This window comes from Oreochromis aureus, linkage group 18, assembly GCF_013358895.1.
Source record: "Oreochromis aureus strain Israel breed Guangdong linkage group 18, ZZ_aureus, whole genome shotgun sequence".
Taxonomy (NCBI): domain Eukaryota; kingdom Metazoa; phylum Chordata; class Actinopteri; order Cichliformes; family Cichlidae; genus Oreochromis; species Oreochromis aureus.
In genome coordinates, this window is record NC_052959.1 from 28247998 (window position 1) to 28503547 (window position 255550).

Consider the following 255550-nt stretch of genomic DNA (forward strand, 5'->3'; position numbering starts at 1 on the left):
CAGTAATGTTGTGGTCTGGACTCTGGGGGGTCTGTGTGTTTGGGATCATTGTTATGTTGAAAAATGAAGCGAATCATCCCCCACAGTCTGTTACAGATGGCTGACCTCCTCCATACATATTGACAATTATTCGAAACAACATATTCAAATTTGGTTTTGAAAGACCTGTTGCCACTGATTTTCAGTCCAGTTCTTGTATAATCTGGCATACTTCAGCCTTTTCTGCCTGTTCCCTTCCTTAGGATTGGCTTCTTGACAGCCACCTTTCCACTGAGACTGATTCTGACGTTTCAGCAAACAGTAGAATACACTGAAGGGCTAAATGCATCTCTCAGCTCACGTGTCAGTTCTTTAATGGTTTTTGTTCTCTTTCTTAAGGACATGATTTTTAGACACTGTACTGTGCCACTTCTACTTTTGTCCTCCACTTGTCCATTTTCCTCCTTTTTTAAGGACACACTGCCAGGTTTTCAGCTACTAGCTCTTTGCTAATCACCATTGTTGTTGGAGCAAAAATGCTGTTTTATACCAGTCACACTGTTTTGTAGATTTAGCTTAGGAAAGCTGCTGGTAACAAAGTGCTTAAAGATACCATTTAAAATTGGTTGTTTGCTAAGTTAAGTCTTTTATGTGCTTTGAGTATGGAGCTTTTTCATGGTCGAACAATTCATAGATCAGTCCTTAGTGTCTTTACAAAGAAACAAACAAAAAACATTCATCTAAAAATGGTACAAGGACTGGAGTGAAAATGAATGAAAAACTTTGAAAGATCTCCAGAAAGCCTGGAAAGCAACTCCTCAAGACCACTTGCAAAAAATCTTGTTAAAAAAATTACAAGTGTGGTTCCGTGGAAGCAAAATATAAAGAAATAAAATGGGTGATTCAAGACTTCTGCACAGTACTATATATATAGTGGTACAGTGGTGGATACTGATATTAAAAATTAGGAAACCTTTTATTTTATTTAGTTTTTATTCTTAAATAAAATTTCAAAAAAAGTTACAATAAAATAATAATAGTAATTAACACAACTGATCCCTGTGAGACAAAAATGGGCTTCAAACTTGTTTTAGATATTTTTTCTACTCTTGGCTCTGTATGATGTCACAGAGGCACATCCCTAATAAATGTGACTTATTCAAAACTACTGTAATACAGTCCAAGAAGAATAAAAGTTGGAAGCTGTAAATGATGAGAATAGCTGACAGGAAAAGGTCCTCAGTTAAGGCTGAGCTGTTTTATTAGACAGAAAGGTTTCCACTCATCCATCTGCCATTATTTTTTCAATACAAAGGTTATTATCATATAAATAAAGTAACGCGGCATTTTACATTTTTAACAAAAAGGAACAAATTTAGAGTTAATCGGTAAAGGTTAATTAATAGACTAAAGAGATGCCTAACACACTATTTAAACTGTTTTTACAAATAAATACACGGATGCTGATTTTGCTCAAGAAATCAAAATACAAAGTGAGTCAAAATCAGAATTTAAAATCCATGTGACTATTAGCTTTTCAGTCAGCTGAATCAAAACTACAGTATGTTTTTACAGTCTGGAAGTGGAATTTCATTAATAATCCTGACCCAACACATATATTTCTTCATCAATAAATGGACTGCTTAGACCAGGGCTGTGAAACATAATGCCTGGGGACCATGAACTGGCCAGGGGAAGAGTCCAATCTGGCCCACTGTACATGAACTTTGAATTTTTAAGTGTTTTAAAGCTTTTCCTACTGATAATGACCTCCCCCATGGCCATACATACTACACCAAAGTAATTAAGTAATTAATTTTATTATTTTACACAATTACTTCTTATATGCGGACAGATTTCTTTAATTTACTACAGCAGCATTTCTTTATCAAGTAGAAAACATGAGATGCACAGTTGTAATTGTGCTTCTTTTTCTTATATTAGGAAATCTTATTGATTAAATGTAAGTTTCTTTAAAGAAACAGAAAGAGGAGTTTCACTGTGCTGACCCACTTAAGATCAGCGTGGGCTGTGGACATCGCCGGCTTAGTCAGAGAAAGTCTCAATGTTTGACTATTTGTTTACTATGATACAGCTTCTACTTTTAAAAATCAAAGTCAAAACAGACATAATGACAATAATAAAAATGATGACAATTTCTATGATTATTCATTTACCTTCTCTCATTTTTTTATATCAGAAATGGACTTCAATAGCTGCAATGGATAAATTCCATTATAGGCACATTATAATCTCCATGAATTCCCAGATTGGGTGTTGATATTGTTTTATTAGAGAAATTAGGAACAGAAATTCTGTGGCTTACTGGGTGAGCAACTGAGGGAGCAGTAACAATGTCTGGCAGTATTCCTGCATGTACTGCTCACTGCCAGTGAATCAGGCCTTAATAAATCACGCACAGCCTCTTTCAACGCTTTGTTTGTTGGAAACTTGGCACAGGACGCAGCACACGCAGAGGGTCCCACTGTAGTTGGGACTATTTGGATAGAGACAAAATAGTATCATTTAAAGAGGGATTTCAGAAGAGCTCCTTCCACCAAGATAAGAGTCTCACTAGATTTTGCTAAGATATTCTGAATAACCACCGTCAGTCATCCATCCATCCATCCATGGACAAAAGTGGCACAGCTTGGAAAAACATGATTTCTCTTTTAACTTTCAAAATAAATTAAGGGGCCAAATGAAACAGCTCCAGCATGTCTTGAGTAACACAGCCTCTGTGGCGCCCTTGTTTTGTGCTTATTGTCTCTGTGGATGAGTGTAAAATCTAATATCTAAAGACATCGTAGCAAAACATCTGAACAACCTTCTCTACAAAACTTTGCCAGGTTTGAATTTAAATCAAACAAACGTCTCAATTATATAATAAAGTAACTGAGCGTTTTAAATGAAAACTGTTTCCAAATGTAACAATCCAAAGCTGGAAACAAAGATAAAAACGAGCAACTCAGCACTATGAAGCCCTCATACTGGTGACGTGTTCTTGTTTTGTAAGACCCACTGTCTACAATGTAGGTACATTTAGAAATAACAGACTCCATCTAGCACATAGACTTCTAAATGCCACCTTTCTCATATTTGTCTGCACATGTGGTCTTTAGATTTTTGGTATTATCCATTTTTTTCTGATTTTTAATAAGAGTTGAATGGAGCTTCTTTTTTTTCTTTTTTTTTGATTAATGTAACATATTTTCCTGCCTCATCCTGAATATTTTGGGATCACTTGATCCTTATTTTGCATTTTTACAGCATGTTGCCCTAAAAGAAATTCCAGGCTTCCTGCGAGTGCCAGCGGACTCCTTTTGCCTGTTTAACAGTCCAGCCTGCAGGCAGGCTGCTCGGCTGAAGTCCTGCCCTTATTCCCGGAGACACGAACAAGGTGACGGTGTCAGTATTCACACTACAAAAAACACATTAAAGCGACTTAAAGCCGTTGAAAGAAACGGCATTTATTGCGGCTTTATTACCGGTTTCCATAAGCGTTAAGCTACAGAAATAAAGTCAAGAGGAGCGGATGTTAAGCAGGGAAATTTCCAAATTAATACAGAACTTAACGAGAGCTCTTACCTAAGAGTGGTTTTGTTTGTTTGTTTGTTTGTTTTTAACAAACATTTAATCTGGAGCAGTCCTTGAAGTCTTGTTATTCTGCAGCTGCACAGCCTTTAGGCAGTTTTTTATAAAATTATTATCTAAATAAAATGAAATTCAGTTCGTCACTGGGACATAAACATGCCATAGATCAACAAACAACTCCGATAAAACTCCTTTATAACGTCTACCGACTAAATAAGATTTTTTTAAGATTTGAATTCAGGATCTGAAGCATTTAGCTAAATTTAGGTCAAAAATACACCTCGCCATATTACTTAATTATTATTTACTGCCTACTAGAGGTAAAAGAGTCCCCAACCTATCCCCAAAAAATAAATTTATAAAAGAAAATGCTGATTGCAGGACAGGAAGTTAATTCACTGTTTATCAGGAATATTTGTTTAAGTGATATAAGAGTTGTATGTCATTAATAATGCTTTATTGTGACAGTTTACACGTGAAATACTCCTGTTGTTCAGCCTGTTGACGTCATCACAGTTCATTTACGGCCCTGCAGTGGTCACTATGGTAACTGGAGGAAGTTTCTTTTCATTCACAGCAGCAGTATTCATACAACACAGTTATAGTGTGTTAGCCTCAGTAAATAATGCTATAATGATTGTTGATGCCTTTAAAATGACTTCACGGACACGAACGGTGGTTCGAGCGTATTTTATTTTGGCGGGTCAGGCCGGAGGTGGGAGCGCGTTTCTGTGCGGCTGTCCTTCGCTCGTATTTCATCTGCGGGGAGAGAAGGCACTCTTCAGACTGGAGGAAGGAGGCTCTGGTGGAAACTCAAAGGACATGCGGCGTCTTTTGCAAACTTTTCTGCAAACCAGGCTTTCTCCGAGCTGAAGAAGAAGAAGCCGAAGGGTGAGGAATGAACTGAAGAGGAAGAAGAAGGAGAGAGAAGAGGAGGGGGGAGAAGAGCCGTTCACTCCCATTGATCCTTTTATCGAGGTATTGATTCAGGCCTGGCTTTGAAATAACACAGCAGAGGTGAGGAGAAGATGAACGATGCTGACTTGAGTTATCTCGACCTGGATGTAGTCTGATACCAGACTTAATATAGTATTATTACAGTTTTATTATTATTATTTCTGATAAATACTGCATTTAAATATATACTAACTCCATCAAAGCAAAACTAGGCTATATAAGGTTAGTCAGAGCTTCTGAACTAAGACACTCAAGGCAGGAAAGGAGTCACTCAGACTACTCTGCTTCTTTTCCCATGAGTACCTGTATCTCAGCAGTAGTTGGAAACCAGTACTCTACAATCAAGCTGAGACAGCTGCTTTTCGTCAGCTTACATATAAAATCAACATTACATGGTCTTCTTGGCTTTCAAGTTAATAAACATGTCGTAGATGATACAGATAAAACAGTCTGAGGTTACCCTTCCTCTTAAAGAGCGCTCGGTTACAGTTTGCTTTGAGAAAAAAAGATTAGAGAGTTTAAAAAGATCCTTTTTGAACCTTGTTACTATTTAATGTCAAGGATAATTTAATATTGTTTAAACACTGGCAATTTGAGCAAGTATCAAAGAGCATTCACGGCTTGTAAAGGTTATTTTACTCATCTATTAACAAGTGACTCACTCATCAGATCAGTCAAGACTGACAGCAGCCCTCAGTGTGAGCCAGGAGAGAGACACACTCACCAAGATAAAGTTAACAATGGGCTACACATCGAACAGTTGAAGAGAAACATGGCACACATAGTTCTAAAATATGTTAGAAACTCCATGAATGTGGTCAAGTATTTCACAATAAGCCATTTTCCAGCCAAGAAGGCGGACTTGTTTAAAAAAAAAGGAATTATTGTTAAAAGATGTTGTTCACAGTCTTTTTACAGCTTTATCAGCTCTGATGTTCCCTGAGTTTAAAATTAAATTCTCACCAGTTTCCAAAAATAACATTTTACCTACTGGTTCCCCCGTCCGCAGCTCAGACCTTTACTGACCCGTGTAAACAAGCTAGTTTTCATGTCTATATCATGTTTTTTCTGGCTCTGGTGGGAAGTTGAGGGTGCAAATATGCACGCAAACACGATTGGTCTGCATTTATTTAACAAAGTGAGTCTATTTTACCTTACTTAAAACAGGTATGTGCATTTTCTTGCTTTGTTTCAGCATTCGGTGAGCAAAAATGTATATGTTTATTAGCGGAAGGCCAAAATGTTGTTTAGGTGAGCACCAAAAAGTTTTATATGCAGGGAAATCCTGTGTACTTTATATACCTCTGGGTAGTATAATCCATAGTAGCATCACATAAGTTATTACTCAGTTTAGATTTAGATTTAAATCTAAAAATTCAACTTTATTTATACAGCACCAAATCATAACAACAGTCACCTCAAAGCGCTTTATATTGTAAGGTAGACCCTACAATAATACATACAGAGAAAAAAACAACAATCATATGACCCCCTATGAGCAAGCACTTTGGCAACAGTGGGAAGGAAAAACTCCCTTTTAACAGGAAGAAAACTCCAGCAGAACCAGGCTCAGGGAGGGGCGGGGCCATCTGTTACGACCGGTTTGAGAGAAATGACAAGCAAGTGAGGTTTTTGAATAAATGTAGTGGAGTACTGTCTGCAGTTATTCATGCTGAGAAAGCAGGACGACTGCTGTCAGCCTGCAGCAACATTTGCATGAAATCTGTTGCAAATGAAACGAGCATCAGCTTTTCTGTCACAATGTAAAAGGTGGAAAGATGGCTCGTCTTAGTGGTGGGATAAAACTAATGAAGGTTTAGATTGTGATTAAAGTACAGAGAGACTCACTCATTTGCATCCCTTTTTGGCCATAAATCTGACTCCTGATGCACATGCTGTGTTTCCCACACTACAGAGAAATGTGTCTTTCTTTCACTAACATCACACGATTTAAAGTGAAAATACTGACAGCAAGAAAAGTTTGAAGTCAGTGAGGGTTAACTTCATTGTTTTACAGGTGAAGGCGTGGGTGTGGTTTTGGAAACACCGTCAGCTGCTGACCAATCAACTTGCATTACATACTCTCTGTTGTCTCTGGACCATCGGGGCGTCAGTTAGGTTTTATCCTGATTAATTCCTGAAAAAGTGGTTTAAACTGAAAGAGGGGTGTAGAAGTTTACATGAACATGAACATGAGGCTGCACTGAGGAAATACAGCAGTGCAAACACAGCCATACATTTCAAGTATTAGAATTCATTCAGGCAGTTTTTCTTTGGGAACATCTGAGAAACACTAACCGGAGTTTGCCAGAAAGGTCTGATATGTGACATTAGAAAGCGCGTAACGTGCTCCAAGCATCGATGCATTCCTAAGCGCGACCGTTATCATCCAGCTGTTATAACACCATATCCCCAGTGACAGAGGAGTTTATCCCCGTTTGACACTCCTAGGGTGTAAAATGTGAAGTGAATCAGCAAATGATCAAAGAAAAGTAAGTAAAGCTCTCTTCCAACACTTCCAAACGCCCTGTTTCTGCTCTCTCTCGGTTCCACGTAATATTTTCATCGTTTTTCTTTATTTTTTCTATTAATGCTACTCAGTTCCAGAGATTGTAAATAGCTGAAAGCCCTCCTCAGAGTTTCAGCTCTCTGTCCACCAGATGGAAGTGTTTCAGATCACAGTTGCAGCCAAGTTGGCAAGACTGTCTCAAATGTGGTTTCGTGATCTACAGTCAGTCACCCCACTGATGGCAGGCTTGTGTGAATTTGTGCTGAGTCTAACATTTTTGAGCTCCTCTTCCCTGGTGTTTTGTTCGTAGAAGTTGTCGCCGTATTGTTATAATCTTGTTGTCATTCTTTCCCGCAGAGCTCCTGCTGTAAGGATGCAGGCTGCCCCTGCTGCTGCAGCTGCGGCTCTGACTGTGCTGAGTGTTTTGCTCACCCTCGACTGCCTGTCGGCTCATCGGCCCCCGAACAACCAGATACAGCAGCAGACTGACGAGACGGCGCAGAAGAAGAAGAACCAGCCGCACATCGTATTCATCCTCACCGATGATCAGGTGTGTGTGACAGAGTCGTGGTAGTTCGTTTTCTTGAATCAAAATGCTTGGACGGTGCCACTGAAACGAGGAAACACATCATAGTATTTGCATAAATATATATTATTGGGTATAGTAATCAAATCATTCCCAAAACATTTACAACCATATGTGTGAAAGTAGCTGAAAAATCTGGTTTAAAAGCAGTGAAATGAATTAAACAGCATGCATGAGAGCAGCACAGGAGGACTTAACGCCTCTCTGAGTATAACCTCTCTGATTTAAATCTGAATTTCAATTTGGCAAGTCCGTCTCAAATGTGGTTTCACGTATCCACCGCATGAAAACAGATGTTACAGACAAGATATTCACAACTTTGGAATCAGAACCAGAACCCTGGATTTCAGGTTAGTCGGTCATAAGTTGTTGTTTTAAACTGGGGATTATTTTTAGCCGTGGATGCCGATAGCTGCAGGTACCACAGATCCACGCTCCTGTTGTGCTTTTTTAAACTCAGTATGTTGCACCGCAGTGTCATTGAGGACTGTGTGTGGCTAGGTGCTCGCGTGCAGTCCTCCCAAAAAACCAACAAACAGTGAGGACACTATGTGTAAGTCAGATTGGTTGAAAGTTTATTAAAGCACACATTAGAAGCACAGTGGTCAGTTTTTATTGTTTCTAAGTACTTGGTATGGTTCGACTTCTTCGTTTTCGCCACGCAGCAGCTCAGCTTAAGGATCAAGACTATCACACGCAGAAGAAAGAGTAACCCACAGACCCGGTGACAGCTGCAGCGTTTTGGCAGTGACATACACATGAATCCACAGGTCCCGTCACGCTTACTTAAAACCAAGCAGATCCTCTCATGCAAACTGTAAGACATACACGGGTCCAGTCTAAAAGTTACACAGCTTAACCTTCTACTTCCCACATAAAATACTACTCTTGACGAGCAGCTGATTTTGAGATGTCTCTGTCTTTCCACTGTTTTTTATTAGTTTGTTTTGTTTTCAGTTTTTGTTTTCTGATTGAAGGAACTCCATATTAGAGTAACTGTTCGTTCACTTCCTGTGAACCTCCTTTCTTGTTCAGATCACATTTATACTGCGTAGCAACCAAATGTTTTGCCGCTGTCTGTACACCTCTGTTAATTTTCTTATTTCACTGTTGTTGAAATGGACTTTTTGTTAGCTTAGCTTTGATTTTGTATAATTGCTGCAAATCAGAAATGCTACATTGCCAAGACAGCGCAGGCTGCTAGGAAGCAACCATCATCACATCAGTGAGGCCAGGTGAAGTTAAGACTACGCTTTTGCAGACCGGTCCTTACAAAAACCAACTTAACAGTTAGACCAGTTTGTACAGAGCATTTTATGTGCAGAGCTGTGCATTAGTCTTGAGCCACACAAAATTTCTTTAAATGTTGGTATGAAAATGGAAAATAAATGCAGCAATATATTGAAAGGTGCAAACATACATGGAAATGCAGCCTCAAATAGTCTGCAAGGCAAAAACAGAGTTTCTACAAATCTGATGAGCTTGAAGTCAATATTTGACATCACCATCTTCATTCTTCAACACAGCCTTAGCTCTCTTAGGTAAGTAGTCTTCAGGAAAAGTTCTTCAACCTCCTTCTTCTTTGGTTGTTGGCTGCCTTTGGCTCTCCAATCTATCAAGATTATCCCACACTGCTGCATTAAAGTTGAGGTCTGGGCTCTGGGGAGGCCAATCTATGACTGATAGTGTTGTATTGTGTATTGTGTAGACTATGCTGTTCACTGCTGTTACATCTCTCCTGACCTACTTCATTCATACTGATGACAATTTGAAACTAAATTTTTAAATTCTGAATTCACTTCACTTCTTATTTTGTTCTCCACTTCTCCTGTTACCTCGTGTTTTTTTTAAGGACACGTTGCACACCATGGCGCGATGTGCCAAGTTTTTGGCTAATGGCGCTGTGAGAATGTCCTTGCTGGTCCAAAAATGTTTTTCAAAGATTCGGCTAACAAAATGGGAACAAATGTGTTTTGGGACAGGCTATTAGAAAGAAAGTGCCTAAAGTGAGGATTTAAAATGTTGTTTTCTAAAGTGGTCTGTTATGTGCAGACACAACACTGGTTCATCCCTTGAGTTATGTGCTGTTTTTGATGGTTAAATGATTCATAGGTCAGTATTAAGTGTCTCAGGAAGCAAAAAGTATTGTTTCCTACTAGTATTGTAACAGGACCCAGCATCTTAAAATGACTCACAAGCCTTAAAAACCACTGTGGGGCTGAGTAATGAAGCATGCTTCTGATAGAGCTTCTCTGGAATTGTTGCAACACTGTTTCCAGCTCACAAACAAAACTGTACCATAAAAAATACAGACAAAAGAAACACAAGGAAAGGTAGGCTGCACACACCTGGACCCATTACTTCCTTACAGGATACTATAGGAATCACTGAGTATATATTTGGCAAATTAAAGTGACATTCTAAAACACAAAGTCTTTGATGCAATCATGAATCTGTTGCAGGGTTTCAATGATATCGGTTACCACAACCCGACCATCAAGACTCCCACTCTGGACAAACTGGCAGCAGAAGGCGTAAAATTGGAAAACTACTACGTTCAGCCGATCTGCACGCCGTCACGCAGCCAGCTCATTACTGGCAGGTACAAACACACCTTTACTGACCTCCTACAGTAAATATCAGAAGTCTTTACATTATTTTGCCAACATTTAGCCCAGTCTCTTAATAAACTGCCTCTTGTACACCAATAAATATTGTTTTCTCATGTCAGTATAAAAAAACACTTAAAAAGATCTTAAATCATTATCTTATTATCAAAACCGTTTGAATATTGACTCATTAATTAATTTATAGCGTGTAACTGCTATAATCCATATCCTCTGGTCTTATTTGTCTGGATGTACTGTCAGATTGTTCCATTTTAATGGTAAGAAATTTACAACATTAAGCTATTACCACATTAAAAAGCGTTTGAAGTGTATCCACATTCTTTCCAGAACTTAAACTACCCTGTTGATGGGTTCATTCGAAGCTTTGCGTCAGCGCTTTGAGTCTTGGCATTTTTTCCATTTTTCTTCCAGCTGTGCTTGTTGTGTCGGGTTTTCCTTTAGGATTGGTGCTCGGCAGTTATTAGCCAGCAGTTTTTATTTGTTGTGGGCAATAACTCCCCCTTTACACATTGTACTAATTGCATTTTCACCACATCTGAAGCATTTGACATTTCATTTCAAGTATATCACAGCTCACAGGGGGCATTATAGATTGAATGCTTTTTGATTGCACAATTAAATGAAATGTTCTTTGTACAGCACCAAATTACAACAAGAGTTGCCCATATGTCTAAAATTAAATGCAGAGATACTAAAATACGAACAATAAATATGACCCGTTTGAATTACAAAACAAGATTACATTTCAGTTAAAAGATCCTTATTTATGCTCTAAAATGTAAAATCTCTAAAATTTTAGACTAAAACAGTGGGAATACAGTGGGAAGGGAAAAACTCCCTTTTAACAGGAAGAAACATCTAGTAGAACCAGGCTCAGGAGGAGCCGCCATCAGTCGCGACGAGTTGGGCTGCTTTGAATTGTTTTCTGTATTAATCTCTTTCTTGAAGGCATCTGTTTTCTGTTGGATTTTGAAACTCCAACAAGCGGTTTTTCATTCACTGCCAACTGTCTTAATCCACACTCATATTAAGCCAGTTTTAAATCAGCACATTAAATTGTGGGTCATTTATTTACAAGAATGTCTTTTTTTTAGGATATTATTCACTCTAAGCAGTTAAATTCACATGTTAGAGAAGCACAAGAATCACGTTAAAGAATTAGAGAGGGCTTTAAATGTGTGAAATGAGGAGGAAATGACTGCATGTGAAGCTCCTGTTTCAAATGAGGTAGCTGCTCTGAATAATGCGTTTATTGATTAGGCCCTGAACTGCAGCCAGGATTAATAATGAGCTTCCCGCGTCTTCTCTGAGGCCAAACGGAAGCTCCTGCCTGAGCGGCTCGCCTGTTACACACCCACTAACAGCTCCTTTTTTCTTTCTTCCAGATATCAGATCCACACGGGATTACAGCACTCCATTATCAGACCCAGACAGCCCAGCTGTCTGCCCTCGCACATGGACACTCTGCCTGAGAGGCTTCGCGAGGCCGGCTACGCCACACATATGGTTGGCAAGTGGCACCTGGGTTTCTACAGGTGAGAGGGAGCCTTCAGTATAACTTGGAGAAACATTGTTTGGTGAAAAGGCTGCTGACACAAAGATGGTGGAGAAACAGTGATGCAGTCATGATTCAGTAGCTGGACTACTTAACTTGAAGTAATCTTTTTCCATATGACTTTATCAGTTTCTGATATCATCGTGAAGGAATTTTGGCCCACTCTTCTTTACAGGAGTGCTTCAGTCCGTTGGGGCTTGCTGGCATTTGTTTATGTACAGTTGCCATGACAATGCCTTGGCATTTCTATTGGATTGGGGTCTGGACTTTGACTGAGCCATGGCAACATCTTTTTTAGCTGTTCTGTTGTAGACTTGCTGTCGTGCTTTTGATCGCTGTCCTTTTGCGTGACACAATTTGGGCCAAGCTTTAGCAGTCGAAGAAATGGCCTCACATCTGACTCCACAATACTCTGGTATACAGAGGGGTTCGTGGTCAACTCAGTGACTGCAAGCTGCTTAGGTCCTCTGAGCAACCCAAATCATCACCCCTCCACCACTATGGCTGACAGCTGATATGAGATATTTGTGCTGATGTGCTGTGTTTGGTTTTACCAAATGTGATGCTCTGCAAAATGACCAGACATCTACACTTTGGTCTCGTCTGTCTAAACAACATTGTTCCAGAAGTCTTGTGGTTTGTTCAGATGCAACTTTGCAAACCTAAGCAGTGCTGCCATGTTCCTTTTAGAGAGAATAGACCTTGTCCTTGCACCCCTTCCAAACAAGCCATACTTTTTCAGTCTTTTTCTAATTGTAATCTCATTAACTTTGACATTTAACATGCTAACTGAGGCCTGTAGAGTCTGAGATGTAACTGTTGGGGTTTCTGCACCTTAAAGCGAATTTGCTGGGACTTATGGACCTATGGATTATTATGGAAGCAGTAAGGGTGCACTTAGTTGTTCACACACTACTTCTGCAATTTGACTTTGTTTCTTGTAAATAAATAATAACATGGTGTAATATGTTATTTGGTGTTGTTCAGCTGACTTTGAATTTACCGGATTTTAAAAAGTGCTAAGGACAAGATGATTTTTTTATTATGTCCACATTCTTAAAAACGTAGAACTAAAAGATACTCTGCTTTTTTTTTTCATGACTAGTTAAAATATGAGATGACCCAGGACGGTCTTTCTGTTTATCTCAGCTGTGACACACTGTGTTATTAAAAAAGAGACCAGTCCCTGCCTACCTTTCTGTCTCCACACACGCTTTGGTATTATGCATGCTGGCTCACAATTATGGTTTCCTTGGACTCATCATAATAGAGTCGTTTTTGTAACTGTTGACTGCACCTGTGCTTTTCCTGCTATGACAAGCAGAAGTATGTAGCATTATAAGTTATGGAAATTTACAGGAGTTGTTGGACCAAATTTGGTGTTTAAATCAAAGGTTTCACAGCTGGACCCCACAGTGGTCATAAGCAGAGGGGGCTTATTTTTATTAGTCAGAAACTAAAATGGTTTAGTTAGCCAATATATATTAATAGCTAACTATTGCTGTTAGCCATTTTACATGTATAAAGACCGCTCAGTAAAACCAATAATTTTTTTTAAATTAAAAGTGTGTACAGTGACGCATTTTTTGAGTGACGCATTTTAAGATATGATCAGTGTAGTGTGGAAACAAATCAATCAATCATATACGTCTACATATAACGCAGTGAGGCGCCTACAAGAAATGACCTGAGACCTGAAACGATCTGAGGGCGTGTCCAATAGAAATGTTCTACTGTTTAAAATGTTATCTGTAATATGTTTTTTAGAATCAGCCGGAAGAAGGCCACAGGCTGAAACTTGCCAGACAACACAATCGGTCTTTATTCTACAGTTCGCTGGAGCTTTAAACTCTCCTACGGTTGAACTGAGTTGGCATAGTGCTGTCCACTCCCTACTGTGCTTATTCTGTACAACAGACAGTATGAAGAGAAAGAAAAATGGGTATTCAAGCAAGAGAGCACTGAATGAGCTCACTTACTGGAGTTAGTGGACAGATATGAAGTAAAAGGGAACAGCAATTATCAGGTTCTTGACATTTGTTTTGCTGTTGTCACATCATTTGTGATCATTTCTTCTATAAAATGGTCTACATTGCTCAGCTGGTTGTTGGGGTGTCAGGCCTGTATTACAAACCCTCCAAACTTCTGTAATCAGTAATCATTTTTTCCTTTAGGAAAGCATGTCTGCCCACCAGAAAAGGTTTTGACACTTTCTTTGGTTCGTTAACTGGAAGTGTGGACTACTACAGGTAAATCACAACTATTATTATTACCCGTTTTCATGATTGCTCTCTGTCTTTTACTGTGTTTACTCCATAACTCACATTTCTCCATCTGCGTCTAGTTATGAATCGTGTGACGGCAAGGACTTGTGTGGCTACGATCTCCATGACGATGAGGGCGTAGCGTGGGGCCAGGAGGGGAAATACTCGACCACGCTCTTCACACAGAGAGCTCGCAAGATCCTGGAGAGTCATGACCCTGCAGAGAGGCCGCTCTTCCTGCTGCTGTCCTTCCAGGTACGGCGCTGAGGTCATCACATTAAACATCTTTAGAAGATGGGTTACATTAAAGCCAATCAAAAATTTTAAAAAAGGGGTGGAGGGGGGTTCAGAGGGGCCAGTGTTTACAACAGGATGTGCTTGCGTGTCATGTTTGTTTATGTCTGAATGTGAGCGCTCAGAGAACACACAGTCCACATTGAAGTGTTTGTTTGTTTGGCTTTTTTGAGACAGTTTGTTCAAACAGACTCAAAGATTTTAATTTAAAACACGCCGCCCAGACGTTTGTTGTTTACAGTTGATTTTGGATGGTTGGTTGATAGAATTTAAAAACATGTAATAATATCCTGTAATGTTTCCCGTCAGGCAGTCCACACTCCTCTAAATCCTCCAGAGTCCTACATCTACCCCTTCCGGGACATGGTCAACGTCGCCAGGAGAAACTTTGCCGGCATGGTTTCCACGGTGGACGAAGCGGTCCGAAACGTGACCTACGCCCTCAGAAAGTACGGATACTACCGAAACAGCGTCATCATCTACTCCACCGACAACGGTGCTCAGCCTTTCACGGGCGGGAACAACTGGCCGCTGCGGGGTCGTAAGGTAAAATAACTGCACGGCATCTAAGCATCTAAGTCCACATAGTCATAATAACGTCTCTCCCTGCTTTGTGAACTGCTGCTCTGAATGTGAGAGTGACAGAAAATAAGGCACAGTCAGTAATGCCTTTTTTAGCTAGAGAAGACACCCCCTGGTGGCCATTAAAAATAGTGCAAAATAGTACAATCAGGATCTTACAGTCATCTTTTATATACAGTCTGTGACCAATTAGGAAATTGCCCTTATAAGATTTTTATTTCGAGATGAGCCTGACAAGCTTAATATGGGATGTAATGAAAGAGCTACAGTCCAGAAGATTGGTTTTAAATGAGGAAACACAATAAATGGCCTTTTATCAGCTTTGTGATAATATTATTATGGCTGTAGTCTGGTTATATCATTTAATTTAATACCTACATAATAAATGTAGCAACATTTATCCACAACTGTAAAACCACTGGTAGGTGACGTGAACAACATCGATCTCTTCTATGCGGTGTCCTGCAGGGACACACTGGCTTATGCCATTTGTGTGGATTGACATGCAGCAGCGTCCTAAGCAGACTAGGGTTGGATGATCTCCTCCAATTGTCCACTTGTCCCCCTGTGTGGGCGCCAGTAACAAATGCCATCACTGCTGTTGCAAAGCTTTACATGCGCCTATTAATGTCCCACAATTCACCCTCCGTAATGCATACCATGTGGCTGCACATGACTGTCTATAATTTATCTACAGTAGGCACAGTTGACAAATCCTGGTTGGAAAATCACCAGGACTGATTTTTATAAGTGGGATTTATTTCACTCAACCTTAAAATAAATATTTTGTTTAATAAATGGGTAAAAATATCAATAAAATACACAAACTTCTTTTAAATCAGGTAGCAGACTCCTTCTCTTAACTGTATGATTATCAGCCGTGACCTATTTTGAGCCAGCTCAAACCCAGAAAACACGTGCCCTGCTCTACTTTGACATTTCTTTAGTCCTGTTGTTCTGCTAACCCATTCAGTCTTTTTTATATATGTAAAAATGGTGCTAAAGAAAGCTGCACAGGGGTGGGTTGAGAAACACAACAAAGAGCTGAACTCTTTACTAGGCCCTTAAAATTCTGCAGATGCCAAATGTGAACTGTAGGATGTGCAGGAACAAGACCGATGTGCAGACGACTCACAACCAAAGTACCCAGAGGCCTTTCACACATCCGCAGTAGTTTTACAGATAACATATAAAAAATCTCAGCTAACCAAAATGGAAGAGAGCAGAATGTAATTAAATGTGCTGGCTGTGTTTCAGGGTACATATTGGGAGGGTGGAGTCCGCGGCGTGGGGTTCGTACACAGCCCTCTGCTCAGGCGCAGGAGGCGAGTCTCTAAAGCTCTCATGCACATCACCGACTGGTTCCCTACACTGGTGGGCCTGGCCGGAGGAAACATCAGCCAGGTCAGTGGGCCTGTGTCAGAACAATAACCTGTGGGAGCGTTTTGTTCTTCTTGTGCCGTTTGCTTGCACTTTCTCGCACTTGTCACCGATGTTTCTTCTTAGACAGTAAGTACGGGAGGATAAAAGTTAAGCAGCATGGAAAAACGACTCTCTCCGAGTGTGTTACTGACCATTTTATTGTGCTATAAAACAGAGAGAGATACCGATACGAGCTCTTCTGTTACTGTAAACTCACCCCGTTCAGGATCTGTATGTTTTTCCAGTCGTCTTGCCAAAGAACTCAATCTCTGGTAACTCAGCTTGCTTACTGCCTCCCCCTAATTTCAGGTTAAGTTTATTTGTGTCATTGTTAGAGATGAATGTAGAGCTCTGCCTTTATTCATCTCTGTGTTGGCCTCAGACTGAACAGTGCTACTGTAAAGCCGTCCTTACTTTTACTGTCATCTGGATAAATCAGCCGGACCTATTATGATAAGTGCAGCATTTCCAAACACTGGCCTCAAACATGCTTTGTGTTTTTGTTCGGATATAAATTACTTTCATTTCTAAGTCCGTGCAGTCTGTGTATAGTGTCCAAAAAGCTTTGTTGGCTTGATCTGTGGATAGATTTGCATTGCTGCCAGCAGATACACAATGCTTTCTTGGCTACAGGAAACATAGTAATTCAAAAAGTCAGTGGCGTCTTTTACAAGGAAATTACTTGTTCTTTATTTGTGTTCAGTAAATGTATGAGTCTTGCTTCTGGTATTTTTCACAGCATACCCGTCATTACCCTGCTTTGTAATCTCTTACTGTAAATGAAGTGTTTGCCTTCCGTTCAGAGCCAGGGACTGGACGGTTTTGATGTTTGGCCCGCCATCAGTGAAGGGAGGGAGTCGCCCCGTAAGGAGATCCTTCACAACATCGACCCTCTGCACAAATCTCCAGTTGAAAAGAAGAACCAGGACGGGGAAAACTCGGGTAACTACAGGGGCAAAAAAAGGACTTTTTTTTTAATGAGGTGTGAACAAAAAGGTCCAGGAATGGGCACGTAGGAATCACAAGTCTTCCTCATATAAATTTGGCCGGTTTCCAGTTCGAGGTCCTCTTCTCAGGAATTTCCTGACAGCTTTTTTCACGACTGCTATTTTTAGATCGCTCCCTGAAAGTCTGACTACTTTAAATGGGATTTTACCTCAGACCTCAAACTCAACTCAAAAAAATTTCTGTTTCAAACTCATCAAGATTGATGAGATCTGGATCTACAGCTACAGCTGAGCAGTTTTCAGCTGAAACCTCTAAAGTTTCCAAGCCGGAAACATCCCAAAGTAATGTCAGGTGAAGAGTAAGGCCAGGATCAGGCTCTTCTTTTTTCATGAATCCATTTCCCAGTGTGGACTTCTGCTGTAACGCCCTGATTCATCTGAGGGAAAACATTTAAGGGAAACTGCCTGAACTGTGGCCATCACGTATCGTCGCAAAGCGTGCTGAAAACGCATTAGTGTTTTTAGCCACGTCAACACAGTCCTGGTTCACCAGCTGGACTTACGCCCTTGCCAGATTGGCAATCCCACAGATTTATTCCACCTCCCGTAACAATGAAAATAAAGTTGAAGAATTGCTGTTTTGACACACTGGAGAAAATCCAGCACATCGCGCAAGTGCAAGGAAACATAACAGGACTTCTGCGGAGTGATCCAAAATTAGCAGCCATGCTGACAAATCAATTAAATACAGTTTGTTTATATAGCACCAAGTGACGACAAAGGTCGCCTCAAGGTGGGGTTTTTTTAGGTTTTGTATATTTTGAGGTAAAGACCCTAAAGAAAGGAAAAACTCCCTTTTAACAGGAAGAAACATCCGTCAGAATCAGGCTCAAGGAGGGGCGGCCGTCTCCCTCGACTCAGCCCCCAGCAGTCTATGTCTATTGCAGCCTAATTAAGGGAGGATTCAGGGTCACCTGATCCAACCCTAACTATATCACAAAGGAAAGTTTTAAGCCTAATCTTAAAAGTAGAGTTGACTCCAAGCTGGAAGCTGGTTCCACAGAAGAGGGGCCTGAACGCTGAAGGGTGGGCCTCTCATTCTACTTTTAAATAAATATGTAAAATAGTCTTTAAGTCTATATAATAAGCTGGGACTTGATTACTCAAGACCTGGATTCAATTCTGGACGCAGACCTGCTCGCTTTTAGTCCCCAAAACCAGCAGCAGCTCAAATGTGCTGATGCTCTGCAAGGTAAAATACTGATGGGTTGAAAAGTTTTGCTTGAACAACTGAATAAGGGATTGAAGAGCTTGCTGCGAAGACAAAGAAGGACAAAAACAATAAAATATTAAGAAAAAACAGCCTGCGAAGGCTTCATTATGGCACTTCACTAAAATAACAACAACACAAACAAAGAGTTAAGCACAAACCAGTCGTTCCACATATTCTGCCCCCTAGTGGAAGAGCTACAAAACAACAGTTTGCAGAGCTCGACGTAGCCTCTGAGTCAGACCAACGCACCACCGCGCCTGTTCCTTATCTCATGCCCTGCCCACTTTGCACGTCTCTTCACCAAGCCGCTGCTTTTAATTGACATTTACTGGTTTCAACTTGCTGCTAGTGTGGACGCCTCTTCAGTCTACATTAATGTAAAAACACTTTGAGGATAATAGTTGTTATTGGTGTTTAAAGCTGGTGTTGAAAATGCTGAAAAAACAAATATTCCATTTTCTTTAATTTTTGTTCTGTTCTTAAATATTTTGAACTGATGCTCTTGAGTTCATACGTGCAAGGAATATATTTTTACTTTATTAAAAAAGGCTTAAAATGAACAGCATCAGTGTCACTTATAATGATTTGGGACACTTAGCTTTATAAGTTACACTGATGCTGTTGCGCAAAATCTAAAATTTCTTAACAGTGCTACGCCCATTTTAATAAAAGTGCTTCTAGGAAGTACTCTCAACTGAATGTTCTGCACTCAGTGACCTTTTCAAACTGGTAGGAGATTATCTTTTAATAAATGATAAGTCTCATGTCACTAAATTTACCACCGGGGTGGAAAATGTTTGTTTACTGTAGGAAATACAGAGAGAAGAGAAAGAGAAAAATATGAGCACAAACCACTATTACGGGGTAAAAAGAGGTAATTTATCTTTAATATATCCTGATCAGTTTTTGTTTTCTTTGATTTGGCAGTGAAAACTTCAAAAACCAAAGTTTTAAAGAAGGTGAAGAAAAAGAAGAAGGTTCTGAAGAAGCCACCAAAACAAAAGTTAGCCTTCAAAACAAAGACCACCAAGAAACCTCAAACATTTTCCCATCATGCCTCTAAGCCTAAATCTAAGCCCCTCTTCAAAAGGAAGCTCAAGCCTCGTCTAAAATCAAAGCCCCCACCTAAAGCTAAGAAGACCAAAGCCCACACTTGGGACCGGCCTCTGCCCAATCACAGACCGCATCCAAAGATCGGTGGCACTTCGTCAGGGTCTGGAACATCCCGTCCTAAATCTCAGCCTCCAATCCAAACCCGTTTGAAAACAAAATTCAGGAGGACCACGTCCCAGAACCAGAACCAGAACTTGCCACAGTCAAGCCGGCCAAAATCCAAGATGCTCAAACTACATTCAAAGTCAAAGTCCAAGCGGACATTATTCCCATACCAGAACAAATCCCAACCTGGAATACCACTGACCAAATCCCATCCAACCCTCCAGTTCGGGCTGGAGTCACTACAGCCGGTGTGGGACACTTCAGTCCAGGCGGCCATCAGAGTTGGAGATTGGAAGCTGCTGACAGGTGATCCAGGCCACGGAGATTGGGTCCCCCCACAGGTACTGATGCATGCTTCAGAGAGCTTCATTCTACTTTTCTATTTCACATTGATTGTTATAACAAATATTTGAAACATTGATCCCCAGATGCTTCCCACCTCTCTACCCGGTCGCTGGTGGAACCTTGAACGCTCGATACTTTACCAGAAATCCTCCGTCCACAAAAACATCTGGCTGTTCAACATCACTGGCGACCCGTACGAGCGGCACGACCTGGCAGACCAGAGGCCAGATGTAGTCCAGCAGCTGCTGGCCCGGCTCGCCTACTACAACCAAACAGCCGTACCGGTTTACTTTCCACCCGACGACCCCCGAGCCAACCCGAGCCAGCACAGGGGAGCGTGGGTACCATGGGTGGAGGAGGAGGAGGACGAAGAGGCAAAATATCAGGGGGTTTACAAAAAAAGTAACAACAAGATGAAGAAGAAGAAGAAGAAGAAGTGCATGCTGTGCAATCTGCAGTCGTTCTTTTTGAAGATGAGCGAGGGGACCGTGTCCAGTCGCATCTGAGGTGTCAGCTGAAATTAGCATCAAAGACTTTCAAATTTATAAATCTTGTTTTTTATTTTCATGTTTTCACTTTAAAATATTCAAGTTCTGTTATTGTGAATAACTTCTCTTTCAGAGATATGTGACCTTTATTTGTTCGTACATGCAGCTTATTCAGCGTCAAACATGTGATCTGATGTTTCCAGCTGGACCGTCCAGAAACATAAGGCTCTTTCCACCGAGATTTAAAGGGTTAGTCCACTCAAATCACAAAAACACATTACTTATGTTGCCTGCAGACATCTGAAATCATACCACTAGGATCATGAAAGGAAATCTTTGTCGTGATTTGAGTGAACTGGCCATTCATCATTAGCATGCTACCTAAAGGTGGTTCTAACCCCTGATCTCTGAGTCGGTGAACGCTGGTTTGTTGTCTGTTTGTTGTTTTACAGATTTGTCAACTGAAATCTGACAGAGGTCCTCATACGAGGCCCGACACCGAGTGGCAATGAGATGTGTTTTGACACTGTAATGTAGTAGATCAATTACATCAAGAGACTTAGAGTAAATATATAGATTTACAGGTTTCAGTGTACGTTTACACCCTTCATTCACTCCACTCAGCCAAATCAGGGTTTTAAAGGGACACTTCACCCAAAAGTCAAATTCATACATTCAGTGAGTAAAACTTTGCATAACTTGCCTGTCTGGGCGTTTGCCAAGGCTTAGAGTTGGCGTGGCTGTTTTGACTGACAGACGTGCCAACATGTGCTGCTGTCTGCGAGGCTAATTAGAGTCGCTGAACTGGACCTCGAGACTATATTTGTGCTTTTAGAGCGTTTTTAAAGCAATTATCTGATAATAATCTACTGAGTGGTCTCGGCTGTCCAACAAAAGTTTGTGCTTCAGTTTCTGTTTGTAAAACTTGCATTTTATTTGCCTTTTACTCATATGTGCATCGTTGAGTTGGAGCCACACTGTTTATGGATGCAGCGTCTCTTCTTCACACTACGCAGAGCAGAAGAGGAGGGGCAGGATGTTAGATAGAAGAACGGCACAGAGAATCTCGTTAATTTCCCCACCCAAAAAAATCCCGTACAGACTAGACGCTGCCTCTGAAAAGCTCCTGTATTCAAACCCGTACAAAGAGTAACACATGAAACTCACCCGGTGTTTGCCTGGGGTAATGATACTGTAGCTAGCTGCATGCTTGCTTTGCTTGGTACACTAAGTTCATTTGGGGTGAATTGTTCCTTTAAACAAATGTTTACATATTACAGTGGAAGTGTGTAATCATGACACAATGTCAGAAAGTTTTATTGTGTAATTTTAATATACTTTCACATTTTTTGTGACACATCCTCGTGACTTTGATGGTTTTGTCTCACTTGGGCTTTGTCTGTATTGCTGTGGCTGAAACCGGCCTCTGCCTACTGTGGTCAGTTTCAGTGTACTGCCACTGGCAAGCTTTTCACTATGATTTTAAAGCATTTCACAGCACCTTTAAGTTACTACTGTGAATATCAGAAACCTCTTACTTCACAGGATTACACAGGACCAACGCATGTCACTGACAATATCAGTAAACCAAACTGTCTGATTTTAATTTTCTTTAAGGAACAATTGGTACCAGAAAAAAATGAATTTAATTTAATTCTAAAACATCTGCTCTGCTCCCCCTGACACCAATCTAATGATCTTTCCAGTGCAGTGAAAGCTTGCACTGTTTGAGCTTACACCAGCTCCCACCTGATTATGGTTTCTTCCACTAATGTGAAACTTCAGATTTTTATTCATCTTTTTTGGAAACGCAGCAGAGGAAGTAAAACGTGTTACAGCGGCCTGTTTTGAAGTCGGATGCTGGTTACTTGAGAGAGAGAGAGACACCTAACCTCGAAATATTTCTGTGTATTTGCTCAAAAACGAACAAACCACGACTGCGGCTGATCTGCAACAGTGTGCATCAGTGTGAGCGAGGGGCAGAGCGTTCCCGAGAAACATTTTAAATGCACGTTGGATTTCTCCACCCTGGGTAAATAAAGGTGAAGTCAAATGAACCTTTGTCCTTCTATGTTTACTGGAAACAACGGTGAGGGTATGTATGTTCTCATAAAATTTTTTTGTTGTTGTTGTTGTTGTTGTTGTTACAGAGGGGGTTTTTTTTGTTGTTCTTTAGGGCAAGTAAGCCACCCGTGTTCATCAGGAAAACTCTTCATTTGAAATGCAGGCTATTAAAATGATTCAAATTTGATACACTATTCACTTAAAGTGTTTATATTTTAAGTAATTAAATAAATTTAAAATGCTTTTGTTGCATAAGATGAAAAGACGTGTACATGCATACATATTTTTCAATATTTATCTGGTATGTTATCTACTCTGCACTTCTTCGCCCTTCAAATCAAGTCAAACCCAAATGATTTTGAGACTCGAGCCTTCTGTTCTTGTGCAAATGCTGATTGTTTAAATTAGTAAACATATTCAAATCTTCAAGAAGCAGAAATATGCCTTGCATTTGGTCATTCACGAGAAAGTCGTTGCGCAAAATCTGCACAACCGCTAGGTGGCGCCAAACATTAATAATCCTGCAGATGCAGCACAGACCCCGTCTCTCGCTCTCTCTCCACACGCACACACACACTTGGGGTAAAACAGGATTTTCCACGCTCGCCATTGCCTTCCTACTTCACACTGTTTCCGCTGAGAAATAATTTAATTTGGGGCTCCTTTGATCCCTGAACACAGCTGGATTGATGTAATCCTCTGGGATTAAATCTGACTCTAAATCATGACGCAGTTTAAACTGCGATGCTGCTGAAAAGGTTGACGTCCACAGTCACTTTTAGTACTTTAAGCACTCAAAACACAGAAATTGCTCCAGTTCATTTACAGATTTGTGATTTATGATTCATTCAGTGAGGAAAACCTCACCCCCATACAAAAAATCATAAATACTTCAACCATAGCTTCAGTCCAGACCTTTGTGTTGACTTTACTAAACATAAATTGGCCTGCATCTGAATTTCTGTGTATATGAAACAAGCTTACAAGTCTGTAACAGAAATATGGGTCTCAAAATTATCAACCACTTATGGCTGCAAATATGTGAATTTGTTAAAAGTTTTTTTGTTAAAGTTTGTTCCGTTTTCAAGAGTTTTCTCCATCAGTATAAACTCATAAAATATTTAAATAAAAATCTAAAGCCCTTGTTTTTCCGTTATAGGTCTCTCACTGTAGCTGGTGGTAGTGAAATTAAGGAATACGAGGGGAAAATGTATTAAAATTCGAGTGTCTGCCCAAAAAATATTCCAGTTCTGTTTGGTCCAAAGATCTGAACCTTTTTCAGTTTGGGCCTGAATGGATGTTTATAACAGGGATGGAGTTACGAGAGCGTCTTCTGCTGCTACATCACTATCTGGTATTGGAACTGCACCTTTGCTGAAAAGAAGTCTCTGCAGCGGATAGTGGGGACAGCACAGAGGATCATTGGAGGCCCTCTCCCACCCATCTTCCAACTCTACGACAAACACACCATCCGACATGCAAACAGCGTAGTGAGGGACACTTTCCACCCCTCACATGCACTGTTCTCCCTCCTTCCATCTGGCAGACGGTTTCGCAGCATCAAAACCACAACAACCAGACACTGCAAGAGCTTCTTCCCCCAAGCAGTCAGAGCCCTCAACTCACTACCACCAAAGGACTGATACACACATACACCTTTACAAACACCTTAAAATACTCACCAAAAGACTCAAAAACAACAAAAACTTCCATCTTCCATCTTGCACATGTCTTCGTCCTGTCTCGTCTACAATATCCTGGTAATAACTTGAACCTGGTATTCAGTACCTACTGGACAATCCACTTTGTATAGTCTCTGTCCTGTCTTTGTTTATTGTACAGTTAGTGTTGTATAGTTGTCATTATAGTATTGTATAGTTAGTAATTAGTACCTCTTTATCCCTTAATTTTACAGAAATTTAGCATGTTAATTATTTGTAATTCCTAGTTTTATGTCTCTTGGAGATATATCTTTTGTATACTTATAAATATAAACAGCATTTTAGTACGCTGTATACTGTGTATACTGCTGTATTGACAATAAAGCTCTTGAATCTTGAATCTTAACTACTGCTGCTTTTGATAGTTGCCACCAGAAACACTTGTCAGTTAAATGACTGCTCTTATTTTATAAAGGTCTAGAAACCAGTTGGCAAGCAGCTGGCAAACACTGGTCACTAAAAAGTGTATTCCCTGAGGCTTGCAAGTAGATGCTGGCAGCTGCTGTGAAACTGGTTGAGGGGTTTTGTGATCCAGTGATAACTAGTCCTGACACAAGCCAGTCAGAAGAAGAGAGTTGGCATAAAGGGAGCAAAGCAGCTTGTTTCACACAGACGTCAAACTGAAAGACTGCAGCAAGGCTCAGAGTAAACTGTGAATCATACAAAGCTACTGTAGTCCAACAACAGAAATAAAGAGCTGGAAATGAGTAGGCTAAGTCACGTATATTATGTTTACCAGCACTAACAGACGCTTCTCCCTCAGCTTGAATAAGCGCACTCATACATAAATAATGCACTCGCTCCTCTCGCGCCGCCTCTGTTTCTCTCACCTCTCACACCTTGACTTAACAAGTTTACATTAAAAATATCTCCTCCTTCTCGCCCTGCCTGTCACGCTCTCGCCGACATCCTGCATCATCGTGAACGTAATAATCCGGTATTCATCCCGCGCCCCCCCGCTGGGAGCCAGAGGAGTGTGAGCTCCACAGAACTGGAGCATGTGGGCGGCTGTGAAATCAGGATTCCCTCAGCACGGAGCAGCTTTTTAGACACTTTCTGCTGACACAATGAAAAACTCATAATTGAGTTCTGTTCTGTGGTCGCACTGACATAAGCCTTGCTTTCTACTTCTTTACAAGATTAAAAAAGGAGAAAAAACAGAAAAAGGGAAAGACGGCGCACAATCGAGATGATTTCAAATGGTACAAAGTGGCATTTCAGCGCATTCATGAGTCAGATTTGTGACTTTTTCAATATGACATGTATTGCAGGATCAGTCTGACATTAACATTAATACTGATGCCACACCACCTCCTCCCCCATCTCTTTGCAAAGCTCCCGTTTCATCTTTTCCTGCTTTACTCTCAGTGTCAACCCCCTTTTTGCCCCGCTGTGGCAATACTTGCATCACCCACTTATAAGAACTGAAAAGCATCTTGAGTCTTTAAAAGGAGCTGCTCGTTATAAATCCCTTGTATTCTTACCTCAACTTATGAAATTATTATAATACAAATGGTGCAGCGTTTAAACCCATTATCATTTAAATTACATTTCCTTTTTTGTGGTTTGTTTAATTTGCTGCTGAATGGGCTCAGTTTGCCCACGAGGATGGTTTAAGTTTTCTCTTATTATTTGAAGATTTCATTGTCTTTGCTCAGACACAGAACACCGTGTACTCTTTCTAACAGCCGGCATGGTTTTTCAGACTGAATCTGGCCTTGAAAGGCCTCGGTGCACTCCCAGAGAAGAAGACCGTCCGCTAAACCTGTGCTGCTGCATTTCACACTTCCTGAAAATAAAAGTCACAGAGTCACATTGTGATTGGTCTCATTAAAAGTAAGCCAGGTTTCGCCTTCACCTGTGGGAGGATGAACGCCTGAAAGCCACATCTAATGATTGGTCCCGAGTGAAGGTTGCAAGATTCAGTTGCCTAGGAAACCCCATAATGTATTTATCGCCCCCTCATATGTCAGTCGGTGGCAGTCACTTCAGTCACCTATCTCAAAGGTCAGAAAGGTTTAACTTGGGATCGCTGACATTCATGATTGCTGGTCATTACATTACTGATAATCTCGTGGAGAAAACTGGACTTAGCTCCACAGTTCAGCCGAGCTGCCAATTTTTCCATGACTCCATACAAAAGATAGCCACCGTACCATCACTCATTGGTTAGAGAAGTCTAGTTTTGAACTGACTTTACCATTTTTGCTGTCACCATCTTGCTTTTTTGAAACCAAACATCAGGAGCACGCGACTGTGAAACTAAGTGGGCAGTGATGGTCATGTGTGAGCCTGACTTAATGCATCCATTTGATCCTTTTTGACTGATAGTTGTTATAATCAGGAGGTTATGTTGTACTGAACACAGCCTGAAACTGGCAGCCGAGACCATAAACTTATCAGGTTTAGTGATGTCACAGAAAGCAGCAGGAAAGGGTTGTTTTGTGAGATCCAAGCACCTTGGGACAACAGTGTTTGTGATTTGGTGCAATTTAAATAAAATGTAACTGAGTTGAATTGAAGAGATCCAGCTACATATATATTTTCTTATACTGCACGTGTCTCCCAGAGAACTTTTGGGGGAGGTTTTCTAATTTAATAAAGGTTGAAAAGTCACAGAAAGACGTGTAGCAGACTGAAAAACATGAAGCTACATGACTTTGGCTGCTTTTCATCAAATCTAGTTACTTTTGACTCAACAAGACGTCGTAAAATGTGACTTGAATTTAGCTTTAAACGAGAGGTTTTTGTTCATTTGAAATAGCGGTTCATATTTATAAGACTAAAGCAGCGTTTTCTTTTAGAGAAATGATCCCTGTGTTAAGGGTTCATTAATTACCTTTCAGCTAGGTCCCTGATAAAGATGATGTGCAGGTTTTGATTCTTAGCCCACTAAAATGATGAAATTTAAACATTTACTTATTATTCCATGAATTTCAAAAAGAAAAACTGCTGAAGATTTTATCTGACTTGTTTCACTTGTCACAGCAGCGTGCACCACTGTAAGTGTCTCTTATCAAGGATGAATGAACATGTTTGGCCTTCTAAACAGTTATAATGCAAAAAGACAAACATTTACCACATGATCACTGCTAAACACAAAGGAAGGACTGCAGCGGGACTAAAATATCTGCAGGGTTTTTTAGCACTGCTGCTGACATTTTCAGCTGCTCCCTCATTTCCCAACAAGTCGCCACAGCGGATTTGCATGTTTGACTTGGCACAGGTTTGACCCTGGATGCCTTTCCTAAAGGAATACTATCTTGTGACCCCCCTGAGGCTGGATTTGTGCCTCCTCCCAGTCTTAAAATGTGGATCTTTTGCATGTAAGGCAAATGTGTTAACACCTGCACCATAAAGCCACAAAAGAGCTCACATTATGTTAGATTTCTTCTAGCTGTATCCAAACATTTCTGCTGGGTTACAACACTTCACAAAAATGCTCCTTAGATCTACTAATTAAATTATAAAAGTCACGAGAACCTGTAAGAAAGGAGGGCGATAAAAACCAGCTTAGTTTATAAATTCACAGACCAAAACATGCGAGCTGCAATGCGGCATTATTGGAGGTACCGATGGATACTCCACGGTCAAATCAAAGAACAAAGACTGAGGCAGTCCCACACTTTGAAGTCAGACTCGAACGAGGTGATCCGACTCTGCAGACAACCTTGATCATCATTATTTGCCCTCTGACTCATCAGCCTTAATGAGCTGGCCTGTCCACAATGTCTCCACTGAGGGTGTCTGTTGTTCATTAGGGCTCCCCGGTAATTGAAAGGCACGACTCTAAATGAAGATATGATGGAAGCTGTGAAAGATAAAGACAGAATACGTGCAAGCCAAGAGCAGCGATAATGAGGCCGGGGTGTGAAAGCGTCTTTGTGCTCGGCTCTCCTTGGCTTTGATTGGGAGCCACAGAAAATAACCTTGATGATGAACGACACAAAGCAATGCCATCATACTCTTGTTTACTAGAGCAACATTTACATCGAGAGACAAAAGTGCTGTCGATGAAATCTGACAAGTTTTTCATTGTATCAAAACAGCCAATCATGACCTTCATTAGCAGAGCATCTTTTCAACTGGTTTACCATGAAAATGCTTTGGTTAGAGACCAAGTGTGTTTTTATGGTGATATTTTAATTGTCGGTCTTGTGAAAAGGTCAAATACACCTGAAGGATAAAAGTTCAAAAAGCTCAAAAAGACAAGATTTTTAAATGAGGCTGTGGATTTCCTAAAATAGTCGGTCTTAGCACATACTGTATATGTCTGGGTCTATTTCCAGCAGTGGATTCACACACATTCGGTGCTCTAATGAGTGGAAGACTGTCACTGCAAACATGTGCCTCACTGCTATGTTAGAGGATATCACCTCTATGAATCCGAATATATTCATATACCAACCTTATTTAAGTAACAAGAGGCAAATACATCTTTTCACAGTTTTGTTCCAAGATTCTGTCTTGAAGCTCTTCAAGTTCAATTCAGCAACTCTGTGTAATTAATAGACTGTATTTAAAAAATGGATGTGGCCACTGCAACATTACATACTAGTTTTAGATTCGGCGGTTTTAAGAGTCAGCGTTTTCCGAGCCACCACGTCGCTGTTTCGGAGCCACAGGTGACCATATTTGATCGATCAGGCGCCAACTTATCAGCATAAGCCAGCAGGCTTGGTTAGCCAGCTGCATCCACATCTGGTGTTGGTGCTAAGTAACAGTGTGAGCCACAACTTCTTGGATGGGGTGTACCACTCACCAGGCTCTATCAATTGTTCCTTTATGCCAATAAAGTTGCTCTAAATAGCATCGAACAAGGTCAGGATGCAAATAATCCACAGTAAGAGTTCACTCAAAACCCCTCTTTGTACCAGGCTAAGCAGGCTTTCTATTGCTCTAAATTTTAACATTGGAGTCAATGTGGACTAACTAACTTCCTGAGCCAGCCTAAAGTGACAACTACAGGGAAACTGCATTTTTTAGTAATTCCATGTTAGCTAAATGTTTCATTTTCTTGGTTTAATATTATAGATTTAATCACAGAATGTGGCAACAGGGGCTCAATGAGCCAAAACTGAACACCGTTTCCGTTTGTTTTCTTTCAGCTTTAATTTTATTTTTTGCTCCGATGCCAAACCTTTTGAAGTAAACCTCATTCGAAGCATTCAGAGTCGGTGTTCACCGTCCATCTGTGTTACGCTGCTACTGTCTAATAAGTGACCATTTGTATGAGATTTATGAGGGGAAATTCGTGGCTTTATTAAGAGTTAGCAAATCATTGACTGAATGACTTATACTGGCGTGTCCACATGATTACACAGCAGAGCTTTGCTCACACTGTATAACAAACACTGAGCTATAATTTGTCTTTAGAAGCATGAAGGCGCCGGCCACTGACAAAAGTTCTGTGAACCCCTCTGTGGGAGAATTACTGCAGTTTGTAAAGTTAAACAGTTTCATGAGGATTCATCTGATAGTTGCTGAGTGTCTTTATGTGTCCCAATATTTGCTGTGATGCAGAGAGTTTACTGCTAGTTTAGACTTTCACTGACTAAACAAAAGTCAAACACTGACTCGGATGTGTAACTGAAACGTGACTTACACGAAGGTGACAAAACTACTGAGCTGTAACAGAAGTCTGCACAGCTCCCACAGTGGTGCTGCCATAGTAACAGAAATCCAGAGCTGGTGAGCTGCTTTGTGTTTGCTGTTTCACACCCAGTGAGACTTCACAGGGTCATGTGGGAATTTTCGTTGAAAAACTTAAGAAATTTGAGCTGTGAGTTACTCCCACTGTGATCTCAGGTCAGAGGATTTGATGACAAACACACTGATGTGGTTGTTTACCTCTAAATCAGGCACAACTGTGGGTTTGGATGAATTTTTGTTTTTTCAAGGTGTGTTAAAATTGACCTACCATACTTTTTCTTATTTCATATATACACACTTCTACCTACATCAGTATATGTGTGAGTACTCAAACTTCAAACTGCTCTAAAAGCTCTGATGCAGTTTTTTTCTACTCATGGCTCTGTATGATGTCACTGAGGGACTAAAATGCCTAATATGGCCGTCTCATGTATACAACTGCTTCTTAAAGGGAGGGTGAAGGAGCTTAAAACAGCTTCTTACAGACAGAGGTGCTGCACTGAGGCCCAGTATGAGATAAATCAGGACTATTTCGAACTGCGACTCATGCAAAGCTCCTCTAACCAGGCTCACCGATAATAAAAATAGCTGGAAATTAGTCCCTTTAGTGTTTTATTTCAGACAAAGTGGCTATTAACACTGCAATTAAAAACATTACATGCATGGAGATGAAATATATTTAATTGCCTAAAAGTTTCTCGGTGCAGAATTCAATCTTTTGTTTATCAAGCTACTATTTCATGCAGGGAGCTGTTTTCTGGGAGTTCTGATAAAACCGCTCACCTGCACAACACCAAACAGGAGACAGAGATAATTAGAGAGTAGCTCATAATGCAGAGGAGAAATTAGCAATTAGCTATAGGATGCATTTCCCTCAACAGTCAACTGAGGTAAAAAAACAAAGAAAAGCGAATGAGGATGGCTTTAATAATCCCAGCAGGGGAAATGATTATTAGTTCTGAGGCTACGTGATGGAAGCAGGACACCAAATCAATTAAAAAGACACAAAGGATATATAAATTAGCAACTTAATGTAATGTGAAGAATATGTTGATCAAATATTTACTGTGTTCAGATCACAAACTCAGTTTAATTCCAGTCTTATTAAATTGAATCTTTAAAAACTTGAGATTTGCCGTGAAGTTTGGGTATTTTTTTTTGTATGTTTTTTTCCTCAAATTGAAATCACGGCTGAGTCTTTCAGCAGAAAAAAATCAACATTTTACTGAAAAACATTCTGGGCAGACCTGTAGCAAAACTGAATTTCTTTCAATAACGTGGCAGGAATCAGCACTTCTTCAGTAAAGCTCTTTGAAGTGATGAAAATTGCTCAAATTTCCAACAGGTTGCTGTGGTGTCTAAAAACTATTCTGTCCTTTTTATCACAGCTACTCAACATTGTTAGAAAATCACAAATTACAAGCCGTGCTTTGTGCTTTTTCTTTGACAGACTTTCGTCACCAGTATTTGATGACTGGAACTGGAAACAAAACAAAAACAACAGAAACATCCTCAGAGTGACGCTGAAAAAAGTAATCAATGGATTTGTTTCTTGTAAATTAGCTTTAAAAGCTCATTAAAAAACGTTGAGTTGATCCAAAACACCACAGCGAGAGTACTAATAGAGACTCGGAAGGAGGACTGTCTTCTTTTCCTTCTCCTTCTCTTCATTTTGGACCCTTCAAATCTTGAAGCACTTCACTGTCAAACTACAGCCTCACATGTGATTCCTTGAGTTTCTTAATGGGAGGCAGACCCTTGGATTCAGGAGACAGACGCTGTCTCTAGTTTTAAGATTAGGCTTAAAACTTTCCTGTTTATAAAGCTTATATTTAGAGCTGGATACTGTATGAAACAACAAGTTTGTTATAAGTCACAGAAAATATCCTTTTGCTTTTATTGTTGTAAAAAGATACATGTCTATAGCTGATAGTGAAAAAACAGGAAACTTTATGTTATTTAATTGCTTGTCTATTACTTAATTACTTTGGTGTAGTAAGAATGGGCTGTGGGAGACGTCTCTATCAGCAGGAAGAATTTATTTCCTCCTTCACTTCTTCCAAAGCCTTCCGGGTCCAGTTCTGGCCCCTTGGCCTTATGTTTGACACCCCTGCAGTAGACTATTCTAAGAATAAAATTAGGACTGGATTCACACAATGGACCAATCTGAGTACGTCCACTGCCTTAATCTTCAAGCTGAAATAAATCGTTTAGTGCAAACTTGCACTAACCACTTCTCACAGATAAAGCCAGCCTCCCACTAACATCCCAACCCTTTGCCTTTCCATTCTTTCACTTTTATTTCTTTGCATTTTGCTGAACCTCCGCATTGAAACTTTGACTTCAGCCACATTAACCACTTTCGGCGCATTTACTTTGATTTCACTACTAAAAGTGAAATCGCGCAGCACTTTACTGCCTCGGTACGCACACTTTTCCGAGACCCGGTATCAGGTCACATCCTGAAAACTGTCTTGCATTTACGCTTCATCACTTTCTATCTTTTTGAAACAAGCAATTACAGGAGAAAGATCTAAATATGATCAAGTCAGTCGCACAGCAAAGGCAATCTCTCTCTGGGAGTTAGACTCCGCTGTGCTCGTTTACTTTGCAGCTCTTATCGACTTTGCTTTTCCCTCTCTAAGAAGTAGAATTTACATTTAAATGTCATCGCTTATCCTGCCCAAATTACTGCAGTGAATAGAAGCCACGAGTAAACAGCAACACTATGTCTGGATGGCCTTTTTTTCTTGCAGGGGGAAATAAATGTATGTTTGCCCAAACTTTGATTTAATAACTGTGTGTACTGCATTACTTTTCCTTGCGTTTTAGTTGTGAGCCACCTTGATGTGGAAAAAAACCCGGTGAAAAACACTTCATGGCCTACGCTCACTACGCCCACACGATCTGCTTTATTTTCAGCTTTAAACACCAAAACACGGCTCAGCCACCTCTGCCTGTTATTCAGTCAATGAATAAAAGGGACACACGTGGGCACGAGGCACAAAGAGGAGAACTAAACCGGTTCATCAGGGTACAGTCACCTAACAGTAAATGCAGCGGTTTGGGGAGGGTGGATACCTGTAAAGCTGGCTGTTATTTTTAGAGGAACTGAAGACTTGAACTACAGTTTGCGTGATTTGAAGAAAAGTGCAGTGGAATTAAAAGCTGTTATAATTATAGCGTCAGGGCTCTGCTGCACAGGTAGGGTGGGGTTTTAGGTGATTATGAGGGGGCTCAGAGGAAAGCTCTACACAGACACAAGTCAGCTGATACGGTTTAGATATCTGAGCAGGATTCATGCTGGACGGCTCTAAGGTGAGGTGTTTTGGGTTAGAGTCCCAGCAGCAGTTATTCCTCTCAGCTGGGTCTGTATTTCACTAGAAGAAGAGGCTGAACGGAGGGCAATCTGGGCATCTCTGCTCGGATAATTTTGCTTGGGTTTATGTCAGCTGAAGCCAGTTCTCTAAGACAGGCCTCACAGACCCTGGTGGTGTGTCAAATCATAAACCCTAAACCAGATGGAAGAGAGGGTTAGGGTCAGTCACTACTGGGTGCTGTGGTGTGGTCTTGAAATCTGAGGAAATCTCCACCATCTGTGAACCTCTCTGTGACTCACAGACGCCATGTTTGGAATCAAAACGGCCCCCATTTTGTTGGTAATATTTGCCCTGAGGGACGATGTTATGGCATCATTGACAGAGATCTGGGTGTTTGTTAAAAAGCAGGATTACTCTAATGAGGGGGCATGTTTTTACCCAAACCTAATCAGGTCACCTTTAGTGGCTAAACCTAACCAGTGAGTAAAAGTGAAAGAGAAAATAATTCAGCAAGAGAAAAAAAAAGCCAAACAAACTGTAAAACGGTCTCACAGGGGCAGGAATCAGCGTCTCCTGGCTGACGAACCTGCGCTGCCACGCTTCCAGGCTCCTGCTGCAAGCTTTGCAGGTCTTGGATAGAGGACCATTTTCTCACCACAGCTGACACTGCAGCGGCTGCTGCGTCAGAGCATCAGTGCCAAAGGACGACACAGGAGACGGTAAACTGAACAGCAACATATAATGTCCCAGGATGATAACATGGCGCAGCTTCAGCTTTAAAACAAAAAAAAAAAAAAGGGAAAGATGGCTTCACATTCTGCAGTCACAACATTAAATTGGCCAACTATGGATTATAAGGGAACAAAATGAGACTCCTCTTATTCTGCTACACAATAGATAGTGAAAATATATATGTATACATTTTACAGGGTTGGATTTTTTTTTTTGAGTATTTTTACTCTGTAGTATCTAAACCTAGAGTTCATTTTTTCTCCTTGTACAAACCAAAATGAATAAATGTCACCAGTGACTTCTTAGAGGAAGAGGAATTGATCTTTTTTTTTTAAATTTAATATTAATTTTTGAGTGAATCTTTTGGAAAAGTGTTTAATGAAACATACATCATAAGGCTCCTGCCACTGTGCAAGCATTTTGAAAACTAGCTTTATGCGTTTTAAAGTTTTATCACTTAAACGCTTTACTGGAAGTGCCGAGTCGGCAGTTTCATAAACAACTGGCTATAAAATGTGTGGAAGGAGCAGCTGCCAGCCTTCTTCCAGCTGCAGCAGGGGTGTCAAACATAAGGCCTGCGGGCCAGAATCGGCCTGGCCAAAACTCCAATCCAGCCCACTGGACAGCTTTAGAAAATGTGAAGGCAGGCATTTGAACCTGTAACTATATTTTCATACGTTTTACAGGTTTTCCTATTGATAAACACCAAAGTAGTTAACTAATACATAATACACACAACTCTGAAATTGCTTTTTTTGCAAAGCGAGTTCACAGTGCAAAAAACCTTGTTTCCGTTAATTCACACATTTGATAATTACAGGAAAGTCTGAACTACTTGAATCTTGTGCAGTTTTAAACATTTACTCTGTGGTTTCACTGATCCGGCCCACTTTAGATCAAAGTTGGCCATTTGTGGCCAACAATGTAAAATGAGTTTGACATCCTGGATCGAAGGTAAATATAGCAGGACACTATTAATCGTTCTCATGAAACTGGATCAAGTAGCTGAAGCGGGAGTATTCAATGTTTCCATTTTTATATCATAATTTCATAACAATATATAATAATGGTCATTTAAACCCAATTCTGCAGAACTCATTGGTTAAAGCAAGTTAACCACCTCATTATGTAGCTGAATGAAACCATTAATGGAAAAAAGAAAAACAAGAATATCACCTCTAAGCACTCATTTTTAGTCAAAATTCCTTTTAAAAACAATAAGTTTTTTGGTGTCAAAGTAATAAAAGCATAAAGTTAAAAGATTATATCCTTATGACAGGATATGATCGAGGACCGTCTCAAATTCCAGTTTTACTGCATTGTCATTTCCCAACTCTTTCCAGTCCTTCGATAGCTCCAACACCACCGTGCTGGTGCTACTTAACAATCATCCCACATTTCACCAGTTTAAAAACGTACGTAGTGTTTGCAGCAACACAAAAATGAGTGGGAAGAAATTCACGGTAGACTGAATCTGTGGGCTGCCAGTAACAAGTCCCTCAGAGATGCTTTTTTTAAGGCCAAACGAGAAGTTTGCATCGCCCTGGATCACTAAAAACATCAGCAGAATTCATCCCCAGTCTTTGATTATCACATAAAATTAGCTGTTGGTTAGGATTTGTTTACTGCCAGCAGTAAAACACTAAACCACAGCAGTAGAAAGACTACAAAGTGGTCATAACTTTAACTTCACCACTACCACGCGGTGCGTTTAGGGATGATGAATGCCCCCAGCAACTTCTGCAGTCTGTTGGCAAACATACGAATTTAAGTAAAACATCTAGCAGTTATAAAAAGTTGTTTCAAAGTAAATAATACAAATCAGTTCTTGCGGCCCACCTGCAACAGTTTCACAGCCCACACTTTTAAAATCACTGAATCTACAGTAGTTTAAGTCGTGTCGAAAAAGTCACGTTGCTCTTTAGTTCCTTCTCTCAGGGTGTTCATCTAGCTTGCATGAGGAATTTGGACGGTTCATTAAATGTTCACACGTAGGAGGATTACAGAGTTTGTCTTGTTCGGCCCACCTGAGATCAAATTTGGCTCCTAAACTGAAGCCTCTTCACACAAAGACGCACCGAAACCAGAAAAGTAACAAAAACAAAGGAGACATGTTGGTCGAAACACATAATGCCCTGGATTTTTATTTCATTTTGTGACAATTCAAGAGGATTCTTAAGTCTTTCCCGTGTGTGAGTGTGTGTGGTGGAAGGGTTTACAAAAACAAAAGGGAAACAAAAAGTCATGAATCAACTGGGCCATTGGAATGGGCATTGGGATTGTGGTACAGACAAAGAAAAACTACAAGTAGCCTTGTTCAGTACCAAACTCTTCACAGAAGAGAGTGATATTTTTTTTTTATTGATTTTTTTAAAAGTTTTTTTTCTTTTTTTCCCAAATGAAGGCACCCGATAACTTGTGGTTCATGGCCTTTCAGCCTTCTGGAGTTTTTAAAAGTAGAGAAAACTGTTTTTCTTTTTTTTTCCTCTCAATTGATACAGGTTCCTTATTATACAGAAGCTGGAATGATAATAATGTCAGTTACTGCATTTTTTTTTTTTTTTTTTAATTACTCCCTTATAGTTTCTTTTTTTGTCAGAACAAGTAACAAAAGAATGAAGTCTTTCATGGGAAAATAAAGAAGGGAGATACAAAAATATTTGTTTTAAAAAAAATGATAAAGGGAGGGAGGGGGGATTATCCTTTAGAGAAAACTAAAAGTAAATAAGGCCATCTGGTAGAAACCAGAGGCCAAAAATCATACAAAAGCAGCATCAATTTTAAAAAAAAATAATTATAATATATAGTGCTTAGATAAGTCAGAAGCAGCAAAGTCTTCTGGGAAAGTCTTCATCCCCATTGTTTTGTTACTTGTCTCAGGAATAATATATGTATGGAAGAGCTTTGTGGAGACTGATTTACCCACTGACAAACTGATGCCTACAAACAAACAAAAGCCCCTTTCAGACATTTCAATTAATCTGACGGCATCTGAACGTGTTGGCTTGGCGTCTCAGTGACGCACACGGGCCACTTTAGATCGTCTGATTGCGTGAAGTCACGTCACTCGCACTAGATCGCATCTGTGCGTGATTCCCCTGCGTCTCTGTGAGCTGCGTTAAACACCAATAACATTTCATCTTTATTTTTAGATTTGTAATGAGATTAAAACATTTATCTATGACGTATTTTGGCCGCTCCCGATTCAGAAAAGCCCTCGGCTTGTGTGCAAGGGGCAGGTGGGTACAGCACAGTCAGCAGGACCCACAGACTCAGATGTTGGTCAAATAAACATTCAGAAGTGTGGGCTGCACCTCACACAATACTAATGACCACAAATGTAATAAGTCCACGTGGCAACCACAGCAGCTCCCCCCCATCACCGCCCGGATATGTGTGAGTGAATTCTGAACAACAGTGCCGTCAATTTAAGAGACTGATTGAGCCGAATGCGTCACATCACGTCTGAAAAGGGCTAAATACACATCTTCTACTGCCCTGCACCTTAATCTTTAACGAACGCACGTCTGCGTGGATTTTAACAGACACATGGGAACATCCAACAAAAACAGGTGAGCCCCCGGCCATGTTCACAACATCCAAAAAGAAAAAGAAAAAAAAAAAAAAAATAGTGGGGACTTCTTTTTTGTATAAATCTACCTAGACACTTACTACAGCACAGGGAACTGATGAAGGATACAGTGTATTTAAAAAAAAAAAAAAAAAAAAAAAAAAAAAAAATTGAATGTGGGGGGAAAAAAAAAAAAAAAAAAACCTCTGTAAACACGGCACAATAAATAGATCAAACAGCAGGTTCCGCACCATGCATGTGATGACATACATTTTTCTGTGGTATAACTTTCACACCCCATACTCGCACCAGTTGCAGTTTGTCGTTTTCTCTTTTTAATTTTGATTTTTTTTTTAATATCGAGTGCAAAACATCACAAATGAACAATTCTGTATTCAAGTAATGTTATATACAAGAACAGGGGTGGGGAGAGGGGTATTACAAATATGCAGTACTGTACATATAATTGCCATATTAAGAATTTACAGAGATCTCCTATTAACAGTAACAAATGGGGGGGGGGAAATGGGAGGGGAGGGGAAAAAAAATTGTACGAGACGAGCATTGCAATTAAGTCCCAAACTGTTGCTATGGAAACCCAGCCTTGCCGTGCTCAGTCCGCCACCACTTGCATTCATGACTAACGAATGATGCATAGCACCTTAAAAAAAACAAAACAAAAACAAAACACAATGGAGTCACGTTTCCTCAGAGCGGTGTATGAGAGGCTACGTAACCTCCATGGCCACTGTGTTCTCCGTTAGACTGTTCAGTGCTGGCTTGTCTTGTTCATGATTCTCCCTGAGGGTAAAAGGAGAAAGGCACACTGTTAGCACAGACGGGCTAGCATAAACCTGTTACTTCAGTTGTCTTAAAATTAAGCACAACAGGCCTGCTTTAAGGCCAAACAATGTTTTTACTCATGCTTCTACAAACTACAAAGCAACAAATGAAATCTAAATGACAATGTGCTACCTTTCAAAATACAAGCACAGAAGTGTTTGATAGTGATTAGACGTGTTATTTTTGAGTAAGATGTAGGTGAAAGGTGTCGCAAAAGACGTTTTCAGGTTGGCTCTATAAGGTAAACATTGACAGGGAAGTAATGTCCTGAGCTCAGTCATAAACATCTCAGTACACATCCAATCTATGTTTTTTATCTTAACTACGCACACCCAAAAATTCTGTGACATCATCTTGCACAGCTGCTCTCACACTGATGAAAACCTGTCCCAAACCAGACACATGAAAAGATGGCACAGGTGGCAAACCTTTTACCAAGCAGTCCTATGCTTCACATACAAAAGTATAGTCTCTTTTTTGGTCCATGTCTGAAAATAAGTCTAACATGTCATCCCTGGAATATATCTGAAGCAGACAAACAGTTTGTCACACAGCAGAATGACTAAAAATGTGGAAGCTGGACAGCTAAACTACAAACTGAGCTCACAAGAACATGTAAACTTTGAGAGCTGCCAACTCTGCTGGTAACTCAGTAGGTTCATGCTGGACTCCTAAAAAGGAGTAATGTTGACGTTTTCCTGTGTGCTATTCAGCTAGGTACGGCCTTAGAAAATCATTTCACCCCTAGAGTATTTTCAGTTTTCCTCACCTGGGCACTATGTCCAGCGGCGAGGCCGAGGCTGTAGTGACCTTGGGTTTCTGACAGTTGGCGGCTGCTGCGTGGGCGAGCTTTAAGGCGGATGTAGACATGGTGGTGCTCAGCGTCCGGGGTGTGGGGATGCGCTTGGTGGCGGGAACACTCAGCCGTAGGCTGTTGTTGTTATTTCCCAGCAGGACCTGAGTGGTGGCGTTAGTGGTAGTTGTGGTGGCAGGGTGTGTGGTGCCATTGTTGTTACTGGTAGCAGACGTGGAGCTGGTGGTACAGGGGTGGAGCGAGGCAGGTGTCGTGGTAGCAGTGGGAGGAGCCGGCGTGGCAGGGGACGGGGACGCTGTGCTCAAGAGGTGCAAGCCCTTGTAGACACCTGAAGTGGGTGGGGTGGGGGGTGGTGTTGGAATAAACAGGATTTGGAGAAGAAGTTTTAATTATCACCTGATTTTTTGGTTGTTTGATTTGTTTTAAAACCCTGCACCTCTTATGAATTTGAAGCACTGAATATGCACAGCAATTTGAAGTTGAGTACACAAAGTTCCAAAGCAGCTTTTTTTCCCTCCCTTCAAAGTGTGAATGATAATCCTTAAAAATGAGATACTGTAGATATGCACACAGGTTTCAAAGCCCCTCATTCACTTAACTTAACAGAAACTTTCATTTAAAAAACTTTGACAACGAAAATTTTTAAATCCACTGCGTGGTGGAAGGTCATGTACAAGCAGGAGTTTTTTTCCTTTTCACCAAATCAGTATTCAAAGAAAAAGTCCCTGATTATCAGAGTTTGATCTGTGAAGGACACCTCCTTGGTGATCCGCTTCCATCTCCAGATTAATGAAAATTCCCTTTTGTCACTTTTCTCAGTTATGTAGCAAACACTCCTCCGTGAAGCGGCATCAGTCGTTGGGGTGTTGCAGGTTTTGTTGACCTTTCATTGTGCTGCCATCTGCTCTTTTGTGCTGATGAGTATTGAGGGCGTTAGTACTATGATTACTTTTGTCCCTTTGTTTGCTTTGTATTTTCACTGTCACTGTACTTTAACATACAAATAACTAGAATTAGAAGCAATAAAAACAATACTGGGATCATCAACATCATTATACCTTTGTTAAATTCAACAATAGTGATTATAACATGAGCCATCGAAGCTAAGAGGCTATTGGGCAAACCAGTGGTTGTGTGGGAAGCTGTTATACCTGAGGGGGAGAGGACGCCATTGACTCCTGGTCCTAGCTCCTCCTTGGTTTTCAGAGCCAGCAGTTGGTCAGCGGTCACAAGGGCCGAGGCGGCAAACTGAGCACTGGCCTGGTCCAATGTATTTGCCAGGGTCTGCCAGGAGACCAAGAGTAACAGGTTTACAAGATTCTAAGATTACGGGGGGATCAATCAAAAAAAAAAAAAATATATATATATAAAAAATTGACATGACTGTCTGCTGCTGGACAGCTGATATGCACACTGACCTGTGTGCTGTTGGCAGTGGTGGCGCTGTTGGCTTGCTGTTGCTGGACCTGCTCCAGCTGCTGTTTGTGCATCAGGGACAGCTGCTCCTGATGCTGCTGGTACTGTTCAACTGTAAAAGCTGAGAGAAACAAAAACAGTGTTACAAACTCACAATCATAAAACAAATAGATCTTCTGGCACACAGAATATTTGAACCAAGTGGTGGCAGGTTGGCATTAAACCTTAAACCCAGGTCAAGACAAGTACCACATGATGCATACAGAGCCTTTCAGATACACCGTCTATGACACATTGTGCCTAATGTATTGCTTTTTGGGAAGTTTCCAAAAAGATATAAACTTGGTCAAATATTTGTTTTCAACTGCTTTTTGATCAATAAAAAACATATTTGGGAAAGAAAAGTACGCAGCTCCAACAGTCTGAGTCAAACAGCAACACACAGACAACTCACACCCACTCAATATGCCTCGTTTGATAAGCCAGCAGGGAAGCAAACAACAGTGAGTACAACAAAGGCCTAAGACTTCAGTCATGAAGGAGGATCTTCAGTCTCGGATTTTACTGTTATGCTGCAGACCTTACTGCAAACTGTGCTCATGAATAACTGAATGACCGAACCAGAAACCAATTCACTATGAACAAAGCAAAACCACTACATGGTTTCCTGAATTATTTTTACCACCTTATGGGCACAAGTGAGTTTTTAGTGATGCAATGCATTCTAATGAAAAGTCAGACCAATGTTTGGTAATGAGTACATCCATTTACTATTCAGGTTATTTCTGGTGGCTTTTGTACTACAATAAAACATTCCAGCTTTGGTTCACAAAGTATGTGTGGTAGGAAAAGAAATAGTTTTGGTCATATTCAGGTAAACACAGGGTACTCCAGAAAATATATTCTCAGATTTCCTGCCTGACAACTGAGGTTTACTACAAGGCAAGGTTATACAGTTAGCAAGCTAAAAGACACAGTTTTTAATGTCACAGGCAGCTCTCTCAACCAGGCTAAAAGTATGACTGCATTTCAATACAGATCGTCTTTTGTAGGAATCCATTTTATATATGCAATCAGTTGAGCCATATGTCATGAACGTCAGCAAATATCGCCCTGCCAAGGCACAACAGCATAAAATGTGCACCCAATAAATGCATCAATATGTTTTCATACTTGGTCCTAATTAGCTGCCAAGTCCATTTGCATTGGAGCAAATTAGTCTATTTATAGGATGTTATTAGTGGCAAAACTCAAGTCAGTATTTAATCTGAAGTGATATCCACATCTACGGCTACAGGACACTTGATTAATAGATTTAAACTGATTAAGTTAGATATTAATGGCATCATTGAGATTGGCATTGCAAATTAAATAAAACGGAACAATTTCCACCGAGTGTAAGTTGAATATGACTCAAAGCAAACATGCTTTTTCTGAAGTAGAAAGTCTGAGTCAAACTCCTTTATGAAACTAGTCATCTCTGACTGGGTTTTTAGGTGTCGTAGAGCCAAAGAAAACCTGAACATGTTTTGGTGGATATTTCATGCACCTAGTATTTGAATCACAGTTGTTTACCTGTAGATAACATGGCCTTAAGTTTTTCTTCATTAGTTTTTGTATTGACAAGTCCTCATCTCATGTCTTACAGGCATTATGTGCATCAGTGCATTATTGATGCATCTATTCCCTGTGTGCTTTTCACTTCTCAGTTTCATAAGATCCACAATCTGCGTACATCTCCAAGTCACAGCTCGTCCTGTGACATTACCTCCATCTGGAGTGCATGTCATGTTTATTTCTTGAAATCTAACACCATCTAATTTAATCAAAAATCAACTACTTAAACACCAAGTGCAGCTGTTACATTTGCTCATACACAATACATATTAGTAGAGTTTCTTGAAAGATCTGTGTTAATTATATCCATCTTTCAGGTTCTCATTGAACCCTTTTCTGGAAAAATCAATAAGCAGCTTGTTTTTTCATGCACATCAAAACAACTTGTAGTGATATTAAGACACCTGCCGCCTGACTGCCCTCACAGTAAAACCACCAGGGACCTGTGGCATTTCGTCTCTTCGTCAAATCCATGCATGTCATGAATTCATTTAACAAATCCAGCTTTAACTGACACCTTAAGGAATGAAAGGTAGATTGTATTCATACAGTGTTACCCCCAAAGCAACAGCTGTGCTAGATAAACAAAAAAATAAATAAAATATATAGAAATTATTAACAGAACTAGCATTGGTCTTGCTATTGAAGCACAGCCACAAAACAAAGGAATCCTGATGAAAATCTATGAAATAAAAAGGTGCAAACATTCAGGTAGGTATTCAGGTCACACTTGGACATGTGTCCTCAACAAGCCACTCATTTCCAGCTGGCGACTCACCTATCACCGTTACTTTTTCGAACTCTCTAAGCGAACGGCATCCATGACTGACATACTACTGAAAATTCTCTTACTTTAAATGTTTACCCATTAGCAACGAGAACCTTCCTGCTGGCCTACTCCCAACTCCATTGCTTTGGATTGCAAATTGGAGGACAGTCTTTGTTCTGCTCTCAACTTGAGGACCAGGCTATCCAGAACATGCAATAGGATGAGAGCTAGTTCAAGTGCTGACATGCCAAAACTACCATTTAGTTTGTGCAGACCTCATGAAATAAGTCTGCATTTGCTTCCTGTTCGCCCTGACATATACCTAGCCCAGCCCTGACCGCAAAACCCGCCACAATAAATAAAAATATGGGAGAAAAACTGCATCCTGACCTCAAGCAGCTGAGGGCGGTTTTCCAACAGAGTTTTATACAAGTGGAATTCTTTGAAACCACAGAGGAATTAAAAGGACATTTTCCTTCACTTTTCAGACTGAGAGCTCTCTTTTATACTGCCTGATGAAAAACTGCCAATTACAAACAAACCACTATATAGCTAACAATATCTAGCACTAACTAGCTGGTATCTCACCGTCTCCATGGGTATAAAGTTATGAAACCAACACAGCCCAAAGAGAACACATCAACAGTGTCTGTCTACAGTCAGATAAGCCACCTACCAGCAACGGGTGTGGGTGCAGGGACAACCCTCCCTGGACGTTGGGAGCCAAAGGGTTGCCCCCCGGCGGTGGAGGCCGAGAGTGGGCGCTTCAGGCTTCGGCTCAGCCTCCTGAATAGAGGGTGGGCATTGTCCAGCTCATGTAGTGGTAGTGTCCGTGGTCTAAAGTGCCTCCATCGGCACGACTTTATATTCAACAGTATCTGACTGAGGTCCGTGGAAGTGGGGGAGGATGGGGAAAGAGAGGAACTGAAGGAGGAACTTCTTTCCGAGGTATTTGTTTCTGAGGTACTGGCAAACTTGTCGGTGGCCGGTGCGCGTGAAGTAGTTGTAGGAGGAGGAGGAGGAGGAGATTGAGGAAGAGGCAGGTCAAGGATGTTTGGATCCAATCCATGGAAAATGTTGTCAAAGTCTGTGTATGCTCTGTCCAGCAACACCCTGAGAGAAGAAGAGAGGGAGAAAAGGGTTTAACAACTAAAAGTGATAAATTTAGCTATTTTGCTCTGTTGTCATGAGATATCTACACAGATGAGACAGATGAGCATAGAATGTAAAGCTGGATTCAAATGCCAGTACTCTGCATTAAGTGAACTCACCTGCCGCCTCGTCCCACGCGCCGTCGAGCCATGCCCAGGCATCGTCTTGGCATGGTGAGTGTGGTGAGACTGTAGCGAAAGCGAGCTTCTGCCAAACCACCCTCCCATTGTCCACACCACGGCCAGCTACCCACCCGATCTTGACGAGCCTACGAAGACAGACAGGACACTTAAGTTCACCTTTTCCACTCGTTCTTGCAGTTCTCTGGGTTCAATACAGCTGACCTGTGCAGTTTAGAATCAAGCTGCAATATTATCAGTGAACTACATGTCCCAATATATTGACTTTAATACTGGATAGCACTGTTCAAGTTATGTTCACAACATAGTAAGGGTTTCTTTAAACACATGACATTAATTTTCATTATTCATTACAGAAACTAAGGTATTCTAAAGAACAAAAGGTTATGTTCCTTACAGCATAGTACTGGCAGCCTGCCTTCCTGCGAAAGGCATAGGCACCATCTGGGTCGTTTTCCTCCTCTGCTTCCGATGAGCCTGAGTGCAGCTGTGGATAAGAGACGTCAGAGGTCAGTGTAAGGTCAGCTGAAGAGAAGTTATAGTACTGAAGCCAGATGCCTTTGTTAATTTTTTTATTTAAAAGTAATTAAATAAAACATGGTTTGGCAATTTTGAGAAGATTCTTGAAGACAAAGGGCAGAGTTTAGCAGCGGTAGCACTCCTCATCTCCACAAGTGGAGACAAGAGTCTGTAGTGCCCAGCCAAGTGGCTGCAGAGACAAGAGGGAACAGAGTTTCCAGTATGTGTTGTACTTCATAATTAAGCAACAGAAGACAGATTTTGTCCTTTTGTCACTATTCAAAAAAACCAAACAAAAACAAAGCACAAAACAACAATACGTTGTTTTTGTTTTTAAAAACAGTCATTTTCAGAGAGTGGAGGATTATTTCTGTCTCACAGCCAAGGCTGCTGGATTACAGTTGTTTTGGGCAAAATTTAACATCTTTTCACTGACTACTTCCTCAAACTTTAAAATGAAAAACAAATGGAAAAAATAAAGTGAAGGCGGAGGAGAACAAGGTCATCTAGTACAAAGCAAGGCTCCGACTTGGAGGAGTTTGACTTTCTCTGTCACAGCATGTCTGCGAGTGGAGACGTGTATGAAGAGCGTCCAGGCGGCAGCACACCTCCACTCCTCAGGAGGCCTACACAGTAGCCAAAGGGCAAGCAAAAAGACAAAACTGGCTGCCAACTGTCACACACTACCCAAAATGGACCAGGTGAGAGACACTGATCTGGAAAGAGAGCGAACTGCAGGCAGCCAATGAGAATCCTTTTGAAAACCTTTCAAGTTTTATTCCCTAAGGACTTTTGTTTGTTAAATTAAAGCCCAGATTCACTCAAGCTGAACCGAGTACTGAAACAGCTTTTATGCAGTTTTACCGTGATATTTTTTCCTCCCCTTTCAATGATTATAAAATGAGCCTTGCTGTGCCTATGACAGCAGCAATAGGCTCCAGCCCCCGGTGACCCTGCAGGTTCTACAGTGAAGCAATTGCCTGGCAGTGATTCAAATCTTTCAGTTTGAGTTAGCATCCTTTGGGTTCTGCACCTACACAACTCCCCATCAATGTTTTCTGTTAAGCACCAAACAATATGCAGCCAGAAAAACATATTTTCTGTTATCTGATCAGTTTTCATGTAGAGGAAGAAAAAGAAAAAGCCTAATACAGACAGGTGGCCTTCCCTCCCCCCATTCTTCCTGCTGTGTAAAGACCTTACCTGTTCAGCAAGTTCTTTTGGCTTTGTAGCTAATGAACTTTATCGCAGCATACCAGCTGCTGCCATTTTGTTTAAAAAAAACAAAAACAAACAAACAAAAAAAACCCATACCATTTCAAAACCACATAAACTGGAAATAACCCAATAGCAACATGCAAAAAGTCAAACTACAGGAAAAAAAGATGTTGTGCAATGAATTCCTCTGAAAGCATACAACAAAGGAGGAGAAAGATCTGGAGCTTGATCTGCATAACATGCTTGGCTTTACATGAATGAGCGCATTTGCTTAAGCATGCAGGTACCTGGGAAAAGGGCTCATCATCCGAGCTGGGGAAGTCGTACTGGTTTAGGTCCTTGGCGTTGAAGACAACCGGACCTGTATGGTGGGGTGTGCCTGATGATGGTGGCAGCACCTTCGGCTTCTTCTCATACTTCCTCTTCTGCCGGGGAACTTCTGTCTTCTCAGGCTACAAGAGGGAGAGGGGCCAAACTTAATGACACTGCACAGGAGCTTTAAAGTACACCTTTAGGGACCGCAGCCCAAGGGCAACCTTTTATCTTGTGCAGTATTCATCTTAAAATATTTATTATATTAACTTTTCATACCACCATTTTCACTTTTCTTTCTTGGTTGCACTTTAAGCAGGCCAGTGGTTTAAAAACACGACCTGCAACAATGCCACTGACCCTGATATAAGCCACTTTAACTAATTCATCAGATGTTTTTTTTCCCTTTTTTTGTAAGACTAATTTTTCCTACGGGCTCACCTTAGACTTGTAGTCCTTGAGGTCCATATGGTCCTGATGTCGGTACTGGTTGGTGAGTGGGACCAGGGGGATGATTTGTGGCCTCACCAGTGCCCTTTCAGCCAGAACTTCCGCCATAACCTCACCACCAAAGTCTGACATGACATTTCTGCATGAAAACGAGAGGATAACTTCATAAATCTAAAGCTGAGGCATTTCAAAGTCATTTAATTTGGCACAAGTCCACATTTTAACCCCAAAGTACACCAATGGATGGGGGGGGTAAATAAATAAAAATGTAGTAACAAGTGAATAAGAACCTGCTATGAAGAGGCTTTAACTTATGTAGCAACATCCTGTGGGTGCAACGTGGAGGCTGGCTTACCTCTTCTCAAAAATCTCCAGTGTGAGGTGCAGCAGCTCTCGCTTGCTCTTCTCCCTCCTCTTGATCATTTCCAGGATTGTGACAGCTCGGCTGAGATCTCTGCGAAGCTTCAACATCTTCTCGTACGAGGCCTCATCGTTTTTACGGTTCTATGATGTAAAGCGAAATTTACAAAAAAGGGAAAAGAAATACAAACAATCCCCAAAAGCAACACTGATTGTATAAGACTGCAGAAATGCAGAACTAAAAATTAGCAATAGTAATTAGGAGCACCGACCTTCCTAGTTTGCATCTTCTCAGTGCGTCGTCGGAAGGCCACGTAAGGGTCACTGGTGCTTGAGCCGTCCCGTTTCTCCTGCTTGACGGTGGGGATGAGAGAGTTGGCTTTGCTGTTTTTCCTCTTGCGGCTCCAGTAGTCAAAGACCTCTTTGATGAGCTCATCATCCTCTTTCAGCAGCAGTTTGGCCTCAGGAAGACTCACAGCCTGCGAGGGCAACAAAGGAGATAAATACAATCACGTTAGAGGGCAGTGAGGGTGACAAATCTGACACTGCCTACCATCAGTGGTTTCAAGTCAGTGTTACCAACTAATGCAGTCTTAAAAAGTTCTTTAACCGGTGAATCTCACTTTGAAACAAACCTGATATGAATTTGTCTGCAAAACATTTTTTACAGTTCTAACCTGCTGTCCACTGCCTTTCTCCAGCCGGTCAATCATTTCCTCAAACTGCAGGTAGCTGATCTCCATCTTCTTTTTCAGCTTGTTGACAAAGGCCTCATCATCTGAGTCCAGGTCGTAATCCGGCTGCTCTGTGTCCAAGCTGAAAGCTGCATGAGGGAGGCAACAAATAAATAAATAAGTTTGTTTTTATTTAACTACAAGGAACGAAACAAAGCATTTAGATTGTTTCTGGACAAGTTCACACAGCTTGCTTTGGTCTCACTAAAACATACAGACAAGATGCAGGTAACACGGACTCATTCGACTCATTTGGTCCAGCATCTGTTTGGATTCCAAACAGTTCTTACAGTTTATTCTAATGCTAAAAAAAGAGAATCAATTTGATAAAACGACATTGGAGAGTTTTGTACATGGGAATATAACCAATTATTATTATGGACCAAGCAGCAACAAAACACCTGCTGCATAAAATATATAATCCAAAATTAAAGCGTTAACTAGAATAAATGAGTGTTCAGCAGCTGTTGGACATGAAGGCTGGGGATGCACTGGATGATTATCAGGCTTAATTACACCAGATTTGCCATTTCAGACAACTGGAAGGAAGGGCTGTCTGGAGACCGAGTGGAACCAATGAACAGTAAAGATTATCTGGGTTTTTGTTGTAGAGTGTGGACACAGTGTGTTACGCCTACTGCTCCCTTTTCCCACCTCAAATTTTAGGCCAATCTGTTATATACCATTTAAACATCAGTACCACCGAAGCAGTTTCCATTCAGAAAGCACTACCAAGATGCAACCCTAAAGCGATGTGGCATCTGAACCGCCCTGATGCACAGGAGGCAGGCATCAACCAATGACCATAAACATTGCTTTGGGTCCAAAATGTGCGTTTATGACTGTAAACTATCTTAAATCTGAGGCGGCCATAAAACTGCTTTGAAAACCTGCATCGAAGCAACGCCCTGACCAATTGAGAGTCAAAGCAGATAGATGCCCGTGTACCACTTAAAGTGGACATGAAACACTGCATGTATAAAGTCTAAGTTACACCATGGATCCCTGCTCCTAAAAACAGACACGGATTTAACATCGCCTGTAAAGCTTTTAAGAAATACTTAAAGTTAAATGTTTTTAAACATGTTAAGCACCATCTTGTGCCATTACAGAACAGCAGTAAGTGGTTCTTCCTTGTTTGGCTAGCTGCATTGAAACATGGAAGTCTGTTTATTGTTAGCCTGTTTTGAGTCACCAGACTGACAAAAAACAACAACACCACCACCACCAACAAAAAACTTCCCAGGTAAGTATGTAGCAATTCAAACATCACCTTACCAGGGATGTTACTGGAAAAAAGATTATTGATGTTACTGGTAAGCCTTGAAGTGGTCTGGACTGAATCCTTTAGCAGGCTAATGGTTGATACCCTAGCTTGATCTTACTGATCTAATTCTGGGCTTCTCAGGAGGGCCATAAATGCACCACAGCTTCACAAAGAAAACAAATACCAAAAAAAAAAAAAAAAAAAAAAAAAAAAAAAGGGAGTCATTTTGAGTTCATTAACAACAGAATCTGAAACAAATTTGCATTCTTGTAGTTTGTCTAAAGCCAAGGAGTCTCATCTCAGACATTCAAATAACCACATTTATTTTGCCTGAAACCTCACAGCCAGCTGCATTTATGCAGGCGCATCTGACAAAATCAAATTAAAACATCTATGCTAACTGAACTTATACCTGCAGAACAAAATGTGCAGATCAAAGTATTCGCAGTTTCAGCTTTAAAATGAAACCCTCACTTCAGATTTAATTACACCAATTCACTTTCATCTTGAGATGCCAATTAAAACAATAGATGGGCTAGATGGTTATTGAAGAGTAAAAAGACAAGTTCACTTTCAGCCAGGGCCATTAATTTGAAAATTTTAACATTCAGCATCTTTGCACACAACTGACTTAAATATATAAAAGGTTTTTATATGCATGGAAAATGGCAGGCGTGGTTTTGTAGGATTTTAAATACTTTTGTATAAACACTAAACTTTCGAGACTAAGACAAACTGGGTTTTCTACTTTTCTACAACCCATCCAAGCCTCAGACTAATTTCAAGGTTTTCTCTAACTAGACAAAACATGTCATTTGATAACACTGTATGTTTCAGGTACAGCAAATTGCTTTTCTTTTGAGAAATAATCACAGCAAACCACTTGTGACGCAGCCATGGTTACTAAACGAAGCCATGTAGCAAAATAATTTCCTCCAATTTCACTACTGGAACAGGCAATCTCGAGTTATATAGAAAAACATGACAACTTCAAGCAAACAAAGCGTAATGCCAATAAGAATGATAAAAGATCTCAATCACCTAAACTGGCTGGGATCATTTTACACTCTAAGTAGCAGCCAACTTTCTACTTTATTAAGTGGCTTGCTTTCAATATCGGATATATTTAAATGTCAGTTCAGGTCACCTTTCCCCCCTTGCGTCTTGGAAAAACTCTACGGCTACAGAGCTGAGGGGAAAGTAAATCTAATAACATGAGTGACAATTTTCAAATTAGAAAAGCAAGTAACACTGATGTGAAATGTTCAACTCATTGCGGCGTATAATTTTTGCTCGGCAAGCCCCCACGTGTCATTTAACACATTTGAAATAAATGAAGGGAACGCCATTATAGGCTAATGAAAACAACTGGGGCCCCTAATCTGCTACATCACACTCATTTTCTCTGCTTTCTGCATCACAAACTTTCCATTAGAGAAGCCCACTTACGCTGTATGTGAATTAGCTGCTTTGGCATCTTGAAGTCTCCAGGGTAGAGGGAGTCGTAATAGGTGATGTTGCTCTCCGCCTCCGGTACTGGGATGACCATGTTGTCCCGCTTCTCGCCATAGACCTGCTGTGCCGAGATGGCCCGCTGGAGATGGTGTTCCTAAAAGAAACAAGGAGACGAGGTGAGGATGATGTCCTCTTCAAAACAAAACTTGGCAAAGTACTTTTCTTGAAATCAGCAGGCTGATATGAAGGCAAGAGACAGAATATCAATGCTGATGCTTTGTAAACATTGTTAAAAGCAACTATCAACCGATATGATCACCAAGCTGGAGGACAGACATGTCGAGTTAGGTTTAAGGCCATTTTAAAGGTTTGTTTTTTGTTTTAACTGTAAAATGTCATCCTTAGAATGCTTTGACAATGATAAAATAAAATATTAGGTTAATTTAAAAAAATAAAACAAACAAAACTCATGACATCAGCGGAAAGAATGCTTTGTGAAAGATTTGGCAACGGGTTAATTTGCTTGTACCTTGCTAGGCAAACACACAGTATTAAATTAACTATGGAATAGAAATCCATACTCAGTGGATTGCATCTAATCAGGCTTCAGCTTCTGGGATACTTAACCTAACTTTAAAACTTCTGATATAGCCAGCAGATATTCAGGCATGAATTTCTGCTTCTGTTTGCAAACTCCTAATGTGATTGGCCGACTCAAATGGAAAGAACTAAACATCTCATCTAATGCCTACAGAATTTACATGCAGAAGTTGTTCATAGAAATTAGACTATTTACATTTTAAAAATATCAACATTTGTATGGGTCAAGCGATAGTATGGTCACGTAATACTCTCATATGCATAATTATAACCTGACCTTGCTTGTCCAGAATTGTCAAATACAAGGGAAACAGCTTCAGTCGATCATCTCATTCAAGCATATTTTAACCAACAGATCCCTCCATAGATACTTTTAAATACTTATTTGTATACCTCATTCAAAGCTAAGCACGAAAGGGCTACAACAAAACAAAATACTGAACAACAAACTTGCGACCAGTGCGTCTATTACTTACAAAAGAAAATGGGCTAAAATGAAATGTGATATCCTTTACACACAGAGCTGTGCAATCAAATTTTAATTGAAATTACATTGTCTTCATGGGAATAGTAAAAACAAGATAATCAAAACTATCACTGTGCCATATCACTTGCAATAATTGTCTTGTTTTCCCTTTAAACACGTCCTTTTACTTTTGCCTCAAGTCCAAAACAAACTTCATTTTAATTCACCCTTATGATTCAAATGGAGGGGAAAAGTAAGGCCAAGGAAATCTGCTTAAATAAAAGTATCCAGACCAAAATAATTGCATTTTTCTGTAATCAAGATACCCCAGGACCACATTAAAAATACACATCAATTTGGACAACTGCAGTAATATTCTCTTGCATGCAGGCATTACTGGAAATTCTCAGTGTGGTATGGTTTTGGCTAGCAGGTTATGTACTAGAGTAAGCCAACCCCAGCTACTGGCACACAGTCTTTGTACTTGGGAACTGACAGGTTAAAATTCAACCAACATCCAAATGAACTGGTTTAATTCTAAAACGCACTTCTATCAGGCGATATCTAGTAAAGCTGAAAGCTGGGGTGACTGTAAAGAACTTGTAACCCTGCAAACTGAGTTCCAGGAGGAAACCAATGACATGCACAAGCTCCAAAAATGACAAAACAAACACACTCCTTGAACACAGCTAACTGTTAGTCTTCTACACAGCTCAGTATCAACATAAGCATCAGTGCCTGCTCACGCTGACTGTGTTGGAAAAGTTGATCAAAGACTAAAGACATTTCCTGTTTATTTTTTGTTTGATGTCAGCGCCACTGAATGAGTACATTTTATTCAGTGATGAATATATGTTTTACATACAGTCAAAAGAGATGCAAGCCAGTTTAAAAAAAAAAAAACATTGACAACAGTTAGTAGTGAAGTGAAACGCATCAGGAAAAAACAGGTCACCAAATAAGTTTAAATTATTATTATTACCTGTGTGTCTTTAAATCACTAGCCAAACATTATGTGAAAACAAAGGATTTGTTTTGGTGCTTTTGTTTCTCAAACTTGACTGCAACTCAACTACCTTTAACAAGCCTTTATTGTAATATGGACTTAGAGAAATTTGCTCTGCACAGATTAAAATGAAAATCAACACTGAAACTCACACTGGAAACTAATTCAAACTAAATTTAACCGAAAACAAAAATTCAAACATACAAAACACATATGTAGTTTGGATCCTAATAAAAACAAGAAATGACCATTTGGCTCTAGAAGTACAAGTTTTAGCTAAATGAGCCAATCATTATCTTGAGAGCAGAAATGGAGGCTAACATTTTTTGCCTCATGACAGGTAAATAAGAGATGGAAGCCTACTGCTGCCAAGATTGCAAGCTTGCTGAGGGAATAAGCAGGAAAGCAGGAAGGCAGGCAGACAGGCTGCAGGGCTGACTAACTGGTTTGCTGGCGGGCTGTTTGTCTGAAGAGTCAGAGCTGCAGAGCCTTTGGCCCAGAGCCGGGCACCAAGCCACTGGCAGGCATTTCGTCAACAAGGCAGCGTGCTGCTGGCCTCGTACAACAGCTCTCCGGAGAGAGGGTGTTTATCGTTTTCCCCGCGGCTGTCAGACACACAAGAGTCGTTTGGGGGGGGAGGGGGAGTATTAATGCCCAGAGAAGGTTGATAAAGTGAATGAGTCAGTAACTGGTCCGTTATTCAAAGCAACTGAACTTTGTCTATTGCCAAAACAATCCCTAATAAGTCAGTTACCGTTGTGTAATCACATTTTTCCTAGCTTAGATGGGCTTTGGGAGGGTGACCACAGTTTGTCAGGAATAAATGCACCAAATCTGTGATAACATGCTAACACAAGTGCATTTGTTTTTAACAAGACTGCACAAAAAATGTTCACAACTGGGCTATGAAGACAATGAAGGGCTGGGCTACTTTAAACGAGCTTTTGGTATTTGCTTGTGATTCGGGTCATTTACATACAAGTCAATTTATTTATTTGAGTAATTTGAGTAAATGAGCCCGGCTTAAAAAGGTTATTTAATTAATATTAATTTTATCTGTTTTTATGCATTTTAAAACCTTGTTTTTGGTTCTGATCATTTGAGAAGAAAAACGCTCATGCTTGACTAACTGAAACTCCAACGCTGACAACTGTCCTTCAGCTCTGGTTCAAGCCTCTTGGGAGGTAAAAGCCAAAACTTCCTCTCTGCATGAAAAACCCTGATAATCCATAAACAAATTCTGAGGAGGAAGTACTGAACGGCCACATTCAGACTCAGCCAATTGGACACCGAGCCCCCAAGACATCAGCTGTGCAGATAATGCTGGAGCCACTGCTGCTTCTTTAGTCACCGGATGTGTTTGCATTTTACATGCTTCCATCTGCCCAACATGTACCCTTGGGTCTCTCGAAGACTCCACTAGAGTAGCTCTGCTTGAGTCCGAGTTCAAAATAATCCTCATTTATTGTATACTTGACCTCAGTGCAGCATGCTTATCCTTATCAGAATCATGTCATATTAGTGCCTGCCTCACAACTTGTCTGATAGGCTGAAGCAGATGAGAGTAGAAAACACTGCACATACGCTAACTGCATTACTTCAAAGATTAGCTTAATATATATACTAATATAATATTTAATATGAGCATCCACCATTCAAAAGCATAACAAATCCCATTTATCCAGCTTAGCTGACATATAACACATTTCCCAGTGTTAAAAAGCATCAGTGTAATGCACCACCAAGCTTGACACACAGAAGTAGAGACCCTGCAACATGTGCACTAGTTAAGTGATCGAAACATTAACATGAGAAATGTAACTTCTTAACTTGGTATTCTGAAAGAGGCAAAACAAGCAAAAAAAAAGATCAATTTTCTCTTTACAACACCAAGCTTTGCCATTTCAATGCACCAGAGTTTTTAGTGTTATTCAGACTCTTACAGAGACCTTGAAACATTACTGCTCTACCACATTGAGGGCAATCTATACAATCTCATATGGTCTGCAGTCATTTATTATTTAAAAAAAAAAAATGCAGCAATCAGATGAGAATCATCTACAAGACAAGACTGCAAAATGTGGACTAACCATCATAACAAAACTAATTATTTTAGAGATGCTTTTCAGAACTATCCAGTCAAAACTACCAGTGGAAATAAACAGAGATTAAGGTGATTTTTATTCCATGAAAAACATAATTTTGGTGAATTTTCAAGTGAGTGTCCACACTGGCTGCTTTTTCACAGGTTTTAATCAACATGTTTTTACCAATTAAAGAAACAAATTTGTATTCTAAATAAATATAATTATAATGAATGATTACTCATACCTGTAAACAGCAAGTCACAACAAACAAGATAAAAAATGTTAGGAAAGCAAATTTGACAAAGTCTGACCTTCAATTTATAGGTTTGTGCTGTCATATGCAAAACTTTCAGTCTACAGTCCTAAATCTACTTTACGGCGTCCCAGAGCAGTGTTCATCACCACCATTTGCACTTTTTGGGCCCGACAATATCCTGCACAGTCTGTTTAGTACACCCGAGGCGAGCGGTTGTCTTTTCCATTTATCGTTGCCATGTGGTGCTGCGATCTGTTCTGAGGATGCAGATTCAGCCAGAGACTCCCCCTCCCCCCCTTTCCTAATAGCCTGCAAACACAACCCAACCTGACTGGAGTATACTTGAAAGACATTACTTATTTACTTTGTGCATTTCAATATAAAGTTTCATTCCATTTTAGTTTTTAAAAATGATCAAAACTGTAACATTTCTATTAAATAACCTCTAATGTACTCATAAACAGTGTGTAATATCGTCTGCTAGCAAACTTGTTCTGTCTAATCTTGTTATGCATTTGACTGGAGAGCCACCACAAACATAGTTTGCCTTATAAGTCATCTTTAATTTGAAGATCACAAAGAGCTCTTTCAAACTATATATGCCCAAATAACATTTTCATCATGTCTTTGTTACATCTTTCTTCTACTTTATTTCCACCTTTTCCTTCTCACCTCAAGTGACATCTCCTGAACCGGTTCTAATAAAAAAACAAAAAAACAAAATAAAGAAGTCCAGAACTTGATGTTTATTCCTCATATTGTTGCAAGCTGGTTATAAGCTAACATCACACCAGCTAGTATTAGCCTTGCGTATCCTAAAAATCACACTTTCCCTCTGAGAAACACTTTAATTAACATTCTCAAATCATTTAAGAGTTAAGTGCTCCATGTCCAACAGTGTTAGATACACTTCAAAGTTTCACTAACAGCAGCACTCGCAGACAGAAAAGACCAGGATATCCTCATCTCACCCCAGTATTGTTGTTCATTGGCTCTTTAACTCATAACTCCTTTCACAAAGTTTTACAGCCTCCTCAAGAGTAAATAGATGTGAAACAAAGAATACTGATAGCTGAGGTAAACCCACTGCAGATGAACAGCAGCCAGAGTTTATCCTAGAGCAGCCACTGTAGCTAAAACTGGGCAGGATAAGAAAATAGAATTTAGGGTACTGTAATCTACCAAAATCTAGTGGTCAGGTTTTACACACTGTACCTTTAGGTTTTTCAATTTTATTATCTAGCATTGCATTATTCTAATTATACTGACCAATTAGAGCTCAACTGCTGGACTTATTCTATTTTGTGACATACCTGCCTTACTTTACTTTCCATGTTCTAATGGTTCTAGGTTTATTTTAATGTTTCCTTATTTCTTTGTTCCACCTTTTTAAGTTTAGTTTAATCGCTAATTAATTTGTGCATTTCCTTTGTATCAGTCTTACAGGCCAGTCATTCATCTGATCTGCACCAACCTGCATGAATGAAACCATACAAATACCTTTTAAACACGCACCATATGCCACCCCACCCCTCTGCACTTCTATACGTCCATGTTCCCATCTTATTCCAACTCTGCTTCCGGGTCCTTCCGTTATGAGGGAAAACTTTATCGACTAAACAGCCTTGAGCAAAAACACATCGCCTGCCAAATCTAATCAAGCAACGTGGTTGTTTACTTTCACGGCTGTGGTCATTTGCCTGACAATAAATAAACTCAGATTGAGATGAACAGTCAGAATACAGAGCATTAACCGATGCCCTCGTACACACACACACACTTGCACTCATTTCCTCATATACACAGAGGAGTCCAGAAATAGTCCACTAAAATGACCACATCGATCACTGTCAAGTCTGCTGAGCCAGCCGCGGCCTCCTCCACCTTCTCCAGTCTCGCCTCTGACAGCTACTGTCCCCGACACTGTAAATGCCACTTAACATGATGGACAGCCGCAAGGGACAGTCTGGTAAGAGGCTGTTGAGGGATGCTTAGCCACAGTACAAAAGCAGTTTTATGCAGCGTGTGTGGGAGAGAACGATATTCAACACCAAGAGTAAAAGAGGTGGGAAAGTAATGGCAGCTACGAGCCTGGGTTTTTCTCCACAGTTGGTCAATTCAAACTCTGTTGGGCAGTTTGTAAAGTAACAAGCAATTAACTGAGCAACTTTCCATCCCGCTTCACACATTAAAAGAAATGGGGAGTGAATTTGCCTCGGTCCAGACCTTTGAATCACTCCAATTCAGCCTGCTCTATAAGACGATCCAAGTCTTTGCAACTTGAATGCAGCCTCATAAGTTAATAATGCTGTGATAATTTACCAACCCCCAACCCAGTATAAAATGTGCATAGTCACCTTCCGGGGATTACTATGCACATGAGCCAGATCAGCCTGCATATAATTAAGGCAAAGTACTTTTTACTTTGCTTGACAGAGATTGATCCATCTTGTGAGTATTTTTGGCCCTTTGATAAACAACTCACTTGTTCACGCTAACGTCATTAGCCATTCCCAGATCCAAATGCTCTACAATGAGTCCCCACCAAAAGTAACAGATCATCCAACAATCCTTTCTACTCAAATAAAATGATCAGTGTGGCTGTGCCCAGATGTTATTATGAAGTTTGATTTTCAGGAATCCATTAAGAGAGGGGTTACAAGGTTTAGTTAGAAGAGAATTAGCTAGTTAGTTGACATCTAATGATGACAGACCATTTTCTAACAGTGTTAGACTTAGTAGTAAACATATAGCTCTGCTTTGGAAGTACATTAATAAAGAAAACTAGTGATGTGAGGAGGGTTTGTGAATGTGGGTAGTTGATGTAAATGACTGGTACCTCCTGGCTCGTGTTACCCGAGGTACAGAGCTCGGGTTAGGTTGACAAACAGTTTAAAAACAAAAAACAAAAACAAAAAACACAGGGAAGATGCAGACTGAAGACGTTGACTGTCCCCAACGGACAAGAAAGCTTGTAGGAGCTGACAAACAAGTTATGTGCAGTGTTAAAATAAAGCCGCTAGCTAGTGTTAGCCATGCTCTGAAAATTGTCACACCAATGTTATGCTACATATTTTAGCAGCATCTAAACCATGTTTTGGTTCATTCACAATGTGATTAGTGTTAAAATCCCTTAAATTCAGCTGGAGAGGGAGGAAAACCAAACAGAAAAAGGCAGAACTAACAGGAAACTGCAAAGATTTCTGTCAACCAGACTCATTGCCACTGTATGTGGACTGATCATGCTTACATCCCTTGAATGACAATTTTAAGCCAGGACTGTAAATGCACACAGCAACTGTACATTCGCTGTTTGACTGTTTTCTTGAACTGTTGAACTGAGCAGACCTGCTTTACATGTATAGTTTACACACTCATTCTTTAATTAATGGGTCACAGAGTGAACAATTCCGCAGGAGTTGTTACCCATCTGGCAAACGTGCCAACTCACTGGCCTGAAAACCCTGCCTGGAACCTGGAGCACAAACACGTCCAGAACCAATCTGTCAAACGGAAAGTGAAACAGCTGACGCAGGAAGCTATCGAGTGGACATCCTTTAGCCAGTAGAGACTTTGGACAGGTGACATGCCCCACTTTCCCACCCAACAAGGTCACAAGCAACAAAAAAAAAAAAAAAAAACCTGGTGTCCTGCCAGAGCGTGTGGCTGTGTGTATGTACAAGAAGCGTGTCTGGAAAAGAGGCAAAAACAGATGCCTGTGGGTTCCCAGCAGGGCTGCAGACACTGACCTCACTTTCACCCAAACGTAAACACGAGACAAAGTGTCTGGCTCCAAAACAAACACGCTACACGTGCTGAGGGAATTTCAGCAATGACAGCTCTTTGGTGGATCTACGCTATCAGAAATACACAAACACGCAGAGACCGGCCTGTTGGACAGAGATACGACGTTTGAAAGCGTTGACTATTTGTGTGCCAAGCAGGGTTACAAGCATTACGAGGTGCCCTGTTGCCCAAGCTGAGCAGAAAGATGGATATGGAAGCGCAAAGTTGTGAGTTCTCAATGTCATGAGTTCAGCTCTCAACTTTTGCTGAAGTTACGAGCTGGTGCAAAGCAAGTAGAGTTGATAATTCAGTTTAAAACCTTCCTGATGTGCCAGATTTTCTAATTCATTTTCAGTATACTCTTAGGGAGGTATAGTCTCTGCTCAGAATTGTATACATTTAAGCTGTTGAGCCATACATTGAACACCATCACCGAAGGAAGCGGCGCAGGAAAAATGTTTTTAATGCTTGATCCTACCTGCTACCTGGTATGTTTTCCGCCTGGAAATGCAGCTAATAAAAAACAAAGACGAATGCTTCGTCTATTTCAAGGTCATTTATCACCAAGAATATTGAATCTGTGGAAATAATTTCACTGGCTACAACCTAGAGTGATTTCCACATTACTTTCATTGAGCTATGGGGCCGAGTCAATCCCGATGCACTCATGTTTAAATGTACAAAGTCTCAAAGCTCTAATGTACAAGGAGGAGGAGGGGAAGTGCAATAAATGGGAAGCTATTGCTTGATAAATTTACAATATCAATCATTTTCTGCAACACTGCTTTAATGTTATTTTTCTTATAGACTGATCTTTATAACCTCCACAACCTGTTCACTTGACAGTGCCCGACTGTGCAGAAGAAGCAAATGATGCATCAACCACTCGCTTTTATGAGTGTGTGCACAGAGCCTGGAGCAGAAAGCCTGGGTTAACAGAGAACGTTGATATCAGTTACTGCTGTGATGCCCGTCACCTCTGATTGGGCTTTTAGGCTTTGTTGAGTCAGGATAATTAACAGGGTTGGTTTTTTCACCCTCACAGCTGAATAATTTTGGTGCTGTCCAGAGGAAAAATAACCAGGACTGAACTTTTAAACAACTTGTTTGTAATGAGCATTGAATTTACTCAAGCTTAAAATTAAGTTTTGTGCATCCAACGGTGATTTCAGGTAACAAATTGTCCTAACTACATGTGGACCAATCACACTTGTGTGCATAGCTACCCTCCAAGAGGCCCACGTGGAGCCAGAGAAAATCTGGCTATGCTGAACATACTATGCAGCGTCTCCCTGCTCGTTTAGCAGAGCATCAGACTATCAGCACTGCATAGTCTGGCTTAAACGATCCGAAGTGAAACATGCAAAGCTGATGCTTTCTCTGAACACTTTCAGACTGCAGAAAATAAATCCAGTTTTTGCCTTCACTGGGTCAAGCACATGGCTAAGGGAGAAAAAAGAAAAAGGGACCACGTATCCCTGTGCAGATTAATGAGCGTGGAGGCAAAACAAATAATATGTGCTCCTACAAAAGCTAAAAATTATACACCAGCAGCAGCAACTACAACAACAACTCAAAATACATTTCCATCTAAAGTCTGACGCAGAATTCATAACAGACAGCTCCAAACACGGAGCGGCTGGCACGCAGCAGGCCTTGGCCTACCTCTTATGATAATATGACTGTTACATAACCAAGCACTCCAGCTGAGCAGAGCACAGACTTTGAAGTGACAGCAACCCCCACCTCCTCTCCTCCTTCCTGCCGCCCTGATCTCCTCTGGAGCGCCACGTGCCGCTGGTCTGCCAGCCCGCTGTGCCATCTGACACACTGAACCCCTGACACCGAGCCTCCACAACACTGGCTGCAACACACTTTGCTTGAATAATTTAGGGAAAAAAGTATCCAACACAGATCCCTGTAGAGATATCCCCCTCGTGTACTCAACCTTATATTTAAACATCAGAAAGACTGCTGGGTAAGCTGTACAGCAGACTCCTCAGAGAAGCAGATATATTGTTTAATACTCCCAGGATGAGGGCACTGCTGTGTCAGACTGCTGTATAGTAAATTACATAAAAAGCGAAGAACAGGAAAAAGAAATCCCACAGGGTGCATGTGCTTTACAAACACCCCCACCCTATTTTTGAAATAATCACAACAGCCCTGTGGGATGCAGCAGGAAGCAGAATTTGTCAAGTTACTTGCAGGGACATCAAACTAGAAAGATAAGTTTCTCTAACAATTATCTGCAAGCTTTCATGAGTTTTGAAAAGTAATAATGTTCTTATATGGATAGTCAACTATCAATGTACGTTAACCAGAGAGATGCTCATCCCACAGTGGCTTTCCTGTGGAGTAACAGGAAACACAAAAAATTTTAATTAAACATATAAACCCAAGCACTTTTAGGCAATTTAAACGATCTTTTCTGGTTTATTTTGATGTTTAAATATTCCTTCTATGCACAACTGAATATCACCACATTGCAATGAGAGATGCCGGTGACAGCGCCTCTGGAAAATTGACAGCATTAACATATTACAGAGAAGCATCTTCTTGGTTAGAGTGACAATAAGTTATTTACCTGTGTGACTGCTGCACATGCAATAACTTAATTGCAACAACATATAATAACAAACCCACAGCTTCCATACTAATAAACGAGCCGGGCTCGCCGTATGGAGAAATCATCATAAAAATGTGGCACCAGCAGCTGCATTCATGACACATAAGGCTCTGTGCAGGAAAACAGCAAGCAAACATTTACATCAAGTAAATGCAAGACGAACACCGCCGTGTTTTCTCCAATGCATGGCCGCCTTGTTGACATTTCTGACTGCTGGTAGCAAAGATGCCACATAATCTGAAATCACTAGCTCCCCCTTGCCCTGGTCCGCTGCAATTACGCCAACACAAGGCCCCGTCCTGACAGACGAGACAAAATGTCGGAATCGCTCAGGTCACATGACTCCTTTGTACTCAGAAAATCACCTCACGCACAAATACGCCGGTCAAACCGGACAATTTTTTCCAATAACGACACAAAGCATCCCCGCTTTGCCCAAAAATCCGTCTTAGCCCCGTATATGAGCCGTTTGCGGCACAAAACCGTCGTGTTTCTCCTGAGAAAACTGGCGGCCATTTTGTGAAAGCTTGCGCAGAAAAAAAGAGGGACGCCTGTGATCACGTAAAAATGAAACAAAACGTATAAATTCATATTTTCAAACGGTTAAAGCATACCGATTCCTCTTCTTTCTCCATCCCCGTCGGCATCTGCGGCACTGCCCGGTTAATTGATGCATATTCGTGTAGGTCGGGTAAATCCTCACAACGGAAGACGGGTAGTGGCTTGGAAGCGTCCAGCGCCCGTGCCCGAAACGACAATTTACTCATTTTTCACAATTCGAGGTGCAATATAAATCTATCCGATCTCCTAATATTCACAACGGTACCGAGTGGAGCTTTCATGGATGTTTCTGTGCGGTTAGTCTCTATTCTAACGTTCGAATGGTTGTAGCTTGTATTTAGGGCGTCGCCAACGGAGCCGGGGGAAGGCCCGGATCTTGGTCGCTCTCTCTCGGACTGTTTTTTTCCGACGCTCCGCTCCCTACCGTTGGTTCAGTGCGCCATGGACAACATGGCGGACATTTAAAACTCGTTTGCTCTGTTTCGCTCGGAGCGGTCCAACCCCCAGTTCGTGGACCGACCATTCCCACACGGTCCCGAGCGCTTGCGCGTTGCGGGGGTAGGGGGAAGGGGGCATTTCTTGCAAACTAACTCCTTTTCCACACATACACATAAATTATTGAAATAAGGACCGGGAATGGCCGAAATGTATATCGTAAACTAAAACGAAATAAAATTTCAAATAAATAAATTAAATGACAAAAGTAAAGGTGTTCTATACTCCCTTTAAAAATAGTAATTGAAAGAAAATAAAAATGCGATTTTAAAAACTTAAATAAAAAGTGGGACTACTGGAATAACAGGACTACGGTAAAAAAAAATAAAAAAAACAAAACAACAACAACAACAACAAAAAACACTGTCAACTGTATTTTGCACAACAAATAAAAAAAGACACCCCTATTTAAAAATGTATATAATATATAAACTATGGAACACAAAATTTCGATGAATAATTTCTACTTTTGAAAAAAAAAACACTTAAAAAACTTTTTAAACAAATTGTAAACAAAGTTTTTAAATAAAATTAATTTGAAAAAGGTATTTAAATTAATATTGCATGGTGTAGATTTTCTCTATTGTGCAGTATTATTGTCATGGGTTATTTTATTGCTGCTTCTATATTTTCTTCCTTTTAATTTTGCTGTTGTAATAAAGTGAATTTCCCAACTGTGGGACATACAAGCTGTCTTACTGCAGTGTATTTTATGCTTTGGTTAACAAAATTAAAGACAGACTAACTGCAGGCCAATGCAGCTAACAGATAACTGTTAACAGAGCTGAAACAACTACAGTGATTCACTACAGCTTATCAATCTGATCTGATCAACAGCCCTGCATTTATTGGCAAGGACTGACAGTGTAATTTAATTGTATTTTTTCCACTCAAACCTTTGTCATATATGAAAATAAATAAAAATACTACTAATTACTACTATACATTGGAAGTCTTACACTATAGTGTATTTAATGCTTTGATAAACAATACAGGAGGCACAAAAATCTTAAAAATAACTACAGTCAACGCCTTAAATACCACAGGGTAGAGACAGCCGTCCCTTTGAACAACACAGAAAGAACAACCCTGATCCACTGAAACTTATCACTCTGATCTGACCACAGCCCATCATTAAAAAAAAAAAAAAGAAAAGAAAGAAATGTTTATTCCAGGTGATAGGCCTCACCATGTGAACACAACGCTGCCCTCTTCTGGTCTGACAGGCAAAGGTTCAAATCACCAGCATGCATGTTGGCACTCACTGCCTGCCATTTCTCTGGGAGTGCATCACAAACTGTGTGCAGGGCTTTGAGTGCATATATTTTTATATGTATAGGTTAAAAGCTTAAAAGTGACAATGCTTATCCCAGCAGGCTGAAGTTATGATGCTTTCAGGGTACGACTAGCACAAAGGTATGGCTTGAGTATGCTACCCAAGTGAACCCCCCCCCCCACCAAAAATAGAAACAAATAAACAAATTTAAAAAAAAAAAAAAAAAAAAAAAAAAACTCACACCAAAGCCAAACACCTACAACATTCATTTAACATTGTTACCTGTTGATGGTGGTTACATGTTGCTTAGCCAGGGTCCACCCAGGGGAACTGAGGTTTTCTTTTCATCATCAAATCCTTAGATGGTGCCATGAGGACCTGCAAGCAAATTGACAACAACAGCAGGGACATTTAGTCAAAAACCTCAGGCTTGATGAGTTTTTCACATGTAGTTTAAAAGGAGGTTTAGATCCTGGTGGTCTGGGTGGAGCAAAAACAAAATCCACCACCTGTTTGTAATTGTCAGAAGGGCCTCCTGGTCTGGCCATTCAACAACTACACTTGGCTGTGTTCATGGGTAACACACAAAGGCACTCAAATGTACCAAAAGGAGTTTATTTGTGCACAACAAGGGTTTTTAAACTGAAATGGCACTTTTATTGAACATTTTCCAACAGGAAGATCTGCTTCATATTTGTTGATTACTCGCACATTCTTGCCCAACAGCACACAAAATGCAGCATCTGCAGCTCCATATTCATCATCCTTTGTCTGATATATCTACTATCCCTTCTCTGTACACGTCTAAACCACCTCAGACTTGCCTCTCTAAGGCTACATTCACACTGCAGGTGAAAGCGCATCAAATCTGACTTTTTTGACCCTATGCGACCCATATCCGATCATGGTATGACAGTTTGAACAGCACAAATCCGATATTTTCAAATCCGACCCGGGTCACTTTCGTATGTGGTACTGAATCCGATACATATCTGATGTTTTAGAAAGCGACTGCTGTTTGAACGGTCATGTCGCATTAAATCCGTCTTTTATGTCACTGACACAAGACAGACGCCAATTATTAGCGCCGGAGAAGACAAACGAGAAAGCACGGCGGCCATTGTTAAAGCACGGGCTCTCTTTTTTTCTCAGTGTCCTTCTTTCTCCAATTAATTTGTCAAAATTCTGTCGGTTACGACTGTGCAGAAATTGATAGACTGCTGCAACAACACCTACTAGCTCTGTGGCCGCCATTTTTACTTCCGTAAACAGAGCGCGTTGTGTGTGACGTCTTCTTTTGCGCATGCGGGCCGATTTGAGGGCCGTGAACATTTTATTTGTAGTGTGAACAACCAGACAAAATTTGATCAAAAAAATCGGAATTGAGCATTAAGACCTGCAGTGTGAACGTAGCCAAAGTCTGGTCACTCTAAACAAGAACTTTAGCAACTTCAACTCTGCAATTTCCAGCTCGGCTTCCTCTCTTTTTGTCAGTGCCACCGTCTCCAAACCATAGATCACAGTAGGTCTTGCTACCATCTTGTAAACCTTCCCTTTCACTCTTACTGTCACGCTTCTTCCAAATCCACTACATTGTGCCTGCACTCTCTTCTTCACCTCTCTTGTGCACTGTCTCTTGCTTTGGATGGTCAATCCCAAGTATTTCAATTCATCTACCTTCAAGTACCTCTGCTAGTTGCATCGTCACTGTTACACCCATCTCCCTCTCATTCACACATCTATTCTGTCATGTTCCAACTAGGGCTGCCACGATTAGTCGCCTAGTCATGATTATGTCGACTATCAAAATCATCGGCGACTAATTTAATAGTCGATGCGTCTTTTAAAGCTTCGTAAGATCATGAAAGATGCAGGAATAAGTAGTAGGATTTAAGAGAGTAATAACGGACTGAAACAGAAGATGGCAGCAATGCATGTACAAGGATGCCAGCTGCTGTTGAACACCAAAGAAGAAGAAGAAGAAGCAGCAGCAGTCTCCGGTATCGTAGCTGTGTCCAAATTCTGGGGCCGCATCCTTCGGAGGCCGCGTTTCTAGGCCGATTACGTGACAGCGACGCGACAAAGGCTGTCCAAATTCGAAGACTCCTCCAAATGCGGCCGACAAATGCGTCCTCCTTTTCCACAGATTTGAAGGATGGGTTGGGTGTATCCTTCGTGGCCCAACCTATCCCAGAATTCATGGCCCAGCCAATTCCAGTTTCCAACAATGGCTGGAGCTACTTGGTTTTAATATTACTCTTTCTGGGTCAAAAAATAAACTTTTAAGATATTTTCAGGTGAGAATGTAGCAGAGGAAACTTCAAATAGCTGCTCAATTTATCAAGACGTAACATATTTGCAAAAGTGCTCCAACCTTTTCGGAGATGAGCTGACCGGGAGGTCAAAGCTCACTAGATCTGGCGAGAACAGCAAACTCCTGGCACATCGTTTTCAGACCCCCGCGGTCTTTCACTACTCAGGTTAAACATGATTTATAAGTCACTTAGATAACTTAAAAATGTTATTGTTTGGCTTTTTTCAGTGTTTTATTTGTTCCTGAGTAAATCGGTTTGGCTGAGATTAAAGTTATAGTTTTCACACAGCTGAATAAACATCAAACAGAAAACTGATTAAACAGAAGTGTGAGATGGTCCAGAATTAACTCGAGTGTCCTGTTATATTTTAGATAGCAAGGAGCAGATGGCTGAGTCTATTTAACTCCACCGAGACAATCTGCAAATTTCAATAAAAGTTTAATAAACTACCATCTTGTCTTTAATTTTAGTTAGCACATACCTTAAACAAGCTGTAAGCTAATGATAGTGGAAGCTAGCTGAAGATAGTAGAAGCTGTATGTTTTACTTACAATGGATGCATGATCTGATTAGTCGACTAATAGCAAAAATAATCAGTGACTAGTCAACTATCAAAATAATCGTTTGTGGCAGCCCTTGTTCCAACCGACTTTCATTCCTCTTCTCTCCAGAGCATACCTCCACCTCTTACAGGCACCTATTCTCACCACAGATCACAATACTGTCTGTGAGACTCCTGACTGACCTCATCTGTCCATCACCAGTTCAAGACAGAAGAGGTTCAGAGGCAATCCCTGAACCCATCCATCACTCCTACTGCACACATTCCCACCTCTCTTCAACCACTCCTTTCCATACCTTCATGGCATGGCTCATCAACTTTATCCCTGTGTAGCTACTGCAGTTCTGCATTTCACCTTTGTTCTCAAAAGTTGGCATTCTCACATTCTCCAAGATTGTTTAACACAATCTGATTTAAAAGTCCACTTGGAGTCCCACAAAGGGGGTTATCGTCTCGATAAGTTAAACCAGGGTTTCACAACATAGCTGTGAGCGTGTTCATGTGAAAGAGTCAGTGTTGGGAGTATTTGATTTATTAAACATGGACGGGTTTGCTGGCAGCAGTGTGCCTGATTTTATAAAGTTAGATAACACTACGATATTAGAATAAATATAGAGAGGTTGAAACACAAAATACAGGCTGAAAGTAACACAGCTGAAGGCGAGTCCACTACATGTTTGGGTACGTGTGTGAGGAAAAGCATGAATGTCAAAGTACTTTAACCACTTTGGCCAGTTAGACTGGGAAAAAAAACAAAAAAACAAAAAACAAAACTGAAATTGTTATAAAAGGGTTTTTAGCCAAAAGGAAAAACCAGGAAATAAGTTTCTTTAAGAATGCTCATCAGGAAAAGAAAAAACCTTCAGACACCTTAGAACCTCTTATTATCCACACACACATGTCCAAGGGATTTCCAGGAATAATAATTCTGTTTTCTGGAGAACTGACTGATCAGTAGCTGGTGAATTCAAATCTGTTAATCTCTAATCTCAAATTTAGCCTGCTTCGGAGCTGGTTAAGTCTGCAGTATATGTTACCATGGTGATCTACACTGTTAAGCAATGAATCACCTTTGTAACTCTTAAAACATCATTAACCCTAAAGCTTGCTTTGTAAACAAAAGGCCTCAGGAGTGTCACGGCATCCTCCACCTTTGAATCTAAGCACTTCTGTTTATCCAGTGAAACATTTCAACGTCTACTACATGTGGCATCATCCAGTGTTAGCAGCAGGCTGACATTTTATGAAGGTAAGTAGGTAAGGTACTTACCTTTAATGCGCAGTAAAGTGTCAGCAGACAGACAATAAGTGTTTTAATATAAGTGTTTGTTTAGATTAAGAGGATCCCTAACCAGTGATGAATCTACATGTTGGACTTGCATGTCTCTCCATCTCGCCTAAGAGGAGGAAATCTTTCTGCAAACAGTTGCAGTCTGACTTGGACTGACTGCAACCACTCTCTAAAACATTGTCAAAGGTTTGCAAATAATTGCTATGCAATCTATAAATGTAGACAAATTGACAGCATGTTGTCATCGGTCTGAGTCACAATTCGAGGGAACTTGACTCTTATAGAAGAGGAAGGCTGCTTAGCACAAAGTTAATAGTTAAATGTGATTTTTTGTCTAGATGGACAGCAAAACTATGCGGTTTTCAATGATTTATACCTGGAAATTGCTGTATTATCAGAAACCGATTGCCCTGACCCCATTCCATCATATGGTAACATTTATGGTAGGTTTTGGTTACAGTGTTGGTATGGTTGACAATTTCATTTGGAGCAAAAAAAAAAAAAAAAAATACATAAATTATTGAAGTGAGATAACCTTATCTTTGGATAGAACATTAACTTTGAGGACATAGTTTGCACTTGGGAAAAAAAGGTGATAAATCATAATATATGTTAGTGCAATACTCTGCACATCATAGAATATTCATGTTATATTAATTAACAAAGTATTGTGATAATATGATATTGTGGGATGTCTGGTGAATCCCATCTTTACTAGCGAAGGCTAAAAAGCAACTTTAGAGAGAACAACTCTGACATTTATGTCTAAAACAAGAGTCATGGGAAATAGATCAGATTTACAAAGCATATTTTGGTGCCTACCTAAAAGGAAATTCAGTTTTATTTATCAAATGGTAACTATCTGGGATTCACAGTAAAGCCTTGTACCGTGATGAAGTGTGTTTTTTACTGTTTTGACTGTAACCGATCTCCCTGCTGTACGCAAACATACACACACAGGAGCCCAATTCATTTATATTAAGAGGCACAGCATTACTGTAGTCATTGACTCCTGCTGTGACACATGAAACCACCTTCTACAAGATTTTACTTGGAAAAAAAAAATGGCAGGCTACATTTAAGATAAAAAACTGTAAAAGTTACTAGCATTTGTCAGTACTTTTATACCTTATTTAATGATTTCTTAAAGTTTCTTATAAGCAGTTTATTTGGTATAAATTGTAAATGCAGTGTCAGTAATATTACAACGCTCGATAGTTTCCTTCTCTTAGATATTTCACCTTTTATGCTGCCTGCCAGTGTCATGAGGTTATGACTAAAATATGGCTAGTGGGACATGTGCATGTTTTTAGGTTTTGAAATGAATAAAGTCTGTGTAATGCAGTTATTATAACAGCTGCTGGATGTTTTCCAAATCAGCCAAGCCCATATTAAGCTGTATTGGAGAATAATGCCTTGAAATCTTCTTTAATTTCCAGAAACCTTGAGCAAAGGCATTCTGAGGACAAGGCCGCAAGTGCCCTGTGGTTATGCAAAAATGACAAGAGCTTGAATGACATATTTTAGTAAGTTACGCTTGTGACCTTGAGATTTATACTTCTAAAACATCTAAAAAAATACAAAAGAGACGACCTCAAACTAAATACATTACTTTCATACCTCACATACTTTGGGTCAGCACACAACACAGAAGTGCCATGTGGGTGGGGTTTGTCCCACAAAAAGTTCACATAATCACAGGAAAACATGAGAAGTATTGTCCTCGTCTGATTTACATCCCGTCTAATGCAAAAGATGAAGCAACCCCAATACAGTTTTTATCCCAAGCAGGCCTTTATTACTAATTATTAACTAATAATGACAGCACAACTAGTCACCATGAGGCAGTTCCCATTTAAGCTTCATCCGGCCAAGCAGGCCTGGACGGTCAGAGGTCTTCCTCTGGCTGGATGTTTTATGAAAGGAGCTACTGTAGGTTAGATAATACAGTGGAGTGGGGCATAAGGCTATGATCCAGACCCATGCAGGCCAGGGCCAAGCAGTTCCCTAGCAGACCACAGGAGCTGCCTGGCACTGTTCAGCCACACACCCTAAAGCCTATGATCCCCCAGTGCTACATTTCCAACGATGATGATGGAAATTCCAGAGAAGAAATCATATTAAAAAAAATTACCTGCAGCCTCTCAATGAGGAAGCCACCTTTTGCTCGTGTTCTCTTACCCCCCTCAAATAACCCAGATCAGATTTCCGACATCTTATTTTTCCACCTAACTGTAACAACTAGAGTATTAGATTTTTTTTTGTTTTATAAAAACAATAAACGTTTCATCCGAACATATCGATCCATATCACGGTCTCCTAGCTTCGGGAGGTGGCAAAGTGATTAGAAACTTGTGGTTTTAGTGTTGAATCGCATCCAGCTGACCAGCCAGGAATTTGATTGCGTGTATGAAATCATCTGATGCCAGAAAACACTAATCACGATGGGCCTTTTTTTCCAGGCGACCATCGATTCAAGTTAAAAACATTGCAGAAAAATACTCACCAAGTCGACCATCGGTCACACGTCAGGGATTTATAAATAGATGGGCAATATTTCTGCAAGTCAGAAGTTTAAAAAAAAAACGACAGGCAACACGACGCAGCTAGCCACAGAGGAACCCAACTACCACTGACGTTAGCCACAGCTACTTCTTCTAGTTGGCTTCATAATAAAAGCCGGTCGGTCCTCCGGTGTCCGGGCAGGCAGAGCCACTGTCCGGTGTATATCCACCAAAAAACGGCTTATTTTGGCTGCTGAAAACTCCATGTCGATGTAAAGCTGGCTGAAACTAGAGAGGTGGAAACCAAAGTGCTACTGTTGGGGGTTAACAACTTTGCTGTAAACGACGCGATCTGATTGGCCCGCCGAGGCCACCAATCACCTGTGGAGAGCCCTCGACTGAAGGCGTCACGCTCCACGGGGCTGGAGTGCAACGTGATTGGCTGGCGACGTCACGACGAGCGTTAGCTTGTAGCTGATTTACATGCTAAAATAAATAAATAAATGTATAAAATGAAAGTAAATAAAAGCTATATACAAAAAAATGAAAAATATGCTAAACTTAGAATAGTAAAAAATATTTATATTCTGTATGACTGAGGTTTTTAGATTATTACATTTTAAATTGATTTTATCAGTCTTATTTATTTAGTTTTACTCACTGAACTCCTTTTATTCGAATCCATATTTTTCCTACTTTTTTTTAAATTATTGAACTATTTTGCTAATGCATTCATGTATTTTATTGAGCTATGCTATTCTTACTATTTTCTTTTGAATTTTTTGTAAAGGAAAACAATGATTTCAACAGGTCTCTTGAGTTTCTTTTTAGAGTTGTTTTCATACATTCTGAATATCTTTGAATACAGAGAACATAAAACAAAAAAAAAAAACATGGGATTTTTCTCCCTTTTTTTCTTTGATACCAGACACCTTTTCAGAGACAGATATGGTATTCAAAAAAAAATCATGAAATGAAACAATAGCAACCCTCATGCAGCAGGAAAAAAAATGGCCAAACATGTTTATCTCTCTTATATTCTGTCCCCCCCCATTTTTCTCTTACATTACTGTAAAAGCAGGGCTGTTTAATCACGCATACTGTATGCATTAATTGTATTACTTTAACTTATATTACAATATAGTACTTCAATTATTTTTTGTATTAAGCGAGATAAAACATTTAAATGCTTGATAATTTCATAATGTAAACAAATAAAATAAGAACACTACCCGCTACTATACCTACAGTCTTGTTGTTATGCCTGTAAACAAAACCATCCACACTCCTCATTGGAGCGTCATCTTGTCATTTTTAACGTCATGATGTAAGTTTCCACTGCATCAAATCTTCAGCAAATACACAATGACACTTAACAACGTGGGTAAATTTTTTTAGGGGTTTATTCAATAAATAATTCCAGAAAGCAGAATCGCAATTGTGAATGTGATGGAGAAATCAAAAAAGGCACTTAAACATCGATGACAGGCGTAGCCTTTCAAAAGTTCTCTTGTTAATCCTCTTTTTTCCATCATCCCCATTTCTTTTTAATTAAGCACGTTTGATCGAGGCACCTCTGAAAGAGTTAGGTGTAGTAACTCAGATGTAAAACAGGACACTTGTCCACCATTCACATTGTACAAATAAAAACAATATAAGCAAATTTAGTCAGCAAATAAGGCAGAATTGTGTGTATTTGGCATTGCTGAGAAGAACAAAAGGACCTGAGTTGGCTTTAAATTAAGCAAGTAAAACCTGGAGCTGAACAGTAAGACTACTGTACACCGCTGCCCTTCATCAGGCAAGGCAACCCAAGAAAAACTTTTCTCCACAAAGACACATTTAATAAAAATGATTGTTCAGATGGATTAGGTCACTTTGAAAACAAACATACCATCATCTCCAGCTCTGTTCTGTGAATACATGTATGGCTTTACACAGAACACAAAAAGAAAAGAAAAAGAAAAAAAAACCTAAACAAAAAAAACACTTCCTGTACACACCCCGCTGCTGCCAAACCCGGCACTACATCTGAAGGGCTCGATCCAAAGAGACGCCCACTCATTGAAAATGATTAAAGACACAGTAAAACTTTTGTATGCCTGTTTCTGAAACACTGATTGCCTCCTACTCTGCACTGTATGCATGCACGATAATTTGGAAAGAAACCCTTCCTTTTACTGTCCATTATCAACATTCATTTCAAACCCTCATTGAAACACTGATGGCTTCTATTTAAAAAAAAAAAAAAAAAAAATTCTCTCAACAAAACCAAAACGTAAAAACCACATGTTTATACATACTGTACAAATTACAGATGATGCATAGAAGATCAAAAGTTAATAGAACAGAAACACAAAATGCAATGCTATTATTTGGTGGCTACAACAACAAACAAACAGACAAACAAAAACAGTGAACATTATAAAACCCGCCCCTCCCATTTTCTTTTCCATACAGTGTTGTCACGAGGTAGGCAAAGCTCCATCATTTGCCCTCGTACTTTGGATTGATGACAGTTGTTACGGCACTTTTGTAGATCGGATTCTCACCCTGAGAAATGCAAAGAAAAGAGAAAGGCAAGTGAGTAAACCGTTGCAAACACAGTAAATGCAATAATGAGACACAGCACTCAACAGAACAGGGGAAACATGCGTAGAACCTTTTTGTGTTTGTGTGCCAGCTGCTTACAAATTGATATTTGAACCTCTTTCTTTTCCCTAGCAAGCAGGTCCACACACTCAAAATAATGACAGTATCTTTTTTTTCTTTTTTTAACTTTTTAGTAGGTTTAATTTAATTGAAGAAAATGTCCTGCTTTTTTAATTAAACTGTGCTTTCCCTCTTGTCTGAACTCTGAGCTAGTTCCTGACAGCTTTATTTTTATTTTTTCATCTGTCCTAAAAGCAGCTGACAATGCAAACTCCATTTTCCCTGGATTTTTTTTTTGGGGGGGGGGGGCAGCATGATGGGCGGTGGTTAGTACCGTCACATCACAGCAAGAAGATCTTGGGTTCAAATCTGCTCAGGGGTTCTCCATGTGTCCATGTGGGGTACTCCAGCTTCATCCCACAACACAAAGGCATGCATGTGGTTAGGTCAATTGATGGTATATGTAAAAAGTGAGCTGTCATGTTAGCTCTGCAACAAAGTGGCGATCTGTCCAGGGTGTTGTAGCAGGGGAGAGGTTCCGGTTTTTGTTTTCACATGTGAAAACGTGCTGTGCTGTTATAAGCTTTGCATGTTTGTAGATGATGCAGCTGCTTTTTTATATGTTTGTAGGAGAATGTTTTAACACAGAGATACACCTTAATAAAGTTATCACCAAATGTGAAAATAAACCTGCTTTTCAATGTGTCCAGGATATAAATTTATGGTTAGACATGCATATAAATTCACAACATGCGGTCACCAAACCTTTTTTCATTGCTGCACTCATGCAAGAAGGGGCAATACAAACTTTGACCTAAAGGGCAGCGGCTTTATTCCCATAGCTGGGATTGTGGAACTGGTTAATAGGACTCTTGTATATGGGGTTCCCTTGCTAACAAGAAGAAAAAGAAGGGAAGATGAATGGAAAAAAAACTGAAGAAAAAAATGGAGAGAATCAGGAAAAGCACTGGAAAGGATAGAAAACAGTCTAAGAAGGCAATACATTGTAATAACTAATTATCGTTATTATAACTATTACTATCAGTCATTAGTGCTGCTCAATAGTTTATGTTTCCTACTTTCTTTAAAACTGTTTTTATATTTATTCTTCTTCCTTATAGGTTCCATTTGTGTTGCCAAAACATTTGATAATAAAATAAAATATTAAAACCCATTTTCTTTAAAAAGGTTTGTTGAAACTATGAAGAACAGACTTGAATACCATTAAAAAAAAAAAACACACACACACACACACACACACACACACACACACACACACACACACACACACACACACACACACACACACACACACACAAAAAAACTACTGACTGTAACACAGTCCACTTCATGACATGTTTATCAGAAGAAATTCAAAGCCATCTACTGTGTGTCTGTAATATGGTAAATAATAGTATTTAGAGTCATCTTCCACCAACGCTGACTGTGATTTGTGTTCTGCTTTTTCCCTTCAAATTGTAAACACTGCTGCTGTAACTGCCTCACACCGAGCAGCAGCTGCTGCTGAGCTTTCCATCAGTGGTCATTCTGCAGGCTTCCTCGCTCTGCTCCGTTGCCTTTTATGGTCATGCAGTTGTAGCATGTGGACGGCGAGTGGCAGCACCAGCAGCAGAGAAAAGGCCACTCCCTGCCCTCAGTGAATAGAGACCAAACACAACTGCATAGAGCTGGGGTTCATTGAGGACTGAGTACAGGCCACACAGCAAGAGGCATATCCTCATGATTACTTCACATATTTGCCTAGAGAGCTTTGTCACATGCACAATTCTGGAGGAAGTTCCACTCATCTTTTTGTTTAACACTTACAGTTTAAAGTGGACTCATTTTGCTCATTTCAAGCTCTGCTAGCTCTACTGGAGTAGTTTTGCATAAGTCCCAGTCTAAAATGATCTGCATCTTATAACACTCACCATCTAAAACAAGCAGCCTCCTTCTATACCAAATTTAACCCGCGGACTGTGACACAATGGCTTAAATAACTCTAGCTCTTTCAGCACGGTAAATGTTTTTAAAGCCTAAACCCGAGTGAACGGCTCTGTGATTTAGTGCTGTGGATGATCCGGTTCTACTAACTCACCGTGTCCCATTTGGCGTTCATCTTTTCCTTCTCAAACTTGGCGAACTCTCGGCGGTCGTGGATGATCATGAGCAGTTTCCAGATGAGCAGTAGTGCGAGGCCGATGAGCACAATGCCCGCTACCACACCTGCCACGATGGGGATGATGTCAGGTCCTGACGGGCAGTCTAACGGAAATGGAAAGCAAAGAGACCCAATGAAAACTGTTACTCATATAAAGAACAAAAACGTAATTATCATAAATAGAAAATAAGTAATCAGTGAAATTAATGGCTATTTTCTTGTTTTCTTAAAAGTAGGGAAGATTTGTCATCTCATTTTCTTTCCCTTGGGTATGATATATTTGGATATTGCTGGAGATTATATTCCAAGTCTAAAAGCAAGCTTCTGTGCTTACATATAGCACAGAAGCGATAACCTATATAAGCATATTATGAATAATCCAGTCTCAATGACATGAAAGAGACCCAAGAGTAGAAATATTAAACTGTCTAAGCATCTGCTTTTGTAACAATAAACAGGAAGCAAATAAAAGGATAATCTGACAAAATCAGCTCAGGGTCGACCGTACCCAGTTTCTCTACCACAAAGACTTCCTTGGTGGAATTCTTGGTGATGGCGTAGGTGTAGTAGAACCAGCAGTCGTTGGCATCCTTCTCTTTGCAGTGGGTCAGGGGGAAGCTCTGGTCTGTGGGCTGAGGTAGATCTTTACGCTCCTTCACCTTTATTAGGTTGAAGTAGCTGCACTCCTTTTGGCACATCTCCTTCTTCTCGCCATCCCCAAATGCTCTGCACTGCACACAATCTCTGTGGAAGCACAGCGTGGTTTATTCACCACAGTGTTTATATTCAAGACGCCAGACATTATAACCGCCATGCTGGAAAACAGTGACCTAGTCTGAACTGCCACACTTGAAAAAAAGAGTGAAAATCTAACTGTTTAGATAAAGGATGATGTGATCATTTTAATACAGTGACAACTCTTAATTTTAACTCTTAGTTTTACATTTTGTTTGATTTAATGTACTTTGGGTTAATTTCCACAGTGAGTTTGTTAATTTTTTTTTTTAAACTGCTGAAAATGTTTAGTGTCAGTTCAGAACAGGAATTAAAAGGCATTTATTTTGTGAGAGTCTCAGTCATACAGACATGCCCGGCTTAAACATAAAGGCCTCTCTATTGACAAAGTCTAAAACTACAGACATGAACTAAAACTAACAGCATTTCTTCCACAGAGTTTATTTTGTCATAGGCTTATCCTACGCACTGCGAGCACATCATCTAATTTAGAATCACAAGCATGTCTCTGGGAGGAAACGCAGGTACCTGAAAGATTTCACGAAATTACAGGGAAAACATGAAACTCCACACCCAAAGGCTCCCAGTGACAAGGACCCAGGCAGAATCTTGTTGGCGTCCTGTAAACTGCCTGATGTGTTTTTTTTTTAAGTGTTCCTTGAATTGTTTTGTAATGTGTATCAAATAAGTTTTATAATAATTCATAGTCATTAGTCTCTGAGATGATTTGTTATGAAATTCTAGTTAAAAGCCAAGGATTAATCTTTTGGCTTTTAACTAGAATTTAATCACAAATCACATGACTCAGTTTGGCATACAACTTCTAAGCTTACATGTTAAAACAGACTTTACATTTTGAGATTTCTAAATGTTGTTTCTCCAACCACAGATGAAAGCTTCACACTCACTTGTGCTCAGTGCAGACACCGGGGCAGGTCGGACAGACCTCACATGTCGGACCCTGGAATTTGGGGTCTTCGCATCTGCAGATTCCACACTCACATTTACCGCGGCCATTACAGAGCTGCCCGTTCTTGGCAAGGCAGGTGGATTCATCCAGGGAACATTCACAGGCATTGCCTGTGTAGTTAGCGTCACAGATGCACTTCCTGCATTCACAGCGTCCATGTCCTAATGGAGCACAGGCATCAAACGCATTCAGTGCGGAGTTAAATCAATCATATTTTCGAATGAGTTTACTTCTGTAACACTTACCTCCACAGAGCAAGTTGCCAGATCGGTCGCAGTTGAAGTTGTCACACTCACAGTACTTGCCACTGTAGACTTCTGCGGGATTCTCCCGCTTCTTGCATTCGCAGGTGCCACAGAGGCACTCGCCATTGTTGCTACAGATATCTGTACTGTTGGGTTTTCTGCAGTTGGCATCCAGGTCGTCTGACCGGACTTCGTCTTTGCTGCACTCACATTCACGCCCAATACGTCCTTCGTTACATCTGCCACAGAACAACAAAAGTTTAATTATTCAAGTTTTAGTGTCACATTACAAGCAACAATAAGTCTACTGAATATTTAGAGAGAACACAAAGAACACGGCTCGTGTAGGTGGAAGATCAAAGTATGCCACTGAGATCCTAAATCCAGCTTCTAAATCAAATAACTTAAATACGTTGAGGAATATTTTAAACAATGTCTTTTTATTAAGAGGTTTTCCTTTATACACAAACATCAACATATATATTATACATATAAACAGAAAAGAAAAAGAAGGGTTACAGATGATCTGTACATTAGGGTTAAGAAGTACATTTAGGCTTTAAAATGAATTCAGAAATGTATCTTCAGCTGTGAAATAAAAGGAAAGGAAAAAAAAAGGGAAAGAAAGAGAAAAAAAGAAAAATATAAACATATGTATCCCAAAGTAACATAATCCCTGCAAAATAATCCCATTCATTCCCACCCAGGTCACTGCCCTAGACCTGCACACTGTATTTCCACACCTGACTTAAGAGAATTTGCTGAAAAATTCTTATAGGTTTTGAAAATCATCAAGGAAGGGTCCCCACATGTTTTGAAATTTCCCAGTGGAGTTCTGAAGTGAGTGTCTTATCTTTTCCAGTTTTAGACAGGCCATGAGGTCATATAACCACTGTTTGTGAGTGGGAGGGCAGCGTCCCGCCACCTCAGTAGGATTGCCCTCCTGGCCAACAGGGAACAGAATGATAGTGCCTGTTTTTAGAGGCCGGTAGAAGCACCTCATTCTCACTGATGCCAAACAGAGCGAGAAGGGGCCAGGGGCCAGCGTCACACTGAAAATCCTGGACAGGGTATGAAAACGTCCGACCAGAACTGAATGAGATTGGGACAAGACCAGTACATGTGGACCAGTGAGGCTTCAGCAGTTTTGCATCTGTCACAATATGGAGTGATTTCAGGATAGATACGGGATAATCTGGATTTTGAGAAATGGGCTCTATGCACCACTTTAAACTGGATTAAACAGTGGCGGGCACATAATGATGTTGTGTTGACATGTCTAAGTATAGAAGCCCATGTTTCGTCAGAGATTGACATGTTTAGGTCTCCTTCCCACAGTGTCTTGAGCTTGGATGAAGAGGTATGTGCCAAATTTAACATTTTATTGTAAAGCAAGGAAATCATCCTCTATTGGTTGGATTGAGTTGTAGGATAGTTTCTAATAGTGTAGGCTCTGGTGGAGGGCTTGAGCTTGAAGTCTGGGAACAAATAAAGTGCCTGACTTGCAAGTATCTAAAAAAGTGTGATGGTGGAAGACTATATTTATTAGCAAGTTGTTCAAATGATGCTAGTTTGTTGGCTATGAATAGGTCCTTAAAGCAAGTTATTCCACTCCTGTGCCACCATAAACCCACCATCCTGGACAGAAGGTTTAAAGAGATGGTTAGATGCAATGGGGCTGAGAAGGAGAAGTCACAAAGTTTAAAGTATTTCCTAAACTGGCCCCATATTTTTAATGAGTGCACCACTACAGGGTTGGGAATGGAGTTGAATGACGAGGATGAGAGTGGAGAACAAAGTGCAGCTGGTAAGAATATACTGTTGTCACTATGCAATTCCATAGTCACCCAGTCAGGACAACCACTCCGATTGTGGTAAAATACCAAAACACCAAACATCGTATGTTAGCAGCCCAATAATAAAAACGAAAGTTGGGAAGTGCAAACCCACCCTCAATTTTAGATTTTGGAGATGCATCTTATTAAGCCTTGGGCGTTTACTCCTGCCATAGATAAGATGAGATGACAGAGTCCAGCTCATTGAAAAAAGTATTGGGAATGAAAATGGGTAGGGCCTGAAAAGGTATAAAATTTGGGTAAAATGGTCATTTTAATTGAATTGATACGTCCTACCAGAGACATAGAGAGTGGCGTCCAGAGGGTGAGGGACCGCTTCACTTGGTTCAGCAATGCACTGACATTTTCTGTGAAAAGGTTTTATATTTTTTTGTCACTGTGATTCCCAAATATGTAAATCTTTTCCTTTCAACTCTGAAGGGCAAGCAGGTGAAGTCTGACATACTTGCTTTGCTACTTAGCGGAAGAGCTCACTTTTATTAAGGTTCAGTTTATACCCTGAGATCTGACCAAACTGACTGAGCAGATTCAATGCAGATGGCAGTGAGGCTAAGGGCTTAGAAATAAAAAGCAGGAGATCATCTGCATAGAGCGAGACCTTGTGTTCTGTATTGTTTCTCCAAATGCCGTGTACCCCTTCGCAACTGCGGAACGCAATGGCAAGGGGTTCTATGGCCAGATCAAACAGCAGGGGCTGAGAGGACATCCCTGGCGTGTGCCTCTGTGGAGTTTGAAAGGTTTTGACAATTGAAGGTTAGTTCTTATTGTAGCAGATGGTTGAGAATAGAGTAATTTAATCCACAGTAAATTTCGCTCCAAAGCCAAATCTATCAAGGACTGCAAAGAGATAATCGAACTCAACTCGATCAAAGGCCTTTTCAGCGTCAAGCGAGACTACACATTCATCAGAGTCTGTAGAGCTGGAGTAAACTATGTTAAATAGCCTCCTTATGTTAAAATATGAATGACGACCTTTAATGAAGCCTGTCTGGTCTTTTGAAATAATTTTTGGAAGAACCATTTCTAGTCTACGGGCAAGTATCTTGGCTAATATTTTAGCATCTGTGTTCAATAGAGAAATGGGTCTATAGGAGGCACATTCCAACGGATCTTTTCCTTTCTTTGCAATAAGTGTAATACAGGCTTCATAGAATGATTGAGGAAGAGATCCTTGTTTGATAGAGTCCGTAAGGGTTGCACTAAGCTGCGTGGACAGTAATGAAGAGAAGTGTTTGAAAATTCTGACGGAAAGCCATCCGGACCTGGACACTTGCCAGATTGCATTGAAGCTATAGCCAAGGAAACTTCTAGCTGAGAGATGGGTTCGTCCAGTCTTGTTTTAAGTTCTGGTGGAATTTCAGGAATGTCAAGTTTAGCTAAGAACTCATTAATTGCATTGGAATCAGTTTGGGACTCTGAGGTGTAAAGTTGTGAGTAAAATCCCTGAACACTTCATTGATTTTTTTCGTGATCTGTGACAATGTTGCCATCTTGTTGTCGAATTTTAAGAATACTTTGCCTTGCCCTAGAACCTTTTAGAAGGCTCGCCAGTAATTTATCAGGTTTGTCACCATGCATATAAAATTTGGATTTGTCATGTAAGAGTAAACGTTCAGTCGAGTACGTTGTGAGTAGGTCAAGTCTTGTTTTAAGTTCTACACACTTTTAAATATTTCATGACTCTGTTTAAGAGCATACTGTTCATCGGTCTCCTTAATTTGTTGCATTAACTTATTTCTTTCATGGGTGGACTGTTTTTAATTCTTGCTGAATAAGCAATAATCTGACCTCTGATATACGCCTTAAAGGCATCCCATACTACAAGGCTGGAAGTCTCTGGGGAAGAGTTGGTGGCAAAGTAAAAGCGTATCTCATCCTGGATAAACTTTACAAAATTTTCATCTGACAGAAGGGTCGAATTGAAACGCCATTGTGCAGCTTTAACAGGAGGGTGTGGAAGAGACAAAGACAGAGTGAGAGGGCGTGATCTGAAATAACTATGCTATGGTAGGCACAGGAGTGGACCTGCTGCAGACAATTAGTGTCAATGATAAAGTAATCAATTCTTGAATATGTATGGTGCACATGTGAAAAATAGGAGTAATCTCTTTTATGAGGATTTAGGTACGCCAAACATCACACATTCCATAATCTGATAGAAAGGCATGAATGACAGATGCAGATTTGCTTAGAACAGTGCTCTTAGTGGATGAGCGATCCAGGGCTGGGTCTAACCAGCAGTTAAAATCACCCCAGAAAAGAGAGTAGATATTTAAGTCGGGTAGAGAGGAGAATAGTTGTTTAAAGAAATTCTCGTCATCTGTATTAGGGGCATAGATATTTACTAGGGCAACAAGACTGTTATACAGTTTCCCACTGACTATGACATATCTGCCATATTTGTCTGCTACGACATTGTGGGCCTCAAAAGGAATGTTCTGCCTGACCAATATAGAGACCCCACGTGCCCTAGCTTGGAAAAGTGAGTGAAAACACTGGCCCCTCCAACGTGAGAAGAGACGGACATTATCAGAGGCCCTGACGTGGGTCTCCTGCAGGAAAGCCACATCAGTGTTATGGTGTTTAACATGTGAGAAAACCTTCCTTCTCTTGACTGGATGATTTAGACCTTTAACATTCCAGCTTAGAAAGTTTAATTGCAGGCTCATCTGATTTATAGAGCAAAGACAATATTCACACTGGCCTTAGATGATAAGAACAGAATAACTTTACAGTGGGTGGAAATTAGTTCAGAACAGGTTAAAAAAAAGAACAGTGTATGAGGTTCATAGCAGTGACCCTTACCCTCCCCAAACCCTCCCCACAACAGAAAATGGCTGCCAAAAAAAAGAACAAGAACAAGCAGCGAGCTCTTCAAACTTAACATATTTAAAGTGTTACTCCTCCTGTCTATGATAGCAGTCTAGGTGTTGAAGCAATCGAACCACTGCTCCGGTGGCCATAGCATAGTAAGCTGAAACCCCTTATCTTACTGTTAAGTTATGAAACTGTGTATCAGCCACCAAATCCAAATGTAATTGCTGGGATGTTTCAAAGCAGAGTCCAAGTACGTAAACAAACAAACAACCAAACACACAAAAAAAAAAGATGTAGTTCAATAAGTACTACTGGTATAACTGAATTATTGAATGAGAACAGACAAAAGGCTACGAATAGATAACAAAACTCCCCGTCTCCGTGCAACAAGTATTACGTCATTAGCCAACGGGTAGAGGTCAATGAGGTTGCCTCCTTATTTATCAAAGAAAGAAAAATAATCAAATTATGGAGTTAAATGAAAGTAATAATCAGCATTTCAGTACTATAACATTCAGACTATATCGCTACACTCGGAGGGGAAAAGCAACGTCTCACGTGGATCCCGACTGTGCCTCTATACATGTATGGAATGTTTGGTACCTGCATTTGGTGTCACTGTTTTATTAGTGATAATTCTTCATGGGGCTTCCGGAGCCTTTGGGAGCCTCTCAATGTACTGTTGAGCCTCGTCCACGGAGCTGAAAACTTTCTGGCGCCGCTGGCCTGCGTTATCTGCGGCCGTGCTGGGAAGAGGAGTGCGGCCTCAGGCCTCGCCCGTGAGAGCTCCGGACATGATGTCCTTGTACTGCGCCCGCTGATTGAGGACCTCGGGACTGTAGTCCTCCACAATTCGGATAGGCACGCCTCGGTAGTCGAATTTCCCTCTCCTCCTAGCTTCTCGGATGATGAGGTCCTTGATCTGGTATCGGTGCAGGCGGATGATCACCGGGCGAGGTGGGCGCCCCGCGGGCGGCTTCGCTGCGAGGGAGCGGTGCGCTCTATCGAGCTCCGTGGAGACTGAAGTATTTCTTTGCCCAATAACTCACAGAGAAGGTTGGAAAAGAAGTGAGTGGGGCGCCCACTTTCAGTGTCTTCAGGCAGTCCAAGGACGCGGATGTTCTGACGCCTGCTACGGCTCTCCAGGTCAGTGACTTTGTTCTTTAGCTGGTTGTTGTCACAAGAGCGGCACACGTGCTTTCAAGGTCAGCGACTCGTTGGCTCAGGTCTTCAGTTGCAAGCTCCAGGACGAAACTCTCTCAGCCTGTTCCTCTTGGGCTTGTCGTACCTGGTCCAGTTTTGAATCGAGGGCGTTAAATGAGGTCTTAAATTCAGACGCCAACTCATCTCGGTGCTGCTGGAGCAGTGTGGTGATAGCTTCCAGTGTTAAGCTAGCGTCCTCCTTTTTGTTCGCTTTTGCACTCTTAGAAGCCATTGAAAGCGTCAAAAGTGTTCAAAACACTAGAAAAGTAGTTACGAGTGTAAGCGACTTAAAAGTGGCAATTGGAGGGGTGAAACTGGTCGAAGCGGAGTTAAGTTCACCGGAGCAGTTCGTTCCTGCGTCTACTCGGGTCGCATGCTGACCGGAAGTCCCGTTGAGGAATATTTTGAAATTACAGACCCACACATCCTTATGCCCCATCATACATGGCTCAGCAGCTCTACATCTCTCTGCATCGATACTTACTTGCAGGCCCCACATTCAAAAATCCCGTTTCCCCCGTGGCACTTCGGACTGTTGGGCTCTCCCTTTTTGGCACATTCACAGTCACAGATGAAATTGAGTTCTATCGACACCTCCTCATTGAAGCCCAGCGGTTTCACTGTAATGACCTCAGGCTTGCCACCTGAAGGACACTTCTGAGATTCAATAGAAATCTTAAAAGACACCTGGAAACCAGAGAGAATCACACCGTATGAGGAGGATGCAATTAAGGTAACTGTTTTTTTTGTATGATTGTCACATTTAAATGTTTCAGATCATCAAATAAATGCATTTTATTCAACACATTCTTCCCAGAGTACCTAAACTCTTTCTTTCTCCTAGATATAATTTTTGTTTTGCTTGTTTTACACTTAACACATGGAGACCAAGCCTGGCTCCTATTACCTCGTCGCCAATGGAGATATTAGTGCACTTCCTGCCGTTGTCCTCTGTTCCTTGCACACCGTTTTTACAGAAGGCTTTGTACGAGATAGAAACGCCCTCGGGCAGCTTGCTGTTCTCCAGAATCACCTCAGATGACAAAGACTGCAAAAAAGAAAAACATAAGAATCAAACATTTATTAAACTTTGTCTCTCAACAGATGAGTAGCAGCTTATAACCAACGTAAGTAATAATTAATTCCTCATAATTAATGTGTATTTTTGGGAGTGGCAAACTAAGGCATATCTGTCACTTGGGTTTGTTTATGATGGAAGAGGGAAAGTATTCATACACACAGGTGAAGAGGAAAGCACCGGTCATCAGTTTCTCAAATTTGGCGGATTATTTGCGTTGAATTTCTCTGTATGTGACCTCTTATGTTTATGTTACATTTCCCTGTAATCTTTACGTGCTCAGAGATGAAGATGACATATACCTGGCTATGTATACATGAGAAATAACTCAATGCTAAATCAATCCCCGATCATCAGGGAGAGTCGAAGATCATGTGATGATGCGGCAGTTCAACTTACATTGTAGGCATCAATGATGAGTTTGATGACATTACTGGAGTTGGAGGAAAGCGTGCCGACAGCTGATTTGGGGATAAGATTTTTCAACTCCTGTAAGAGAAACGAGAGTCAAAAGAAAGAATTAATTTTACATGAATCATATCCTGATGATTACATTAAAAAAATTAGAGCTGATCTATAGCTAGATGATATCCCTAACCAAATTGTGAAATACAGTGCTGGAAAGTTAATACATTTTGCACATCATTTTCCTGCATTGAGAAATTCCTTGAAAGCAGAAAGCTAAAGCAACAGCGTTGCGATTCCTTTTTTGACCTTGTTTTGTTAACTGAGGTATCATTTTCTGAAATATAATGGACATTTTTAAAAAATAAGATAATAGATTTCATGTCTGAAAACAACATTATATAATAAAAAAAATAAATATTGATAGACATATATACATAACAATATAGCAGTGTGGGTTCTGCTTGTATAAAAAAAGTCTCTCCTTCAAACACAATGCGCAAAGGTTACCTGGTAAACAGGCTGAAACTCCTCAGTTACAGCAAAGATGGTCTGAATGTTGTGATCGCTCAACTTCTGGACCAGGTGAGCAATAGAGGGATAGTCCTGTTAAACATACAAAAACTATTAACTAAGAATCATGTGAAGATACGATTAATGATCAGACGATAAAACTGAGACCATTATTAAAAAAGGTGAACATATAACAGCTCTCATTCTCAGTCAGCTTTCCCTGGATTTACTGTTAGTGTTAAAGATATGATGGTACATACGTAGTAGTGGCTCATACTGTACACGTCGTTTTCCAGGTGACACTTCCCATCGTTGGGGAGGACGATGCCGCCCAGCTTGCCGTCCCCAGCGAAGTGGAAACCAGCATCAGTGGAAAACACCAGCAGACGAGTCACGTTCCTCCAGCCAATTTGCTCCTGGGATCAAAACAAGAAGATATCCTTATTTATCTTAATTATTCTTATTTATATTCTATGCATTTTGAAGGCACAGAAGAATGGAGAAAAAAAACAAAAAAAACAAGCTTAAATAATAAAACGCTCACCTCACAGACTGCCACCTGCATGATGGCATCAAACCCCCCTTCTGGAGAGTCCAGGTTTCCTGAGATCTGCTGTTTACTGACCAGCTCGTTAAACTTCTCTCCGTTGCTGGTGAGCTTCAGGACGTTCTTGTAGCTGAAGGGGCTCGTACAGTTCTCGTTGTTGGAACAGGGGTTGATTAGCCTGGCGGGTGTGGTGCTGATGTAAGGCATGACCGTTTTCTCCACAAAGGAGCCAAAACCTTAAGGCGAAACAAAAAAGGAGAGCATTTCTTAACTTGGGATTATAAACTCATTTGGAAGGCTGAGGGTTTTCTGCTGTTTTGAAGGACATTTATTGGGTTTCATGTTTTTAACCGTACCTATCCTGAAGTCTGATGTGATCTCCTGCATTTCCCTCCTGAGGTCAGTGCCAAGGTTCTTCAGATTTTCCAAATCATCTTTCATGGAGAACGAGAGGTCCATAAGGTAATATAAGTCGATGGGGTAATCCTCAGCACGCTTGAATTTCAGGTCAAAAGTCTGTGGCTCACCTTAAAGGCAAAAACAGAGCATTGTTAGTTATTAGACTAACGACAAGGTTCCTGTTTTTATTGGAAAACCAGAGTTACACTTAAATACAAAAGGGTTGGAAACTGAAGATCATTTAAGGGGAGTGGTCGCAAATTCTTTTTACCATCTGTAGTTTGCATCATGCCAGCTTCTTCAAACTGATAAAATTATTAAAATAATTCTTGTAAATTCTGATCTTTTCCAGTCCACCAGCTTTAAAGTGGCTAAAGGTGAGACTGACACAAATATAATGGCTTCTAAATTTAAACTGCTTTGACCACATTATACCAACTATGAACCATCAATATATTTACTCCAAATAAAAATTTCCTTTTGTTTTGACCTGACAAGAGTTTCAGCAAACTGCCAAAGCATCAAAAGTTCAGGCTATATTGAAAGCCTTTTTAACATAACACAACCTGTTAATCTCTAATTACGTTACGGTATTTACACAGCTGTGACGTGTAAAAGAAATTAAACCAGGATATCAGAATCAAAATACTCTATTGATCCCTAGGGGAAATTATGTATATTTACATCTATATTCCTCTGGTTGAAAAAGTCTTCAAGGTGACTTCTAGCTCTGTGACCTCACCAAACTTTGGGCTCAGTTGCTAGTTTCTAGACCTGAGCCTTCATAGTACAGCGGTTTATGCATTTGCCTAAGAAGCAAAAGATTTAAAGTTTGATCCCAGAAGCAGACACAAGAGGATGCATTAGGAAGGGCATCTGGCTTTAAATTTTGCCACATTAATCATGCGGTAGCTTATGGTCACCACTATTATCCAGGGAATGTTCACTGGCTATTGATTTGCTAATCACAAATGTTAGCCCATGAGTTTGCTGTGTCCTTGGTTTCACAGTCAGACCCGCCATCACTCATCACATCTGGTTTGAAAATACCAAGATGTCATCAGTGAAAACACTGAAGTCGATGCTCCGTAACAGCTAGCTAATAAATGTAAAAATGGTCAGGAAAATAGCATCAGCATACGCCTACTTACCAGATCTGAGCGTCACTTTGAGTTTCTGAGGCTGTATCTGTGTGATCTCCTCAGGCTTGAGTTTTATGTTCCCATCCTTGTTGCGAATGGTGACACTTTTGTTCTGGACGACATCAGTTCTGCCGCGGGGGTTCTCAATATTGTTGCAGTTTTTCTTCTTCAGGTAGTTCACATCATCACAGCGGGCTGATTTGGACTCACCCTCTGAGAGGAACGTCTGCAAAAAGAAGAAAAGACCATTAGAGAATTACTCCAAATGCTTTTCCCACAACAGACCGGGATAATTTTCTTCAAATTCTTCTGGACTGCGTTTTCTTTTTGGGTTCTATTGTGAAAGGAAAACCACGCTGCTGCAATAACCTAATCAGTGAAAGAATGAATAATAATACATCCTTGTATGTGGCAGAAGACCAGGATTCAGAATTCAAAAATCCTGGTCCTCACAAAGAAGGTCTTGAATAGTCAGGCCCCATCTTATCTTAATGACCTTATAGTACCATATCACCCCATTAGAGCACTTCGCTCTCAGACTGCAGGCTTACTTGTTGTTCCTAGAGTATTTAAAAGAAGAACGAGAGCCTTCAGTTTTCAGGCCTTTCTTCCGTGGAACCAGCTTCCAGTTTGGATTCGGGAAACAGACACTATCTCAACTTTTAAGATTAGGCTTAAAACTTTTCTTTTTGCCAAAGCATATAGTTAGGGCTGGATCAGGTGAATCTGAATCCTCCCTTAGTTATGCTGCAATAGGTGTAGGCTGCTGGGGGATTCCTATGGCTACGTCTACACTGATCCGGGTAAATTTGAAAACTGTTTTCGTCTAAAAATGCTACATGTCCACACTAGCATTTTCAATCGTTTCCGAACAGTTGTTCATCCACACTGAAACGACTGAAACGCTTACGTTCCTGTATTGCGCATGCGTGAAATGTAAGACAATTCAACCTGCGTCATTTCTGTCTGCCGTTTATTTACTTTCCGGCTCTTTGAAACGTTGCGACAAAATGTTGAGGAAAAGCACCAATATTTTTTTAAATGGACTAACAATGAGGTGGAGTTGTTGCTGCGATTAACACAAAAGTACAAAGTTGCAAAAGCGAGTGAGAATTAAAGAATTTGAATAAAAGCTATCTGGAGCATGTACAAACTGATATTAATCTTCAATAGGGCTGTCAAAACTGAGAGCAAACAAAACAACAGCTGTATAATGCCCTCCGCCATCTTAGTTTAATTGGTCCCATCACTACATCATATGACTAAAATGCATCATCGTTTCCGAAAGCCTGCAGTTAAGCTGTCCACACTGTGATGCGAAAACTGCGTTTTCAAATGTATCCACTTTGGAGAGCTTTTCAAAATGTTCCGTTTTCCTTGACCAAAAACGCCGTCTCAGGGTGGACAGAAGGCCAAACTGGGGAGAAAAATAAGCGTTTTCAAATGAAAATGTATTAGTGTGGACATGGCCTATGATGCACTGAGTATTTCTTCATTAGTCCCCTTTCTCACTCACTATGTGTTAATAGACCTCTCTGCATTGAATCATCCTTGTTATTAATCTCTGGCTCTCTTCCACAGCGTGTCTATTATCCCGTCTTCCTTCTCTCACCCCAACCGGGTGAGGCAGATGGCCCCGCCCCTCACTGAGTCTGGTTCTGCCGGAGGTTTCTTCCTGTTAAAAGGGAGTTTTTCCTTCCCACTGTGGCCAAAGTGCATTCTCATAGGGGGTCATATGATTGTTGGGGTTTTTCTCTTAAATGTATTGTTGTAGGGTCTACCTTACAATATGAAGCGCCTTGGAGCTAAGGGAAACTAAACTGAACTGAGTTTCACAGTTATATATTATCTTGGTGTGAATAAACATGCCACATAGCAGGGCTGTGCAGTATCATGTCGTTTGTATAGTAGTAATACTATCATGACATAAAATATATCGCTATAGCAATGTCACACATTCATGTTCCCTACAGTTTGCAACATGGTGGAGAAGTTGGGCTTGAAGAAGCTGGTTCAAAAGTTCGACCCAAGGTAGAAAATATCGGTCTGTTTTTATTCAACATGTGTGAAGGGAGGACTTTTAGTAACACGAAGGTAAGCCTGTCTAATGCTATGGGTAGTAGTGAATGTTAAAAATTAGAAAATTACCACAAAGAAAATGAAGTGATAATATATACATGAGAATTTTCCCCCCGATTATATAATTTTGAGGCTACATGTCACACTCTTGCTCACAGCTTTTACCATTTCAGACCCTTCAAATTAAGGATTTTTTTCCCCTTTTTTTCTTTCACTGAATTTGTTTAATTTCTTTACCTTTTTTTTTTTCGACAAAGCTACTTCCTTAATTCATGCATCTTATCAGCCTAACAAAATTAAGTAATTTGATCTTTGAAGACGAACAGTGTATTTTTAAGTTTAAAATCTAATTTTCCAAAATTAGGCTTAGTGTCTTTCATTTCTCTACCAGGCTTCAATCCACCATCGAGCAACTTATATTCTGGAGCCTCAATGTCAGTGTTTTTAATGACACTGATTTAAATGCGTCACTTTACAAGTAAAAAAGGTTATAGACTCATTCAGTCATTTTAGCTAATAAACATACTAATGTTTGGAGCATGAGTGCCGAGACAATGAACCCAGTCAAAACGAAAATAGCGCTTTGACTCAGTTATTTCCAAAACCTCATGACATGGAGAACACCTCTTTTTCTTCTTGCCTGCATCTAGCTGCACATAATCTGATGAGATGCATTATAGAGATACACCAAGAGGGCAGGGTGAACACAGACAATATACAGAAGAGCAGGCAACATGCAGGGACAATTCAGTCACATGGAAATTAATGTATAATGTTCTAAAGCAGAGTTACTTTGCGGGAGAGCGTTTCTTCTAAAGAGAGATCTCTTTAGGTGCTCCAAACGACTTCACTAAACTACAAACTGAAGTCGAGTCCTGATTTCATAATCTCAGGGGTGGATATCAGCAGGCTGATAGAGAGCAGCAGACATGATTTAACAGGAATGCAGTTGTCTTGGCACATGACAAGAACACAAGCATTTAACCCTGAGATGGTTTCAACAGTTCACTAAAAGGCTCACCTTAACTATAACACGGTTTTCCTTAAGTTGGCCCACCACCATCCTCTCCAATAAAACTCAGCATTTCCATCTAATCAATTTAATTTTTTCCCTGTTTCAGTGTTTTTATTCTGTGCAGAACAAAAGTGGACAGTTTAAGGGTTGTTCTTCTTCCGTGTTTGAAATGTGGTGCAGGTTAAAGCCTGTTTGTGTTACCTGGGCGGTTAAGCTGCATTACAGCTTAATCTTGCTCTTTTTGTCTTTAGTTTCTCTCTTTTTGCAATGAACATGTACAGAAATGTAAAATGTGCCATATACATGTGTATACATCTAAGGCTAACCAGGTGTAGGAATTTATTGATCTGTGTTCCCACAACCTTGTTTAAAGTGAACACGAGACCTTAAACAGGTATCAGTCAGTGTTTCCCCCCGTTTCATTTCAGATAAATTCACTTATTTTAAGAGTCTCTCACCTAAACATGGTTATAACCGTACACTGAAGTCCGGTGACAGTAGAAGTGGAATTTACAGGCATGTTCATACATAAATGCTATTTGGTTTTAAGAGAATCAGGTCAGTATGTTTTCCACGGTTATCCGTTCTCACAAGTAGCGCAAAGCAGGAAATAGTCTGCTTCAGAGGTATTTGGAATAATGGAAATGCTCTGTATCCTCTGATAAGGCGAGGGAGCTGCTTGGACAGAGCATGCAGAAGGCAGGAAATGCCCACCCACTCTAATACCACTGAGACTTTATACTAGGGAACTAGCAGGTTAAAGATTGGCCCATGTCAAATGGGACCTCTGTGCCACTGAGGGGCAGAAAGTACAGCTCCTGATGCCCCACTCTCTGTCTAGTGTACCAACTTAAATATATGCTGGATTATAAATCCATTTTTTGTTGCAATCGAAGTAACTGTAATCAAAACTTCTACTTGCTCATGTTAACTTCACTGACACAGCATAAAAAGAACTTCGTTTGTTACTGTGCATAAATGTTTAATTCCAACTGAGTGTTTTTGGTCTTTTCCTCATGCTTGCTCAGTGCATTTCAACCACAGCAAGAAAATCCGCCTTAGGTACACTAAACATCTAATTAAGCAGCTTCATCCTGACCAAGTTTCCAGTGAAGAAGCAGCAGCAGGAGCAGCACTGCTGTTTACAATTAATGGACCAACTGTGGTTTACTTGCCATTGGGTGAAAAACAAAATAGGACAAGTCTCTAATCTCTTAACTCCTGAGTACTTATACTGCTTACAGGATGAGAACAGATTATATGCACACATTCATATAAACAACAAAGGTGAAAGTTAATTTAATTAAATGGATTTTATGGCATTTTGTCACTTAAACCATTTTGTTTGTTTTGAATTGAAGAATGACTCTAGTGTTGTACTCCTATTTAATAATGGTGACAATGACAGATATTACAGTTTTCATCACTGTGCGCAGCTCAAGGAAACTGAAACTTTCCTCACTGATAAAGAGCTCTCTGATAGTTTTCACTCATGTGATAAAATAGCTTTGACACAGCTTTGCTGATCCAACTCACTTCATCTGTGCACCATCCACAGATCTCGGAGACCTGGATGCATTCCCCACACGACTGCGCGTTTGCCTTGATGCATATGCTTCCATCTGAAAGAGACGACACAAGCTCCTTTTAGCCAAGATGATACAGTCTTTTCCATTAGCTCACTAACTCAAAGCAGCTTTTGGCTGGAAAGCACCCCCCCCAATCCCTCCTCCTCCCTTCCTCCCTCCCCAGAAAACTGAGTCATGCTGGGAAACGCTCCAGACAACTCACCAAGTAATGACCTAACCCCATAAAACAAAAAACTCCAACTGTTGGCCAAAAGGACTAACAGTCATAAAACTATGAATGAAGATTTGAAAGGGAAAAAGGATGAGAACAAGCCAGTGTGAAAACTTTTCTATCACTATCATTCATAATGTGTGTCAAGAGCAAAAGAAAAGAAAGAAAAACAAAGTGTAACAATAAATCATTTCTACTTCTGGAACTATTTGGTGGTTCTTGGGTGGTCTGTGTACTTTACTGACCTCTGTAAGACTTCTTACAGGGCAGTTTTCATGGAAAAAAGAAGTACATACTCATAGGCTAGTACTTCTGGGCTTGATGCTAATTGTTTAAGAAAAGACGATTATTTTTTAAAACCCAGTCAGATGTCAGATCAAGAATAGCAGAAACAAAGTAAAAGAGTCAAAAATAAAAATCAGATATAGATTGATAAGGCAGTGATAAAGTGGAAAGAGATTCTGTGCCAGTGGGAGTGGTCAAGTGAGCTAGAAGTTCTGGGTTTTGCAGTAGTTAAACTCTACAAACCTAATACAGAGATGCTCCATGAGGAGGAGAGGAAGCCAGTCATAATACAGAAGATTTTTATGACAAAAGACCACATGCACACTTAACACCTTCCTTATGTGCAAACCACCAAGCCAGGAAATTCTGCCTTCTACCAAATATGTATATTTTGAGACTTGGTTACTTAACTAAGCAACTGGAATAAATTATCAACAGCACACCAAGAGAAAGGCTAAACCATTGCATACGTCCCAGCAGGGGTGACTTTTGTGGCTTCCAAAAAATACCTTATCCTACGGAAATCTATTAAGTCAAAAACATTAAATCCATTTTGCGTATTTTATGTCATTCTAAATGTCAGAAACAAAGACTATTCAGGGTCTTGGCTAAGTGGTGTGCACGCCAGGTCAGATTCGCCTCCTACTCGTCACCTTTAGTTTCAAATCACCAAAACACAATGGGACATCAGAAACTGGTGGATGACATCTCTGTGGCTAGGCCCATGTTTTATATTGTCAATGCATGTGACGATAACACCTCTGAAGATGAGTCTGCAAACAGTGCCTCATGTTCACACTTTGTAATTATGAAATTTATGTCACGCAGGCCTAAAGAAACCCTCACATACTCGTGGAACAGGCTTCACTCTGCTTGTTATATTGTGTGAGTGCTTGTGTTTTTTAAAAGATTGCAAAAGCCTACATGTGGCCTTGTATCTCGGTTTTGCTGCATGTAACAGCTGTTGCTACATCAGCGGACTTTGACCTGTTTAGTTCCCTGAAACAGGTTCCAGAGAGAAACAGTTCAACATTCTTAGGATGAAAAAAAATATTAGTAAATTAGTGCTCTCATGGCTGTACTGCAGAGGGATGAAAATACCTTGTGCAGTAGGTTAGATTATAATTAATAGTTAAGATAAGAAAAGGAGCAAAACGGGAACTTTAACTTCCTACCTTGCTGTGCCCAGCTGCCACTGAGGGCTGCTGATAATGCTGCTATTAAAAGTAACCTCAGGTCCATCTGTAAAATAAACAGAAAACAAAACAGGTCACTGATAGATGACATTAAAACATCTACATTGAACACATTTTTTTCAAAAACAGTGCACAACAGCTGCACATGCTGAAACGGCTTTACAATCATACTGAATTCTAAGAGAGCAAAGAGAAAGAGGAAGGTGCTGGCATATATGCTGTTGTGGTTGTGGAGGTTGAATGTGGCACGAAAAAAAAACCTTTTAAAGACATTCAAACACACTGAGATCTGAAACTTGTGCGGCCTCCAATACAGGAAGATGGCTTTCTTTTAAAAACATACCAGGTTTCAGTTTTTAATTTCATTACAGCTGCACATCATACACATAAATTATCTAATTTAGGTTTAACTAAGTTGACACTTTATTGTTTAATAAAATGTAATTTTTAGTTCAGCTTTATTAGTTTGAAAAACTTGGAGTAAATATTACAACACAAACTTGGACTCACGGGGGTCAAATGTCTAAAAACACAGAATTAACAGGCTTTAAGTCTTGATCATGACAGTCTTTTAATGTCTATCTCATCATATGTTGTTGAGCTTCTGTCTTCACCATGAGATGAAAGCAGCAGCAGGGAGGAGCCATTCCCATTTTGAAAATCCTAAATAAGGAGAGCTGATTCACCCACACTCAGCTGGCCTCAGCTGCCAGCTCATCATCACTTCCATGGATCAACATACGTGCTTCCTGACTGTATCAGGCAGACTGTGTTTGGATGCTTTTAGGCCAACTCAGGGACACTAATGAAATTCGACAAAAGTAGGAAGATAGAACAAGACTGAAGTGTTCTCTTAGGCTTTACTGTCTAAGTATCTCATAATGACTTAAACAGAAAACATGTAATGACTCTAGCAGGCATGACGAAATTTCAAGCTACCCATACCAGAGAATGTAAACTAGGAAGGAATAACTTGTGGTTGACAGATGCCTTTCTACCACATTGTGTACTAACCACACAGCAAAAGCGGTGGGAAAAAGAAAAAAAAAGCAGAACTGAGATGATCAAGATTTTCTTTAAGTTTAGTACCTCATACTCATACTGTGAACCCAGGCATCAGATTAGCAAACTATAATTAGCTAGTGTGAAATACGTAACTCCTCCCAATTTAAATTAGACAACTGTATATACAAGATATAGAAACTATAAGACACTAAATAAACATTAGTATTCATTTAGAAGTATTTAAAAAGCTTGTAGTTAACATCATGAAATCAAGAAAAGGTGTGAATGTGCATTTATAAAGAAAAGAGAAACATGACGTGCAGAGAATCCTACTGCACTCTAATTAGTCTCCTTAACAATTTAGTGACAGATTTTAAGAATGTAACCACTAAAAACTGACCATCTGATTACACCGCTGGAGTAAAAGCATGCCTGCAAGAAAAGCTTTGAATCACACAATGTGACATGCAAGAAGATAAAAGAGCCTCTAACTGTTGCGTGCAACTTAGTTTTATTTCTTCTTGTCTGTTTATTAGTTTTGTCATTTTTGTTTAAAATAAATAAATAATATGTATATCAGAAAACCCCACCCATACCAGAAAACAAAGAGTTAAGGGTGTCCACATGGATGTCCGTTCCCATATTTGGTGAGGCTGTTTCATACCGCCTCCTGAATCTGTGCCGTTATCAAATCTCCAGTGACACACTTCTTGACTGTCTGCCCAATCCTCAAACTCACAAACCAATTTTCAGTGTTTTACTCACAGTAAGATAACAGTAAGGAAATAGTCTCTGTTTAAAGGAAATCCAATCATTGTGACTCAAAATAGTCTGGTCATTAGTTTGTTTGGATAGTGTTAGGATAATAGGCAAGGGACAAAAGTCCATTCATATGACCCAAGAAATAGAAAGGTCACTTAACACTTATGTAAGACAAGTTTTGATATGAAAGATGCATGTATGTATGTTTGCTGTTGTGCAGTGGGTCAGAGAGCACAGGAAACCACAAAATAACCACTTCCTATTATATCAGAAATACTGACTGACTTAAAGCAAGTTTCTCATTTAAAAATAAGAACATGTATTTCCTTCGGGATTAATAAAGTATTTCTGATTCTGATTTCTGTAAAAAAACAAACAAACAATGCACTGCAGTGTGACTTTTTTTATTTTAAAAAATCTTTGCAGTCACAAACAACAGATTATAGCTCACTCTTTCAGTTGATCAGTAAACAATCTCTCTTCAGAGTTACAACCAACTAAAACTCGGACACAAACAAGACTGTGTGGCAAGACGGACAAAATGTTTCAACATGAAACACATCCAGCAGGATGTGAAGACTCTGGGCTCCACCCCGACATTTCTGAAGGCCAACTCTGTCGACTACAAATTACAGAGAGATGACAGATTTGAAGGCACTCAATGCCTCCTTTTGTCAAAGGCATTGGTATTTGTGGTGCTAATCTTTGGGCATGACATGGCTTACACATCTCTCCTGAAGGAAATATTATTCTGAACTCTCGACTCATTTGGTCTTTCCTTAATTATACATTTATGTCTTAGTTATCTACATTAAATTTAAGAGCAAGAGCAAGCAGCAGAGAGCTACAGCCTGCTAAGCGACAGGTTCACCTACAAAAAGGAACAAAAGTTTCCTTCCACCTAGATCACTAGGAGACTTAAAGACCCTTTGAGCTAATGACAACAGTGTAGGATACATTAACTTAATTTAACATAGCCTTTGCATTTATTAACAAGCTAGCGGGCTTTAAATATCCAGACAGACAACTTACTGCTTAGTTTGAATTATTTAGAAACAGCTGTTACTTAACAATTTTATTTGAACCAGTGTCTGACTGTTGGATGGGAAAGGCTCTTACTTGTTCAATAGTATTGATAGAACATTAACATGTGCAGCTCCCACCCTGTAAAGTTGCAGCTGATAAGAACTGATAGCTTCGAGCTAAACAGTGTGAAGGCTTAATTTTGTAACAGACTGTGGACTAAGCAGCTTCTCACAACTGTGAAACATGACAGAAGGCCAACTGGCATAGGAGCATATCCTAAATACAAGTTTGAACACTGATCACTATGACAATATTTGGCATTTCAAAGGATTTGTGTTAGTGGTAACCTCAAAAAAACAGGTCAGAAAAGTCTCATCTGCTACAGAAGATCCAGTTAAGGGGTAACATGCTTTAAATTACATGATGATTATGAAAAAAAAAAAAGCTGCAGATGAGTCTATCAAAAGATAAATGAGGGACCTTTCATATGCTATAACTTCTTTTGATCAGCCACTCATCGCACATGGTTATATGGTCCTTCAAGTTTACCCAAAATGCACTTTTTGAAGTTTTCGCTGGTAATTTAACCCAAAACAACTTAAACCTTGAGGGTTCCAATGCTGGCTTCTGCTACTCTACATTACTGACATTAAACTGGTAAAGTTTTACTACTGAAACTAAAATATATTCTAAGATAGTGATCCTCGGTGATTGTTTATAGAAAAACAAAAGATGACTTGGCTTTAGACTGTGACATTTGGAGTGGGTATACAGCTGATTTGGTTGCTGGTTTCAACTTTACTGAATTTAACAATGTTCATTTTGTAAATTATGGTCCACATTAGTAGATAGTCGAGTTTTTAAAAATAGATATATTTTCATGAGATATAAGATGTGACAATATGGATCGATATAATCGTTATAACTATACTTGTGGAGCCGTAAGTTTGCCTCTTATCCATTTTTGGAAAGTGAACAATTCTCCTTACCCCATAGCTTGACAAGATGGATCTCCGTGTTACGCGGATTGCCCCATTTGAGCGAGTGGGTAACGAGCTATATAACGCCATGCACGGCCTGAAATCCTTTCATTCTCTCAAAAGTTGACCGCGCGCGCATTATGTATGAATTCTGGTTGTGCTTGATGACCGCGAACAGTTTTTCATGTGCTAGAGCGGCTCAGCAATCTGTCAAAAATGTTTCAGTACGACTTTGGTGAGCTACGGAGCTGCACCGCTTGATGGATTGTCGGAGCATTACGGCTACCGTAGTGCTGCCTCGCGGAGTGATACGTACTGTGCTTCAACGTAATATTACCGAATTGTGTGTGTATAAGGACCATAAATGGCACCTGTTAAGAGACATGGTTAAGAGGATTTCAAACTGCAGGCTGTCAGTCATGCAGTAGAACTTGGGAGCAGCTGTGAAATCTGTCTCTTTGTTATTATGCTTAGCATCTTTTAGTTTACATTTGAACAATTGTGAGCTTTTTGTTATGCACAAAAACAACATTGTGTTCTTTTATTTATGGATCATTATTATTTAATGAACGCTGATAATTTATTAGAGTAAATTTTTCATGTGCATCTACGCTGTATGTTAATAAAAGTGCCTGTTTGACATCTGGGACACAGCTTTGACTAAACTCTCTTTTTGTTCTTACCTTATGGCACAAAAGAAAATAAATATCGAGATATATATAAGTATATCGCCATCCAGCTAAAAATATCATCGCCCAGCTCTAGTCCACATTAGAGTCAGAAATGAGGATGAAGCTGGATCAAAATCAACCAATTTCTTTATGTAGGAAAAACATTCAGTGAAAGGATATGTTTTGAGGTGGGTCTATATTGTGATTAGGAAGTTGCTCTCTCTTTGTTTCCCATTTATATCTATCCCATGGATCAGATTTGAAAGGAAAGTGGTAAACAACCCCAACCCCTTAGGGACCTCATTTAACCAATGGAAAGCACAGTGTAGCAACTGTAATTGTGTCAAATTACAGTGGCTACACCCATATTATATATATACAATCCAAAGTTGCAATTACACTCATCATCAGGGAATCTGCAGCATATTTCCCCCATTTACTTATCAGATTATCTGCATGATCTTTGAAAAAGTGGTAAACATTTGATTTATTCTTCTATTTAAATTCCCTAAATACTCACAACACTGTAATATATAACAAAGAAATGTATTTATTAATTTAATCCTTAATCCAGCTCTGCCTGATTATTTATTTAGTAATCATATGACTGTTGTACAATAACGTGCCGTGTATTAGCAGCAAGTTCTGATTTAATTCATATTGTGATGCACACAGATTAGTCTGTACCATATGTGAGTTAAAGGAGTTGGTCTTCTACACGCCATGCTGCTTCCTTGCCTCACACTGTTGGCAAGTACTGATTAAAAATATCATAATTAATGAAAAATTAATAAATCTGTCACAAATACAAGTGATAACACAACTGTGACAGTTAACTTCCCATTTAAAACCTGCTCTGAATCACCACACTGGAACACGGGACAGACCTGCGAGCCTAATGTTTACAAGAACATGAATAAACTGTGGCTAATCATGACTTTGTATGGTCACGCTGATGGAGACAGCACAAGTTCTGCATTGGTGCTGCATTGTAGTGTCACACTTTTTCATAACAATTCAGCTCCTGCTGATAATAACCAGCACAGCTCTTACCAGTACAACTGCAGTAACTGGGATGTTATATGGTCAGGCATTTCTTAAATAAGTGCTCACATCCAAATGCTACCTTTCAATATCAATAGCCTTACGCTGAATTTCAACAGGCACTGTAGTACTTTTACTAGGAAATGTCGCCATGAATCAATATCAAGAGACTTAGATTTGGCAGCCATTCCTCTGAAACACAGAGGCTATTATTTATTTATTGACAGGAAATTAACAGGGAACCATTGTGCAAACACAGTTTTCTTAAGATAAGTGGGTTACAGGAGAACCCACATGAACTACTGAGATGAAAAATCACCTAGACCCCTAACCTCTGCATCACTATCTACAACTGATCGTAAGAAGTTGATTGTGTTCCTCTGGGTGTAGCATTTTCAGGAGAAAGGTTTCGTCACTCTTCTTCTGATCACCTGGATGAGTCACTTTGACTGAAAACGCTACGGCCGGATGAACAGACTCAACTTTTTCAGATTTCCTCACCTGAATGACTGAGCATGCATCAAGATACCAACAACTTCCATAACTGTCTCAGATTTTACAATGCCACGAGGCCCAATAGTCAGCACCGTCCGTCTTCCTCTGACAGGAAGCTTTAAACAAACAGACAACAACCAGCACAGGCCTACAGTCTGATGAAGAAACTGGAGTGTCATATGTAGCACCTGAACTATGCAATGTGTAACCACATTCAAAAATATCTCATGTTGTTGGCAACATGAGCCACACTTGCTAAACCAATCCGACACTGTCTGTGCAAAGTTAAGTATAATGCAAAGTGCAAATCCTTTCAGCAATATTTATAAAGCAATTTGATTAATGAAAAATCAGAGTCCATCCTAGGTCGTCTTAGCACATTTGGGCCACATCTAAATAAGGAAAAAGACTGTGTTATGTGACTTGACAGAAGTTTGTTCATTTTCTCTTATTTTTAGGTACTTTATAAACAAAACTACTTTAAGGTACTGTAAATACACCCCACTCATAACAACCTGTTCAAAAATCACAGTGATTTTCTGATTTTTTATTTGTATTTATTTATTTATTTATTTTCTGTCTTGATTAAACAACCAGTAAATCATTCATCAGGACCAATCCCAGTTATGGCCCAAAAGGAACTACTCTGGTCCCAGAACCTGGAAATAAATATAGATTTTTTGAACTTGAGGTATTTTGTATAATTACCAGCAAGTAGCTTTGTGCAACATGTTAAATTTTCTAACCATTAGTTCAACAACTGGCAGAAGCAAATATAATCATTCAACCCTACCAGCAAAACATAGCACGCTAACAGAAGTTGTGTCATTTTCCATGGATTAGTTGGATAGCCATAAAAAAAAGTTTTTTCCAACAACTGCTGAGAAAAGTCGACTGAAACTCAATCCTCCACAGCACCTTTTACTACGATCTGCTGCCTGACATCAGCCCCGAGGCGTTTTGATTCAATTTGCAATCAGACGCCTTAGGGACCAGACCCCACTCTCTGTGATAAAAATTCACTGTGAATTTTTTTTTGTCCTGCAGAAAATCGACTCCTCTCTTATTTTCGCTTACATTACACACTATCATTCCAGTAACTGCATTTCAGAAAGGAAAACAGAACATCATATATTAATTGATAATTTAAGATTCGCAGGGAGAACAGGACTGTAGCGGTTAGCAAGACAAACAAGGGTTCGATTCCTGTCTCCATAGTCTCGCTTTCACTCAAAGTAGAAAGATGTGTTAGGTTAACTGGTGATTCCACATTTGCTTTAGGTTTAAATGTGAATGTCACTAATTGCCCATCTCTCTGCATTAGTGTGGAATAACCTACCTGCCCAGAATGTACCCTACCTCTCACTCTCTGATAGCTAGGACAGGCTCAAGGCTCCCTCCAAGCAAAATGGTTCAAATCTAAGACAGCAAGCTGTTAGTTAAGCATTTTATTCCCCCCTATGTAAACTGAAAGCAAACAAACCCCAAGTTTGGGGCAACACAATTACATCTGATATCTCTGACTTAAAACAATGCTGGGATTTTCTCAGGCAGGGTAAGCATGAGAAACACAAGAAGTAAACAAGGAAGTTTTGACTCAGACTCTGCAGATGTGTGTCATCAAGTGTTACACAAAGTCTGAGGAGAGAGACCTCCCCTTTTAAAATGGAATTTAAAGTTGATGCCTGACAACTCCTCTAGGAAAAAACGTCCCATAAATTGTTAGGCTGATATGTGGAAATGAAAGAGTTGCTCTGATTCAAAGTAAAACACGTCGACAAGTGGAGCCTAAAAACCTGCTGTCCTGACTCCTCTGTGACTTGCCTGTCAATACAAATATGAACAGTTAAGCCCCGGTGTGGTGAAAAGGTAAAGGAAGCACATCTGTTAGTATTTAGTATTCCATAATAAGGTCTATGTTTAGATTGTGGATGACCACAGTCCAAAACAATAATGACTGGCTGTGTTTATGGTATTTTAAAGCTAAATCGTGTTTCTTTTAAAAAAGTGTTATGTGATAAACAAGAAAAATAGAAGCATGACATGATCTAAAAGCCTACGTCTACTTTGCACCTCCCCCCATGTCAATCTCAAATGTATTCAGAACACCTGCAAAAAGTTTCCTGCCAAATAGGTTCTGCTGACGTGCAGCTTCCTCGACTTCCTCAGGCTGAAAATAAAATAAATAAAAAGAACGAAACAAATGGTTGTCTAGACAACACTCTACCCACACGGGCTGAATAATCTTCGCAGTTCTTTAGCCCATGATTTAAACAACACAAAGTCATACATATAAATGGAAATTATCTAAAAGAATAAGCACCAATTCTGAATAAAAACATATCACTTTATGCCAACAATTTGCCTTTGTGCATGCCAATATTTAACGTGGAAAATGTTTCGTGACTCTTGCTGGTTTCTCATTGGTTTCTGGTTTCATGTGAACTGAGGTTAGCCACTTGGTTTCTTGTTGGCTTACTTCATTTTAAATGTGCATCACAGTACTAGACACTGAATATTGTGAACTTTTTGCTGTGACAATTTCCAAAACTAATCTACTATATTAAATTTATTTTTGCTCTTCACCTTTGTCCCTTTTACTGTTATTCTTTCTGAAGTCTGATCTCATGCAGTGTAGATACCTGTGGTCAGATGCACAGTAAGACCTTGAACACTTTCATTTTTCCCCATCATTATTAGACAATATTATAACCATTTCTTTTCCAATACACAAACAATCCCCAATATCATATGTTACATTTAATAAATGGGCTCCTACCTGAAACCAGGGCTTTTAATAATGATTATTTAATTAATCTTTCAGTTATTTTCTCTATTAAATGTTATCAAACATCTAAATTTTCACAAGAAGTTTCTAAATCCAAACATCTATAAATTGCTTCTTTTGTACAATCACCAGTAAAAAAGATTGAGTTTCTATACTTTAAGCAGAAAATCATCACCAAGGCTTTTTGGGATAGAGGTGGTGTTTATGTATGCAGTTATCTATGTGCACCTGAAAGGAGATGCAATTGTGTGTTCTTAAATTAAATGTGGACAAACTTCAGCAGCACCATATTTGACTGCAACTGTGACCTCAGCATGGCAGCACCAACTTTCAAAAATCTAACCTAGTTTGATTTCTCTAGCGCAAGCTGTTGCTTTAAACACCATCTTTAAAAGTTCCACATTTGCCCTAAACATTGTTGACATTTTTTCGTGCCTTGTTTTAATGTACGTTTATTCATTATGTAACGGATATCATGTAATCCCAGAATATGGGCCTTAAAAACCTGACAGCTACTGTAGCAAGCACACTGGTGAAAGTGTGACTCTTCCAAATCTTTTCTGAGAAATATGCAAAGGGAAAGATGGTTTACAACACAAGTCCCCATTGTTCTTACAGAGTGGGTCATCTGGGAGTTCAGAGAGCGAGCCGAGCACCCCTCCCCCACAACCAAGCTCTGTTTGCCACCCGGTCCACATCTGCTGCTGAAAGTCACAGTCTACTCTTGGTTCATTAGGTCCCCAAACAACTCAGCGTGACTTTTCATCCTTGATCAAACCACACCCAGCCGCCGGTATTCTCATCCAACAGGCTGTTGAAGGATCAGGATGGGCACGTCCATTGTCAGAGCACAGTTGAAGGAAATGTGCCACTTGCAATTTCAGTGATTTCCTTGTAGGCACTTCCAAAAACATGTTCTACTTTCTAGTTGTTTTTTCTTTCATTGCTTATGCATAATTTCTGTACCTTTTTTTTCTGTTACAGAATCAGAAACCATCATCTGGCAACCAGCTGACTAGAAAAAAACAGTTGAAGGGAAGTTACTCTTTCCACCAACAACTGTTTAGCTGATGTCGAAATTGTCAAGAATGCAGATTGTAATCTTATACTGACCCCTTTATCAACAAAGTCAAAGTATCCGTTTTACCTAAACTATCTGTTGCAAAAAAAGAAGAAAAAAAGTTTAAGGTGAGGTTTGATTATTCTGACAAGCTTAAGCCTGTGAGATCTTGCTTTTAAAATCTAAAAAAAAAAAATGTGTGTAAATCCAACATATCCAGTGTCTGTTAGATATCCAGCCGTCATGAAATCTTACTCTGACAAAGATAAATCTATTGTTTTAGCTGAAAAATGTTTGTTTGGAGTTTTTTCAGGTATGAAAAAGATCCCCATCTCAGCCTTCCTCAGAGGGATGAGATAATGCATTCCATTTTAACAAACTCCAAATTTATGTCGTGGGAAACTATGTAAATTTCTCTTTCCCTTTACAGAGTTCACTCAGTCTGATCCCAAGTGACTTTGAGGACATTTTAACTGCTCAGTTGTCTTTTACATGCCAAAGCCAGAAAGGTTTTCCTTAAATAAAAACTGCATTAAGAATTTACTAATGCTGGATTTCATTAAACACTGTATAAATAAGTTAGCTGACTTATTTGCAAAGGCTTTGAAATTTTAAACTGCTCATGCTAAATGTTTGGTAAAGTAATTTTATCATTGTTTCCATCAATTACAGCAAGCCAGCGGTCTTTACATTTTTGGGGGAGGGGGGCTTTTCACCAAAAGAGAGGTTATTCTGGGAGATTTCTTTTACTCTGACTTATAACAGATTTTAATAAAGCCTGTTGTAACCAAAGAAAACCCTGATGATTCGCAGGGTTGTGTCTTCACATGTCTTGTTTTTCCCAGCCCAAAATTAATGAGGCAAACATTTTCACTTTAAAGTGAGAAACCAAGCAGCAAGTCCTTGTAGTTTAAGAGGCTGCAAATGGATTCATTTTGACCATAAAAGGATTACCCACCTGGTGATGTGCAATTACATTTCTATGGAGCTACAAGTCAAGTTACAGCATATGGTTACAGAAGGGTCTGTGGTAACACTATACCTGTGAGCATTGAGTTAATGCATGGGTACAAATCTACTGTAAAAATGGCCTCAGGTCCATCTACCATTTTCTTTCTGCACATCTGAAGTGTTATGAAACTTTTCTCCTCTTAGATGTGAGAACTGCCACATTTTACCACTGACTCAAGCCTCATAATATCTATGAAAGGATCATGATTATATCTCGTCAAACAAACACTCCCAGTTGCTTCGTCTTGCCGTCACTGGAGGTCCTGTAATCTGTGACTCACTTCTGACCAGTCAGAAGCAGGCTAAGGCACTGAGTAAGGTTAAATGACCCTCCAAAACTCCCCCGGATACTTGCAGGGCCTTGCCTAAATAGCACAACAATGTAACTAAGGAAGTGACTCACTGGTGCACATTTGGCTACAGTCTGCAGGCATGTCTGCAATTAACATGCCTGGTGAACATTATCTGTGCTCTACTGCTGTACAAGATCAAATACATATGTGTTTGTCACACCTCCATATGACACCGTAACCATGTCATTATAATGCTGTCTACAAGCCAAGACTGGTCAGTAATTAACACGAGTCACTTTATTCCCATGTCACTAAATTAGGCCTTAAAGCAACAACTAGGTGGCCACCGACTACTACTTCAACCAACTCAGCTTGTTCAGGGAAGACAAAACAGAGCACGAGGCTGCTATTCCTTTACAGGAAGATGCAAGCAAGACCAATCTTGTCCAACTGGAGTGCTGGCGTCAACATATCTGAATCACAGCTGTGGCCAAGGCTGAACAAGAGGTTCTTAAGAATCTGGTTAACCGAGCTGACCTAGATTTAAGACGTCCTGGTTCTTACTATATCCTCAACCACAGTTTACAGTCCATAATGCAGTCTAACCAAACCATAGTCCAGCTGTGGTCTCTTCAAGATATTCTTTACAAGTCTCCCAGGGTGGTGTGGGTCTACAAAAGGGAAGGTCTATTCTCAGGACATCAGACTAAACTAGAGGCTGTTTAGGACACAGTGGGGGTGGCTTTAAACTTTGAGCCAAATGACCACATTGTTTAGACAAACCAGGCAGTTTCTGATTGATAACTTGGGAATTAAAAGCAATTATTTTACAAATCTGATAACTTCACAACAGCACAATAACTACTACAAATTTGTATAACAAGAAGCCAAGTAAAAAACTGGAAAACAATTTAAGCCTCTGCTAAATATCTGATTTGATTCAACAGGATTACGCTTTGTTAGCAGCTCCCTTTTGAGGGACAAATCCCACTGTCCTCTCACAGTTTAGCCTCCCACACTGCCCTCTTTAGTAGTACAAAGCGGCTACTTTTTGGCCTACTTTCAGCACAAAGCTGAATTTGATATTAATCTTGAGATTTAGCTTTAAACAAGCCAACATTTCACATGCTACAGAGCTGAAAAAACAAAGAAACCAACACTGAACTGAAAACTAAACCGCTAGCTAGAGTTGCCGTTAATCCACACCCAAACTTTTTTTTAGCCTCTAGACACACATTCTTTGCTTCTCCCCCATCGTCATTGTGATTTCAGCCATGGCAGGCCGGTTAATGTGACAAATGTCGGTTGAAATAAAACCACTCACCTCAAGCTGATACCTTTGTGATGTCTGTGTAGATTTACAGTAACATTTGCTTCCAAAAAGTGTCCTCGTCAAACGGAATATAACCGGTAACTGAAGCGAAGACTAGCTACAACTGTTCCGAGGGTCCGCTTTGTTTTAGCTAATAAGCCGCACCGCTCGGACGTAACGTTAGCGATTAAAAACGGGCGGAGTTAACGTTTATTCATGTGAGCCTTCTCAGTAATAGATAAGGACCTTTGGGACACCCGCTCAACCAACACGTTACCGACGTGAATTTGGTGCCGCTGGGTTTTTTTCTGTGCCCCTACTTCATAAACCTCTTCTTATCTAGCTCCGCCTACACAGGAACAACTGCGGCACGCAGAGGCCAAACGAACAACCACACAGGAGAGAGCAGTGAACCCTTTTTCACCCTCGATGCGGTGAAAAGTCACTCGCACAATCTCGCAGGCTGTAGCCTTTGAAGTAAACAGTCATACACACACATATACACACCGTTCATACACTGTACAAGTAATTTACACTCAATGAATTATATTCAAAAGCAAATATCGTTCTTAAATTCCACATAAGAGACATGTTTTAGATTTTTGTTTGCTTGTTTTTCGCTTTTCATATGCCGAGCATTAAATATTTTCATGCTAATACCAGGGGCGTTTCGATGAATTTTTCAATGGGGTGGCACTGGGTGGACTAAGAACAAAACAGAAGAGCCCCACAGGAAATCTGAATATTTGAAAAAGAAATGAATACAGTGTAAACATTTTCTGTATAGAACATTGTGTGCAATATTTAGGCATGAAACACAATGAAAAGTGACACAATGCAATAGTTTAAACAATGTTTTGTAATTATAGTGTATTCATTCAACAGAATTATATACACAGTAAATTGCTTTATAACTTCTATTTCAGGCTACTTTGTTCTAGTTTTAGTACACCCTGGTTCTGATAGTGTATTCATTCAACAGAATTATATACACAGTAAGGTAAGTATTTCAGTTAGTAGTTCTGCACTATACTGTAAAGGTAAGTACTCAGTTATGGCGTTATTTTACAAAAAAGATTTAAAGAGCAAACACAGAATTTTATAGGCTCATGCAATATTTTTATTTGAAATGTAATCTAAACAAATCACAAGTGCTTGTATTAAGATACCTTCCACCAAACTATGTCAGTGGAACAACTAGGAAGTTCATCTGCTGAGGGTTTTTGTTTGTTTGTTTTTAGCTCTGCTGCACTTGGTTTCCCACATTCTTCACTTCCTCTGTGAACAGTTTAATGATTAAGTCATCTGTCACCTAGACCTATTTCCTGTAAAGAAAGAAAGAAAGAAAGAAAGAAAGAAAAAAAATGCCACCAGCTACTGTGCTTTAGTAGTCGTAGCAGTCTTATATTGGCTGACAATGGTGAGTATGTAACAGCTGATGCTGCCAGCTAGAAAATTGACTCATGAAGTCACCAGCTTTATTGCTGAGCTAGAAAATTGACTCATGAAAAGTCACCCAATCACCAGTAGTTTTTATTAAACATCTTGTCACCACTGTAAAAACACTCATCTTGCCATCAAATTAATAAGCCTTTGACAATCCATTCAGGAAGAGTTCACTTGATGCTCTATTTCAGTCTCTGATTCATATGTGGGGGGGAAAAAATCCAACATGACCACAGTCTTCTGTGATCTGTTTTTCTTGGCTTAATGGGGCACCACAGAGAAATGCAAAGAAAATTGACGATGTTTGCATTTGCTGAACCAGTCTGGAGGATTCATAGTAGCAGCATGAACACACTTACTTCATCCTTATATATATATGAGCAATGAAAACCAGAAGAAAACTACATCTAGAATCGTTCATTATTTGCATTGTACTAACTCTCATTTTAAAATGTCCTTATGATGCTTGCTACAGTGTAGCGGGTTGGTTTGCATGATAAGATGATAAGGATAATCAATTCTAACTCTTCTTACCCTTCCTCTTCTCCTCGCCCCTCTCTCTTTCCTCTGTCTCCCTACTTCCTTCCTCTCCCCTCGGCCTCCTCTTCTCCTCTTCCTCCTCTAAGCCTCCTGTATTGCTTAAAAAAGCTCTCAGTACCATCAACATTAGATGTCTAGCATAGATTTAAAATGCACTTGCACAAATAGAGTTGAAGTATTACTGGCCAGTTAAAGCCCTTAAGACCAAAAGACACATTTTAACCATATGGCATAACCATGTTCTATAATTTAGGCACTTTATTTGCATCACATCCATAGCCACTCTAGAATTATCCATTAAACTAACATAGATGTCATGTAGAATAACCAAGAGAAACCACACAGGCATGCAGGCTATACGGGTAAAGGCCACAGCAGGGGTTCAAACTCAGAACCTGCTTGCTGTGAGGCAAGTGCAAACCACAGAACAGTGTTACTCCAGAAAATGAAACTGCGGATACAAAAAACAGAGGGGTATGAGAAAGTGGTGAAGTGGGTCCGACTTGGGCAGGAAACCTAAGTTGAAACAAAGCCACAAACTCAAATTCACATGAAATCAGACTTAGCTGAGAAAGATGTGGTCATTTATGCAGGTCAGAAAACAAAAAACAGATAGAAAAAGTAATTTATTTTCAACATAAAAATATCAAACATGAATGGATCAGTTGTATGAGAACAGCAATGCATTTAGTTTTTGCATCTGGCATATGATCGTGTCACATATAGTATTAATAGAGGTCAATACTGCCTCTCTGTGGGCAAAACACAACATAGCAAAAGGATGCTTGAAATTACTGGGAAAAAACCAACATCCATCCATGAAATTGTTGTCTTTCTATAAACCAGTTCAGGATTTTGGCTGGAGTAGACCAGAGGCTCTTGAATACTGGTACCTAAATCATTCTGAAAACAGATTAGTTGCACAACATCATATGAATGTCATTATTTTATTTATAAGCCGAGGTTGAAAAAAAAGCAAAGTACAAATATTTAGCTAAAATTCAAAAAGAGAAGCAGCACAGTTCAGCTGGTCACAACTTGTAAACACTTGACAGTATTGTGACTTATTTCTATATATAAATGATTATAAGTTATTATTTTTCCCACACTGCACCACTACAACCAATCTAACGGTTCACCCACCTGCTGAATCTCAATTTACTGATTTTTCTGTTTAGGTGTGAAGGCAATGTCATTCGTCTGCAATGAAGGCAACAATAAATATTTAATTTTTTAGAATTCACATTGTTTTCCCTTCTTTTTTTCCACAAAAGTGGACGTCCAAGCTGAGTACATGAATTGGAATTCAAATTTAAGTTAAAACAAAGTTTCTATTTTCTTGTGTTAATATTGAATTATTACATTGAGATTCAGTCTACTTTGCACCAAAGTTGTTGGTAGAAATGTCCTCCAAAGAGCTTTTCAGTTTTATACTTTGAGTACATTTCACCGTCTTACTTTTTCCACTTTCACTTGAGTAAAGAAGCGTGGCACTTCAACTTCTACTAGAGTATTTTTTGTAACACGAGTATTTGTACTTCTACTTGTGACAAATTTGTGTACTTTTGCCAAAAGATAGTGATACATTGCTTTTTTTTTATTGTTCATAGAAAATACAATATGGCTAGATGTTTCTAAAATGAGATATCATTAAAGTCCCAGTTTGGAAAATACACACCAACTTTTTTCACTGTTTTATATTCTGCTATACTGCGTTCAAAAGGAACAACCTTTAGTTTGAAGGTGAACTTTCTTTGTTTCTAGTTTGCTCTGTGCTTTTTAAGATTTTCATTTTTGTACAAGCCGGATAATTGACAATCTTGAGCTTCAGTGTGCCAAACTGCATTACATGTCTTGAGCAATAATAAGACAGGCAAAGCAAAACTTACACATCATTTAGAGAGCGGTCTCACAGACCAACTTCAACAGCCTCAAATAAATTGTATCTTATACACAGACTGCTTTCAATTACTCTTACGGTTTTTGTCAGTTTATTTTATTTAAGATATTTTTTGTTGTTTTTAGTTAGTTTTTTGTTAAATAAACATTTTCATATTTTTGAGAGTTATGACAGTTTAATATTTGGTGAACACCAGTTTTGTGGTAATATAAAGTCAAATATAAAGCAAAGACTGCATATAAGACACAAACTTAGCCACTGGGTTGTCATTTGGACTATCAGCATCAGCATATCCTGATTTTCTCAAGCTGGACCGGACTAAAACCAGACTGTGCACTCATACAGTAGTAACTGGCCAATCATAAAGCATACCCCATTTTCTTTATCTTGATACTAGAGCATAAATTAAGAAGTTAGCATCATATTGTATTAAACAAGACATTCTACCAGCAACTGAGAGCAAAAACTCATCAAGAAAAGGTTTACAGAGCTATAAATTAGATGAGCACAAGGGTCCTTTTTTAATGATAGACTTCTTCTATTACAGCCTTATTACAGCAATCATCTCATGCTAGCTGTTAAAAAGATACAAGTTTGAGACACATTGGGCTTTTATTATTTGGATCTGGAAACTACCTCCATCTGTTATATACAATTTATTGTATATTCTTTATAAGTACTGATAGGTACATTTAAAGTAAACACACTTGGGCCTTTTTACTGGGTGGGGCAAAAAATAAATAAGTAGTTGAGTACATAACCATGAATAAAACCAGAACTTGTAGCTTATATGCTTTTCATAAATGCAAGGGGGGTGCTTGTAGGCAGAATTTGTGGTTACTTTTCTACAATGCCAGGATTAGTGTCCAGTATTTTTGATAAACTGACCTTCACCCAGCTGTAGCTTTAGCTTAATCACAATTTGTCCAGAAAAAAGAATAAAAGGCAGCAACATGCCAAACCCTCATGGTAACCCCGAAAGTGTCCCGTAGGTAGTCAAAAGCCTCCCAAACAAAGTTAAAAAGTAAGGAGGAACACTGTGTTAGCCGAGGATTTTCCATCTTCTGAGGTTGTCACATAGTGATGCCAAAATATTTTAAAGTAACATCTGCATATGACCAAATTGCTGCAGTGAAAACCCTTTTAAATTGAAATAAAGCTTTATAAGTAATTAATAGAAAAACATATATAGAAAAAAATATATTTGATGTTAGAAAGAAAAAGCAACTCAGCTTTTAATTAAAACATTTATTTGATCCAATTCTTTGGAATGTAATAGTCAATGATGAGCGTCTGAGACAACAGAGACAGATGAATCTGAGTGTTGACCAGAAAGTCAAAGTACAAACAATACTATTAGTCACGTAAGGCCTCACTGCTTTCCAATGTTTTTTTTAACTTCCTCATTTCCGTTCTTTTTCTAGATTTGAGACAGCAAAATTACAGAAAACGGTACTGAAAATAAAACATTTTTCTTGTCATACAAAGAAAAAAAATAAAACATTGGCACGTACATCAGTGACAGTACAAAAACACAAGGTGATATTATACCAAGTAAATAAAATTGTTACTTTTCAAAGAGACGCATATAAGCTTTTTCGAGAATGAAAAACATCTCTGTAAATTGTACATTTCAGAATTATAACGTAGTCTTCTGAAACCGTGTTAAAAAGAAGCAACAATAATATTGTCCTCTCTTCCCTCCTTCCTCTCTTTTTGCAAATCAACATCATAAACACGTAGATTTTTTTTTTAAATATATCAGTGCAACATTTGTTTTCACGTTGAGTGCGGCAGCATCCTTTTAAGTTTAAAGGGGGAGGATATCTTGTCTGGTTATTTCTCCTGTTATGAATGTACAGGTAAAACTTTAGCAAGAGGATGAAGAGTAACATGTAATAATAAAGCATGAATGCCTCAACAGTCAGCACACTTTATTTGATTGTGGATGCTTACTGAATGGCTACAGAGAAAAGACAGTTAAAGATGGAGAACTGATACTTAGGTGAGCACTTCTCAGTTTGAGCTGGGTGATGTCTCATAATGCTACATTAAAAATAGGTAGAGTTACCACTCATGGTGCAGTAAAAACAGGAAATAAACAAGGCAAAATTTCAGTCAACCACACTACTGGGTTTCAGTAAGTTTTATACATGTATATTTTGCCCCAACTTAAGGAGCATTAAGTCAGAATGTTTGCACATTAAATGCAAATTAAAGACCAAGTACAAACCATATGAAATAGAAATACAAAACCAAATCTAAAGAAACCCCTCATTTTAAGTTTTTCTTTTTAAGTGAAAACAATTTTAAATTTCCAGCTGTTAATTCTTCAGTCCTATCTGAAAATGAACCCTGTCTGCTCAATAATAGATGCTGTTAGACCCTAAAGAAATGCTTGTCCATCACAAGGCTCCCAGACCACTGGGCACACTTCTGCTTAAAGATCTAGCAGTCTCATTGTGTGCCAGTGGCATTCAAAAATAATCTTAACAATCCATCCTCAATTTGTTGTCAGCATCTTTATGGTACTGAGGTTACCCTGTACAAAAAACCCCGTCATCTCTTCTTTCAAGGCATATCTGATGCTTTTCTCCTTAATCTCATTTCCATGTCTGTAAAAACAGAAGTGAAAACCAGGGAACAATTAAATTCAAAAACCACACAAACAACAGGTCTGTATCTCTTTGTTTTTCTATACATTATCAAAATCCAAATGATAAACAGTGACATTTCTTTCAGCATAGAAAGGATGCTGCAGCACTCGTGTCTTTCTCTATAAAGAGGGCGCTCAAATATATTAAAACCTATGTACAATATGTTGGATGTGTCATGAAAATGAGGCATTCGGGGCTCCTACACATTTTCCATCTGGAAAATTCCATAGATTTCACAAGCTTTTCTAAATGTCGCCTAGATTTTAAAAGTGTGTCAGTGTCATTGAGGCATGAGGATCTACAGAGCTACACCAAGACGTGTGATATTTGACAACACACTACAACATTAAAAAGTTTGTAGGTTTATTATCACAATGTGGAAAAGTTATTTTTTCCATTTTTTTTCACATCCGTGTAGGAACCCCAGATGGAACATTGGCTGATGGGAAAACAACCAGCAGAAAAAAAGGCAACAGAAAAACTGGAGGAAAAAAAAAAAGGCACTGTCGGAACTAGACGCAGGTCAACAGGCAGGGACGGGTCCCCGCTTTGCACACATACACACACACACACACACACACACACACACAGATGCATGCTGATCATGTACACAAACATGACTGTAATGATACACACCTCTACAGTCAGACTACTACCCATACACACCGTATATACAGATGTGTATGAATGTGACACACACACACACACACACACACACACACACACACACACACTTTCATGCACACATGGGGACGGGGACATATGGCCAACAAGAGCCAGATATCACAATAGCATATTTCAAATAGTCTGCCTGTTCTGTGTAACAATGACATCTGAAACAACAAAAGAGGAAAAAACAAAACAAAAAACCAAGCAAACAAACAAACAAAAACAAAAAAACAGATCTTATCTTTCAATAAAGTACACAAATAATACTTTCATCTGAATTGGTCTCAACACCAGCATGTGATTACATGAAATCAACAAAGCACGCCGAAAAACAAATAGAATCCTTAGTTCTTCTTTTTTTTCTCTTTTTTTTGCTGTACAGATTCTTTATACACAGTGCCCCCTATAGGTGAGTCCCTTCCACTGCTGCTCCTGAGAAATAAAATTACATCGGCTCACTTTTCAGCCCACCCTGCCGTCCCATTGGTGGCTTCAGCCCTGTGTTCCACTTTCTTGATTGGCTGCATCGAACGTGTCCATGCGGAGCAACTGCAGCTCCGTCCCCGTTTCAAACTCACGCCTCTGAGTAGTTAGTCTGTCCATTTATCTTGTCCTTCTTTAGTTTCACACCATCTACCAGCTCAAAGTTATAGTTTTCAAGGGCAGATAAGTTCCTGTCTGTCATGCTGCCCTGTGAGCAGGCACAGTACAGGACAACACCGCAGATGGCGCCCAGGAAGACACCCAGAGCTGACATGGCAATGATGGTGATGAGGATCGGGTCCAGGGTCTTCAGCATGTTTCCTGGGCTGCCGAGTGGACTGTTTTCTTGTGAGTAGGTGTCCATGGCTGCAAAAGATTTTAAAAAATATATTCCGTTTAAAATATTCACAGTAGAAACAGATGTATTCTGACCCTGATGCCAGTGTCAAATGTAACATAGAAAAAGTCGCTTCAGTGGATGGAAGGAAATTTTAAAATTTGTCTTTCAAATTATCCTAAATCTATTCCCTGAACTCTGAATTCCTAATTTTTAATGAAAGACATTTTTTTATTTAATTGTTTTGTTGGAAAGCTCTAAAAGAGGCTGACTCTTGTTTACTAGGTAGCTGCATCATTGTCTTTGGATCTCCTTTCTTACATTTCTGTAGGGTATGCTGACATAACTTCTATGGCTACTAAACTTATAGTATTCTTACCATGTTATAACCAGGGAGGAAGCTGCAAATATATATTCATGTGTATGTCTTGTTCTTTGGTAAAGTGTATCTTGATCATACGCTACATCTGAAAAAGAATCAATGCCTGTGCGGGTCCTCTACTAGAGGCTTAAGGAGCTTATAGTATTTTTGATGTTTCTAGGACTGCACTCTTTTGGACAGAGATCTCGGAGGTCTTTCCTGGAATGTGTTGAATCTGCTGGACCCATTCACCCAATTCGAGTGGTCTCTGACCCGAGTGTTCCGATTACCATGGGGACAATATGTATATTTGTTAGGAGGGATGGTGAAAATTCCCTCCTGTGGCCTATATGTCCCTGCCTTGCTAATTATTTCTTTATTCCTGGTCAACATAAAAATAAAATCTTAGCACTGCATTTTGAAACAATTTTAGCTGTGCACTAAGGTTGCTGTCTGTTGCATCCTGCTGTTATTAACAATATCTCTGAAGAAATTATATACACAATGTCTTGGGTTGATAGAGTCGAGCAGCCACACTCCCAATTAGAAACACTAGCTCCTGATCTGACTAAATGTAACAGAGTTGCCTTCTTCTCCATATGGAGATTTGCAGATGTTGGCGAAAGAGCAGAAGCAGAAATCATCAAAGCATGCTGTTTTCTAAGTCTGATATGTCAGAATCTACTGTAGGGGAATGTTTAGAAGTTATTTTGCAAATTGACAGCATTTTGTGTAATTGAAATTTTAGATGATAATAGTGATAAGTGGAAAGGCTATGATTGGGCCACCTATATCTGAAAAGGAAAATGTGAGATTGAGAATTGAGAATTAATTTCGTTAGAATTATGTTACAATATTCTTGTAAAATCTGGGACTGTGTTTAGTTTCTGAGGGTGCTTACTTGAAGACCATAATTATTATATAAATCTCACATTTACAGCAGTACAGTAATGAATAAGCTTGTTCATATGGTATACGGGAGCATTCCAGTTAATGAATAATTTTAATCAGGAAAATAAGTAAAACCAAACAAAATAACATGCTAACACAAGTCTGATTCTTATTTTGCCATTGATTGAATGTTTTTCTTTACCAGTTCTACTTTGCAGAGACAGAGACAATGATGTAAAGTGGAGAAATGTCCAATAAAAACTGCATGCACTTATTTACTGGGCACCAATATATTATGTTCAATACTTACGCAGAATGAAGATCTCTGTTGGTGGAGATGTAGCAGGTTTTGGATCTGGAGTTTAAAAAAAAAAACTCTCTGTTTGCATACAATGCAGAAGCAGGCCTAGTATTAATATTAGAGATGGACCGATCCGATATTACCACACGGTATCAGTCCGATATTGACCTAAATTACTGGATCGGATATCTGCCAGAAATAAAAAATGTAATCGATCCATTAAATATCAAAAAGCACCTCACAAAACTTGCGACATGCAGATGTTGGCTCATAACCGAGCAGAAGCAGAAATCATCAAAGCATGTGTGTGTTTAGCCTCTCTCAAACCAGCATTTCATCTGAAGTTATCCCAGAGAGAAGTAAAGCAAGCTGTAAGTTCATCTCTGAATGTTTGTAAAGCGAAGTTAAGCTTAATTTTGCGATATATTGACTGCCTCTGCCCTCTTTCTCTCTCCCTCTCCTGCCGCTACTTAATTGAAACTGCTTAATGATCAGCTGATGATAAGTGGAGTCCGTCTCTCTTGTTTGTTTTGGGCCACTTTATAGAAAGAGAAAAGCGGCTGAACAACAGCAGATTGAGAATGATAAGCTGTTGTTAGAATTTATTTAATATTTACAGGATTTTCTTGCTGACGGCTGATAACTGTGCAGGGGATCTAGCAAAGTTTAGGGGGCCGATTTCATTAACAGGGAAAAGGGGCACAAAGACATACTTTTCTTTCTTATTCTCATTTAAAATATCTAGCTTTTAATAAATAATTATCTGAATCTTACACCCAAAGTTTTAATCTGATGTAAAATGTATAGAAGTCCATTACTGTATATAGTAACTGTTAAGTCTATATACCCTAGTAAGCTATAGTACTTTTTTAATGGGAATACCATCTGTGCAGTCTGCAATTCTGTTGAAGAAAGATGTTGAATCTATTTAATTATTCCAAAAATAATTGATTTCTGTGCATGCCACACTGCATCAAATTAAAGTTGATTCGTCGATTAAGCATTGTGGGTGGAGGGTGGGGTGATTGAATTTTTTTTTTTTGCAACCCTATTAGTTAGGTTGTTAATACTTTGCAGAGACTCTTTAAAATACCAGAATGATGGATGGAAGGTTTAAGTTTATTAGATTGAATGTGCTGAATATGAAAATTTTGGGTGCAGTTATTTTTTTACATACAGGTATAACAGAATAGCTTTAGTGTTGTTGTTTATTTAAACTTCAATGAACTTATACAAAATGCAGCAAGATATTAAAAAAACTTTATTGGTGGACACTATATCAGGTTTTGGATCTGGCCGTATTAAAAAAATTTATCTCTGTTTGCATACAAAAAAGAAGTAGTGCCATCTCTAATTAATATTATTATTATATCTACATTGCCAGATGCTGGCATTTCATATCTTTCTCTCTACACATTTTGGATGATGTCCCAGACAAAAATAAGTATATTAGACAAAAACTAACCAAAGTTGAGCTAATATTTAAAGTGCTGATTTGTTCCATTTCTTGCATTTATTGGAACAAGATATGTGTTAGGGTGGGTTATTTTTCCCACCAACAGCAGTTCTTTTTTCACTGTAGTTGTTGAAAAAGGACAAAAGGACTTTTCCTGCTAAATAAAGAGCAAAGTTTTTTTCATCTTGGTGCTTTTAAACAGGCCATGAGGGATGGATCTGACTAAAAAAACCAAGGGATACTGCAGATTCACACAGTAGTGACTTTCCACTTTTTTGGCTTAACTAAAATATTTACTCTTAAATTCTGATCACATATTTAACTGGGCCGATCCCACACCTCAACCATAGCTACACTGGCCTCGCACAGAAAAAGCAAAAAGCAAAGCACGAAACAGCAATGATGACGATGTTAAGTAACATTGAAATACACACCTTTGCAGTCCTCAGCTCTGACTCCATCCATGATCTGGATGTTGTCCACAGCTATGTAGCCTAAGCTGCGTCGGTCTGCGATGCCTTCCACCACCACCTGCAAAAAAACAACACAAAGTCTTTCACATGCATGTTCTCATACACAGCAACAAAAAAAGAAGGTTAATCATCCAGAAACTTTGCTTTATATAAGTAGAATTTTTGATTTTTGCTGGCTAAATTGTTAAGATGCAAACTGTAATCCCAACATCCAGAGTTTATTTTTTTTGTTCCAAATCATATCTTTCTTTCTCTGCCCTTAACATACTTTCTGTTTGCACATAATGAAGGCAAAAATAACCCCGAAAATCCATCCTAATGGTGAGCTCAAAAGGAAAGAATGTTCTGACTCAAGACTGACTTGTCTTATAATTATCAGAAGTAGTGAATTCCCAAACAAATTCCAATCTCTCCCTGCTGTCATTTTAAGAGTCATTACATCCAGATTTATATTACCTGATAGGGGACGCTTGAGTGTGGCAGTATAACTCGTCCCTCCCTCCACCGGCTGCCCTGATGGCCACTGAGCGTCCACAGGATCTCCCCCTCCTCTGTCTCCTTCCTGTGTTTGATGTGAAGCGCTCCTGTGTGTTCACCAACCGTGTGATACCAGAACGACATGCACAGGTCAGAGTCTGGAGAGGTGATGGGCAGGCTGGCCAACCTCGCCACCTTCTCTTCTTTGTCCTCATCTTCACCAGTTTTACTCGGTGTGTCCGAGTCAGTCAGCTGCATGTAAATGAAGTTCCCAGGTTGGCCTGCAGGGGGCAGCAGAAGACAAGGTAAGAGGTGATTGTGACATTAGAGGACTCCTGAAAGCTTTTCCAATGCATTACTGCTGACATTATTCTTTTAAATACATCCCTGAATGTAAATATGCTGATATCTATACATATTTAATGAATACTTGCCTTAATATGACTGAGTGCAAACACCAGTGTGACAATAAAGGACTTCTAAATCTCCCAAGCCTTCATTACAGTACATTCATTTTACTGCATTCAGCTGATTACCTTCCTTGTGGTTTCTCTAAACATTTAACTGTCTTTTCATAAAGCGAGTACTTGATAATGTCTGTGTTACTGCTTAGCATCAAGCTTTTGAAACCCCCAAAGACATCAGATTCAAGGACCTCACAAGGTTTTCTCGTGAAAACAAAGGGCTCTCGCTTCAGGAGAAAAATCTGACTTGACATCACAAAATACTCATTTTTTATTAGTGATCTGGTTAAGTCAAGAAATCAAGGTGAAATCATTCATTTTAGAGCTGCTGCTACTGCTGCTCCCATCTCCACAGAAACATCCATCACATCCATCAAGCTTGAATGGAGAGAAGGACAGAGAGCCGAGGCATGTTGATGAATTTCACTGCTATATGTCTTTTAAAAGTCAAGGATTTCAAGGCTGTTCGTTCCTTCTTCAAATTGTATTACAGCACATAACATTCACGAGACCCATTCTGTGCTCTGCAGTGCACAACATCTTCATGTTATTATGATGAACAGTCGTTTCTTTGCAAAGCTGCTGTTGTTAGTGCATAGTGTTTTGATGATTTTGTAATTTTATATCTGTCTAATCCTATGTATAAAATATGCCCATACAAACATATGTTTTGTTAGAAAAAGACACAAGATGCAATTGCAAAGATCTTTTGCCCGTAAAAAACAAAGCAAAACAAAAATAAGTTGATTTAAATTCATGCCATCTCTTCTTATCTTTTTCAAACATGGCTACTATTTATGGATTTCTTCCTCTGTCTCATAACAGCAACCTTTCAACTTGAAGATAATTTTTTTTGAAGAGGAAGAAGCTGCAGGCAAACATGGTGAGTAGGGCCGGTAGTAAGCAACGATTTTGTTGGTGCAGCCAGAATACTCTCACTGTGTGAATACACACGATGACACGCACAACAATTTGGACTATTCTCCATCAAACCCATCAGGAAGCTATAGCAGAACCCTGAGATGTCCCTTTGACCCTGAGGGATGAATTCACAGTTCAAAACCCAAAATAACCCCAGCTGTGCTCCATGATGGCAGCTGGGTATGGGGTAGTGGTCAAAGATGACAACTCTAAACTAAGTATGCTTTTGATATTTAAGGATGAGTTACTGCCTCAAGTGGAGAAGTTCAAGCATCTCGGGGTTTTGGAGGCGGGAGACTAACAGGCTCAGAGGTTGAGTTATATTCCCACCCTCACCTGGGGCCAGAAGGTGCTGGTAGTGACCACAAGAATAAGCTCTTGGATGCAAGCAGTGGAAATGAGATTCCTTCAGAGGGTGTGTGGTCACAACTTTGGGATAACGGTCATTTGGTGGGGCTAAGGGTCTGATTGCTTGAGTTGAGGTTGTTTGGGCTTCCCAAGGTGACCAAAAGGAAGAAGTTTGGGCATTTCTGCTTAGACTTCTGTCAGATACACTTTACAGGATGGACAGATGGACCTCTTACAGTAATTATTACCCAAATATGTCCTTTCGGACCTCACAGGGACCAAACATTGTGGCATGAATGAGTGGCTCGAGGCTTTTCACGTGCATAACAGCACATAGAGCATCAGGCCTACTTAGCTTTGTGATATATTTCCATGTTCACAAAGTCTTTGTCCTTCAGAGCAAGAACAAGGTTAGGTGTCCAACGGGAATTTCTTTTTACATCATAGGCATGTTTTTCCTCATTTCTTTAAACAGAACAAAGGCAGAGTTGTGAATTTACAGCAGCACAGGGACTGTATAGTGTTATTTAAAGCTTTGTTGAAAATATTCCCATTTCTAGCACAAGAGGTTTCAACAGACTTTTCAGCAGATGCATAGTAACATCGAGAGCTACAGAGCACTCTCCCAAAGCATCTGTCGAGTGCCACTAGTTCAAAGAAAGAGAATAAAAAACTTGAACACAAAAGTCAGCACTCATCACCTACCCATGTGGTCAAGGGGTGGTCCTCTGTGGACAGCAGGAGCCCCGTTGGCCTGGATGATCCACTCAGCTCCTGTACCGGTCTCTCTGGTCCAGCCGCAGAACGACGAGAAGTCAAAGTTACAGGCGAACCACAAGTAAGCTGCAGCAAAGAGACACAAAAACACTCCTAAGAATCTCGTACCTACAAAATATAACTGAGGATTTTCCCTGTAATCAATAATCAGCTATTACTAAGCATTGTTTTTCTGAGTTCAGTCCTAGTCTGGGAAGGTCCTCTATTCAATTCAATTCAATTTTATTTATATAATGCCAAATCACAACAACAGGGGCCTCAAGTTGCTTTATATTGTAAGGTAGACCCTACAATCATACATACAGAGAAAAAACCCAACAATCATATGACTCCCTATGAGCAAGCACTTTGGCGACAGTGGGAAGGAAAAGCTCCCTTTTAACAGGAAGAAACCTCCAGCAGAACCAGGCTCAGGGAGGGGAGCCTCTAAGACGTTTGTCTTAACTAAAGCAAATACCTAGGACAACTACCACCTAGGACAACTTCATGGACATAATCATAGTTGAATAAGGATGTCTTTATACCACATATTCATATTTGATACATTACATGACATTGTAGTGGTTAACACATACACTTAAAAAGTCCCCAGTTTTAAGGTTTCATCAGTGTGATACAAATCAATCAATGAGTCAATCAATATGTTGAGAACAGATTTGTTGCTACTTAAAATGCTGGACGCACTGATACTTTACATGTAAACGCATACATCAAAGCCACCAGGCGGACCAGTAGTACTTTTCCAGCTAAAACATTTCCAGGAAACAGAGAATGAACTTGAACACACCCAGGGATCTTTTGGCGATACTATTCTTCTTTGCAACCAACTGGCATCCAGAAAAAAGGGTATTAACCAGTTCGCTTGCTTGACGTATATGCCTCTATTATGCATAAGCAGACATTTATTTCTATCTTTGCTGGTACGTCATCACTTTAATGACAGCCTTAAGGAAACAGTAGTCCCTCATTTGAATCCCAAGCAAACTCCTGAAGTAAACAGCTTCTATCTGCTCCTGTAAACCCTTCCTGAGAACTGAATCAAGTCCCTGAAAAGCTGCTATGCTATGTGACAAACTGCTTAGGTTTTTAAGTGAAGAGGCGCACAGCTACGATCTGGTGCTGTGTTCACTGACCAATCAGTGTCATTCAGGAGGAGGTAAGGGGAGATGGCCTGAAAAAAAAGGACAGCGAGTCTCGTAGCATTCCTATCAGGAAGCTGTTCCTGCTGTCGTGTGCTCTCCGAGTATAAATTGTGCAGCCTGTGGAAAGCATATCACACCAAACAAAAAGCTTGTGCAGATGGAATGGGGTGAGACAAACAGAGAGACCGTTGTGACTGTATGTACATTGTGCAGCACTGGAGGGCATTTTCCTCCACATCCTCAGCAAGACGTCAGCTCTGATAGAAAACAGCACCAAGCACGTACATATGTTTGGGATCAGCACTTTAGGAGAGAGAAACCAAAGAGTGGAGGGACCACGGAGCAGGGCGGGGTGGCACCAACATCAACGGATGTGGCCCCCTTAAAAACCCAAAACAGAAAAAAACCCTCCCTTTTTCCTCTGCCTCTGCCAGCAGTTGACGGGCGGTAGAGGTTCACCGCAGCATCCAAATAAATGCAGAAATCTCTCAACAGTGGACACGTTTCTGAGAGGCTAATAGGATACAGAGATGACCATGGAGCTACACAGTAATACCCACCTTACCCACCCACCCACCATCCAGCAACCCCAAGCTGTCTTCACGCGATGCTTCGGCTCAGCTAATTGAGACCCAAGAGGCCTTTATTCTTCCTCTGCTGCTCTCACTTCACCTCCCTCTGTTCCTCTCTTTTACCTGCACTCTCCCTTTCTCTTTTTGCCTCTTTATCCTCCTCACCCAGCCTCCTTCCCCTCACTATCCCCCCCTGCTTTATTTCTTTTTCCCCCTGTCAGAGCTGCCATTTTTTAACCTTTCTGCCTATTCATTCCTCTTCTTCTCAGCCTGGCTGTTTGCTCCAAATGAGTTGAATTCGGTGTACTCACAAGGGAGGGTGAACTGTGATGTGGTGCTAAAACGTTCCCCCAGCAAAGAAAGCCATAAATGACCAAAACAGAGCGCTGCAGTTGGCTTTAAATGCATGTGCGGAATCACAACATCAATGTTTCTCGTTCCATTAACACCTGCAGTTTTTTCACACTATCTCATGAGTCTAATGCCACTCTCTTTTCTGCTGTTGTTTCCACATCTGTAAAGTGCAGTTTTATAGATAAATGATCATGAGTTTCAATCTCAGACGCCCTTAGAAAGTTTTAAGTTGTTTCTTGATAACAAAACACTATTTAAACATTTCTGGTGGGGTTTAAGATAAATCTGCAGGGAAAGGAACATGAAAAAAACATTTCTACACAAATTTCTTGACTTTTTTTGTCTAATTTTCTTTCCTTCTTTCCCTTCCTTTATCCTTCCCCTTGCTGCTGAAACCTTTAGAAACCTTTTCATCGATGTAAGAAGGTTTAACGCAGAGAAATATACAGCGATGGCACCTCAAGAATCAGACTATAGAAATCTACTAGCGAATCCAGTACCAGTAAAAGTAGTGGATGTCCCACCCATATGTCCAGCACAGCTTACATGGTTCTATTCATGAGTTTGAACTATTTCTTTTATGATTTTCCAATGTATTTATTCATTTTTTGTGTACAGCACTTTATGAAAACTTTGATTAAACAGATTTTTTGTGTTACATTTAAAAATGAGCATAGAGGCAAGCTACAAATACAAGCTCAGCTGGCACCCTTCAGATCAGCTGATAGCCTTCTAGTTGCATCTAGCTGGCAGATGTGGCGCAGCATTTAAGCTTGCCTACAGGTGTTGTGCATCTTCAAGCCTCCACGATCTGTGCTGTGCAAATTACTACACAAGGAAATAATCGTCTTTTGACTACAGCTGGTCTGGCATCAAAGATGAAAAACACTGATGGAAAAAAAGTCTTTGCTCTCTCTTTCACTCTCTTCCTCTCTCTCTCTCTGTAAATTTATAACCTAATAGCACGTGTGTCTGTTCTGTCTCTCTCTGTAGTCCGCTAGTATCAGGGTTCAGCAGTGTCAGGTTCATTTGTGAAGCGGGACCATGAAAAAGCTATTAACTCTAATGGAGGTCAGCTTCATTGTTCTTTGTGACCGTGGTCAGTACCGTTGGTGACACTGAATAATGGGTCCATTGGCTGAATTAATGCACCGATCTGGCAAACCCCGAGCAGCGCTTTCATATCTACAGCTGCCTGTAAAATGGTTCAGCTTTGCTTTAAATGAAACACATTGTACTGGGAAACGTGGGAGCAGATTGGGGCGGAAATGCTCACCTGGCATGAACTCCATAATGGGGTTGGTGGACGTGGTGCCTCCTGCGAAAGACAGATGGGGCAGTCAGTTTGGGGTCAAAGGTCAGAGAGGGATTTCTCACCCACACAGATGCCAGCACAAACACAACATACCTGCTTTCATGAAAAACTAGTACCAGGCATTCAAGCCAAACAGTTTAACTTTAAGGTTTTAGATTTTTTCTTTAGCTTTTTAAATCCTAGAAAAGAGGCCTAATGCTTAATGTGGCTGACAATAAAAGAGAGGATAAAGGAGAATCGGAAACAAGGATAGTCAGACAGTGTTAAAGAAAAGCTAATAAATAAATAAAGCTGAACAGAAAAAGACCATTTCAGTCAAAACTATAGCAGCTAGTGGGAGGATAAAGGAGAATTTCTCATGATCCAATTCCAACTGGGCTTCATTAAAGCAGAAATTAAATCAATAACATTTAAAGGAAGAAAGAAGAAAGGCTTTTATTCCCGCGTTCAATCCTTTTACCTTTTATTGCTTTGCATTTTAATTTGGCGAGCGGTACACACACCGAGACGGAGAGCGAACTAAAAGGAACCGAGTTTCCGTGGTTTACCTTCGTCGTATTCGGGGGTCTCGGTTTCAGTGATGCAGTCCAGCTGTCCATCTTCACACTCTATAATTGCTGTCGTGCCGGGGTTGGTGATCGGTGCTGTGGTGGTCGCACCAAATGTGGTCATGGGAGGCGTAGATGCGAGTGGGGTGGTGGGAAGTGCTGTAGTTGTTATTTCTGTGGATGAAGATGAAGAGCCAGGAAGTGTGAGTGACTAGAATGGATTAAAAAAGAATGTAAAGAACTGACCCCACCTCTCGCCCTATCAAAGCTGGAACAATTCCACCCTTCATGCACATTTAAATGGAGTTTGATACAAAGTCTGATGATCTTACACTAAAAATTATATTAAAATACAGCACATACTGAGTTTTGCAGTGTGAGTATCAAAGGGATATAGCCTGTTTGGCTCAGTAATCGCTAAGGTGATCTCATATGGGGCCCTGTGGCAGATATTCTGATCACAACTGTACTAGTTTCATTTTTTTTAAGTATCCAGACACCTCCAAAGTTGTGTTGTCACAGGCGACTGAGGCCCAGGAGGTGGGGGGCTCATCTACCAATCAGAAGGGCTACATGTGTGGACACTGAAGAAGCCCTTGGGCATCCAATAAATGTGAGGATGCTAGTTATTAAAAAGCACAAAAAAAAAGAAGAACAGTATGACTGTGTGTGTGAATGAGTGAATGTAGCTTAAGTAGAAACGTGCTACATAAGCACCAATCCAAAGCTGAAACCAAAGCCAAAATAATTCACTGATTTCTCAAAGCTAATTAAAAGCTAGCAATTTTTCTTTGACAGCGAACTCATCATCTACTGGGCAGAGAAAAAAAGTCTTAAAATATTCAGTGAATAATGATTGGCCTTTAGTGATTCGTTAACTGCTAAAGACATACTGAGACCAAAAATATTTTGCCGCTGTCTTACAGTTCTTTCCTCGGGTTTCTGCTTGATAATTACACAACACGCTGATAGAAAGAAGCAAAACTGAAACAGTTTGGTTCCAGTCTGAGTCCCTCTCATTTACTGGAGCCAAACTCGAAGGATGCAGGACCGATCGTCGGTGACAGACTTATGAGTCCTCCTGGAGTTGTGGGTTCCTGAGCATTTGCTTAGTTTGCTCTGTTTGTAATCCTGCCTTAGATGCAGTTTACAATTCACATATATTCTAGTGTACACATCACAGAGAGTTATAGTCTGAAAATCTAACTTAATAGCTCTAATATAAAAGCTGCTTGAACTTTTTCATTTGTTTTAAAATGGAGGAAAACTACCGGGGCTGAATTAGTAATGTCTGAGAAACACTGCTGACAAAGATGCCAAAGAAAAACAAAACTTAACTTTTATTTGGTAACTAACAAGAAAGAGGACCCAATCACCTCCTACTGTGGAGACAGGCGTTCTCAGTGGGATGCCACTGTGTCTCGGTCTTGTCAGATACCCACTGGGGGAAAACTGTTGAAAACCTGTTGCTTTTTCATCTGCTATCAGTCTAATTAAGTTGATTTTCACAGTTTTGCGATCGTGGTGGAAACGCAAACAGGAATGAGCACAAAGGACTTTTTGATTTTCTGATTTATTTCACGGTGCTTCTTAAAAAAATGAAGATTAAAAATAACATGGAGCTGGGCAGATCGTGTCTACTCTGCAGACAGATTTACAAAGAAGAAAAGTAGCTACATGCATTAAAAGCTTTTGACAATATAGTCAGTCTAATTAACTTTAATGTCATTTTTTGCAGTGAGCTCGAAAAAGAAAATGACTGAAAAGAAAGTTTGAGAGGATTTTTGGTCTAGAAAGGAGAATACTTAGGAGAAAAGTCAGATCATTTATATTTTGACAGAGAAAACAGACGTCTCTCTGTTAAGAGTTATCTATGAACCCAAACAACATTAAGTTTAATAACACATTTTGTCTCTTTTATATGAGAACTGAGAGTCATTATAGCGGACCTATTACGCTTTTCCATATATACTCTGTTACAAATGATGATGCTCCTATCGAACATGACCAAACATTTATTGTATATAAAAGTAATCCCTGTGGGTCTAATGCTCAGGCCTCAGACTGCTTTCAATGCCGAGTTGCAGACGAGGTTTTTTTTTTCAAATGTTTGCTCTGTCTGTTGCCAAAACAGAGGATTTATCATGAGAAGCGGGGCGTGTGGCAGGCAGGGAGTGGACCCAGAATGCAGGACTCAGCATATAGATGTAAAACTCCAAATCACAAGATTATTGCTGGTAAACAGGAAACAAAAACCAAAAGTGTGGCCTGAAAGAAAAAGGCTCCACAGACCAGGAGAGAGGACACAAAGAACCAAGAAAGATGCAGACAGTATATACACAGGAGGGAACTGGGCAGAGTGAACACACCTGGGAACACAGCTGAATGGAATCCCCCTGACCAGGGGACTTTCAAAATAAAACAGGAAGTAACACACACACTGAGAGTCTGACTAAGACATGTGGACAAAAGATGAAGGAACTTGAGAACAGAGGAGACAGGACTGGGGAGACCGAAGGCAAACAAACACATAGACACTGAAGACCGACTGGACTCGAAAAAGGGAACAAACATAAACAAGAAACAAGAACTATTAATATAAATAGCAAAACTACAAGGCTCTAGGAAATACCCAAATCCAAAAGAATGAATCATAAGTCCAAAATGCAGGGGCAAAGACCTAATAACATAACAGGATACTCTTAATATGGTCATTGACATGTTCTTTAGTTTACCACAGGCCAGTCAGAAGAAAGTTATCTTAAAGGGAGGGGGAAGAAAGCTAACACGGAGTATGAACTGAAGGGCTGCACCAACACCCAGCATAAGTTTAAATAAAGATGATTTTGACTTGTGAATCGTGCAGAGCTACTCTAGTAGACACTCCAGGTGAAAATATGGAGTTAGAAATGAGCATAATAGGTTCCCCTTTAATGAAAAGTGATATAAGGTTGGGTACAGCGCTCTCATTAACTGCAAAACTCAAGTGTATTGATTTCTCGGAAGGTTGAGAGCTGGCACTTTTTCCCCCCATCAAGTACCAGAGTAATAATGACAGAAACTCTTGTATCTTGTTAAATTCTACTCTGCAGTCAATGTGTGGTGATGTGTTTTTATGTAAATTAAACAAATTGAACTTGCATTAAGCGTATGCAGACTATGTGAAAACCACAGATGGTCTGCATATAATTAAACTTTGTAAGGAAACGTGTCTGCGACATTTCGAGTGGGATGGAGGTTTGCTCTTACAGCAGCGTGGATGTAAGCGTCGAGCTGATTTAACTCGGAGCTCGAGGCAAAACATCTGATTAAGCTGCTGAAAGTGATCCGCAGGAATATCGTTGAGCTTGTTAGTTTCTCTTCGCTTGTGTTTGTCTGGGCTCGAGTTGGCATCTTGATGTTCTCGTGAAAAGAGAAGGAGGCTCATTAATGAAGCGCGGCTCTCGGTCTAATTAACAAAAAACCTGTTTTCAGTTATAAATGAACTGCTGGTTGATGCTTGGTATATCCGACACCTTACATTTCTAAAGCTTTCGACAATAGCTTTAGCACATTTTATTTATTTAATAGCACAAATTTTGCTTGTTTAGCCCTTTAAGGACCACTTGAGGTCATTATGCACATTTATGAAGCACCAAACTGCCTCAGCGAGCATCTCTGTTCCTACAAGAAAGCTGTGATTTGGATAATTGGATATGATTGTGAATGTCTATGTACCACGTTTTTATATGTATCCACATGGTTTGCATGAATTTTAATATGTATGTGTGCACGTGCTGCAAGCAGTGGGATTAAAGTGTCTGTGTCATGTCTCCTGCTGCAGTGTGTATCTCTATTCTTTATTCTTGAAGTGATGACTCTCCTTTAACTTTGCGAAAATACACTAAAGTATCAGGTTAACTTAATAATGCCACACCATCATCCGCCACATACTGTACACAGTGTTGTTTAAAAACACATTTAAAAGTGTGATTTTTTGTGTGCGATTATCTCCCAACCAAGTCTACATAAGTGGAGGAGTGACAAATTAAAGGAAAAAGTGGAAATCAATTTTCTGGAACTCTAACTTTGGGAGGACATCAGACAGTTTCATGATAATAACTCCAAAACTGCAGTCTATGTTTGTTTCCCTGCTACGCTCTCGTTGTTGCAGTCATGACAACAGCTGGAGGAAACATCTCAGAAACAAGACAAATTCTGTTTTGCATCTACTCTGTTCAAGTTTGTTTGGCTTATTTTTCCTACAAGTACATCAAGTTCATCCGCATCATTTCATGCTGTATTCCGATTGGTTGGTTCGTAAATGTGAGCTTCAGCAGCAGTTATTCTGGCAGATGAGTATCCTAATTTTATTTACTTTGGCTGCAAAACTGTCGCCTTTCTCTCTGCTTTTAAGGAATGACCAAAGACTGTGTCTTTCATCGATAAAAGAAATCCGTCCATCCATCCATCCTACCTCTCCAACCTGATAATCGACATGTTTGTGTGACTTGCCACACAGACTTTATTTTTCAGTCAATATGAACCCAAAATGAGTAACTAAGCCTAAAAACTCATCAGGAACATGTTTACAGAGGTGCAGACAGAAAGCTGTTTTCTCATACTCCTCTATAGGACTGGAAGTCTTTTTCCAACCACAGGTATTGCCCTCTGGTGGCCATCAGACAAAATGCAGGTTTGAGGCACTTTCACACTGGCTTAATTTTTCCAACTCCCACAGGTGTTCAGACTAGTTAAGATCTGGTGACTCCAAAGATTGAAGATGATTTACATCACTGCTGCACTCCCAAAACTGCTCAGTGATGGTTTATTTCTTATTAAGGTAGGGACTGCCATCTTCCACTCCCACTCAGAACAACTTAAAAAAGAAACCCAAACCGATTTGCTGTGATTTTTCCTGCCAAAAAAACAAGTGCACCCCAACAATGCCAGTAAAATGCCCCCAGAGTGTAACAGAAGGAACTCAGCCCCTTGCTTTACTGGTCAAGGATTCATGCTTTTCCTTTAATATGACCCACATATGCCCACATGCAAACAGACCTACATGGTAGATCATTTGTCAAAAACAATGAGTCACAGTCCATCTGTAACATGAGTCACAAACTGTTGCATTCACAAGCATATCACTAGAGTATGTGTCAGCTGCGGATATTACTGTAGGTTGGACTCTGCACAAGAAAGTGTGTTTACTGTTTTCATCTGGGGAAGAGTAGGATGTTTGTTTTGCATATGAGCTGCTTACTTTTACTGGATTTTAGGTGAGGAGCAGTATTAAAGTCTATGTTAATGGTTCGCACAATTAGCTGCGCAGGTACCGTCGCTGTCTCTGAGCTGCTTCCCTGTCAACTGGGAAACATTTTTCTTTGAAGTGAACGTGAATACAAAGAAAAAACAATTAGCTGTTGAGAGATTTTAATGTTTTCAAAAATTCAGTTTAACATGGTTGATTTAATTGAGTTGACAGATCCAAGACGCCCCGCGTGCTTCTCTCATCTCTTTGTCTTCTCCATCCTTTAATCAGTCTTCTCTTCTCTCGGGCTCTCACACACAGTCCTGCATGGTTTTGCTGATTCTTATCATTCTCCCTACAGTGCAACCAGATACTCCATCAGAGAGCCTGCTTCCTCCCTTCATCTGTTCCTTCCTCACCTACTGTGAGAGGTCAAACCCTTCCTCCCTCTCTTCCTCTCCCTTTTTCTCCCACACACCCGTCAAGCTCTGACCACTGCAACAGCAGAGATAGTACCCTGCCATGGCATGCATCAGCCTTTTCATGTGCTCACACTCTCTTTCTGCCTCTCATTACACCAACCAGCGTGAAGTGTAAGCAGTTTACTGTTTAACGGCTGACTGGTTGGCTGACTGAGGCCAAATACTGTTTGCATGTCGAACATTTTCAAAGATTTCATTAGCGTTTGCCTGAGCCTCTGTTATAAATTAACCTTATTTATCTTATCCTGGGCTTTTGTGCATGCCTTCAGCCTGAAACAAGCTGCTTTAGCTCCCTTTCCCTCTTTTTGAGGAAGCTTTCTTCTTTCTGCCCCTCACAAACAAAAAGATTTGACTAGCAGTTTGGGTGAGGTATCTGTCGCTACAACTTTACATTGTTACCATCTAGGCGGGAAAAAACCCCAGCTGTGCCAAGGAAGGGTGGCATTTTGTTAGCCAATGAGCATGCGGTTTCATACCACAGATAATCCTCAATTTTGAAACACAGTACGGCCAAAATTTTCCACACAGACTTTATTTTTAGCCAATATGACCCCAAATGGGTAAATAAGCCCAAAAACTCATCAGGAAGGTGTTTACAGAGGTGCAGACAGAAAGCTGTTTTCCCATACACCTCTATAGGACTGGAAGTCTTTTTCCAACCACAGGTATCGCCCTCTAGTGGCCGTCAGGCAAAATGCAGGTTTGAGGCACTTTCACACTGGCTTAATTTTTCCAAGCTTTTCAGTCTATGGTGACAAAATCATGCTTGAAATCAAGCGTTTAAAGCTTTTGACACACATGGATTACTGTAATGTAATCTAAGGCAAATGGTTTTCAAGAGTCATGTGCGATTTAAAAGAAGCAAAAACTGCAGATCAATAGATTTAGAACTGCCGCAGCATGTCACCTGCTCTCTCTCTTATAGAGGCTTAAGAAAAAAAAAGGATTCAAGTGACGTGTTTAACGGTGAACTTCATTTGAGAAAAAAACCAAGCAAACTTTAAATATACCTGCTGTTTTTATGTTTGCCTGCTTTATTTCATTTAACACCTTAAAGTAAACAGAATAACAGAAAATGTGAGAGAACGATGCGCAACAACAGAGGCGTAAAGTTCGAGCTTTCTTGTTAGTACAATGTTTTAAACATGAGATAAAACATGCGGCCTAGAGATGTAGTCTGAATGTCTGTGAGTGTGATGACTGAGATCTAAGACTCAGCCCAGATACAAAACATTTACTGTGCCTGTGTCCCATTGTGCCTCACTGTGGGTTTTTTGTTTCCGTCTGTCAACAACCCTAACGGTAAATTCTGTCTTCCTGCAACGAGTTTCCTTGCAGTTTCTGGAATTCACCTTCTTTTTTTCTGCATGCTATTTGCTATGGTTTATGAAAGCTCAGTGCCATTTTCAAGCAAGACCAAGCCTGCCAAAGGCACAAACCACAGGAGTGTGTAATATCAGGATATTAAACTGCAACATGCTGTTAAGTTTTCCAGTGTAATCTGATCCAGTTCAAACTTGCTCCATATCACAGGCTTAATGTCATTCTTTATATCTTTGTGGCATAATGCAGAGCGACAGATTGATAGATCTGTTTGTGGTAAAAGCGACTCACCCTCCAGTTCGCAGCCCAGTAGCTCTAAACGGAGGCCCACGCCCTCGATGGTGGCTCTCTCCGGATAGATCCTGATCAAGCGGGTAATAAGTGGACCCATGGATCTCAGCTCAGGGGTGTCATGGTTCTGATTCCCCAAAAATACCTGAAGAAGAAATAAAGGTATTGCACAGATTTAGGCCTTTACATACAAACAAGGGATGTGATTATGAAATGAATGCGACACAGCTGATAAATATCGACCACTGACAGCAGTAAACATCATCTGATCTGCAGCCTACATAAGCTGATATAGATTTTTGGTAGATATATGTTTGCATCCCTAAATCAAATGACCATAAAGTTGGAAAGCATGCTTTCTGACCTAACTTGTGCAGCTTTATAGTTAAGTCATTCATAATTTTACCTGTAATTATCACCTGTGTATAGAGTCTAAGGATCCTTCTCATATGAGATGCATGAAATTGCATCAAAGAAGTAAATCTATGGTATGAAAGCTCTGTCATTTATAGAAGAAGGTACCAGTATATCACTAATACAGTAATAAACCAAGCTATTCTGAACACTCTGCAGCACTCACTGCTGTAAAACCCCATCCTCAGGGCTTTGATAAGAATAACAGAAAAAAACAGCGTGTACTGTTTCTGATCAGGCATTACTCTGTTTGACAAGGAGCTGAAACAAAATGAAAGGAGGAAACAAAGGCAAAAGCCAGGAAATCAGATCCAGAGGCCATCCTTTCATATTTTCAGCATGGAAGCAGCACAGATGAAAATGGTTACAGTCACACCGGGAACCAAGTGGCGGGACACCAAACACCAAACGCACGCCTGCATGTCTGAAGCGCTGCGGTTTCCTCGTGCCTGATTTATTAAAGGGTGCAGAGTGGCAGTATAGCTGGAATTATAATATGAAAAGTTTGTGTGTGGACATAACTGTTACACTAAAGCAGTTCCATCGTTGCTAACACCTTAGCATGTTCTAGTATGTGTTGACTAAAAGTGGCCTTTCATAAGAAACAAAAGGCAACACTGTAGCAGCTCTTAATGTCTACATGTGCAAATGCACAAATGTTATGTTTGTCTGCAGGGATGCATAAAATCCAACATATCTGATGAGTATAAGAACCTGCTAGTTTTTTAAAAATTTCCTGTCAGAGAGGGTATCCTTATATGGTCATGTCAGGCACAGAAGCCCCGCCCACATGCTGTTCAAACTTGGGGCAGTCAATCAGCAGAAGAAGAAAAAAGAAGGAGGAGTTTAAAAAAGGAGAAAGTAAGGGGATGCACGCAGGGGAAATTCAAGAAGAATAAGGATTATTTTAAATTGAGAATCATGGAAAGATTTTCTGGTAAAGAATAAAAAAAATGGATCTGGAAATTAGCTTTACTGGTTATCTTTAAAGAATAGTGCCACATTTTTTTCAGCCTGTCCTCCAGTATTAGGGAAAATCTTAGGAAATCACAGTAGCCTTTTAGTTTCTTTAGACAACACTGTGGCACTTTTACACTCATAAAATGAGTGATTTGAATTTGCATGCTGAAAGGTTACATTGTTACCACTGTAATTGTAATCTTAAAAACCATTACAAATGTGGTTCCTGAAAGCTAATCATCTCTTACTTGTGTGCATCTTCCAGGACTTCTGTTTGTGATTAGACAGAATAACCCACATGCGAGTCGCCACATATATACAACTCTATATACGCTCATCTTTATGCACGAACATGCACTGTACGTACAGAGTACGTGCTTGTGCCCAGGTACCTTTAAACACACGTACCACTGAGCCTTCCTGCCTCGTCTTTTGAAGGGTTTTTTATAAAAAGCTACAGGAAACAGAGCGGAGAGGCTGACGGGAGCATCTAGATCTCCGTCTGCAGTAAATCAGCAGGAGTCTGATGGCCAGCTTCGCCCTCCGCCCTGCCATCTGGAAAACATAGAGGAGGATGTCGCACCAGCAGGGCCAGCCGAAGAGGGGAAGAAGGGTCTCGAGAGCAACGACATGCATCCTTTTTGCAGATTGGAATTACAGTTATGTTTACAGAGACAGAAAGCTGGTTTCTAACACTTTTAGAGAAAAACTTCACCAGTGTTTGATTTTATTTAGGTTTTTTGGAGGATTTTGCAAATATAAGTACAGAAAAATAGCTGGAGGTAATGGTCAAAGGCGGATTCTTAACTCCTCAACGCACACCAAACTGTCCTCTTTTGCTGTATTATGAATGGAGTTCTCCTATTCTGAAACAAAGATATAACAGATACAAACCTCATGATTGAAATTCTGTAAACCATATTAAGATAAAAATACTGCTGGAACAATAGTTCCTTACATCAAAATCGTGACTTGTTATGTTTTCTGTCACCTAAAGGACAAAAAGAAAAAAGCCCAGCAACGTGAAATATACGTAACAACTTAAAGTTACTTGTATTTTTATGTTTTTATCTGCTTCAGTTCAGGACTACACCCTGCTCTCTGTTCTAGAGCAATAAAACTTCATTTAGTTGCAGCAGTTTTGTGGTGTCATTAAGCCAAGAAAGTGCTAGAAAGCCGATCGATGAGAGAATCAGTAAGGTATGACCACTAATATTTTTGTAACACAGACGTATCGACACGTTTGATCAATACGCGTCTTAGAGGCTCTGGTGCAGAGAGAAGCGAGGGACCTCAGCACAAAGCTTGGGCGAATGTGAAAAATAAATAAATGTGTGGGTGGTCGAGCAGCAACTCCCGCCGCACTTTTTTGTGTCACCGAATCCTGCTGTGATGATTTCACACCCCCCAGTTTTTTACCCACAGTTCTTCTTTCTTCTTCTAGCCTGCGTTTATTTAAAGTACACTAAAATGATTCGCTTCCATAAAAAAACAGATTTCCTCGTGGAAGTTTTGTGGCGCTCTTCAGACAAAAGCATCCAACAAACACGGACCACCAAACAGAGCTCACATGAATAGTCGTCTATAATTTAGGTGATTAACATTTCATTCCAGGAGCGGCGCTGTGTCGTGTAGAGCGTCTGTCTCACGGCTTTCAGGAATTAAAGAGGTCTGTAAGAAGATGTTTATTTCATGTCAACAACTTTTTTATCTGCTTTCCTTTTAATTCATCGCCTGCTTCACAATGCTGCTGAATGAGACACGGGGAGGAATAAAGAAAGAAGAGGAAAAAAAGAAAAGTAAAACCACTTTCATCTGATGCGCACACGTGGCCCTTTCAGATAGCCTCGAGCACCACCTTCAGATGTGCTCATTTGAAGTCATATTAAGCACATTTAGTCACAGTCTTATGGTTCTGTGTTGTTTTTGAGTTTTGGATTCTCGTTTAATCGGATCGCTGTTTGATTGAATTATTCTAGTCATGCTGAGTCTCAGTTCTTTTGATATTTTTGAATTTGTGTTCATGTTTGGATTTCATTGTTGTTTTGGTGATGTGCAGTTTTAACTTTTAGCCTCTCGGGCAATTTCCTGACTGTGTTTCCTCATTTCTATGTTGGCCGTCATGTCTTTGGTCATTTTCTGTTTTACTCTGAAGCTCAGTTTTCAGTCTCATTCTAGGTTAACTTTGTGCCTTTTCACTCAGAACTGCAAATGTCATTTTCTCCTTTAATTTCTTCAGTTTTCTTTTTCGACTTTGTATGTTGGAGAAAATAAAGGCTTGTTTTCTGCTTTATTCTCAGCTTGTTTACATATTTCTGCAGCACCGCCACATGACGGCTGCTATCTTTGCGTGCTAACTAATTAATCTGCATCTCAAACAGATAAATAGATGTTTTTTCAGCACTCATGTTACACAACCTGACCTTCTGGCTGCCAAGCACCACAAACACAGGCTAATAAAAAGTGACATTTTGCTGTTATATGTATAAGTGAGCCAACCTTGACCCTGGTGGTGTTCTCCTCCTTCACCATGGTCCACTCCTCTCCGTCCAGGCTGTGGCCCACCTTAAACTTCTTCATGAAGACGTTCCTGTCACGGTGTTTCCCTCCTTGGATCACCACACCGGTCACTATCTTGTCCTGGCCCAGATCCACCTGTGAAAGAGCAAAATACTGTCTACACCTATGATCTGAATCAAAAATAAACCTTGTCGCGCTGTGATAGATTATAAAACTGACAAAGACAAACTGTGGTTTCATTTAAAAAGAACTGGCTTGGATTGGTGCGGGCGAGTGGTTTCCACTCTGGGGACTGAGGTCCCTGCAGGCGGGAATCAGGATAATTTGAGAAATCTTAAGACTATTTAGATATTTGCTAGTCAAAATGTAGATATTTTTCTTGCCAGATGCTTCCCATCTGAGTGGGGAACAGGAAAAATAAACTGTATACTCTATTTTAAACTGTTTATAAAAGCACTCATGGCCATATGAGTGAGCAGACACTGTTTTCATGTCAAGAGATCACCAGCCAGAAACTTTGGGAAGCACTGTTTCAGTTTATGAGATATTATACTACTGTAGTTAAGGATCTGCTTGTGGCTGCTGGATGCATAATTGAACTTTCTAATACTGTAAACAAATAAAACACACATGAGGTCATGATCTGCCTGTTTCATCTCTAAACTCAGCTGTGTTTGTGAACCCACCTGCAGCCACTCATTCTTGAAAGGCTGCTTTGTCGACTGTCCGGTCCAGCCCGACCTTCCCGTCAACAAACGCGCGTTCTCGGCCACCCAGCCCCGGTCAGCGTAGGACGAGGCACTGATCTGAGCATCTGAGATCTGGCCAGACACCATCCCCAACATCCCTGAACACGGGTAGTCTGTACAACGGGAGAACGATGAGCAGACAGTGAACAGTGGGTAGGAAACTTTTGAAAGGCATAAAGTATGATAAGAAATGCCACGGCCATCATTATCTTGTCACTGCTTAAGTCAGCGGTTTTAGTCGAGGCCCTCTGGGTGCTGGAGCAGTGTTTATACGCTTTGGTAAAAATACCAAAGAGTCGTCTTTAATCTCTAGGATGGGTTTGTTTGAATAAACGAGGAATTACTAAACTTTTAGTGTGTGTACGCTGCTGCTCTGTAGACGAAGCAAGGATTCAGGCTTATTTGCATAGCACCAAATCACAACGACAGTCGCCACAAGGGACTGCAAGGTAAAAGTATTTGTGAGAAAACCTGTCAGCAAGGACTTTGTGATGGTGGGAAGGAACAACTCCCTTTTAACAGGAAGAAACCTCCAGCAGAGATGATGGAGAAACAACACAAAATAGAGGCGGATGGAGAGAGAAGACAAAATGCTGCAGTGGTATATAAACAGGTGGAGCGAAAAGACGTGAGTGGAAAATAAGTGCTCAGTGCATCACTTGAAAGTCCTCCAGGAGCCTGAGCCTTTAGCAGCATAACAAAGGAATATTCAGGGTCACCTGATACAGCTCGAACTAAAAACTTTATCAAAAAGGAAAGCTGTGAGTCGAATCTTAAAGAGGGTGTCTGTCTCCCGAGTCGAGCCTCTCTGATTCTGAGGGGCTTGACTATCAGCAACTATTCTCCTTCTTGTATGCAAGCACAGATTTGACTTCACGGGTATGTTTTTCCGAGTGTCTTCTGTGGATTGAGGCACCAGCGGGATTTCAGTCTCATGCTGACTCCATGATATCGAGATCAGGGCAATGTGAGCTGCCACAACATCTTTTTCAGGACTCCTTGTTCTTGTCGCTAATTCTTTTTGACTGCGACTGTAAGTTTATGGTCACTGACATGAAACAGAATGAAAACGGGCAGATCAGAAAGTTCCGTGATAGCAACATGATTATGATGGATAAGAAGCCAAACATCCAAAGTCTGTGTCTCAGCTGTGTTTTGAACTAAAATAAGTGCTTCTTTTTATATTTCTCCTGCCATTACTGCTGTTACCATCATGGCTGGATATACTCCAACACCTATAACAGCAGCCCCCAACCTTTTTTGTGGTTTATGTCCGACAATATTTTCACAGACCAGCCTTTAAGGTGGACCGGTACCGGTCTGTGGCCTGGCGGTTGGGGACCACTGCTCTATAAGACAAAGGTTGTTAGGTATGAACATGTCTGTGCCCTCTATGTTTAGGCCAACATTAAAGGGGAAAAAAAAGGAATATGCCTTCTGCTTTGTGACTGTCAGATCCAAAGCATTCATCGTGTTGCTGCATAGTCTCAAGTACCGGCGAGATGATGAAAAATGATTCGGGATTTAACAGATCCTCAAGTATGAAGAGTTACCAGACACCAAAGCACTGCAAAGTTAATACATTAGGACAAGGAGGGGGAAGTTGTCACAGTGGAAATGATTCTATTTTCTCTTGATGAGCATGAGAGGGGATAGGAGAAATTCTGCATTCAGGGTAAAAGGTAATTTAGTTGCATTATACACTTGACAGCACCTTGCCAGATGATACCGAGCCTCCACTGAGTACTCCACCGAAATAAATGAACAGGCTGCATTATTCATGCAGAGCTAAAGTTGGTCTAAACAAAGCTTTCTTCCAGCACATAGAAGGCTCGGAAAGTTTCACTCCGATTGCAGTGAAGTCAAGTTGAGGTTTTTTTTTAATTTATATAAAACAAAATGACAAATTTGCCTCATTAAGCAAAACCGGACGGATCTCTGATTCAAATGAAGAAGGAAAGAAAAGTTTACTACTACAAATCTGCTTCACGTCATCAGAGGTCGAGAGGCGGATTGCAGCCGAATCTTGGCAACATGTTGGAGGTTTAAAGTCTCGCCTCACGGGCATCATGACACTGACAGACTCATCGACGTGTGTGAAAAACCTGCGACCTTGAGGTTACAGTACAATCTGTTCAACAACCGGGTCAGGCTGCTTTTTCGAACGCTTCTATTTTCATTACAGTGTTTAAGTATTGGAAAATATTCTGGGATAATGACTAGATAAGCTTGCCTGGAATGTGAACTCTTAATAATACTTGCACAGCATGGTCTAGTCATTGCAAGGCTAAGTTAAATCCATTATCCACAACAAGCTAGAGCTAATATCCGGGCCCGAACAGTCATGATATTTGCATTTGACAAATGCTCCCACAGTTGTATCTGGCGTTTAACAACAACAACAGCTCTTGGGGATGTAAATTCTTGCACAGTGTGAAAATATAAAGCTATTTAGACTCCTTTATGGAAACCTCCTACAGGGCTGCCAGTGTGCGTTTTGATGTTGCTGAGCTTATAAGAGCCAAATGTCCTCCCAGGGACAGCAAACGATAACGTGCATTCGTGTTTTTATCACTTCTTTAAATTGCGAAAATGTAGATAAAAACTTTTGTGCTCTGGAGTAAATGATGGCTCTGCTTCAAGTGCATTACCTGCAGACAGCACACATATACACTCTACAAACTGCGTCACTATATCTCCCGAATCACCTGTCCGGCACTCTAGATCCAGTTCTCCAATGAGTAAGAGCCTGATATCCAATTCATGAGGCCCTCCTACTGAGAGTTGTTTGTAGCACATCAAGGACTGAGGTTTATGTAATGTTAGGGGATGAGTAATGAGGCACCATGATTTTCCTCTGCTCCACTGTAATGAATAACGGCATCCTTCTGTGGGAGTTTGCGCTCGCTTTGGAAGCAGTGATTATTTTAAATCAACAGAGAGCGGCGGGGGTTTCTCATCCACAAAGCGAGAAGATGTTAGTTTGATTCATGATGAACAAAAGTGAGGAAAAAGTAAAAGGAAGAAAAAAGAACTGTGGCAGAGAAGGACGAGCTGGTGAAATGTTAGTCATTTCTTTAAGAGATCAGTGGCTTTTTGTTTTTGGCAATTAATGCAGTTCCTCTAACGGTCACTTGAGTAAAACTCCCATCATAAAACGCTAACTTTACAGCAGAAAACAGTCATGATTACAGCCTGTAATCACCCCCTTCATCACAACTTTACCCTGGTGGATTTTCAAAAGCTTAAAAGTTACGCATTTTCTAGCACGTTCTAGCTCTGAAACAAGGCTGCGGGGCTCTATCCATCTTTTAAAGAGAGGCTATGTTAAAAATTTCAGCTCAGGTTTGGAGAAGAGCATGAATGGTCTATAAAAACTGAAAAAACTGAACATTTTTCTTAATTAAAACTTCATAAAATATTTAATAAATGATAAATCTTTCTTTTGTGTTTGGGGAAAAATGCAGAATATTTGCAAGAGATTGCCGAGCATGGAGAAAAATTATGCAGATGGTAAAGTGAGCTGGAAATTTCTGTATATACAGTGTGTTTGGCTTACTATATTAGAAAATAGGGAAAAAAGCAATCCAGTGAGTATTAGCAGATGCATACGCTGCATATGTATATGTTAGATAAGGGGGAAAAAATGATTACATTAAACTTCATTAATCCCCGAGGGGACAGGGAAAGTTAATTAAGAAGAAAATGTATGAATGGAATACGTAAAAACACGGACTTCAGCACTAACAGTAGCTGTGGAACATAAATCTATACATCAGGAGTTTAAGCTGGGAGTGAGGTCCCACATCAGTATGTATGAGATTGTGTACCTGATGTTCTGCAGCCGTAGATCTCGAAGCGCATACAGATGCCTTGCTCCCAGGACGTAGGGCGGATACGAATGTAGCGAGCCAGAGTGGGTTTGGGAAGATGGCTGCGAACTTCATCTGTGGGGTTGTAGTTCCCCAGAAAGCTCTAAAAATACAGGCACAGAAGAGCTTCTGTTACTTTACTCATATTTACCCACTTCAACCGGGCCGCTGCAGTGACTGATGGATTTAAAACTGTGTGGACTGTTTCCAGACTGGCTTCCACACATGACTTTGGAACTCAGGTAACATTAAAGAAATGCACAAACGTTATGTATGCATGCATCACAGTTACTCCTAAATTAGGTGATTTTGCTGGGAGAAAGATTAAAGCGTGAGGGCGCAGGGCGATGGTCTTTAAATAGAAGGAGAAAACCTGGGCAAAACAGCAGCGCTGGCAGGAATGTTTACTGCTATTCATCACAGTCACTGCTAATCAGTACAGCTATGTACTGTAACACTGTAAGTGTTTGCTGCTCCCACCAAAAGTGCAAATAAAGCTTCTGTTTTGGCTGCTAGCGTCTCCACGATCGACAATAGAAATGACTGTTCTTCCCAATTATACAGGTGCTAGTACAGTAACACCGCAGCTCCCTTATTGAAAATTATTTACCTGTTGCACATGACTACAGCAAACTGTATTGATACTACTGGTACAACTGCCTGAGCTGCAGACATGTGGTTATGCAAACCTTTAAGAACTGAGCTTTCAGTGTGTTTTTGCATGACTTTAGATGATACTGTATTATCAGAGTAATTAGAATTTGGAAAACAACAAATAACACATGAAACAATAAAACACGAACGTTCAGCGTGATGCAGATTTAGCGTCGAGTAGACGAGACTTTTATTTGAAGCTTCGTGTTACACAGTGTCAGTATGTTGCTTAAATTCAGTCCCTAGAAGTTTATTTCTGCACCAACAACTTCCAGTGCCAGAATAAATGAATTCTGATCGCGTTAAGAGAAGTGGGATGCAAAGCAGACCTTCAGTGCACACTTTAGTTTAGGCATGCAGCCAGCTGCTGTAGCCTTGGAAAACATTGATTCAGCCATTTACCTCATTGATTAGAATGCAGGGTCCTTCATTACTTGTCAGCATTAGGTAGATGATCATTGTAAGAGAATAAGTGACTCATCATTACCTTCTGCTTTGAGCCGTCCTTCACGGTGACCCAGTCCTCTCCGTTGGAGCTCAGGTCCACTTTGTATGTGTGAACGTAGTAGTGCTTCTTGGTTTCTTTAGAGATGGCACCCTGCGTCCCGATGGCTTTGACAAATCGTAGGAACCCCAAGTCCACCTGTAGAGACAACAAAGTCCAACGACGGGAAATGATTCAATTCTACAACTGCAACCAAGTGGAAATTACAACATTACAACATGCCGAAACCCCAGACTGTCTTTATGTATAATCTGTGGCTGATAACAAGAAATACGAGACCATCAAGAGTTGGGTTTGAAGAAGATTTGCCTAAAAATTCCAAATAGTTACTTATGTGATGGATAAACAGTAATAAAAGCAATCAGTAAAGGTGAATAAACATGTGAATACAGTACATAAAGAGTGGAAATGTAAGGATAAAATGTTGAACTGGGTAAAATAGTTAGATAATAGTAAATTAGCATTTGAAAATATAGTAAGTAACTAAGAGGAATGTATTGATTGCTAAAAGAATGAAGTGAAATCGAAAATTAGCTAAAAATGAAACAGTTTTAGAAGTATTGCACAAACTGTTAGAAGAGTAAAAGTAAAAAGTGTGTGGGTGAAAGCCGTGGGGGACATCAGAGACAAAAATATTTTAGGAGCGGCGATTAAAGGAGTGGATTTGTGACAGAAAATCCAACAGCAGATGCTTTTCCACTGAACAACAATTACTGTCAAAGAGCACTTAAGCAAGGAAATGAAAGCCTGTAGATTCAAAAGTTCTGAGTTTTGAGGCCCGATTTAACCCCAGTGCACTCAAGCATAAGATTGTGTTTCTTTGGGAACATCTTAAAGTGTCAAAATGTGCCTGTACTGAAATAAAGCAACTTGTTTTTGCAGAATTGAAGCATTTTCTGCAGGTTAGTTCTTGTATCTTGTAGAAAATATACAATAAGAACATAATATGAAAGCAGCACTGACTGGATAGGCTACAATGTCTTCCTCTGTTTTACTTGAGGCATATGGGAAACAAGGACTCAGACCTCGTTAATTACACCGTGATTCATCATTAAGTAGACAGTGAAAAATCAGAGGAGGATGCTGGAGAGATATGCCGCCCCATTTGTAAACTCAGACACATAACCTAATGAGAAAGAGTTTACAGAAACATTATGCTGCCAGTTGTTTCTATGAGTAAAATGCTGGCAAGTGTTATAAGTAATGAATACTCACTTTCTACAAATATGCACTTAAAGCCAGTGAGAGGAGGCATCGATGGCTGAAATCATCTCTCTTGTTTTAGCTATTAATCCCAGAAGTGACTTCAGATTTGGACTGTTTCATTCATTTATTGTTTGATTGATTTTGTCTGTTAGACGCAACATGTCAGAGCTTTCTCATTAACAACAATGTAAAATTTCCCCACGAAGAAATGCAGCACGACACACGATTTACGTCTAAAACTGTCCACACGCCTGACAGTGTGTGTTTGCAAGAGGTCATGACTACTTTTATGGCCGTCAGTCTGCATTACTACTAACTAGTGCGTGACTTGTGGGGTTGGTTTTAAGAGATTGTGTTAAACCAACAACTCAAAGCAAAGAATAAATATGTAACTCGACCACGGGCGGGATGAGGGGCATGCCAGCTCGAAGGGAATCCCTGCGGACGCTATCCAGGGCTAAACCGCCGTATTAAGCTGGGCATACACTGTGCGATTTTTTCAGTCGCGTTATTCAGCTTCAGTTCAAACTGCACGATTGACTCGCAGGGGTTAGAAGTTCGTCGGTCACGATGCAGGGTCTCACACTATACGGCCGATGCTCTGATGCGACCTGAGTGCTCACACTGTGCGTCCATAAAATGAAGGTTATAACGGAAAATCTGTCGCTCGCTCTCCCTCTCCATCTTTCACTCACACAGACTCACACCACCACCACCATCAACTTTGCCAAATTGCTAATGAAAAACACTGATGGGCAGCTGTGATTGAGCAGCAAAGGAAATCCAACTATTTTCACGGTTGTTGTGGTCGTGATAATTTTGTGATGCCACATCGAAAAGACTCAGATTTGCTTTCCAAAGTTCTACAAGTGCCTCCATGCTTGTGTCCAGATCACACGCTGCACTGCTGTGCTACTCCGTCTTTTTCACCGACATTTATGTGTTTGCGCGTGCGCAGTGTGAGCGGCTGCGGTGACACTCGGGAGCTGGTCGTGAGGTGTTAATCGCTTCTGGTTACCCCACGTATACTACACTGAACGACGCACGATGAAGGCCAAACTCGGGCCGATCAACAAAACGGTCGCACGACTGAAAAATCGGCTCAAAATGGGCCAAAAATCGCACAGTGTGAGCCCAGCATTACTCAAACCTACGACAATAGGTGCTGAAGATGTTTTTTGGACTAAATAGCAAAATAAAGACCAGTCAGGAAATGTAAGGAGTTAGCTAAAACGCTTTCTTTTTGTCTTGTTGTTAACAGTAAAGTTCTTGATCCTCCTTGATCTCAATTCCCCTTTTCTGACACTTCAATTCTTAAAAACTCAGACCTTGGCCGACAACAAGGCGATTCGCAGTGACAGTTTTAAAAAAGCATCATGTGTCTGGGACTTTCTCAGTTCGACTCTGAGGCTAGACTGACTAAGCTTACTGTCATGTGTCTGTCTGAGTTAAATTATCCAGTATAGCAAACAAAGTCTCAAGACAAACCCAGAAATCCTAAATACAGAAAAGAATGTGAAATGAAAATGATTCAATTATGCTTAAAAGTCCCCCAAATGGAAACGTAATATTGTGTAACTCAATTTTTTCTTTTAACTAGTACAGTCTGTTCTGAGAGATTGTAACTATGATGTACAGATGTCCTTAACGTGCACGCAGTCATTAAGTTTATAGTTTTGACAAGAGGACTCATGAAGAAACGCTCATTGAATGCATGCGTGTGATTGGTCTGTTCAAATGTGGCTGCACAGAGTGTGCAGACTTGGAGTTGTAGCTTTCTCAGGAAATAGCTAGACTGAGAGATAAAGTGCTTGGCGATAAATGTAGGGTATGACGTAGATTTAAATTAAATGTGGTTTAAAGGTTACACATTTTTTTGCAGCTGGAGAATAGAAAGAATCACTTAAAGCTTTGACATATAAAAAATAAAAGTGGCTACGTCAGATTCAAGACACCTGCTGTAGGGGCAACACTGGCCACACAGAACAACTTAAAACATAAAAACAGCTCATCCAGACGACTTCAGATTCAGCACCGTGCTCGCTACGATGCAGAGCAACACGTCCAACGAGTTCGAAGAGGATCAGATAAGCATTTGTCGAGCTAAACAGACAGTAGGACAGCTATATGCAGATTTCTCAAATTATTAGCAAAAATCTCCGAAGCGATCATTTTTTTTCAACCACACATTTTACTCGATCAAAATGGATCTCCTGGCAATACATTTCCCCCCAGTTTTTTTCACGAAATTGTGATCTAAGGGCTAAAAAAACAGATAAAAATAATTTTTCAGATGGCGGAAGGTTTTTTTTTTTTATCTCAATGCAGCACAGCAGTGTCCAGAAACACGGCTGTTCAAAGTGCTGCAAAAGGAAACGATAAAAAAGGAGATTAAGAAGTGATAGTTATCATCAAAGAGAGCAGCAGTGATAACAGAAAGCCTCACAGTGGTCTATAAATGTCCACATTCACTAACGCTTATCTTAAATTAAGATGTCTTATTTCACCAACACGCAGCTTCGGGTTCGTCACATCGACTTTCTCCAAAGTTTGGAAACGATAGAAAGAAGACTTTCTATGGGGCTTCCATTTAATTCCTCTTAAACTCAGTCACTTGTTTGTTGAGTTTCTAAATTATCAGTTGCATACCAAAATACACTCAGCTATATGTGGGATGCCTATAATATATGGTGTGTAATTATATTACCATAGAGACACTGCAGCTGTGATATTGTACATGGGAAGACCCCAGAAGCCAGGATTCGACTTCTCCCACTGTTTCCTTTTAAGGAGCAGAGCAGAGAATAGCTTCCTGCAGGTCTTTGTGGGATCTGTAACTGACAGGGAGACCCCTGGGAAACGATACTTTGTGGGATTACTTGACGGCGCTCCCAGCTCTGTTCTCATCTAAATTCCCACGAGACGTCTCACCCACATACACTATGCATACTGTATGTGACCGAGAAGCTTCACACAGCAGGTTTTTGTTGTGAAATCACAAACAAGCTACCAGATCTGCTCTGCTGCTCATCACGGTATTAAGAGCTGACTTAGGAAGTGAAGCGAGTCAGGGAAAGTTAAGTCAGAGGGCACCCTAAACTGGAAAAACTGGTACCAATTTAAAATTATTAGGAAATGCATAATCCCAAAAGAAGGTTTGTTTTAACAAAGCTCATTTTAGCTAGATGTTTAAAAATTTGCTAGTGCTAAAAGGAGTTTAAAAATATTACTTTGTGCTAAACCATCAATAGTAGGTGTCACAGTCATTTCTGTGTTTCTGGAGCTGTGATTTTGTACTTAATGGACACTCGTAGACGGAGAAATTTATCTGAGATTTTGCCACAGCAGCCTGCGGTTAATGGTGTGCTTTCTTGGCCAGGCGTCCCTTAGAAAGGAGATTTCAATCACAAGAAACTTTCTGATTAAATAAAGGCTTAAATTAAGAAAAGCTGGTCTTGTAATAAAAACAGAAGGTAAGTCAGTACACTGGGAGGCGAAGAGGTAAGTCGTGAATACTGCGTGTAGGATAAAGAGCTGATTCAGAAATGGAAACAAAAAGATTAATTTTAGAGTAATTTTAATGTTAATTTTAGTGTAACATAGTAGATATCTATAAGTTTTTATAAAAACCTGACTTGAGAAATCGACAGATTCTCATTCCCAATTAATCGTATTATGGAAACGTTGCCATTTTTCGTCATAGTTTTACACAAAAAGTGCCCCCTTAGTGTCAGTTTCCACTGTGAGGGAGGAAGTACCAGAACCTACAGTAGTTTGCAGTAGTTGGTTTTTGGAGTGGTGGACGGGGCAATCCCACAGCCTCCAACCAGAAGACAAAAGTCCGAATCCTGTCTGGGATGTTTTTTTCTACCCCAACACCTTTATTTTACGTTTGTTTTGACTTTCGTAAGCCCATGAAAGTACATGGTTTGAATTAAAGTACACCCTTTCACAACTTTAATCACATGTTAAAAGGTAAACTTCTATCTACACTACAAGTGACTTCATGTCCTGCAGTGAAAACCCTGCCAGACCACTTTTGGCTGCGGTCTCATGGCGTCTGTATCTCTGAGGGACTCGTAATGAACTCCATCTGGTGACCATGCATGTTCAAAAATGATGCTACAGCATGTTAAAATATGATGTCTGTGGGTCCTGACCAAACATCTTGGGTATAACAACGGGTTGGAGGGACTGCTATTTCCCTGTACTGCTAAAGTTTTTTCAGTGGCGAAAACAATATTTGACACAAGAGCTTTTAAAGAAAAGGGAGACTGTTTACTTAAGATTAAACAAAGTGTTTCAGGAAAACCATTTACAGCCATCCTTTGGCCAGCCATTGCTGTCATTACATGTTTTCTGCAGCGGCCGGCCATAACTCCATTCTCCAGACTTCCTCCATCAAGCGACCGAGAGTAATTGCTCTTCCATCTTCTAATTATTCAACACTTGGCAGTGCCTACCATTTATGCCACAGAAAATGGTCACACTTAGAGCTTTTTAATGAAGGGAACAAAATGCAGGAAGGGGACATAACTCGAGCTGAAGTATGGCTAAATGAGATTGAACAGAAACTCTGTTACTTCCTGCCAAAACAGGATACTGCTTTTAGAGTGATAGAGAAAGAATGAGCCTCAATTACTCCATTCTCATCTGAAGTTTTTAGTTTTTACTTAGGAAAGTGGAGGCCTGTGGTGATGCAGCTGATTGCAGTTTGTTTTTATGGATAAAAAAGATAATTAGATGGTAGGAACGTGTGGAAAACTACAAAACTACCTAAATACTAATTTTAATTACATGTATTTAGCATAAGGTTTTGTCCATACAGCTGATATTTTATTAGGCTGATTATTTGTCAAATCAAACAACAATGAGTAACACGTTCATCCTTTACAGCGCATATGGAAGCTGTGATAAAGGTTACATAGCCCAACAACTGTTACCTAGCTAGCAAAAGAATCTCCCACTTCTAGAAAGTTATTTGATTTTAAAAAGCCTAATTTTCATTTTAGACAGCCTTCTACAACGAAACCAATACAGTCATAAAACCATGACTTTAAACTTTGTAATAATATGGCCATCTGATAAAGATCATTTCAATGCACATAACAAGCACAACTAAGAAGAATGGGGGATTGGGCTAGGTTATTAGTTTTTATGTAGTATTTCACTTATTTGGTGAAAAGATCTGTCAGACCAAAATGCATGTATTAAAGTTTATCCAATAGATACACCATACACCATGTAGCTTGTTTAGCGACATGCTAGCTTGTTTGGCATGTAGCACATCCTGACCTGCTGTGAGCTTAATGCTACCTGGATAATACTGGAAATCAAGGGCTACCTGGAACAGTCAGAGAAGACAGTCCAATATATGAATACAGAATCATTTAAAAAGCGGTTGCAAAACTGCTGCTATGTTTACCGTGAAGAGTTCACATTATATTCAAATGTTGAAATAAAGCTGCATCTGTTGACGTCTAATTCCACTTCTTGAGTTATTTTTTTTAGTTTGTAATTTTAAATATATTTTTGGAACTACAGGGTTTCCTTCTAAAATAATAAAATAACAGAGAATTCTCATTAACTGCTCATTGATTTTCATGCTGCAAGGAAGTGAATTTGAAGTGATGTCCAACAGCTAAAATTCTACTATTAAATTATACTAATGCTGCAAATAATGCTTTGCAAAGCTGTGGCATGTGGCTTGCTTTTACAGTGTTAAAATCATTAAATGGCAAAATCATTAATGGCCCTAATTGTTGCTGGAGGGGGAAAAAAAGTCACTTTTAAATGTTTTTTGTTTGAATGCAATTATGCATCTGCTGAGTGCCATTTAGAACCACGGGATCCTTAAAATCTTATTACAGCATGACTACTTGGCATTGCTTAAAAAGAAATATATTTTGTTCTCACTGTCCAACTACGTCTTTTTTCTATTTTTTTTTTTTTTAGCAGCCTTGGGTTTCCAGTTAAAATGAGCTAATGAATGCACTAATTAGATCTACATGGTTTGGGGGCATTATTTTCTTTGGTGAATGATTGACATAACTGATGAGAACATCACCTTTTTTCGACCTTTCCTCTCTCACTAATTGAGAAATTATATTTATAATCAGTGCGAAGGCTCTTCAGTTCGTTCATCACAACTGTTGGACACTTTTCTGTGTTAACAAGTCTGACGTGCACTGATTATTTGTCTTGGTTAATGATATTTCCCAGGTTTGGAAGTTCACTGTGGCATTCCTCCAGAGGTCTGCTCTGGATAGGCCGACCCGTTAACATTCTGTGGATGATCTTTTGTCTTTCCGCTTCCCTAATGCCCCGGCTTCAGTAACACACCTCACTTGCGAGTTGTCTAAATGAGTTCTCCAGATGCTCTTCCTGGTGGCGTCAAAGAGATCCTGAAGACAAATGGCAGGGGTTCTATAAATACCTGAAGCCAGGAGGGGAAGGAAACCTTTCCTGGGTTTACATCACTGCCCTCAATAACAGGTCAATTGTAAAGATGCACCTACTAACCATGTTTCCCATATGGCAAGAAAGTTCAACACGGCTCAAGAATTTTCCGATTACCATTAATAACTTTTTGTTTCATTTATGAATTATTCTTATTTCGGACTTCAATATAACTGCCTTGGAATTTTTCTATTAATAATAGAGTAAGTAGTAATTACAAGAATTAGAAATGTATTGAATACATGTTCGAGTACATGTTCTAAATATGCTCAACATATTGTTTGTAGCTTTTAATCATTTAACGCTCCGCACATATATAGTGCCTTTTAATCTTAAGTATCCAACAAATTACTTTGGCGCTGTTGTGCTGTGGCTCTGCTCTACCAGTGGAGCCCAATTTAAACATGTGTAAACAATAAAATATTTATAACAACCATAATAAATTGTAAATTTAGAGCTAATTAAACTTACCCAAGTAGTGATTTTTTGTTAAAATCTTCTAGAAATTAAGATAAATACAGTCAGTTATTAAAATGTTTGCTATTTCAAACTATTTTAATTTTAACCACAAGTAGTTAAACCACAACTATCTATAATAGATATCTATCTGCATTTTCCTCAATTAAAATTTTAATTCAAAAACATGTGAATGAGATTATAATGTCCCCATATGCACCAGTGCAGAGTGTTATCAGCCCATTAAATGGCAGTTATCAAATGTTATCACTCTCATAGATCTTGCCAGTAGATGGGCTCCTCCACCTGGTGCTATCACTTCATTTGTTGATGGTTGGAGACATATTGGTATGCTTCCACTTTGAAAGAGTGCCAAAGGCCTGCATGATGAGATTGGAGGGCTTGCACTTTAACCCGCTACACTTGAGTTGTGAGTGCAGACTCATAGTTTATAATTTTTTTTATTAAAAGTTGTTTTTAAAGCTCATTTGACTGCAAAGTTCCTGCTTGGTTAATTTTACTGCAGCACAAGTAAAACTTCAGTATTTCTTCTTGAGCAAATGTGTTTGTAGGAGTTGGGTCTCATTTAATTGCAAATATCCAGCATGTTGATGAAATGGGTCACTACGCAGCACTGCAAAATATGATTACATATTTATCATACAGCTAGATAATGAGCTCATGGTGTGTCGCCATCCACACTGCCACCGGGTAACATCACCCCGATCACATTATGAATAGGAACCTGAAAATAGTATCAATAAAATATAAATGCCTTTAAATGAATAATAGAGGTGTTTGCAGTGGTGGAGGCAGGCATGCAAGAATTAACTAAGTCATAATTCCTTTTTTTCAAATAAGATGAATTGAAAGCCGTAAGGCAAACCATGCTGTGCAGACTTGGCCACGCACCACACTTAATCAAATAAAATGGGAAAATTCTCCTCACAAAAACCACCAGTCATAACTCAAATACCTCACAGAGTCAGAGGGGCGAGCAACAGCATTGGTTTGGAGGCTATAAATCACCGTGGCAGGGGGATGGTCTGCCGTTTCTTCATGTTTCTTTATGCGAGCAACGGATGAACACACATGCAGAAAGCTGCTTTCACACACCAAACTGGACCTGGTAGCATTTAGTGCTTTCTGATACAAGCAGTGTCGTCACCTCCTGCAGTATCTACAATCAGTCTGCTCTGAGATGGAAACACCGGAGAAGCAATGTTGCTGAAAAGGCACATTCAAGCCAGGTGTTTTACCGCTGCATTTTTTGTTATCAAGAAAAAACCCAGCAGATTTTATAGATTAATTGATGGAAATAAGAAAAATGCCAGTGTCTCTGCACTGCAGCTGCACAGATGGGTGTTTGTGTCAATAACAGTGAACTGGAACAAGTGAGCGACATGAATTTTTCTAGGCCCAGATTGTCAGCAGTACCTCCTGGAGCCACCATGCTGCCTAAAAAGCCCTACATTACTAAGAAAGCTAGGCGCCATTCTCAGTGTGTCAGCTGATAATTATTTGATTAATTGCACTCGTGTATAACATCACCTGAACTGACGCTTCAGGCTTGTTCTGCATTAATTGTGCAAACTTCCCGAAGAGGTGTCAAAACAAATTTGTTATATCAGCTAATTTTATGTTTTAACCTTTAATGAGATTAGAACAAATAAATTATAACCAGAGTCCATGCAGTATTTTTGATCACTTGTTTAAATACAGTGTCACATGTGCTCAAAGCGACCTTTATGCATTTTCATTCTTAGTCCATGCGGAAATAGCTTTGCATGAGTCACAGTTTTGTATAATCCTTGGTAAACATTTGGTTTGAACATCTGGTGGGAGGGACGTCTGTACTCTCTGTGAGCTGTGTAATTACCATATTAGGGAAATCAACTCTCTGTGACATTTTTCTCAATAACATTTTTAAGTTATTTAAGTGACTTATATATCATGTTTAACCTGAGTAGTGAAAGACCGCGGGGGGCGGGGGGTTGAAAGCGATGTGCCGGGAGTTCGCTGTTCTCGTCAGCTCTAGTGAGCCTTGAACCCCCGGCTAGCTATCGAGCTGGTGGGTAACAGACGTCTCCGAAAACGTCAGAGCACTTTTGCAAATATTTGATGTCTTGATAAATCTAGCAGATATTTGAAGTTTACACAGCTACATTCTCGCCTGAAAACATCTTAAAAGTTTATTTTGTGACCCAGAAAGAGTAATAAGAGTAATATTAAAACTAAATAGCTGCTGCCATTGTTGCAAACTGGAATTGGCGGCATTTGTCGGCCGCATTTGTTGGAGTCTTCGAATTTGGACAGCCTTCGTTGCGTTGCTGTCACGTAATCAGCCTACAAATGCTGGACACAGCTACGACACCCGAGACTGCTTCTTCTTCTTCTTTGGTGTTTAACGGCAGCTGGCATCCTTGTACATGCATTGCTGCCATCTTCTGCTTCAGTCCTTTATTACACTCTTAAATCCTACTACTTATTCCTCCGTCTTTCAGGATCTTACAAAGCTTCAAATGACGCGTCGACTATTAAATTAGTCGTTGACGATTTTGATAGTTGACGTAATCGTGACTAGTCGACTAATCGTGGCAGCCCTAGACATCATACGGAGCCAAGAGTTGAATAAATTGTCTAAAACAGAGTTTTTAAACCTTAATACAAAGACTTCACCAATGTTGCAGCATAAATGTGACAGAAGCATAGCGTGTTCTCTGTAAAGAGAAATGATTCATTAAACAACTCCCAATTTCTTCTCTGAGATATTAAAATTAGCATCTAACTGCACAGAGGAGTGTGCAATAAAACAAAGCAAATAAATTAAGCAATACACCACACATACATATTACTTATAAACACATTGCTGTCCCATTGTCTGTCCACTGTGTGTATAATTAGTAATCTGCACCGTGCAGATGGCAGCCTTGTAATACTTTGCCCAGAAGCTCAGAAACAAACCAGTTCTCCTCTGCAGGAATATTATCCTCCATCTATAATGTTAGTAGATCTGCCACAGTGCATATGTGGTTAAAGTGACAGCTGTTGCCAGCCTAGTCGTCTTTGCTGATTTAAAACTTTTGTGAAGGGAGCTCATTATATTTATTTAAGAGTCAATGGAAAAAAAGAGATAATTTCTTAGTAAATCTTCTAGGTTTCTATGTTCATTTTCAAGTAACACATTATAAAAGAGATTTTCCAGCAAGACTGAGCAACAAGATGATGCCAAGTGTCCATTTTAATGATAATAAACCTTAAAGATCAGCTAACAATGGAGCGTTTCCGAGTCGAGTGTGAAGCGGCACGAATGAGAATCAGCACCTCCAAGTCTGAGACCATGATCCTCAGCCAGGAAAGGGTGGAGTGCCCACTCTGGGTCAGGGATGAGTTACGCCACCAAGTGGAGGTGTTTAAGTATATGGGTCTTGTTCACGACTGAAGGGAGCGGGAGATTGACAGACAGACTGGTGCTGCAGCTGCAGTGATGCGGACACTGTACTGGTCCTTCGTGGTGTAAAAAGTGATCCAATACCGGTCGATCTTCATCCCTACCCTCACCTATAGTCACGAGCTTTGGGTAGTGACTGAAAAAATGAGATCACGGATACAAGCAGCGGAAATGAGCATCGAAAGGAGCCAGCTGAGGTGGTTCGGGCATCTGACAAGGATGCCTCCTGGGTGAGGGTGGAAGCCCTGGGGCAGACCCAGGACACGCTGGAGAAATTATATCTCACGGCTGGCCTGGGAAAGCCAATGCATTTATAGTTGCTCCTGCAACCCGGCCCCAGATTAGCAGAAGAAAATGGATGGATGGATGGAAACCTTAAAGAATCTAAGAAACATATAAAAGGGGTTTTAACTCATTAACAATGCATTTCCAAGCATCTTTCTACTTTGTCACTAAATGAAACATCCTTCAAAGTAATTGGTACCATCAGTAAAAATAAATATTTAACATCTCTTAAGGCAAACCTTTAAATACTACATATTTTATGTAGTATTTAAAGTGACGCTCAATTAAATTCAGCCTCTTCTTAATTTACCCATTGACCTCTATTAAAACACTGTCCTTCATATCCTAATATCCCAGAGGGCTCAGCAATGAGCCACTACCTAAAACAAGTCCCAAGACAGACAATAGAGGGCCACTAATACTAATCCACCGCTGAGGCCGTCTTCCTGTCTGCTTCCTGTTGTAACCCTCACAGGAGGGAAGTGAGGGTCTGCTCTTATTGCGAGGGGCATTGTGAGACTTCCTCTATAAGTTCCTGTCCCGGACAATGGGACAGTGCTGGACTGTGGCCGCACCTCAGCACTGGGACTGTTTATGTGAAGGAGCCATCTCCTGTAGATTTTGTTTTTATTGGTTCAACCCATATTAGGAAATTCACAGGCTGGTTTTGTTTTGCAATTGCTAATTATAAAAAGGTCCCTTGAGTTTTACTAATTTGAGCGTCTGTTGGGTATGATACTTTAATGGGTTCTAATATGAATGTAAATAAATCAGATTTTAGTTCCTGTAATCACAGTTAAAAACCTAAATTTGATTGACCACATTTTTCTTCAGAAAATAAGGGAAAAGCAGCTTTTGTCCTGAGGACTCATACGTTTGTGGCTCATCTAGGGTCTCATTTTGTTTTTAGAATAAAGTCTACTTTTTTTTAACATATCAATAAAAAGTTTTCTGCCATACAAAAATAGTACCTACATTTTTATTGATATGTTACAAAAAGTAGGCTTTGGCTTGGCTGTCTCTTAGTTTAGGCAACACAAAAGAACTAATGCTAGCTACAAGTAAAGTCATAAGCTAGCTCCAGCTATTTTTAACCCTTAACACTGTCTCTCTGAAGAAATATCAGGTGGTGAATAAAAATTTTAATTTTATATGCAGAACAAAAGAAGTAAGAAATAATAATATATATTTTGTCATGATATGGGGAAAAAACAACTAAAAGGCTTAGTATAGAAGCTACAAGGCAGCTGCTAGCTTAATTTTCACAACAAGTTAGCATAGTTTTGTGGTATTTTCAGAAAATAACTCACTATACTGTGGTAAATAACTGCCATTAACCATACTACAGCATTAGTTGTATGTAAATCTTTAATCTAGGGTGGCTGTGGCTCAGGAGGTAAAGCAGGAAGCTTGGTGGTTTGATCCCCGTCTGCTGCAGTCTGCATGCTAAATATCCTTGGGCAAGATGCTAACCCCAAGTTGCTGAATTTTAGTTAGAAAGCACTCAGATAGGAAAAGCATAGAAAAGTGTTTCTTTGAATGGGTGATTGAGGCGAGTTGTTTAAAAGCATTTTAAGCTCTCAGAGTAGACAAGCTCTATATAAGAACCAGTCCATTTACCAATCTACATATCATCTATAAGAATACAACCACAAACTAAGCATTAATAGTTTCTCCTCACCAGTTTATATTAATTTTATGTCAAATGTTCCACAAGCATGACCAAATTGATCAACTATTGAACCAAACAAATTTACCGAACAGTTCTATCTTCTTTAAAGGGTCAAAAAACCAACTTTCAACACAAGTATGTTTTGCTCCTTCATTCAGGGATTGCTGGATGCTAGTGTGTCAGATTTCACTATGAATAAGAGATGTCATCTGTGCTGGAGAGGCACGCTCCAATGAATAATGCAGACTGGTTTATTTTTTCACTGTCGAGTGTCCCCATAAAATGCACAGAAGTGGTACATATGAGTGAACAATATTCAGACCAGATGTGAGCATGGTCTCAGTGGTACAGTGAAGTTCAAACTGAGGAACACTGTCTTTCCACAGAGATGCAAGGATGCTTTCAGTCTGAGATCAGACTCTAAAAATGAAAGCCAATGTGACATAATTTCAATCCCTCTAACCTATTCTGAGCCTTCAAATTTGGCATTATACGAGTAATTATCGCTACATTACCTAAACGTATAAACATGAGTAACTCTAACCCGTAATGATAATGAATGATGAATGACAGTTAAAAATAAGTACAAATTTACTCACCTGTATCCACTCCCGCGTGTTGTCATCTGAGGGTGTCCAGCCATTTTCCTGGTAGTTGAGGCGGGAACGTTCAGGGGACCAGTTGGAGTTATACTGGGAGGAAGCGGTGATCTGGTCAGAGGAAATTTCCCCAGACTCCATGCCCAGTGGCTCCATACAAGCAAAATCTGACGAGACGAAAAAGACAGAAAGCCTTCAGATAAATAGCTCCACAGCACAGGTATACATCAAAGCACCCCCAATGAGAAAATAATCATCAAGTTACTGTTGTGAATCAAGAGACGCATTAATTCTTTTGCCTATAAATTATCATCAGGTTAGATGGGAAAATGTTTGTTTGTCAAAATCATACCAACGGCTTCTATAATATGAGTTTAAAAAGTCTATTACACACATCATTAGCTGGATGAACTGAATTTTTGGTATTTTGCTCTTGCATGCAGTCATTACTAATGGATGAATTTATCATTAAACTCCAGAACCGGGCTCTGAAAGTTGGAGTCATAAATCTGAGTTGGAAAAAAAACAACTACTCAAGTTTGAGTTTGTGTCAGGCAGGAAAACAAGTGAGCCTGAGTGTGATTAGAGTGTCGCCCAGACAATGTGAAGTAGTCTGTCCCAGCTTCCTGCTGCATGCAGAGAAGTCAGTAAGAGGTCATTACAAAGAGCTGCTGCACTGGTTTGATATGTCTATGCAGCATCTACACATTCAGAGGCTATACTCCATGTGCAGACTTATGGAGCCAGCAAAATATATAAAAATCTATCTGACTGAACAATCTATGTGTTTTTGCTTTAGTCAGGGCCACGGAGGGTTACTGTAAAGCTGTGGAAGCTTCAGCATGTCAAAAAAAAGCTATAAAATGTAAGAAAATAATGGAAAATGGAACAGAAGCAGATGATATGGCTAACTGGGTCCAAAGTAACTCAAAATCTAACTATAAATCAATTTACAGATTAAATAAATCCTTGCATTTTAAAAGCTGGATTCAGGTGGCGTTACTATTTTGGATAAACACATTTTAATCACATCTGCAACTAAATTTTGATTTTCTGCTGTGTACTTTACCATCGCTGTGAATCAAATTTTTCCATGGGCCCTGTATAGCAATGGTCATTAAAAGTTCTTATTGTAAACTAATGTGTTTGTAGTAGTGCTGTCAGCGTTAATCTTGTTAAAATGACATTAACACCATAACCGCTTTAACGCAGCAAATCTCCGTTAGCGAGTTGGCGCGTATCGCCCCATGCGTGTGGCTGCACGGCGTCAATGTGTTAGCACAGTTAGCTCATTAATGCGTTAGCGCCTTCCAGCCCCATGCTCGGGGCGATCCGCCCCCACTCGCTAACGGAGATTTGTGCCGTTAATGCAGTTATGGCGTTAACGTCATTTTAACTAGATTAACTCTGACAGCACTAGTTTGTAGTTTAGTTTACAGTACCACAAGATGGTGCAGTGAGTCAAAGTGACCTTTATTTAGATGGCAACAAAAATAAATTAAAAAAACAGAAAAAATTGAGGCAGGGCAAAAATAAAAATATTAACGTTAAACAAAGTGGATAACGCCACTTCTGTTTCTACTGTGTGTCTGTTGCTGCCCCTAGTGGTGAAAGTTTTTGTTGCAATTTGCAGAGATTTTTACAAAATGCATCTTTAACAATGAAAACAAAAACCCTTTATAACCATATAGTGAGGTCGTTGGGAAGATTTGGGCGTTTTCCAATGAATAAATTCGTACTTACTAACACAAAATTTAAATTCACCTCATACCAACAGATTTTTTGTTAATTAATAAATGCTGTAGTTTTGTTGTGAGTCTCTGCTTTCCCTGCTATTTGTGCACGATGATATATGACGCTTGACTAGGAACCATTTTTTTGTACTCTGCCTTTAGAGAAGTATTGTGGGATGCTTATAGTCAAGTGTAGCATACTCATTATACATTCAGAAGCACTCAAAGGAAACTAAATAGTCCATTATAGTGAGCAGTGAGTGATTGCAGACATGGGCAATGTTCTCTTCAAGTATATTCGCTATTCTCGGCTTCTAAAATAATTTGCTGCTTTTCTTTGTGACCTATGATTGTTAAAGTAAAATAAAACTGGCTTTCAGATGTTTGTTAGAGAAAATATTATACATGTTTTGTTAAGTAAATTGACAATAATCACAATAATAAAATGTTTGTTTAGCTGCTATTATGCATACAAATGGATATAAATGCATAAAAACCCAAGCAGGCAGATATTGGAGCTATTGTTGTGTTTGGATTCAGCTTTAACACTCTGTGACTTTCAGTTTTAATCTTTATCAGAAGGATGATCCACTCCTCGGTGGGTTTAGAGAGCTCTGCAATCCGCTGCTCTTACGAAATGGACCAAAAACAGCAGCTTGGACAAAGTCAAGCTGCACATCTGTATCTGTTAGGCATGAGTGTCCACTCTGTAACAGCAGGCGAGTGTGGGGAAGGAAGAGGGAGGGTGGCCGTAAAGAAATGTGTGTTTGTGTGTGTGACTGTGTGCGTGTGGGAGGGCTGTCTGGAGACACAAGGTCTGCCAGACTGACACAAACACACTACATCATTCCAAGTCCCACAAATAAACCGGGGAGAAAGTTTGCTTGCGACATCTCCTAAAGCCTGCAGAAAGCTGGATATTGTGCTCATCATCTTTTATTTATTTATTTTTTTAAATTGACAATTTTCAGTCCCAAATCCTCCAATTCAGCTTTCCCCAGAAGAATCCTCTTGCCAGAAAATGCTCTGAAACTACAACTAGACCATAAGAAAGCACTCTCATACAGCTGAAACACAAGCTTATCCCTAACAGCTCTCCAGTTCTCTCGTCTTTTTCTGCTTTCCATCTCGGCTCCCGTCTCATCAAATTTATTTTTATTCATGAGACAGCCCCTGCGTCCCCGCCGCAGCAGGTATACGAGGGACAAACATCCAGCCTGTCCCTGTACCCACTATCTAAAAAGAAAGAAAGGATGCAAACTGAAGCCCCCGCCAATGCTTCAGCTGATCAAAAGCTCTGCTGGAGGCCACTGCTGATGCTGATGGCAGGGACAGAGTGAGAGAAACCCTTAAATTCACTGCAGGACGTCAGCGTTTGCTTCCTCTAAGACTGTAAGCACGTTGCTTGGAGAAAACTTCTCTGTGGATTGTTTTACGAAACTGAAGCGCAGCACTGGTGTGAAAATCTGCATAAAAACAACATAAAACATTTAAAGCTGTAGCTTCTAATCTGACAGTTGTTTTAAATGTGTGCATTTTAACTGGCTGTTTATTAACATTTCAGCTATTTCATTATCTCTCTGACATTATTTACATGCCTGCTGCTTCTCCGACACTTCATTATCCAGACTAGTCTGATTTCCTGATCTTCATTAATGCTGACATATTTTTATTTACAAAGCCAAACTGGCTAAACTCCTTTGGCATTACAGCCTTTTAAAAAGACACCATAAATTTAACTGATAGTTTAATTAAAAAAAATATAATAATCCTAATTGTCTGCTTCTTTTAAGAGTCCACAGAGTCAACTTACGGTATAGTGGCAGATTATTCCACAGCCTTCGCTCCTCTGGATGTCTCCTTTTTAATAACAGGTAGCCAGGACTTTATTTTGCACCTTGTTCATGAGTAACCTCCAGTGCACACTAAAGCTGGATGTTTTTGTCTCCAGTGAGACTTTAAAGCTGTAAAGAATTGCTCATTCTAAGCTGCACTTTGCATTTTGTGTCATGTTACTTGCTTTCCCTGATTTGCTTTACTTTTATCCCACGCCTGCTCATATTACATTTGATTTAATATTCTTTTAACCTCGTAACAGTGCGCTGTCTTGGGTAGATCTCCATTGAATAAGAGATTTTGATCTCCAGTTGCTTCCTGGTTAAATAAATGTGAAATTAAAAAAAAAAAAAAAAAATCAACAACTGTTTCTCAGCTGGTGTTCTCGCCTGTATCACAGGGTTTATTTAGTACAAATCTTTCTTATTGTCAGAGCAGTTGAGCTACCCTAAAATGTGTCCATGCACCCTTTGGCAACTGCTGAATTACCCCCTGCTGCAGCAGTAGCTAACCCTGGTTGTATAAAACTGCAGAAAAGACAATGTGATTTGGTTTGGTGAGAAGCTTTGATTCAATCTGCTGAGCCTAGCCGGCGGTCTGCAGGCAGAGTAATTTCCCATGTGTATGTGTATATTTGTGTGTGAGCCTTTTTCTAAACCCAGGGCTGTTGTCAGACATCCTAAAACAGAAAATTCAGCTAGTAAAGCGACTTATCGTTACTTTTTAAATACCAATTGACATATCTGATACATGCACATCAGTGCATTATCGCACTGTCTCGAATGCTCACCATCAACATCAGATACAAGCTGACAACACCCACATCTTCCGCCCACAGCAAAAACAAACAGGAGGAGTGAAAAAAAAAATGGTGATAACAACTTTGACCCTCTGGTGAAATTCGTGATTTACATGTTTGGTTACAGAAATATTTCCCTTAGAGTGAGTGTGATCTGTTCATCATAATATCACTTTTGGAGTTAAAGGGGTTTAAAACAAGACTATCCTCAAAATTTGGAGCAATAAACCAAGAGACTTTGTGCTTTTTCCCTTAAAAATTCAAATAGTTAACATTTACATGTAGACACGGACATTGCTGTTACTTATTAACAAAAAGCTTTTGTATCGATAATTTCATTTTCTCAGAAGTTCCAAAATATCTAATAACTGGTTTGTGATTTTGGCCAAAAACTATTTGTATCTGACCATTTCCAAGTCTGTTTATATTTCCTGTCTTGACATAACCAATCATTTAGGTTTTATATAAAAAACTAACACTGGCCTCTGTGTGCAGCTGCCGGTAATCTTACCCTAAAAAACACTTAAAGATCGATTTGGAAGAGCAAACTGAGTATTTTACATTCGTTTCTCCTAAAGCGCCACTGGGGGACCTTAAGGAAACTCACCTTTGAACACATACACACATTCCTACAGAGGGGTGACCGGGGTCAGGGTTAGCAGAGTGCAGTTAGCATACAGGCCAGCATAACTTAAACCTCTAAAGGCATTCCAGCAAGGTCATACAGTCAACCGATGCAGACAAACGGCTTCTGTCCCGAACACGTGGACATGGACAAACACGAAAAAGACAATAACCAAGCATGAGGAACTTTTCGCCTTGTGATAGTGTCCTCATGGGGGAAATTGATCAAGTGAATTGAAGATAAAAGCTAAAAGAAATTAATTTAAAAGCAACTATGTGATAAGATTACATTCACGTGTCTGATGGTAACGGTTCATTTAAAGTTGAGTCGTTTAAGCACAGCTGTTGCAAATAACTCATAAAACTATCGGTTTTATCTCTCAGAAAACACCTCTCTGGTAAGTTATCAGTTACAAAAACAATATGCAAGATTGGTTATATTATTCTAAAGACTCAAATTTGTCCTTTTAGTCACTCAGAAAACAGCTATCGCCAATTCTGCAGCGTTTTCCAACCTCACCCTACTGAGTCGTGCGTAAATCCCAGGCGTTGTACGATGATTAAAAGGAAAGAAAATATATCTAAGCTTCACAGCATGTAATATATAATCTTACCCACATCTATGCACCACTCTTGTTAAATACTGCCGAGTTTCAGGGGGCTATCGTGTATTAAAATAAACGGGTCTTAGATGGGAACACTATTTGAATGAGCTGTCAGGAGAATAAATTGCCTTATCATAAAATAAGCCAAAAAGTTGGGAAGCAGTATTTTTGGTCCATTTGTTAGACTTCAACCACAACAAATGGACTTTAACCTGTAAAATGCAACAGCTGACTGTAGCAAATATTGATCATCAATCATTAACTTAATTATTCAACTGCATTAATAGTTCATTAATAGTTATTTTATAATGCAGTGTCTTTTGGGGCTTTTATTGACTGGAAGCCCTTTTCTTTAGCTGCTTTCGATCTCGCTTTCATAAATGTCGACATGTCTTTGGACTAAAAGGATCATGAAATGATTAACTGATGACAAGAATAATTAATGGCAAAGTTGGTTGTAACTAAAAACTCTAAATCTCTCCCTCTAAATGTAGGAAAAGTCTAATTGTTTCCTTTTTTGCATGCTATTAGCCCCTGAAGGATAAATTCTCATTCTGCTTGTCTTGCCTCCAACACAGAGGCCAGAGGTCAGACAGCGGATAGAGTCCGGCTTCTGCAGAGCTGGAGGAGCTACTGCCCGTGCTCAAGGACAACTAGGTTGAGTTGAAGCTACACACTGGCTCATATTTACTCTGTTTTCATTCTCTACGAGACCAGAAATATCAAAGAAGTGAACCAGATGACAGCTCTGCCCTCCGCATCGCGCACTCCTTTCACTAATCCAGCTGCTCACCCTCGTCTTCGTGTCCTGGGGGGAGGGTCCTCTCGCGGATGGTGTAGTTGGCAGAGAATCCCTCTCTGGCGATGGCGTTGTCAGTGGTGATGGTCATGGACAGGATGCCCGTGTAGGAGATCACTCGGCCCGGAGACGTCTGGCCACAGTATCTGCCAATGTGAGGGCCCACTGGGAGGAGAAGGGGGATGGGAAGAGTATGGGCAACAGGGAGGGAGAAAGAAAAGGAGATGTCAGCTTCATCACTCATCACCCGACCAGAGAGTGTTTTCTTTGATTATCCGCTCTGTCCTATACTTCCCTTGTTATCCTGGGAAATATTACGTGACATCAACTAAATCTACTTGTTAAATCTTGCCTAGAACCTAAAATTGAAAAGTTCTGATTTAGATTTAGAAAAACTCGAGTCTGCTCTGAACAAACAAAGTTTGGAGCTGATCTCCTGTCAGCAACAATCTCCCACCTCTCAGGAGTGATGTGACACCTTAGGGGCAGAAATAAAGGTGAGATGGCAGGCAGCAGAAACACTCATTCCCACCACGTATTGTTTTGACACTCCCTACCTCAACACTCCAAGTAAAGTGTGTATACAGGATCATATCAGGCGCAGCAATGAATAACCTTTGTATCAAGTGAGTGCAAGGTATTTTATTCTGATATCACACCTTGATTAAGTTTTAAACTCATATCACATGACATCAAATTATAACAATCCAGCAAAAACTTTCTTCTAGCTGTAGTTTTGTGGGAGGAGTAAAATATGGCAGATGCATTAAAAATATATTTTGAAGGGTCCAAGAACAGATTGAGGAAGAGTTACCCGTTTCTTTTTCCATGTTAACAAGTAAATAAATTAAAAAAAGCCGACTTCATACCACAAAACTAAACATCCAATGTAAAAAATCTGTTTAAGCTTCTTTGTACAAATTTCCTACAAAGTACAGTGTAATTACCAACACTAATTATGAGGAAACATATACAGCAAACAACCATCTATCGAACCCCCAAATTTATATTAATTTATAATTAGAAAATTTGTCTTCAATTTGCTGAAATAATTCCTTGCTTGCATAAAAATTTCACTTTTTAAAAATATGTTCAGCTGGTTGCTGTTCCCTGATTTATGTATACAAGTAATAACAGAAATGCAAACTCTGCGTGCTCTGTACAAAACAAATGTTTGAGCTTGTTTGAGAAACACAAACTATTAGGGAACTACTGAAGGAATTATGTTTAGTGCCATTCATGTTTATATGCCTTTACAATGTCACCGGACTGAGTCATCAGTCCTTCTGCTTACCTGGTTGGTGGGTGTACTTCAGTATAAAGAATTAAATTATAAAAGCAATATCTCTAAAAACTGGGCAGGTAAAACCAGAATCTAGATGGATAAACAATGAAAAATATGTACATTTAACCTCCTACGACCCGAACTGAGGACTTTCGCTTTAAATTTCGATAGGGCAGCGGCAGTATAATGTCCTCGTAAGTGGATATCACCCTTACGTAGAGCAAAATTTAGTGTTTTGGTCTATTTTTTGTCCAGACAACCCAAAATGTGATGTCCACATATGTGGATGCCAGGTCCTAGGAGGTTAAAGCAAACTGTCCCTTTAACAGTGCTGTAGCCTGTAGCTAATCACCACGCTCAATCTGGCAAATAATGAAAACAAATGCAAATACAGTCAACAATGTTAGTTTTAAATAATAATACTAGTAATAATAATGCAAAGTGATGTAATTTTGTTTAACCCTGTTAGGTTTTTTGTCATCATAGGTGGTCACCAGAAACCTAAATATATTTTTATTTTTAGGGAAAAAATGTGAATACTTTCTTCTTTTTTGGGGGGGTTTCCAGTTAGAATGACCATTTTCTTTATTCCCTGACTACAAAGACATAGAAGAAGAATTTAATAATAACAAACATGAAATATTCTGATTGACTAGTGTTACAGTTAAGGTGGTTTTGGGGTCTTCTGTGACAACAATTCAGACCTGAGGAGGTTAAAGCTCCTGAAAACGATTCCAAACTATTGTTTCTATTTGGGCAACAGGCAGAACCAGCTTACTCTGGGATTCCTCTTTCTGTAAAGGAGATGCTCACAGTTAAAGATAAAATATGAGAGCATCACAGGAACGCCCGCTGTAACATCATGTGTTTTACACATGTGTTGGATGACTGAGAACCTTCACAGACATCATGTGTTTTTATGTGCAGCACACAGTCACAGACTGTCTCATGTCTGAAGACTTTGAGTTCCACATCCACAGGTGGTCCCCTGTTTCATCCTCTTCTTATCTGTGAGAAACAATGTGAGTCTTGCCTGCTGCTTTGAGGAGATACTGCGCCAGCGATCTCTCATAGACCCACGGAGCAAGATTCAGTTTTATATGTTACGAAAATTATACTTCTCTAACAATTTCCTTCAGCTTTTAAAGGCAAACCAGCTAAACAGAAACATGAGGCGGTCACAGCAGGAATGCTGAGCTACGCTACTCTGTTGGATTATGTTTATCAGTTACAGTTTAAAGCAGGTAGTCGACAATCTGTGACGGATTACATTTTAAAACTACTTCAGCCTTATCGGAGGTGTTGTGAAAATGGTTTTGCTGCAAGGCTGTCAGTTGATGCAATCAGCCCCCTGGCAGCAGAAACTCCTGCAGGCGATATGGCTCCATATACATCTAAGGAAATGGTTATATCTGAAGCAAACGCCGAGGAAAAGTGAGGAAGAAAATTACATTTCAGCACTCTTGACATCAAGCTATCAGTTTGTAAAGTTTGAGAATCCAAGCCACCAAAATAAATAGAGCTTTGTACAACTTTATAATATTTAGTTCAAAGCTGAAAGTTTCTCTTAGTTCTTTGAATAATCTGTGCTCTCAGACAAACTGAAGTAACCTAAAATAATAAGTTTATAAAATAATGAATGCATAGAACTGTCACAGAAAATCTGAAGTTGCAAAAAAAATTGCGCTTTGGATGCGTGAGTATGTACAAATGTTAGTTCTCAATGATGGACAGTTGTCAAATTGTGTGTTTTAGTATTCAAAATTCTGTGACAGCCACCAATCTTCACAAGAATTTGTCAACTAATACAAGAAATTAAAGAAACAATCTAACATAAATATGCACACGTAAGGCTCTGACAGCTGGTTCAGGAGGTACAGCTGGTGGTCTACTAATCATAAGGCCGGTAGACTGATCTCTGGGCCCACGTATTGAAGTTTCTATTCCCTGCACCACACATCACATGTCTCTGACAGAGAAAAAGTGCTGCATGAATGGGTGGATGTGGCTCGTATAAATCAAATTCTCCTGGAAGCACTAACTGCAGGCAGTGCATTAGAATCATAAAATGGATAAACTGCATCATAGATTTTAAAGGTTTTCAAAGATTTCAGGCACATCTTGTAGCCTTTCTAAAACAATTGGAGAAACCTCGGGAACTAATGAAAGCCATGAAATGTGTTTAAAAGCTCTGGTAAAACTAAGAAAGTAGGAATTTTTCATCAAGAAGATGAAAAGCTTTGATCGAGATATTTACTTGTTAATGGTTACATTGTTCTGGTGAGATAATATGTGAAAAATCTCTTGTAAAAAATCTTTTCTGAAGAATAAAATAGGAAAACAAAAAAACAAACAAAAGGCCATTGGATGTTTTTCTAATTAAGTCCATTCAGAAGAAAGGGCTTCTTTTTGAAGAATTGATTTACAGCCCTCAAAGACGAAAAAAAAACGTGGCTAATGAGAATCTTTGATGTGCGCGTGAACGTTTGTTGGGATGAAGAACTACATGCCGGTCTCAACCCTGCTGTAGAGACGCTTTGTTGTCTGCTCGGCTTTAACATCACCCACAGATAGTCTCACACACACACGTCCACATGCATTCATGCAAACAGACACCTGAACACACAAATATACGCACAGATCATTTGACAGGAAAAGCCCTGGCATGTTATGTATACTGGCACCGCTTAAAAGTGTATGTCACTGCCTGTATACCTGTGCCAGGCTTTGTGTCCCTCACATCCTCATGCCAGTCTCCTCCTTGGCAATAATCAGGCAAAGCTTTGGGCACAGCAGCAAGTATTGTGGGCATCCTGGCAGCCAGCGGAGGCCTGTCCAAGGTATGTAGCTCTCACAATTATATGCACGCTGCACGGCTAATTAGACAACAATAGAAGCTGAGAAATGCTGTCCAAAGCAAGGGGAGGAGCGTGAATAGAGGGTGGAGCAGGTTGTGCCTGAGCTGATTTTACAAATGTGAAAGGAACAATGCTGTGAAGGATTCTCTGCATCATTCACTTTCAGTGCAAAAGATGCAAATGAGCATCACCTTCTGCATGTTCCTCATATTTCTGTATGTCTATGACACCTGGATACACCTCCTTTTGAGGTTTAATGACACTCATAGATAGATTTTTTTCAATCAGGGGTGCTATCTGCCACTCCAGATTGATCTTGTTTAATAATTTTATTCATCAAACTATTCCTTTAGTGCGTAATCACCATCCTGACTGGACTTGGGATGTGCGAAGCAGGAGAACAAGCTCGGACACGTACTTCATATGAAGATAATTTGTAGTGTAGTGAAGCATTGCGACATGTGTTTTGTTGCTGGGGAGCATGAGGTCACAGAGAGTGATTCACCAAACTGCAACAGCAAAACAGCGAGTATGAGGGGTTTAATTTTAAACATATTTAAGCTCAGGCTTAACACTCAGCGACTTCTCAGATTTTTGGTGGGTGAGTGAAACTTGTTTTGTTTTGAAGTGATGAGAAAATCTACTGCAGACAATTCTCAGATTTTGCTAAGTGAAAATGAGTGTTTCTACACAAAGTGGAAATTAAATGTTAAGGCCAATGAGGTTTTCATCCTGTAGCCTAAAAAATATGTTTTTAAATGAGCCAATCAAGAGAAACACACACACACGTGCACACTCTGCATATCCTGTATGTATCCCTGTCTGCTGTTCTTGCTCCCCCTGCTTATCCCGCATCGCGCTTTTGCAATTATCCACCTATTTTTCACCTCTGTCACTCAATCCCGACTCATCTCACCAGCAGGGAAGGCATCCATACTTGTTTTCCACGGTCCTCCTCCCCTTCACATCCACATGTCTCTGCCTGTTTTCTGTCTGTTTTCTGTCAGCATCCACAGGGGGAAGCTGTCTCAAACCTTTTTCATCCTCCTCTCCTCTGCTTCACAACTCTGTATATTCTTCCTTCACTCCTCCGTCCCTTTTCCTCCCAATTTCCTCTCCTCCATCTACATCTGCGTCCCTTTTTTTGTAACGTTGCTTCACATCTGCGGAGAAACAGCCCTGTTTTTTTTTACTTTCACATCTTTTCACATTAATCTGTTCATCAGGCTAAAAGTGAATTTTTAAAAATCTTTTTCAAATTATTTTGCATGTTTTAATTCATAAACAATAGCATTTTTCTGGCATTTAAGTTAAGTGTGCGACTGTGTAAAAAGGGTGCCTGGAAATTCATAAAACATTAAAAATCCTTTATGCCCTTTAGAAATTATTTATCAGGCAATCATTTTTATATATATGTCTTTACAATTTCTGACTAGTTAAGAAAATGCTCTTTTATGATCACTGTTTTGAAGCTGTCAGCATCATCCTCTCTCTTCTCTTCATCTCTGCACTAGCTCAGTTTTAAATTCCTTTTCAGTCATGTTTTAATCTCTAAGGTTTCAACTGACATTTGCCCGTTGCACCCCAGCCCTCCGCTCACCTGCAGGGAAGCCGTCCCAGATCTCCAGCCAGTCGTATCGGCAGAGGGCACCCGGTGGCGGCGTGGTGTCAGGCTCCATGTCGAAGCTATCAAACTCCACCACGATCTCTGTCATCTTGGGGGCAAAGATCATAAAGGTACATTCCAGGTTGTTGGGATACTTCTCAGGGAAGCCCGGTGTCTTGATGACTCCACTGGGAGCCGTGAAGTTTCTGGAACATTCAGGACCTGCAAGGTGAGAAGATACAGATGAGGCTTTAAAATGTCAAGAGGTGACCAATTCTCAGCTAAACGACGGCGTAAACTCTGTGGAGTTGAGGGGCAGTAAGGGGTCATAATGTGTCTGCCCTTACGTTGGTTTTGTAGTTTATTTCTTACAATAAAATTCATGTTTTTGCAACGTGGACAGAAAAACTTAAACATTTACAGAATGAGAAGCAAAATGTCAGAATGTTTTTCATCTGCTTCAAAATCACTCCGCGCGAGCTTCAACAGAGGCCTTTTGAGGTGGTTTTTTGGTCTGTTTGTGTTGGCACAGTTTACAAAATCCTCAGCAGTTTGGATTTCTGACCTTTTCAGTTGTTACTGTGGCAAAAAAAGGATAGACATGTTGAAAATCAACTGAATATATTTGCTTTTGACCTTTCCCTGTGTCTGAAACTTTGGCAGTTCCAAACACTTTTGCAGCTTTAACATCTTAAAAAGGAAGTAATAAGTTCTAAGACCGGAAATGATTTTCAAAAATAAGGAGAATCTGAAATACCTGTTTTATATAGAAAAAGTCCCCCCACTCACACACACACTGTTTCTTAATGAGAGAAAAAAACCCTGTGGTTTGTTGACAAAATTCATGCAATTTCCATCCAATCTGCTGCGCTCCGTCGTGATTGGTCCCCTCCCTTGTTGGAGCCCACTGAGTCCGAGTTGTGACTGGGGTGGGGTTGTTTGACTGGAATTTATTTAAGATCCCAGACATGTGAGACTGATCATGGTAAACAAACAGCAACGCACCCAGAGACACACTAACAGACAACACAATCCTATTCTTGCAATGACAACTAATAACATAATGAAACTTGCACGCTCAGAACGCAGATGTTAAATTTACTTTATGGGTTTTTCAAGGAAGTCATAGTGAGCCTATAATTCTATTTCTTAAACAAATTTCCTTACTTTCTGTTTTATGTGTAAAGTTTTTTGTACAGGCATTAATTTTTATGTTTTGCAAACAGCATTTGTGGATATTTTCAAGCACAAATCACGTACAGTACATAAATATATTGAGTATTGACATTTAGACAAAGAGGTTTAAAGAAAGAGCAACGCTTTACAATAAGTTCCTGGTACTAAGCTTTAATTAATAGTTAAAGTCCTTATATTTATTTTTAGTTAACTTAGCTTTCTTTGCAGTTACTGTATCTAAAGTGAGAACAATGCATGTATTATTCCAGATATCATATAGGTCTAATTATATAAGTATATATAATTAAAATTATATAGGTCTAATAAATCTTGGTGACTGCAGCTGAATTGTATATTAAATTAAACAACACTGAAAACTGCTTTGTGCTTTTACACCTGCAGTTGTGCATGCCAGTAACTTAGAAAGGACAGTTCAGCCCCAAATTAAATTTACATAGCGTTCATCTGGCCTGGAGTGCCATTTAGTTTATATTCAAGAGAAGCCAGAGATTTCTACGGCCATCATCTTCAAAACTGGCCAACCCCGACCAAAATAGTCTAGAAGGATGAAAACTGCTACAAGCTAAAGGGAAAATAGAAAAATTTGATTTGAGAAAAGCTTTGACTACAAATCAAATTCCTGGAAGATGTTTTTAGAAAGTATGATTCCTGTCTACTGGACAATGAAGCCTCAGAGTCTGACCCACAACAGATGCATGAAAACATCACATGCTCTTTTAGATCTTCACATTATCTAAACAAACCTTTTTTTAACACAGACCCAGTTCAAAGTAATAACACGTGACACAAGCCTCATCCAAACAGAGCAGCGGGCCAGCTTGGCAGCTGTTATGTCATTGCCATCATTTGTACACAAGCTGTTTTCTCCACAGTCACATCCGCAATGTTTACACTGCTCATGTAAAATCTCTGCGTCGGCTTGCATCGGTCAACACGGCGGGGCGGTTCACACCTTGCTTGTTGCAAAGTGACATGAGCGAGGTTACGAGACAGTGACTGATCTCCGAGCGAGACAGGAGGACACGAGGCGTGGACGCGGGTCAAGCGTTGCTCGGAGGCAGGAACAAAGTGTGTGTGTGTGTGTTAGCGTGAGTGTGTTGCGGCGCGGGGGGCTTCTCGTGTTGCCAGTCCAGATGTGACCTGCATGTTATCTGAGCATGCCTGCAAACGCGAATCCACACACGGATAGAAACACAAGGAGAGGCACGCACACACTGAAATGGTCCCCTCGCTGTTGACACAGGTGGTGTCATTAAAAGGGCGACATGATAAATGATGAGGAAAGATGGGCGGCGAGGGATGAGGGAGGCTTCGCTCCTGCTCAGCTGGCACACTTTGGACTGTGTGTGTGTGCGCGAGAGTTATGTGTGTGTCTGTGTGAAATGTGCAGATGGGTTTCTCAAATCTAGGTTGAGAAATCTGTGCTGCGGTATGTCTATCAAGGACAGAAATTAATCTGATTTAATGAAGATAAAAATGAATAATGCAACTTGTTTGTTCATCAATCAATGTGGGTTATTTTTAATATGATAGCACCTCATTGCCATGGTTTGCACTGCCTGTGGTTACTTTTCTAGTGTTTTTGTGTTGTTTTTCTTTTCCTTTTCCCTGCTGCCCCATCTTTTCTTGTCACTGCTTCCCTATGTTCACATATGTTAGTGTGTTTTGTTCTGTTACTGCATGCCTTTGTTGTATTTCCTGCCTTTAAGATGGTTTTCCACAACCTGACTTGTTTCACTTCTGTTTTATTAGTCAGTGAGTTCTCAGAGTATTTATAGTCCTGTATTTCCCCATTACCACCAGCCTTTTTGTTTACAAGCCTCTTTTCACCTCTCCTCCTCTGCCTCCGTGCATTGTTGTGCTCTTTGAGTTTATGATTTCCTTTTGTCAAATTTAAAACTAAAATTCCAAATCTGTACCCGTTTGAATAAATATGACTTAACCACAGACTGTATATAAAAGATTAGCAAAGTCCCTATGACTATGACATCATCAATTTGCTTGATGACTGCACATTTTTACGCCTCAATATAGCAGTTTAGATGCATTAGCAGTATTGGTAGCATTTTACTTTTGTGGGGTTTTTTTTTACATGAGAGGGTAAAGTTATCAGCTGAGGTTAGCGAGCTTGATTAGCAAGCACCATTGTTAAACTGTATGGGTGCATACCTGCTAATTAGTAAAGGATTAATAAAACAGTAGAGCACAAACTTTTTGGATGGCCTGCATTACACAGTGAATCAAATTATGTGTCAGATCATTTCATTAAGAGGTTCAGTTCAGTGGAGGCGAGGCCCTGTAGGTGGCGCTGTCAGTTAAAATGGGCATGCCTCTAATATTTCACCCACCATGCTTTTATTGTGGAGGCGTAAATAAGCTAGGGAGACCAAACCCCCCCCCATATTTTATGTATATATATATATATATATATATAAAATATGTATATCTATATATATATATATATCTATATCCCTATATATATATATATATATATATATATATATATATATATATATATATATATATATATATATATATATATATATATATCTCTATACACATATATGGTTGTCTACTTGCACAGACATGGAAGCAGCCTCAAGTGGCCACTTGAGGAACTACAGTTTTTCAGTTTTGGATGTTGTAACTTGGACTATTATGTCTTGAAAATGAGAAAACCCCAGCAGCTTAAACAAGCAATCAAATAGCCAAAAAAGACAAAAAACCCTTACATGCTTCAGGATGTGTATATTTCCATATTTAACAATGTTTTGGTCAAAAGGGGCCGCATATGTGCAAAAGCATATGTGTTACTGTGCTACGTTACTGACACGAGTGCATTCTTTCCTTTAACAACATGGTGCTCTCATTTCCCATTTATCCATCCTCTGTCCATCCATCTTCTTCTTACTTTCATCTTTTTTTCAATCAATCAATGACCCTTCAATCAGCTGCGGCTTGAGGTCACATCAGAAAGAGAGAGGGGAAAGAAATCACCCCCCCCCTCTTGTCTACCAAACCACAGAGACAAACATGTGTTTCTGGTTTGAAAAAGCTGTAGTAAAACAGGAGAGTTGGGACAAATATAGTTCCAGGACACTGAAGAGGCCTCACTTGGCTATCATTTCTAAATGAAATGCACTGTGCGGTCTGCAGAGGGTGGAGTTATGGTTATGGTTACAAAAGACGGATGCGACCGAGCTTTACAGCCCAGCACTCATTAGTGCCATCTTTAAAGCCAAACAGAACATGTCATCTGAATGAGGGTTGGTGCTTTTTGTGGCAGCGTTTAGGGATTTTCTTGTACTAATGACAGGGGGGAAAGAGGGCTGGAGATGAGGGACGAAGCCACAGACTGATACACAGAATTAGGCAAAGGTAAGTGGAGACATATGTCAAATCTAGCAAAAAGGCTCTCATATAAAGGGAAAATACTAAAACCCAGTGTTTTATTTTCATTTAATTTGCTTGGCTTAAAAACAGTCACATTTAATAATGTTGAGTAGCTCTGGTGGTCATGGGTGCAAGAAAATAACGCTGATGTCGGTTAAAAAAAGGGAACTTCAGTTTCCTGTGTGAAATTCCCACATTGCAGATTGCACACGAATGGTTTTTATGATGATATAGCAACACTGCATCACTGCTGCCTTTTATCCAGATAGAATCAGTCATTCGGAGAACACCCACAAGGACTTTTTTGCAAGAAAAGAAAAACAAGTCATTCGTGGTGTTCAGGCAAACAGCCAATGCTCCCCTGTTTTTACAGACTTCATATGTTTTTCTTAATTCAAATGCAAATAATGCTTAAATATAAAAGAAAAACTGAGATTAACATGATAGAACTGAAGTTTTTTTAAGGTATGGTTAAGGCTTTGGACTACAAATGGAACCAAAAAGCTCGTTAGCTTTTAGTCTTCACACTTGTAGAAAAAAGCCTAAAAAAAGCTCATGGATACAAGCAGCACACCTGATTTAAAATAGTCAATAATTCTGTACCATTTCCAACCCTCATGCATCTAAAACACATAATGAAAATCCCCTTAAACATGTGATTCCAACAAGGACCGCAAACAACAACTTCTGCGTCAAACTGAAGCGACTTTCAGGATTATCACTGGTGCTGAGAGATGGCTTGAGAGAGAACCTGCAGTCTCCAAGTCTGAAGGTGGCACATAAGGTCATGAGTGTCGCTTTTTCAATCAGTCATGGGGTTGTGCACCATGAATTCTTCCCCCAGGATGAGACTGCAACATCCCGAGGCATCTGAGGAAGAACATGTGGTGCAACGACCTGAACTTTGTGTATCAGCTGCTCAGAGTGCATTAAAAATATTTTTTTTGACCACAGCAGCTCCATCACTGCCTCTGGCTTGCCCTTGCTCTCAAATTTTCTCTCATTCAAACCCCATCCTCTTTCCCAAAATGAACCTTGGGTTGAAAGGTTTTAACACAGAACACATAATACTGGCTACTGGTCAACGTTTATAACAGGGAGTAATTCAAATGCAACAGAAGCAGTGCTTTCCGAAGAGACCTCGTCATCTCCATCACTTTTCCTTTTTTATCCTCACATATTTTATTGTGTGAGGATAAAAAAGTGCACATAACAACAGCGAGAAACCCCCCCATCTTACATTACATATAATATCCAAAACCAAATCTAGTCCCTCTGATACTTTAGAGAGCACAGATCTGAAAAGATCTGCGCTCAAAGGACAAAAACAGAGAGAGATAATCGTGCATTGAAGACAAAGAAGAGCAGTACTCGGAGCAGTGGCTCCATTTAGCAGTGAGTCACAATATGCTGCTCTGACTGTAATGGATTTTAAATGTGGTGAGGAGCCAGGCAGCGACATGGCAGGGGGATTACCTGAGTGAGTACAAGTGCTGTTTTTAACTTGTTAGGAGGTAGAGGACCCATATTGAGGCCAGCACACCCACACACACACAAACACATGCTCCCACCCACACGCGTATTGTGCCCTAGTTTCACAGCCCCTCTTCTATGCCAGAGCATCCATCTCATCTGCAGGTCACCCCTGTTGCCTCCAAGGACAAACAGCCCATTAGCTAAATGAGCCTGGGGTCCCACACACCTGTCTGTTTCATACGCACAAAGGAAACCAAATGAATGCACCGCGTTACCAACAAAGACTGATTTTCACACATGCAGAAGCAAAAAAAGTAATAAAAGATGTTAACACGTGCATGTGCAGGCTGTGCAATAACATAAAAATGGGTGTGAGCACATTCAAACAGCTTGTTCTGAAGCATTCGTCTTGGTGCTGAACAGTAGCTTGCAGACAAGACACGGCGGCTGGACGTGTTCAACAACAACAACAGTTTCTCTGACAGTTACAAGGTGGGACAACAGCAGCATGGCAACACTCACAGATCTGACAACTACGCTTCATTCGCTTCCTACATCACGCAGTTAAACCCTCATTTTTTTAATCGACACGCAAGGGTAATATGAGAAAAATCGGAGCAATTTTATTTTGAAAAACGATCTTTCAGATACTCACCGCAAGGTGCATTTAGTAGCTGCTGAGAAGATTCTGATCACGTTCTTTAACGATGGCGAGCAGTTTTCTGGTAGTGATTTATGATTTGTCTAAATTAAACTCTTGGCACAGTTCCATGAAAACCTAGCGATGAAGAGCGGTGATGATTAAGATCAATCACCCTCAGAAGAAATACTAAATAGACCTTGTGGTGAAACGTCTCTGCAGCTGTTTCCAGTGCAAAGTGCAAGACTTTTCAAACCATTTTTAAAGGGTCTGTTTAATTAAATGGCACATACATTTGGGGTTATTAGTTAAGAGGTTTAGCTAAACCCAGCATTCATTCTAAGGGTCAGTAGGGAACAAAAAAAGAAGCCTATGAGTCGGTTTTGACTTCTCACTTGATTTATGGCCTCATAATAAGTCCTAATTATGACCTAATGAATTTATAGCCTCTCTCATTAGTTTTAAGTCTTATTTAATATTCTTCCTCCCTTGCTCCTGGTTTTGCCAGAGGTTTTCCTTCCCACTGTCGCCAACTGTATTAATATGCAAGTGTATTATTGCAGGGTCTTTACCATGCAATATAACGTGCCTTGAGGTGACTGTTGTTGTGATTTGGCGCTATATAAATAGGCTTTAATTAAATTTAATTGAATGAATACAAGAAAATTGCCTTTTGGTGTAAAATTAATGAGAAAGAAGCTGTTTTCAGTCACGACGCCTGGTTTCGCAAATGAAGCAGGGCAACGGCCAAAAGGTAGAAATGGGTGACAGCACAGTGGCTAGCCTGTTTTTAACTAAAACATTGCCACCATCCATCTCAGATAAAATTATAAGAAGTTGTATCTGTTCTTCAAGCAGTTGGCTCACAAGAGCCTGCGAATCCCAATCTTCACTTTCTTTGTGGATCTTTAAAAAGATCCTTAAAGAAAAATGCTCAGGACCAGTGTTCCTTCCATGCTAATACTTTTCTGACCCACTTTTAAAGATTTATTACACTGACTCTCTAATGACATCCTGTCATTCATCAGTCACGGCTACACTTTGTACCCTGAAATTAAAGTTGATACGAGCATATTTTTAAAGTTTTCGAGTCAGGAGTCGGGCTGTACTTTGTAGTTTAGAGAAGAGACAAGTGAAGAGCCTGGAGGAGCTTCAGTTGGAGCTGGGCCTCTAACCTCCCCTCATAGTACTGCCGTGCACCTCGTTAAAGAACAAAAGAGCGCTTGCCTATCCATTTTTCATAGTACAATGGAGCACTTGCTAACATAAATCCACCTGGGGATTGTTATTTCTGGATGCCGTTATTTTCTGAATGGTTATTGCTCTCTTGGGTACAAACAAAAACGAAGGGGAATCTCACACATGTTCCCTTTTTATCTGATTTATCTCCAGTCCCCACTGGTGAAAATTGAAGCGGTCACAGGAGACTTGTCGTTTTGGCGGCTACTCAAATGGACCCTGGAGGAAAGAGCAAATACAAATGTAGGACATGGGAGCAAGGTTCCTTCCTTGAGAGGGAGTGTTTATGTAGGTCTATCCTGCTAGCATCCTGCCCCATCTGGGACTTGGTGTTCCTCCAATGAATTCTGGGTCTTTGAGTTTGTTTGGCCTGCAGCTATAGAGGTCACTGTACCAGAGGTTCAGCTACAGCTCTCAGGCAGACAAACCCAAAAATATTGTTAAACCCTAATTTTAGAGAAAGCCTCTTGCAGGGAGCGAATTCCAGGTTTTATTGAGTGTTGACGTGTTGCAGCAGGTTGGTACAGTTGCACACCTTTTAATGCTTATTGGTGTTAATAATAGATGCACTTCCATACTTTTGATTATTTTCAGGTCATTTCTTATCTCTGTTAGTGTCATGATTACATTAACATACAAATTGGTTTTTACTCACTGCAAAAATAATACGCATGAAACATCTACACAATCAGTAAGAAAAGACTTTCCTGATTTTATAATTTATCAACTTTACAAAGCAAGTGTCACAAACATGTTGACACCACTATTTAAAAAAGTGCTTTTTGCAGAGTTTTTGGTAAATCACTTCATTTAAAGGTCACTCCACTGACTGTCCAGTCATGTCCAGTTTTAAGTTTAGGTCAAGGTTGGGCTCATAGTGTCACGGCTTGCTTTTATTTTCTCTTCCAAGTATGTTTCTTTAACCTGGAAGCTTTTTTGTGTTACTTGTGGTTGCTATGGTTACTTGACCAACTTCTTCCTGTTTTACTTCCTTTTAGTAATCCATAGATTATATAAAAATGACCTCTGGGTGTGAAAAGTGGAGCCAGTGCAAAACTTACTCGAATCTGCATTCCTACTAAAGGCCACCAGGGGGTAACTAATGGCTACTAATGTGGATACACAAAAAACCTGAGTGCATTACTTAATTTACGATGTTAATAAATATTCTCCTAATGGGTTAAAGTGTCTGAGTTGCTAGTTTTACATCCTATTAAATACAATCTGATGTTCATTTGGTAAATTATAGTCTGATTTAGAGTAAAGCAGAGGATACGCAGGGTATGCCACAGGGCATGGCTACATTGTTACTGAAAAGTCACTGTGTCCCTTACTTGCTACATTCAAACACATAGGTCACATGATTGTGGTCTTTTTTATATGCAATCTGAAATAATATGATTGCTTCAATGGAGCTCAAAATTCAACTAAGTTTGCAAAATTACTGCGACAAGTGGTTACCATAACTACCATAAAATATAGGCTGCCTTTGCCTTTCAGTCACAGCGGGCAGGTATAGCGATTTTGTTCAATTTGTCATCTGCTCCTGCATTTTTCCACCCTAATAATATGTTAAATGGCTAAAATGGTGTTCAATTCAGACTTTTTCCCATTATGTATGACAAGGTGATATATAAAATTGATCCAAGAGCAACAGAACAATCACCTGGATATCTAAAACTACATTTGAATTTAAAGGGGCCATTTTTCACCAGGCGTATTCAGCACATTCATTTATGGATTTATGTAAAACAGCAGAGCCATTCAGCTCATGCTTTTACTGCTGCTGAGCAGATAAGGCAAGGACATCACAGCAGTTCTGTTTGAAACTACACACCTGTCTTGAAGACCTCATAGCGAACAGAGAATCCCGCCCCGTGGGTCTCGTAGTCAGAGACAAACTTGATGAGGAGCTGCCCCCCGGTGGAGATGATCGGAGACGGTGCGATTTTCCCGCAAAACTTTCCCAACATGGGCGAAGACTCGTCGCCGCCATTGTAAACTTCCACATAGTCGTACCTGTGGGGGAATCAGAGGAGATGCATGTTTAGATTTATGATCCTGCAAAACAACAACAGCAGCTGTGCACGACTTTGACTTTGAATTGTTGAGACTGAGGATGATTTTTATGTTCCTGTTGATTTGCTTATTAGTGATTTGAGGCATTTTCCTGATTATACGTGGGACTGCCAGCTTACTGCAAATGTTTAATGAGGAGGGGAAGTGAATTTGTCTTCACTTCCCCTCCTTGCTGTTTGGCACACAATAGTAACTCAATGCATCCCTGTTGTAAAAAGGAAATGAAATAAAAACTCCCACAATGCAAGAACAGGTCCTGTCTTGTGTTGCTGAGACAGATTTATCTATTCTTGAATGCATTTTCATAAATACTTTGATTCCGACTGCTCGAGGAGCTGAAGGGACACGCCCATACTGTGAAACCACAACAAAGGAAGAGCATATTTGTCTTTCTCAAACATGTTTTGTTGACACTAAGAGCTTCTGGATTTTGACTGAATCGAGGCGTTTCCCCAAATACCATCTCAGCTGGCTGGCTTTGTTTGAAATGTTTGGGGTTTTTGTCCTTATAGCTAATACTGTTGCAGGATTAAACGGTCTCAGCTGGATAATGTGCTCTGATGCAGTATTGTAATTAATGACGAATGTAACTGTTTGCTTAGATTTAGAGCCGGTATCTGGATTGGCTGTGTAACAACAGGTAGCTTACAAGGGAGTATGATATTAAATAACTCAACCTCAAAAATGGCGTATGGATCAGACTTGTGTGACTCTAGGACCTCTGCACATTCATATAAAAATGATCTTTGCTTAAATCTAACCCCACGTTGGGATCCATATATTCACTGGACTTCATCTAGAGTAAAAAAACAAAAGACTGCGCATGTTGTTTCTTTTCACGATGATAAGAAAACATCAGCTCTGTCTCAAGTATGTGTGGGTAAATGAAAAGAGAATCAGATGTAGGAAACTGTAGCGTGAACAGAATCTATGAGATCGGACATGAGGCTCCTCCGTCTGGGAGTCAGAGGGAGACCACAGAGAGAAAGAAAGAGGCAGAGATAACAGGAATATGAACACATGGCAGGATGAAGCACCGGGAGGCTGCAGGGATCCCACCGAGCGCACCGAGAGACTTCATCAGTCTCTGCCCTCAGCGTGGACCTCCCACCACCGCTGCAGCGACTCATCCTTTACCAGCCGACACCCTTCTGTCCACCCACTGTCCGCTTTACAACATCTCAAGTGTGTGTGTGAGTGTGTAATCAGTAATACGTGTGTTTTTGTTTATCCAAGGCCATGTTGTGCCATATTCTGCACATCAACTCATGTTATTCAGCACCTTAACTACACTTTTAAGGGTAGAAATGAGTAAAAAGTGGATGTCTGGCTATATGAATACACTTGTAAGTGTGTGTATGTTATGATAATCATCTCTTTGTGCTACACAGGAGCTGAAATAAATAACTGGGCCTGAAGAAGCTGCACAGGTTGTCTGCTCAGATGCAAGCTGGTTGAACAGATTCAAGACCACATACACCAAATGTGACGAGCTCATGGTGAAAACAGGGTTTGAAAATGTAACATTTTCTATTCATATCAAATTGATTGCGTTCAGATCAGATTGGAGTAAGCTATAGTACAAAAAAGTACTGGTTTTAGTCATTTTGTCCTTGCTTGCTAGAAAACAGTTACGCCTTTATTATTAATTCACTGCCTAAGAAAGCAGATAATCCAAAAAGTGAGTGCTTTAGGGTCAAGGTCCATCTCCAGTGTTTGCTGAAATGCCTCAGGCTGAGAGAGAGGAGATTTTATGGTATTATTTCATATTGTTTTCTTTTTTATTACTTGTAAAATTGTTGTTTAATCTACACATTTTGTCAGCACTTTATTATAGTGCTAATATTCTCATTATCCATGCATTAAGGGCGATCGTGGCTCAAGAGTTGGCAGTTCTTCTTGCTTGGTCGTTGTGTCCTTGGGCAAGACACTTCACCTACTGCCTACTGGTGTTGGCCAGAGGGGCCGATGGCGCGATATGGCAGCCTCGCTTCTGTCAGTCTGCCCCAGGGCGGCTGTGGCTACAACTGTAGTTTGCCTTCACCAGTGTGTGAATGTGAGAGTGAATGAATAGTGGAATTGTAAAGCGCTTTGAGGGTCCCAAAAAGCGCTATATAAATGCAATCCATTATTATTATATCTGTGCACCTGGAAGCTGTGTGATGTTGTGTGAACTGGATTTCTTGTGTGCAAAAGTTTGATGGGCCTCCTTTACATCAGAAAAAAAGAAACATTGTTTATTTATGAAGCTCTTCTGCAAAGATTTCCAATATAGCATTAAGAATATCAGGACACAGGATACTCTCTGTACCTGGCATTCACACCCAGTTTGGAATTAACTATTTATTTCACAGGTTTTTAAAATGATAATATGTATGGATGTTACCAATCATATTCCTGATTTATCACTTCCTGAAGCTGTTTATTGCATCTGTATTATCTATAAGTCAGTTTGTTTCACTCTTGAGGAATAGATCCTGAACTCAGTGAAACAACCTGTTTAAAGAAGGGATTTAATAATAATTTAAGAGCGTGTGGATGCTGCACACAGAGGTCGGCACACAGGTCGGCCTCAGCCTAAACGCCACAAACACAATCTAATTGTGTGGGAAACACTGTTAAATTTCCTGTCTGGCTGTCATGGCAGGAAAACCCACTGGAAATCAGCTATACTGCTCAGACTGCCTCCAGCATCGGCGCTCAGAACATGTAGGACGGGAAAGAAAAAAAATCATTACTCACTATTCACTTGTTGGCCTTTTTATACTCTACTTTTCATGTCCTTGTTTTGACATGTATCTCTTATTATTGCTACAGTGTCTGAAAGCGTTAGTAGCTGTTTTGATTAGTGCTTTATAAATATTACACACAGCAGTAATATATGATGTACAAAGCCTCATCCTTTCAAGGCAGCAATGGAGGCAATTTGGGATAAGAAGAATCGGAGCTGATATGTGTAAAATAAAAGAGCTGCAGAGCTGGGACGTGATTGGTCTGTACGAGCTGTGCCGTCCTTGAGTAAGACAGAAAATCCATACGAGCTCTAGGGTTTCTGTTTTGAAGCAAAGTTTGACCTCTGACCTATCAGACAAGTTTTCTTGAGGAAGCTGGAAAGAATATGAAAATATTCCTTTAGCAGCTTGTTGGTCAGAAGCTCGTAGATAAGACTCACATTAATGAGAGTTCTTCCCCACAGTGATGCATATTTAAAACAAAAACAAGTTTCCCCAGATAACCACGACCAGTTTAATGCATTTGAACCAGAAACGATAAACACACCTATGGCTTTCGCACAGAAACTTAATCGGTGGGTTTTGACTGGAGCTCGTCTAGACTGTTAGCTTGACTCAGACTGCTGACTGATGATTTTCCTGATGGCTAAAAGCATTAGCGTGCAGGCAGAGAGCTTGTTAGGTAGTAGTTTTCAAAGAGTCTCCACGTCAGTCTGACAGCAGGGCTTTGTTTTCTGTCCTGTATCTGATGCAGACATCTTGATTTAAAGTTTTTTGGTCTCTTTGTGTTTACGGTGAGGGAAAAACAAAGCTCCTGTGTATCACTGTGCACAGATGTGAGGATCTTTCTAGATCTAATCTTGCAAATCACAGTGGTGATTACAGGTAAGGTCTTGAACAGGTCAGCAAAAGTCATTGAGAAAGTTATAAAAAATATCCTTTGGATATTTTATTTTCTAACTGTGTAAACTGGATTTATTAAAGAGCTTTTCTCACCTTTATTAGATGGTTAAAAGTGGAAATACAGACAGACAGGAGACACAGCATAACGAGGTAAAATAAAGGCTCATTTTAGACCAGGCTCTCCCAGGACACCTTTAAATCTGCAAACATTTAAGGACATTGGCTTTGTACTTTCATCCAGCCAACCGTAACACATTTCTAAAGAAATCATACAGGATCAGCTCCCAAAAAAATGCCACAAAATTCCGAATTTTACACCAGCAGGCAAAGTAGAAACACAGTCAAAGCCCAAAGCTGCCCAGACGTAGACTCTCTAAGCTCAGTGAATTAACAGGCCCCAAGTTATTTAACTAATACGCCTATTACGGCAGCAAAAACCTCTAAAAACATGATTATGAAAAGACAGCAGCATTTTATAAAAAAAATGCTTTTAATTTTAATGTTGTGAAATTTACAGTAGCTCTCAGACAGCTCAGGGGACAGATGATGTTTTCTGTGTTTAAACTGGGATACGTTCGCCTTGGGTGTACAAAATCTGCTCTCTTTCTCCTTTTGTCTCTGGTCTTACTCTGCATGCGTTCGCAGACGGCTTTACATGCCCGGTGAGAAATGGACTTAAGTGCTCACTTGTAAAGTCTTAGTGCCGACGGTGATGTGTAGGTGATGGCATTTTTATTCATAGCATCAAACTTCCACCCAGCTCCTCCACCTCTCCCTCCCTTGTCCTCCCCTAGAAAGGCTCATAAAATAACAGGGAGAGAGAGGCGCACAGAAACTGTGTGTGTGGCTGCATGCAGATGGCTACACTCACTCCCTCAGTCACTGCAGCCAGTCCTGCAGGCAGTGAGTGTTTGCACAGACAGCCCGTTTAATGAAGTGGGTCTGTCTCTTCACACTCTAGTTAAGGAGAGTCTCTCAGTCTTCAGCCCTGCAGCCTCCTCTCCATCCCCTCACATCACTCATTAACCACACCGGCTATTCATGCCCTCCGAATGCAGCTGTCCGTGGCAAATGCCTTGCTCAAGGGCAAAAATGCTTGGCATTCCATCTGGAGGGCCAAGAGCAGATGTTTAAATTAACATTTTATGCAATTAATGGACGCACTTACTGATCGTCATGTATAGAACAGGAAGCGCATGTTAAGGTTAATAAGCAAGTAGAAGCAGAGCAGAGGAAGGTGAAAAGGTGGATAATAAAGTCGCAGGAGCTTCAAGAATTAAACAGTTTCATAAGAAATGTGCGATCCTTTTTGGCTACTTTATAGCACAAAGAACTCATAATTTAACAAAATTCAGTGTAAGCTAATAATTGTGCAATTTCCACCTCAGAAAATTAAGGGAGTGTGCCCCAAGGAGCCAGGTCTGTCACTTTTATAATTACGGTTTGATTTGATTTGCCAAAGATGAAAGAAGCTGAAGGTTAAGATTAAACTGGTCTGCATCTCTTTTTTGGACGCACTTTCTCAAGTTTCTAAATACGTTTGCAGACTATGACTATTGAAAGTTTATGAATTCCTTTGAAAAGTCTTTACAGATATTCACGTGACATATATAACCACCTGACAAAATCTATATGGCGAGGAAGCTACAGTCTTAACTGCATAAGAAAATGACTAAGCGGTGATACTGTGAGTACCAGTTCAGTTCACTGGGTGAGCAGGTGATGTTACCGAGAGTAAAACAATGATGGTCCAGAAGAGGTCATTCAAACAATTGATTTTAATGAATGCACGCAGCGTGGAGAGGTGCAAACTGCAAAACAGTTGTACATCTCACCCAAAATACACTCTAGATTGCTTTTATAACATCAGGGTATTGTAACGCCCTTCTTGCGTTTACAAGCACATAATTTGCATGTACAGAACATTCATGTATTTTAAGAATTAACTGCAACATAGAGGTTCCTCCTTGTGGCATACTCTTCCGAATATAGTGATGACCTAAGGCCTTCGAGGTCACCATGGACTGGACATCCTTCCGTCACCTGTAACTAAGCAAACTCAAATACCACAAGAAGCTGAATACATTCAGGCCTTTGCTCAGCTACTATTTTACTGTAACAATATACTCAGCATATGAGTTATGATATATATATATTTAACTCAATCATTTTAAAGTAGTTATACTGCACCTGTAATAAACATGTTAATATTTGATTATGATAACCCCTATAATATAAATTATAACATAATGCCAGCAGCTTCAATAAATGCTTGGATGAAATGATAATTAATGCAATGACAAGATGATGGTTATGTAAAATAGTCCCTATAATTCTACAGTGACCATATGCCACACGGTCGGAGTGCAGTAGGGTTTGAGTCCGACCCATGGCCCTTTGTGGTGTGACTTCTCTATTTTTCCATCTTTATGTCTTTAAAACTAAACAAAGTTGAGACCTAACGTTTGGTCTTAACCTAACAGCAGTAACAATAACGCTATATTTTAAATGATGAGAAATGGGCAAGTGACAACTTCCAGAACTGAAAAATAACGATTATGCAGAGGTGTCAAAAACTGCAGCTACTCCAGTGGCCACAAGAGCCTCTAAGACTCTAAATCTCCAAATTCAGCAAAATAACATGTTTACAGCTTGGTACAAAGAAAGGTTTAGTACAAAGTAGCTAATTTCTCCCTTTATAACACTGGTATGGGGGTGAGCTGCTGTTATAGCTCATCTGTTCGGATTTAGTTAAAGATTAAAATCTGGGCGTGGCCACTTTAACAAATGTGTCAGCACAGGCAGCAGCTAAAATGGATAGCTTGGCCTATGCTAGTCCCATATGTCTATTATTTATGCGCAATAACAACATGCACTTGCATAGAGTCTATGGAAACGGGGCGGCTAGCATTATCAAAATTTCTAACAGGCCTAACTGGGAAAACAAAAATGCGATTTCACTGATTAGAAATAATTTCCATTCAGTTGAGAAACCAGCTAAAGCAAAACAAATAAACGTGTCACAGTATCACCCTCGCAGATAAGTAATCTTTGTTACAGTAAGCGCAAAGAAAACTGTTGAGAACAGTGACCATTTAGTTCTTCCAGTGCTGCCAAATTTAACACAAATGAGGATGTGGCAGATTACCACTTAAAATAAATAAGATCCAGACATGGAATGGGAATTTTTCACACAGCCCCGAATTCTTTCTCACCTCTTTCCCAAGCTACTGGAGTGCTGAATTGTAAGCATGCACCCTCGTTCTGCTCTCCAAATGCATTACAACTCATTAACATGCTCATGGTGCTGTGTTGTATTGCATTACCCCTGTGGCTAACTTCTTACAGCACATCTGGAACATATCACAGGAGCATTTACAGAGTGAACTTTGAGCTGTTGCTAAATTCACCTCCTGCAAGGCGAAGCTGAAGCTGGGAATGACTCAGTGTTTCTGCAGAGCGCTGTCACACCTTCTTCTTTGACATCCCTTTATTTTAACCAGATCCCTTTCCTTTCGTCTGGATCCCTCTGTGCAAACACTGTCTGCGCTCCACCTTCCTCTCCAGACATTCAAAGGTTCTTCCAAAAGCTTCTCTTTCAGTCATTTTCAGGTGGTAAAGTTTGATAAAGTACTATAATAAACTTTTTGGCATGCCCACTTTTCTCCGACAGCACCCATCTACTCCTGTCTCATCCAGTGATTTCCCTCATTAGCCTTTTAACAACCTCAGCAAAATATTTTTGGACTCAGCAGCAGACTGAGAGCCATTGTGTCGATAACACTAAGACAGTACTCTGTTTTTAAAAGGGTATCATGCCCTGTTCTCTAAATTTAACAGGTATTGTCATGCATCATCGTCATCATCGTTCAACGGGCCTAAAACAAATTGCATAACGCAACAGTTTTTCCTTTCACACCCAAACAAGTCTACTTTTAATGTATTAAGCAGCTAAAGCTGCCAAACTGTATATCCTGAATAATTACCTGAAAATCCGTCAATACAAATTCCCTTCACCTTTGTAAACAAGAACTGCACTGAATAATAGGCAAAATTGTCAGCAGCCTTTACATCAGAAGTTCTCTTCTGTTACATCCTGTTTCCTGTTCATGAGTCATTTAGGTCTCATAACTGAGGCTTTATGCCAGAAACGATGGCGCACACACCTTGAATGCTACATTTGATCTGTGCAGCATTTCCTCACAAAGGAGAGAGGTGCATCTAGTTAAACTAGGTGTAAATAATGGATGTTGCTCACTGGTTTGTGAAGTTCCACACTGATTTTAGCATTTTGGCTGATGTTGTTTTGCCTTTATGGAGCCAGAAGTCAGCATACTTGAAGACGGTGAATAAATTATGAGCTAATGCGTGCTAGTTTGTTTAGCAAGGTGCAGCCATAGTTTCCTCCACCACAGAATTCAAATAATTTGGTAATATTCATATTGCACATTCATATAAATCACATACAGATGTATGACTTGAATTAGCACAGGTTATGCCCACCTAACCCGTTCTCACTCCCAACGCGTAATATACCAACGATTCGTCACGTCCCGAGGCGTTCCATGAGAACGTTCCTATGCTACGCGCTGGACTGTGGAAATCGAATAAAATGACGCTCCCGCGGTAACACACATTCAGCCTTAACCTTATCCCTAATCTTCACCACCACCTTAATCGTGTTAGATAGTGTTTTCCAAAGTGATTTAAGCAAAATAAATGTACGTGTAGATTCATTCTAAACGGTTCTCATGTTTCCTCATTTTTCTGAACTCGTAATAAAGGGACATGTTGGGTGGCCGGAAGCGTAATATACTGACGATTTGTCACCTAGCATAAAATGTTACACTTTGGGAGTGAGAATGTGTTGGCCCACCAAATAGCTACTGGTTACAGTCACCTGTATCAGCATCCACTTATCAAACAGGCTACACGCCTAATCATAAAACAATTAAGTCTATTAGTTATTGACACAGCTAAACTGTTGACATGTACATTAAGAAAACATATGGAGTGAGAACAAAACTGTGGAAGCTAAAATTGTTTTTGCACCAAGCAAGGAGAACGACCGTTTCTGCTGTGAAGCTGGAGAGTTTAACATGGGAGTCAATGGATTGTGTGATTTGCAAAGCCAACTTTAACCTCCTAAGACCCGAACTCTTTCATGGCATACATTTTTAATTTCTCTTTGATATTTGGACATATTGGGACCCAATGAATATAAAAACAAATAATTACCAGATTTTTAATCTGGTAATTATTTACCTGATTTTTGTTTCTATGAAAAATGAGAGCCACATATGAGGATATTCGTTTAGAATTCCAATAGAACAGTATGTCCTCGTAAATGGATATCAGGTCCTTGTAGAGCAAAATTTAGTATTTTGGTCTAGACAACCCAAACTATGACATCCACATATGTGGACGCCAGGTCCTAGGAGGTTAAGTGGCCAATTGAAGAACTTCCCTGTTGGTTCAACCCTGGGGGCACCACTCAGTGTTGTCTAAGCTTGACTGGAAAAATAATATGTGAGGAAGGACATAAATGTTCTAACGTGGTCCCCAAATTCTCTTGGATTTTGTGCATACCACTGAACGTCTGTCGATAACAAGCTTCTTGAATAAACAAAGTCAAAACTGTCCATTAAAACATTGTTTTCTCAAGTGTTTTTGTTGCTTCAGAAAAACAGACTTACGCTCGTTCTCCCAGGATTTAAACTGACCTCGAATCTCTAAATTACACGTCTGACCCTCAACTCTAAACTGAGTCAACTAATTTAATGGCTTTCCTTATTGATAACAGCTTTCGTCCCTAAATGCAAGCCAGGCTCCCACAGTGTGACTCTGTGAACACATTTTTGTCCTTGTGAGTAATGCGCACACACTCGCACGCGCACACAGGGGGATGCTGAAGGCTACAATGTTCCGATTTTGTAATACATGAGTGGTTTCTGTGTTTAACCGATAAACTCAGCCTGACCAGTCGCTCTGCTGGGAGGCTACAGATGGCACATGTGTGTGCGTGTGTGTAGTGTCTGAGCGCGTGAGCAGAAAACACACTACGATGCCACCTGTCATCACAAACACACACCAGTCCATCCCTCTCCGTTTATCACCTCCTCCGTGTTCATCAAGAAATCGACATCATCTCCCGCTCACTGTCTTACTCACTCGCTGCGGCTCAACTCATCTCCTTACAATACTCTTAGTCATTCTTCTACTCACGCTCACGTACTTTGCATAAATACTCACTTGCATTCATGTCATCCAATTACTCACAACACACGTGTCCATTTTTTAAAATTAGGTTCTCCCTAACTGACACAATATAATCCTTAACAGCCCCACTGTCACAGACTGACTCGGTACAACTGCAACATGACTGTTAGATGCCACCAAATCCTTTCAGGCATGCAAACCACAGGCCTTCCAACATATTCTCAACCCAGTGCATCAAACGCTGTCATTTCTTTCAGTAGCCATTAGTGTCACAGAGAGAAGCTCGAGCTTCGGCGTCAATGCCTTGATCCACTGGGCATGCCCGGGACGATCAAAGCTAATGGTTCTGTTTGAAAAAGTGACAAAATATGCAAGACAGTAAGTAGAACAAAAAGAATATGTCATGGTCTCTGTGTGTGCCCAGCTCTACAAGGCGACGTGTTTGTTTTAAAGTTTTTCTCTCTCGTCGCTCTGCTTGGGCGGACGCACCTGTTTCCAATCACGCATCAATCATGTTAGTCCTGAAAGGCTAGGCAGCGCCTGTACCACCTACGACAACTGAGGAAGTTCAGAGTCTCTCCAGAGATCCTCAGGACTTTCTATACAGGCGCTGTGTAGAGCATCCTCACACAGACCATCACATCCTGGTATGGGAACAGCTGTGTCAAGGACAAAGAGCTCTTCAGAGTGATCCGTACAGCAGAACGCTGCTGCAGGACTGCTCTCCCCTCCCTACAGGACATTCACACCAGGAGATGCTGGTCCAGAGCAGCTCAGATATTGAAGGACCCGTTCCACCCCAGCAATAAACTGTTCCAACTTCTGCAATCAGGCAGAAGGTTCGGCACCATCTGGGCAAGAACAGAGAGGCTCAAGATGAGTGTCTGCCCTCAGGCCATCTGTGTGTTAAATCAGGACATGCCCCGCCCCCAATCAACCATTCCGGAAAGTAATGCTTGAATAAAATAATTATTTTTGACCACACTGAGTCTGGTTTTTCTCGGTCAGTAAAAGAATATCAAAGAACCAGATTTGATACTGACTGAGACACATTCTCATATCACGCCTGATCCTCTGGCTTCACTACAGCACAAGTCACTTTAACACTCCACTCACACTATGTACATTCCCAAATTTTGAACTGTAAATTTCCAGATTGTTTTATTTAATTTAATTATCTTAATGTATATAATTTATTCACTGCCTGCACATAATGCCCTTTTTGTATATATTTACTTACTTACTGTATATAATATTTTCTCTCTCTTTTTGCACAGGCAAGGCGCGTATCAGGACACATTTCACTGCGTGTTGCACTTGTATAACTATGCACGTGATAAATAAAAGATCTTGAATCTTTCTATGCCACGTCTTAAGGCCGGGGCTTGGAGTCGCTTGTCGCTGGATGATTATGCTAGACACATTAGTGTAAAATCCCGGCTTCGTGAAAATTAGAAGACGTTTCCTTCGCGAGTTTGTTTCCTGGTTGTGACCTCCGTCTCTTGTGAACAGTTTCCCCGGACCCGCCCTCTAACCCTGCCTTTTGGAACCCTGAGCGTGAGTTGTTTGGCGTGGCTGTGTGAAGATTTCCCCCCAGCGGAGCGAGCGAGTGTGGAAGGAGCGTGTGGAACTGTGTTTGGAATACGAGTGTGAGAGGACCTGTGGACCCCTGGGACCCCCGACTTCTCCACACCTGTATATATTCTGCACCTGGTATTTCTGTGAATAAAGAACTGTTTAATTGTGACTTTCAGTCTGTGCCCGAGTCCCATCCGTTCACCGTGACAGAATAGTGGTGTCGTCGGCTATCGACAGAGAGACGGGTTTTTCTCCCATTTGTTTTCCCCGTTTCCTTTCATTCGAACCTGATATTTGGTAGAAAACGATGGACTTTCTGGGTGTGATAAGTGAAGCAAATGTTGAAGTGCCTTCTTTGGTGCCAAAAGAGTTCTGGTTGCATAGAAGACTTTGGAGTCGAGTCAGAAGTCTTTGGAGTCAGAAATGAGGATTATCCAGGCAGTGCTCATTGGCTAGCAACTTGTCAATCCCAGTGTCCTCAGTTTGACAGTCAGATCCACCCCTCACTAAGCTGGTTAGGGTATGAATGCTCATGTTGAAGCTTCCTAACATGGCTTCTTTAATATGAAAACTGCACATGGAAAGATGGTGCTATAGTGGTGCTGAAGGTGTTAAAATGTGATGCCAAGCTGTGCTAACCAGGACAAAAGCTGCTCTCAGTGTTACAGTGCATCAGCAGAGGACTCCAGCTCGGAGAAAATTGCCTGGCTCTGAGACTGTGCTGGTTCTTCACCAGATGTGTTGATGAACGTGTATCATTGCTTCTTGAATATCCTTTTTTATATGGTCCAAAGATTATGCATGTAAGGGTTTAGAGAAAGCGGTTGGCAAGTCTACAGTGACAAGTAAAATATGTGGTGTCACACATTCATCACTTCTACCCGACCCAGCAGCTTATGCCAGCCTTGAGATTAAGAATAGCATCAGAAAAAATGACCTAACTCTCAAATTCAGCAGTTAAGGAAACACTTATCACAACACAACAGTTATTTCACATCTAACAGACTTAGGTGATCGATGACCATGGCTGCTAATCAAATACCCTGAACCTACATGCAAATTTGGTCCTAGATGACAAATTGTTTATGAGACTCTGTCACTGAGGTATGATGATGAATCTCAAAAACTGAGAAAACATATTAAAGCAAATCCAATTTAAGCCAATAGGATTAAACAGTCACAAGAAGTTTGCCCAAAAAATAAATTGGGCCAAGCAGCCAAAGTATGAATATCCTCATCCTTCACCTCGACCGCGCAGATACAAAGCCACGGCAGCGCAATCCTTCTGGGAAATTAAAACGGAGGCGAGGAGGAGGTGGAATTTGTTCTCATTTAGGAAGCCTTAATCCAGCAGAAAGGGGAAAGAGAACACCGTTTTCCCCTCCGCTTTCTTAGACAGACTGTTTAGGGACCCAGAAGGATGAAATAAGATTTGCTGCAAACTCGTCGGTGTTTAATGTGGAAAAGTTGAAAAGAACGAACGTCAGAGTCGACATTTTGGAGAGTAGGAAAGTTATTCTGTTGCTTGAAGTGCTTTTGTTTTATGAAAAAAAAGATGAGCTACAGCCTGTATGTTTTATACAAGTAATAAAAATCCAGGTGTTTCCTGTGAGCGCAGAAAACGAGATAAAGTTTAATCAGCTTCATAAAATTTGCTACATCCTGAGTACGCCTGGGTAACTTTAGACTTCAATAAACACAGCAGGGCGTTTCTGAGTCTGAATCCTGAAAAACTCCAAACTTCTCACTTTGTACCTGAGAGATCTGAGAGGAAAAAGACCCTTTGTCAACCGACACTCAATCCTCACCTCTCTGAAGTGATCCAGGGTCAAAGCAATAAACACACTGTCACTTCCACTGCACTTTGACATGTGTTAGCACTCGACAAGTTCATTTGCATTCACAGAGAGGCTTTCCTCACTATACATTCTCCTCTCTAGTTTCCAAAAACACGTGAGATTAATTATCCAACCCTATTCAGACACAAATATAGAAACTCTAGCAGGGATTGTTCAGTGTGCAGCGATGGATGCTTGCTGACAGACAGACATGGAGGCAGATAGAGAGATAAAGAGCAAACACTCGGAGGCTGCGAAACAGTCTTCATTCTGACAGAAAGATGATACCGAGCAGAACTGCCTCCTGGTGTTGGGACTTAATGACTAACATTTGGAAAATAAACCAAGTTATATGGAGATTAGCCCATTTGCAAAATTGGCTTTTCAGTAATAAAAGCATAAACATCCAAATCAGTCTCGTGTTATTTGAGGATTACTGTTTCTGGAGCTCCACGCTAACACTTTAGCAAGATGAATAACAATAGGATTAGAGTTTTTAAAACAACAGCATGTTCTAATTGGAAAGCTGAAACATTTCTCATCATTCAACAACCAAAAAGTTGATGCACATTCTCCAAAGAGCCAAATAGAACTACATTCTCCTCATTCATTTAACACTAATCGCCATTTCTCATAATAAAAATGCTCGGCAGTTATAACCGACGTGTCTTATCTGTTCATCTAAACACGTCAACTATTGCCTGTTATTGCTTAAAAAATGTGCACTATACTAAATGTTAGCAAAGAACAGCAGAAAAAAAATATCTCTGGTGACTAATGCAGCATTTCCTGCTGAGTTTCCTTGATTCATCAGTCTAATTCAAAACTACTTACAGCTCATTATGCAGTCACCTACCCCCACTCACTGTGCTTTGCAAAGTATGCAAAAGTTAAACTAAGAAAGACACAGACACACTGCACTAAAGTTTATTCACATGAAAGTAAAGTATTAAGTTATTCTCAAAGTTGTTCTAGATAGTAGCAACAAACATTGGGAGAAATCACTGGTTTTCTTTGGGGCCACATTTGAACTTGAATGGTGGCATCGATTCTGGTCTGGCTGCTTTAACTCAGCCGCAGGTTCACCTTATATTGGCCAAATGTCAGGTAGGTTATGACACTGTAGCTCACAAAACATTTGCTGTTGTTCATGTCGAACGTAGCTCAAGACTTTTGCAAATGAGCTGTAAGTGCAATAAGTAGTTCAGATTAGGCCCAAATGTGTCTGTTAGCTGGGCTGTGTCAACACAATGAATACATTCATTCATACATGCATGCATTGGTCCAGTTTTTAATTTGTGCATATATCTGTGTGTGTTTTTGCTTATGCCTCCCACACATTTCCGTCTGTTTATCATCTGCCTGCAAGATGTGTATGCATGTGTATGTTCTGTCTCATTCAGAGGTCACCCTGGATGTTTCCACCCAGACAGATACAACACATTCCTTTACATGCTAAAGAAGAAAAAGGCTATTGTCCATCCCGCAACTGAACTGCCATTCAGACTGTACTGAGGGTTGGTTCCCTGTTACGCATATTTAAAAGCCTCTCAAGCTGCTCGTCCTCCCTGAAGGGGGTCAAAACACAGTTTGACCCCTTGACTGACCTCTAACCCTCGTATCCCGAGCCTGACCTGTCCTTGTTTTCACAGAAGTCGGATTGAAACTGATGCAGGAGGAGTGAAGTCGTTACATTTGGTGATGAGTAGTAGTGCAGTCGCTTTGATTTTTATGCATTTAACAAACAAATCACAAGGACTTTTTTCTCTCTCTCTAAAGACATGTTTGGAAATCCTATTTTAGAGGTGTCTCAAAGTTCACGTAGGGGCATTTTTACACCACAGCCAACTGCTGGACCAGACCCCGTTTTCCCTCAGAGCTTTGCTGAAGTGTGAAAGCTGCTCTCGCTGGACTTCAATCCAGAAAAACTGTCTTAAGCAGATTCTGTGCTATCGGGAACAAATAATCCAGAAGTAAAGGGCAAAAATGAAGAGACTGTGAATTGCATTTGTACAAAAATCCAGAGCAGCAGATTTCAACTTTGATTGCAACACAATTCTATGTTGCAATCAACATACAGAGAAGAATCTTGTGTATCAAAACAAACCTGAATAATCACTTAAGCCTAGCTAAAACCTGAAAACCTCTTAAGATTTAAAGGAAGCCATATCCAACCAGCACCACATGAAATATAATCCTAAAGGCGATGCTTATACTTAAACGCCTCTTAGGATAAAAATCGCCAAACTTATTCAACCCATCTAGCAATTTATGAAACATTTATTCACTACCATCTGTCGTTTTAGTGCTTACTGTGTATCAGATATACTGAAGTTGAACAGAAGATTAGATAACAGCCAATGGAAGCTTTGTGAAAAAAGAGTTCAAAACAAGCTTTATCGTCACCGTTAAATCCAGCTGTTTACTCTGATGGATGCCCACTGTTGCCCTCTGATGTATAAGTGTGTGAGTGTGTGTTGCTTTGAGGACATCTGGAGTGTATCAGCGAGTGTGTCCTGTAAATCCTGTGATTGCAGCTGTGTGTGTGTGACATTGTCGACTAGGTTCCCCCTTTCTCCCCCCTGCAAGCTCTCTCCCTGTTAATCTGCTCGTTAAGGATCTAATCTGACATGTGTTTTCATTTGTGTGTGAAAGTGTGAGTGTCTGTCTGTGTGTGTAGTTCACTGATGAGTCCACAATGGCTCTGATTACATTCACACCATATTGTTAGTTTTATTGCGCGTGTGTGTGTGCACGCACTTGACTTTGTGTTTGCATAGCTCGTATGTGCGCTGTTGTTTAATGCCTGCCTTGATACAGTCAGTGTGAATCAGTGTTTCCATATGTGAGGGCTGATTCACAGAATTCGGGGCCTGTAATTGTTTAAAAAGGCAAATCTAAACAATATTAACTTACATAAGAGAAACAATAGCAGGATTCAGAGTTCACCCTTCCTCCTATTACACAAATATTTGCTGCTGAAAGAGAGAAGTCAGCTGGTGAAAGTCTGTTTGTTCGCCAGTGTTTAACCTCTGTTCTTACTGTGATCTAAATGGTGGATGTCAATTATTGCATTCACGGCTAAATAAATTCTAAAAACCTCGCACCAGCCAGCTCTGTAAATCTGTCAGTTATTGTAAAGTGCTTTCATGTGCTTCGGTGTGTTTTTCCTAAAAGAAATATTTATTTTTTCTTTTAAGGGCCTCAAAAAGATCCAATCAACCAAACAATCACCATTAAATAACGCAAAGGCTCTGAGTTCTTTGATTGAGGTGTCTCCTTATGCTCTTTGTAGAGGTTTCCTTGTATTGCTTGTTTTTTTCCTGCATGGCTTTTTTTTGAGTGTGAGGTGTCCTTAAAGCTGTCACACATTTTGCATGATTCCCATGAGCTTATCAAAACTTCTAAATCCTGCATAATCTTATAAATTTAATCTGAAGCTCCTAATTAGGAGGCACGAAAACAGAAAACTCAGTTTCACCCTAGGTGGTCAGGTTACCCCTGTTAGTTCTCTTATGGCTTGCAGTTAATGGATATATGAGATCTTTGAGAAGTTACGTGCAATATCTGGTAAACAACAGAGATGAGGACTCTCTGTTTTCTGGTTGTGCATGCTAACACATTTCTATCTAAGGCCACTACATCTCAGTTATTCTGGGTGCCCACTGACCCTTTTTAAAAAGCCGATTCTTACACCATCGTAGATATCGCCTTCTCCGATAATGTGGTGCAGATAAAGGCAAATGCTGGTAAGCTATAATTTGGCCAGTTATCGTTTTGTGTTTGTTTTTTGTCAAACAGGGCCGAGAGCTCAGGTTGCACGCGGTTTAAAGTTCACTATCATTTGTCAAATCAAGCAGAGAGGGAGAGCATATGGCGAGCAGGGGAGAACGTGGGATGAAAACATAGCAAGTGCACACTGAGTTCACAGGGAGAAGAGAGCAAGACGACGGACAGAGAAAAAGAAAGTAATGGCAGGAGAGGACTGGATCAAAGAAGTGACAGAACAGCCTGAGGGTGGAGGAGGTGGAGGAGAAACAGTGAGAGGTCTGTCGCTGAGGTCAGGATCAGACTGACCGTGCCAACCAGCATGACGCTCGCTGTCTCTCTGAGTATATTGGTGCACTTCTGATCTCTTTTTTATCCTTCTCTGCTTTTATCGCTTCACTCTCTAACCTTTGGCTTAATCTTCATCTCTTCTTATGAAGCAGATTTTCCCCTTTCTATGAAAAGCTGAACGTTTTTGTGACCACACAGGATTAAACGATCAAACTTCGGTCCTCCGTGTGTATTTCGATTTCTATTGTAGCTTAGTGCTCATTTTTAAAAAAGGAGAAAGCATGCAGTTTTTTTTATGATTGCAGCTACTGATAGATCTGTAGAAGGAACATTAAGTCTTTGTCTCTGTATCGCTGAGGATGTCTCAGCGTGCGATCACGGTGTTGGTTGTCGGCTTCGGCTCTCCGTCACTCTCTGTGTGGCTACCACGCAACTCTACCGAGGCACGCGAGTCCACTGCTCCCGGGGCCTCTTGTTGCCCCCATCTGCACCCACAGACATCCTGCAGTGGAGGCTGAGGGCTGTCAGGGGCCACTATGAGATTGGCTTTACAGTCAAAAACACCCACCAGCCTGGAGTCAAACCCACTGCCAGACATGGATGTGTAAAAGGAAAGCTTTTAAGCTGGTCTGCTTTACAAGTTTAAGCAGTCCCAGTGTGTCTGCTATTTTTACAAATGTCCTCGAGAAATCACAAATTTGTTTGTGCATTACTGAAAAAAATGGAAATGATATTACATAAGACACTACAACTGTTCATTCAGAACGCAAACATGATGACGCTGACTTAATCCTCATTGTGCTTTTGTGCTTTAAAGTTACAGATAGAAGGAAAACACAAAACAAACAGCTAAATTATTTTTGAAGGCTCCCGCCTCAGTTTTTTGGGCCACAAGTCACTCGTGCAGTGACAGCAGCACATTCAGCCTTCCTGTTTTGTGTGGTCGCTGTGGAGCTGAAAAATACAACCATCTGGAAGGGAGGCTTTTATTTTTCCTCTGAAAATGGCAAAGTCAGAGTGAATGCTGAGAATTCAGAGCGCAGGGCGGGTGAAGCGACGCCTCGGTCTAAAGCCACATAACAAAGGATGACATTCAAGACGATGTGTTTTGATGTGGTATAAACGCAAAACTAAACAAGCGACAGCAGGGCTCCTATTGTTTTACACTTTCAGAAGAGGAGGGAACAAAGTTCGTTCAAATGTATTCATATATTCGGTAAACACCCTTTTATCCACTAAGCGTCTCTCAGTCACCCAGAAATGATTTTATCCTTTCAGTCGCCTATATGTAATTTTTCATCAAAAACACTCATATCTTGCCAATCATTTGTCAATCTATCCATCCACACTGACATTTATTCCCATCACACTGAATTCCATCCATTTATCGGCCCATCCATAAACGTGTGCGTCCATTAGTTTGATTCTACCATCTATTTTATACCAGGGTTTGTTTCCTGTGGAGGTACTCAAAGCACCTAATAAAAAGCCCAAACAAGCTTCTCCCACACTCCTTCAGTCTGTGTAACAGTGTCGCTGCCCATCACACTTTCTTTCTTCTCTTATTTTATTTCGCAATAAACTGTATTTCAGTCAGGACCTCTATAGTTATTTCCATCTGCAGTAATTTATATCTGGCTGCCTAGCTCTGTCCTGGGGCCTCCCTGCCCCTCCATTAAAGGAGGGGGGCATACCTCCCAGCCGTTCCATGTGCATACATATGAATGGAAAGATGCAGAAGGAGATAGCAGCGGCAAGACCTCAATACAGGACGGAGCAAGTATCAGTAACGACAGACATGACAATGATTAAGTAGGACACGCCATGTAAAGGAAGAAGTGGAGTGAAAATGTGGGTTGCAAAGTGTCAGTAATATTGTCTGATCTACCTTAAATCTTATATATAACTCTTACTGGTCTTGCCTTAAAGCTATATTAGTTTTGCTGACTCTTACGTGTTGTTGCCTAAAACACTCGGGTCAACTAAATGAAGCTTATGCATAAGTTCAATAATGAATATCTGTAATTGCTGATCTGCCTGCTTTCCTGGGTGTTCGGCTGCTTTTGTGTTCACATATCTACTGTTTTCCCACTCTGTCAATATCAATACTGACACCATTACTCTAGTCCAGGGGTGTCGAACTCTAGGCCTCGACGGCCGGTGTCCTGCAGTTTTTAGATACCACCCTGGGTCAACACACCTGAGTCACATGATTAGTTTGTTACCAAGCCTCTGGAGAACTTCAGGACATGTTGAGGAGGTAATTTAGCCATTTGACTCAGCTGTGTTGGATCAAGGACACATCTAAAACCTGCAGGACACCGGCCCTCGAGGCCTGGAGTTGCCCACCCCTGCTCTAGTCCAATCATCTCGTCGCCCGCCTTCTTTGAGCCAATCAGCCTCAGCGTCGCATGGTTTAAATTTGTGCTCTCCGTCATTTTCACATCCTCCCCATCTCCACCTCAGCCAGAGCTCTATTCAAGCCATAATCTCCATCTTCTCCACCACCACCAGCGTCTCGACTCCGTGGGGTCCTGTCCTAAATCCTATCACGGCTGGGATTCCTTTCAGCCATGATGGGCCATCGGAGTCTAATCCCCAAATACTTTAATTTCTCTATCTTAATAAACCATGTTCAATTCCTCCAAGTGATCTCTCCTCATTGAAATAAATGTTACTGCAAAATAGAAAAGAAACAAGCTTTTCCAACGATCCATTCTTCATTTATTCACATCAAACCATGCCTCAGCAAAATATAAGTCAGACATACTGGGAATAATAATAGACACGAGAACATGAAATCGACTTTGGAAACACGAGCTCCACCAACCATTACACACAAAGACTTGCACACACGCAACACAAATGGCCTCTAACAGTACGTTTCCACTCATGTGACACCTCCGGGCTACGAGATGTCGGTCCTGTGACTGTGTCTCTGCTGGGGGAGGCATTTTTCTGACTTATCATGAAGCGCTTTGCCTCGAGACAAACCGTAAGGAGCAACTGGTCCTTCCGTCACACTCTGGAGGAACTCTATTTTTCTCCCTTTTTCCTGTTTTCCTCTCTCCAGCCTCTCCTCTATACGATGACGAGTTCGCTGTATGTTCCTGAAATGTCAAGCTGCATCAAATTTAAATGTGTTGCTGGGTAGAGAAAAGAAAAAAAAAGCATAGATACCCTTACACTGTTATTTATTATCACCAGGCAGTCCACAAATTGCAGCTGTGATTAACTACTCTAATTATCTTCTTAGCCGTGCCTACTTTTACTCAAACGGACCCTATACCCTGTTTCATCTCCATCACCGAAAGGAGAGTTTTCACTTGTGTATTTTACACTCATTTACTTTTTTAATCCATGTTAATGCACCGATACAACGAACTAGTAGTAAATCACTCTTAAAAAATCTACATGATGATAAAAACCTGGCAGCAGGGTGCATGTGATGTGGAGTGTAACCCAGTTCTAAAACAAAGAACCCCAGTGTTTTTCCACATATGAATCACACTGAAATCCACTTGTGTGTTTATTAAACTGGTGGTGCTGGAAAGCCTTGAGGTCATGTGACACAGCTTTGATAGCTTCCTCTGTTTTGGATTTTCTGGTTCTCTCTCTAAGGTCAGCATTGTTAAGACTGTTTACAACTGAGCGACTAGCTGAACTTCACAAAATCCGAAATCTAAATTCTCTTTGTTTGTTCTCTTAATTTATCAGTGTTGCTGTCATACAGTCATGTGACAAAGAAAGTTTTTACAGGACTGTTGCAAACTAAGTGCACTCTCCTGCTTCAACTGGAATTAAGAGGCCAGGTAGCCGAAATGCATTTGATTAATTGATGATCATCAGGTGTGAGCACCTCTATAAAAGCAGAAGTTTTAGCAGTTTGCTGGTCAGGAGTATTCAGGTTTATTGCGACACATGTCATAATCTTCCCAGGAGAGGATATCACAACAAAATTCACTCTAAAGTCAGACCATGCAGTGCTCAGGGAAACTGCAAAAAAAAATTTCAAGGGCTTCATCTCAAACTAGAGGCCTCAGTTATGATTAGAAAACAATTAGAAAAAAACTAAACAAGTAGGGCTTGCCTCTTTTTTCTAAAAACAACCTTGCAGCACAGCTCAGGTTTGCAAAGCTGTATTTGAACATAAGACCTGTGGAACAATGTCCTTTGGACAGACGAGACCAAATTAGAGATGTTTGGCCATAATGTGCAGCATATTTGCCAAAAACGAAAGACAGCATAGAGCACAAACACCTCATCACCAAGCATGGTGGTGGACGGGTGATGATTTGGGCTTTTTCCCCCCAGCCATAGAACCTGGGCACTTTGCTGTTACTGAGTCAACCATGAACTCCTCCTCCAAAGTATTTTAGAGTCAAATGTGAGGATGTCTGTCCAACAGCTAAAACTTGGCTGATACTGCAGCACATCCTATGCTGCTGTGGTTGGGACAATGATCCCAACTACAGCAGCAAATCTACAACAGAACGGCTGAGAAAGAAAAGAAATAAGGTGCTGAAGTGGCCCAGTCGAAGTCCAGACCTCAGAGAGAGCCGTGCATAAACAAATGCCCACAAAGTACAATGAACTGAAGCAAAGTTGTAAAGCAAAATGCCCCCCCCCCCAAACAAAAATCATACAGTAAATGATCATTTCAAGTTACTGCACTGCATCGTCATACTTTTTCACAGAACTGCAAAGAGTCATGTGAGTCCTTTTCATATAACTGGAGATGTATTTGAGCCAAATCGGGCTATGAGATCCACGACAGACCTCTTCCTTAACGTCTCTTCTTTGATGTGGCTGGTGACCAAAAAAATGTTGGTGACAGAAGCAAAACTCAACAAATCTTTGAAACTGTTGTTTCACAAAGAGGCCTCAGAATCGCTTCAGTGCTTTTTGATTCAATGAGTCTACAGTCACGTTCTGCGCTCTGTCCTTCCAAACGATATTCACTTACTTGCTATCCGAATGATCAAAACTGAATTAGAGCCCCAGTATGTTGCCTTGAACCTTCCCATTATTTATGCTTATCCAGGTTTTTAGGTTCACATTTTCCCTTTAATCTCTCATTTATTTCGTTTTGTGCGAATGATTTTTCTTTATGCTTTTGGTCATTTATCTACATGAAAGAAAGATGAGAGCCGAACAACAAAATGGCTCTCTAAAGACAATATTCATCACTGAAAGGAGATACAAATGGCAGATTTCCTTTTGAAGTTACCTTTTATGCATCAGTATGAATGTGCGCTTGAGGATGTGTGGTTTGTGCGTACTGTAGCAGCATGTATCGACGTCTGAACACGAGGCTTAATGTAAGTGACAGAAAGTTTAGGCTGCCTGTGTTTGTGTGCGCGCTGTGTATGTGTGAGGTGCACGCTGTGCCAGTTCAGCCTCATGTAGGAGGCAACAGTTCAGCCAACTCCTAAAAAGATGTCCCAAATTATCCGGCCACCGACGCATGTTCCTTACCCATGCCTCTGCTCTATTTTACCACGCTCCGCGGGGATTCACTTTGTCGGCCACGCTATTTCAGACGTGGACGTGAGACAAGTCTTGTTCTGGTGCAGCTCCAGATTGGCTACAGAGGAAGAGCCGACGGATCTTAATGTGTCTGAAAAAAAAGTGTTACTGCTTCTCGTCTGTTCACCGAGCACAGAATTTGTCACTTGAGAGTTTGGGTGATAATTCCAACAACGACCTTTCACTTCCACAGACTGACTGTTTTTCTGAAGCTTACGATGGCCTCATGAACCACAGATCCATCTATTTGACCTCAAAGTCCATAAAAAAGATGCTTCCATTTTTATTTCTTTTTAAATAACAGCAGCTTATAATAGTGTGTATTACACTTGTGTTATTTTTCAGATAAAGCTACATTGTTTCCAAGCTGATGGATCATCTAAATCTAGTGCACAGCTCCTCCCAGATTTCTTCCTTCATGAATCACCCCTGTAGAAAACAGGGCTCACAAACATATATTTTTACATATGCTGTAATTAGGGATCATAATTACAAACCCTGGGTCATGAGGGTGCACGGGGAAGATATTTTGTGACACAGATGTCGGAAATGTAGCCGGCGTTCGCTCGTGGAACAGCACTGCTATGGTTTCTCTGTTTGGCTAGTTAACTGCAGACATGCTTCACAGCAGTGGAACATGTTTGTTCTGTTTTGGTCCAATAATTTAATTATGGGACTGGGAGAAATGGGCAAGCGGCTACATGCTATGACGGAGGAGGTGGGATTGTCATTCCAACAATGAATTTCAATTTGGAGAGTATCTTAAAATGAGGGATATTTGAGAAACTGTAACCTAAATGCCACTGGCTTGATTTTCCTTGTAGGATTTCCAAATGTGTGTTAGCGACACACTTCAAACCAGCACTGTGAAGGTGCTGTGAAGGTTACTGATGATTGCAGTGCTTTAGAAACTGAAACACTGGTTGATTAGTAGACAAGTAAGTGACAATAGTTTAATTTATGCCATTAATCAGGCAAAAAAAGATGGAAAAACATGTTTTTGTTCCTTTTAGCTTCTCAGACTGGATGATTTCTTGTTTCCGCTAAGAGTTAACTAAATTTGCTCTCTAGACTATTGATTAGACATAGAAGACCATTCAAATGTGTCATCTTGGCTTCTTTGAAGATGAAATTGGCAATTTGCACTATTTCAAATTAATCAATTTATTAGCCAAAATACATTTACTATTGTTGTGTGTTACGAGACCTAAATCAATGATCAGTTTTCGTAGCTGTTAGTACTTGTTGTAAGCTGCCTGCTTCTCGTCTTTCTGCTGAGTAGAGGTAACGTGAATTGTGTTGCCAGCTTATAAACAGTCTGCATAATCAATTCAAGTTTAAACTGAGTCATGAGTTTGAGACCTGTCTTTTGGGTTAGGGTGCTTTTTAAAAAAATGTTGATTTCAATCATATTTCACTCACCAAGTTAAGATCAGGCACCAAAAGGATTAGGTTTATGTAAACAAACTACTTGGTCAAGGTTAGGCTCAGAGTACTTTGGTAGGCTTTGGCAACAAAAGCACTTGGATGCATTAAGGCAGCAAAGCTAATAGACTAAGGTGAGAAAAACAGTACTGTTTGTGTAAACTGCTTCCTTTCACATCATAAAGCACATGTTACAAAGCTCTGTTTGTTAGCTCACCATATTTACCATGGTATAAATTTCATATTCACTGCGTCCTGCCTGAGGTTTCTTGTATAACGTGTCTTTTTATCTACTTATCGTTGAATACAATCGATTATAAGAGCAAAGTAAGCCTGCTAGCTCAGAGCTACTGACCATATGCATTGGACTGATAACAGCTGATGACAGCTTTTGACTGGGCTGATAAAAGGTGTTAAATTGCTGTTGTTACAGCTTTTAGTTTAAAATCTAATGCCATATTACTCACTATTGTAAAACAGAGTCTTAAAATGATATCCTGAAATGCTTCCAGGTTTATACATTTTCATTTTTTTAGCTTAAACATGATTTTATGAATAATCTAAACTGTTTCTGGGTGATGTATGGCACCTACAGGGCGTTCAGGTGAGCAGTAGCTGTCCCAGGTGTTCTACAACAGGTGTGTAATGCCTCACCCGCCTTCATCCATCAACAGAGATTAATGCACAACTTTTCAGACATTCAGTTCACTGTAAAACATTATATTCTGTTCCCGTTTCCACTCATGCCCCCGCCAACTGCCGTATCATACTCCGGAGCCGACGCTGTGCCATCCATCCAGTGAAATAAAACTAAGATATCATCTCAGGAAATTTTTAAGTGGGACCGCAGCGCTGCCAAAGGCTTAAGGCCCCCCTCGACGGGCATATTTCGAAGATTTGACTCGTTCCCAAAAACAACACCGCTCCTGCCAAGTCAGAGAGCTACGAGCTGCACCCCATCATCATCCAACATAAACTCACACAACAAATAATGAAACCAATCAAGGAAAGCGGAGAGGCCCCTAAGTAAACAGCCAAATGACATGTTGAGGTGGCTGCAGGGTGGTCAGGCTGTTCAGCGGGCACAGGCGCGTCAATCAAAATGTGGAAACGTTGGCTCTCTTGTCTGCGAGACATGGAATCAGGCACGTGTGGCTAAAATGAACAATCCCATAACACTGAAAAGCAACACGATCAATACAGCTCATGCTTCCATTTCCCCCCTGGTTTCACACTTTTCCACCTTTTGGACATAAAAAACTTGATCTTCGTAAAACCTGAACAAACTCTGTTGGTGCTTTGCCCGACACCAGAAGCCAGATGGTCTCTAGTTAATATTAAAACCATTTGCTCATGATAAAACCCGATTAAACCGTAATATTTTATTTTACAACTGACTTATTTCAGCACATTAACCTATGGAAAAGTCATTTAGGGAGACAATAACGTTCAGTTCGAGATCTACTGCAGTGCCAGCCAGCCACTGTCGAAAATTTTATCGCCATGATTTATTACATTTCATTAAGTACTTAAGCAGCATTATTGCATGCTTATACTGCTCCCTGGGTTATCACACAAAATAGGGTCACTGCAGAATTAGCTTCCAAAGGAGATTCTTTCCAGCTTGTTTGCTTTCAGCACGGTGGAAGGTGTATATTCCCCCGAAAGACACACGATATCCACTATCTGTCCCGAGCGCTAATGGTTTATTAGTCCCTTGGTGCTGAAACATGATCCAATAGTATTGGTGGACCCCATCTGTGAGACAGCGCTGGACAGCTAGTCATGATTTACACAGGAGCCGTTTATGGAGCTTTTAAAAAAGACAGAGGAGCCGACATAAAAACAAGCTTATTTATGGACAACGGCAACACACGGGCTGTGGTGCGGACGTGCACAATTGAGTGTGTGTTTCTGTGTCAAAGAGGGTTGCTTAAGGGTGTCTGCATGGGTGCTTGCTTACAGGTTCTGAACAGTAATTCAAAGGAAAGCACCATGAGACGCACACATGAATGATTCCAGCGTGCGTGTATCATTATAAGAATGCTTTTTCAAAAAGTTGATAACTCAAACTGCCTCCGGTGATAAGGCTGAATAGACCTTTATTTATCTTTTGCTGATCATTTTCACAAAAAGGGAAACAAAAAAAACCCAAACAAAAACTATAAAATGTCCATCACAAGTTCTCAGGACACAACATCCCGTCAGTTACGTTGTTTTGTCTGACCAGTGCTCCCAAACTCGAATATATTTCCTTAACTATGATGGAAGACAAAGAAAAGCACAAAAGCTTCACAGTAACTCAAAAACTGGAACTTTCCTAAAGAAATAAATGTTTTGTTAGATATCAGGATGCACTGGCGTATTCTTTTGTTACTGTGATTTTTAAAAGTGCAAGAAAAAGCAGGAGAGGAAGCATGATTACAGATAAAAGCATTAACCAACTCGTGTTTATCTTTCAACATCCTCCTCAGAAAAACCAACACAGCAGCACTTCCAACCATTTTTAAAATCAAATTTGATCATTATTCCAATGCTGCATACAAAAAGGCACACAAAGCGTTTTTTCTTTAAGTACAAACAGGTAAACTCTACTTCCAAATGAAAAGTAAACACACTTTCTCCATTTCAGCAATGAGCAAAGTGAACTTCATTAATCAAAAGCGGATGCAGCCAGTTTTGCAGAGTTTGCTCCCCCCTAAAATCATGCTAAAAGCCCGTCCAGCCTGCCTCCTTATCATGTATGAATTACTAAACCCATCAAAGCCCATTTCCTCTGAAGTAATTGCCAACACCTTCAGCGCCATATCTCATCCCTGCACCCCCGTTTCCTGGGAACAGATGTACAATTATCTCCTTGACCAATAGGTGGCACAGTTTCACACTGTATCCAGGCAGAATTGAGGAGAGAGAGCAAAGAAGGGTGGGAGAGGCAGAGAGAGAAGAGCGAGAGGAGTGAACTCTTACTTGCAGTCTCTGTCCTCCAGATCAAAATGCGGATTGAAGTTGATGAGGATCTTCTGACCCGCTTCAGGGGCGGTAATCACCCATACGCACTGCTGGGAGGGTGGGTAGGCGCTGGGATAGCCCGGGGAGGTCAGGTAGTCCGCGGCGTGTATCTCTATGCTCCCCCCGCATTTATCTACACCGCAAAAGAAGAGAAGAAAGTTGTTCAGTTAGAGGAGATAAATTGACTTTCTGGGCACTGAGCTGCACTGTAATGTTGACTGATTGCGCATTCTGGTGTAAAAGATTTAAGTGCAACCGCAGGGGTGGGAGTGAGGAGGACACTAACAACTCCAGCTTGGGCACATAAATCCAAATATCCACCGCTAGAGCAGAAATTAAAAAAAGAAATTACACTGATTTTTTGCGCCCAGAAGCCAGGCACACATTGGAACTATAAATTCACACTAGAATTCTCTAAAACTTTACACTCGTACACTTTTTTTTAGAAAAGGTGTTGGATAAAGTGAGGTTCCTTTGCATCCGCACCATAAGGTGTGATTACGCCCATGAAGGTGAGGTTGGCTGCTTTGCCAGCAATCAGGCAGGATGATTAAATTTAATTTTCTCTCTGAATGATTTAATGAATTGCTTGTAGCCGAGATCATGCTTCAGTGGCAACAAGCGCCAAGCTCCAAAATGCGTCTTTGAATGGATGAAGCCAACAGACCTCAAAGACAAATTGTTTAATTTTTCTATTATAATAAGGAAACTTATTACAGTGAATTGTTGTGCCTCAGTGACTGTATGTATTAGTTTGCAGCTGCAAGGTAATTTGCGCCTCCGTCGCTATATTATACATTAGTATAATCCGGTTTCCGTGTATTTTGTGGTTTATCCGTATTGCCATTTCCCCTCCATCTGTTAGAGGAATTCTACTGAAAACGGTATTTGCGTGGTCTAACTTGAAGCCCCGCGGACGTGCTCTCAAAGGGAGAGCCGAAGCATAACAGGTGAGAGGCAACAATGGTGCAAAACGATGTAAAACGGATCAACGTTCAGCTAGGCTGCCTGTTGTCAAGTCACATGTATTCATACAACCCGTCAACACCTACCAGTCTGTGTCAACGAAGCAACCAAGAAGACTTGGGCGAAAAGGAACAATAGCAATCCACTACGCATCCTTATTAGATAGCACAAGACAGACATTTGTTAAAATGAAAAAAAAAAAAGAAAATAAAAATGAATAATAAAAAATAAAGGCAAACGGGTGGATAAACGTCCAGAGTTTACGTCCACACAGGAAAAATGACCGAAATTTGTCTCAAAGTAAGAAATCTGGTTGTTGTAGGGTCCCCAGCATCCTGTGAGCTTCAGCAGCAGAGCCCTGCGTCTGTCAGGGAACAACTTGGCATCTCCTGGGGAAAAAAAAAATTAATCCAAATGCAGAAAACAAGACGAAGAATCAAAAGGAAAAATCCGATCGTCAAAAGTGGCAGCCGTGAGCTTGCGACTCTTGCTCCGACCTCTCACTCCTGACACCAAACGGGAGCGACAGAAATACTTCCAAGTGGGAAATGGAAAAAGAGAAATCACTAGTTAAACGGTATTCAGAGGAAACCCAGCCGCGGAGAACATCGGAGCGCCGCTCTACAGATCTTCACTCCTTATTTCAGCTCAGCTCTTTCTCCGCCTCTCTCCGCTCTCAGCTTCTGACTGACCGCCGCAGCAGAAATGTCAGGAAGACGTGAAAGTAACGGCGGGATTTCCACTCCCCAATTTCTGCTTCTAGACGCCTTGCGCGCAGCCACCAGCGACCGACCGCTACAAAGGGGCTGGAGCAAACTGACACCGGTGCGCCCTCTTTGCGCTCCCGACGCGTGCTCGCGGGGATAAATACGCACGCAAACTCAGGCTGGCATGTGGGTCTGGTGTAAGGTGAGGTGTGGACAGCGACCATATGAGCCAACGAGAATCCACATCTGACACGTAGTCACGAGGAGGAAAGTACTGGAGGGAGGTTTATTCGGTCCTTCGTTGGTGACCTACATCCCACATTTAATAGTTTGCGTTCATGAAATATATTAGATACTTGAATTGTTAAATTATACGTCTTTCCTCATAAAATAATTACAAGTATCATATTGGGGACACGTCTACTGCACATTTAGTCTATTTTCGTTATTAATGAGTCTGGTTTGGGTGGATGGAAATAACACTGACAAAGACTGAACTTGTTCAGTGAAAAGAGAGCTGACTGGGGAGAGAATTGCGTTATCTGGAGTGTTTTTTGTTGTTGTTCTTTTGTCTGTTAATATATTATACCCTAATTTTTGTGTTAGTAGTATATACTAATGTCTATGGATCTATACTAATGTATAATAGTATTTAAAATACAGTGAAGCTTCACTACTGTCTCAGATTAAACTCAAGTCCATTACATAAGTTTGTGATCACCTCTTTAAAAGGTCTTATCTAGTGAAGCATGACGTCCTACAGTTCCCACAATGCCTTTCATGGAATCCCCAGAGAACATGTCCAAACTTGTAGGAAAATAAATGCTTTGAGTGAGAATAAGGCAATGTTGACAACAAAAGAGCAACAAAGCCTAAAGAACTAGGCCTAAAACAAAGCGCAGGGTCATGGCACACGAGGACAGAGTGTGGAATTTCAGGGGGCATTAGCTATAGCATTTTTGCTTTATTCAAATTGTGATTACAGTAACAACATTCAGGATAAACAACACTTTAATTACAATAATAAATGCGCTGCACTGACTAAACTGTCAATCACAAGTTGACCACAAGACAGAAAACATTAGTGCTGGACTGCTGGTCTCCTGTGATTGATGCATTTATGTTTAGCCCTTTGCACTGGAGTTCTCCAACAAAATTACTTCCATCATTGCACTAGACATTGAGACTAATGAGAATATCTTAAACTCATGACAACAACACAAACTACATTTTTCTTTTCTCCAAAAGCTCATGAAGGAGTTAAGAGTACCGACTGAGTCTTTTGGAGGAGCAGAGAATGTGCCCTTTGGATATTACCATCTAGTGCATAACAGTTACAAAACATGCATGCAGAATAAAAGTCATAGCTCAAACCTCATGACCTTTCTAATATCCTGGGCCTGCAGGAGTCTCTCAGTGGTAAACAGCAGAACAGTCCCAGGTGGAGCTGCCTATAATTAATGAGAGCTTGCTTGCTCAGCACATCATCCCTGGCTAAATAAAGATAAAAATGTGATTATTAGACACTTATAAGAGGGGCTAATTACTCACTGCAGTGTAATTCTGAACAACTGTATGCTTAAAGAAAACACTTTTGCAATCTTCTGCTCTTTGCAAACAAGAGTTTAGTTTCCCTCAACGTCAGCGTTTGTCATCCTCGCTGATGAGCTGCTGTCTGCAATTTAATCTCTTCAGCAGTTGCTTAGATTAAGGGCAGGGTCTCTGGAGAAGATTTTAAAAATAACAATAGCAGTAAAGTATATTTCAAATTAAATGTGCACAAGTCAGTCTTACACTTGGGTTTTCTAGCACTGTATGCACAATGATTGCTCATGGTAAACAGTTTAAATTAAAAAAAATGTACAACAGCGAAAATGTGAATTAATTTGGCTGTTTTAGGGATTTAAGTGGTTAAGTTTTAATTTTAGCACTGTAGTGATAGTGTAGTGCCTCGAAACACCAGTTTTCATGCAAAACAAGTTTATTTTTCAATTCAGCAACCATGAAAGACAGCAAGAGGAGCAACAGGTTTATAAAAGTTAAAACTATTAGACTTAAGAACTAACTGAAACTCCCTTTTGGAAAAGGGCCTCAAAAAACACCCTCGAGCCTACGTAAAGTAATTGTTCCTACAGTTTCACCAGTTACTAAATTTGCACTACACGCACCTGCTTGAACATAATCGCATGCAGAAATGGATCCTGCAATGTAAACACAAAGGATGATGGGGTGAGCGAGTGTTAACGAGAGCGAGCGGAACGAGTGATTGAGTGACATAAAAACACAGTAAGAGATCAGCAAATGAGCAGCTGAGTGGGTCTGGCAGAGAGCGAGGAGACACAAGACTCTCATCTCAACAGTTTGTATTACAATCCAAAGATCCCGATAGACTTTAATGTTTCCAGTCAGTGTTCAAATCTGATTTAGTTTCTAGTTTTAGTCTTCTGATTATTTTTTCCGCACCAGTACATGCCGGAGTGGAGACAATAAAAAATCGTTGGCAGCACGATGCACTCATAACACTGCCAAGCATGACTGAAATAGCATCGGTGGCAAAGTACATGTTAGTGACGCAGATTGTAAAGCGAGAACAGAACTTGTGTTTGTGTTATGACAACAGAGTCAAGCTTTTGAAGACTGATCACAACTGTTTTCTACTGTATTGACGCCTGTTGATATTTTTTGACAACTTGACATTTTCCTATTTTAATGCAAAGTGCTTCCAGGAATTCAGAGCCATTCATCAGGATTTAATAAAAGACCAATAACAGCCTAATAAATCACTCTAATGCTAGTTCATGTGCACTAATGGTGGGGAGTGTGGTTCATTAAAGTGAATTTCAGCATGTAGGTGAGTGTGAAAAGATGGAGGAGTGACATATAGAAAGTGTTGAGAGCGCTATTAAAAGTGAAGCCATATGTTTATGTGTTAATATAAAGATATATGTATAATAATAAGAAGAATAACAATATCTTCCTCTTCTATTAGGCGACGCCACAGCTGAATATCTATTTCCATCTTGTCCTGCTCTTTATTACGCCTACCGCCTGCACTCTCTCTCACCACATCCATAAACAACCTTTTTGGCATTCCTTTTTTCCTTTTGCTTGGCTGCTCCATCTCGCCTGTCTTACTGTGTCCCTGAACCAACTAACCTGAGTTGCCCCTGTGACATACCTTCCTAAACCCGCCCGTCTTTCCCAGCTGTTTCATAGACATATGGGGGCTTATCCGGGATTCGGACCCGGTACATCTCCCAAACTTTTAACTTTCTTTGAACCCTCTACTCCTTCCATCCTCGTGATCCCACATTCCGTCTTCTTACTCGTGCACAACTATTCTGCCCTTCTTCCACTGTATTTTATTACACCTTGTCTCCACAGCATTCCCTGAACTTTCCAGGCAAGTCACCCCAATTTCACTACAAATCACTATGTCATCTGCAAATATCTTAGTCCACAGAGACTCTCGCCTGATCTTCCCTGTCAGCCTGTCCATCAAAACTGCAAACAGAAAAGGGCTCGGAGCCAACCCTTGGTGTATTCCCACCTCCACCAAAAACCATCTGTCACACACCTCACTATAGTCCCACGACACTCATACATATAATAAGCCAATGTCACACACTCCTGACTTCTTTACCCAGTACCACACCTCCTGTCGCAGCACTTTATCATATGCTTTCTCCAAGTCCTCAAATACTGTTTGTCTAGCAGTACTCTCAAAGTCAAAGCAAGCATTGCATCTGTAGCCCACTTCTTGGCTGCGCCTCACTAATCCTAGCCTAGCTTCCAATACTTTCCACAACTAACTCCCCCACTATGGCTGATTATTTGTATATTTACTACAGCTCTGCACATAACCCTTATTCTTCAAAACTGCCAGCATACTAGCACATTTCTTCTCTTCATCCACTTCATTTCCAAAACAGCGAAACACTATTTAGAAACTTCACCGTCATCTTGCCTGTTCATCTCTTTGTCTCTCAATGTCTTTCATATGGACCAACCACCGTCCCCTTTTTTATACTCATCCTTTACTTACACTCCCAGCTCCACCATCTCTTCACAATGCAGCCTGTAATTCTTTATTCATTATCCCCTCCAAACACTCCTTATCCTTCTTCTCTTTGCTTGTCAGTTTCCATCTTTAATCTCTCTAACCTGTGACACATCCTTTGTGCACATCCTCGGACCACTTATACAATACCTCATCCTTTTCATTCAGCACCTTATCCCACAACTGTTTGTACTCTTGTCAGCTTTCTTCTTCTTTCACTACCCCACTTCTTTTCATCAACCTCTTCTTCCATATATTTTCCTGAACTTCCTCATTCTACAAACCAATCTTTAGGCTCCTCTCCTCTGACCTACATGTTCTCATCAAATACTGATGTTTTGTCAGATGCTGCTGGTGTTGCGGAGAGAGATTTTCTGTCTTTTACTGTGGTTATTTTTGCTGTCATGTGCTGCTTGATGAAGTTTAGGCAGTTGATTAGGGATAAGAAAAGATTACACCCCACATTTTGATAAATGACCAGTGGATTTGAACACAGGATAGGGTGTTTCTGTGTGGAGTTTGCATCTTTTGTGCCTGTGCGGTTTCTTCGGCTTCCTCTCAGTCAAGAAACATGAACATTAACTAAACTGGTGACTCTAATTTGACTGTTGTTGTGAATGTGAGGGTGAGTGATTGTCTGCCTCTCTGAGCCCAGCAGTAGATTGGAGACCTGTCCAAGGTGTTCTCCACCTCTCACTCTATGACAGCTAGGACAGGCTTCAGTGCCCTTGTGATTGTAAACTGGATAAGTGGTTAAGAAAATGGAAAGATGGATGGATATTATAAGGTGATGCATATGCCATGCATCTAAGTTTGAAACTACAGTGTCCTTCGTGTGATAAGTCAAGAGTAAGAGACCGTCCTCACTATTGGTTAAACTGTGTGTATCATAGCAGAAACATCAAAGGACAGCACACACTCATCTGTGTAAAAGCTTTAACAGAATGGGCGTATTTATCACTCCATGAACGAGCTCATCGAGCACCTTCTTAGCTGCCTTCATCTTTTGACAGAAAGTGATTTCCCAATCTGTGCCGTATTCATTCACAGTAGTTACGTTATTTTGTATCATTTCTTAATATGATAATGTAATGTGTTTTGGGCATATAGCTGTTGTATAATATGCTTAATCTATTTTGCTATGCAGGTTTTTTTCAGTTGAAATATACTGAACTAAATCCAATTCTTTTGGATATCCATCTCTTTTTTTGATAGTTGTCATATATTGCACACACTGGTAATTCTGCTGTTTTGCGTGTGCAAGTTTTAAAGAAAACAAAGTTCAGGTAATTCAATTATGAGCACTTTAACTGTAGATGACCATAAGTTGGATCGCTTCCAAGGTGTAGTTGGATATAAAACTCTCCAGAATAAATCATCACTACACGATGTGTAACCGTGTCAGGGGTTAAGATAACTGTGCTGTTTATCTGAACAACAGCCATAGATAAAAAAGTTTTGTGTCTATAAAAATCAGAGGAAATTAAATGTTGACTTTGAATGAACACTTTTGTGAGATATATCAAATCATTTGGTTTTAAAGTGTAAAATTTCAATTAGTCATTGTCATTTAATTTAAGATACGCTTAAAGATGACACAGTAAAAAAATAAATAAGTAAAATAAATATTCAGCTGTTCAGCAGGAGCAGTACACTGTTTTATTGTAAACCACAGCAATGAAACCCTGATGTTTTTTTTATAGCACTGTGATTGTGACTGGGTATTTCCCTGACTGAGGGTCATGAGATACCATTTTCCCTTTCACGATGGTGGAGAAAAAAAAAAATCTGGTTTCTTAGAATCGTTGTTGAAATAACTGAAATAAGTCCAAAAAATAAAAATAAACAAAGCACAAGAACATTATTCAGGAAACTGCCATGTTTCATCGATGAAGATAACATTTTTTTGAAAATTTGAAATTACTGTGATGAAAATAACCCAGATAAGCTTTAATTATACACTTTTTATATTTTAAAGCAGATTCATTAGGAGAAATCTTAATGCTAAAAAATGAAATCTAGTTACATTATTTCAACAAATGTTTAGAGGAATGATTTAACCCTAAATTAAAGCACAGTGTCAGGAAGTAGGGTCACCAATAAGTAGTGTACAAATAATAAGCTTCAATCACAAACACGTGTTGCTGTAACTACATTCTTTGTATTTATGGTAGTAATAGTTTAGCCTTCATCTAAGGCAGGAATCGTCTGCAATTTGTGACTTTTAATTAAATTAATTAAACGACGCAGTGCAACTTCTATGAGAAAACCTGTGAAGTTACAGAACTGATGGATGAGATACTTGCAGAGCAAACTTTCACAAAAGGTTTAAAGCATTCCAAAAATAACCCTCTATTTCCTTGGATGTATAGTTGAATGTGTATGTGCATACTGGAGCAGGAACATGCACACCCACACACAATAACACCCGTGCATTTAACGGCTGTGGAATGATGGAGGAGGGGGTGGTATTTCTATAATGACACAGTCATATCTCAGTAATTACAGGAGAAACTGACAGTGATCCATTAGTCTGCCGTGGTGGGCTGAGAGCAACAGCAGCTACATACTGGCTAACACTGGGCTTCTGGTAGACACATCCTATTATTATGCACTTACCGTTCACATGTAATAAAACATAGCTTCTATATATGCCGCATTCAGAGAGCACATGTTCAAGGGCACATGTACAAAAAAGTGTAATGCAGTGATAGTCACGTACCTCAAACACAGTCTGGCAATGTTATTTCAACAGTTTTTATCTGCATGTACCATAACACACTCATTAATACAGCTAATTATAACTCTTTATATTCTGATGCATGCATTTCTGACACACGAATGCGGTTCAGTCCATTCTCATGACTGAATATTTAGCTGTGGCTGCATAGGAGTAGTGCTGGTCACGCTGGTGGATGGGTGATTGGAGCCTGTCCCAGCAGATATTTGGCAAGAGGTAGGGTACACCCTGGACAGAATGCCAGTCCATCAAAGGCATGGAAATCTAAGGGGCACGCAATCTTTCACGCTAAAATCCACACCTCCGGCCAATTTTGAATCACCAGTTAAACTGCATGCATGTCTTGTGGGTAGAAAATAGAGCACCTGGATAAAGCCCATGCAAGCATGCAGCAAAAATGCAAAGTGCAGAGAGAATGACCCGATCAGACCAACAGGTTCACACAACACACAACTCTCAGTTTCAGTTAATGCATACAGATATTAATGCTAATACTTGCAGTGAGAATATCTTCTCAAATAACAAACAGTAACATTTACATACACTTAATTTTTACAGTCTGCCATAGCTGACCAGTCAACACCTGGATCATTGAGCCATCTGGCAAGGACATTTGGTGTTCCCAGGTTCAAGGATATGGTCACATGCAAATGGTGCCATTTCTTCCATTCATTTATTGCCATCTTGTGGTTTTTATCCTTATTTATGTTAATGGTTTTGTACTTTCAGTAAAAGATTAATCACAGGGCAATCACTTGTGATTTCACATGTACACTTATTGATTTAATTTTATTTCCTTACATCTAAAAATGCTGCAGAATTTTCACTATGTGTGAATGTGTGCAAAAGCAGTCGCATGAAAGATCACATGCATTAATGTGCTCAAGTACATATCAATATCTGAGGCACATGAAACCCTCAGCTCGACTTCACACACCCCTCTCAGATTTTTCAAAAGCTTTCCTTCAGAAAACAATCCAGTGAAACCAAAACACTCTCATAGTGTTGATCCGCCCCCTTTTTCCACACACACGTATACATGTGCAGATTAACGACTACACACACACGCACACACACACACACACACACACACACAGTGAAAAGATATTTCAACACAACACAAGGTCATGACACTGATGATCAGGTCTCACTGCCTGGCAGTGAGCCAAGCTGGTTATGGTACACAATGTGAGACCCCCCCCTCCACGCACACACACACACTTATAGCTTTGCAGCAGGCATGCCAGTTACACTTCCCAAAGGACCTAATGATGAGAGTCTGGATTGGGGAGTGAAATGGACGAAGCTGGCCAAAAACGCCTTGTTTGAGGACTTGGATTGTGATAATTACTGTCATTACCAAGGAGGCGATTTGAAAAAGGACGCCATAGCAGTCGTCCAGCTGTAAATACAAGAGTGGGTAAACCCCAGCTTATTTCAGCTACTACGTTGTGGGGCTGGCCAAAAGCATTTTGGTTTGCTGGAAAAAGTTAAGTTGCAAAACTTCAAGTTGCCAATGTGCGCCAGGGAGCTGCTTTCTATGATAAATGTACAAAATTCAACTAAAACAAAACATTTACTAGACAGATGGCTCCTTCACATAATCCAAGTGGTACATGCATTCAGTATTAAAGCAAAAAACATGGTTTGAAACTTCAAACGTTTCACTGCAGACCACTTCACTGACGTTCCACTGCACTTGACAGCCATATCAGAGGTTTTCAGCACTAGTTCACAAAGAGCTGATTAAATGGTTATTTTCACTCAACAGAACAGAAATGCTTTATTTACAGTTTGTGCACCATTACTGCCAGAGAAGTAGTCATCATAGTTTGACGTGAAATAAAAGTGAACCTTACTGAAATGTACATACAGAAGCAATACAAAATAAATAAATCAATAAAAAAAACTGTTGAAGGTAAAGATGATTAACTTTTAAAACTGAATATAAACATCAGAGGACCAAGGATGAAACCCTGTGGAACTTCAAAGAGAAACCTTTTACTGACAAAGACTAAGCTAGAATATAAATTTGATCCTCTGAAATAATCGCTAAAAGAATTTAATTTGTAGTTCTAAATATATTCTGAATGGATTTAGGGTGTTTTTTTTACTCACTTTATGTCTCTTCCATGATGTTATTTCTCTCTCCTACAACGTAGGTTACAATTATATAAGCATGACCGATTATGCAAATTAGGCGATGATGTCATTTAGCGACTAATAGCGACTTCTAGGACAACCAATAGCGATTTTCCTTACTGAGGAGTTGGCAAGACTGATAATGACAACATTAACAGCAGCAACTCATCCAGCCATCAGTCTGTGATGGGGTCACAGAGGCACCAGTTCCAGATCCTTCTCAGCAGGCATTCTCAGGCCAGATGAGATACATGACTTCTCCAGCAGATTCTGGTCTACACCCTGAGGACTCTACCCAGTAATATAGCTAGTAATAATAATAAATGTACAAGTACTCCACATGATTTGTTTGTTTTAGTTAGAAGTTGTTTCATCACAACTAAAGACATTATTTTTTTCTGAAACTGAATAATAGACTTATTATTCAACGTGAAACCTACAAAACTGTAATGTACAGCTCTCAATGGCAAGGTCTACCATTAATTATCACTAAACAAGAGAAAATAAGATAGAAAGCTACAGCAGTGCAGCAATTTGCTGCTAAAATGTAGCACAATTGGCGTACTGACATATGGTAGTTATCAGCATGATTTGTATACAAGTTTTTGACCTGTCAAATTTGCTAAAAATCTACATAGCATGGGGCTCTAAAAGTAAACGCAAACTCTGAAACTTTACCTCTCTGACTTCAGATGTTACGAAACTTCACATTTCCCACGGCAGAACAAATCAGAAATTTCCGTGACTGTTGTAAAAATCTGATGTCTATTAACGCGTCCCTTATTTAAAGAGCCGTGACATTAAATGCTGAGTCATTACTGCGTCAGAAACATCTGAAAGTCATACATTTCAGTAAGATTTGAGCTCAGCTGGTCCACAGTGCCACACGTGCAAGTTTTCCATCCAAGAGCAGCAACAGTAGGATGATTCAGTATTTATCAGATCAAGTCAAAGCCAATATGTGGAGCAATTTAACATGATTCACGCCACTGCTCTACCACGAAAATGAAGCAAAAGGTGTATAAACAAAGCGAACACGTGAAATTTAGATGCATTTTATTTATTGTTTTTCGTGTGTTATTCGTGTCATTAATTCAACATTAAGATCCACCCATTCCAACAAAAACCAACCAAAGAAAAAAAACGTTTCCGATTTTTCGATTTTATTTGTTGACACATGGACATGAGAACCCAATGCTTTAACTGATTGATAAATAATGGTGACCACATGTGTGCAAAATGCACCGAGTCACGCAGTAAGCATCGAATGAGGCATTTTGGCTGCTACTATTGCATGTCATTAACGGAAAAAACTAGAAAGCACAAACACATTGTGTTTCTACTTAACATCAATCAGTTTACTGCATTTAATTTGTTCTGTAAACCTTTTTTTTTTAGGTTACCCAGAACATATTTTATTTTGACTTTTCCCTCAGCTTTTAGTAAAGTTGCCCCTAACACAGTTTTGATCCTCTTAAAATATCCAAATCATGTTTTTGAGTGAAACTAAGACCACTCACATGCTTCTCCTCAGAATGATATTTGCCTCCCTTATTTGTAGGGACAGCTGTGCAAAATTTACCCTTTCATTCTCTCTCTTGGCGCAGTCATCGATTTAGCCTAAGCCCTCGCTTGGCACCGAGCAGCTATTCACGAAGGCTTTAAGTGCAAATGCCAGCATCTAACACTTCCAGGCACCCTGATACTTTGTCAAGTGATATGAAGAGCTGCTTGTCAAGAAAAGAACACTGTCCCACATCTCCCTCTGTGTGGGTGAGAAGCAGGATGGCGCAGTTTGTGGTGTTGTATTACATCAGCTGACAAAGAAACGGCCACTACATCATTCTGTACACCGCACAGTCTTTGGTCCACGTGCAATAACACACACACACAAAAATCACCAAAGCTACATAAAAACAAGAAAAATTCTTGCTATATGAATGTTTTTATTCCTATTTTTATCTTACCTAAGCTTGCCAGACGTTACTGGGACAATAATGGCATTAATCCTGCATGTTCTGTGTGGACTTTGCATGTTCTCTCTGTGCCTGTGTGGGTTTTCTTTGGGTACGTCAGCTTCCCAACACAGTCCAAATAATAGGTTGTTAAGTTGATTCTAAATTGGCTGCAGGTGTGTTAGCTGTGCTAGCCCTGTGATGGACTGCTGACCTGTCATGAGTGTATCTGCCTCTCACCCCATGACAGCTGGGATAGGCTACAGCTCCCAGCAACCCAAAACTGGATAAGCAGTTAAGTAAATGGATGGAACGACTTATTGCGGTTGTTTGGGAATCTTGCCAGTACTGATCAAAGAGTCCTAAAGACGTGGATTTGCCTGTTTCAAATAAGCTCGCTGAAATGAAAATGTGATATTTAGCTGCAAATATTATTATAAAAAATGACCCAAAATTAACAAAAATTACTATTAATTTTGCTAACTTGACTGAGCTGCTGTTGAAAAGTGACCTTTCCTTTCTCACCCTGGTTAAAATAGACCAATTTTGTTATGTAGTGAAAACAAAACATAAAAAGAAAAAAAACCCCTCATTTTGTTTGGGTCTTCGCTTTAAATTAATAACTACAGATGTCTGTGAAGGTTCTCAGTCATCCAGGTCATCGTAGTCTAAGGAGCTTGCAAAGAAAAGCGTCTGGAGTTCTTTGAGTTGCTCGAAGACGTTTCACCTCTCATCCAAGAAGCTTCTTCAGTTCTAAGGTCAAAATTACAGATGGTTACAAATATAGCTTTCAATTTAATTTCAGCACAATTATATACTATAATATTTGCTGGTGCTTTTCAGAACCACCATTAAAAGGTATTAACAGGAGTAAATGTGGCATTGAACTAATGAAAATGGATCTAACATAGTAACTGGAAGCAAATAGGACACTGAAAGTATCATGGCCTAAAGGTCACACAGAGTGCGATCAGTGACCTGGAGCTGTAGGCAAAAGGAAGGCCACTACACAGTCAGGGGGTGTGTGTGTGTGTGTGTGTGTGTGTGTGTGTGTGTGTGTGTGTGTGTGTGTGTGTGTGTGTGTGCAGATTCCTTGTGTGAACAGTAATTTGGTTAAATACAATCATGAAGAGTTGACCTAAGGTGTTGGAAAGGGTTACACAGCAGCAGCTATGGTTAGAAGTCTCCAGGAAATGAATGCAAGTCAAAGTAACATCTTCTAATGTGATGGAAACGCTGTGCGTTTGTTACTGTATCTGTGTGTAGCTACTTTATATAGGAGTGAAACTAAAATTAGGAAATGAGATGGCTGAGAATGCGTGTGCCGTGGTCCCCGCGTCCTCTCAGGTTGACCTGCCGTCTGTTTTTCCTCTTTGTCTCAAATTCTGTCCTGGTGTGAAGTTGCCCGGCTCCTCTCGCACACAAACAAATACTCACCTACATATTCAGAGACCTTACCTACACCAGAGGCTGTGGAGAAAGAGAGAATAATTGTAAAAAATACATCTTTGGAAAACAAAGTAGACTTACATGCAATTCCACATGTGAAAATAACCATAACCAATCTGTAGCTGCAACCAGAGAGAACAGTGAAGACTTTCCTGTCACATGACCCTGTGACATCTGGACTTACAAAAACTGAAAGCCACTGTTTGAATATCGAGTTCACTAACTTTCTAAAAAGCTGCAAATTCATACCTGTAGTGAATTCAGAAGTGTTAATTAAGGTCTTTGAACTTTTTCTAGAACGTTCAGCTCCTTCAGTCTCTTGCACTAATCGTGACAGTTTGCAAACACGGATGCAGGGAAGCGTGTGAGCGAGATGTGCAAGAATGAAAGTGTGAGCGTTTGGGCCTGTGATTTACGAGAAGGGAAACTGTGAGAGAAATGACTGCTTGTGCGTGTTTATGTGTGTTAGTTATTATCGCCATCCTTTTAAAACATGCTCCAGCTAGCCTGAGACAAGGACACGGCAATTACAGCATACTGACTAACAGAGGTCAAAGAGCAGCGAGGTCACCTCGGTTGACTTCTAACGACCTGAGCTGTTAATCAGCGAGGGAGCGAAAGCCGTGGCCACCGGCTGTTGTTTTATTAGACGTTTCAGCAGAATGGTCACTTCAGCTATGCAGAGGTTATTTACCTTCCTTTAAAGTTTGGCATTTATGTACCAGGAAACTACTACAACACGCTGTGCTCCTTTTGTTAAGTAAAAGCAAGTAAGGCTTGCAGATATTGTTTTGTTTTGTTGAACAGCTTTTCTTTGCATTGTTTGTAGTGCAAAAATCTCTCTGATTTATTTGTTTTGGTGATCAGATAAATGTATAATCAACTGAATAAAAGCCCATCTCACATAAATAAACCAGGACTAAACAAAACAGGATAAAACTACTGTGTCCCGTAAAATAATGCAGAACCTGAACCAATTTGGCAACAATATTGTAAAAAGAAAAAAGTTAAATCTAGTAGCAGAACAATATAAAGTAATAAAGTAAAAAGTGGAGTGGAGAAAGTTCTTAAAAGCTTCATGATAATGACTAAAAATCATCATAATTTTTACATCATTAAGGGCAGTGAAGTTGCACCTGTCTTCAAACAACATAATGTTTTTTAAATGAGATGATTTTTAGCAAAAGAAGAGATATATATAAGTAAAATGTGCCAAATTGCTGTTTTTGTACTGAAAAATTATCAGCCTTCAGTAAAATACTCTATTTGCGTAGCACCTTTCATGCAGGTTAGTACAGTTTAGATGACTGACATGTCATCTGCTGGATGAAACAGATTAAAAAGACAAAACAGTTGGAGCATATCTGCAAAGGATATTTTAAATTAATCACCCCTGTTTTATATTCAGTCAGTTTATATTTATATTTGCAGAATCTATCAAAAATTCATCTGAAAAAATGATGCTTTTGTATCTACTTTAGACTTATATAAGTCACATGACTACCTGATGGTCTTGGTAAATGCGACTCTAATGTTGTGACCGGTTTTCACCTCTTAAACTTGATAAGTTCACATATGCCAAATGTTTGCAAAACACACAGGCAGCATGCAAATCTGCAGCTTTCTCTCAGAAATTCATTACATGTGGCTTTTGAATGCTCATTTGTTTTCTTCCGTTAAACTGAGGCAACAACTCAAAGCAGAGATCAAAGATTGCATGGGAGCTAAGCCGCTTGCCTTTCAGCCATCGCTTTGAGATAATCTTCTGATATTTGCTTGTACTTGTGGCACAATGAGAGTTTTCAAAAAAACACTAAAGATGAAAAAGACAATAATTCTTTTGCACCTCTTTTGCTTGGAGTCTCAGCTTGAATAAGGATAAATGAAAATGTACATGTCATAGATCAGTAAGACCTGTATGTAATATACTGAGCCGTTCACTTGAACAAACATTAACTTTGCCAGGGTTGCATGCACCCCTCTGTAGCGTTTAACTGAAGTCATTCAACAGAATGGCAGCTATGAACAGCATTTATCACTTGTTTGTGGTTCTATCTCAAAATGCTACACTGCAATAATCATCACAGTCAGTAGACGGAAAAGCCATCGTCCCCTGTTTTTAAAAATACCATGCTGTAACTTTCCATTTACCAATAAACTCAGCAACACACTCCCATTCTTCACATGGCCAACCCCGCTATCACTGTATTTACATTACCCAAAATAAATGACCCTAATCGAGTGTGGCCTACAGTTCCTAAATCAGTGAAAACAGCTACTGCAGCCTGACAACATGTTCAATTTTCCAGCTGCCTCACCTCATTTTTATTCTATGTGTAATGTCCAGTGTCATGGAGCAGTGGTTTCAAACCCAAGCAAAAGGAATGGAAAGGAGAGGAGGAGGGGCTGAGGAGCAGAAGCCTGCGATGGGTTAAAGCACCATGCATCTTTTCTATCTGAGGGACTCCGCTGGTTACCGAGTCGATGGTTCACTGGGCCATGAAGGAGCCGATTTGTTCTCCTCCCCAAGACAGGCTCTGGATTCAGCTAGCCTGCACTCCTCGTGAAAAAAAAAAAAAATCCATCTTAACAAGTCATTTAATCTGGTATCGTTTATATTTGTCTTGGGGGGAAAAAAACAGATTTCTTCAGCATCATTTACATTGAACAAACAGATCACTCCACAGACCTCCATTCAGACCTTTCCCCATTTAATTAAAGCCAATTCTGGAAACATGGTGTTGAATAAGAAACAAATAAACGGTGAAAAAATATGGATCGCCCAACAGTACAGCTTGTTTTCATAATTTAAGTAAGCATTGTTCATTTATTTTGTCTTGAAAGATGATTTGCATTTTAATTTAGTAAACTCTTTAATTAAAAATGGATTTGGAGGCTTAACACTTAATGGCCTGTTGACAAGTTTTGCAGTGCAGAGAGGTGCAACATGTGGATTGATGGGAAACAGTAGAGGTTGTTGGAGGTGGATGGAGAGCTCTATAAATCATCTGACACCACTGTCTGAAAGGAATTTAAGCAAAACAGCAGGGGTTTCTTACAAAGTGCCAACAAGGCAACAAAAGTATCCCAGATTAAATCCAGACATTTTTATAAAGGGGAGTTCAATGTTTAACTTACTTACAGAGACGCAAACATAAATTTACTGTATGAAGGTGGATAACCATCCAGCCATTCTCTTCCACTTATTCAATTTAGGGTCGCAAGGAGGGTGGGGGCTAAAGCCAATCCCAGTTGTGATAGGGTGAGAGGTGCGGCACACCCTGGACACATCACCAGTCTATTGAAGAGCCAATACAGACAGTCATTCGCACCTATGAGCAGTTTAAAATCACCAGGTAACCCACTAACTACATGTCCCTGGACTGTGGGAGGAAGTCGGTGTTCTGACAAACCATCCTACTTTGGCAAAACGTCCTACCGTAAGTAGTTTATGCACATTTCTGCAGTCTCAGAGTAATTCCAGCACAAATTTAAGTAGGTATGACGGTTTGCCACTTAACTTTGCCCATCAGAGTATGCTTGTAGCTCATATTCATAAAGCCAGGACGGTTTTCCACTTCATTTTACCCGTTAAAGTATGCTTGTAGGTCACAATCACAAAAGTAGCATGGTTTGGCACTTCATTTTACCCGCCAGAGTATGTTTCTAGTAGGGGTGCAACAATACTTGTATCGATATTGAACCGTTCAATACAGTGCTTTCGGTTCAGTACGCATATGTATCGAACAATACAAAATTTTTAATTTATTTTATCAACTTTTCTTCTGACGATGCCGTCTGTGTGAGGCGCTGAGTGGATCTGCGTTCGACTACTCCGCCTAGGCTGCACTGTCGAGTGCAGATCCACAAGCGCAAGCTAACAAGACAGAAGTTAAGCTCGTTGCAACATGGCAACTGCCCACGCGCTAGCTGAAATTGAACCTCCCCACCCTCATTCAGATCTGGCGTTTGGAACTATCTTGGTTTTCATGTGAAGCATGACCCTGATGGTAAGCGTGTCATGGACAAAAGTAAAACAGTATGTCGGATGTGCCATGCAATGCTCAGTCAAAGGAGTTTGCAAAGAAAAGCGTCTGGACTTCTTTAAGTTGCTTGAAGACGTTTCACCTCTCATCCGAGAAGCTTCTTCAGTTCTAAGGTCAAATGGCCGAGAGACCATGAAAGGACCTTGAAAAGGACAAAATCATTGACCGCCTCACATATCACCGCCTTTATCCAGGGGATGCCATACCCTGCATTTATGGACTTCCTAAAATCCACAAGGAAGGGGTCCCACTCAGACCCATAGTCAGTAGCATAAACTCAGCCACTTATAACATTGCGAAACACCTTGCTACCATCCTTGCACCTCTCATGGGGAACACCCCACACCACATCAAGAACTCCACCGACTTCACCGACAAGGTCCAGAAACTTACCCTGGATCCAGATGAAACCATGGTGTCCTTTGATGTAGTCTCTCTCTTCACTTGCATACCCACCACGGAAGCAGTGGAGACTGTCAGAAAAAGCGACTACAAGAAGACAGCTCCTTGGAAGACAGGACCAACTTCACCGATCAGATTTGCACACTGTTAGACCTCTGCCTTACCACAACATACTTCAAATACAACGAGGCTTCTACAGACAAAAACATGGCTGTGCCATGGGCTCCCCTGTGTCACCTATTGTAGCCAACCTTTACATGGAGGAAGTGGAAAGAAAGGCTCTTGGCTCTTTTAAAGGGAGAGTACCCAGCCACTGGTACAGATATGTAGAGCGACACCTGGGTCAAAATCAAGACACAAGAAGTGGAATCCTTCACTGCGCACATTAACGCCGTGGATAAAAACATCAAGTTCACCAGGGAAGACACAAAGGATAACTGTTTGCCTTTCCTGGACTGCGCCGATGCACATTGAAGAGAATGGCAACCTCAGCATTGAAGTTTACGGAAGCCACACACACAGACCAGTACCTCCTCTTTGATTCCCATCATCTGGAACACAAACTTGGAGTAATTGGGACCCTACACCACCGGGCAGAACATGTTCCTCTAAGCCTCAGGAAAAAAGAAGGAACACACACATGTAAAGGAAGCACTGAAAACATGCGGTTATCCTAACTGGGCGTTCATAAAGTCAGCAAAGATGCACAGAAAAGAAGATCAGACACCAGCGAGGGAGGATAAGAAAGACAGAAATTTAACAAGTTGTCATCCCCTATGTAGCGGTGTATCAGAGAAACTCAGGAGAGTTTTCTCCAAGCCACGACATCCCAGTGTACTTCAGACCCAGCAACACACTCAGACAGAAACTGGTTCACCCGAAAGACAAAACTCCTAAACACAGACTGAACAACGTGGTGTATGCTGTACAGTGCAGCGAGGAATGCCCAGACCTCTACATTGGAGAGACCAAACAGCCACTTCACAAGCGTATGGCACAACATAGAAGAGCCACCTCCACAGGACAAGACTCAGCAGTCCATCTGCATCTTAAGGATAAAGGTCACTCTTTCGAGGATGCCAATGTTCACATATTGGACAGAGAGGACAGATGGTTTGAAAGAGGAGTGAAAGAGGCCATCTATGTCCACTGTGAGCGACCATCTTTGAACAGAGGCGGTGGTTTACGACACCAACTGTCTGCCATCTATAATCCAGTTTTGAGTTCCCTCCCCAGACGCCTTAACGCCCACTCACATCCTGGGCCATCTGACCTCAGGAATTCACATGACAAGGTGGGGCCAGGTTTCACATAAAGCTCACCCGAAACCCTGGCTGATTAGGTCCCACACCCGCTTTCACACCTTGGCGCATGTGATTAGAGGATCACCAGGGGGTCCTTTGTCCCTCCTTGGGGATACTCCCACTGGGTTTAAATCTGGGACACTCTCGGCCATTTGACCTTAGAACTGAAGAAGCTTCTCGGATGAGAGGTGAAACGTCTTCAAGCAACTTAAAGAAGTCCAGGCGCTTTTCTTTGCAAACTCCTTTGACTACGATGACCTGGATGACTGAGAACCTTCACAGACATGCAATGCTCAATTTGTGGGAACTAGTGCATTAGCGCAGTTAGCTTGTTAGCGTGTTGACGCCGTCCAGCCCCACACACGGGGCGATCCGTGGTAACTCGTTAGTGTCATTTTAACGAGATTAACACTCTCACGAATATGACTGCACATTTACACCGACATCATCCTAGTGCAAAGACAAGTGGAAGCAGACAAAAACAATAAACAAACTTTACCCGAGTCATTTACACAGGCGTTAGCACATGATTCTCCTCATGGGGACCTGATATGTTTAATATGCTGCTGAGCATATACCCCAGAAGAAGCGTATAGTATAGCTTTTATTTTGGAAAGAGCCATTTCTCTGTAATAAACGCTCTTTTCCAAAGATGAATGATTTCTCGATCAGATAGATTTATTTTTTTATTATTTTGTTGTTTCAGCAACATTAAATTGAAAAACTGTACTTTTGAGTTAAAATATATATTCATAATTTTAATAAATGACAAATTAAACAGGCATGAACATTTTTTTGTATCGAAAAAAATATCGAACCATGACACCAAAGTATCGAACCGAACCGAACCGTGAATTTTGTGTATCGTTGCACCCCTAGTTTCTAGCTCTTATTAACAAAGGTAGGACGGTTCGCCACTTAATTTCGTGTTGTGCGGATGCGCAGAAACAACGAGTAGGATGGTTTGTCAGGTAGGATGAATTCCCAGAACACCGGAGTACTTGGAGAGAACAGGTAAACTCTACACTGAAAGGTGCGAGCCTGGATGGTGGATTTGAACCCAACAACTTCAGTGCCAACCACCACGCCACCATTCTGCTCCAACACACTGCCATATGGTCTTTAATCGCGACACAGTGCATTTAGTCAAATGCTGACATCACCATGCTAATATCAGTGACTGTATAAAAGATGGAGGACATGGCTCCACTTCTTTCATTATAAATCGAGGATGAATTACTGAGAAAACCGAACAGTTTCTCACAGTTTTCTGGTTGACATTCACAAACTGACATTCACAAATTAATTATTAATGGCTTGCTATTGGCAAACCATTAATAAGTTAAAATTTATGCCTAATTTTTCTATTGTGGAGCTGAGCTGTAGCTCCGCATTCGGGGAAGAGCTACACATCATTAAAAGGAAGGGCAGTTTCCCTCTAACCTACTCATAAAATAACAGCATTAAACGTATTTGAATCGCAGTATCGTCCAATGTGGACAGCTTTTTAAAAGTCTATTTTGGATCTAACTGCTCTCCACAAGGCTGTAAAGCAGCTGAAACATATGTGTCCACCTGCAGAGGTCTTGCTGCAGGTGAAACAAGAGCAAAACGGATTTACTGCACTGTCGTCTTTGTGCTCTGTGGCCCAGACAGACCAAAAATGACTCATTCAGAAACTCCCCGGTCTGTCAGTAGACACACTGTCAATCCATCATATTGATTATGTAGTCAGAGTTGATGATTGTTCACAGGCCAAATCAATAGTTAGTGGGAAATGTAGTCACAGCTAACCCACACACATGAATGGAAACAGTCTCATATTCTGGTCAGTCTGGAATTTTAGGAAGTGTGGCCGCGCGAAACCTTGCATGAATCTATACACAGACGTATAATACACATCTAAAACAGGTCAGCTTGTGTGTGGGAGTGAACACCAAAAAACACATTTCCCCATATCTAAATGTCCAACACTAAAAAATCACAAGTGTGTGTCACCATTCAATAAAATTCAGCACTTTATCAGTATACACCTCATAATCATCTAGAGCTTAACTTACATCTCTCACTCTCATTTAAATTTTAATTTCATTAGTTAAATTCCAATCCAATACTAAGTTCTCCTTATATATACAGCAATCTTAGCGGGACAGGATTTATGCATCTTTTAAATTAAATGAACTGCAAACAGGCCTCAAGCTATTTATTCCCTTTGGAAAAATTAAAGCTTTATTATGAGATGTCCTTTATGACTCTTGGATTAATTGTTATTTTATGGAAAGCTGCTGCTGCTCGTTGACTTTCTATTTATGTGTTTATATTTGCTTGTGCCTGACTATATTGATTAAATAATCCCCTGTATGCAAGGTACATGTTTGTCCACACATCAGTATGAGTTGCACTAGTTGCCATGGTGTGCGTAAACTGATGGGTAATTTCTATTTAGGTCCATTAACGGCAGACAAAACATAATGCGACAGAAACAACGCTGAAATAATTAAAACTACTTAGCAAACACAACTCATTATGGTCATTATTCCTGAGAGTCTTCTGCTTTGGGTTTATTTAGATTGAAGGTATTATTCAGGAAACTTCCTCAAATGGTTGAAAATTTGCATCTGGATTCTCACAAGATTAAGAGACTTAAAGGTATGAGCCTTGCAGTTGATTTAGATTGCTAAATGTTCTACGAGGAGCTACTGATCTGATGACTGAAAGATGAATCATCTAATTGCCTACTAATTTCATTTGAGATTAACTACCTGCAAGTGCCTTTCATAGCTACACAAAGCTGGCAAGAATTGTGTAATGGCATGCTAACTAAATAGCTAGGTACAGGGGCTCATTGTTAGCTTTCCTCTTCTTTGTTCCCTATGTCCTGGCTTGTTAACCTAGCACTAGGAGAAGGTGCAGGGAGAAAGAAGTGAAACACTGAAAGTGATCTTGAAAGGAAGATCAGCTACGATTGGTTAATTTTATGGAGTCATTGCTGGAACTTTCTTTTGACATAAGCAGGGTGAGGCTTAAGGTATATATTTGCTAGTCCAAAATTAGTTTAGTAATTGGTTGATAAACATACAAATGGAAGAGCACAAACATTTTTATATTACTAAGAAGAGATAGATCACCTTATAATTCTAAATAACAGCATATAATGGCTGTTCGTTCAGTTAATTTCATTATGATCCCCATTAGCTGCAGTCATTTTTCCTGGGGTCATTGTAAAAAGTGCTCCGTAGAACATATACAACATATCAGGGCTGCATTGATTCATCGACATAATCGATTACATCAAATAAATATTAATCAATGAGGAATTTCACTGTTGACAATATTCACTTCACTTCAATTTTATTTATACAGCACCAAATCATAACAACAGTCACCTCAAGGAGCTTTATATTGTAAGGTAGACCCTACAATAATACAGAGAAAAACCCAACAATCATACAACCCCCTATGACTTTGCACTTTGGCGACAGTGGGAAGGAAAAACTCCCTTTTAACAGGAAGAAACTTCCGGCAGAACCAGCCTCAGGGAGGGGCGGGGCCATCTGCCGCGACCGATTGGGGTGCACTACACACTACAGAAACGATGTAATGTATACAATGATATGGTCCAAGACAACTTCCTTGAGGTACTCCACAGTCTACAGCTTTAAGGTCTGAAAATTACTCATTTTAATAAACGGTTTGTTTCCAATCACTCAAATAACTCCTCATCCACATTCTAATTTCTTCAACAGTAAATCATGACCAGTTATATAAAAGGCTGCTGCGAAGTCCAGCATTACCACACCAACCATTTTCTTGTCTTCTATAGTTAGCCAATTATCTGTCAGTTGAGTTAAAGCAGTAGTTGTAGAATATCTTTTTCTATAAACATGATGAAATTCAGTTTTCTCACAAAAATAACAATTAATCTGCTCATAAACTACTCTTTCTGTAATCTTACTCAAAACAGGTAGTAAACTTATTGGATGACTATTAGATCCACAAAACATAACATACTATTTGTATATGTTTTACAATATGACAGATAGCCAGCCAGCTATCAACTTACCAACTATTGTAAACGGTGTTATATCTACCCAGTCAACACCAGGAGCTTTATTTTTTCAAGTTTTTAACTTAATCTCTAATATATTTATATTTACTAGTTTAAAATTAAATGTACAATTAGTATGCTTAGTGATTTGCTTTTTAATTAAATATAATACATCATTATCTGTTACAGGCACATTAATTCACATATTCAATGCATTTCTTTTTTGCAAAAGAGAAGGATTTCAGGCATGATGAATTATACTGAGTAAGAAAAGAATAAAAGGACTGCTATCAGTACTCTAATATACAATGAACTTGGTCATTTTTTTTTAAATTTTAACCAAAGCCACACACAATAAGATTCATTGATTTTGACTTTTGTGTACTTTTGGTTTTGGAAAGAAAGAAAAAAAAAGCTTATGACACTTTTTTATAGCCACACACACTCAGTGTCAACATGTGCAATCAGACAAATTGCTTAAAACAGAGGTTATATTAATATTTTACAGATCAGAGACAAAGTATTAACAAAAAAACAGAGAAAGGGCTGCTCCACTTATAAATGCAAAGTCAAATTAGAGTAAAAACCTGCACATACAGTACACACCCACAGCATAATTTTGCCAGTCTTGCTGCAGACCGTCACCCTCGGCCACTTGCTGCCTTTGAAGTAGATTTGTAAGAGAATTTCATAAGTGAGGCTGAATTGAAAACAGAAGGCTGCGGATCAATATTTGAATAGGAGTGCTTTGGTTTACTCACATGTGAGTTTCCTCACATGCATGTGTGTGTGTGTGTGTGTGTCAGGCTGCCTTGGGCAGTGCTAGTGGGACAGTTGCCAGACAGTTTACTGTCTGGAATTTGATGGAGTCTGGTAATGTTTTATACGCACTCGTCTCCATGATACATTATGAATGAAGCCCACCTTCCATTAAAAAGAAAAAAAAATAACAGAGAAAGGCATATCAGTTGCATGGACACAGAGTAATGTGTGGATGTGCATGCAGTATTTCTCAACAATAATTTAAATATAAAACTCATATTTCTTTAAAACAAATGTTCCACACTAAGCGTACTTTCCCTCGTATCTAAATGTAAAATGGGAACCTAATTGTAAAATCAAGTCTTGACCCTCAAACAACACTTTAAAACAGCTCCAAAATAAAAATAAAACTCAATGGTCCCCACAAATGCAGACATACCAGTATATGCACACATGCTCACACAGATGCAGCAGTAAAATTTTTAACTCATCTCTCAGTTTGACAGTTTTGGCTCATGTTTGTGCCACAGAGGGTTGGTCTCTCTCTCACTCTCTCCCTTTCACACACACACACACACACACACACACACACACACACACCAGTAAAATTTTTATCTCATATCTTATTGAGACAGTTTATGGCTCACCCTGACAGACACACACACTGATACAGACACACGTACACACAGTAACCCAGTGGGAGAAAGCGAGAGGGACAGACTTCATTTGACAATCCAACAGCCCGGCCTCCTTCCTCTCTCAACCCTGAGGTCTCCTATTTCCTCACTTTCCCACAGACGTCTCCTTCAATGATGCCGTATTGATTTATTGTCCACCACATGACAGTGAGACCGAGTGAAAGATGCTGAAAAAGGGACAGAAAGATATCGAGCCAGGAAAGAGAGACAGAAACTGAAAGATGTTATTAATATTCCCGAACGGTTTGTTGTTGCTGTTGTCATCGTCAGAACTTGACTGTATTTGTTTTTTGAGCATGTATGGAGTGTAAAAACAATATGGGGGGAAAAACACCTCTAAAAGTACACAGAGTACATATTTTTAAAATGATGAACTGAGAGAATGACTCACTTCCAACTCAGAGTTTTCAGAGGTCATTTGTTAATGACTTTAAAGCAAATGAATTACTGAGTGTGGGAGATGAGATGCTGGGTAGTGCATTACTGTCTCTGCAACATATTGACTTTTCTGAAAATTAAATTAGGCATACATCTTTTTAGTTTGCTTTTTTCAGTCATTTGGACAAAAATGTGATGAAGGTCGTTCTTCGTTTACAGAATCCTAATTAGCCTCTATGGAAGGGATGGCTTCTCTATCTGATCACCCGTAACAGAAGACGAGAGCAGCGAAACGGTTTATCTTTCTGTGCACGCCTTTACACTTTCAGTTTAAGCTCAGCATGTGGATCATTATATTATTTAGCATATTTGTTTTTGTTTTAGGGACCTCACAACTCCTGTTGAGGATGTACCTGTGCGCATGACAAACATGCACAAGCATGGCATCACATTATGTTTACTTGTGCAAAAACACATGTAAATCTGTGATTTTGTTATGCCTCACAGTCCTTTTAGTGAGACAGATGAAAAGCAATGATGCATTCTTTATGTCTGTTACGCCACCATAAGATGCTTTGCAGCTAACACTCATACATCACTTGATGTGCTGCAAAACAGTGGCTGTTTTCTGGGTGACATCCAAAAGAAGCACAGAAATCAAACATTAAACAGGCACAAATGAGAAGAATAATCATTGTGTCTCAATCCAGATAATTCACTTTGTACATTTCCATGCAGTAAACTGCATGCAGTCATATTTGTACCGCTCTACGTGCATTGGGAACAGGTGTTGTTTAAAACCAAACATGGCAAGTTGCGCAGAAATTCTCACATTTTAGATGCCACATTTTGTGAACATTTACAATCTGCTGAGCCTCTGACCACACATCTTCTACGTTACAGATGGCAATTCAGCACACAAACACCCCAAAAATGTAACACATGTACCAAGCCTGACCAAAAACAAAAAGAAGAAAGAAAAAATACTGTAAGTAGTATTGGAATTGCTCTCAGAGACGACAACTCCTCACTAACAGAAAATTGCTCTGTGGTTCATCTCCTTCTTTTTCATTGGCAGTATGATGACCATTGAGGGTTAGAAGCATACAGTAATCCAAAATAAGCTTTGTAAGTGTGTTATGAGTGCATTTAAAACTGCTGGCTAAGGGTAAACGTAAATACAGTAAGATCATAATTCACGTCGGCAGTAATGACACCCGGTTACGCCAATCGGAGGTCACTAAAATCAATATTGAATCGGTGTGTAACTTTGCCAAAACAATGTCGGACTCTGTAGTTTTCTCTGGTCCCCTCTCCAATCAGACCAGGAGTGACATGTTTAGCCGCATGTTCTCCTTAAATTGCTGGCTGTCTGAGTGGTGTCCCAGAAACGATGTGGGCTTCATAGATAATTGGCAAACCTTCTGGAGGAAACCTGGTCTTGTTAGGAGAGACGGCATCCATCCCACCTTGGATGGAGCAGCTCTCATTTCTAGAAATATGGACAAATTTATTAAACCCCCAAAATATGACTATCCAGAGTTGGGACCAGGAAGCAGAGTTGCAGTCTTACACGCCTCTCTGCAGCTTCTCTCCTCCTGCTACCCCCAAAAACCCATCTCCATTGAGACTGTGTCAGCTCCCAAAAGACAAAAAACAAACCAAAAACCAGCAATAAACAACTTAAACATAAAAATCACAAAGAAAAAAGAACAATACAGTATCACATCTGAACCAAAGAGTAAAACAGTGAAATGTGGATTATTAAATATTAGGTCTCTCTCCTCCAAGTCTCTGTTAGTACATGACTTAATAATTGATCAACAAATCGATTTACTCTGCCTTACAGAAACCTGGTTGCAGCAGGATGAGTATGTTAGTTTAAATGAATCAACACCCCGAGTCATTCTAACTACCAGAAATCTCGAAGCACAGGCCGAGGGGGGCGGTGTGGCAGCAATTTTCACACCAGCCTATTAATTAACGAAAGACCAAGACAGACTTTTAATTCATTTGAAAGCCTGTTGCTTAGCCTCGTCCACCCCAGCTGTAAAACTCAGAAACCAGTCTTACTTGTTATCATCTATCGTCCACCTGGGCCTTACACAGAGTTTCTCTCTGATTTCTCAGACTTTTTATCTGATTTAGTGCTCAGCTCAGATAAAATAATTATTGTGGGTGATTTTAACATCCATGTAGATGCTAAAAATGACAGCCTCAACATCGCATTTAATCTGTTATTAGACTCAATTGGCTTCTCTCAAAATGTAAAAGAACCCACCCACCACTTTAATCACACTCTAGATCTTGTTTTAACGTATGGCATAGAAACTGAACATTTAACAGTGTTTCCTGAAAACCCTCTGCTGTCTGATCATTTCCTGATAACATTTACATTTACAATAATTGATTACACAGCAGTGGAGAGTAGACTTTATCACAGTAGATGTCTTTCCGAAAGTGCTGTAACTAAGTTTAAGAATATAATCCACCCACTGTTATCATCTTCAATGCCCTGTACCAACATAGAGCAGAGCAGCTATCTGAACGCTACTCCAACAGAGGTCGATTATCTTGTTAATAATTTTACCTCCTCACTACGCACGACTCTGGATACTGTAGCTCCTGTGAAAACTAAGGCCTCAAATCCAAAGTCCCTGACTCCGTGGTATAATTCTCAAACACGTAGCCTAAAGCAGATAACTCGTAAGCTGGAGAGGAAATGGCGTGTCACAAATTTAGAGGATCATCATTTAGCCTGGAGAAATAGTTTGCTGCTTTATAAGAAAGCCCTCCATAAAGCCAGAACATCTTACTATTCGTCACTGATTGAAGAAAATAAGAACAACCCCAGGTTTCTCTTCAGCACTGTAGCCAGGCTGACAAAAGTCAGAGCTCTACTGAGCCAACAATCCCTTTAATGTTAACTAGTAATGACTTCATGAACTTCTTCACAAATAAAATTTTTATCATTAGAGAAAAAATTACCAATAATCATCCACAGATGTAACATTATCTACAGCTACTTTTAGTACCATCAATGTTAAGTTAGACTCTTTTTCTCCAATTGATCTTTCTGAGTTAACTTCAATAATTAATTCCTCCAAACCATCAACGTGTCTTTTAGACCCCATTCCTACAAAACTGCTCAAAGAAGTCCTGCCATTAATTAATGCTTCAATCTTAAATATGATCAACCTATCTCTAATAATCGACTATGTACCACAGGCCTTCAAGGTGGCTGTAGTTAAACCTTTACTTAAAAAAGCCATCTCTAGACCCAGCTGTCTTAGCTAATTATAGGCCAATCTCCAACCTTCCTTTCATATCAAAAATCCTTGAAAGAGTAGTTGTCAAACAGCTAACTGATCATCTGCAGAGGAATGGCTTATTTGAAGAGTTTCAGTCAGGTTTCAGAGCTCATCACAGCACAGAAACAGCTTTAGTGAAGGTTACAAATGATCTTCTTATGGCCTCTGACAGTGGACTCATCTCTGTGCTTGTCCTGCTAGACCTCAGTGCTGCGTTTGATACTGTTGATCATAATATCCTATTAGAGCGATTAGAACATGCTGTAGGTATTACAGGTACTGCACTGCAGTGGTTTGTATCATATCTATCTAATAGACTCCAATTTGTACATGTAAATGGAGAGTCCTCTTCACACACTAAGGTCAATTATGGAGTTCCACAGGGTTCGGTGCTAGGACCAATTCTATTTACATTATACATGCTTCCCTTAAGCAGCATCATTAGAAGACATAGCATAAATTTTCACTGCTATGCAGATGACACGCAGCTCTATCTATCCATGAAGCCAGGTAACACACACCAATTAGTTAAACTGCAGGAATGTCTTAAAGACATAAAGACCTGGATGGCCGCTAACTTTCTGCTTCTTAATTCAGATAAAACTGAGGTTATTGTACTCGGCCCTGAAAATCTTAGAAATATGGTATCTAAGCAGATTCTTACTCTGGATGGCATTACCTTGGCCTCCAGTAATGCTGTGAGGAACCTTGGAGTCATTTTGACCAGGACATGTCCTTCAGCGCACATATTAAACAAATATGTAAGACTGCTTTCTTCCATTTGCGCAACATCTCTAAAATTAGAAATATCCTGTCTCAGAGTGATGCTGAAAAACTAGTTCATGCATTTATTACTTCCAGGTTGGACTACTGTAATTCTTTATTATCAGGATGTCCTAAAAACTTCGCTGAAAAGCCTTCAGCTAATCCAAAATGCTGCAGCAAGAGTCCTGACAGGGACTAGAAAGAAACATATTTCTCCTGTTTTGGCTTCCCTTCATTGGCTTCCTGTTAAATCCAGAATTGAATTCAAAATCCTGCTCCTCACATACAAGGTCTTAAATAATCAGGCCCCATCTTATCTTAATGACCTTGTAGTACCATATCACCCTATTAGAGCACTTCGCTCTTGCACTGCAGGCCTACTTGTTGTTCCTAGAGTATTTAAAAAGTAGAATGGGAGGCAGAGCCTTCAGTTTTCAGGCCCCTCTTCTGTGGAACCAACTTCCAGTTTGGATTAGGAGACAGACACTATCTCTACTTTCAAGATTAGGCTTAAAACTTTCCTTTTGCTAAAGCATATAGTTAGGGCTGGACCAGGTGACCCTGAATCCTCCCTTAGTTATGCTGCAACAGACGTAGGCTGCCGGGGATTCCCATGATGCATTGAGTTTTTCCTTCCAGTCACCTTTCTCACTCACTATGTGCTAATAGACCTCTCTGCATCGAATCATATCTGTTATTAATCTCTGTCTCTCTTCCACAGCATGTCTTTCATCCTGTTTTCCTTCTTTCACCCCAACCGGTCGCAGCAGATGGCCGCCTCCCTGAGCCTGGTTCTGCGGAGGTTTCTTCCTGTTAAAGGGAGTTTTTCCTTCCCTGTCACCAAAGTGCTTGCTCATAGGGGGTCATATGATTGTTGGGTTTTCTCTGTATTTATTATTGTGCTATCTACTGTACAATATAAAAGCGCCTTGAGGCGACTTTTGTTGTGATTTGGCGCTATATAAATAAAATTGAATTGAATTGAATTGAATTATTTTTTTTTTTTTTTTTTTTTTTTTTTGTCTGTCCCATTTGGTTCTTAAGCCGTCAGAATTGTTGTCTGAAGACCAACAAGGATACCAAATGGATTTATTTTGCCAAATGGATCATCATGGCATTGCCGTATTGGTCCATTTGATCAAACTTTGTTGTTATTATTTATTTTATTTTCAGTTGTTACAGATGGGACAGACATGACTGGGGGATAGGAAAGGAGAAAGAAAGAGAGGAAGGAAAAGAAAAACAGAAGGAAAAGGGACAGTGAGAAAGGGCACTTACAAAGACAAGAGAAAGAAAAAAAAAAAAAATCTCCTGGATCACCTGTTGAGAGAAAAAAAGAGAAGACAAGCAAAAAAACCAAACAAAAACAAAGCAACATACTAAACACAACACCATCACGTTAATCTAGCTGAGTGTGAACAGCAGTAAATACTAAATATTGAAAGTTGTTGTGCAGCACGCAGGACAGACAGCGCACAATGTGCTTTGAAGTAGCAGCTAAGAAAGGTGTAGTTTATGTCTACGAACAGTGAACAGTGAATTGAATTGAATTATATCGCAGTCAATGTCAGCACGACCACACTCATGCACTCAAAATAGCCAGTGAAGTCTGCAATTATGTGACTTGAGACACAGAATGGCTACATTGGACAGTTTTATTTGATTTTCTGATTTTTATCTGTCTTCTGAGGGAAAAGCTCAAGAACCAAAAACAGGAACAAGAGTAGTGCGTGCATTTTCAGTGTTTGAGTTGCTTTTTAAAAAAAACATTTAAAACATTCTTCAAGTGGCAGCAGAAAGCTAAAACTTGCAGACGTGCATCTACAAAGCTCAGCAGTGTGCCAAGGCAGCATGATGATCGTGCTTTAGGAATGCACCATTCTCCCATTTTATTGTGTTATTTTCTGTTGCTTTGCTCATGGACACTTCGGTAGCATCCAGGTTCTGTGAATAGAGTAACCCATTGCCACCCATTTATGTTGCATTTTTATGCAGTTTCACTTTTATTAGTTGAGCCTTAATAATTAAAGTGAGAAAGAAGCATTATTTAATCAAACAGCACAAACAACACACCACACCGAGTTTAATTAAGTGTAATGTTAATCCTTTCACTCCCCATCAACTCATTAACTTATCTACTCTCTTATCTAGTCTCATTCTTTGGAGGTTTCTTCCTTTTAAAAGGGAGTTTCGTCCCCGCCATCACCAAGTCCTGCTCACTGGATATTTTAGGTTTTCACTCTGCCTTGAGGCAACTGGTTTTTAACTGGTACTATATAAATTAAACTGAACTGAATTCTAGTCCCACTAAGCTAAAGCAAGACTAGTCTCTAAGTATGGGTGAAAATAAAAATTTAATTCAAAATAAAGCATCACAAGGCATAAATCGTGATGGTGGCGGTCCTGCCTCTTCCCACAAAGAACAAGTCATTTGTTTTAAGGTAGCTTAGCTGCAAAACACATTTGGCAATCGTGCTCTTGCACAGACGCAGCCACATAGATGGAGTCATCAGAAACATGTCGGTTAATGTATGTTTTGTTTTCTTGGCTTACTGTACCTGTAATGTCAATTAGCAGGGCGTTTACCTGAAATGAAGCATGTTGTGAAATGTTGTGCATTCAGAGTATAAATATAACCTGCTGGGAGAAAAGTTTTTTAAATCTTATTCTGGTATATGTCATCAGCATTTTAAAGCACTGTTCATCAGATACGAGTGGTGGTTTATACTGTATATTGTACCAAACTGCATTTAATTAAGGGTTTGGTTTTGCTAGCCCACTTCAAATGGTGGGATGGCTGCCAAGTGGCAAGACTTACTTCTAGAAGGATTTTGGCATCATGCATATAGTATATTCACTTAGTAGCAGCAGAGCTCACAGAACACAAAGTCTGTATCTCTCACTATCTTTTACTTTTGCTAAACAAACAAAAAAACATTCAATAAGAACCTTCCGCAAAACGCTGAACAGCTCATCTGTATCAGGGAGTCCAACACAAAATTAGGGCCACTCTCTGCTCCTAGTTGCCAAGGCAACCACTCAGAAATATAGAGGGTTTTCTGCACAGGGACGAGCAGCGTGGTCATATTATTTACCTCTGGCTGCGGCTGTAATCCCTGTCACCTACCCGCTGTGTCGCAGACTATACCTCTGGAAAAGAACATCCAACCCCTGTAAGCAACAGCAACCCCCCACTCCATCTCTTTCACACACATACATACACTTTTGCACAAACAAACACACACACACACTCAGGCATACACTGCATCGTGGCATTGTAGGTCTCTGGTAACAGCAGGGCCACAGTTACCATGGCAATATCGATAGTTATCTTTCATGCCCCCTGCATGTCAACAGGTGAGCTTCGTAATGTAAATTTGTCACGCTGTCAGGCAGAGATGGGGGGAGTCCGCAGGGGGGAGCACATGTGCACACACACACATAGAAAAATGCACAAAAGGTCCTCTCTGAATATATCGAGACAAAAAAAAAATATGAACACATATGTGTAACGATGCAGATTTGCATAATCACACATGCATGAAAGAATGTAATATAAATGGATATGAAAATACAGAATGAGCCTCAGACACAAAAAAAGAAGCATAGATGAAAACAGACAAACACCTCCTACATGCTACATGCAAGCATTCAATGCACATGTAAAAATAAATGCAGTATGGGTTTTTTTTATTAGAAAAAACAAACATATACACACTATCACAGTCATCATTTCAGTCACAAACATATCACCCACCACCCTCTGCTCCCCCCATTAGTCAAATCCATAATTGGGCGACCATTATGCCAGAGTTCATTTGCATGGTTCCAGCTGAAGTGTTTACCAGATGTCTGTGGGTGTTGCTAACATGATTAGGCTGCCGTTCTGCTAATTTATTGGGTTGATCCTCTGGGTACTCGTCCATCATCTGTTGGATTTGGGAAATGCTGTAAAACTGATGGTTTCATCTCAAAACGATGTTTGTGATAGAGACGGTCTTCTGTGCACGCCGTTTATAAACACTGCCTGCGACACCTTGTAGTCCCGTATGATGTATTGTCATCAACAATATCATAAGGATGATGAATCTTTGTACATTTATCATGGTTAGTGATACAAGTGAGGCCGGTTTAGAGATTTGCAGCTGGTCTGACTTGGATTTGAAAAGCTCGGGGATGTTAACATTGAGAAAAGTGTGTCATTCGGTTTTGTATTTTCAGTACTTTTCTGTTCAGTTACAACATCTGAGGTTCTGTCCATTGCCATCCATCCATTTTCCTCCGCTTATCCAATTCAGGGTTGTGGGGGTGGGGGGGGGGATTGGAGTCTAGTCCAGCTGCCACTGTGTGAAAGGCGGGATACACCCTGGACAGGTTGCCAGTCTGTTAGCTAACACAGAGAAACAGATAAGCATTCACACTTAAATTTATGCCTACAGCCAATTTGCAATCACCAATTAACCTAATCATACTAACTACCATTAACCACCTACCTGTCTTTGGACTGTGGGAGGAAGCACAATAACATCTTTCCGTGAGACAACAGTGCTAACTGCTCCCCCAAGTCTAGTCTTGTGTTCCATTTATTTGCATGGTTGCAGTAAAAAAGAAACTTAAGGTTTTCCTCTGAGGGCAAAGAAAAGTGATTAGGAAAAGACCTCTGAGGTGGCTAAAAGGTGTAATGGAAGATTCAAAGGGACCACAGTGCTCAGGGAATCTACCTGAACAAACCTTCACTTTGATCATTTAAACCTGGCTAATTATCACCGCACAACATGCAGATATTAATAAAATAGCTATGAGCATTCATACGTAGATTGCCTGTTAGTTAAACAAGTTCAAAAGTTCAAAAACACGTCTGCATATTAGCAGTTATGGCCTATGATGGAAGCAGCAGTAATTTACATGATGGTCTGTGTTACTTCATATATAATCAGTTAGGCTAATGATGGAGTTGCAGATGGTGCTTTGAATTGTGTGGTAGCATTATCTCCTTTCCTTTTCATGCATTCAGTGATCCTGTGCTTAGCTAAAATTAAAGTGATCCCTTGCTAATTAAAAACAGTGAAGCACCTTTCCTTTGCATTTGGAGAATTTGATCGGGTCTTTTTATGGCTGTCATGCAGAGTCTTCTGGGTCATTTCACTCATTTTGCTGCCAGACTGTTTCACATCCTGCCTTTTGTGAGTACTTGCTCTGCTGTGGATCAGTATGTTCAATTATTCAATCAGCCCTCTCATTTTATATACTTTCTTGCACTCTTTTATTGAAGTGAAGATTTAGCTTGTGTCCTGAATAGTCATACTTTCCAGGCATTTTTGTGTGTTTTCTTATTTTATTTATCTTTTGTCTCATTGAATTTGACAAATTTCAGTTTTCATTGTTTGACTTTCTAGTTTCTGTTTCTGTTTTGCTGACTGCCAACCTGAGGATGACCTTGGGCTGCGTCTACACTAATCCGGATAAATTTGAAAACAGTGTTTTTGTCTAAAAATGCTCCGCGTCCACACTCTCATTTTCAATCGTTTCCGAACAGTTGTTCATCCACACTGAAACAACTGAAAACGCTTATGTTCCTGTATTGCACATGCGTGAAACGTAAGACGTTTCGAACTGCGTCATTTCTGTCTGCCGTTTATTTACTTTCCGGCTCTTTGAAACTTTGCAGCAAAAATGTTGAGGAAAAGCACCGAGTTTTTTAAACGGACTGACAATGAGGTGGAGTTGTTGCTGCGAGTAACACAAAAGTACAAAGTTGCAAAAACGAGTGAGAATTAAACAATTTGAATAAAAGCTATCTGGAGCATGTACAGACTGATATTAATCTTTAATAGGGCTGTCAAAACTGAGAGCAAACAAAACAACTGCTGTGTAATGCCCTCCACCATCTTAGTTTAATTGGTCACATGACTGCCTCATGTGACTTAAATGCGTCATTGTTTCCTAAAGGCTCCATTTACGCACTCTACACTGCTTTGGAGAGCGTTTTCAAAAAGCTCCGTTATCCTTGACCAAAAACGCCGTCTCAGTGTGGACGGAAGGCCAAAACGGAGAGAAAAAGATGTGTTTTCAAACGAAAACGTATTAGTGTGGACATGGCCTTAGACGGTTGATTCAGGACTGTAATTCTGAACTTTAGCCTGCCTCTAGTGTACTGCATTCGAGTTCTTTCATCTCTTCTTCTGTTACAAAATACATGCCAAGAAACAACCGAATGGCTTAAACTGACACACATTTTAAGTGTGGGCAGGGCAGGTATTTTACTCATAGATACACGCGCATTTCCATTGGTGTGAGAGTAACGGACATGTGAACAGGCTTTTGCATGTTTCAAATAATTTGTCACGACACCGACATGTAAACACAGATAAAGGCATGAACAAACACACAAACACCTGCTACAACATGCAAACACATGCACACTTCTTACACTCTCTGAGCCCTGTCCAAATCCACATGTACATGATCAAGTCTCACATATGCGTGCTCTCATTTGCACCCAACTCCCCACTGTCACAACACTACCCGTAATGGAAATGTCACTCTGCCAGGCAGCTTTAGGGAAGCTCATATTTCCTCAATGCTATCTGGAAGAGGCAAAGGGAAATTTCAGCTGAAATGCTATCCACCATCCCAGTGACATCTAAATAACGTGCTAGGTGCCAGGCCTATCTAAAATAGCAATCACCAGATGTAAATGTCATCGAGAATTCAACTCAAGGGTGTTTTAAGAGGAACACTCTGATCCTGGGATTTAAATCCATAAATGGCTGATCTGATTCCTGTACGTCCTGCGTGACAACGATGTGGAGGCGGCTTCAAATGCCAAACAAATGTCACAGGTATTAAACAAAAATACACATTTTTTATGAGATATGACTGTCAAGTATAATATGTCAACGTATTTTTGCTGGAAACTGTGAATGGTTTAAAAAAATTTAAAAAAAATACACGTCCGCACGTTTTTGCACAAACACACATGGATTTTGTATTGAAATCATCCAGCACATGTGGGCATGGTTATCACTGATAAATTTGTGCACACAATGAAAACACGAAGAAAAATGTTGTGACTAGGTACTGGCAAGAAGCTGAAAGTATTTGCTTCAGGCTTTACTGCAGAAAATATTTTGTGCAAACATGCAACATGAATGAATGTGGTGGCAATTCTTTACCTACGCTATTGCACGCTATATGTGGAAACATGATGTACATGTAAAACAGCTTTTCACACATGACTTGAAAGAAATACCATCAATTTTTGCTTACGTGAAGTAAATTCACTGTTTGAATTATCAGCATATCACAAAAAGGTTTAATAAAAATATGTTATAGACCTTCTTTATGTGTGCCACACTGTTTGCTTACAGAGTTTTACCCTGATTTTCTGAGTGCTTTGCAATCCTGTGTGATGGTACTCTGTCATTTCAACTCTGGCATGGTAAAAGATAGGTATTATATTAGCATTTTTTGTTTATGAGATGGGAAAGTTAATTATTATAGGTGAACTCAATAATAAAGTTCATTTACTGAAGGAACTGGGATAAAACTCCTGCATTGCCGTTTCCCAGGCTGGGAAGCCAATCTCTTTGACTTAAGGGTGTTCACATGCTTTTAAGTCAGAATGTGGAAATAAAATAGATTTTACAAGGAAAATGTGTATAATTTTTAGTGCTGTCAGCGTTAATCTCGTTAAAATGACGTTAACGCCATAACCGTATTAAAGCGGTAAGTCTCCTTTAGCTAGTTAACGCGGATCGCCCCGTGTGTGGGGCTCCACGGCGTCAACGTGTTAGCGCGGTTAGCTCGTTAACAATAGCTAACGAGCTAATAGCTAACCAACAGCTAACGAGCTAACAGCGTTATGGCGTTAACGTCATTTTAATGAGATTAACGCTGACAGGACTAATTATTTTATTACTCCAAGTGTTTAAACACCATAGAGATAGTTGTTTCCCTTATATAACTGCATTACCTGAAGTATTAGCAGGGTAACTGCTTCTTTCTCTTCTATTGGTTGCTGCCTTTAGGGGCCGACACAGCGGATCATTTCACACTATGCCTAGGATCCTCCTTTGTCACACCAACCCTCTGCATCTCGTCCATTACTACATCCATCCTCTATGGTCTTCCTCTTTTTCTCCTCCTTGGTCCACCGTGTTCACTATCGTTTTTCTGCACATATCCAAACCATCTCAACCTTGCCTCGCCAACTTTATCTCCAAAGTGCTGGACCTGAGCTGTCTGTATCATGTACTCATTTCGAATCCTGTCCATCCTGGTCACTCGTAATGAAAATCTCAACTCTTCCACCTTCAGCTCTGCCTCTCTTTTGACAGTGTCACCATCTCGAAACCACGTATCAAAGCAGGTCTCACTCTCACATCATGTGAATCAATTTCACTCTTGCTGCTATCTTTGTGTCACAAATCAATCAGGAAAAAAAGTTGGAAGAAGTAAGACAGAATGCATGCACGTAATGAAGGTGGATAAGATTAAATACCTGGGGTCACTGCCCAAAGCAGTGGTCAGTGCACAAGAGAGGTTAGGAAGAGGATGTACTGTCCTTTGGATGGTTGACCCCAGGTATTTAATCTTATCCACCTTCACTACCCCTACTCCTTGTAGCTGTACTACCATACCTGTCTTGTGTCTAATGACTTTCATTTCACCTCTCTTCAAAGCGTGCCTACACCTATCCAGGTTGTTGTCCACCTGCTCGCTACTCTCACTACAGATCACAATGGGATCTACAAACATCCTCAACCATAAAACTATAATTTTTTATTATTGATAATATTATAATAATAATAAATAATAATAAAAATAATGATTCGTTACTAATAATTATATAATATGAAAAAAATGGATGTGGGTTATTAATTAAAACATTCTTACGAATCCAAATTTCTGTTTATGAGGATATGAACAAAATGCACAACTTCTATAATAATGCAACATCAACAATAATAAATGGTAAGCAGTCCTGCACTTATAGCACCTTTTAACTTTAGTGGTTCTTCATAATGCTTTGCAATGGGCTGCTCATTACTCACATACCAGTGGTTGTGGAGCTGCCATGCAAAGCATATGAGTTCTTCTGGCCATCTCTGTTTTAGGGATCATAACTGCGATGTCCCTGGTTCGAGTCCAGTCAGGATTATTTCGTTCTTTTATCTTCATCCCACTTAAAGTTAAACATTTCTTACAGTCTATGTGAATAGCTCACGTATATTTCCAATCAGTTTTTTTTTCTAAAGGCTAAAAAGAATTGGAGTCTCAGAATAGGCTTGTTATGATTCAGCATGAGACTTGCTCACACAAGGACAGTTAACAGTATGTTTAGTTAAACAAGTAAGAGCAGCACTATGGAAGACCTTGCAACAATGAAACCTACACATATACAGCGTACAGGCAAGTCATCATTATTCTCAGTCAGTACATGTGGAGACTTTGCAACCTCAAGGTCGGAACCTTAGAGCCTGGTTTGGCCTTGATTCTAGTCTTTATTCACTGCTCACCGTACGTGGCCTCCATCCTGCACTCTGAATGGTGTATTAGTAGGCTGTGCAGCACTATGGCTGAATTAGAATTCACTTCCCCCACCGCCAAGCGAGGGGAGTCCATTCAACATTTCATTCAGCTCAGTCACTGGCAATGCCCTGCATCAAGTCTGCGAATTAATCTACCGTGACTTGGCTACACTGACCCATAAATTACACTTGTTGTTGAAGATTATTGGTTCTTTTGAAATGCACTCCTTTAAAGGTTGGGTTTGTGGTTAGAGGGTAACGCTGTGACCTGGAAGTTCAAACCTTGCAACCATAAACATGCCCATCAAAGATCCTAAAGGATTCTCTTCACATTTATGGCAAGATTTATGAGTATAAGCTTGGATTGGATGTCTGAAATGTAAACAGTGATGCAGAAAGTATGCAAAGTTAAAAGCCAGAGAGTAATATTTAATAAAGGATCCTTATCCTAGGCTGGTAAATGAATTAAAATCCCTTGCATCAGCGCTATTGATATGCTGATCTATGACTGAAATCTGAATGTAAGTTTTCATTAGTTTTCATTAGCCAGTGGAATTAAAGTCCCATCTCTCATAAATTAAACAAAAAGCCTTTGAGATTTAAGTGATTTCCCCAGCGGAGTAAAGATCCATTCAAAACATAATTATAGGTTTCATGAAGATTATCAGCACAATAGTTATAAAGCATTAATGTCAAAATCAGGCAAAGAAAAGCTTCTGCAGAAGAGATAACAACGACACGACATTTAGTTTTTACATTTCAGCCATTATCTGCAGTTTTGTAGAGTGTAATGACTGATAATACAGAAAACCTGGAAATTATGCACTACATAAGCACAGAGTTAAAGAAACATGAGCGAATGTGGTTTATACTGCACATTATTTAAAAAAATAAAAACGTTTTTATTAAAAATGGGCAGTTTCTTAGCAAATGAACACTGATGGTAAATATGTTGTTATGCCTTCATACTTGATCCACATATTTCCCCTCAGTGTCCCTCCAGTAAAACAACAGATAACAGCATCAAAGAACAGAAAACAACTGTTGCTGTATTTGACGCTAAGCATTTTTGGAATTTGGGGAAGTCTATTCTGATTTTCATCTGTTTTCTTGTAATTTCCTCTAATGTGTAATAATTTAATTAGAATATCTTCGTATAGCTTCCCCTCTTTGAGAGAAAACTTGGAACTCAACACTTAAACTGTGATTATAAATTTAATTTGATGGAAACTGGTTTCAGGCTCAAATATTGCCTTTTTAAAACTATTAGAAAATTCCCAATGAGATAAAGCAACTGTGAGTAGTAAAATTATTAATAATCCACTGTATGCTTGTTGGGTTTAATGAAAACTGCTCTACATCATGTCTTTTTTCATATTTGTCTCTACTCCTCTATTTTCTAAGAATATACCTAAGACCCCAAGTTTACTGGTTCTCTATAATCAGTAAGTAAAAAAGTGGAAATTTTATTTCAAAAACTACTGCAACTCAGATTATAATTGCTAAAGCGTTCCTCTTTATCATGTAAATTGCAACAGTACCAGAGTAACATGTGTTTACTTTGCCTTAACCTCCTAAGACCCCAACTCTTTCATGGCATGCATTTTAAATTTCTCTTTGCTATTTGGGCTGATTGAGACCTGATGAATGTAAAAATAAAGAATAACCAGATTTTTTTTTTTTTTTTTTTTTACCTGATTTTTGTTTCTGAGAAAAATTCGATCCACACATGAGGAGATTCGCTTTAAATTTCGATAGAACAGTTGCAGTATGTCCTCGTAAGTGGATATCAGGTTAAAATCAAGGACAACTCTTACAAGACTCATTATGGGAAAAAACGTTCGTCTCTTCTCTTTTTGAAACCAAAAAAAGAGTTAAAAAAAAGAAGGAATTTGGTAATATTCAGTTAAATTTAGCTGATCCATGGATCTCAGGCTATGATATGACAGTTCGATGTGCTGCATACATCCAGGATTGTGGAAGGAAGCAAGTCTTTGCATTTGGCATTAGTTATTTAACCAGTTATTGTAAATCCTCTATCTGAATGAATGTGGATTTAGCCACGACTCAAATTTCAATGCAACACAACGTTTTTTTCCCAGTTTGGCTTTTGATTGGCTCTTTACGAAGAGAGGTGGGAGAAGTGGCATTTTTTCATGATGGAATTTCTGGGACTGATTTTAATTGAAGATCAACGAAATGTGATATGCTGGAAGTGACAGGTTTGATCACTACAACAAATACCTGAACAAATTGGAGAAAGAGAAGCACTGTGAAGAGGTCTTTCTGGCCTGTATCTAGAGCTAAATAGCAGTGGGTGTAGGAGAGAGGTTTTTTTAACCTTAAAGGTTTACATGGCCCTTTAGGGGTTCAGGAATCCCTTCAAAAGGTATTAGCTTTGCATTTTACAAAGGCATATTCATCCCTAAAAGGCTGTCAATGTAGATTTGACTCAAAAGCAGTGAAATGCTCTTGACATTACTGATAATCTGAGAAGGCTACTGTGTCTTCTGCCGCATCAACAGCAGCAGACATCCGCTAGCATTTCACTTGTAATCCTTTTACATGCTGCATAATCCCACCACCCTCAACGTGATGCCATGTCACTCACTCAACTCTGACTTAGACATCTGTTAGCTATCTGCAGAGACAGACAGCGATAGTGACAGACACTTGATAGAGGAGTCCTTGAGCTGACAAGAAAAGAGGCTCAGACAGACAGGCCAGTGTGCGGGGCGAAGAGCCGAAGGCCTGCCAGAAAACCTGCCCTACCACCCACGACCCTCCAGCCCCCCCGCAGGACACGAGCTGGTGTGTGTGCGTGCCAGCAGATGACAGCAGCCGGTGAGCAGACGGAGTGTGTGCGCGTCTATGTGTGTGTGTGTTTACGTACATCTGCGACTAAGATGACACCATAAGACTACTTAGCTGCCTCTAAAGATGTGTAGCCATGATGTGAACAGCATGACGCAAGTACACAAACCAGTTTTGTTATACTTAACAGCATCTTAATAGCGGTTGTTTTAAAGAAATGTCCGATTTTGGGATGACAGGACAACTTTTAAACTTAGATATTATTACATTACTTGTTGACTTTATGTAGTCACAGAATTGGCAGGTTTGGGATTTGTTTTTTTTTGTAAAAAAAGTTTTTATTTACTGTGATGCCTTTTTGCCTTGTCAATTTGGTCATTTTACAGACTTTAATATAATATCATTGTATATATTCTTTAGTTTTCCTCAGCCATGTACTCGGTTTTACAGACGAACAATATTAAAACAACAAATCAGGAGCGTATCTGTTATTACAGTTCCATTTTTAAAATTTCCACCACTTTGATGATGATGATTATTATTAATATTAGGTTTTCAGGATCCAATCGTTCTGTTGTTCTGCCTGAACTACATACAATCTTGCCAAAACCACAAAAAAAATTTAATAGCAGTTTATTTGGAAAGCCAAGTCATAATCCATACCCATTTCTCACTTAGACACCTTCTAAATCATACCGACAACAAAAGTTGCCTCATTCTCAGCACACACGTAAACCCTCAGGGGTACTGATAACATATAGGATGGGAGGCACACTCATGTGAATCACACTCGAGGAAAGAACTAAAACTGACAGCTACTAAACAGGCTGTGAGAAAAAACAAATATCAAGTATGCCCATGAGCCATAACATTAAACAGACAACATTAAACATCGATCAGCCGATTACAATCTAATGTCCTGGCAGGAAACCTTGGCATCTATGTGCATGTTAGTTACAGATCAACTACACTACAGAGTGCAGTGGCCTTTCACAGCAGCTGCCTGCCGCACCATGTTGCTCAGTTCCAGCCTCATCATTTATTTGCAGACTGCAGTCTGATCCATGGAGGCCTTACTCACAACCTCAGGAACTACAGCCAGGTGATTTTGCAATAAAAAGTGCATCGTGAGTGAAGTGTCTTAAGGATAATACAACATGAAAGGACATACATCTGACTTCTTCACCCTAATTGTCAGCCCAAAGCAATGTGTGTTCTTCACGGTTTGTGCTTCAGCACATTCATTTTGAAATAAAATAAAACATGCTACATTAAAGTGTCAGGCCTCACTTTAATTTGAGATGGTTAATGTAAACATTGACTAAAGAACAAAAATGTGCAACTGTCCAAATAACTGTCTGTAATAATGTGACACTAAAGGGAAATGTGTACTTCTCTTAAAGCCAACCTCAGGACTGAGAGCTGCATTTATAGTCACTTTGTACCAACAACTCCTAATGAGTAATAACTACTTAAAATTTATATTGGCTGACACTCAAAGACTAAAGCTTATGGTTACAAAAATGTCTGAGAGTCTTTTCCCTTCTATGGCCGAATGACTCACTTGACACCAAACCAGGATTTCATCTATTTTGATTCCTCATATGCATTTATTGCCTGTAATGAGCCGCTCAGGGTGTACAAGTATAAGCAAAAGCACAAGAGATACTTGCAACTGAGCCAAAATCACTTGAGTGACTGACAAAAGTGGCTAGGAAGTCACAGTTCTTATTTATCATATGGTTCTTGTTTGAAATAAGAAAAAACAAACACTGAACATTGCAGGAAAAGCTACAGATGACAACCATGTCTCTGGCAGTATTTAGTATCTGAAAATGAGGCACAAGAAATTTAAGGACTCGAGTTAGGATAGATGGAAGTTGAGGCCAGTGTGAAGGAGAAGTGGACATTTGCAAGGTTGTAGGCCTTTCCAAAAATGCCCCAGGATGGAGTTGTAGAAGTCTGAGATGAGCCTTATTCCTGAAGATACATTTATGCTTCATAACCCTGTGAATGTTAACCTTATTTTAGCTGTGGCCTAATGTGCCACGTCCAGGCTAAGGTACTGTTGTAACCTGCTTTCATTAGCAGTTACATCAGTTGTCATTAAAGGCTGTTCAGTTTGATACAGAAGTTGCTGTTTGCTCTTTTGAGGTTGATGGTTACATTTCAGATATCTGCATGAAAGTGAACAGGATTTCGAGAGAGGCCCAGAAAAGGTTGGTTGATACTGTGTATCATGCTTCTCTGAGGTTCATCACTAACCGTAAATCTCAGACTCACCACTGTGAATTATACTCTCAGGTAGTATGGCCTGCTTTGGAAAGTCGGACGATCTCTCATTTATACAGTTTTATATATAAGGCAATACTTGGTTTGCTACCTTCTTATATATGTTCCCTGCTTGCAATGAAACACGCTGGTCGGTATTCTTTTTGTCCGCATGGTTACTTGTTACTTTCTGTTCCATTTTCGAACTGAATTTGGTAAAAGAGCTTTTGTCCATTGAGGACCCTCGGCTTGGAACAAACTGCAGAACGACTGAAAAATGACTAAATTCATTGTGCTTGGCCAAGTCCATAACATGCAACTGTTTCAATTAGATGGATTGTCATTTTAACGGATTTTTATAAATTTTTATTTGAATTTTACTGAATTTTATTGAATTTTTTATTTTATTTTATTTTTTTCCATTTATTTTTGCATGTTTGTTGTTGCTGCCTGTGTTTATTTGAGTAATTTCTGTAACTGTGAGACACTTGCTGCTGCCTATCTTGGCCAGGTCTCCCTTGAAAAAGAGGTTTTTAACCTCAATGGGATCTTCCTGGTTAAATAAAGGTTAAATTTTTAAAAATAAAGGGGTCCAGGGATGCAAAAGGAGATGATCTTGAAAGGGAGAACAGCCAGATTCAAAATCCAGTGCATGTTTTGAATCTTCTTGTGTTTGATATACATCAGACATATGAACAGTAACACTTTAAAATGAATCAACTTACAGTAACAGATAAACCTTTCACCCTTGTACAATTAAAAAATAATTCACTTCAAATTTAAGATGCAAGTGTTTTAAAAACCCTGTGAAGGGGAATCAATTTGTACAGAGATATTTTTCAAGGCCTGAAAACAAGTGAAAGATCGTGTAGCGTGTAGGCATCCCTTTCTCATTTCTCCGGGCTACGTATAACTAGACTGAAGGTTTCCCTATATCCCTAGCTGATGCCAAATGTCCCACTCTGTAGGTGTCCTTATCTGTGGCTAATATTAGCCCAGTACAAGGCTGGTTCCACCAATCGCCTCTTCGCTGAGAGGAGGGAGGTTGATGGCGATGCTTTGCTGGTCCCCCAGGACCATCTGTCTTAGCTAGGCACACAGTATGGGATAATGGCATCATGCACTGCTGTTTCTCACATCCGGCGGATCCTTAGATGCAGCTGCAGATTTCATTTATCAGCTCTCGTGACCTGGGAAAGAAAATCTCTTGGTATTTAATAACTGCTTGGTGTCGCTTGCATGCAGATGAGGAATCCGCTGACCCTCATTTAAATGAGAAAGGTATTACTGTGAACAGAGGTCAGTAATTAGTGTCTTTTCATCTCCTGGCTGGCAGTTGTGGAGTGGAGGGTGAAACCGATCAGAAACAGTCACCTCACTGTCAAACGGAACGAAACTATGACCTTTACAAAACCCAAAAGACCTTTAACTGAATATTATTAATCAAAACACCAACCGGAGATTGGATGCTCAGCCATCACAGAAGCCCTGTAGTCAATGAGAGTCAGCAAACTTAACCAACTGTGTCTTCCCTCTTTGTTGTCATTCACAGGCATGCTAATCCAGAGAGCAAATCTCCATATGCCTGGACAAACCTAATTAACACCCATCACTTATTAACACAACCAGCACTGAGCTTTATTCCGCTAATTAGATGGCTTTTATAAAAGCGATGCCTCGACAATGTTCCACGGCCTCCGATGCGTCACAGAACATTGCAGGGTCTTTGTCTTCAGGTCCCCCCCCCTTTTCTCATCTTTGGATCAGCCGCATTTATGCAAGCCTGTGCCAAGCTATTAATCACCAAGTCATTAGCTATGCATCAATTACTCAAGATGCCCACCACGCTTTTTGATTAGAAGCTGGGCAAACTCTGGAAGACTGATTTAGTGAATATTTAACAATTATCTGTTAAGCTGGTGCCAGTCCTGTTCCTCTGACACCCCCTCACCACATTACAAAAAAAACCCAAACCCATCTGTTGGAATCGAGAGCTCCTACTGAAAATGCCTACAAATCCAAATTATCCAAAGATAACCTTTAGTCCCAAAGTGACAGTATAAATTCTGTTTCCGTGTATTTAACTTTTAGGCTTGCTTTAAATTAAATCATTTCCTAAAATCAGCAAAGTGGCCACAATAAAATGCATCAATAATTCACCATCTCAGAGAGAACATTGATCAACAACACTTTCCTGTAATTGATCGTCCTTCAAAAGATTTAATCAGCTATCAAAAAACAGTTATTTAATCTGCCTGATGAAATATGGTTGGCAGACTTTCTACTAACTTGAGTTTTCTGAACACATCTGTTTTCAACAAAGCTTTAATAAATTGTACTTTGCAGTCAGCCTGTGCAGCTCATAACAGTGAAGCTATACTATTGGTAGCCTCAGTGCAGTGATAACGGGCTGCAGGTACTTGGCTGAAAAAGCAAAGCTGTAACACTTCACTTCTCCTAAATTGACAGTTGCTTTAAGAAGCAAGACTTTAATTAACATTTTGACCCTGCTGAATTACTTAGAACAGCAGCAGTGTGGTTATCCTGTGTAATATCCCAGGTGTAAGAGCATATATACAAAGGCTAAGACCGCACAACTAAACAAACAAATCCAGTCAATGTGAAAACATTTCAAAGAATATACAAGAAAGACTAAAAGGAGTGCTGTTTTCTGGTCAACCATGTGTGCAAATCTTTGCTTTAATTCAAAATATCTCAATGCTATCCCTTTGAACTTTAAGAAATGGTTTTATAATCCAGTAACAAAGAAAAATATGACTAAGGCAACGTCTTCTAATGTATTTGGCACTTTAATGTAATTAATAAAATATTGACAATTAGAATAAAAATAACAAATCTGAGTAAAAACACGAGAACTGCTTTCTCAAAACTACTAGATCAATGGGGCTAGTGTAAACAAGACTACATATGGTTTGAAAAACTTCACACCACAAAACCTGTCATTTAGCACAATCTGTTGCTGTTTTGTTTGCAGCATTCCCGCTTCCCTCTGGAGACGCTGAATTAGAGAGCTGTTTGCTGCACTGCTCGCTGGGGGAATGCAGCATAATCTCAAAGCTCCCCCGAGTGCTGTGGGAATAATTGTTCAGCCAGATGCTGTAATATCAGTGCTCATCACCACCTCGACAGGAGAGTTGCAGACATAAAATAATCTTGACTGTGAGCTCGCCACGGCTGGCTATCATACTCAAGTTAGCACAGCCAATGAGTTCAAGTAAAAGATTGTCACACCAAAAATAACTTTAGCTCTTTTAACAGCTTACAACATCCCATGTTTACATTCTGCATAGCAGGAAGTCATGTGGCATTATTGTAATCCAGCAAACAGCTTAGAGGGAGGAAGCTGTGTTGAATAGATGGGCGTGCAAAGTACCTCTTCCTACAAACAGCTAGCATACTTTAGGTTTCCTCTAACTGTGAGAAATATCGTTTTTACCTAACATAACCTGAATGTAGGAGGGTTAGAAGTCTACACTTAGCAAACTTTAACCACATTGGCAAAAGACCATGAAGACAATCATGTTGTACATTATGTACTGGAAGGTATTAATAGGGCCAGTTAACTAAGATCACTCAGGGTTCAGGCCAACCCACAACTATTTGCTATTTATAACAACAACGTTGAGGCTGAAAACTACATACAACTTACTGTAAGTATTTTTAAAGCAACACAAAAGGAAAACAAATGTCCTCCATATCTGTGATGCCCTTCATGACTTCACCAAGAACTACCAAAGACTTGTTTGAGGGGTTAAAACAACAGCTTTTTGTGGCCAACGCTGGGCGGATGTTTAAAAAAAATGGAGGCTTTCATTTGCAAAGTTTTGTTTTTACCTTCTGGACTGAACAAGCAGGGAGGTATCCAACCAACAATGCTATGATAGAAACTGCACAAGGACAAATACTGTTGTAAGACTGTTTAAATGAAATCCACCGGTGGATGTAAACACGCCACTGTAAACGGTTAAACCAAACTCTTTAGTAGGAACAAATACAGTCAGAAGTGAAAAATGCCAGCGCGAGTGATGGAGGTTTACCACCCTCGGGCTAATCCCAGCAGGACCCGGTTATTGTAATGCCTTAGAAAGCTGTTCATTTCAAAAACCAGAGGCTCGGTAGAAGAGCTTTTTAATAAAAAACCTGGGCTAGTGGACATGAAAAGAAAGTGCAATGAAAAGCTTCTCTAGATTAATTGACACTCGTGGGTCCATTAAATACTCGCAATAGCCTGGTGTAATTTCTCTCGATCAGAGCACTCAATGCAGTGAGGTTCAAAAGCGATCATGGGAGTTAATTACGTTCAAAAGAGTGCCGCAGTTTCATCACATGAGACTGTGGTGAGGATTAATGGCAGGCGTCACAGAAAAATCCAATAGACGAGTGATTAGCATTCCTTAGAGATACTCGAAGATTCGGTGCATTGCTTGATAATCAGAGCGTATTACTCTGTCTCAACTTGACACACAACATCTAATTTCATCCCAAAGAGAGAGTAGATTCATCTTACAACAAAGAGGTGAACTATTTCTAGAAACATGAAAAGGTCCTGTTGTCCTTGAACCGCACGCGTCTGTACTGTGAAACAAGAGGACACAGATATATATCAGTCACCCAAACTATTCCCATGAATTTATTGCGCTTATTTAAAGTGACCTTAAACATAGCTATAATATAAAACTGACAGTTATGACCCAGTGGTGATATTAATATCTTGACCCACAATGTGATTGATGTCAGTGACTTCAGAGGCATTCGCACAGCAAAATCTAAGAAATTTCCCCGGGATTTCTGCTTAATCACATGTTGAAAATAAACTTTACCACCGTAAGTCTCCAGATAAATTTACAGCAAAAATATCTGGAGTAAAATTTTTGGTCTCCACCAACTAATTAAGAAAAAATAAGCTGTGAACCAACATCTCATGAAGCATTGCTAAGTTTGAAACCTGCTGCAAGGTTAAAGAAAAATACAAACAGATTGTTTTATGTAGATCTGCCAATTTGCTGGAGCCTTTAACCTCACAGAACATTAAAAACAGTAAATGCTTTCTTGTGTCCTAATTTCTGATGGCAATTCAGTTCCTTGTATAAAAAGCCACTCTTCCAAGAAATGAACAAAGGTTGCCTGCAGAAAGAAAACCACTGTAACACAGTCGAGTTGCTGTTCTTATAAAAAAATCCTTTCGCTCTGAACTTGAGTCCACAGGACTTGCTGTCACTTGCCCATTACTAGTCTGTGATTGCACCTTTCCCATGTTTGAGGGCTTACCATTTACACTGCTATAAAAATAGCTTCGTAGTTCACACCCCTAATGTATACAGCTACACCGCTGTGATTACCGAGGAGGGGGGAGAGCTTGGGTTGTTTTTGTAGCTCCTTGCTTCAGAAGTCAACCATTTATTTGCCTTGAGTGCCATTCTTGACTCAGACAGTTCTTGCATTAGCGCATCTGCATACAAAGTAGAAATTTATCATGTGTTAGCTCCTAATTCCATTTTAATCTCAGATGAGGCAAGAACAACATTTAAAAGGATGTTGCGCTTCATTTCAACAGACCTTTGACTTGGAGCAAAGTCATGACCCCCCCACTCGTCTCCTCCGAGCAGCATCTCGCACAAACATGCATGGCCTTCACCTAATCTCTGCTGCAAATTAAAAGTAGTAAGATACAAATTCTATGTAGTTTAATTTAAGATCTTATCAATCAAATTATCTGCCGTGCTGCTGGACAATTGTTCCCGAGATGAAACTGAAGGGAGGGATTATGGATCAGCCTCAGTCTGTTTATCAGTTGGATGTTGTTGATTGGATTTTAATGGAAATTTGTGGAATGATGCAGACATTCTCAGCTCTGCAATTTCTAATTTATGTTAATTGGCCCAAGTGGGCAACAGTTTGTTCAACTCTCTGCGTATCACATGTATCTCACATAATACTTCTTGCAAACACTTCTTCCATTATAAGTAATGTAACGATAATGTATTTCGCAGCTATAAGACTATACATATA

General features: G+C 40.0%; 4 protein-coding genes across 6 annotated transcripts; 1 reads left to right on the top strand and 3 right to left on the bottom strand.

The window, feature by feature from the left end:
* The first annotated feature begins 4137 nt into the window (after positions 1–4137).
* Positions 4138–22894, top strand: LOC116331646 (arylsulfatase I-like). Of its 2 annotated transcripts, XM_039602719.1 has the most exons (12): positions 4138–4551; positions 7397–7589; positions 10088–10227; positions 11641–11790; positions 13985–14059; positions 14155–14329; positions 14678–14914; positions 16208–16354; positions 17176–17314; positions 19520–20151; positions 20239–20662; positions 20810–22894. In XM_039602719.1, exons 2-11 carry the CDS (start codon positions 7413–7415, stop codon positions 20659–20661), a joined length of 2295 nt encoding a protein of 764 aa, XP_039458653.1. In that variant the 5' UTR covers positions 4138–4551; positions 7397–7412; the 3' UTR covers position 20662; positions 20810–22894. The 2 variants fall into 2 exon arrangements, with proteins under 2 accessions (XP_039458653.1, XP_039458654.1); XM_039602720.1 differs by having other exon boundaries at positions 4138–4590; positions 20239–22894.
* A 13352-nt stretch (positions 22895–36246) lies between these two features.
* Positions 36247–70927, bottom strand: LOC116331644 (enhancer of polycomb homolog 1-like). Of its 2 annotated transcripts, XM_031754396.2 has the most exons (15): positions 70606–70927; positions 64214–64309; positions 50764–50923; positions 47991–48136; positions 47586–47792; positions 47309–47457; positions 46945–47092; positions 46479–46643; positions 44852–44941; positions 44434–44582; positions 43839–44275; positions 40779–40897; positions 40512–40644; positions 39316–39688; positions 36247–38504 (listed from the first exon to the last, which is right to left on the bottom strand). In XM_031754396.2, exons 3-15 carry the CDS (start codon positions 50861–50863, stop codon positions 38432–38434), a joined length of 2289 nt encoding a protein of 762 aa, XP_031610256.2. In that variant the 5' UTR covers positions 50864–50923; positions 64214–64309; positions 70606–70927; the 3' UTR covers positions 36247–38431. The 2 variants fall into 2 exon arrangements, with proteins under 2 accessions (XP_031610256.2, XP_031610255.2); XM_031754395.2 differs by lacking the exons at positions 64214–64309; positions 70606–70927 and adding an exon at positions 62214–62699.
* A 1061-nt stretch (positions 70928–71988) lies between these two features.
* Positions 71989–106496, bottom strand: LOC116331628 (integrin beta-1-like). Its single transcript, XM_031754367.2, has 16 exons — positions 106161–106496; positions 93681–93747; positions 91957–92042; positions 87336–87552; positions 86142–86312; positions 85783–86021; positions 85499–85654; positions 85236–85331; positions 84720–84809; positions 84150–84290; positions 83727–83929; positions 77367–77605; positions 77060–77282; positions 75925–76160; positions 75354–75520; positions 71989–73156 (listed from the first exon to the last, which is right to left on the bottom strand). Exons 2-16 carry the CDS (start codon positions 93745–93747, stop codon positions 73091–73093), a joined length of 2397 nt encoding a protein of 798 aa, XP_031610227.2. The 5' UTR covers positions 106161–106496; the 3' UTR covers positions 71989–73090.
* A 4771-nt stretch (positions 106497–111267) lies between these two features.
* On the bottom strand, positions 111268–207045 carry LOC116331633 (neuropilin-1a-like). The gene is made up of 18 exons (XM_031754377.2): positions 206222–207045; positions 205128–205302; positions 177636–177817; positions 167848–168075; positions 162099–162269; positions 155709–155875; positions 141563–141718; positions 140380–140524; positions 136487–136662; positions 135780–135935; positions 131907–132051; positions 124581–124754; positions 123994–124035; positions 120578–120715; positions 118119–118420; positions 117624–117720; positions 115743–115787; positions 111268–114209 (listed from the first exon to the last, which is right to left on the bottom strand). Exons 1-18 carry the CDS (start codon positions 206313–206315, stop codon positions 113935–113937), a joined length of 2868 nt encoding a protein of 955 aa, XP_031610237.2. The 5' UTR covers positions 206316–207045; the 3' UTR covers positions 111268–113934.
* Between the last annotated feature and the right edge of the window lie 48505 nt (positions 207046–255550).

Excerpts from the sequence above, each read along its gene's own strand:
- LOC116331644 (XM_031754395.2), bottom strand. The coding sequence starts at position 62,366 with ATGAGTAAATTGTCGTTTCGGGCACGGGCGCTGGACGCTTCCAAGCCA. Across the intron at positions 46,644-46,944 it reads TCAAGGACTACAAGTCTAAG|CCTGAGAAGACAGAAGTTCC; the intron begins GTGAGCCCGTAG and ends TCCCTCTTGTAG. Across the intron at positions 44,276-44,433 it reads CGCGTGGGACGAGGCGGCAG|GGTGTTGCTGGACAGAGCAT; the intron begins GTGAGTTCACTT and ends TTCTTCTCTCAG.
- LOC116331646 (XM_039602720.1), top strand. The coding sequence starts at position 7,413 with ATGCAGGCTGCCCCTGCTGCTGCAGCTGCGGCTCTGACTGTGCTGAGT. Across the intron at positions 10,228-11,640 it reads AGCCAGCTCATTACTGGCAG|ATATCAGATCCACACGGGAT; the intron begins GTACAAACACAC and ends TCTTTCTTCCAG. Across the intron at positions 11,791-13,984 it reads TGGCACCTGGGTTTCTACAG|GAAAGCATGTCTGCCCACCA; the intron begins GTGAGAGGGAGC and ends TTTTTCCTTTAG.
- LOC116331633 (XM_031754377.2), bottom strand. The coding sequence starts at position 206,315 with ATGTCTGTCTTGTGCTATCTAATAAGGATGCGTAGTGGATTGCTATTG. Across the intron at positions 162,270-167,847 it reads CTGGGACGGCTTCCCTGCAG|TGGGCCCTCACATTGGCAGA; the intron begins GTGAGCGGAGGG and ends TTCTCCTCCCAG. Across the intron at positions 120,716-123,993 it reads CATTATGGAGTTCATGCCAG|CTTACTTGTGGTTCGCCTGT; the intron begins GTGAGCATTTCC and ends TCTTTGCTGCAG.
- LOC116331628 (XM_031754367.2), bottom strand. The coding sequence starts at position 93,747 with ATGGACCTGAGGTTACTTTTAATAGCAGCATTATCAGCAGCCCTCAGT. Across the intron at positions 87,553-91,956 it reads GTGGATGGTGCACAGATGAA|ACGTTCCTCTCAGAGGGTGA; the intron begins GTGAGTTGGATC and ends TTCTTTTTGCAG. Across the intron at positions 85,655-85,782 it reads TGCAGGTGGCAGTCTGTGAG|GAGCAAATTGGCTGGAGGAA; the intron begins GTGAGCGTTTTA and ends TTTTGATCCCAG.